Source organism: Cygnus atratus, chromosome 5, assembly GCF_013377495.2.
Source record: "Cygnus atratus isolate AKBS03 ecotype Queensland, Australia chromosome 5, CAtr_DNAZoo_HiC_assembly, whole genome shotgun sequence".
NCBI classification, from domain to species: Eukaryota; Metazoa; Chordata; class Aves; order Anseriformes; family Anatidae; genus Cygnus; species Cygnus atratus.
Genome location: NC_066366.1, coordinates 23676675 through 23965032, shown reverse-complemented (window position 1 = coordinate 23965032; position 288358 = coordinate 23676675). Strand labels below are relative to the sequence as shown.

The following is a 288358-nucleotide window of genomic DNA, read 5'->3' as shown; positions in this document are numbered from 1 at the left end:
TATTTACTGAAACTTTGGAGTTGCATGCATAACCTGAGAGTAGCTCTACTTTGTTTTACATATTTAAAAACCTAATACTATTCAATATGTCAGAACTCCAGTAATCTGATATCTGGTTTATATACTTAATGAAACTTAAATATTAACTGACAAACAACAATTTTACATTATTTCTGAGGACTTTCTGAAGCATACCCATCTAGTTCCTGTGGAAAAATCTAATAAAGATTACAAGTCCCAAACAAGTGGGTGCAGCAAACAGATAGGACAGAGAAGGGAACAAAAGTGATAAATTAGGCACAAAAAGGCTAGAAATGTGAATTCAAAGTCAAGAGTGTGGCTTTCTGGATTCCACTGCCCAATTTGCTGCTTTCTGAATGTGCTATAGCAGAAAGAGGTTTTATCAAGTATATTGTGTCAAAGGTTTTTTTTTTTTAATAATTTTTCATCAGCTTCTTGAAGGTTCATTAAAAAAAAAAAAAAAGCTGTATGTCCCAGTCCCCCAGAGTAACTTTTGCAGCCATATTTGTGTAGAGAGGTGATCCTTGAACACCATCCACCTCCTGTCCATGCTCTGACAGCTGCCCTAATGTAATCAGCCAAAGATCTAAGGATCTAGCACACAGAACCGAGCTGAGGCTCTTGGCCTGGGTACCTTTTGAGCCTCCATACTAAGAGGCCAGGGTGCGCCCTCATCTCAGGTGGTCCAGAGAGGCTGAAAGGGAGAGGATAAAAATATAAAGAAATAGGGGTGAAAAAATTGAATAATCCTTCTTATAATAAACCTTCCTACCCCCAAAGCAAAGTGATAATGAAAAATCATTAACATGTGAAAAAAAGGAAAGACCTAAAGGAAGGAAGCTGTCTTTTAAAAATAGGTTTAGTCTAGTTCTGAATGGCTTAGATGTCAGGAGACTGGAGAAAACACACTTCAGGAGTAGAAGCAAAATTTCATAGTCAACATTCATGAAAAACTGATAGTGTTCATAAATGTTTTCCTGAGGAATTGCAGCACCTGAACCTGGCTTCTATGGTTGGAATATTGGATGGTTGCCCCTGAAAATCCTGCCTGGTTCATTAGGTGACAGAGAGATGCTCAGAGGTTATATATATATAGGTCATCACCGCAACTTTTGAACATAGGAAATCAGTTTCAATGAAGGCCTTTAAAATTAACTGGAATTCAGTGTAGTGAGTACATTATTACTTTACCAGAGCAGTAAGCCATGCACAAAATCAGCTTTAGTGACAAACAATAGAAACCTCTACAGATGATATAACACAGAAAAGCATAATTAAAAAGGAATACTGGATTCCTCACTTAGCTCTATTTCTGTAGCAGCTGTAACAGCTGAAGTATCATGCTGAAGACATTAAATATGCATGGCTCCTGAATCACTCGATATGTAGGCTAGATTTACCTAGGTCACAGTTGTTTGTTTATTTCAGAAGGTGATGAAAAGAGATGCCACACTTAAGATTTAATTTTGAGAGAAAAAAAAAACACACATGAAGTTGAAGCATCAGCTGTATGGTCTATTTGGACACTTAGAGACTTCTATCTGGGAAGAAGCTAGAGTAGGTAAACAGTTATACTCTCCAACTTACTGATTTTATCCTTGCATTGATCGTTGTAGCTATCTATGGTGTATGGTACAAAAAATGGAGTATTTCGCTTCAGTATATCCCTTCCTTAGTATACTCAAAATCAACATTTTTGAAAATTAAATGAAAGACAATAAAAGTTGATTCTTATCCAATCAAACAAAGCAGGGGAACATGAGCAGTGTTTTGAGCATGAATGTTTTAGCAAAGCCAGCAAATTAGAAAGTGCCAGTATTGCTCCTCCCACCACAGCTATGCATCTCCCTACACAGGAGTTAGTATTTAAGTAATAACTCACAAAGCTAAACATCTAGTGTAATGTTTGTAACAGTTCAGAAGACAAGAAACAAGTTGATCCAGAAGCACGTGATTTATTTTCAGTATGCTTCCTTCTCTTGGAAAATATCTGGGAAAGGCATGGGACTTCTGTTTATTTTCACACAAGCATTGCTTAGTTAGAACAGGTGCCAAATGACCCAGCAATTTACCTCACAAGAATCAGAAATGCTGACAGGTGATTAATGTTCTGCCAGATTTAGGTGAAACAAGTCATCCTTTGTGTGTATAACTATGCTTTTCTAAAAGAAATAAGATGTTCAGTAACTTCCCTTCTGTCTATGTGTGTATAACTATTCTTTTTTAAAAGAAATAAGATGTTCAGGAACTTCCCTTCTGTCTATGACTAGATCAACTTCAGAGGGAACGTGTAGCGCAGTGTGCACAGGAATGGACCTACCAGAGGTCAGAACAAAGACCCACACATCCGAGTAACCTGTCTCTGATCAGATCCAATGGCAAATGCCTGGGGAAGAGCAAAACGTGGGATTTGTTTGTTTGACTGCTGAATACAACATTTCAGTTTAAACCTATTAGCTGAGGTTCTCTTCACAGTTAACGGAATCATCAGCAGAGCTGGTGGAATCTCATTTTGAAGCAGACGTCCTAAATAGGTAATAAGTTTTTCATAAGAAGTGCTTTTCTTTCTTCCTAGAAAGCAAAGACAGTCTGGAAAGATTAGCTTAGCTATATACATTTATATTGTGGATGCTGGGAAATGAGAAGAATGCCAGAGTGTTTAACATCACATATTTCTTCTGTTAATTTGCCCATTCATCTTTTCAATCTAGGTGAAAAAATCAATGAAGAAACTCAGAGTTACTCCTAACTACTCATTCTATAAAGAAGTACTCTCCTGTTTGTTCTGAATCTGTCACCTGCTAGTTTAATTTATTGGACTTTTATGGTGATGTGCTCTTAAAAAGAAATCAACTGATTGTATGAGAATTCTTAATGACAGACTTAAATAGCATAGAACTTTGTGAGCCTTTCCTTCCTTTCCCATATACAGGAGCAGGACATGCTGTGTCATGGGGCAGCAGCTGAAGGAGAAACAAAAATAGGACTGAATGACCTGAGTAACAACTAAAGAGTTCCCAATAGCACCATCGTGTTAATTTGACAGCTATAGCTGGAACACAAAGAGCAAATGATAATTTGAGTGATGCTCAAAGCTGTTAAGATTTTTCATAAAATGCTGTTTTTTTTCTTTGATACAGAAATATTCCAGAGGCCATACTATTTGCCAATACCCTTTGCTGTATGTTTTTGCTACAGTAATTTCTCACACAGACACTTAAACTGTGAACATTTTAAGATTAAAAAATGAATTTTATTAAGGAGCAAAAATGAGCTTGTCTGTCGCTACAGAGACAGATAATTGTGTCACATGAAACACAAGACAATATGTGGAAAAAGGTTTATTATGTGATCTTTCATTGTGATGGAAAGTTGCACAGAGAGTTTTGGAACTTTTATTTTCCTTAGGTGTTTGGTGGAAAATGTTCTTGAGAATATGTCCTTTACCAATTGCTTAGTCATGGCCTTCTTCTGATCTCCAGGTTTCAAATCAACTCCTGGAGCAAAGTTTGTAATTCACTGGGTTTAAGTCACAAACTTTGACATGAATTACTCTGTTCACTGAGCTGGAGTAACTTCATAAATAATTCTGATCCCCTGGGGAATCCAGCCTACTCACCACTCTTGAAATTCTCTCCCATGCAGATTAGCACACGTGGGGTAAAGAATAAGATGCAACCAATAAACAACTCTAGCTCTTTGTAAAAGGTGATAACGGTGCAGTTTCTTAATCCATATGGATTGAAGGAGTCTTGAGCTGAATTATACATTACAGACATCTTGCCTGTTATACAGTGTCTGTGTTGAAGGCCATTGTCTTCAGTCCTTTGGGAGCTGCAAGGGACTAGAGATATGGAAGCTCAGAAGAAAGAAAAAGAGAAAAATTAAAACTTTTTTTTTTTCTTGCTAGAAGCAAATTTCAGTTTATTATTCAGCTGTTCCACTTTCAAAGTTTCACTAGTTGTTCCATTTAAATAGTAAATGATAGGATGAAAAAGATTCCTTTAAAGTAGTATTTCTTCAGGGGGACAGGTAAGGTCTCCAGACTTTTGGCTAACATTAAAAATAGTGGAATTTGCCAAAATAGGTTAGATAACTTTTGCTTAGATTTTTATTTATGCAACAAACTCAGTTTACCACAGTTTATTGCTGTTAGTGCTGCTAACATGACTTATGTCTAAACCAGGAGACTACTTATTTTGGACTCATATTTCAGCATGAACTCTGCTAGAAACATACACCAGATCATTTTATGTAAGAATCTACATGTACCTTTTTCCATAATATTGAGTTTAAGGAGATTACCTTAAGTATCTAAGGAAGGAAGTTAGATATCCTCACTTTTTTCCCTCTTTCTGAGGGACATTCATGGCGTGTCATCAACCAGCAGCTCTATCTCTCCATAAAGCAGGCTCTAATATGACTGGACCCACACTTCTAGTAGAAGTACTGTCAACTCACATACAATGAATGTCTACTTGCTGAAATGATACCTGGGTGCTGGCCTTCCTGTTGACAGTACACACTTTAGCAGGATAAGCACTAGCAAAGTAACAGCTGCATATTAAATACGAGAATTCCATATGGCTCAGAGAAGTAGAAATTACGATTTTCCTCCTGTAAGAAATTACTACTATTTAATTTTTTAAAAAGTGTCCTAGAGAATTTTTCTCTGATTCATACTTTTTTTTTTTTTTCCCAGTTTCAGAATAGAACCTTTCAGAAGACCACTTTGTCAGATGGAAAGCATACATTTTCTTCTCCTGGTGAAAAAAGTCAAATATTACTGGGTGCGTGAGTATAGTTATGACTGTCTTTTCATAACTACACTGTATTTGAAATGAAAACATTATGCAAGTAAACTAGAGAACTGCTTTTATTTTTATACAGATTAGAAAAAGAGTTTGCATGGTTGTATGACTTGCTTGTGATCTTTTCACATCAGAATTTCTTCAAGTTCACAAACCAACATTCCAAGTGGAAAAAATTGCCTCTTGCTCAGAACTTCTTTTTATCTAGTTAGTAGTATTAACAGTTCTAGTATTTCACTTTAAAAAAATAAATAGAAGAAAAGAAATCTGATCTGTACTGATCATCCAAGAAAACAAACCTTGCCTGAAAATGCAGTCTCTTCCTTAGTAAGTACTTTGCATATAGACATTTTTGGAAGAATATCACAGAATTTAAAATTTGGATCATTCTGTTCTGCCAAATTTCTCCTACCAAGTCAAGGTTCTTCATAAAGATGTATGGAAAAAATTGTAAGCATTCTGTGAGATAAATGTTAGATAATTTGTAGATAAATTGTAATTATGCATAAAATTAAACAACAACAAAGGCCCAAGCATACCTAACATTTACAACTGAACAGCTTGTATGAAGATAACTTTTACCACTTCAAACTCCAGTGAAATTATACATTGATAAAATGGTTCACTGGAAACAGATGCTAGCTGTTGGGATAAAATGCCTGTAGGAAGTTTAAGCAACTTCATATCTATCTCATCTAAGCTTATGCTTGACAGAGAAAGTAGAAAGGCCCTCATTTTCTTTCTGTTGCTTACAGCAGCACAGGTAACATATGTTTTTTGATTAACTTTTACTGTGGTAGAAGCTGCTGCAAGCTGAGAACCTGCTATCTTTAGTTGGCAAAGGAAGGGGCATTTAAGGAAAAAATTCTACTGAAATGTGGCAAATTTATTATCTCTGACAGAACTTACTATAGGGTCTGTCTGAACTACAAGTTGAGGACAAACACATGTTGGCACTTCCATTTCTGAAGGCCTGTGTTCATATGTTGAATTTCTGTCACAAGTGAAAAGGATTAAGCACTATCAGAAAAAGAAGTGAACCTGGCAACATAGCCAGTGCCTTCCATAAACAAATACAGGATGAGAATCAAATCTCTGATCCTTTGGGGAATTTTAAAAGCAGAACCATCTCAGTATTGGAAATGAAAATTTGTCTTCCCTTCACCTCTACCCTAGAAGTTTATGAAAATTAGTGGAGATCAATCTGAAACAATCATGAATAAATCTGAAACAAGCTCAGTGTTGCATGAAAATATATACATATATATATAGAGAGAGCCAGGTATTCAACCTCCTCAATTCACCTGGATGTCTAAGGATTGCCAAGCTCTACAGTAAGCTTATTCCTCAGTTATGTCTTACAGTAGTAAAGCTGTTATCCTGAAGGATCACAATTGAAATCCTCCCTGCACTTGTTTCATACTGATGCTGATGGAATTTTCTGAGCACAACTTTCAAAGGAGATTCTGCCTGGCAGCCTAGGAGTCAATGTTATATTTTGCATGCAGATATCTGTAACACGGCTGCTCATCTGCTGCAGTTTTAAATGTAAAATGACTAAGACTTGCCAGTCTCTTGAAGAAATCAAAAATGAACACTCTTATGGTGGGAGACAGTTGCTGTAATTTTTCTCTTACAATTTTATATTCATGTATTCCTTTGTTGCTATTTTATTTTATTTTATTTTATCTTATTTATTACCCCTTTGTGTAGAACATCTTAAGTGAGAAAGGAGGCTGGAATTAGTTGAAAGTTGAAGTGATTTACTTTCACTGTGTTCAAATATTTATTCACATCACAGTCACAAGGATCCTGGAACACGAGCAGAAGTTCATTTATCTTTAAGTGAAAGTTTTTTCATAACTGATGAAATCCATAAATCCACTGCCAGCTTTAAAACAACCACTATGACCATACCATGACATGCCTTCAGCTGATGGAATGAACAGCTCTGAGGCCATGATTCATTTGAGTGAATGCTCCTAGCAGGCTGTTCTTCACGAGAGCTCCAGACTTGGTCATTTAATCCCTTTGTTCCAACAATTGTGAAAAAATATCTAAATTTGTTTGTCTTCTCAACACATGGTAGTCTTTTGTGAAAGAGGAGACTTGTGATTAGTGGAGATGTAATCAGGCAGATGGGATGGGTAGGATTAGCTGTTAGCTTGGAAACTTTCTCTCACCACCATAATGGGGGATATTACGAAAAATTACTGCTTTTAAAGTTCTTCCAAACTTTATTAGGTGTTGTAGAGCTTTGTGATTTCAGAAATGTGTTTCAAACCCAACAATAAAATGAAAAGTCATTTGGTTCTGGAAATGCCTAAATTTTCATTATGATAACAGTAGCATGTTTTACTGTCTGTATTTCTCTTCAAATGTAAATATCTTCACAGTCCTGAGAGCCTTTGTGCTGGATGTGAAACTGTTCAGTGTTCTCCCTAAAATTCATGGGCTGTGTCAAAGTCCAGATTTCCAAACTGTTTGTTATGGTTTGTTTGTTTTTTCTCACATCTTTTTTGCTGCAGGAGCTGTAAGTATAATGAGTCCAGCTCAACTGTAGGCTGACTTTTTAAATGTTAGTTTTAAAAGTAGTTGCAGAAAAATCTTAAGGTATTTTGAATTGATCTAAACTATTCCAAACTGAACTAAATAGTTCAGTTTTAGATAAAATAGGCATCATGCCATTAATTTGCCTTCTGTATGATTCTGGAAAAAAATACATCTAATTCTGTCCTGGGCCTTATCAGGAATATTCTACAATTTAATACATTTAAGGGCAAACTTCCTTTGATGCAAACTTTGTCACCTATTAAATACACCCAGATATTTAGGTAAACTCCTGACCTTTTGAAATTAAATTATCCACTTCAAACGAATCAGATTTAAAATGATTTTACAAATTGGGATAAGCTCAATTTATCCTAGTTTTTCAGATTAAATATTATTAAAATCCTCCCTTGTTTGAGTCACTTCACTGAAGCTTGCCTGTCTCAGTGTCCTTGAGAGTATTATTAACATTTGTTGAGTTGTCAGGTAACATACAAGAACCACTATTTTCAAAAACAAACAAGTAAACAAACAAACCAAAAACGATCACCTGTCATACTTTGATATTTGCTGACTTATTGCTTTATGGTATGCTTTTAGTGCCATACATTTTGTTGGTACACCTACAACTGGATTATTATAGAATAAAGCCCTCATCCAGAGATACCTTTTAACTATATTCTGCTTTGAATGAATTTAATTGTTTTGGATTAAAATTCACATATTACATAAATACTTAATCTAATTCAAAATACCATTTCATTTTCATATATTGTTTACTTTGACATTATTTTGGCAACATAAATAAGTTCTATTTTTTCACTGACATAAAAAAAAAAATCAGCATTGCTCTCCACATCCTTTTTTCAAAATATTTTTCAAAGCAAGTGTCTTGTCCTTTCAGAACTGGCAAAACAATATTAAAGTGGTTTCTGGAAAAAAATGAAATAACTAGACAGAAGGCAATTCAGAGAACTATATATTATGTGTGTAAAGATGCAGCCTTTTTTTTTTTTTTTTCTCATTATTTTTAAATTCAGCATTTTCTTATAAAAAGTAAAATCCTGCTGTCTAGGAGAAGTGAACATTGATTGAACCTGGTCATCTAAATGGATAGAATATAGAGAAAGTTTATTATCGTAGGGTTTTTTTTTTTCTTGCTTTTGTTTATATAAAATACCACATAGTGTTTATTACATAAAAAGCACACCATTTTTTGGAAAAGATTTTTGCATGGATATTACTTGAACTTGATGTAGTTTTAATTACTCCAGAGATAAGGAGCTATTAAAGGAACACTTTTGTTTGAGTGATATCTTCCCAGAAAAGAGCTGAAACGCAGTACGTAGCATGGAATAACTCTTATCAGTTACAGCTCATTATACAGAAGTCTTCATTCATTTCCTGCTCTCAAATGAATTTTACTTCTAAGATCAGATGAGAGACCCATAACAGAGATGATATATGTATCCTATGTGGATTTATGGAAGAAATGTTCTCTTTTCTCTGATACTTCATTTCTGTTTTCAATATTTGCTGGTAATACAACATATCCTTTCTTGAATGCTCATCAGTTTTGAATGCTCCTGAACCATGAAAGTGTTTCACATGAAATTCCAAAGTTTTATATGACCCAAAAGCTTAAGTAAAGATCCAAAATGAAGTTCCTGAAATTAGGTTGTATTATTGGCAATTTTATAAGTTTTTGTTTGAAGATAATAATGTCTTAGGAAATTTTTCAATGCCTTGTATTAAAAGTAAAATCCATTGTCAAAGAATATTATCTGATAACTTTTAATATAATAGCAGTACAAAAGTGTTCAAATATGTTAGATATCATTTAAAGTCAAACTGTTTTCAAACTGTTGTTTTGAGTCAGGCCCATCGCAGCTAACTTTAGTTACACTGTATGATCTAGAAAAGATTTTGGAAAGGTTTTGCAGTACAGCATAAATAGCAGACGTCCTCACTCTCAGTAAATTTAACGTTAAATATACCTATAAATTAATTATTATATTCAAGCTAACAACATGTCATTTGTTTTCAGTTATGCAATATTTAAAGCTTTTGTATGTTGGTGAGCTCAGCGGGTCAAACAGAGACACATGTTATTTGAAAAGTTTCATCTAGAAAAAAATCTAGCAAAGGTTTGAGAGAGGCATTCAAGGACATGTTTAATCGGTATAAGACTTCTTGCACGTGTATGTGTGTATTTATCTGTATATTCATTGGCACCTACCCACACATGTCATGTTAACATGGGCTGTAGTAAGTCTTATTTATCAGCTTGTTCAGTTAACTTCTGACAGCAAACTTTTAAAAAATATGTTGTTTACAGAAAATTTTTCCTTCTGCACCTCATAAGATTCTCAGATCCTCACTTTTTATCTGAGACTGAAACATTCTATATTTTTTCAAAACGATGCCAAAATGAGTAACTCATAATTTCAGAAAGAATAATCCTAGAGAGTTGATTACATCAACCCACCAGCTCTTTATGCTGAAGTCATTCTGGATTCACAGATACATTAGTCTGAACGACTTCTAGTAAAATCAGCTGAGGAAGCTGCATTGTAGAATGGATGCCCCAAACAAATAATTCTTTCCAATAGACACAGCTATCTGGGGCCGGAATGCAGATTCTTGTTGTTTAGAATACATTCTCTTTTTTTGGGAGAGGGTTTGAGGCTGGCATACTGAAATAATTATTTTTATTTATTCAGAAATTATATTTTTCTCATAGTTCTGGTTTAGACCCTTTTGTATTGGACAGGTTACATTTGACTCTCTCTGTCAAATGAGATTTGGTCAAAGTCTCCATCAGTTGGTGGGACCAGGATTCCTTTACCTTCCAACTCAAAATCAGTCAATTTGTGTCTCTTCTCATTGTACTGAAAAACAAACCAAGTGAAAGAATTTATGCCTATTGTGCTTAGAAGTGTCTACTGCAAATTTGTGAGCTGATCCCATTGCTTTAATGCAGATAGAAGCTATGCACTAAGAGAGAGAAAAGCATTTACATGTTTATGTTTGTTGCCTCTCATGTTAAGTTATGTCATTCAAAGAAGGGCAAGCATATGTGCGTTGGTGAACAAATAAGGTAAAAATATATCAAAAGATATGGAGTTGAATTCATTTATTTACCTACACTGTTTTTTATTTTAATCCTTAATAATTTCTGATAACTTTGTGATTTGATCTAGTATTTTTTAGAGAGTGGTTTGTAATTGGATTGAAATCTTTTTACTAGAGCATTTTTTTATTACTATATTTTTTTTTAATTTTTAATTTTTATTTTTTTTATCTTTGCTGAGAGGTGAGGTAGTATATTCTGTGTCTAAAACTGATCAAATGTCCATAATAACAATCTTAGTTATATAAGTGGATGTTAGGGAAATACACAATAGATGGTTTCAGAAACAACATTATTTTTGCCTTAACGTGTCACACAACTGAAAATGACATTATTAAAGTTATTGACTAACTGTAACTGTAAAACTGTAAAATGCTGATTGCTTATGCCCCTGAAATCTTTATAAGTTCTCTGCTTGCTCTGTTGGGATTCTTCCTGTGTCTCTTGTTCTTTTCTTCTCTCTGTCCTTTAGATACCCATTTTTGACTCCTTCAATATCCTTTTTTGCTGCATACGAACCTACGGTTTTCAAGTTTTTACTTTTGACCAAATGTATTTTCTTCAGGTCATTTTGTACCCTCTTATATAACCTTCCTTGAAGTGGAAAAATAATACAAGGATTGTCTTTTAAACTTGAATGAAGCAGTATCAGCCACTGTGATTCTAACATAGAGAAATGAATTGATTTGGAGAAATTAAATATTGATACTATGCTCTCAGGGCAATCACAAAACTAGGCAATTTTACAAATTTTGCATGGACCTCTGAGAGCTGGTGTGAAAAGATATTAAAGTATAGCAAGTAGGACAAGTAGCTAAAGAGAGGAGCCTGTAGCTCTCATGCCAGAATTGTAAGTTTTCAGCTCCTGTGAATGTTCTTGCACAGCTCCACAAAATATAAAATGGTGAAGAGGAGAGGGTCTTTTGCACTGTCTCTTCCCAGGCAGGGACACAGACAATCTGATTCCTTTTGAGTGTGTTTGATTGTACCTGCATGAAGCAAGTGTGGAACTGCAGGGGAGTCTTTTTTGAATTTGGTCCTTAGCTTGAGACAAACCTAAGGACTTTCCTTCATAAGCTGCATAAATAGCTAAAGGGTACAAAATTCTGGGTCTGTCATCAGTCTGAGAAAGTACTGCTGTGAACAGTTGTGTTTTCTTTTACACTATGAGGCTGAATGTTAATTTTCGTACTAGCAAGATTTCTCTACTTCGAGTTATGAAATAAAAAAAGCTAGAAAATGCAAAAGATTGTTTTAAAGATATTCTTAAATTTATCTAGCATAATTTAAATTAAGTACTGGCTTTTATCTCTAAAGATGAAGAGCCACCACTTTTACTTTAGTGGATTTGGTTTTAGAAGAAAAAATTGTGGCCACATTCTCCATTATAGATTTGAAGAATACTTAGGTCAGCTACATACATATCTCTAAATAACAGTAAAATTTCCTCCACAGTGTGCATGTGTGTGTACGTGTGCACAGAAAAGGACAGGTCATCAAGCTCTTACAGTCTAGACACTCTTAGATGTATTAGGAAGGGACATGTTGAAAAGTAGGACATAAGCTGATCATCCAAGGTCATAGATTTGGAACAGCCTTGGCAGTGGTATGTGATACTCAGCAAGGCTGCTTTTTCTAACCTTTATTTTATGTCAAATTCAGAAATGTGCTTCCTGCTCAAACTAGTGAAAATATCTTGTCCTTATTTCCAAAATGGGGCTGATGTATAAAACAGTGTAGAATTTATCTACTAAAGAAAGGTTCCCTGGCTTTCTTAAAAAGAAGACAATGAACCCACTTAATCATCTCACTAATTCAGCATGAATCTACATTTAGCACAATCTGAGAACACAAAGTTCTCCTCTATTCTTCTTCTGTATTCTTATTTTCTTTCACTTCTCTGTGCAAGCAAAACTCCTTTGTCTACTGCTATGAGATAATGTTTTGCAACCATGGAAGAGAATATAAATTCATGTAACTGATTTTTTTTCTGTAGTCTTAAAGAAACCCACTCTGAAGCAAAAGTATTACCTTTTATATGTTTTTGACTTTGAATAAACTATATTTTTGAGAAGCTTGATTTGATAAATTAAAAAATGTGCAAAATCATGATAAAAAATAAAAACAACAAAAAAAGAAACAAAATCTCTTAAATGTCCCCATGTTCTTCCACCTAAATCTTTCATGAAATATCACACCTCTAAACCTTACTTAAACCTCATCGAATTTTTCTTTCTAATAGTAATATACTATAATTTAATATAATGTCATTTCTGTATTATCATTTTGCTATCTTTCTCTATTCCCTTTAACTGATCTCTAGCTTTCTATTAGTGACTATAGTTATTCTTTCTAATATAACAATGACCAGCAAATACATCATTTTATGAAGCTGACTGCATTTATTTCTTCTACTTCATCAGCTGTTAGTCCTTAAGCCTTTTGTCATTTATTTTAAAACAGGCATTCTGATGATTTACGACCATGTATTGAAGCATTATCTGTAGTTCAAGTTGCAATACAGCTTTTTGATTTTGTACTTTATAGTTCTTAAATCTTTCTCCTTCCCAGACTCTCTATATTTTTTCATTTTTGAAAGCTTTCTGTTTATTGCTTCCACTAATCTTTAGATCTCTGCTTAACCTCCTTGCCCACTATTGCCCTTTTCTACATTTAGATTTAACCAACATGTCAATTACAGTCTCTCAGGAAAGTTTCTTATGCATTTTCCGTTTTTAATGAAAAAAAAAAACACTTTTTTTTTTTTTACAGTACAGATGTAATATCACAGATTTCTTCAAGTTCTGTGTCCTGAAAAATCTATATTCTTCCTGGTTCTATAAGGTCAGCATAATTGGAGAAAAGATGGGACGTAAGGACTTTTTTGCTTGTTTGTTTGTTTTTTGAAAAAATGTCTCCCCCTTAAAAAAACTCCTGAAATTCTTTGAATGAACTTCCTGTATCTCTATCACTTCTGATACAGTTTGGAGAGAGACAATTTGCAAATGACAAATGGTTCTAAGCCTCACACATGGAGACTGAAGTGCCTGAAAGTAGTCTGAGAGAAGTCAATAATAGTGTGCAACAGGTGCATCTGAGAAGACAGAAGGAAATATAGATGAATCCTTAGGTTTTATAATAGGACTAATAATGCCCATCAGAAGAAGAGTGTCACTCGTTGCTGGAGTTGCGCTTTTTTACAGTTCTAAAATATCATACTCTAGGCAGTCTTCAATGTTTTCAGTAAATTCATTTTATTTGCTTTTATTAACAATAAAAGGTACAGGTACATTAGGTACATAGGTACACTTAGGTACAGGTTTTCATTTTTAGCACTGACTAAAAGCAAGACAAATGCAGAAAGACATTTTTTCTTTTTAATTAGTATTTTAAAACCGAGTACATGAATGCTGAAATCAGCATTCTAGAGTGTCTCTTTTTTGAATATTGTCCATACTAGCAGTAACTTTCTGTGGGACATTTTTCAGGTAGAACTAAGTTTTTCTGAAATTTTCTTGACAATTTGCTAAGATATCACTGCTGTATCATCTAATGGTGACTCAGCCTTATCCACCTTCAGTTCTACAAAAGTGAACTTCAAAGCCTGGAGCTGTAAAGTTTTACAGCATTAGCTCAATTATTTCTGTCACTTGGATCACAACGTATAATCTCAAAATTTTGACTTCCTTTCTCTAGCCATCTTTACCTTGATAACAGATGTGACAAAGCCATATCCTTGATAAATCATCAATAATTTACTCTCTTCAGTAGCAAAAAACATTTTGTTTGGTAAGGGCAATTAATGTACTGATAGTGCTGGAAGAGGTGCTGGAATTTATTTTTCAATAGCACTGATTTTGTATGTAAGATATAACATGGCTCTGAACTCTTTGGCTGTGGAAACTTCTCAAACAGCCAAATCACTGTAGCTCAACTGAAAGGAGGAAGTGGAAATTTACATTTGGGACCAGTCCAGTTCACTAGGAGCCAGTTAGCCCTCTTACAAAATGCAGAAAGAGTATTGTGAGCAGAGGCTGCTATAGCTGCATGGGGGTAATAAAACATGGAGCTGCATTACCCACCTTTATTTTTATGCTTTAAACAACCATTTCCAGTACCGTTGTAAATCATCTCACTTGGAAGTCCCTTGAGCCCCTGTATTCCATTAGTGGCTTTCTAGCCTGCTTCTCTCAGCCTGCCTCATTTTTTAATTTGCACAGTGCACTTACTTGAATTCTTTGGTTAGACAGTTAAAGAAAAAATCCTTGAGGGATTAGTAATAAGTCTTAAGGTTGTCTCAAGCAAGCTTATGGTAAAAGGATTTCTTAAACATACCATGCAGTAGTGAAAGTGATTGGCTAAAGAGGTGTGAACTTTCTACCTGTTGTCTGCTTCTCCACTTCCTGAAAGTCCCCAGCCAGTGAGCAGTGTTATTTATCTGGCATCTACAAAGTAGGCAGATGAGGTTTTCAGATGAACAAATTTTTAGTGATATGTTCTAACGCATTGCAAGGCACAAAAATTCTAGAAACAGGAGAAAGAATGCACCATTAAATCATTCCCTGCTACAGTATATATTATTATGAATATTAGAGTTACAGCTGAGGAAGACAATAGCTGTTCTGGTATGCCAACTTTTGAGCAGGTTTAGCTCACAGAAATACCTTGATCCTGGAAGTGCTTTTGTGGCAGTCTGTTCATATCACCTGCACACTTGCTTGCTTCTAATCCGTGCTTATAAAGCTAAGGCACACTGAAGCTAAGTTTATATGCGATGTTAATAATTGCATATTCATTTACAAATGCATCATAATTGCAACTCAGTTCTTTGATTTTTTACAACATTGAATAATTATGATAATCAGTTTTCAGTTAAACAGTAAACATCCAGAGACTCAAAATTAAGATTCAGTTTCTGGCATGTAATGGGTCTCCCAGAACACAACTACTCCGCTCTTTGGCTTGAGAGTATTCACATTTGTAGCAGGAAGTACATACTGTGATAAACAACATTGTATCCTTGGATAATTTCTACATATCAGCAAGCAGTTCTAGCCAGGATGCTCATATCAGATTTTTGAAAGGGAAGAATATGTGTTTACAACTGCCAGTCATTCTGACTGAAGGAAAGGACAGACTGAAAGCAGCAGGGTTGTGACTTCTAGCAGTTTGAATAAACAAACTGCTGTTTTTCTCTCTCCTTCTTTCTCTTTTTAGACTGCTAAGGAGAAGCCATGAACATTTTCCCTCTGTGCTATAGTGATAATTTGCTATTTTAAGACACAATGTCTCTTTTGCTTTCTTTATTCATCCAAGATGACTCTATGGATGATGGGGACTTTGGAAGATTTAGACTACCTCGCCTACTAAGTCAGATACATACAAGCAATTAACAAAAAATATATTTTATTTCTTATATTAGAAGTTGTATTGTGCTTTATTTAAACATCTGTAACTCAATTATCCAACAATCATTTTATCAAATACTCATTAGAAAGAAATTATACTTTTAAAATATTGCATAATAAATAATGTGGATGCACATCCTCAACACAGCTGTAGGGGCTGCTTCCCAGTGCTGCCATACATGATTTTCAGGAAAAAAAATGGACCCCAGCTCTGCTTATCCATGTGTAACCAAAATAAAAACCAACACTATCAACAACAAAAAACCTTGAACTTAAACCCTTAAAGCCTTTGAACTACTTAAATCAGAACCTCAAAGAAGAACCACAGCAATCAGAAAGAACTGTATGAAGCTTGTAAGAGAAAAAGGTAATTTCTACACATGACTGAAAAATGATAAAGTTGTAAATAAAGCTGGTCACAAAGATGGGAAGAGGATGGAAAAAGAAGGAGAATGAAGTTTTGAAACAGAGAGAAAGATTCAGAGAGATTTTGAATCTCACTTAAGATGTAGAAGGCCCTGGTTCCAAATCTCCTCTCTGTGTTCTTGAAGACCTCTAAACAGGAAGCGACATAGCCAACAAACCGAAGAACACCATCCAACCATGTTCTCTTTTGAATTAATAGGAGAAATTCTGAAGTGAGAGGAAGAAAGAGTGAAAGCTATAACCTCTTGGTTTTGGAATCTCTTGGTGATAAGGTGGATTTAGGACACTGCTTGAGCTGTGAAATTAATCTAACATTTTGACTATTAAAGATGTGTCTTGCGTTTGGTCCTTCTGGATCTGAGAATGTCCAAGACTTGCAGCTTTCAATAATGTAACAATTATTTCCTATAAAACATTTTTTTGTCATACAATAAATGACCTGGTGTAGATATGAACCTAGATGAAAAGGGGATGGGTGTCTAGAAAAAAAACAAGAGTCCTGAAAAGCACCTTTACTCAGTTCTGTAAAGGGACCACAACAGTCCATGTAGTATTATTTTTCCACTTGCTGTAAGAATTTCTCTGAATGGCAGAAGGTGAACTTTAGCAAAAATTGCAGCAGAAACTTTAGCAGCTTCCTGTGGTTATTTGCAGGTCTTAATTGCATTGAACCAAAATTTTATTTCATTGCTCACAAAACATGTCTTGCTTTCAGAAAAGAAGAGGTTATGTTGCAGTGAGACAGAATTCTGAAAAAAAGATGCTTGATATTAGTTACATTCACTGTAACTAATCTGAGTAATTGATTTTGGTAGGGACTGACATCCCAGTCTAAGTCGCAAAGCAAATATGAATTTAGATCTAGATCCAGTTTAAAGCCACTAGGTCTAGTGAGAACTGCTGAAGAATAGGAGATACTGATTAAGGTAAGCATTTTTTCTCTATTGTGAGACTATAAGTAAAAATTTGAAAGTGGCCTTATGGCCAAATGATTTATTCATTGCTAATATATTATTTAGATCATTGAGAAATGTGTCGCTTTAATTATTGAGAAATGAAAGGATTTTGTGAGGATAGTGAATGGGGAGCACTTTTAAAATGTCCTTAATGTACAGACTGATGGGGTTTGCTTCCTGGGTAGAAACAATAGTGTTCGTTCACAAGAATAGATGCTGCCACTGCAGTATCTCAGGTGAAAATCTTTCTAGAATGCTTCAGTTCTGGTGAAAAGCCAGGAGTTTCTTGGGTTTTTGCTTTGATTGCAGAAATGCTTACACAATTCTGTTATCCTACAAGATACTCCACTCAGACAAAATAATATAGAAAATGTTAACTGAGAAAACAGAACCAATAATCTGCCACATCTGTAGGGTGGATTGTTTTCTTTTTTTTTTTTTTGGTTGTTGTTTGTTTGTTTTTTAATGCATCAGCAATGAACAACTTGATGCAATTCAGAAAGAATCAAAGGCTGCAGAAACATTTGTCTGCAACTAGTGTAAAATAACATCAAAAAATTTCATGTACACGTTAGTCTTCTAAGAATATATTTCTTGCTGTTAACTTGATCACACTGAAAATCAGCCTGAATTCTTTTTATCAATATAAAAATAAATGATGGTTCTCCCTACACTACTTTATTTTTTTAACATTTATACACCTTACACATATGTACAGGTAATGGTTATTTCACAGTTTTGATATCTTCAGTCTGCTTCATAGGGTATTTCTAACTATGCAAAAGTTAGCTACATCACTCCTGTGATACAGAACAACCACATCTGCATTTAACCATTCATCTTATGTGCTATGAACCACACCACTTAACTTTTAGTCACTTTAAATAAGAACGCATGGCAAAAAGCAGATAGGAGGTACCTAAGGATCTATCCTTTTATATCTAATTGCATACTTATCTGACTAATTTTCTATGGTAGTTCCTTGTAATCATGATAATATGTTGAAGACTGTTTATTTTCACCTATATATTACTGATTTCTACTACAAAGTGAAATTTCCATAATAAAGTGATAGTGCCCACTCAGCACTGTTCTTCTGAGCCTTATGAAAATGAATGATGTTTTGAGAGAACGATGTAGCTGAAAGCAGAAATGATCAGAAGTGTGGTGCTTTGTAAGTGATTTGATGGCAAACTGCACACAGGCTTGCTTTGAGAACTGGGTTATTCTGAACACTCCAAGAAATAACAAAGGTATTGTGAAAAGCTGGAGAAGGTAAAGCAAAGTGAAAAAAAGCCACACATATGCTGTTTTACCCTCAATCCCATAACCCCATCATGCTGGGAGAAACAGGAACAAATACATCCATGCCGAATAAACAACCCCAGGTGTCAGCACTGATGACCTTCTTTAGTTACTTCAAGGCATCCCTGTTATTCATAGAACAGAGGCAGTGGGAGAGGCCCAAAGGATCTCTGAGTACTGCCATGTCACAGCTCTCCTGAGAATTTCAATGCCCCCACTAAGGCAATCTCATTACCATGACCTGCTCACAAGATTGACTGAAATTTCTCTAACAATGTGCAGTGCTGCAGATGGGATCAGGTTATCCATTCCCACCTCAGCTTTTTCTAGGGCATTAGCTGAGAAAGGTAGATTTGAAGGCAAACACAAGTCTAAGAGAACGCCTAAAGAAATTGAACACTTACTATGTACAATGTAATTATTGTTATACAAACTGAACTGTATGAGTTAACATAAAAAAGAACATTAGAGGTTGCTAAAGGTGCAACACTTCCCATTGTTCACTGCGTTCCTACCTAGGTGTCAGAACCAGCACTGCAGTTTGCATCTTGGGATTTCTTATGCAGATAGATAGCCTCTGGAACTATTATGAAGCCATCTGTGCCTTTTCACTTATTATTAAAGGGCATGAATTCTTTCACAGGGCAAAGCTAGTGCATTTACTCAGACTCCTACGCAAATTATTCCAGGATCCTAATTTGATGTACTCCAGTGGAAAGTGATTAGGGTCAGAGGACTTAAGCTGTATTCTAACACATATTAGATTTAAATAATCCTGTCTCATCTCTTCTGGCTCCTATCCAATTTATTTTAACTTGTTTTGCTGAGTGAGTTGGTTTGTAAGGTTTAACCAAGTTTTAACAACACCTAATGACATTTTACTAGCAATTAGACAAGCTGCAGCAATTCAGCTTTCAAAGTGTTCAATTTTTGAAGATTTCACAGTAGCCAGAGAGCTTTATTGTTCATATATACTAGAGAATTGATAATATCCTCAGAGTTAATATATTTGAAAAGCATAGTGACCTTGAACCCTTTTTGCCATTGGATTTATTGGAAGAGGAAAATGATATTGTTGTGGAGCTAGTCCCAGAGTTTTGTAACTTCCAAGGTCACCTAATGATTTTTCTCAAGAAATTATAAAGCTATAAAAGCTTCTGCCTTGAAAATAATTGTGGAAGATATAACCCCCTGAGATTAGATTACTCTTGAAAAAAATTAGCTATTGTTTTCATTAACCTTTTAAGATCTGTGGTGGTTTTATTCAGGTGGGCAGCTGAGCTCCACCACAATCATTCTCTCACTCCCCCTTCTCAAAGGGAAAGAGAGAAAATACAATGCAAAGGGTTCAAGGGTTGAGATAAGGACAGGAGATCGCTCAACAATCATCGTGATGAGCAAAACCGACTCAGAGCAGGGAGAATAGTAAAAATTTTTGCCTATTACTAACAAGCTAGAGAAGTGAGAAACAAAGGAAAATAACCAAAAAACACTTTACCCCCAACCACCCTCTTCCACCTTCCCCCCAGGTGGCAGAGAGGAACAGGGAATGGGGGCTGCGGTCAGTCTATAGCACTTCGTCTCCACCGCCCCTTCACGATCACTCCCTGCCCCTGCTCCACATGGGGTCCCTGCCACAGGATGCCATCCTTCCCAAACTGATCCTGCAGGGGCTTCCCACAGGCAGCAGCTCTTCAAGAACTGCTCCCACATGGCTCCGTACCACGGGGTCCATCCATCAGGAGCAAACTGCTCCAGCACAGGTCCCCCACAGGCAGTAAGCAGTTCCCCCCAGAACCCCTGCTCCTGTGTGGGCTCCTCTCCATGGGCTACAGGTCTAGCCTGGGGCCTGCTCCCATGGGAATCCTCCCACAGGCCTCAGCCTCCTTCAGTGAAAGTCCACCTGCTCCACCGGGGGCTCCTCCACGGGCTGCAGCGTGGAGATCTGCTCCACCATGGGGGAACTGCTGCTCCGTGCCTGGAGCACCTCCTGCCCTCCTTCTGCACTGACCTTGGGGTCTGCAAGGCTGTTTCTCACTCCTGTTCTCACAGAGGCATGAACAACATCACTTATTGGCTCGGCTCTGGGCAGTGGCGGGTCCCTTTGGAGACAGATGAAACTGGTCCTTATCTAACATGGGGCAGCTTCTGGACTCCTCTCACAGAGGCCACCCCTTCAGACCCCCACTACCAAACCCTTGCCATGTAAACCCACTACAAGTTCCTATTTAACAAACCCTATTAAAGAAAATCTGAGATGTCTGAAGACACATTCATGTTTTCTGAGTACCTTTTTCAGTCTTATTTTTAAGACCTAGATCATGTATAAGGTACATATGTATTTTCAAAGACACTAGTCAGAATGGAGTGAATATTAATGCTGCTGTGTATTGTGCTGGTATGCCCAGGCTTAGAAGAGGCAAAGGTGTTGCATTCACCAGTGCAGAACTTGAAGATGATTCTCAGATCCTTAAATGCCTAAATTGGAAGATGTCTCAAGCCTTCAAACTCTACATATGCCTGTGATATTACAGCTCCATGCACAAATTAGAAGTATATCTTGCATTTCCTGTGCACTAGATACCAAAGGCAGTTAGTGTAAAGTGAGAAATTTGCAGAAAGCTTATTAAAAAAGAAATTTATTTACAGCAGTCAGTGTTTTGCTTTGACTTTTTAACACCAGTCTTCCAGGACTTTTCAGGGCTCCTTGTCTAGTCTGTGCAGCCTCCCCAGAAAATATGAGGGGATGGTTTCTCTCTTCTTTCTCTCCTTTCTCCTTTCTCTATTCATATGTTGTTCAGTTTGAAAACAGTGCATAAACATAATCTGAAGGAAATCTACACCCTTCCTAAACTTTTTTTTTTTTTTTTGTCAGAAACATCTAGCTACCATTGTTTTCACTACATAAACTCTTACCTTGACAGATCAGGTTAAGAAATGCAAGACTATTTACTAGTGATGTTAGCAAGGATATCTATGTATGGAAAAAAGGGAGATAAAATAAGAAGGTAAACAACTCACTACAGACATCTCAGGTCTTTTACATCTTTTACATCTTTTACACTGAGATATAATATCAAATTGCACTTGGGCAACAAGGAATTGACAAGTTTATGTTTCCTTGCGTCCTTAAACAAATATATGTTTAAAAATATGCTTAACGTTTTTAAAATATGATTCAGCAAAGAAAAAGAGCAGCACAGTGAGATAAAAAGATGATTTATCCTGTGGCCAGTGTGCTTCAAATTGACCAGAGAAAGTAATCTAATCAGACTTTATTAAACTGATTTTGCAGTACATCCCCAATGCCTGGAAGCATTGTCTGAGCTGGTCTGCAGTCTAATCCTACTTTAGGAGTCTTGCCAACTATTTAGCCTTTTCTAAGTAGAAATACAGCCACATGCAATTTAATTATTGCAAACTGTTTTAATTAGAAAAAACATGAACTTCTGTTGATGTATGACATCTGAGAGAAGCTACACTTGTGACAACAGTATTTAAATAACCCTGATCAAGCACAACCTTTTTAGTTTAAGCAAGCTATGGCAAATATTGTAGGCTCACAGACCAGCCTAAAGAGCTGCTGCTGGGTTATATAATCTTTGAGCACTCATCTAAGGTAACTCTGAAGGCAAGCACATAGGGGGAAATTGCTAAGGATTTTTGTTTGCTTCAGCCATATCCCCCAGTGCATGACAACCACTGTTCCATAAGCTGGCAGTATTGATGGTGGCTGTTCCAGACCCCTCTGGACAAGGAAGCTCCATTTGTGCAACAAAATATTTCCCACAGGTGACAAAAAAGCTCACCCAGAAAATAAGGGCAGATTGTTTTCTGTCCTTGCTGGCATATGCAGATGTTTAAATTTGCTTTCCTAATCCTTTGTTTGCCAGGCTAAATCTCAGTAAGTTCCCATGTATCTTGGTAAAAAGAATACACAGAAAAATTCCTATTTGTCCATGGAGCAGAGGCACTACAAAAAATGAGTTCACCATGTTAAATGAAGGCATGAAGTCACTACCCTTCATGCACATCAGTCCATTAGAGAAGGCTCTTCATTCTCTCAGGAACGATCTCTTTCTTTGTTTCACTGAGGATGGTGCAACTGAGCTTAAGGCTGTCTCCCCTCACACAAGAGTAACACAGCACATTTTCACTTAAAAAGCTCAGAAAATCCCAGCTTGCTGATTGCACCCTTCAGGAAATTGCTCTCTCTTTTGTATTTTGCCTGCAGTACTGCATTGCACAATATTCCACTTAATTAGTCAATTCTGTACTCTTTAATCTACCAATACACATTATTCCTCCTATTTTCTCCTCAGTTGGGTGTTCTCTTACTCTTCATGTTTCCAGCTTGGTGAATGTTTCTGTAGAAAGGTTTGGACCTAGCTATGTTTCCTCCTCTCTCTCTTGGTCAAGTAATACCACCTGTGTAATTTCCCTGCTGTGTGTTGATGCCTTAACTTGCTGACTCTTTCTTCTTTTCTTCTGCATCCATCTTCCATTTGTTCATGAACTTCTGCCCTTAAAGACACAGGTTGGTCATTCTTGCAGAACTGCCAAAGTCTGCCAATACTGAAGTGTTGAATTCTCATTGGCTTCCTTTTTCTGCCTCAGCTGGGGAGGCCTTGCTAGATATCTGTGTATGGAAACAGGCAAGTCTTAAGTTTTCAGGGTGCATGTGATTTAGATTTCTACAGAAGGAAGGAGAATAAATTTCCCATCAAATGCATAATACCTCACACATGATACTACCATATTACCATGAGGTTTCTGCACAGGGACAGCACACAAATGCAAACATTGAAAAGACTCAGTCTTACTGGAGGGGTTGAGATCAGCAGTGAAACATTAACTTTGTTTCCCGGTGTTAGAATGCAGTGTTGACTACCACAAAGGTTCTACATGATGAAAGTTCTGGTGTTTCCAGAACAATACAGCACTACAGCTGTTCTCAGTCCTCTCACTCAGGCACGAGTAAGTTGGAAACTGGAGGCCCAGCAGCTGCAGTGCTCTAGAAGGAGAGTCACGGGTAGGAGCTATCAGAGGAGAGGAACATCAATGCACACTTACCAGTCAACTTGTGCTTGATGAAATGCTGGTTTTGGCCTCCAAAATTTTCCTGGGATCTCATTCTGTCAAAAATCATCAGACCAATGCTAATGGGCTTCCCCCGTGGTTACTGATGGCAATTGTTTTACTCATATGTGTTTTGTTTCAGAGAATTTGTAGAACTATTTCACTCCACGTATCTGCAAAAAAAATATGGATTAGAACAGACAGAACCTGAACAATGTGCCACCAAGGAAAAAAAAAAGCAGAACAAGCAAAGAATTTCAAGTTCTAAAAATTAAAGGTAATTATTGACTATTTTATGTGCCTTTAAAAAGCAAACCATTAAAAGGCAGGTTTAGAACATTTTCAGTGATCACTGGAGATTAGCTGTCATGTTTCATCTGCTCTCTTACTTTTTAAACTGCAAACCATGCAAAACCCAAATTTCTAACCTGTTCCTTTAAAATGCCTAGGTTTTATATGTGCAGTGCTCATTCAATTATTTTATTTATTTATTTTGTTTGCATGATGGCCTTGCATTTGGAAGGCTGCCTGAGGAAAAATGCCTGAAGGAAAAGAGGGAATCCAGACAGCTATAAAAATATTTTACATACTTTTCACAACAAAAAATGTATGAACACAATGGCAACCCTCCCCCCTTTTAACACTGCAGTTGTATATAGCAGAGACGACCGCATCACTATTGCCCTGGTGTGATCTTTTTCTAAGATGGAGCTAGTGCAACGCTGTGATATTTACAGCATTGTGCACCGCGTTTAGTGGCAGATCTGCTAACAACGGCAGATCTATTCCTGGCCATAGGGAATGGAATTCTGCCTACTCACTCTTTCCTCTCTGCATTGGCTTCCTGTTGTCATGTACATTACATTTAGACCTTTGATGAGAGCTCAACTGAAACAGAACTTTGATCTGAGTGATTTCAGATTTCTGGGTATGGAGTAGATTTGAGTTCCCAAATTACAAGTAACCCCTCTGATGTTAGTATTGGGTTGTGTCCAGAACCATATGGGACCTAATTTCTAGCTGTATTTCACATGCAGCCAGGAACTCACAGCTAGCCTGAACAAACCTCCAACAACCTGACAAAAAAAATATTACAGGCAGAACAGCAATGAAAATTTTACACTAAAGAGGATAGAAACCTCACAAACTCTATCACTTCAATCTTACAAGTTTTTTTTTATAAGTTTACAGAAAAGATAAATTAGAAAATTCTAATTTGAAATTAAATTTCCCACTTGCTCTAAACATTAAGCTCTAGACATTTGACATTTAAAATTTCCTGTGAAGTATCTGATGTGATATATGCTTCATTTTGTTGTATAACCAAAGATGAAAAATGTTGCCTCAAAGTTATTCAGAGGTTACAATGACATTTATTATTTTCTTATTCTGTGGTACAAAGGTTTTGAATAATATTCCCATCACCTTTGTAAATATACTGAGTACATAAAGTGATTAAATCAAAATCTACTTTTTTTTTTTTCTGTAGTAACCAATTTTGTCTGCTAAAAATTAAGTATACTTTCTAAAGTAGTTATTCATATTCTGTCTGATGAAGAGAAGCAGGAGAATAATTAATTTTATGTGTTAGACAACTACTTACTTAAAGTGGGATGAATGGTTCTCTGGAGGGTCCTTTCTCCATGAACTGCAGTGAGCCTAGATGATTGCTTTATCCCACACATATGATGTTTTTGTGTCTCAAAGCAGCTATGCCTTTACTGCACGTGTAACAATCACTGAAGGTGCATTTGGACCTCCAGGGTCATGAGGAAAGACTGATCCAACACAGCACTTCAGTGTGGGAGATGAGTTGGGCAGCTTTTTTCCCAGTACCATCCCCAAAACATCAGCATAATATCCCCATTAGGACCTCAGCACATCAGAAGAAACTGAAGTGCATGAACAGTAATTTGCATGGCAGCCAACTTTTAGCTATTGCGAGCTTCAGTTACCACATTCCCCCCTTCCACAAGGCATGAGGATGCAACACATTTGTGACAGGGTAATATGAGCGCTCCCTCCCTACACATCACATGAATGGTTGAACCCACCACCACTCACAAAGGAGCATATGCAGCTGGGGAAAGCTGAGCCTAGGTATTTCAGTCCTCTTTGGCATCATGAAATGAGAAATTCTTAACGCATGCAGTTCTTGTAGACTGTGAAACATTTTCACTCAGGACTCTTAAAACCTAGGATGTGCAGTCTGTGAATTGTTATCAGGAGGTGTTCTGGTCAATGTTTTTGTCCACTTTCTGATGTAGAAATGAGAAAGCAAACACATTTATTTGTCAAAATCCTGAAAATGTGTTCATGTAAAATTAATCATTTGTATAGGTGTTTATGCAGCTGTGCCAAGGATAAGATGCAGTTTGTCTTTGAGTATCTATTGAATGCATCAGAAAACAACAACAAATTCTCTGGAGTAACAAGAGAGTTTACAAGTTATTACTTCTTTCTCTGCCTCCACTGACCATAGACTGCACTTTAGATTTTTATAGTGTTCAGCTTTGTGCTTCAGTTTATAGTGTCTTAATCTCTTTGCTGCACCACTATGCTATGTTGTCTAGCTACACCAAGGACAGTCTGCCTCACAACGCCAGTCTTCAGAGAACTATTATCATTCATCTTACAAATGTCTCCCAAAAACTAGAGATTCCTCCTCCTTGACACACCTCTCTTTCATGATGATACAATTTCTGAACCATCTTGTCTCCAAAATGTTTGTACTGTGCATCTTTTTACAGCATCTCATCTCAAGGTTCAGCAGATTTGATATGCTACCCTTCTGGAAACTGCACAAGAACAGAGCATTTCAAGAAACCCTTTGAACAACCTGCAAGTGATATTATCCAGGAGCTAACAACTACACCAACATGGAGTTATAATGTTTTTGAAGACTCTAGGTGCAGAAACCATTCAGTATGCTTTCACATGCCATACTAATGGCTAATTAGAGAACATCAACAAATTAGAGAAAGCACAGTGAAAACTGAGTATTATGTTTGAAGAGTTAGTCTGTCAGCTTTTCTGATTACTGGGGAGCATTTATCAGTCATGAACTGCAAGCATTTAAGAAGATCATACTCTACACAGTCTGCTTACCACTTCATATTCAAGTTTCAAAACAGCTGAAATAGATTCCACCTAGACAGAACTTTTCTGCCTTGGAAATTTTGTATATTTGTGCATATTAGGTACCATCCTGTTTCCTGGTATCAGCAGTTGCTATCATAATTTTCTTATGGGCCATCAGAACAAATAATTTTTAAAAAGCTCTGATAATTTAAATATCAGTATTTAAAGGTAGTAACTCTTCTTTTCTCATGCCTGCTACTTATTAAATTAACTTCTATTAAGTCATTTTAAAATTCTGTTAAAAATCATGCTGGGATAAATCTGGAAAGGTGAGTAGTGTATATGATGGGTGTATGTATGTATACAGTCTGGGTACAGATTTGTCAATCTTGTCAACATCACGATGTGCCAAGAGGCATTTATAATTCAAGTCACTAACATAACCTCTCCTCCAAATAATCATGTCACCTAAGGTTACACAACATTATGTACACAACAATTTAGTGTACTGAGGGTCCTGTATCACTCTTTGGCAGCACTGTTTGGCAGTGCGGCTGGCTACTCCTGCAGCTGTAGTCCCCACTCTTCGAGGCTGTGGAAAACATCGGTTTTCAGTGCAGCTCTTTCCTCACTGAACATTCAGATTTAATTTTAAAGGAAAGGAAGATGAGTGAGGGCATGGTGTGCATACAGGTACCATTCTGTTATAGTGTCATTTATCATATAGCTGAGATGCAAGCAGTGATTTGGCTGTGAACATGCTGAAGAGGACAAATTATCTTAAGAGTGAACTCAGGTCAGATGTTTCTACACACTCTTGAGCAAATATTAGGCATCTCAATAGTGTGTGATGGCCTTGTCTTCCTGCGCTGACTTGACTGAGTAATGAATGATCCCTTAGATAACAAGAATTTACCTACAGGCTCTATAGGATTCCTATATTTAGCTATAAACAACGGCAGTAAAGGAACATACTGTATTTTCCTTCTGCTCCAGTTAGTGTGAAGTGTTACAAAAATTAACTAATACAGACTGTTATATTCCTTGCACCAAAATCTTTGTGGACTGTGACATCGCCATGTGCCTTGTAACTAGTGAGACATTTTTTTCCCCTTGTACTTCTAAATAAAGCAACAACTGTTTGCCCTCCTCCCTTTTGTCTCTGGTTTCTAATGCTGTGATATTAATAAAGAGTGACATGTTTAAAGCCTTTATTTATACTGGTGGAGAATATTTTTACAGGATATATAGTGTAGTGCTCCAAGATGATGACATTATGTGGTGATGTTTGTAAAGCAATAAAATAATAATAATAATTAAAAAAAAACCATTAGTCAAAACAGTAAATCACTGTAGTAAATTAAGAGATAAATTCTTTTTGTGGTCATTTCAAGCAATTCAATATATACAACCACACTTTACAAAAAGTGCTATGATGAAATCTGCCTGATCTATGCAGTATTTACTTTGGCCATAGGATTAGGTTCAGGCTTGAAGTGGTAATAAGAGGAACGGAAATGCTTTCAGTCTGATAGCAACAGATGTTATGGCATAATGAAGAGCTGCAATGCTGCTGACCCACCTTCTTCATCTTGCCCTTCCTCAGGATTCTCTTCAATCTGAAGGTCAGTAAATTCCTTAAGTATTCAGTGCAGATTTTCTGAAGCCTTCCACATACATTAAGAGCTGGTGCTCACTAGTGGGGATGACACAAGACCGTGATGATTTTTAGGCACTTCCTCCACAGTGCTGTGACAGGTCCCTCCCTTCTTTTTTTGGTGAGAAGAGGTTACTCTACCTCTAGTTTTGACACCAAGTGATTTCTAGCAGGAGCTTCCCAGTCTTGTCTCCAGTTTCATCAAGTGAGAAGATGCTCTACCAGTCTGGTGCAGGAAAAGCAACAGTCAAGTCAAGCTACTGGACAGAAAATCCATTAACTATCCACACAATTCACGAGTCTCTAGATTTTTGGGCCCTCTATGCTAGAAGAAACAGAATCAAAGTTTTGATATGAAAAGAGAGGAGTTAAATCTATATCCCATCCTAAAACCTGATTTAATCAGGTCCTAAGACTTGAGCTGTATACTTGGGAACAAAAAAGTGTTGCCCAAAAGAACGGTGAAAGTAAAACAGGCCTGATATCTGCTACTTTGCACCTCCCAGAGGTGTTCCTCAACGACACAGTTGAACCCTCTGGAGCCACCTTCTTGATTAAAAAAAGAAGATGTAATAAAAGCTAATAATCTCCATTTCATTAGTAATCATATACTTTCAGATCATGTTGAGGAAAACATTATCGTTCATTCTCTTTTGCAGAAAGTAGACCAAAATTAAAAATGCTGACAGAAATGGCTCCATTTTCATATTTAGATTTTTTTTTTGTATTCTTTTAATCTTTCCAAAACTTGTAAAACTGAACTCGTGCTCATTTCTCCATATTAGCTGTTTAAGAAGGTATGTCACTAATGGCACAATAGCTTCACGCATTTACTTCTAGGATCTACGCATATCAATAATCAGAAAGTTCTTTACTAGCATTACTTTGGAAAATATGTCAAAGTCCTAATATTTTGTCCTATGGATGTTTACATACTGCAAATATTAGACATATCTAAATATCACAAATTCTATTGGCCAGAAACAATTCTGAGTTGCTGACTTGTTATTCTGGATTATTATTTTTCCTTGAAAACAAACAAAAAAACAAACAAACAAAAACCAATCCAAACCAAACCAACAAAAAAAAAACAAAAACAGGTTGTCAGTGATGTTTAAAAACATGAAATTACAAATAGCAATGGAGACTTTACTCATGAGTGCTGAACAACTACGTGTTCAAAGTACCTCATGTGCTATTCTTCCACTCATCTGTGTGTTAGACATTTCCTGGTGGAACTCTGTAGGACATGGGGGAGTGTCATACTAAATAATCTCAGTCCCAAATCTGGAATTCAATTTTCTTCTGTCAATTGAAAGTGCAGCCTCTGTATGAAATAGTGTGTACCTTTCTATAATTATTATTTTTTTTTCCCTAGATAACATACTGAATTTGCGTAGAGAAGTTTGACATCAGAGCACATGCAGCTATTGGGGTTTTTGTTATTACTGTTGATTTTCTCCAAAAGCACTTTCATTTTTCCTGCTTACATCTGGATTGCAATGTTTAGTATCTTTTTTTTTTTTTTTTGGATGTGTTCTCAGATTGGAAGAAATGAGTGACAAGTGATTCCTTGTTTGCTTCTGCTGAAGTTACTGCATTTTCCAAAATACTCTGTAAATATTCTACGCTATGCATAGCACAGTACAACATTTTTGTTGAAAAAAGCTGTTCAGATTTTCACAGAATCATATTATAGTAGCTGATTTTTTTTTGTTATTATTATTTTTTTCTGCAGTGGAAATCAAACATACAGTTATGATTAAGCTGTCCCAAGCTGACAATTTTGTTTACTTCAGCTCTTCAGTACTTTCCTATACTATACTTTTAAATCTCTTCACTCAAAATAAGAGCACAAGCCTCTCCCACAGGTTGCTTTCCACAAGCTGAGTTCAAAAAACTTGCCGTATGGAGCCTTTCCAAGATATCAAATTGAACAGTTCAATTCATTTTATGGCACGAAAAATAAATCTGATTGGGGAACTTGGCAAACATTCCTCAGAGGATACATTCTGTAGAGAAAAATCAATATAAACATTAAAATAAAAACCCTCACTTGCTTTATGACTCCCTGGCAACTCCTATTCCTAAGTGATAAGCTAAGACTTTTAAAAGATGCTTAGTATGCCACTTCAGACACATTTAGATATTGATTTTTAAGATATGTCTCTACCCACTGTTTGGTGCTCTAAAAGGTTTCATTTGGGCAACAGAACCATTAGTTACTTCTGGAAATCCTGGCTATGCCCACAGTTAAACAGCTGCACAACATGACTTGATATCATTTCCAGCAAAGCTTATTGGCATCTTCTAACACTGCAGCAAGAAGATTTATCTGGGTTTTTAAAGCATCAGGAATGAATTCAGGTCTAGATTTACCATCAAGTAGGGTAAAACAAGAACAACGGGGAAGAAAATAAGCATAATTGTTTACTGTGTTTCCTGTTAAAAAAAAAAAAAGTTTTCTAAAATGAAAAAACAAACAAAAAACAAAAACAAAAACAAAAAACCAGGAGTTGTAGGAGATATTTTTTCTATATTATTAAGAACTGAAGAAGCTTGGATATATTTTTTCCCTAAACTTTTTAAACTTTTTTTTTTTCATTAGGAATTTCAGAAATGTCTTTTACTTTCCTTTCTCATAGAGAGAGCTGAATGTTATATCAGTGTGTACAGGCAAAATTCTGAACATGTGGCCAGTAACTGCAAGTTATTAACAAATATCTAACAGGCATTTTAGAATAGTTGTTAGCAACAGCAAAACCAAAAACAGAAGTAACCTGAATAAAAATCACTTTTCTCAGCCTTGTCTCTCATATTTTTTTGTTGTTGTTACTGTTACCCCCCTCGGTTACCTCTAAATCTGTGTGGTGCTTAGAGAATTTGAATCTAAAACATACATTTCCATAGCATCAAAAGCACCCATTATTTTCAAATCTGAAAATACAAGACTGTAATGACAGCTACCTATCCTGATAGAAATTAATAGTAAAAAACTTTGTTTAGGTCCATTATTCTATAAGAAAAGTTTTAGAGAATATTATTTCACTTATGCTAAAATATCTCAAAAGCCCTTACTGAAGCCATAAGTTAATAAAATTCAATATTCTGTAAGAAACAACAGGTTTAGGTAGTCTTCATCCATGCCCTACGGGGGAAAAAAAAAAAAAAAAACAATCTGCAATATTTCTGGGAAAAGAATGACATAATCCTTTGGCCAAAATCAATGTAAATTTTAAATCTTCCCCTGAAGAAGTTAACCCTACAACTAACAAATTCCAGGAGAGAATATTTGATGCTTTTCACTGACTGAAAACCTACTCAAACATTTTTTTTTTCTGCAAGAAACTGGCACATTTAAAATATTGTGTACATTGAAGATTAATTTTATTTGAACTTATGCAGATTTATGTATGATGATCAGCTGTCTGAAAGCTGACAGAAGAATCTTCTAACAGAAGATTGAAACAAAATAATGAGTAGAGTGTGGTAAGGTAGAGGACAGAGGGTACTGTTGAGACTCTATCTTCATTCAAACCTCTTGGCCTTTCTACAGAGTGAGAGAACAGTCCAGCATACAGACATTGTATTTCAATTACTGGTGCTGTGTCAGGGCAGTAAAAGAATGCATTTATACTTGTTTGGGATTTAGATTAAAAACAAACAAATAAAACCACAAATCAATCCTCTATGCATTTCATAGCATTTCTATTTAATCAACTTCAGATTTTCCCACAAGTTACATATGAAAGAGTTTTTCTAGCTCAATGGGAAATTAAAAAAAATATATATATATAAAGAAATGTTATGGAATCCAACAGCTGAAATATCTGAAACTTTTTTTTTTTACCAGTTGTAGCTCAAGATTTTCAGTACTTCTATATGTGATTGTCTATGTGATTGTCTTTCTCATAAAGGAAAGACATCATTTGTCACGTGAGATGTAAAAATTATTATAACTTTGGGTTTTGAAACCAATGTCTGACTGATCTTCAAGGTAGCTTTGCCTAGGTAAATACTGAAAGAATAGAATACTGAATAGTAAATACTGAAAGAATAGAATGGTCAGAAACCCCAAACCTGGTCAACCATTTAGCAGCCCAGTTTGGTAAGTTCTGTCCTTGTTCACCCTATTTTCTATGTCTGCAGTACTTCCTTCAAAAATCTGCCCAAATCAAAAGACTTGCATATGGTGGAGGCTGGGCCTGTAGCTGCCTAAATTGCTTTGTATTTGGCAGTATTTGTCAGTCACTCCCCTCATCTCCTCCCAACCCTTATATTTTATATTATTTTGTGGTAATATTCAGAATGTCAGAAGAGACACTGCTTTTTCAAGTTTCCACATCATACCTGGCCCTGTGGCTGGTATTTACTAATCTGCAAATGCTCTAGTTCCAAAACACATGCCAGATCATGGACTCTGGGCTACCGAAGCCTAAACCTGTCATGAACATGACGTATGTATATAGCTACCAGAGGCAGCAGGTTCTGAATATTCAGTAACATTAGAGCAGTATGTTACAGCAGCTATATGCTGTGATCATTATTTGTAGTTCACTTGCGAGTCAATTGTTTGCAGCATTTGCTGGAGGTAAGTAGGGTTTTCAACATTTACAGATAGATTTTAACAATAGGCATGAGTGTTCCCTTACATGTATATATATGTGAGTGCCTACAGCTGAGCTACAGCTGGCCATCAGAACAGAAGCAAATAGCTACATTGGCACAGTACAGATGAGATGATTATTAGTGTTATTAATGTAGGGTTACCGTAATGGAGTAGTTACACCAGTTCATACACAACACTGAATGCAGACATAGCATAATAGTGGGGACAGAATCATGATTACTTATCATTATGCATCACTCCAGCCATCCAGCCGTGCACCAACAACAGCACTGGAGACGTGTGCTTAACACAGGGTGGAAGGGGAAAGGTCACTTTTGTCTGTCAAGAGTGGTCAAGAATTCATGGTGGGTGGTGGAAGCCAGGAAATATTTTGCCTCCTTATTTCACCTGGGCATTAAGTACTCCTCTTCATTTATAAAGTAATAATTTCTGTAGGCCACACTTTTTGTTATTATTTTTTTGCTGTAAAGATGAAGAATGCTACCTGACAATACACGTGACAATCATACCAAAGGTAACGGAAAGAAATAGAAAGCTGACAAAGTGACAGAGAAATGAATTTAAAAAGAAAATTGCACATGTATATAAATTATATAATGTTCAGTTTGAAAACTGAATTGTTTTGACTACTGTATTAAATGCATTCAAGTGAATTTCTTAAAATGTTTGTAAGCTGTGTAAAGTTATGTAACTTCAAGGCCTCAGAATAATTATCAGGATTTCATTTACAGTAAAGCCTGCCAATCCTGAAATGAGTGGGACACTTCACTGTTTTGTTCTTCTTTGTCAACTCTGGACAGGTAATGAACAACTTCTTTCACAGTTTGGTTTAACATAGGGTTAAAAAACATATTTAATAACATTTTAATAATATAAATGATATTTTAGGAATTTATGACACTTATATTATAAAACTGCTATCACAAAAGAAACCTAAGGAGTCCTAAATGATTCCTGAACTCTAGAAATATTTGTTAGCCACCTAACACATCCCAACATGCATATCTGTTTCTGTGGGACATTTCATACAAGTAAGAAAATTTTAAGGCTTATTTCTATGTGAGAACACATTTTTGGATGAAGATAGAAATGCCTAAACTGGTCCTTTTTGTCACACTAAGTTATCATCACAAAAGCACTGTAGGGCGAATAGGTTCTAAATAACGCAATCTAGGTTTGGGCTAAAATCAGCAAGCTCCTAATCGAAATCTCTGGCTTGAGACTAATTAAAAATGAAAGGAATCATCCTTGATTTTTGCACAACCAAAATCTGACCCAGATTATGAAATGGAAAAACAATAACAACTGTAGTTTTACCTAACTGGACATTAGATGGATTAAATGACTGAGCATATACTTGGAAGAAGATTTCTGGGTGGGGATGGCTGTGGGTTTGGGAAGAATCTTAATTTTTGCCTTTTAGTTGTTGCAACAGAAACTGCAATGATTTGTTTCAGCAACCATTCCCTCCCCAAGTCCTCTTACTTCAGGAGAATACTGGAATGCTGTAAGCGTCAGTATAGATAACACCTTCACATGTATGCTGCTCACTGACCTCAAACTACATGAATAAAAGGCCAAGAGAAACAGTGGTGAAATAAGATGCAGTGCTTTTGTAAGGAATGCATGTTTTATATTATTTGGCATTGTGCCACTCTGTTTAGAATTAAGGGATGGATTATCATGGATTTGTTTTCTTTCAGGAATTAGGGCTGGCCCTGGCTTAACTTCAGTACTGCAGAGGTATTAACTGCAATGCATTTCTGTCTTACAGCCTCATCCCATTTAGCCATTGTGACTTTGGAGTGACTTCCAAAGCAATCCAATCAGAATGAGTTGGCAGATTAATGTTAACTTTCATGTCAGGACTGAAGGCAATGCAAAATGAAAATGCTAAAAGAAGAGGCATTGCACCAGTCATACTGTAGCTAAAAATAAAACTGAACTGTCTCATGTGAGCTAATGAGCCTTTGTTTAATCTACAAATGGGTAAAGCATTAGTAAACTGCCTTTGTGTATATTAATCACTCTCAATGTTTAAATAAAACTGATGCTATAGCCTTTGGCAAATATGAGAGATCATACCCAAGGGCCACTTTTAATTCATCTAAAATTTTGGATTATCAGAAATATTTCCACCTTCCTTAGCCTTGGCAGTCACTGAGTTTGTGATAAATTTTATATTGCAGTCCTTCAGGAACAGTACTGGAGAGATTAGAAGAAAATTCAATTTCACCTTTTGTATGGGCAAGGATTCCTCCTTGCAACTAATGCTTTCCTCCTTGCAACAAATCAGTATGGAGTAGATTGCTATGTTTAAGGGATCAGAGTCCAAGGGGGGAGTTTGGAACAGTATACATTAACCTCTTCCCTCCATAAAATTTGAATATTTATTCTAATTGAACTATCAAAGTTCAATGATCAGATGTGCATCTCTTTGGCAGGACTGTTTTACAAATAAGAAGAGCTTGTATTGTCATATGTGATTCAAACTTCTAGTCTAACATAGCCCCCTCAGTCTGATGACATTTCCACTACAGGGTAAAAATATTTGCTTCTTCTCTCCTTCATAGTATTAGTTATGGAGAAGGATGTGGTTTGGTCTAACAATATATGAATGCTATATATGATTAAGCCTAATTCTGAATTTCCAGTTGAGGAATTTCTGTTCTCCAGGAATACAAATGATGCAAAAACATGTGTTAATCTTGGACTTCTGGCTGTACAGCTGCTGACTGTCATTTATCACTGTCTTAAATGATACACAGCAAACGGCAAACCTGAAATGTGTTTTTCAGCTTAAATCTGTGGTTTGGGAGAACCATTAAGAACCATAGAATGGTTTGGGTTGGAAGGGACTTTAAAGATCACCTAATTCCAACCCCTCTGCCATGGGCAGGAACACTTCCCACTGGGTCAGGTTGCCCAAAGCCCCATCCAGACTGGCCTTGAACACTTCCAGGGACAGGGAAGTGTTCCACAGCTTCTCTGGGCAGCCTCTTCCAGTGTCTCACCACCCCCACAGTAAAGAGTTTCTTCCTAATATTTAATCTAAATCTACCCTCCTTTAGTTTGAAGTCGTTGTCCTACCATTACACTCCCCAACACAGAGTTTCTCCCCAGCTTTCCTCTAGGCCCTTTTTAGGTACTGGAAGGCTGCTATAAAGTCTCCCCAGAGCCTTCTCTTCTCCAGGCTGAGCAACCCCAGCTCTCTCAGCCTGTCTCCATAGGTGAGGTGCTCCAGCCATTTGATCATACTTGTGGCCCTCCTCTGGACTTGTTCCAACAAGCCTATGTCCTTTTTATGTTGGGGACCCAGAGCTGAATGCAGTACTCCAGGTGAAGTCTCACAAGAGCAGAATAGAGAGGGAGACTCACCTCCCTTGACCTGCTGGTCACACATTTTTTGCTGCAGCCCAGGATTTGGTTGGCTTTCTGGGCTGCAAGCGTACATTGCTGGCTCATGTTGAGCTTTTCATCAGCTGACACCCTCAGGTCCTTCTTCTCGAGGCATCTCTCAATCCATTCTCAGCCCAGCCTGTATTTGTGTTTGGGATTGCTCCAGCCCAGCTGCAGGACCTTGCACTTGGCCTTGCTGAACTTCATGAGGTTCTCACAGGCCCACCTCTCAAGCCTGTCCAGGTCCCTCTGCATGACATCCCTCCCCTCCAGTGTGTTGACTGCACCACACAGCTTGGTGTCATCAGCAAATTTGCTGAGGGTGCACTCGATCCCAATGGCCATGTTGCCAACAAAGACTTTAAACAGTGCTGGTCCCAATACTGACCCCTGAGGAAACTGATCCTCAGGAAATTTACCTCAAGGAAATCTTTAGGTGAACAGCACTGGCTCCAATACTGACCCCATATCTTCACTAGAACTTGTAAATCTTAGACAGAAACAAACAGCTGAATCACAGCAATATCTAACACTACAGTGCCTATCAGAACCAACCCAGTTCTGAGCTTCTCAGATCTGTAAGCAAAGTTAGTGGGTTTCTGGTCATAATAAAATGAAATTAGGCTTACTGCTCTTCTTTCAACATTACAGACTTTATATTTTAACCAGGATACTTTTTTCTGTTTTACTGTAGACCATTTTCCTATATGTTAGAACACTATTCAAAAAAATCAGTCTTCTTCTCTTTCTGTATACAGTATTAATAACCCGTTGCTTTAATATGTAAATATACTTCTCTCAGTGCTGTATTTGTTCCAAGATTCAAATATCTTCTGTTATTCACAATAGAATGGAAGTCTTGATATATAATTTTGTATGCCCACTCAATTTGCTTCTTATTTGTTGTGTAATGCATGACAGGAGAAAAACTAACAAGAAAAATATTAACCATTTAACAGCAGCAAAATAACGAAAATAGCAGAGACTTTGGACAATTTATTGCTCTGATAATTTCTCACACCCACAGAAGATGACACAGATGCTTTCTTAAAAGTATACTGATACACTGAACAATAAATACATTAACTTCTCTCTAGGACTGAGCGTTTGTATTAAACATAGAACAACCCTATGTATACTAAGGAATAGAGAGATCTCCCTGTAGTTAACATATGCAATTATTTTAATGAGAACTTTCTAGGCTATTAATACTGTAAACAAAATGTCATCTGCAAAGTTACTGACATTTTCTAGAAGGTCAAAACCTGAGAGAGAGGTCCAAAAATTAAATATGAAAATGATGGAACTAGCTAACTTTTAAGGAAGAAAGTCACTACATGTAATTCAGTAGATACAAACTATAACATGCATTTGCCCCACATTCAGTCTCAACTGCTTTGATAACTGCTTTGATCCTTTTATTTTTATTTATTTAATTATTTATTTATTTTTCAGATTAGACCTGTTTACTCTGTAGGTGGTTGCTGTGAGCTTGATTCACATAGGATGTCAAGGTGGTGGATATTTCCTCCTGCTGCATTTCAGCTGATGCCAGCAGAATCCAGACAGTCACAGTGATGCAGTTCTTATATAACATCCCAGGGCTAAAACCTGGGTTACCTCCTATTTCCAGCAGAATGCAGCTTTTGTTTCTTGTTCTGCAGTGTCATAGACCACTAGAGATCAAAGTTGCCACTGCTGAAGAACTGAATGCTAGCCATTTGGAACTTTAGACCTAGTTAATCTTTAGGTAATGCAGACTGGGCAAAGCGATACCATCTTTGGGACATTTCCCTGGTATTTTTCGAATTGCTTTTTCTTTGTCTCTAAATTTCAGACACTATGTACGCTGGTGATATTTATAATGCAAAGCTATTTTCTTCAAAGGACATCCTACTGTATGAGCTACATAGTACATGTTCACAACTAAGATAACAAAATTATTTGTCAGCACATATAACTGATGTTTTACTTGTTTAAGGGAAATTGCTTATTGGAAGACTTTATCTTCTCTCTCCTCAACATAAAATACAGAAAATGCATATAACATTCACCACAACCTTAATATAATTTTGTAATGAAGAGTAGCAAATTTCCCACAGAAATCATTTGCTTGCCTTCAAGATTCTTAATATAGCATCACTGCTTATACTCTTTTCTTTCTTCTCTTTTTGAATTTAATAACATCTTATTAAACTGAACTAAAACAGCAATGAAGCCTGGATGAAATGATAAATATATTCATAAGTCACGGTATATTATTTCTGTGAACATTGCATTTTGTCCAGACTAAATAAAATCACCTTCTGCTTAAAATGATCCTGTTGGTTCACAGGAGACTAGTAGCATTTCACATTGCTGAATTTATATAAGGAAAATACAGAAAATAAAAGCATTGGTTTACCTCATAGCAGTATTGTATGTTACAAATTCATCCTATAGCTGTAATTTCTCTAGGAAAATTAAAGAGCTTGGCAAGATTACCTCCCATATGCTTGTAAAACCCATGGTGTTCTGACTAGGGCAAAATAGAGTAACATGGTTTCATTCTGAAGACCTCAGAACTAGCCCTAGGGTTGCTAATATGGTCTTTCAGCAGAGTGCACAGCCATAGCTAGTACCATATTGTTTAAAATCTAAAAAAATATACAGCTGTGGTACTCCAGTGCTGCATTCACACTGAGTCAGACCTATACACCAGCTTGATTAACTCAGTTACAGCATAGCAATAATGTCAGCTACATTACCTACTAATCTGGACTCGAGTTGCAAATCTCTTCCACAACACAGTATAGAAATAGGTAAATCATTTTGTCATCTACAGGATGAAATGAACAAGAAAATGATCTGTCAAAACCCTAACTGAAAACAAAATTGTCAAATTCATCAGCAAGAACATTTAAACATATCCCATAAGATCTTACTACTCATAATTTCATAATCTTTAAATGTTTTAACTATTATATCTCACTAGGAAATGCAAAACAATATGATAGCACTAGTTCAGTTTATGTATATGAAAAGGTTGATAGACCCACTTTATTTTTTCAAAACATCAAAAAAACAGTCTCATTTTTGGTCTGAAACTTACCACGTAAATTATTATGTAAAATATTGTATTATATTATATTATTATGTTATGTTATGTTATGTTATGTTGTTATGTTACATTATGTTATGTTATATTAGAGCAATAAAAACACTGAAGTGTAGTGGAACAAATTTAGCTGCTCTCTTTATTATGAGGAAGTTTTAGAGCTTAAATAAAGGATTCTGGTGTGCTTTAAATACTGTAAATTTCTAAATCCAGGTGTTATTCTAAAATAATGATTTCCTTGTTTGTTGTTTGTTTGCTTTCCAAATATTTTTTCAACTAAATCTGCTTGTAATAATTACACTTGAAAACATATTCATCTTTTCTTTTTATAGAAACATGTTGTTCAAATTTGTCCTTCAGTTGTTCCACTTCATGTTCACCCACTTTAAGTGCACATCTTGAAAACCTACAACAGTGGAGATTATTTTTCTTAACTGTAGGTTTGCCTTGGCAATTTCAGAAATAAATATATATATATATAATATATATTTTTCTCTGAAATTCATGTAGAAATAGAAAATCTGCTGATTCCAATATAACCTGTAAGGCTAATAAATAATTATCTTTATTTCTTTTCTGTTTTCAGGTATAAAATCCTCATTTTTATATCACTAACAAGTTTAAATTTCAGATGAGACTAATCCTTGAATTGATGTTTTTACAGAGGCTATATAGTGGACTTCACTTAAACCGGTTGCCGATTGTCTACACAATCCTGACAAAAGCTGATTTTCTAGGCTAAATCCATTTTCCGTATGGCATATTAAGCCCAGTGGAATATTTTTTTAATTCATTTTTTTATGGTCACTCCTAACAAACTCCTTTTATCCTGTAATAGCTTTCTCCATCCTCTTATGATTATAATTTTTCAAGTACTGCAGGTGTGCATGGTATGCTAAAAGCAGATGACAGACACAGTACTGGCTTGCAGGAACTTAAAGCTGAGGCTACAGGCTTGTAAATAGTTGTGCACCTGCTTGCTCAGTTTCTCCTTGTGACAAGTCCCTAAAAACTGTGATACTTAGTCACATCTGATCACTTGAAGCAGCAAGAATTTGAAATAGACTTCAAATTGCAGAGGAACAAACCTTATGTCTGTTGCAGGGTATGAATTCATTGCAGTGATGCTACAATATAAGACTGAGAGTAGGCACTACTGAGCTAGGAGTTCAAACGTGTGGGACTTGAGCCAGTAGAAGTTAAATTTCCAAGCAGGATTAACTTTAATAGAGCCGATTGGTAGGGACTTGACTAGTGAACTAGTCAGTCCAGAATTAGGAATTTTCTGCACATGAAAAGGTTTCAGGTCCTAAGAATAGGATCCATAGCACCCAGTAGGTGAGCAAAATCCACCCAAGCCAGGTAACAAAGACCAACCAAGAAAAATAAAAGGCTGCTCGGCATCAATTTTGTTAAGGTAGTCAGAGGAAATGATCTTTCCTAGAATGGGGGAAAGGGGCTAACTGTGCATTGGATTCTTAATCCTAGCTGTTCACCTAGCTTCTACCTTCCTCTGGGGAAAAAAGAAAAAAAAAAAAGCAGCAGAAATGAAATATTTCTCATTTATACCACATCCCAGTGAAAAGATTCATGTTCTTATCTTCCTTGTGTCCCTCATTTGGAAGAGGAATTTGAAATCAGATCTTTCCCCTTCCTTCGATACATGAACTAGAAGTAAATTATTTAGAGATAACCTAACATCTCTTCCTCTGGCAATAGGATGTCTGAAATCTGATTTGATTGTTGGCATATGAGGATGTCTATGAGATTAGTCCCAACAGACAAGCCAAGTCACAGAATGCCTAATTTGAGAATCTGCCATGTTTGCATTCACAGCTGCTTGGCATCTTCAGGATTTGCACAGGATATGGCTATTAAGCATCAGAAACTTGGGCACCTAGAAGAATTTACTGGGGGAGTGTTTTGGAGCTGAGCTAATTCCAGTTCCTCTCAGGTTAAGTAGCAGCTAAGTAGGGCTTTGTGAGGGTCTCACAGCTGGATTTAGAGAACTGAAGAAGAAGTCTAAATTTAGACGTTTAAAGTGCTATCTAAATTCCTTTGTGAAGCTATGTTGGAGGGGTAGACAGCTAGTCTTCTATTGGAGGAGGATAGCTACTTCTAAAGTTTTGGACCCAAGAACAGTATTTGCCAGTGCAACTACTTAGATCATGAGAATTCATTGCTTTTTTTTCCATGTTGAGTTGGGACTATGCTGAGAAAATAGTATGAAATACACGAAAATAATATGAGATACACGAAAGTATTCACCACCTATTCAAGGCCTTTGTTTATCTGCTCTGAATCTCCTCCATACTTAAAGGGGTGTTCTGAGCTAAGGTATTTGAACTTAGATACCTTAAGTAGGTGTTGTCTGTGTAGCCTGGAATAGATCACAAATGGGAGGTTTGGATAGTCAGTTTAGTTTCTGAGTTTCTGTGTATCAACTTCTGCTTCCCAGTCCTTTAAAGCCATGTAATAAACATTTATTTAATCTGCTACCTGTATCAGATATAGTACCTTACTTTTGTTCCTTTTCTTATATGACCTGCACACAAAAGTTGACTTTAATTCAGCACCACTTACCTACTAAAATCTGTTTCAGAATTATGTTGTAAAGACAACAAAAAAGACAAATAATATTATCTAAAAGTATCCCATCTTTTTCTGTGAATAAAATATTTTCTTTTTGAGAAATTTTACATCAAATCTTAATCCTGAGAAAATATTCATCAGTAAATTGCATTATGTTAGTAATTATACAATAGCTAATAAAATAACTGATATTACTAAAATGCTAGTAACATATTTGTGATGAAGAGGTAAATAGTATACAATAGATACTGTTTTTGACAATGTATACCAATTTACAGAAACATATTTATATGGCACATTGCTAGTAACTTCATAATTAATGGCACTATGCTGAATTTTCTACTGATCTTTCTCCTGATGCTGTGGTCCAGATTTTGTCAACTCTTTGAACTCATCGTGTTGCAAGAGGAGGGACTTTTCTTCATGGAAAAGGAAATGACAATAATTTTCACAGCAGGTATAAATACCCAGTAAATTACTGTGTTGGAATACGTATGGCAAATAAAACTCCTTTTAAATGTCTGTTCTGACAGGAAAGACACCTATGTTTGTTGTTGTTGTTGCTGTTGTTTCTTTTTGCATACAGACAATCACTCACAAGAAATTGAGGCTACCATACAGCTTACTGAGTTCCATTTTTTTTTTTTTCCCCAATACAATATTAAACTGATTGCCTTTTAGCAGCTTCTCATATGTTCATATGCTTGTATGTAGCTGGAAAGTAGCTCTGCATATAAGGACCTGGGAGTCATCGTGAATGCCAAATTGAACATAAGCAAGCAGTATGCCCTTGTGGCAAAGAAGTCCAACGGTATCCTAGGCTGCATTAGGAATAGTGTTGCCAGAAGATCAAGAGTCACCTCTGGTCAGCACTGAAGAGACCACAAATGGAGCAGTGTGTTCAGTGCTGGGCTCCCTAGTACAAGAGAGACATGGACATCCTGGAGAGAGTCCAATGAAGGGCCGCGAAGATGACTAAGGGACTGGAGCACCTCTTCTATGAGGAAAGGCTGAGAGAGATGGGACTTCTCAATCTGAAGAGAAGGAAATATGCACATAAATACTTGAAGGGAGGGTGCTGAGAAGATGGAGCCAGTGGTGTCCAGTGCCAGGACAAGAGGCAAAGGGGAAAAAGTGGAAAACAAGAGGTTCCCTCTGAACATCTGGAAGCAATTCTTTACTGTGCAGGTGACGAAGCACTGGCACGGGTTGCCCAGAGGGTTTATAAAGTCTCCTTCCTTGGAGATCCTCAAAAGCTGTCCTGGGCAACCTGCTCTGGGTATTCCTTATGGAGCAGGGGCTTGGACCAGATGGGCATCAGATGGGTCCCTGCCAACCTCAACCATTCTGTGATTGTGTGAACACACAGTACACCTGGAAACTTAATTTTTGTGAAGTATAATATAAATTTCTCTGGGTTTACTTTGTGCAGATATTTACACTATAATTTAGTCTTCTAAAAACGTTTGATCATCATATACTTTATATAAGCATAACCTAAACCTTTTCCTTTTGAAATACATGCCACAGTCTTGCTAAATAGACAACAGAGAACAATCATTAGTGAGACATGATGTAATCTTTGTGATGAGGACATCCTTTAGTTCTGATCCAAGTCTATTTTTAAATTATTCTATGTGAATGCCATAAAAAAATAATTATCCTGCACTTTTTCAGGTAAATACTAGTGAATTATTGCTATTCTATATACTGTTCAAGTGATTAATATTTCAAATGAAAGGTTAAGAGTGGATTTAGACAATTTTCTTGAAAATTCATGTCATTACTAATTACGTGACAAATAATTTTTAACAGCAGGATAATATATTTGCTCTAAATAGTAATTTAATAGTTTTCTCCTTTTTTTTTTTTTTTTTTTTTGGTGGGGTGGGGATGGGGGATGCTGTATCTCAGAGCATATATGTTATATTTTCTTGCACGAAAAAGTATAAAAATATCAGGAGCAGTGTTTCTCTCTTTCACTCATACTTGCAGTATCTAATGGTACTGTAGTAGTAATTTCCTCAATAGTGCTTCATTACCAGCAGTTAACAATCCCTTCTGGCAATTAACTAATTACCTTGCCTTTGACTCTGGTGAAAGGAAATGGCTATCAAGGGCATTGTTTGCTCAATTAACCAAAAGCAATAGACACATGCTTAGTTATAATTAGAGAAGGAAATCCCTCCAAAATTCAACTATTTTACTGATTTTTTTTTTTTCATGGGAACTCTGCAGTCTGAAATGACAAATTAAAGAAATTAAAGAAGTTCAGATTTATTTATTTTTTAATTATTATTATTATTTTTATCCCTCCCACTCCCCACCCCCTTCCCCGGAGATATATCAGGACAAGAAAGTTCTTCTGTAAAATGCAAGCTCCTAGGATCAGCCAAGGTTCATGGCATTCTCAGAGCTCAAACTGAAACACCCATGAGCAGCTCTGGCCAGAATGGTCTCTCTAGTATCCTGTGAGCTGAGATGGATGTGGCCAAGGGATGATTCTGTTTGGCCAGCTGCCTTTTCCTCAGAAGAGCTACCACAGCTTCCTCCACGTGGGTGGAGAGATGGATGGATGGTGATGTATGCCTCCTATGGAGGGCCCAGCATCATCTCCATATGGTCTATATAGACAAGACAATACAGAACAGGTATCTGTCCTCAGTAAAATGTTGGGCTGCATCTCTCAGTCACAATCCATTTAGACTTCAGCTACTCTAATCTAATTTGTAGCAACAAAAAGTGTCAACTCACCAATTTACAAACAGTGGCTGGCAAAAAGTTCTTCATTGAAAGATGTCCTGGTATACTACAAAATATTTTTGTAGATAAAAAAGATTACTTTTTTGTTTTGTCTTGTTTGTTTTCCTCAGAGGAAACCAAGTTGTATTTCCTATATCTCAAAATGCTAAATCTATTCCCTAATACGAACAATCAGTGATATAAAAGCAATGGCAGCCCTTACTTTTTTCCCCATGTTCTAAATGCTTCTTAGTTCTTTCTGTCATATTACCAGGACCTGAGCTGACCACATTTTGACATATGACCAAATGACACTGCAAGGTGTTCTTCCCCTCCCCTCCCCCCATTTCATTTCCATATAGATAATAAAAATTGATTGATTTATAAATCACTTAAGATTTTTGTCTATGTTGAATGATCCAATGTCATTTTGATTTAATAAAAAGCCTTAAATTAATTTTAATAAATGCTCAAGTCTTAAAAAAGGTTTCTAGAAAAAAAAATCCTATATAGAATTACATATTCTAATGTGTTTAAACTTGTAGACAATGTTTAGCTTACACTGCTGAGCAACTCAAATTTTCTTGAATACATTTAATGTATATTAATATTAAGCATGAGTAGCTACATTTGTAAAAACATAGCATGTGAATCTGAATAAAATTTTTACTACATAAGTATAGGCAAATACCGCACACTACTAGGCTAACAATAAAGAGTGTTTAATATTTCCTCACTCATCCACTTTTTTTGAATATTCAGATTTAACATGAAACTATAGACAATACAGATAACGCAGTAACAGATACATCAGAAACTATTTGTCTGCTAAGTGCAAAACTATAAGCCTGTCCAATGTAATAATTAATTTTATGTTGCTTCTAATACAAGAGAAAATTTAGCATTTTTGTAACTAATCTTCATGAATTTCTAACTTATCAAACAGGTTAATGTTGACTTGAAGAGCTATTATGAATAACACAGTAAAGAATGAACTGTTAGTGAAAATTAATCTGTACAAAATTTCAGAATGAACAAATCCCATGCCTGAAAGACCGCTCTTAGTCTTTAGTTTAACTCTAGATGATTAAAAGCAGATGGAAATGAATGCCCATATGTCTTAACATCCTGTGGGCTTAATGTCCTCTGGATTTTTATTTATTTATTTATTTATTGCTTTCTTCTTGGGCAATGTCTATCCCTTCTTGAAACCTTGGATAAGCAAGGTTTAAGTTACCAGAATGTATTTAGATTCCATGTTTTTCTCAGTCACAAAACATGACTAACGAATGACAATTTGGAAAATATATTCTTCTGTTCTATTGCTAGGACTTCTTTAGGCAAGATAAATTGTGAATGTACTATCCAAAGAAACAGACATTTGCCCAAATAATTAACAATGACAATAATGAAAATCTGGTTTTAAGAATTAGATAACATTTGTTAATAAAATAGGAAATATTTGTTTATAGTAAAATTTACCATCTAGATGCTGTTGCTCTGTCCTGTCTTAAAGCCCTTCTCAAAAATTCCTTTCAAATCAATAGATGATAAAATCACATTAAAATAAATAAGTCAAATATTTATCAACATTGCTGTTAAATGTTCTATGCAATAACTTGAATGAAGAGTTCATAGGGCAAATTCATCCATTCTCTTGCAAAACTCTCTGCATACACAGAAACTGCATACACAGTTACCGAAGAGAAAGTTCTACTGAAAAATTGCATACATGCAAAGATCAAAACAGTGGAATTACTTAGTTAAATGAATACAGTTATAGATTTAGCTGAAAGCAAAGATGTACAAAATTCGTATAAAATAAGCCCTACTCAGAGATTTCAAACAGCTGTTTATTGACTGAATTGAACTCTTGTATTCTGCAACAACAAAGAAGAAAATTCTCTATCTATAGCCTTCTCTGTAATGTTGTCTTATCAGACAAGACATTTTATCTGAGCTCTCCATACTCTGAATGGAGGATCAAGTTCCATCTTAGTGTAAAGACATGCAATAAGACATCATGCCTAGAGTAATATGCCACTTACACACCAGATGGAGCCCAGTAACTCAGACTAGTTTGGGAAAATGACCACAAAAGAAGTGTTTTAGCATGAAAGAAGACAGCACAACAGCAGTCATTTTTATTCCTAGGATGACTCCCAGTCATTCCCAGACTCCCAGACTCTCAGTAACCTTACTCCTTACTGAAGAAAAAAATCCATGCAATAATTGTTTCTCTCTGTCCTACTGCCATGGAGCAGACACAGGCCACTTAAAGGTGTTCAGAAATACCATTGCAAAAACCTTTAGAAAGGGTGATTAATGTTTTAGGAAATGCTTTTTCTAGTCTAAGGCAAATAATTAATCTGCTCATTCACCTGTAGAGTGATGTTCTTTTTACCTTCCTTATGGAGTTCACTGAAACAGTGGATGGAGATTTTCAGAAGCATTTTGTTGGTGACCTGCCTTCCTTTCTACTGCAGTCATGGGTAAAAGTCCCCTTGACTTTCAGTGGAAGCAACAACTTTAAGAAGTTCTACTTACAGTTTCTTTTAACCATAGGTTTCCGTCTTTCTGGCATCAATATATAATTTTTAGCATTTCTAAAAGAACCACCTTTCATACAGCAAATATTCAAACATAGTTTGTGTAAAAATTTGATTGCTGTTTTATTTTACAGAAGCTATAACCTCAAACATAGAAGAAAAAATTATTAATTTTAATTTTAATTTCTTTTTCATAGCATTAACTAGGATAACCCCCCCAATACACACCCCCATTTATTTTATTTTATTTTATTTTATTTATTTTATTATTTTATTTTGTTTTGTTTTATTTTATTTTATTTTACTTTTTAAGTTTCAATTAAACTGGATTTGTAAGGCTAGGTTAGAATGAACAGAGAAAACATCTATGCCATTTTGTAGGACACTTAAGAATGGTGACAGTCAGGCTGCACAGAAAATGGCTGATTTCCACTATAAACAAAAAAGACATTACCATTGCATAATAGCTCCAGGGCTGGTTTCAGCTGCATTATGTCACATAGGGATGAATGTGAGAACTGCAAGGTGATCTGGGGTGAAAAGCACAGTATGTTTCCTAAACTAGAAACAGACAAAACCTATTAACGCATCCTGATAACACTTTCCTTCAAAAGCATCAGAAAATCAACCTATCTCCTTAAAAGCCTTTATAAATCTTTAACACCTTGGCACAAGATTGTTTCTGTCCTTCGTTTAAAAGATTTTGCCTGGATTACAAATTACAGTTCAAGATATAAATTTTTCAGTCTAAATCTGCAGTGTTCCTGGTGCTAGCCTCTGTGTGCAGATGGAAGTCATCCTTTGACACTCCACGCTCACAGTGTTTGTCAGTTCCGTGGCTCTGGCTTGAGGCTCTCAGATAGTCATGAGACAATCTGAGGGAGTAGCTGGAGGTTTTTGAAGTTAACAAAAAGTGACTTAGTTTATATCTAGGACTATGTTAAATAAGGTTAGGTCAGCTGGTTTAAGTAAGCACTCTATTTATAGACTATGCTGTTTTTAAAGTGTTTTTCATTAAAAAAAAAAAAAGTTACGTCAATGGTTTTTAGTGTCCCTTAACCTAAAGAGAACTCTTTGTGAGAGGTCATTCAAAGTTATCACTTGGTATAATTTCTTTGCCTATTTATCCTGTCCTACAAGATCTATTGTGTAGATGGAGGAGGAATATGAATGTTTACACTGCCACGGGAAACTACAATGTCATTTAACCACTGAAAGGAAAAAATATAGAAAAACAAAGTTTCTATATTTGGGAAATTATTTGAACAATTGCTTTTGAGAAACCATAGGCTCCGTATGGAGGCTTCCAGAAAGAGCTAAAATTAGTTAGATAATTCACCTATTTCTGTTTTTGAGAAAATCATGTTGGTAAGCATGACTGTGAAAAAGGCAGGGCCTTAACTGGTATTACTTTTAAGTAGCTTAGCATAGAGTTTGCAAGAAAATGTCGTCTTTTCTTTTTGTCAAGCTACCAGCAAAGATCTGTGTTCTCTGAGGCAGATAATATCAACTCTGTGACAGACTGGGAGATTATCTCTGAAACAGTCCTTTGAATGATAGCTGCTCAATACTGAGTGGAAGGCTGGAAAAGAAAGAACGGGGGTATGTTTTTTCAAGACCAGAATAGCCAGGTTGCAGATACAAGCATAAAACTCCACTCCTATTCGGTGTGTTTTGTGCTTGTTTTTTCTTTTCCTTTTTTTTTTTTAAATATTTTTAATAAATATATAGAAATTGTATAGTGTGAATGTTTTTGTATGCAGTATTGGAGTGTGAATATTTTCTACATAGTACTGCATACCATGCTTCTCTTCCATAATTATATCTGTAAGTGCACATTTCTGGAACAGATAATTCTGACAAGAGCCACCAGTTCTTCATGCTTCTGCAACAAAGACTGTCAAAGACAGTCACAGAGAAAGGAGGGAACCTAAAGATTAGGAAAAAAAGTCTAACTCTGTCCATGTGTAGCTTAGGTGAAGTATTTAATGAGCACTATATATAAGATATAGATTTTTTAACTTGAAAAACCTGAATTTGCTCTTCATTTTCAATAATACGTTGAAGGCCTTGTTATCTGCCTCACCTCCTGATGGGTCAACAAATTCATCAACATTTCTTGGGATAGTTGCATCTTATGGTGAAGATATTTTCTGAGAAGCACATTTGAGTAAGTATATGCAACCCTCTCTAATTCTGCCAACACACTTGTGACCAAAAGTGCATTTTTATATATTTTTCTGCTCATCACAAACATGACTGGTAAAACATGCTTGCTAAGCTGAGTATGGTAGTCATGATTCAGTAATCAAATTTAACACATTCTATATTCAGGACCATACTCTTAAGATGTATGCACATGGACAATTTCTAGCATAAAATGAGAATAGTATGAATGAGCATCCTAGCAGAAATCTTATATGCTTCTTCTGGGAAAAACAATAACAACAACAAACAAAACAAACAAACAAACAAAAATAAGAACAAGAACAACAAACCTGCAAAGGTCTTTGAGTAGACGTTACTTTATCTGTCATTCTATCATTCTTTACCAATAAGTTGTCATTGATTGTCAAATTTGGTGACAAGTAAAGCAAGTAAGAAGGATGGGAAATGAGAAAAGATACAACATCTCTTTCATGAAGGAAAATCATGTACAAGGATTATTAACCTAGTAAAGAGACTAATCACTTGTTCATTGCTTTTGAAATGTTACTTGTTCTACACACATTGATTAAACAGTCTAAAGAACAACACCAATAAAATAACAAAATTCACCAACTCACTTTATACTGAAAGTAAACTATTTTATGGTAATAGATTTTCAATTAAATTATTCCATATTGAGCCTGTAAGAGTGGATTTGTAATGAAATTTTCATTTGTAATAAGAAATGAATATTTGATCAAGCATTTTCAAAAAATGTTATGTAAAATATTACTATAAAATTCATAATACTGTGACCTCATCGCTCTCTATAGGTACCTTAAAGGAGGCTGTAGAGAGGTGGGGGTTGGTCTATTCTCCCATGTGCCTGGTGACAGGACGAGGGGGAATGGGCTAAAGTTGCTCCAGGAGAGGTTTAGGTTGGATATTAGGAAGAACTTCTTTACCGAAAGGGTTGTTAGGCATTGGAATGGGCTGCCCAGGGAGGTGGTTGAGTCGCCATCCCTGGAGGTCTTTAAAAGACATTTAGATGTAGCCCTTAGTGATATGGTTTAGTGGAGGTCTTGTTAGTGTTAGGGCAGAGGTTGGACTAGATGATCTTGGAGGTCTCTTCCAACCTAGACGATTCTGTGATTCTGTGATTCTGTAACTGGTCTGTGGAGCATGTTACAGGGAATCCAGTGCAATGATCAAACAGAACAGCAAATGAAACTGACAGAGATTGTCATAATGGGAAAAAAAAAAAAAAAGACTTTTAACTAATTTCTTAATGAAATAGCTGCAGCAAAGCCAAGCTGACTCTAAAAATGGGTTTATGGTAGTATAAGCAGTTAGGCATCTAAGAGTTTGTAGCTTTAGTAAAACATACGCTGTATCTAATCTCAGATAACCAGAAAATTACCTAAGAGGAAGGAATTGATAAATACAAATGTCATCTAGAACCATGAAATGGTGAAACGTCATACACATTAATACCAGAAAACAAAACTAGAAGTAGTATTCTGCAGAAGAGCTGATATCCAGATTAGACTGACAAGGTAAAAAAAGAAATGTATGCTTGGGAAAGACAGGGTAGAGATACTGAGCAGGCAGAAAAAAGAAGCGACAAAGATATTAAGCAGTAACTTTCTTTACTGTGAACTCATTTCTGCATAATCTCTGAAATTGTTACTAGATGTCCTGTGGAAATGTACAGATTGTCTTGGCCAAAGGATTATCATGCCTGCAAGGTTGTAAGGTAATTGGTCTTGCACCATCAAATATGGAATACATTACACTTAGATATGGCTTTCTGAAAGTAGGTAGTCTAAACTAAACACCTGGACACCAATTGTGTCATAGGTGTCTAAGGTAGGTAACAGTTAGTGGAGATCTTTCACTGACTATAAAGCAAGCATAGACAATAACCTACTGTATCCTGTTGAAGTTGGATGCCATTAATTTCTCCCCAGATATCTTATCCTCAGCACAGGAATGACAACATTTGTGAGAATCAGGCATGAAACTGGTTAAATCTTTATCCATGTCCACCTCATGACTGATCTGTACATACCAGAGGACCTGAGACAGCAACAATACCCAATGGTAAATAGCTATTGGTAGGAGTAGCTCTTCAGATTGACAAAAAAATCCCAGAAGAGAAAGCAACACCAGCTGTGACTAAGTACAACAAATGAATACCTTCTTTGCATTTTTAGAGCTTTTCCAGCAAGGGAATTTTCCCAGTATAGGGAATCCTGCAAAAATGTATGCCATTTGGGGCATGGGCTGGGACAAAACAGTAAGCCAAGATTTGTTAAAAAAAATAAATAAATACAATCTATTTGCCAGTCTGAAGGTTATATTACTTTATATTACTCCTTTAATGAAATAATGGGAACATTTCCTTATTTTTATAATTGTTTTTATATGGTGGGAAGAGAGTGCTTTGCTTTCTGGAATCATTACCTACTGATGCATGGCAAGTGGCCTAAAGACGGAGTTCTGCAAAGGATGGGTCTCACCTAGATCTGTCGGGTGTCCTCTGCAACTGAGGGGGATGCTTAGGGGATGACTAAGGGATGGATGTTGGAGAGGTGTTTTGAGCTAGCAATTTATCTGAACACAACAATGGAATCAAGCCACATTTCTTAATTTCAACAGAACTATCTATTAACATTTAATGGAAATATAGAAAAGAAGGGCTGGGAAGAATTCAGATCATCCAGGCTCTGACTCTAGCACAGACCAAGTTAGCCATGATTAATTTACTTTTCTGACTGCTGGACACTTTTAAAATGCAATCTTCTCAATATGCCAAGAAAAAAAAGTTGTAAGTCTCCCAGGTCACCTGCAAATGCTAGTTTATATCTGCTGCAGTTGCCAGGCAACCATCACAATCTTCTAGTTACTAAAAATTATCTGACTGGAGTTGACCTTACTTTTATGCTATGGTTGCCCCTGCAGCTTTCCCCAAAATAACAAAATTCTGTCAATCTGCCAGAAAGAAAATTCTGTCATTACACTGAAATTTTGCAGCCCATTACTCCATAACATGAACTACTGCCTTTAGGTTTCCCAAAGGGATAAACTGCTAAAGAAAATGGTTTCTTTCAGTTAGAAGCAAGTTTTTTTGGTTTTGTTTTTCAGCACATGTGCACTTATTTCTTTCATTTTTTGAACATATGAATATTTATAATGATTCTAAGCGTTTAGACCTGGGGACCAATTCTGCACTGTGATCTTAACCAAAATCTCAATTAGACTGGATAAGAATACCGCCTGTTTTTAAGAGTGAATTATTGGCTTTAGTGGCCTCAGAGCAACAGAACGCATGTCGGTAATTACTGTATGTGAGTGTTAATACACAGATCATAGAACCATAGAACCATAGAATAATTCAGTTTGGAAAAGACCTCTAAGATCATCTAGTCCAGTCTTTAACCTAGTACTAAAGTCCACCACAAAAACATGCTTCTAAGTTCTACATCTACAGGTTTCCTGAAGACCTCCAGGGATAGTGACACAATCACTACCCTGGGCAGTCTGTTCCAATGATGCACAACTCCTTCGGTAAATATTTTTTTCCTAATATCCAACATAAACCTCCCCTGGCACAACTTGAGGCCATTTCCCCTTGTCTTATCACTTGGTGCTTGGGAGAAGAGCTCAATCCCCACCTTGCTACACCCTCCTTTTAAGGTAAAGTACAATAAGGCCTCCCCTGAGCCTTCTCTTCTCCAAACTAAACAACCCCAACTCCCTCAGCCACTGAACTGATCAATATCAGTTCAGAATTGAAAATCAAGAGATTCCATGTCCATTAAATCACATTAGCTTTTTTTTTTTTTTAGATTTTTTTAACATTTTAAATTTATTTAGCACACTTTTACTGCAAATGAGATATAAGAAAGAAACTGTTTTACAAAGTAGTCAGATAGCATTCCTACTTTGCAACTGGAAGAAATAAAAAATGGAGTTGCAAAGACAGAAAAAGCATCGAGCTTAAATTTCACTGTTACATAATGCTCCTAATTCAGTAAAATCTAAAATTCTCAGAGGAACCATCCAGAAAGAAAATGAAGTATTAACCAGGAAGCTACTAGGGTGATCTTTAGCTCACTTAAATTTACCCTGCCTAAAAAAAAAAAATGCCCAGTTTAAGCTAGATTCTCTCTATAGGCAATGGAGAGAGCTTCCAAGCTCTCTCCCATTTGAGTAGTTCATCCCATTTGAATAGTATATTTATTTTTACAAGATTTGGATGTAATCCAGATGAGTAACTTAAAATAGATACCTAACTTTTAGACATCTGAGGTTCTATGAGATGAATTACTCAGTTACAGGTAACCAATGGAAAGTACTATGCAAGATGGACTTTAAGGTCACATTGCAGTTATCTACAGAAGAGGTAGAACTACTCTAGTTTCAGATTATCTAGCTCTGTGATTTGTCCACTGGACACTACCCTTTGTGTAGATAGCTTTCCATGTGTTGGAGAGATTTTTTCCTAAGACTTCAAAAAAAGATATTTATTAGATTAAGTGACTCGCTGTTTATTCCCAGCTGGATTTCATTTACATTCTGTAAACTCAGCATCTTAGCTTGGAAAACAATGCACTTGTGTTATAACAATATGGCTCTTAGTCTATTTAAATTATTTTAAAAATGTGTAAGGGCTGCTAAATAAAAACATAATATAACTGTGCTAAGTATAATTTATAAAGACTTCCAATAAAGAAACACAGTGATTTGGCATTCCTCTTGACAAAATTCTGATATATTTTCTATCATTCAAAAGGGAACAAGTCTTAAAGGAGATATAAGCATAATTTACTTCTACTTTACTTCTACTTCTCCAGGCTTTATCTGCATAATATTTGACACTGAATGTTATATAACTTTGCATTTCTTTTACCAAGATATTAATGTTCACACTACTGTCAGTTAAGTAGAAAAAATAAATTAATTCAGTAGTGTACAATCTTAACATCATTTGTTCACATACTAATAAAAAAGTTTACATGAAATAGAATCCTGAAAGTGATTTATATGTACTTTGTGAAATTTCTGGTTGTTTATATCACTCTTTCTATGTCAAATGGAAGTACTTTGTCTTGAAATTCTCAGGGAACCAAGATTATTATCTGAACTTATAAAATGCTGATTGATGTGGTACCTTGATAAGAAGATATTTAACACTTTAGCTGTATTATTCCCAAACCTTAAGCTGAGGCCACACTGGGCAATGATGTCTAAGACAGCGCAAAACAAGGAGTTTCACAAGTGCCTTGAACTTGAGCAGTCAGCCCAAAGAGACACTGAATATTCTTCATACTTGTTTTCATCCCTCTGCTGTTCTCCTCATTCCAGAACAATTGTTTGTGAGTGTAAGGAGCAACAACAGACTGCAATAACCATTCATTTATGTATTTCTTGTGCTGAATTAGTTTTAACCCAAGTCAGTCCCCCCACCCTAATTTTTGGATTTTAGTCTTATAAACATGGCATATGATGCAAGGGTGGGGAAGAGAGAGAGGATGGGATGGAGAGGCACAGAAACAGGAATAAACAGGTGGGACTACTACCCTGTTAGACTGTGCTGATTTATGCTGATTTAATGTTTGTGAAAAGATTGTCTCAGGCCCCTGAGCAGTGGAACTGTAGGATGGTTAATATGGGCATGTTTAGTGTGGTTCTGCTGGTTAATTTTCCTTCAAGCTAACTAATTTTAAAATAGTTTTACAATAATATGATGAAAGCAATATGAACAGTCAGTGAGTAAACAATCATATTTTTAAGACTGGTATGGTTAAAACTGTCCTGCAGGATTTTAGAATATTAAAACACATAGATACTGTGTTTAAATTGCACCTGCTACTTTTAATATCTGAGTGCTTTCAATGAAGATAGCAGAGCAAATCATGCATCTAGTGAATCTGTGCACTCAAAGATGAATGGTATCTGGAAGTAGAACAACAGCAGAATGTAAGCAGATATGCTAGAGGATATAATGTCAGTGGCTAGAAGCTATTTGGATAGCAAATGCTGCAAGTTTTATGAATGGCTGTCAGGAGCCAATCATATAAACTAAAACTTACATAAGCCAAATAGAAGCATGGGAATAGACTTGTAAAATTTCTTTTTACTCCTTTCTTTAGGATTAGAGAGAAGATCTAGGTCTAGATCTGAATCTGGATGGGACTGATCTTGGTGGAGAAGTACAGAACACCCTCTGAATTTATTTCTAACCTTAGAAGAGCAAATCTTTCAGAGATAAAAGTAGATACATTAATGAATAAGATGGAGAAGCCACTTTGACAAGTCATTCCTGTAGCTAGTTATTCACATTTCTAAAAATACAATCACATCTAGTGTGAAATAATCTATCATCTGCCTTTGTCTCTGTAGAAAGAAACGGGGCAAATTACTTGAATAGTTAAACTTTCCAGAGTTCAAATCTTTATCCATCCAAAAACATTATCTTAAAAACAAAGGAAATCAGGCTAATAGTAAAAATTTCAGTGACTATCGACCGATGCTGAAATATTTTCCTAAGAACATTTACACTAATAAAAGGCATTTTATCCAAGAACTATAAACCACTTCACTAAGAATCACACCCAATTTGCTACAGAAACTAAGTAGTCATTTGCCTAAAGTCAAAGTACAATTCAGAAATAGATCTGGAAATAGAAACAAACCTTCTCTTTGAATGTTCATCAGAGAATGCATCAAGTGTGTTCTATAGTATCACATATCTATTTAAAGCACAAGTGAAGCTTTCAAAAGTTGTTCTGTAATTTAAATATTAAAATCATGATTTGTTATGAGTTCACACATATGATGGGAACTAAAACCTAAGATGCCCCAGAGAAAGATGCTCAAAGATTTAAAATATACTATTTTAATTTAAATGACAGGGTTTGTTTTTTATTATTTTTTCCCTTTGCCATGTTCTTTTTAATAAGTTCGATACATGCAAGAAGTTTGAAAGAATTAGTGATCTGAATCTTTTTTCTTTCAATTTTTATTTGTTTCTAAGGTTATTTAGTCAGGTATGATTCTAACACCAGGCCCTTAGAACAAAAAGCTCTGACACTGGTGAATGAATAACTATATACTTGTGGACATATGCTGTCCTAATTTCATGTTGCTGAAATTGTGGATTTGCTCCACAGCTGTGCATATGCACCATTAGTGCCCTCTGCAGTATTCTAATATAGTTGTGATACACAATATAACAATAAAAGTACAGAAGAAAAGAGCTACAGAGTTTTGAACATTAAGAAGCTGAAGTGTGAGAAGCATATGAAATATAGTAATGCAGTAACCAGAAGTGTTTTTCTGATTTCCATCAGTTTAAAATAAGCAAGCAGTGCAATGTGATTGCAGTTTAATTTTGAATAAAGATCTTCACTGATGCAAGCTGCTTCCTGACATCAGCTATTAAAATAACTCTAAACTGAAAGCTTGATGTTGCATTATGACAGTTGCATGACATTGCTAGGGATGCGTGCACATAACTGAAGCACTTCAGCACTCAGTAATGGCCTTCCAAGGCCCATCAAACTATCGATGTTCTTCACGCTGTGACAGTGCTACTTGTACTCTGTTTTGTGCAGTCTGTCATCGTCTCAGCTATTATTGATTCAATATACTTCATTACTTTTATCCTGCTTAAACAGGTTAATCCCAAACCTGTTTACTCCTACATATACTTCTCCCATTCTTAATAAAGTTTTGTTGAATGCATGTTCTGAATATTTGTGCTGAATGTTTTTCCTCAATTCTTTTTGTGATAACGACTTACACTGATGCCCTCATAACCTTTGAATTGTGTGGCATTGCATGTTTCTTATATTATTCAGAATCCTAAAACCACTGCTCTATAATATTAGTAAATATTAGTAAAGAAGGATCCAATGTAAGACCCCACACATCCTTATCCCTAAGATGTTGACAATAAGAGGCAGTGTCTGCTCTTGCGCCAATTCAACTGTTGCTCTTGCAACAATGCTCAGCTGTTGTGTAGATACTGCTGGCATCAGGTTTTGCTTCCTGAATCTTCCTGGGTCACCTCCTCTCAAGCAATTTGTCCCAGCTGAGGCTGGACATGGGAGAATGCATAGAGTGGTGATGTCTGCCCCAAATAACTAGATTAGAGTTTGTAGGCTTTTATTTATTTTATTTTATTTTATTTTATTTAAATTTTAAATATTTAAATTTTCTTTAACCACCTGTGGCAAATGCTTTGCATAAGCTTTTCATTGGTTATATATGAAGAGAAATCTCTGAGGCAGAACTGTTTTTTTTACAAGAGAAATGAAATTTTCAGATTACAGAAGTCTGTGCTATATATATGAGCTCATATATGAATAGTGTTGGAAGGAAATGTCTAGGAAGGTGCTCTGTATCGAGAAAGGTAAATAAAAGGAGTTCAAAATGAGGTAGCTTTCTCATCAAGATTGTTTTCATACTGTTACTCAATTAGTTTTGTTATGAGGCCTTGGACATTAAAACAGTATGTTTACTATTGCAGTTTTAGCTAAACTATAATATGAAAATCCAGAAATATTTTTTGCATCATTCCCTCTGTTAGTAATCTGGTAAGTACTAATTGTAGTGTTTTCAATTCTTGGGATCATTTAGAAACAGACAAACAGAGAAGATTTTTGGTCCAACTGATGGTGTGATAAGGAACAGGAATAAAATAAAACAGGCTGCTTATGACAGAATATCCAGAATAATGTAGGAGTTAAATAGTTTTACATGACATTGCAGGAAATGTATATTTTGTCAACTGGTGAAACAACAACAAAAAAAAAAAAAGAAAGAAAAGAAAGAAAACGAGCAAAAATAAGAACCTAAGACTGAATGTAGAATACACAGCTCAGAGAAGAGAAGAAGCTAGTGTGAAGATGGCAGTCTGAGACATACTTCTTAAATTTTATTATAAATTCAGTAATATGCCATAAAGCAAAGGCTTTGAAGGGGCAAAAGGCTGCTCGGGCATTTTTAACACTTGAAATAAGCAAGACTACACTGAGCCTCAGGAGAAAGCAACATTTCTATAACGTTATCAGGCTAATCAAATAACATATTTGTCCTAAAAAAATCTGACATATTATTGCCAGCGGGATGGAAATTTGTGAAACATGCTTGCATTCTCTTAAACAAACAAACAACAAAAACAAATGACGACAACAACTCAACAAAACAAACAAACAACAACAACAAAAAACAGATAAGAGAACTTGCAGATGATTTGCAGATAAACATGGGAGAGTGAGGTGGATATTCTGTTTGGGCATAATGTTTTGTTTGCACAGACCTTTTCAGCACATCATACATGGTTGAATCTTGATGGCCCTATCCAGGCTTAAAATGTTAACCCTCACCCATAGGTCACTTCCCACAGGACAGTCTCCAGCAGCAACCAACCGGTATGTAATGAGAACTGCTTATAGCAAGTCTAAGTATTTGAACATTTCAGTAGCCTGGGAGATTAAAGTAGACCTTCACTTTCTAGATTCTTAGCTTGTGAAATTAATGGTTATTTTTATCATGTTTATGCTCTGTGGTCAGTTGAAAATCTATTTATCTAAATTTTTGTTTCTCTTTAGGGTTCACTTTCTAAAAAGTCAGAGGTTTAAAACAAAAACAAACAAATAAATAAACACACAGCCAAAACAACACAAAACAACAACAATAACAATAAACACACACACAAAACCAGACCAATCCAAATCAAACAAGCCCAACTTGTGAGAGCACAAATAAAAGACCCTGAGGAACTTCACACTTCGTAACCAAGAGAGTTGTTTCAAGCCTTGGCCATAAGATGCTCTTCTTGGATGTTGGCCTAACAATGAGACACTAATGTAGTTTTTCAGCTACAATATAGTCTAAGGCTAGTGAGAAAATCAGCTTTATGTTCCTACATGCAAATAAATCAAGAAATCTCCAGACAACTCTAAAATCACTTACAAAAAGTTTGACTCCTAAAAATATTTTTGGTTTACCAAAATTAAAATATGCCTGCCCCAGGGGCTTTCCCTCCCTCACTAGATTTTCACTAGTACCACACAGGCTGGCAACGAGGCAGCCAGTACTTTTTTTTTTTTTTTTTTGATGGAGCTGGCACACGGCTGCACCAAAAGCTGCAATGGGGAAAGGTCTGGCCATAATACGAGCATTTCCCTGGAAACTTTTGTGATTATATGAGGTTCTGCTTCTGATCTAACCAAGGGGATCTTGTGTGATCATTTTGCTACAACAGTTGAATGAGAGTCAGTAGCGTGCTCTTGTGGTGATGGGGCTGACTGTGTGCCGGGCAGACAGCTGGACCACAGCCAGCTGGTCCAAGGAAGTGGTTGCTCTCTGCTACATGCTTGGTACTCAGGAGGCAACTTCTGGTGTACAGAGTCCAGGGTGAGACCCCCAGCACTAGCAGATTCTGGTAAACTGAAGAAAGACTGCTTCGTCTAACCAAAACCAAATCTGGTTTTTGGATTATTAGTAAGAGAACTAGTATCTTCTGTCTCTGTGTGTGTTTTTCTTTTCTCCAAGTTTTTCAAATACAAATATAATTTTTTTATATATATTTATAATAGAAGATTGTCTTCGTGTTCTTATGACATACTAGAAGTGTTACTAATGAATCAGCAGCAGTAAGGTACTAAAGGGTGCATACCGACGTGTTCATTTAGTGTAACATTCTTGATCAGATATAACATGGTGGGACAGATTGTTAAACAGAAAGGTTATTTTAGAAAGGAGAATTTTCAAAATCTTCAGAAAAATATATTTACATCAATAGTCACCTCAAGGTCTGAGGTGTCTAACTAAAGCCATGTACGAATTATACATAGCCACTGAAACTGGGGATTACTGAGATAATGGGAGGAAAGAGACCTGGCTTTATTTCTCAGACTAAATAAACTAACCCAAAGCACTTTTGTAACATCATGTAAGCATATATTGGGATGGGAATAGAAATAATGGTATAGGTGAATTATTACCTTCACCCCCTTCCTGTAGTTCAGAGAAGGTACTCCATTAAGTGTCAGTCTTGACAGAATCTAAAGGAGAGCAGTAAGTAAACAGCCTGATTTTATGAAGTCTTTGAGAACACAGTAAATTTATACTACTTTATTATTGTCTCTCCAATATTTGTTAGGAAGAAAAAAAAATCAAGTTCTGGTTGATTTTTTGTCACCAATAAAGCTTGATACAAAATTGAGCTTTCAGGAATTGAATGAATCACAAGCTCTATGACTTATAGTGCTACACTTTGTTACTTTGACCTTTTCAATATTCAGTAATTTACCTGACTGATCATTTTAGCCTTCCTCTGTTTATATCTTCATTTACCTCTCTGGTCATTATCCAAAATAAGCAAATAAATAATACAACCTAAATTGGAAAAATAAGCAAATTTTTCAAAATGGAAAGTAGTTCAGAATCAAAAGCATACAATTTACTCTGAAGTAGTGTCAAGTCAATGCTGGATGTCAAGCACCAGAAGATCTCACATGCACTAAAAATAAATAATGAAATGTCAACTTCAGAAATTAACTAAATGGCTAGAAATTTGTCTTCATGGCAAAATTAACAAATTAACTCTCAATATACCTTGGGTCTTGCCACCATATAAAAAGCCTGTCTCCAGATGTGAAAAAATACCTAGAAACATCCTAGCGATGGTTTGTGAAGAACTATTACATGTTGTTGGCTTTCTCTTTTCCAGATTTTTTTTTTTTTTTAAGCATATACCAATACATCTGGCACCATCTAGTGGGCTCACAAAAATTTACTCACCATATTTGATGGTGTATAATGACAAATTATTTCCAGGGATGTCTAATGAGTTACTAAAGTATAGAATTCCAAACCAGTAAAGCTCTGATTTTTAGTCAAAACTGTCATGAAGCTGCCATCACTGGTAAAAAGTACAAACAATACATTAGAAGTTTCTGAGTAAGACTATAATAGGAGAATCTGTCATTATTTTAAATTCTGTTGCTCTGGTCTCAGATAGTTGAATAAAGGTGAATGTGAAAAAAATGCAGCATTATTCTTTTCAGTGAAATCCCCAGTTCAAATAAATGGCATAGCCAAGAGTGTGTCTACTTGTCAGACTTTTGTTAGATGTTGAATTCTTTGATTTCTGCTGCACTGTACAGCGTCTGAGTCTAAAAGGATGTATTGGGGATGATGTCTAATGTGCCATTGGTTTCTGTGCCATAGCTATTCCCTTACTTCCCTCCAGATCTCCCACCTGCTGGAAAAGAGATGAATGATTTAGGATGGGAAGAACTGAAAAATACCTTCTTGAAAAAAATGAAGCAGTCTTTTCAGATCTTCCCCAAATTGAACTAATTTGCAAATCTGTAGATCTGTCCTGAGTCACTGAGTCTTTTGAATGCTTTACTCAATCATGCACTTACATTACCGAATTTCCTATGCCAGCCCTTCCTGACTCATGCCTCTCTTTTCATATAAGAAATACAGATCTATTTGATAATTATGAGTTTTACAATCTTTTCCTTATGTGTGTGCACTATGATTTCTAACCTTTCTTTCATGCTAGATTACATGTTAGATTACTATTTTTTCCAACAAAGTTCTGCCCTCCTTTAGTATTGATAGGATTGCTTTTCTGTATTATGCAGAATGAGATGAATAAAAGTGAAAATATATTTTTACAGTCAGTGAAGCTACAAGATAATTCTCAAGCTAGGCATTGAAAAATCTGCAATAGATCATTGTCACTGCTAAATCCTCCTTTTTAATCCATCATTTCCATCATTTATTGGCAGTCCTGGCTATCAGGAGAGGTCCCAGTCGACTTGCGGCTAGCAAATGTGACGCCCATCTACAAGAAGGGCCAGAGGGTAGACCCGGCGAACTATAGGCCTGTTAGTTTGACGTCAGTGCCAGGGAAGCTCATGGAGCAGATTATCTTGAATGTCATCACGTGGCACTTGAAGGGCAACCAGGCGATCAGGCCCAGTCAACATGGGTTTATGAAAGGTAGGTCCTGCTTGACGAACCTGATCTCCTCCTATGACAAAGTGACGCGCTTGGTGGATGAGGAGAAGGCTGTGGATGTGATCTACCTTGACTTCAGTAAGGCTTTTGACACCGTTTCCCACAACATTCTCCTCAAGAAGCTGGCTGCTCGGGGCTTGGACTGGCGTACGCTTCGTTGGGTTAAAAACTGGCTGGATGGCTGGGCCCAAAGAGTTGCGGTGAATGGAGTCAAATCCAGTTGGAGGCCGGTCACTAGTGGAGTCCCCCAGGGCTCAGTGCTGGGGCCAGTCTTCTTTAATATCTTTATCGATGACCTGGATGAGGGGATCGAGTGCACCCTCAGTAAGTTTGCAGATGACACCAAGTTAGGTGCATGTGTCGATCTGCTCGAGGGTAGGAAGGCTCTGCAGGAGGATCTGGATAGGCTGGACCGATGGGCTGAGGTCAACTGTATGAAGTTCAACAAGGCCAAGTGCCGGGTCCTGCATCTGGGGTGCAACAACCCCAAGCAGTGCTACAGGCTGGGAGATGAGTGGTTGGAAAGCTGCCTGGCCGAGAAGGACCTGGGAATACTCGTTGATAGGCAGCTGAACATGAGCCAGCAGTGTGGTCAGGTGGCCAAGAAGGCCAACAGCATCCTGGCTTGTATAAGAAGCAGTGTGGCCAGCAGGTCTAGGGAGGTGATTGTCCCCCTGTACTCGGCTCTGGTGAGGCCGCACCTCGAGTACTGTGTTCAGTTTTGGGCCCCTCGCTACAAGAAGGACATGGAGGTGCTCAAGAGAGTCCAGAGAAGGGCAACGAAGCTGGTGTGGGGTCTGGAGAACAAGTCTTACGAGGAGCGGCTGAGGGAGCTGGGGTTGTTTAGCCTGGAGAAGAGGAGGCTCAGGGGAGACCTCATCGCTCTCTATAGGTACCTTAAAGGAGGCTGTAGAGAGGTGGGGGTTGGTCTATTCTCCCACGTGCCTGGTGACAGGACGAGGGGGAATGGGCTAAAGTTGCGCCAGGGGAGGTTTAGGTTGGATACTAGGAAGAACTTCTTTACTGAAAGGATTGTTAGGCATTGGAATGGACTGCCCAGGGAAGTGGTTGAGTTGCCATCCCTGGAGGTCTTTAAAAGACATTTAGATGTAGCCCTTAGTGATATGGTTTAGTGGAGGTCTTGTTAGTGTTAGGACAGAGGTTGGACTAGACGATCTTGGAGGTCTCTTCCAACCTAGACGATTCTGTGATTCTGTGATTCTGTGATTAATTGCATTGATGAAAGAAAATTGCTTTCCAGTTTAAATCACAAAGTCTGTGAGCCTTACTAGAATTTTTAGAAAGCAAATGTTATTCATATCTTATCACATTTCCTATTTTTTTCCTCAGGTTTTGTTACTTTCTAGTTACATTTCTTTTCCTAGAAAGTCTCCTAAATTTATAATTCCTTTTAATATATGGGATTTAAGAAATGGTGCTTAAAATCATGAGTTTATCCTCAATCCTTAAAAATTAGCAAGTTCCCAAAAGCCTTCAAATCAATGAAAAGTCTGTAAGCAGAATTGGTTAAAAAATGTACAGTGATTATATAACTCCTAAAAACTGTATAAGAAAGTTGCAAACAAGTAACCTATACAAAAGCAAGGATGCTTATAAATTCTTGTCTTTGGAAAGGCAATTCATGTTGCTTGACACAGTGATAGACTAAGATTAAAATTCCCTTCAGTAACTAAAAGACAGATTACTTACACCTGCGGAGGAGTTAAGCAAGGGTACAATGTGTGTACATAGACTTAAGCAGACATTCCCAGCCTCACTCTGGCTATATTCAGGAGCAAGTTAGCTTCAGGTTGGAAACAATATCTCAGAAAAGCCAAATGGCTCACATGACATACCACACATACTGTGTTGTTTCTGTCTAGCCTGGAAGTTGCTAACTTGGAGATATATTTACTTTGTACCGGTTGCACATGAATTATTAAAAACAGTTTCTGTCAGGCACTTAACCAAAAGGATTTATTAATCAATGATAAAGCAGAATTAATGATGACACAGAGATGACAGTCAAGCATGCTATTGTGGTTAACCAGTGGTCATACCCTCTATTATTACATGTCTAACAATTAAGCCAGCTAGATGTATACAAAATGTCGCTTAAGTATGGTATATATGAAAGTTGCATGCATATAAAAGTGTTCTGTACCTCTCTGTAAACATCAGATGCTGGGTAAAGAATCTTTCAACCTTGAGGAGTAAGCTTGAAAGACATGCTTGCTCAAAGGGAGATCACCGCTGTGAAACCTGCTTTCATACAGGAGAGCTCAATGGGCTCTAGTGGCTGAAATTATTTATAGTGCAAGTTGTTAACGTGTAGTCAAACTTCTTTTTACAGTCATGCAAACGTTATGTGTTTTTTTTCTCTTTCTTATTAGTAGTTTCTCAAAGACACTGTCTCTGCTTAGGATTTCATGTCCTTGGACAGTCAGTTTAGTTCCTGGTAAGGCATGACTCTGGATGGTTTTACAATGTTTGTGTCCAATTAGGTCTGCTTTTTAGCAATGCCTGAGCCAGGGTGCCACTGGCATGAAATAGAAGTGGGTGCAACCATCACCGTGCCATGCTATAGAGCTGACACTTCCCTAATCTCGTAACTTGAGTGAAATACGGTATGTGCGTTCAGTAGCCACAGTTGAAACAGCAGGTTTAAATCATTTTTGTTTCTTTGACAAAATCCACTCTGCCCACCAATACATATGTCAATAAATGAAATCCTTAGGGTTGCCCATCATAAAAACAGTGTATCTGGAATCTTGCCATGGACTCACATACTGTTTAGGCAGAATCAACATGCTGTATTTCTCAGAAAGCACACTGACTAAGCTGCCAGGAAAAATAACATAATAGGTGTTTTCTTATTATTTTTAGAAAAATAATACAAAATATATATTTTGTTGGCAGTGATTGTCCATTAGTTACATGGTATGGCTGCAAACCTCACTATACAGAATTATTCAGTAGTTGCTTTGTTTTATGTGTTGGGTTGAGCAGTCATATCTCATGATTTTTCTTCTGGGTGATAAAACTATAAAAATTCCTTGCAACTCTTAAGTCTAGATCTAAATTAAAAAAAAAAAAATACATGCCATCAGGCATACTGGAGGTCAGGACTAAAAATTATTTTTTCAGCAATAAATATATTTCACCCTATTCTTCTGAAGAAATCTCAGTCCAAGTCTTTATGGCCATAGAAATTTCTAGAGGAGATTCTCAACAGCTCCTGCTGTTTTTCCACAGACTTTATTTATTAAAGAATATTTCCCAATTTTCCTGATCTGTCAGCAGCTATTTTAATATTGTATTTTTTTTTGTTATTAGTATTCTATAAGTATTGCTTTGCATTTATCTAAATTGAATCTTTCATAGCTCATATATAGCCCAGTTTCCTCAAACTCTATGCAGTAATTTCTGTCTTTTCTCAGGTTTGCAATCTTTTCTAACTTACAACTCTCTCCAAATGTAATTACTGTACAATTGTTTTCTTTCTCTAGAATTCCCATTATGAAGATATTATGAAATAGCATTTTGCCAGACAGATCCTTTCTTACAGCATTATAAAACTTTCTAAATTTTATCTCAAAAGGTAAAATGATGTCCTCATCACTACATAACTATACATTGTTCAACAGAAATAATAATTGACAAAAAGAAAAATAATTGTATGCAAAATATTTGTAAAACATCAATGATCTAGTAGTGAGCCAATCCCAGATGAACATATCAATCCTTTATTTAAAACGTCTTGAATCCAATCTAGGTGCTGCTGGTTTTGCTGCTACATAAGATTCAAGTTAAGAAAGGTCAATGTTATGAGGGATGACAAATGGCAATTCTTCTCTGATTCAGAAACATCTATAAATTCCCTGGATAGGAGAAGGTAAATTCCAGTGATCTGTGAACACTACGAAGTGCTGTGTAGCTGGGCTGAAAACAGTGACTTGTTTTTTACCAGCAACAAATAATCATGACTGTGTAAAATAGCCAATTGCAAAGAAGGCTGAGAGAAATCCAGAGGTGGCAAAGTGTATAAAGTACAGGACTCAGAGTCTTTATGAAAGCTTAATTTTAGAAAGATCTGAATAGATAATTTCCCAGTGTGAAACAGTAGAGATGAAAATCAGATCACAGAGTAATGAAATGTATGTATTTGAACTTTCCAACTGAAATACTGGTAAACTTCTTGCACATATGTAGTCCTATTAAAATTCTTCTTATTCACCCCTGAAGCAAATTTCAAGGAATCCACTACCAAAAGTGGTTTGCTAAGTTACTTCAGATGATGTTTTCAAATCCTGGTAAAAATTCATTCACGGTGTTATCCAAAAACTTTGCTCAAACTTTGAGAAACCATCTGTGAAATCCTCGTGTCAAACTCGTTTTCAGTTAATTTACCATAACATCATTTCCTCATTTAGATTGTGAATCTAGGGGGCTGTAAGCACAAGGTTTATAGAAGTGTTGGAATGCTGACCACTGCAACGCTTGATTTGTTTTTGTCCATCCTGCTGCCCTGTGCAATTCACAATTATAACGATTGAGGGAGAGGGAAAGAGAGAGAGAGACTACCAGAGACTAACCAGTGTGAAAGGCCAAAAAGAGAGAAATATGCCATGCTCTTCAATGAAATAGTTCTCTCTCTAGTGCAATATTTACAGCTATAATCATCCATCTGTGGATGCCATTGCTGCAGCGCATTATCTATTCATCCTCACCAAAAAAGGAAGAGAAGGAAATAAAAGAAGGAAGTAATTCCTTTGTCCTTTTATTTCCTGAACAGCCAGTAATTAAAATAGTTAGAATACATTAATTTCATTGGCATGAAAATATCAGGTGGAACAGTCAATGTAATCCCAGCATTCAGACCACAAAACTATCAGCAGCTCCTTTTGCCTGTTGATTATGCTGACACCAGAGGCAGGATGAGTAGTCAGTCTTAGACAGCAATTGAGTTAGCAAACATGAAAGTCATCTTAGACAGCAATTGAATTAGTCCTTTGTGAATGCAAACTTCAATTTAACACTGGACTTTAACAACTAAGAGATATCCAGTTGTTCATCACCACCACCTCTTAATGCTGTACATTAACAGCTTCTTCCACCAGGTGGAAACAGTGCAATTCACCACTGGGCTTCTTTCCTAGTCTTGCCTGCAGTGTCTGAGACGCCTCGTATAACATGCCCTGTTTGAATAGGCATTGCATTCTGAATTAGACTAAGCAACTAGCATATTTTTTTCTTTTCATACTTTACAATAAAAAAAACTGGATGACAATATACTTGCTCTTCTGTTCTACACTGTTGTTTCTCCTGTTCTCGTGTCTTTAAAAGCAGACGAATACTCATAAAGTCACAAAGTTAAGAATTTTTGAACTGCCATCTCTTTTGTAATTTTAGGTACAGCATGTCATTTACCGTGTTTTATACTAGTTTTCATATTATGGGATATTAATTTTGAATTTTTAACATAAAAATCTGTCAGAATCAAATTGCTTACTTTTCTCATGATTTTTATCACAGCTGGATCATAGAGATGCATCAAAATAATACTGAAATCAGTGGAATTATTCTAGTGACTCCAACATGAATTGGATTAAATCCAAGGAAAATAACTTTTTGAACAGGAGTTTCAGTAAGATTAGAAAAAATTACTTTGTCACCACAGCTGTCAGCTTCTAGTTACTCGCACTTACAAATAAAATATTCATTGAATTCTCTGTGATATCAAGACTTTCTGTGACAGGTAAATTATTGCTTATCCTATCACTTTTCCTTTTACAAAGCAAAAACGTTTTAGATCATGTGATATAAGTACATTGTTACCAATAAAAAGATTTTCATTTATTCACTCACAAAAATATCACATTTTCCCATCTCCTGAAAACAGGAAATAGCTCTACTGTTAACAGAAAAAAGAGCTGTCAACATTTTTTAAAGTGATGATGAACTTTGCTACAGAATACAGCAGAAATGAATGTTCCTACTTTTTCTGCAGTATTTTAAATGTGACTGCATAATACCTCTTAGGGTAATAGTACTATTCAAACTTTGGACATTTAGCATGGTGGAAGCATGTATTCCAGTTCTAGCTCATCTTCTGTTCATTCAGTCCCAACTTACAATCAGACTTATGTCTTATAATCAGACCTCCCCCTTTGCTAGACTTCACGTTACTTCTATATGCTCCTGGAGTCAAAAAAAAAAGCATTGTTACCCTATGTAAGTAGGAGCTTGGGCATCTGGAGGGTGACAACTTTTTACAGGAGACAGCGTATGGTTACCTGCCTTGTGCTTGAGCAGTATCAGCTTTGTGAACCATTAACATTAGTGAGATCTAGAACAGAGGAGCAGATACAGGTCACAGGTTGAAGCTTATTTTCTACAAGAGAAACAGAACAGAGAAGTGCTGGCAGAGACAGGCACATCCCAGTTGAGACAGCTCTATTATCTTTGTTCTGATGCATGTCAAGCAGATGCTTAAGCTGACCTCTTTGACTTTGAGAGGGGTGAGAACAGAGGAGCTTCATGCTTATGTAGTTAGCATTAGTCTCACTTAGGAAGCTGTAACTGTGTAATGGAAGACAGGGCTGTCTCCCAGCTGTAACCAGGATGCCTGTGTCCAGACCAGAAGCTTGCCAGGCCAGAATCCAAAAGAGACACCCAGATCATATAGTGCAAGTGGTGTTAAAATAGATTGTAGTATTTTAGTGAAGAAGAAATAGAGGAAGAATGAGGCTGGTATTATGTTTTTAATGTATATACAAGAGAGCACTGAGAATGTTCCAGGGACATTAATTATTCAGAAGTAGTTCTAATGCAGTTTTTAAAAACAAAACAAAAATAAACAACAACAACAAAAACAACAAAATGAAAATAAAAAAATCTGTATTTAACAGTTATTTCCTGTTTTTCTCTGCAATAGACAGTATTTATAATCAGAAACCATCTACTATTTAATGAATATTGAGAACTATGATCAATCTTTTTATTTTGTTCATGTGTAGATTACATATCTAGTCAAATTATGCTCATAAAAGGTAACTTCCTGAAAATTTTAACATAAAGACTCAAAATTATTCACTAGAAAACTAAGTCTTTGAAAGACATACTTTCTTTCATCACAAATATCTTTTATAGCTGTTATTACTACAGTTACCTATAAGTACATCATAGAGTTTCTTTGGTGATATGATATACTAAATTCCTCATTAATTCAATACTCACCAGAAATATTAGAATAGCAGGCTTAATGAACTAGTCCAACTAGCATGAAGTATTTAAATATGATTGTCACAAAAAGAGTGGGAAACAAAAATTAGTTCTTACCTCAGAAGGGCGACCAAGCTGGTGAGGGGTCTGGAGAACAAGTCTTACGAGGAGCAGCTGAGGGAGCTGGGCTTGTTCAGCCTGGAGAAGAGGAGGCTCAGGGGCGACCTTATCGCTCTCTACAGTTACCTTAAAGGAGGCTGTAGTGAGGTGGGGGTTGGTCTGTTCTCCCACGTGCCTGGTGACAGGACGAGGGGGAATGGGCGAAAGTTGCGACAGGGGAGTTTTAGGTTGGATGTTAGGAAGTACTTCTTTACCGAAAGGGTTATTAAGCATTGGAATGGGCTGCCCAGGGAGGTGGTGGAGTCACCATCCCTGGAGGTCTTTAAAAGACGTTTAGATGTAGAGCTTAGCGATATGGTTTAGTGGAGTACTTAGTGTTAGGTCGGAGGTTGGACTCGATGATCTTGAGGTCTCTTCCAACCTAGAAATCTGTGTCTGTGTCTATCTGTGTCTCACACGAAATGTTTTAATGTACAAATTGCAAAATACGAGTAAGCTAACTTATGCTTTGAGTTAAAGTTTCTGAGAAAAAGTAGTCTTGTAACACATTTTTCCTCTCATCTTCTCCAAATATACTTTCCCCACAGAAAATGAATTTTCATACATTTCATAAGAAATCATAGAATCATCGAATCATCTAGGTTGAAAAAAACATCAAGATCATCATGTCCAACCAAAATGTAACACCCTTTCACCAACTAATAGGAAAAAAGTCATGCATTAACGTATATTCACCTATTCACACATTCACTTATCTGATCACTTCAATCATAAGAGCTGTGAAAGAAGTTACAAATGACACTGAGTTATGTTTTGAGTTAACATAAGGTTAACCAGTTAATCTCTTAGAGTTCAGAGTAACTCTGATGTTTGACCTGATACTGAGACTGCATCACTGAAAAACTGAAATTAATTATTTCTCACTCAGACTAAGCCATTTACTATATTCTATTCATTTTCTACTTGGAATTTATAATGTTTGGATTTTTTTGCTTCATGCATTAATAGGCAGGAAAGGGCATTATGGCTGGGTTAGAGTTTCTGAGTCTATATTAAGGAGTGCAAAGCTGATCTTAAATAAACAGAACAACAGCAACAATAAAATCTTTGTTATAAAGTATTTGTTTTCAATTTTCTGATATTCATGTTCTTCACAGTAGAGTGGATAATTCATGTATTTTATGGGTGATGTTTTGGTATTAAATGATATTGATTCTATATGCCCTAGCACATATATGTCCTGTTTTCTTTTTAAGGAAAGAATTGAGGTATTTTCCTTAGATATAATTTATAAGATTAATTTGAGCTCACATTAGCCTACTAGATGGATGATCCAAAACAAAGTCCAACTTGCACCTTGAGTGAAGGCTCCTCTCTGACAACAGTCTTACATATCACTCTAGGAATTAGATGCTTCCTTCAGAGCTATCACAAGAAACAGGCATAGCTGTCAGATGCTCTCAGTCCCCAAGAGGAGTACACAAGCTCTTTCTCCCTAAATCCAAAGAAAGAGATTAACTCCTTGCTTTCAGAACAGCTACCAGAGAATGTGGTAGCTGGACAGTATCAATTACACAAGTTGTTTTACTTCTGAAATATTAACAACATATATTGTTATTAATCCTAGATAGAATAAGATTGTATATTTGTTTTCTGGAATGCTGAGCAGATATAGAAGTATATATGTATACTTCCAGGTATGGAAATAGAAGTGCAATATTTCCCATAGGTAATCAGATTAATAATTAAACCCAATATGTTGTGTATTTCTATGGACATAACAAGAAATAATTTTTCACTTTCACTGAAACAAAATAGTTGATAATAAAGCAACCTCCACAGTTTCCACTCTGAACTAGGCAGTTTAGGACAAATATCACTGTTGACTCAGATTTTTCATTTAAATGTCTTCTTTACATTGCTGCTTGTTTAAACTCTTTCTTTTCTCCAGTCTTAGTAACTAGATTTTAAATTTCTCCAAAGAGACACAGATTTAATGTAGCTTTCAAAAAGCAGTTGGGTACTGTCCATCATCTTCTTCGTAATTGTAATGCATTAACCAATTTCGAATGAATTTGAGTCAGTTGGTGTCAGCTGTCCTGGCTTCTTGTGCACCCCCAGTCTATTTGCTGGGGGCAGCATGAGGAGCAAAGAAGGCTTTGATACTGTGAAAGAACTGCTAGCCATATCTAAAACATGGGTGTTATTGACATGGTTTTGGTCACACATCCAAAACACAGCATCATACCAGCTGTTCTAATGAAAATTTACTAACTCAGCTAAAAAGAGTTCAATGGTACAGAAATCAATAAATTGATTTTGTCATGGGCAGCCTCAAGGTCACAGCAGTGAAACAAAATTAATGATGATAAAATAATAAATACCTGCTTGGACTTTCTGACTCAATGTAGCATGGCTGCCTGAGGGAAGAGAGGTGAAGGGGAGAGAGGTCATTCTCCACCTCCACACTGGAACGTTCCTTTGCTGCCAGACCTCCTTTGTCTACCAGCAGGAGGATGAGAGAAAACCAAGGCCAGGAGGAGATGAGCAGGATACGTTTTCTCATTATTGAGGCAGAGAATAGAGTAAAATCTCTGCACAGCAGATGGTGCTTTGGGTAGCTGCTTTGTTGCCTTTGTGATTTTGCTGCCTCTCTGCTGCTGCCTTAGGCAACTATTTGGTCTGGACCTACAGCTGCCCCTGCCTTGGCACATATGCTCCTTACAGGTCTCATGCCAAGTTTAGAAATTGGGAGCTGTCTCATGTTCAAGTTATAACAAATTTGAAAAAAAAAATATATATATAAAATAATTATCAAACTCAAAAGGTTAGTTTTCTTTTTTTTAGAACATAGAATATATCATTAATACAATATTTTAATTCAACCATCAGTGAAACAGTAATAAAAATATGATAAAATATAAGTAAGTGCCTATTTTAGAAGGCTGCTTTTCTTCCTGACACTCATATTGAATTTAAAGTGAGAAATTAGCTACTCTGAAGTTCTCTTTGTGAATGTTTAATCAAAAATTACTTAAAATCTATATTGAAAGGAATAAATGTAAGAGCTATATTAAACAAAATTCTAATGACTATATGCTAAGTGTCAAAAAAAATGTTTCAAAAAACATTCTTGAACATTTCACTTACAAGAAAAAATATAAGTGAGGATGTGCCAAATGTTTGCAAATATTGCAAAGGTTTTAGCAAAAGAGCTCCTTGTCAGTGCATGAGTACACAGGTATGAGAAAGAAGAAAGAAATTAATATTTACTCATATACATTAAATAGAAATATTGTTATGGAATGACACTTTAAAAAGAAAAAAATAATATGCTGACTACCAGTGAAAGACGCACATTCCTGAAAATACTAACAGATTTTGAATCTATGTGCCAAGGAAAGTGATGGGACCAGTCCTGACTGATAATAATTTTGTCTTGATAATCAATTTCTAGACAGCCAAGAGCCCAGACAAAATCCTCAGGGCATATAAATTAGGACCAAAATAATTGACTCAGTCTTGCAGTAACAGAGGTTTCAATCATAGGATATAATGTACTTGGAGACACTGGGAAAGTAGTGTACCTCTGTTTCCACTTTCCCTTCTGATACTCAGTGAAATGAGTACTTGGCAAAGACCTTTTCCTTCCTTTAAATGGGAGCTTTTGCTTTAGATCTACAAATTTATTAGAGCTACATCATCTTTCCCTTCTTTGTGTCTCAGGCCCCTCAGATGTAGAAAAAATAGCAAAACCCAAACTACTTCTGGCATATTGTTCTGCTGGCTCAGAAATTTGACACAAGTAAACTGGAACTTCTAGGGAAGGAAATTATGGAAGAAGCAGACCTATCTGAGCAGTCTACAGCATATGCAATTCCATCATTCATGTTTACAATCAGTCAATGCAAGAAAATGTACCTTTTGTCCACAGACCACATTCCCTCAAACCATTGCAGTTCTAAAACTATTTTGAGAGCAAGCAGGACAACATAAATACAAATTGATGGGTAGACAGGAAGCATACATGAATTAAGGGGCAGTGATGACAGTTAGGTCATAATTCAAGCTCATATCATTCATGCTAGGAAATTACAAGACCTTTGATCTAAGGCACCCCACAGCAGATGATGAGGAATGTGAGGATCTAAACTAACTTACTAAGTCATCTTTGATTTAATATAACACTTCTTGTTCACAACCATTTTGGTTTAAAAAGGGACAATTTTCACTCTATTCTAAAGAGTTTTGATCCCATGTTCTCTATGGGATTTTGTTATAAGGTTGCAAATTTTGGTAAGTTCATTTGAAGGGAGAGATTGAGCGATAAAGTGAATCAAAACATATACACTATGTATGTATATATGGCTATCAGACCACTGAAGAAAGACGACTGATACTAATGCTTGTGATGGAGAATCCAGAAATGGATAGGCAAACAATGATGCTGGAAGAGACCAAAGGTTGGTTATACAAGGTACTGACCAGAATCAGAACTTAATTGCACTCTTAACTTTGATGGTGTGATGACCAGAAAAGAGAGAATCTTTTTTTTTTTTTTCTTTTTTCTTTTTGTTTTTATTATTATGAGAACTCCTGACTACTTACTTTGATGGTCCAAGAACAAATTCAGGATGTTCATAATTAACTTGTGAATGTGTTCCAGTGATAATAAGCAAATTATCCTTCCATCTAGCAGACAATACATTGAATCTAGAAAATGTGTTCACCTGAAAATATTCTACCATATAAAAGCAACTGGAAATTATAAGAAATTTAAAACAGAGGATTTAAACTGAATAAAGTCACTGAATAAATGGCTGTTCAGATGGCTTTGATGTCATAATTCTTATGACATAATTCAAGCTTACTGTGTTAGTGCCTGACAAATACAGAGTAACTTTCTGTTTTGAGCTTCCCTGATGAGTCAGTGTGCCTTTTTTCTTTATTCTGTATTACTGATGGATTTAATTTTATTGCAGTTGTAACTTTGACTTGATAAGGGCATTGTTCAATTTTGTTCAGCATAATTTAAGTAACAGGTTAAATTAAGATATTCATATGTTTAAAATCTGATTATTTATTAACTTGAAATCAAACTCATGGAAGCATACAGGTCTGTCTTTTCTATCAAAATTTCAGTAAGATTATCCAACCCTACAAGGTTAAAATGATATCCTAGTTAATGAATCTGTGAGCTGATACTTAATTGCTTTCAAACTTTCATGTATCTCCTTCAATTAACTCATTATCATCATCATTCTTTGTCATAAAAAGGTAAATGTTTTGCTTTCTTTGCATTTAAAAACCCACCAGGTGAGATTTAGAATTATTTGCTTTGGCAGAATTCTCTCTTCTACAGATACCTTGTTCTCTCCCTTTATTTTACAAATAAAAAATGTTCTGTTTATTTAAAGTGTTTTATATCATAGAACTATATCTGCACTATCTATATATCTATGTCTCTATAGCACTATATCTGTTCATGCTGCATGAAATGAAACACAAAGTTTTTCTCATGTTTCTTCATGTTTCATGGGATAAACTGAGAGTATTAATGAAGTATTATATTATATATAGGAACTTAACATTGCTGAAATGTGCAATGGCCACAAGATTACTGATTAGATTATTCTAAGTACCTTAGAAAGTAGGCAGTAAATAATCTCTGCAACTGGAAATGTAATATTTGTTTGTTTGTTTGTTTATTTGTTTGTTTTTTACCTGCAGAAACAAAATGTGATTTTAACATGGAATTCAGTCTTGTTGAAAAGACTTCACTCTACAGGCCAGATAATACTTTTTGCTGAACAAGTGCAGTAGTAGAGCTCAGTAACACTAGAGGATCCTGTCAAATTGTACCTGGGTAAGTTTCAGGATAGGGCCATATTCTTCTGTGTGCAATGGCTATGATTCTCAAGAATAGCCAACATGATTAAAAGCATAAGCTTAAACACTGACACAGTCTTTTTCAGAGCTGGGCTCAATATGGTGCAGAAATTAAAGACAAATTATTCTTTGCATAATAACATAACTTACTCAAAAATAGCTATAGTAGTGTCAGCTTTGCTTTCGCTATTTTATACAAGTAATACTGAACTGCCGTTTGACTCAAGAAAATATACAAGTTTTGAGATGTGTTTTTCTTTGTTTGTTTTTGGTTTTAATAACAATACTAGAGCATCTTTTGTTATTTGGTTTTGAACAATATTTGATCCCCAGTGATTTCCAGCTCTCTGGAGAAATATCCACTTACATGTCAGAATTTGACACCGACTTCAGAGGCTCCTGGGCTTACCATCTTTATTTTGTTTTGCGTTGACTTTCCCCCAAGTACATCTCCAAATGGATTAAAATTGAATAGCATTATTTGTGACAAATCCCCTGTTAATGGTGGAATAAATGCATTTGAGATGACTGAGTTTATTTTTAATAATAAAGTAATCATGGTTAAAGTGGCTTCTGAAAATAATATTCCCTGATTTAAAACTTTTGGACAGAATTATATCAATGCACTTACAACCAATCCCTCTTGATGATTGCTAATAATATCACAATGGAATAAGCTGGGGGAGGAGGGAAGGGGCTGCATCAACTTCCTGAAGTCATTTTGCTGACAGTGGTTGCGGGGATGAGATGACGTTCAAATTTACCTCATTATCTGTTGTCTCTAGGGTTCTTTTAAAGACAGTAAAAAGCAATACTGCCACTCTAAATCATCTTATATGGAGTCTGGACATGGTCTTGTCACGCACGTCCACCTGAGATCTAGAAAACCCACCCGCTGCTTTCACACAATCTCCAGTTCCTGTTCAGGGTCCCACAATCACCCCAATTTACCAGCCTTCCACCATCTATTAGGCTTTTTCTTTTTCTTTTTTTTTTTTTTTAAATGACAGATTCACAAAATGGCTTTTGAGGCAAAAAAAAAAAAAAAAAAAAAGCTTCCTCCCATGAAATTACAGTGTGATAACATTGGCTAGCAAAGAATACCACTGTTTGGAAGACCACTGTTGTCAGTTGTTATCCCAAACCACCACAGTATATGCAATATGCTCTCAACATATAATATACTATATAATACACAGTATGCAATGTGTAGGAGAGTTTTCCTCTATACATTTTAAGCAGTTATTGTTTACATATAAGATCTTTTCTTTCCTCTCCAAATCACTGTTTTTTCTACTGGCAAGGAAGGTTTTCTTTAGAGTAGAATTGTTATCACATGAGAAATCTGTGCAGTCATATACCTCAAAGTTCCAATAAATTATGTAACACTTTCATACAGATGTGGTATATGACTGATTGTTGAATAGCTGGATTAGGATTTCTTACTTTCTCATAAAAGTAAAAGGGCCAAAGTTTACCATAAATAAGGGAATTATGAATTATTTTTAAACTATCACATAGTTTTCTAATTTAAATTCAAAGATAGTGTAACATTTTTCAAAAAGATTAAAGCTCTCCAGTGTCCTTTTCAGAAGTTACCATTTCAGCTAGGGCTATATCAACAGAAAGCTGGAAGTATCTAATGTGGTTGCATGAACACTTACTGCCAAATTTGACGTATTAAATTGAGATGCATAAAATTTCATGCCCTCTCATTTCTGCCACAAGGCTTGCCTCAGTTAAAATAACTCTTGCCAAACGTAAATAACTGCAGCTATAACTCTCTTGCCAAACATAAATAACAGCAGCTATAACTTTCATATAACCCATTATGACATTCATTGATAAGATGTATAGTTAATTTCATCTGTGGTACTGGAAGTAGCTGGCATTCATCTGTCTAATAAACATGAATGAGAAGGAGATTGTGATGTCCTTTTACCCCAGAGCTTCATGGTTACCATATGTACTGAGGTGTGAAAATTCCAGCTTCTTATCTTTTTATTGTTGTTGCTTGGGTAAGCTTGATTCCACATTACCCTACAAGCAGAAAAGTTACTGTTTATAGGCAAAGAAACACAATCTCTCTTGGTGAAGACATTCCATCTTGTACAAAACAAATATTACTGCAACAGGAACCGAAACCTATGGATGAAATTACCACCGATCTGCTGGAACTCTAAGGTGTCAAGATCCTCCTTGTACTTTCTCCACAGACAGACAAAAGGGGGGTTTAAATGCAAAATTTTCATGCCATGGTAGAATACAAATCATAGTTTTTAGCATTTTAAAGAGAAAAGATGCAGGATGACTAGACCAAACAGAAAAACAAGTCAAAAAAGATGCAGGTTTGACTGCAGACAACTCACAGGCAGCAAACACTGCAGTCCTTGCAGGTCCCCAGGGAGTTTCCATTCCCTCAGCTCTGTCCAGTCCACTCCCAGCTCCTCCCAGCAGCTCTAAGATCTCCTCTTGGCCTTCCCTTCTCCAGGCTGCACAAGCCCTTTTCCTGCCCCCTTTCTCATACATCATGTGCTACAGAGCCCACCACCTTGGTTCTAGCTGCTGGACTTGCTTCAGCACATCAGTAAGTGCAGGTGTCCTGAGGAGCCCAGAACCAGACACAGAACTTCTGGTGCAGTCTCACAAGTGTCAAAACAGAAGAGAAGGATCATTTCCCCAGACCTGTTTCCTATATTTCAGCAGTTGTTTTTATTTTATTTTATTTTTTTTATTTTTTCCTACTTTAACGTATTGCTGACTAGTGTTCAGCTCTTGATTCATCAAGACCTCTAGGTCCTCTTCTGCAGAGCTGTGTTCTAGCTGGTCACTCTTCAGTCTGTACTGTTACATGGTCCTTCATGCTCTGGGGAATGTTTGGCAAGTTGTTACATTCACAAGATTGATATCATGCCTGCATTTTGGGAAACTGTAAATGGTCTTCTAAGATTACCTCTATAACAAAGTTACTGATGCACAAGAGGGCAGTATGTCACAAGAAAATCTGGCATTGAATTTATAAAGTACGCTTTGCTGCTGCTTCTAGCATAGAAATGTTTTGGGGCTGATATATCAACTCAGTTATTTTAAAACCAGTCATTGACCCAATTTAATGAGCCCTAGGATATGAACAAATTAAACATGTTTTCCTGCATTTTCCAGCCTTTACATCTTTATTGACTACACAGGCTTTGTATATATTATTTCATACTAATACATAAAGGGAATTCTGCTAACAGTGATGGTGTTATTACGTTGCTGCAAGCTGCAGCCAGCACATGATAATGGCAACAATTGACTCAGCAGCGTGGGCTATCTCTGATACTCCAAGGTCACCTTTAAACAGCAGCAAAACAAACTTTCAAAAACGTTTTCAGACACACTGAGGATTCTGGAACAGTTTCTCCTCGTGTGGAATTTTAGGAGACATAAGAAAGATTTGTGAAGAATATTCAGTCAGAGTATGAGATTCATATAATTTCCAGTGAGTTTTTTTTTTTTCACACACTTTTGCACTTATCATTAGAGAACTAAAACATCTCACATAGCGAACTTCTAAAACATTTTCAAAACCAGTTTGAAACTTCTATTAGTTTAATTTGGTAAATAATATTGGAAGACACATTTATTTAAGATCAGGATTCATTTTTCATTGTAGGACTAAAATCTTCTGACATGAAATATTTCAGAAAGGCTGTCATAATCTGACTGCCCAGCTCCTAGGTCTCACTCATAGTCCTCCTTCTCAGAACAATCTGTATTGAGAGCCCAAGGCATCAGGCCAACAGCAAGCTCAAAATCTTGAAAAGTGTGGTGGCTGTAAGATCTATGAGGAGTCTCTGCATCCCAACAGTATACCTGTGAGAAGTTTCAGTCTGTGCCACTTGAAGTCAACATAGCTTTGTAGATAGGTTCTGCTTTGCCAGCCTTCCTGACAGTATTGCACTGACACTTTTAGTTACCATTTGCTGCCTGTGCCTTTTGGATAAGTAAATAGTTTCTGAGCCAGTTACAGGTCAGATAGCACACTCATACCAATTGCACCAGGTTTTCTCCCTGAGTAGTCAGAGTAGCTCTCGAGTCTGGGATCTCTGACTTTAGAGTTTTAATTCTTCATTGCCTGACCTGGTTCTTGGAAGAAAGGTCTGAAATACTCAGATTCAGCACACAGGTGAGTTTGTCAGTCATGTCCCCGTGGCTGCTATGGACTGAGTTTTCTGAGTTTTGTCCTTTGATTTTGTGTTGGACTCAGTCCAAAGATTTGAGACCGTCTTGTATGTCAATGCATATACATTGCATGGATACGCACACAAAAATCCCATTATTTTCTTTTCCAAAATCTCATCTTTTTACACATAACTTGATCTTTTCCTACTTAAGAGTATTACTCTGAGGCAATCTTCTTTATTTTATGACTCTACTCATTTTATCCAGTGTTCCATCTTAGGCTTAACCAATGTTTTATCTCCTGTTGTTAGTTTGTTTTTTGTTTTCTTTTAGTTATTTATTTATTTTTTAAATTACTCTTGGATGTTACATTCACTGTAAGAGATTGAACAGGAAAACAAGAAAATCTGATGTAAAAACATTCCAAAGTTGTGTTTACAATGTTTTCTGTAAAAAGCAGAATGGCACAGGCTAATGTTTGTATGTCCAAAATCTGTATTTCAGTGCATCTGTTTGGATTGCCTTGTGCTGTGACTACCATAAAAACAACTTTTAAATAGATGCAACATATTCACGGTTATATTACTCAGGCTGGTTCCTGGTGAACTTACATGTCCACAGTTAGGGCTCAGACAGAACTAGTAGGAAAGTTCTGTGAAGTTCACTTATGTTCAATCTTAGCCTATTTGCAAAGCAGTACAATGTTAATAGCTGTTTGCATTTATTATTGCTGGGGTCTGAGTTTCCAGATTTGAAAAAAAGAAAATGTTTCAATCACATGGCACAGGCAGTCCACTAACTGGCACTAACTGGAGTTAAACAAAAAACTTGCTTAGCCTGCCTATGAAGCTCGACACAAGTTTCCTCAGGAAACCCACTCAGTGTGAATAGCAGATGGCATTTATCAGAAGAGATGCTCAGACAATGGAATAGGACTGAACAAAAAAAGGCACACCTTCATTCGTAATCATGAATCCATAATCAGGTAAAATTCCTGTCTCTATTTTTTATAGCTAATTATCCTTCTCTGTGGTAAGTTCCAGTGACAAAGTTCTTGTCTGTGCTAATACATCAAAAAAAAAAATCAGATAAATAAAAGCTGAGGAATTGGATGGACATTGCATATGCACCATGATTTCAGTTGAAAATGCATTGAATGAAGGAGGAATTGTGGATAAGGAGAAAGACCATAACTCATATATGTTTGTTTTACCTTGTATTTATATACATATTTTATTTTTATTTTTTGTTTTCCATTTAAAAAGGTTGTGGTAATGTGCTTTCAGAAGAAGAAAAAATGACAGTTAAATGATCTGAATATTCTATTGTAGAAAACAAAATGAAAAACTGGGCAAGGAATGGCTCATGAATTTCAAAAAGAGCTCATGAATTTGCAAATGTGTCTGCTTAGTGCAGATAGTAGAAACACCTCCTCAGACATCATGCTCTATAATGTACTTTGACATGGTCACTTGAGAAGCAGTAAATGAACTGCAGTCCTTGTCCAGAATTCACGATCAAAAGGGAGCAGCCCCAGTTGTGCCAGGCTTAATTCACAAAAAAAAAAAAGAAAAAAAAAAAGAAACAAAACAAAACAAAAAAGGCCTTAAGGAAACTAAGGCAAGCTTATCCTGTCTCTAAAAGGATTCCATGAACTGTTTGAGGACAGCAGCCTTTCCATAGCAAGTAATTCAGAGGCTGCAAACCAATTTAAGAGAACGGGAGACATCTATCGTTTGCACCATCTGGGCACAAGAAAATGTTCAGTTTGAACAGCTATTAGCAGGATGTCAAAGTAGATTTTGTTTCAGAATCTTCAGGCTTTAGGACTGTGTTTGATAATAAAAAGCACAGAAGTTGACTCTTTCTTAGTACAGAAAAATATTAATAGCCCTATTCAGCTTTCTTTTTGCTTTACTTGATGTATTTGGATTAAGTATTAAAATATAGAGCTACATCTCAAGAGTTTCTGAACTATAGCTCCAAAGCAGAACAGAAAAATCTCAGATGTCACTCCCACCAGCTTCAGTGAGAGGCAAACTCTTCTTTTCCTACTACAATGCCTGACTTTTAAGGTCATTACTTTTTCTCTTTTATTTCTGAGCTCTTAATTTCTTTATTAATAATACTTTTCTTTTTAAAACATAGCTTCCAGACTGCAAAACAAAGAACTACTTGTTTTCAGAATGTTGAGAATTACATGTAAAACAGTGACATTTAAATGTAAGTAAAGAAACATAAAGGTATGACTTTTCTGAATAATTCTTTTACCAGTGGAACTCCATATACTTCTGGGATTATTTATAACAACAAGATTAATACAATATATAAAATTTGTAATAAAATTTGTAATAGTATCACAGACCTATCTCATTTTGTCTACTACTAACATGATAACTATATAGATGTTACTCTGTGTACAAGAGCATTTTTTTTTTTTTTTTTGGTCATGGAAGCTGATCTACATGGAAATCACTGGTGTTGCACATATACACCCAATGTTTTTCAGGATCTGGCTGTACTGTACAGGTCTGACAATAGCAATTTCCCTTACATTATACAAGTCTACTATTTTGGTGAAAAAAAAAAAAAAGTAGTGCCATTAATTCTTGTAACAAAACATTCAGTACATCTTAAAGTTATGGTTGCTGTAGACCTGTGATTATGAAATGATTTTTCATCTTTCCTTCTTAACATCAGTGTAACACACATGGCTGTGAAGAAAAGCTTGTATGTATGACCCGGTTTTATGCTGACAGCCCAAAACCAGTCTCAAAAAAATAACAACCATGTATCACCGTAACAAACATTTCCTTGCAGATCTTACATACTCTGTACTTTTAAAAAATGCACATTTACTATTTGTCATTTAATTGCATACAAGACAGTATTTTACCTTTTTCTTAAATTATTATTATTTTTTGATGCAGAATCCAAAATCAGAATTGAAATAACATTTCCAAGCTGTGATGCCATCAATTAAGTTGAACAAGAGGAGAGCAGACGTAAATATCTCTTGAAATATAACGGCAGGGGATGAACATCCGACTGATAGTAAAGAAATAATTAATTTTTATTAACAATGATGCACTTTCTTGTACATCACCACCATTTTACTGTATTTGGACACCATTTGGATCCCATAGATCTGTTATTTCCATTGTACAACAGTTGTAATAAAAGTTTCTGGAACTGATATGTCTAGCAGGATTTTCTAAAGATTTTTAAACTCTACATTATTAATATTGTATTATGTAGAGGAAAAGCAGATAAAAGATATGTTTGATTACAGTTCATTTTTCACCTTTAAACAAACAGCTATCAAAGTAGCTAATGGCTACTCCAAACACAATACAGATAATAGCTTGCATTAAACCTGCTCATTCAGATTAAAAGGCAATAAAATAGAAATATTTAGAGATTAAATTCTTCTAGTTGAAGATCCATTCACTTCAATATGGCACTTCAATTAAATCTGGACTCAAATTAAATTGAATATTTTTCAAGAAAATAACTTTTGTTTTTGAAGGAGAAAAGTTTCTTATTACACTATCAAGTTTACTGGTTTCATCTATGTTTATTATTTTCAGGGTTCATGAGAGAGACTTTTCTGAAGATAGCTACTGATTCATCAGGGATTCAGCACTTTTATTGCTGTCATTAACTGTCTATATTCTTAGGTTTTGTGTGTTGGTGGGAATGACCGATGCAAAAGGAAATAAACAGAGTGAAAGATAGAAGGGGATCGTGTCTGATTTGCAAAAGTCATTTCCTAGTATTGCTTAACCTCTGCCTTTGAAGAAATGAAGAACATAGGCAGTTAATTCCTTATATTTTCTTTCTTTCCTATCATTGCTCTTAGCTTTGAAGGAAAACACTAGGTGAAACAAGAAGAAATAAAAGTTTTATTTATTTCCTGCATTCTTTCTTAAAATAAGTATTTTGTAGCTGAATCCACACAGCATGCACAGAGAAAATCAGGGGCAGTAAGCATAACTAATACACATCACAGACATATATTTAATCAATAAACTTTAATTTGACCATTTTAATGGCTGTTCTTTGATACAGTTGCAAACATTTTTTTTTAATAGTCCTTTGTTTCAGAAAACAAACAATAAAGCAGCAATTCTGATTTTTTTCATCTCCGTGTTTATGGTGTCAGTCCATACCTTGTATGTGATCCATCATTCGAATACTATTCCAAACAGTGAGTGATGAGTTTTGCTACAAGTTCTCCGTGGAATTTATCCCTGTACAAAATCCAAGTCCTTCACAAAAAGTATTGATTTTCACAGTACTTACTATACCGTGAAACAGTATTTCCCACTTTGAAGATGATAGACAAAAAAACATCATTAGCTTTAGGTTCATAAATTGGAACACTTATTGAAGTTGAATTTTTGTGCTGGCAAGCATTTTCTAATACCTACTCTTGCTGAAGTAGAGCTGTATCTGTATATAGTTGGGAAAGTGCAACTCAAGTTATTCTGGGTATCAGAAAGCAACACTGTAGGGACAGAATTGCACTATCCAGGGAAGCATTTACCTGAAACTGTTTACCTCATTTTCCAGACACTATGTTTGTAAAAGGCCAAAAAGATGAAGTTGCACAAGGCTGCTACCTTTGCAATAATACTGTACCTGGAATTAAGCCAGGTTGCTACCTTTGCAATATTATCGTACCTGGAATTAAGCCAGAGATCTGTGGAGAAAAAACAAGTTGGTGACATGATTGCAAAATACTGAATTACAAGACTAAGAACATCAGTTTCAAAATGACAGTACATAAACACACTGTCCCTTCCCAACTTTTAAATTCTTGATCTTAGACATTTAGTGTGCACATGGATGGATATACACACACACATACATATGCTCTACACATCATAGAATGGCTCGAGTTGGAAGGGACCTTAAAGATCATTTAAATCCACCCCCCCTACCATAGGCAGGGATATCACCCACTAGATCAGGTTGCCCAGGTCATCATCCATCCTGGTCGTGAACACCTCCAGGGATGGGGCATCCACATCTTTTCTTGGCAACCCATTCCAGTGCTTCACTACCCTTAGAATGAAGAATTTCCTCCTAATGTCTGGTCTAAATCTATTCTCTTTTAGTTTAAGACCATTCCCCCTTTTCCTATCATTACCTACCCGAATAAAGAGTCCTTCTTGATCTCTCTTATAAGACCCCTTTAGGTATTGAAAGGCCACAATGAGGTCTCCAGAGCCTTCTCTTCTCCAGGCTGAACATTGCAAGCTCTCTCAGCCTTTCTTCATAGGAGAGGTGCTCCAGCCCTCCGATCATCCTTGTAGCACTCCTCTGGACTCACTCTAACAGGTCCACATCTTTCCTGTGCTGGAGGCCCCAGACCTGGATGCAGTACTCTAGGGGGGACCTCACAAGGGCAGAGTAGGAGGGCACAATCCCTTCCCTTGATGTGCTGGCCACCCTGCTGCTGATGCAGCCCACGACACAGTTGGCCTTCTGGGCTGCAAGCATGCACTGCTGGCTCATGTTGAGCCTTTCATCTACCAGAACCCTCAAGTCCTTCTCTGCAGGGCTGTTCTCAATGACTTCTCCCAGTCTGTACTCCTGTCTGGGATTGCCCCGACCCATGTGCAGCACCTTGCACTTGGACTTGTTGAACCTCATGTGGTTCACATGGGCCCACTTCTCCAGCCTGTCAAGGTCCCTTTGAATAGCATTTCTTCCTCATGATATATCTATCTATATACATTATATCTATATTTCTCTCTATATAGATATGATATACATATATATATCTATATCATATTTCATATATATATATATATATATATGCATATGCATCAAAGCATCTCAAGCCTAAAATGTAGACCCAAACATTTTGACATAATTACTATCAGTTTACTGGTATATGTGTTTTTTATTTAGTTTAAGATAGGAGATGAATAATATCACATACAATTAAGATTGCAAAGATAATTTGATCAGAGAGACTTTGATTGTGGATTAAGATAAAGACAACTGAAGATGACAGTTTTGCTTTTACAGACTGCACACTGGGAACTGTAATGAACAAAAGTGGTCAGACTCCATCTTGAATCTCCTGTCTAAACGCTACATTTCTCACCATTAACATGTATGTAATAACTACAGTGAAGTTATTTAAGTAATTGAATGGAAAAATCTTAAAGGAAACAGCAAGACAAATTGTCATACTTCTTATGCTCAACATTTGATCTACATTTTAAGGTGACGTATTCTTTTGCTTCACTCAGAATTTGTTTCATGATTTATAATATGAAATCAAAATTGTATATAAGATACAAATGTAGAGTTTTCTTTTGCTTCTGCACAAACAGCCAACTACGAGGATGAAGTTCTGTTAATCAAGATATCTTAAACTGAATTTTCCTCTCACATACATAAATGCAGTTACTGCATCAGTGAAGATGATATGGAAGTGGTTTTAATGATGAACGCAGATGGTTATAAAGTGTGAGCTTAGAAATACTGAGGTTATTTGTCTTCAGGATTGAATTAATACCTTGTCCTAAAAAGCAGGATCTGTTTTCTGAAAACAGTGGGTTACCGCTGGAGAGTAAAAACACAGGATCCTGGAACTCAGTATTATTTGACCAAAATCACCCTCCCTTAGATAAAGAGTTGTATCAGGTACAAATGTAGCTCCTTAAGCATACTTCCAAAAATATCTTTAAAGTGTTATCCTTTTAAATTTGAACTCCACTGGTAGAAAGGACACTTTTTTTTTTTTTTTTTTAATCCCGTTTCTCTTTGATACATTCTAAGAGGAAGAAGAAAAATAGATTTCAGCAAATGAACCCACTGTTCCAATCACTTGCAAAACAGTAGGAGTTATTTTAATGGACATGATTTAAACTAGACCTTTACCAAGCATGACCTTCTGTTTAAACCTGCAAAGTATAATGTAAAAAATCTTATGCTAAAGTATAGCTAAGAAGAATGAAAAAAAAAGGTGAAGAAAAAAGTATAACTAATTAAGTGCAAGCATAATTTCTTAATACAATATTTTATTAATGTAATTAATCATGTTTCAAAAAAAAAGTGAAAAAAATCATGATTAGTAATTCATTTCTGAACACTCTTGTTTTTTAAAAGACAAAACTAGCAATTGGATAAATGTTTTCAGTTCAATCTTTTGATATGCAGTAACAACAACACTTACTTCCTTTCACTGGACTTAAGAAATGGCCTATTTGATCACTGATTAGAATCACACGTTTCCTTGCAGGGTTAATCTTGTTTAAACAGAAATGCAACTTAAGGTATATATGTGAGCATCAACATTCAGGAAATAAATGTACAAGATATAGACCAGTCTGTAGGACTGAATTAAAATAATCAACAAATATTTACTCAAAAATTTTGCATGTGTTTTAAGAGGCCTGAGAATTGGGTAAGATATAACCATAATTATAAAAAAGAAAAAATCCTAATATTGAGTAGAATGTATTCAAGTAGATTTATGTGACTATTTCATAAACTTTGCAGAACCTATGGTATAAAACCTTCAAATGCCTGGAAAGTTTGCAATCTATTTTTCATATTTACTTTAAAAATGACTAGTATAGATCATATGGTATCAGACGTGAATTTCTTCAGATGGAAGTTCATTTATTTGGCTAAATAACAGATAGATGATGAGCAATTGTAGTGGACGATCTTCCAATTTCAGGTACCTTGGTTCCTGAAGGCCTGTTATGTTGTTATCTCTTCACCTTACCTCTGTTAGTTGAGGTAATGTGATCTCCAACTACAGGATCAAATGGCTTTCAGAGGCTACTGGCACTGGGACAACCTCTAGTTCAAACGAGGAGATATTCCTTACCATCACTTTTGCAAAACTGGCGTCAGAAGAACTCCTGGACTAAAATGGCTGGCTCTTTACTTTCATCCCAGCAGGCAACATCAGATACTGATTTACACAAGTTCTGTGTGAGTCCTAGAGCCATTTATTGCAATGGACACAGCTAAAGGTATTTAATATTGATATATAAGCTTCAATCTTGCCTCTGTCTTTTGCTCTTGATGTTTTGAAATATAACACAAAAGAGTAATTTTTCAAAATCTTCTGTGGGCAGCATAGAATATGTGTATGTGCAGTTTAATAATCATTTTCTGAGATTCTTTGTGTTTATGTATTTTTTTCATTCATACTTAATAATAAATATGAATAAAATAAGAAAAGAAACCATTGTGAAATAACACTAATTTGCTGAGTACAAAGTTAGATCTGTGGTATTTTTGGTTACTGTGTAGCTATGCAATGTTGCTTGATTTTTATTTTATTTTTATTTTTCACTTTTTCAGCATAACTGTTCAGTTACACTCACCAAGATCTTAACATGTCAGCCTGGATGAAAGGCAACTGAGAACTTCAGGCCCTGCTTACTACATTCTGTGACACGGTCCAAGACCACTCAAAAGTGTGATAAGGCAGTCAATTTTACTTTTTTTCCTCTTCCTTGATCTTTATATTTTTAATTCCTCCTAATTTTCAAGGTTCCTCAGAATTTCTCTGCATAGAGAGTGAAGTATTTCAGTGTAACCTGAACAGATTTTTCTACTGTGCTCTGTACTGAACTGACACTTTAAAGCAGTCCTCAAGGAAAGGTCACTTACAATCTAATTTAAATCAGAATGTAATGAGTACATTTAAGGAACCAGTACAAGGATAATGATTACATGAAATACAGTTTGATTGAGTCTATTTAAGTGAACAGCTAAAAGAAAAGAGATCAGAATTCACAGAACCATTAATGCTATGGATAAAAAGGATATTGAGGTTACCTGCCCCAAGAGAAGATAAATATATCTCTAGCATTTCTGGTTTCAGAACTCACACCATTTATTTTGTAGTTTTCAACTCTGACAGCAACAATAATTAGCACTGATGTGAAAACAATGGCATCTAATTATTGCCACTTAAGTGGACCGAAGTGAGCATGCTTAAGTTTATATCTAATAAGAAGAGCTAGGATAACCTCAGGACACAGCAAACCAGTATCTTGCTTTGAAATAAGTTACACTCAGAATAGTGTTTTTTTTTTAAACAATTATCATTTACTCACAACTGGATCTCAGCAATCACAGAACCACATCTTAACTCCACCACCAAACCCCAAGCAAACACTGTTTGCTATGCTACTACTTGCTGGAAGTTAAAAACTATTTCTAGTCTTTTCTGTTCATCAGAATGATAAAAAATCTTTGGACCTCAGAGTATTAGAAATGGAATATAGCAATAGATATAAGAAAACTTCCATTGTCAAAATAGAAGTTCTGAACACATCAGACCTAATATTTTGAAATCCTTAGAGTTCTGAGATACAGGCACATCATATTGTAAGCAGGAAAATAGAGCACTTAATGACTACTGGTTAAATTCTTTTCTTTGTCTCTCTCTGTGGATCTTGAATTATTTCGGTAATAGCAAGTCTATTAACATAGTTGTAATAAAATATACAATAAATTAACAGAGATGCTACTAAATTTGTCTTGGTTTAGTTTTGACCAGGGCGAGGCTTTGTTGTTGTTGTTGTTGTTGGCTTCTTTTCTCATATCTCCACACTTGGTGGAGTGTTATCTGTTAATTCCTAAATTACACACCCAGATGAGAACACACCGCTGTATCATAGAGAGAGTACTGCTCTTTTTTCCATACAGGAACCTCTGGTGTCCAACTGTCATCTACCTCTGCTGTCTTACAAGGCATATAAACACAATATTGATATTATGATACTTTTTAAAGAACAGTACAGACTCTCCTCTTCAGTTTTTTTTCTTCCTCAGATTGACATACAGTTCGAAGACACTTCTGAGATACTTCCAGGACACAGGTAACCAAACTACTTCCAGTCATTTCTTATTCCTCTTTCTCGATGTCCACATTTTCATGGTGTGTAAGGTTGGCTGACAAGTTCAATATCCCTTCGTATGTTCTCATTTTTTTTAGTGACATTCAGATATCATTGAGCTCAATAAATACTGCAGTTGCCTTGAGTGTTCTTACTGTTACATTATTCATCTTCTGCCCTTTATTTATATTACTTGGAATGTGCCATTAATATCTTTTGTTGTTGGGATTTTTTAGCCTGTTTCACTCCCAAATACAAACTTAATATCTATGCTTTTGAAACAAAAAGCATTTTGAGACTTACCATATTCATAGCTCTTTTTTCCAAGAGACAATACTCCTTTACTATTTTTTCTGTCAGGTGCCTTGTCTGCTAGATATGCAATACTGTCAATATAAGTTTGTTATAACTATGTCCTTTGCATTGTATTCCTATATTATTTCTAGCAACTTTATTTAACTTATTTTTCAAAATAAGTTTAAATTCAATATTTCAAAACTGTCTTTTTTTTTTTTTTAATGGCAGGAATGATTAACTGTTCTTTGTGTAACTTTGCTTACCATATATCTACAGCAACTTACATAAATGTCACATTGTCCTGGTTTCAGGTAGGACAGAGTTAATTTTCCTCCTAGTAGCTGGCAGGGTGCTATGTTTTGGATTAGGATGAGAAGAGCGCTGATAACATGCTGATGTTTTAATTGTTGTAGAGCAATGCTTACACCAAGCCAAGGACTTTTCAGCTTCTCGCTCTGTCCTGCTAGCGAGCAGGCTGGGGGTGCAGCAGGAGCTGGGAGGGGACAGACCCAGGACAGCTGACCCAAACTGGCCAAAGGGGTATTCCATACCATCTGACGTCATGCTGAACAATATATAGGGGTGGCTAGCCGGGGTGGGGGGGCCGGCTGCTCGGGGATAGGCTGGGCATCGGTCAACGGGTGGTGAGCAATTGCATTGTGCATCACTTTGTACACACTATTACTATTATTATTATTATTATTATTATTATTATTGTTATTATTTTCCCTGTCTTAATAAACTGTCCTTATCTCAACTCACAGGCTTCACTTTCCCGTTTCTCTCCCCCATCCCGGAGAGGGAGGGGGGAGGGTGAGCGAACGGCTGTGTGGTGTTTGGCTGCCAGCCGGGCTAAACCACAACACACATATATCTCTGAAATCAGAGAAAATATAAATGTCATTGTTTGGGTAAGTAGAGAATACACTTCACACAGAAACTTGGTTTGGCTTCTCAATTGAAGGTCAGAGCTATTATCTCCTTAAACTGCATCCTGCACATCCCAATCAATCTGTCAGAATTCTTATATCTGCCCTTTTCTGCTGCATAGAAGTAGAATTTAACAGAAAACAGCTAATCAATAGTAGTTATGTACTGTAGCAAGGTGAGGAGCCACATTACTTGTGAAGAATGTTTAAGGAAAAATATTTAAATAACTCCTCTACCTGACTAGCAACCTCAGTTTTGAAGGACAGTTAATACATTATAATTCAGAGATACAACTGAAAGAACAGATTAAATTCTGATGAAGAAACCACTCTATTTTTTCTACATTAAAAAAGTAATTAATGCATTAACTTAATTCTATTTTTTTGCATATTGCATTTAAAGAGCAAGAAATATACATATTCAAAAGAATTTAGGGATTTTAGAACTTTGTCTAACTTAAAATTTATATCCCAATAGTAAGCAAACAAATTATGTAATAGATAACTATGTTGATAGCATAGCCCATGATTTGTCAGTTACAATTAATTAGCAAGAACAATCCCAGATTCCTCATGTTTCTTAACAAAATAAATTTGTTTCTCTTCTTGTTTTCTTTGTTATTGTAACATAGAAAAAAATTTTGTCCTAAATTAATGTACAGAGTGTTATTGAAGAACTGCAGAAAAAAAAAATGCTGTTAGAAGATGGCAGAGTATAAGCTAAAACAGAAGTGACAATGTAAAATAATTGCATCTGAAACAGAATGACCATGAAATAAGAGGTGACAACTACAACAGTAAAGTTAGCTGGTATGGTCATTATGTTTTCCTTTTTTTTTTTTTTTTTTTGCTACAAGTGACTTTCCTAATAATTTATACATTAAATATTGTACTTGGGAGAGTAACAGCTTTTTCAGAACCATATAACAGACATCATAACTGTCTAGCATAGCTTTGGTGGTTTTTAAAAGACCACTGATAAATAGAACTGTTTATCAGTTTTAATTACTTCAAAAGACAATAGTCATGATTTAATAATTCCATGTAAAAATCACACATTAGGAGGAAAAAAGAAAAAAGAAAAATGAAGCAATATTACTTTTGTTTCTGCACTTTCTCCTTCAGAGAATAGTCATGCTTGAATTTGTGACAGAAAAGCACTGAGGAAGACTGCCACAAACTGCAGACTTTTTTTCTTTTCTGTAAATTCAGTGTAAATATATTATTAATAACATAAAAAACTATGGTCTCTACTATGCAGCTCCAGATCTAATTTGTACTTTAGAAGAACAAGAATTAGGTGACAAAAACCTTTTTGCTCTTTGAGTAAACATTTCTCAGAGTAATTGTCAACTATTCAGTTACTGACATTTGCAACTAAAAGTGACTTCTGGAAATCTCTTTCTCCTGATAAATTGGGGGGAAAAAAAAAAAAAAGCTAGATTGGTATAGCTGAAAATTTATAGGCGGAAAAAAATGCAGTCATTCAATCTGACCTCACCAATTAGTTCTAAGTAGGGGGAAAGCATTTTCTAACCCCATTACGGTTACATGTTCTTTAAGTCTCATTTCAGAAACAGTAGAAACAGAACTAATGTTTCAGCTCATGCTAATTAGGGACTTTTTATCATGTTACTAGACAAATACCCTACTGTTTGCTTATAAAACAAATATTCTCAGCTGTCTAGTTCAGGTAACCTCATCTTTCATTTTTTCTGAGATACAAATAATAAACTGGGGTATAAAATTCCTTAGAAAAAGGAACATTTTAATGTAAAAACTAAATCATTTTTAGAACCATATAGCATATTAGAAATGTGATGTACTGAGCATATTAGAAATGTGGTGTACTGGGTGTGTTTTGAGACTCCTGTATGCTCATGTGAAACAGAATTTCTACACAGTCATCTTGTGCACCTGTGAATTGTTCTTCCTTTCCATACAAAGCCATGGACAGATATTAGGTGGGTGTGAATGAGACTTGTACATGTTCACAGTCCAAGCCCCAGGAACAGTGCAAGAGAGAGGAATATTTACACAAAAACAGTTGTAATTTTCATAGAAAACTATATATACACAACCAGGGGGACTGGGATAAAAAAACCCAAAACCAAAACAAAGCAAATCCCCAAAACAGAGGCTCCCTCAGGCCAGTGTCATTGCAGCATTGTTTTGTTTGCAAATCCATAGAGATATAATGTATTTGAAATGTAGCTGAAACTGACTGCAGTGATTAATGATCATGACAAACTGATCCAGTAAGTCACATGCATCGCCTTGCCTAACTACATGGTCGCTCAAGATTATTTTGACCAATAAATACATTTTTTAATACCCTTGATTTTAAATTGACATTGGGATTCTAGCTTTTACATTGAAAAATCAAGAAAACACCCTTCTTCGTGTTTCTCCCTCAAATGATCCTAGACTTGAAATCACTTTTCTTCTTTTACAAGAAAACAACTATGGTAATCCCTAAACTTTCAGACCTTAGACCAAGGCCATAAATACTTAATTCTTTATTCCATCTTCCATTCCTGGCCTGCAGTTGGTAGGCCATTTTGTGATGGTCGTAGAAGTAATCTATTTGTTGTATCTTACTTGCTGTAACTAACTCACAGAGAGAATTACAAACTTTACAGTCCTAACATAGGAGATCTAAATGACTTATCTTTTTTAGGCAGGGAAGCCTTCAAACCTTTTGTACATCAAAAAAGAAGGGAAATAAGCTGTGCGACATATCCCACTTTTTCCTTCCCCCAGTTATTTCAAAAGAATTTCAAAGTGTGTAGCTGCCTTCCAACCTACATGACCAGGTTTTGTTGTCCCAGAGGGAAACAAAAGGAAAAGAAAAGAGGAGTAAAAGCTTATATAACACAAGCCATACAACCACGCATACTTTCAAGCTAATGTGCTATCCTAGAAACTGAAATGTCAGAACTAGAAGTAACCAGATTATACCTGACCATCAGTCAGTTTTAAATACCAGGCTTAGAACATCTACAACCACAATGAATTTCACCAGGAAATCTGTACAGCGTTTATAATTTATAGCACGTAAGAGGCAAAAATCATTAAATTGAAAGTTAGGTTCTATATAATTGAAAGCAACTTACAACATTACTTAAAGGACCATCACAAAATTCCAGGAGCTTTAGCAAAATAATCCTTCAAGGCAGACCAAAGATGGAATTCAGCATTATACATCCCAACCAAATTTTCTATTAGGTGTATAACACTCAAAACAGTGTGCAGTCATTAAGAATAATCACCCATCAAAGCTCTGCTCAGCTTGCATGTCAGTACTATTTTATTGTAGTTTTGGAGAAAGCTTATGATATACAGGTTGACCAAACACATAAATTTAGTTAACAAGCAACTTCTTTCAGACCTCAAAATATAAAATTTACTGTTATTGACTAGAAATTTGGCTTTAACAACACATGAGTTTGCTTTTACTTGCACTTTTTCATTCCAGACTACCTACCAGGAGGATACCAGTATCATCATAAGTGAAAACCTTACCTGTTCTTCAAGAAAAAAATCAGAATGGTAAATCATTTCTTTTTGAATTTTTAGAAAGAGACATTTTCAGGACTGTTGCCCCATCAGGAGAATAATTTTAAACAACTCTTCCTTAAAATTCCTCTCCTAAAACATCTTTTTAATCTACACAATGAGCAGGACAGTATTAAAGTATATGTACATCCATTCTGTTTGGCACTATTGAACTTGTTCCAGAATATTTTTCATCCGTTTACTTAACATCTTCAGACAATGTGTCTATGCTTCCTGCTACAGAGTTCTAAGAAACTGAATCTTCATTGATAAGATTCAAAATTTGCATTTGAAAAAAACGCAAGTCAAATAATAAGATCTTAAAAGTAAACACTTTTATATTATTTTATATTATTTGACCATCTTGAAAAAAAAAAAAGATTTAGGACTGGCAGGGCTGCGTGTGGTTTGAGCAGTGGGACCATCTGCTCTTCTAAAAGACTTGAACTTGAGGTTATCAGAACCAAAAGAAAAAGGTTTCCCAATGTTTTCTAGCATGTTCTCTCATTGTCTGGTAATGATCTTTGGCCAAAGGGTCCTGAAGTTCAAAATCTAACCAGAAGTATCCTCAGAAGGAAGACCTTTCCGATCAATTTAACAGTATCTGGAACAAAGTCACTGGAAGAATACTAACAAACTCAAGAAAACATAGTTGTCTCATGGAAAATAAACTTGAGTCAAGTAAAATTGTTTGGAACCTCTGAATAACTTGGTATTTAGAGTTATTTAAAGCCTTCTTTTAAATTAAGGAAAAAAATAATATTTGGCAGCTGACTAATTAAAAATAGTAAAATTTGAGAATTTATTTTACATTGACATGAAGTGGACAGCCTTAATCATGACTTTTCACTACTTTAAAGTATATATGATCATTCATAGGCTCACTTTAATATTTCCCACCAAAAACCAGTATTGTTTTGGATCCAGTATTGGGCCAGTCAGGTACCTTGACGCAATAAACTTAAAATAATTTATAAATCCAATTGCATAAAAGGAAGAGTCTAGTCTCTCCACCTCATGCATACGCATGGATACTTGAGGTAGTTTCAAAGTGTCTTGATAATATCCAAAGTGCCATTTCATCAGTCTTGAATTTGATGTCATATTGCACCGCAGTTTTGTTATAAGTGGTCAGATCTGATTTTTTATAGAGGTAAAGAACTACCTGTTGATGGCCTCACTTGAATAATTTTATTGGAAGGCTGTAGGAATATATATATTATTTCAATTCCAAATGACTAATAAATATTAAAAAAAAAAACACACAAAAAAAAAACCACAACACATACTACATCAATATTTTTATGTTTCAGCCCTATTCTGTTATTCTAATTATGCATATGAAATAGGAAAAGAGAAAAACTCATGAGGAGCTTGTGGAAGATACTGCAGAAGGTTGACAAAATATGTCTAATACACACAGAAAGGCATCATCAGCAAAAAAGCAATTAAACACATACTATCATAGATGAAAACATTTCAGAGAATTTCTCTTAAAGCAAATGGCTGCTGAACATGAGTGCCTACAGCAGAAGTCATGATGAGGGTAGGATACACCTTTTCAAAGAGGGTTTGAAAATACCTGAAAATATGTAAATATTTGTTGAAGAGGAACACACCTTATGTAAATTTTGACACACATACTTGACAGTATATGTCACATTACATAATAAAAAAATGTTGGGATGATAAATCAATAGAACTAGAGTGAGGTTGTTAAACTAAGGTGGATAAAAAAAAGTAAAAAAAAAAAAAAAAAACGAACACATACAATTTCTTACCACTAAATTTTTTCTTTCTCTGCTACTTCATAAAGGACAAAATCAGTTTCTCACATGACAGAGCTGTTTTCTATATGTAGCTTGCTCAAATAACTTTTAATCTCTGATAAATTATAAATTTCTAAAACATACATTTCCCACCCTCAGAAATGAGAGTATAGTTGCACACCCTTTCAATACCAACAACTGAAGGATTAACTTTTTCTGTATACAGCACTTCATTTAGGACATCAAAATGTCACTATGGCAGTATATATGTTTTCTAGTTAAGAGATTCCAATTATTTTTGGATTCTCCTCTAGGATCCCATTGTCTACACAATACACAGGGAGCCAAGCACATTATCATTATTGCTCCTATTAATCAGCATGATAGAACTATCAAGAATTATAAGAAATTGTATTTTCCTTTTCGTTTTAGTAAATAGGTCAATTAGCTCAATAAGTACCTTTTGACAGTAGAAATGGTACCTACTTATGTTATTCTCTCTTTTCAGCTCAGCATACTTTCTGCAGAGAACATTGTTCCTTTCTTTATTCAGAACTGTTCTGACAGAGTCTTGAAAAATCCACAAAAATACTGGGCTTATGTGGACAAACGGAATTTACTGCAGAAAAAAAAAAATAAAAAGACTGAAATGCTTATCTTGATTACATTTGTGGTACTAACGTCTAGAAGGAATACACAGAACTTGGCAAATCTGTTATCTGCACAGAAAAGCTGTATGAGGGTGGAAATTCAAAAAAAAAAAAGGAAAAGAATGATAACAAACTACTCTAATTGTAATAACTAAATTGGCGTGCATTTAGTTATAGCTATATGACTTCTGCCATACTGACTCCAACAACTTTTAATCAAGGAATAAAAACTGGCCACATAGAAAGTCTCAGAAAATCTGTTTGTGAAATAAAATATGCTTGCTTAAAACACAGAAAAAGCTAGATACTCACATGAGCAGTTTATGCACATCTGTTTTATTAGCGAAGCCTAAACCCAGTTAGTTGTCAGAATGTAACTAGGGAATTCATTAAACCATGGTATCAATTGCTTCTGATGTACCTATAATGCCTTCCTAGGGATCAGCCACAGCTGAGCTATACGATTTGCATCTTCTTACTGAAAAATATTCTTGTATTTGATTTGAACATATGATTATTTTTATAATGAGTAGTTAATCCACAGGTATGTCTGGCAAATAGGTATTTTCATGTAATAATATGGTTTTGCTAACTTGATCCATTAAAATGAATTTTTAACACTCATCTCTACATGTACTCTAGTCTTCAGTAAAAGACACATTAAAAGTGTACCTGCATATTTTCTTTATTTTTAGAAACATAATATGAAATCTTTGAAGGTTTACGTGGATGGCATGTTGGTTTCTACAAATCCTATTCAGAGACTCAGAGGTTTCAGGACAATGTACTGTACTGAAACTCACAGAAATCTCAGAGCTGAAGCTGTGGATTCTGCTCCCAAACCAAGGCACCTAATTCCATGGTCTATCCATCAGTCTTCCCAGACTGAACAGGATTTAAGGAGAGATCAAGTTTCTCTTGACCTTTGTCTTGTTTGTGTAGTTGAATGTGTATGTTCAAGGCAACTGCAGTGCAAGTAGCAGTGGAAGATTATCAGTATCCTGCCTGAGTTTCAATTTTTCTATGAGTCTAAGGATAAAGAAAATGAAACAGTAGAGGCATTGCTTTTAAGTTGTACATGTGGCAGGAATCTGTAACTTTATATAGCATTTTTTGATGAAGCACAAAAATTGTCTAGGGAGTCTATGATTTTTACAAACAAGCCTACATCCAATTGTTCATACAAAATAACCCTTACCTATTATTCACTGCCTAGAATGCTTCTGCTCAGTGCTCTCTTGGGATTCCAACCAGTCATTCTCTTCATTCCTTTCAATTTTAAAAAATAAAATACCTTATTACTACCATTCCCAAAGCCTTTCCATCATTGTTTTACATTGACTTTCTCAGTAAGTAAAATCCTGAAGGTATTTTACTTGGAGAGATTTCTAGTATCCCCTGATGCAAGTAGTTGCACTTGCAATCTGACTTGTGGAATTACTGCCTATCTGGCATAATGCCAGTCTGCTGCTTTACAGTCCTTGGAATGGTAAAAGAAAGCCAGTTTAAAACACAATTTTTAGCAAAACGAAAATTAATATTTATTTATCATTATAAAGAATTTGATTGGAACTTGGCATTACTACACTGGTTTGATAAATCATTGGAGAAATACACTTGTAGCATGAGCTAACAGCCACTAAACCCACCACGCACTCATTGTAAATTTACAAAAAAGAAGTAAGAGCTTTGTGTCGTTCAAGAAGTAACATTTTTACAAATCTCAGAACCAAAGAACTCTGAAGACAGGAGATACTGAAAGTTTTCACGTAACCTCACTACAGGACAAGGAAACAGCAGAGCTGGTGAAATACTAAACTATCAACACTGCAAAGATATTTTTGTATGGAAGGGATAGTATTTTTGACCAGTTAGAATGAAAACTAAGACATTTAACCCAAACAAAAGGTACATGTTATGTTAGAATTTGATTAGGAACGGAAAACTTACCAACAGTTTACTGCATGTAAATTGAAAATGGTCCAGTTAATGTCATTATTAATATAACTTAAAATGAAGCACCGCCCTGTTCATTAGAGACAGCTAAGCTATTATAAAAGACAAGCATTGACCACTTTTCTCTTTGTAAATATTTCTGCATGATCTTAGGAAATTTAACGCTACATGATTGCCTTATTTCTTTCTTGACAACCATGAATCACATCCTGTTCACAGACTGTCACTTCTTCCCTCAAATATAGAGTTCTGCAGCCCTTTGAGGGCCAGGTGTTAACAGTCTATCCTCATTTATTTTCCATAACCTTTTGCTGTGTCTATGCCTCCCATGTTCACTGCATGTCTGCCCTATCGGGCATCATCCACACACAGGTAGCGGTTAAGTCTTGTTTCTAAAACTACTTCTCATCCTATTCTATGTTGTGCTTTCGTAGCACAGTCTCTTTCACTTCAACTCTCAATCCCAATGCCTGATTTCTAAATTCCAGAAGCAGGGACAGGAATTTGAACAGCTTTTAAAATTTATTCATCTGAGTTAAGAAAACAACTTAAGTTTGTCTTCCTGAAATACTGTTTGCAATATGAATTGCTATGGCACATACCACTACAGTATTGCAGAATATGAATATTTTAAATATTTATTACGATTTGGCTTCTTTTCCTTGAATTATATCTTCCATACATTTAGGAAGGAGGGTTCATGTGCTTCAAAAGGGCAATATTTAATGCAAGTTGATACTGACAATGCAGTCTGTGTGGCTCTGACACAGATGCTTTTGTCCCTTACACTAAACCAGCAACTGTCAGAGAACTGCTTGAGCACAAGACAACAGTCATTTTTTTCCTCACAGCTGCTGAAGACTGTGAGGAAAGGCACACAAACACAGCATTCCCCCACATACTTTAAACTGGGTTCTTTCATTGCAGTGATGCTTTTAGCTCGAGAGCTGAGAGCTTCTTGTGGTGCTTGTAAAATCCAAGTAGAGAAGTGATGCAGTTTTACTGCCTTCTTTGCCCAGCCTTCCCTAGTGTTGCAACACCTGGGTCTCTCTTTCTCCAGGAAGATTTTGCAACAATTGATCAGGCTTCACAGGCTTTGCAGAGTACATACCACGAAAGATATATTGCTGGACCAGGAAGAAAAAAAAGTCTTTGCCAGAAGCCTGCTGTTGTTTCTGATGCTTTTAACAAAAAGATAAATATAAAATTTATCAATTATAATTGTGATATTTTGTACCAGGAACAAGAGAATCTGGGTTTTATATTCTCAGGTCCCTATTTTATTCCTGACCATTATTTTATTCTAAATTACTTCCTTGCAAACCTTAGTCTATAATAATAAAAATATAAAAAAATATATTTCTCTTTGAATTGTTACAGAAGGGTGAAAAATGCTACACTGAAGATAAATATGTTGTATTATTACAGCCTCTGCCCAGACTTTGGAAAACACCTTTAGTAAGATTAAGGAAGAGCACGGCTAGCCTAGCACAATGTATATCTGACATTTAACAAATCTTGTCCTCCTAAATCTTTTACTACAACTTTGCCCTTGTAGAGTGTTCTCATTTTATGTGCAATACACGTCTCCGTCTTCATCTACAAACAGTAACAAACTGCAGTCAATAAATAACACAAGAGCTGTTAAACACCAAAGGGCAAGCAAGGTCTAAAGATCATACTTCATAATGGTCTTAAAAAATGAAAGGCAAGCTGTGGAGCCACCTCTTAGGATGAGGGAGTTGCAAGTGAGCCAGTAAGAGAGAAGCCAGTAAGGGGAAAGACCGTTCAAAGACTGTTTACATGTTTGTCTCATGTAAAGACAGAGAAGTGCATTCTGTGAAGCATTACCAGTCAGTCAATGAACGTGAAAACATACCCTTCCTCGTCCCACCTCCTTTTCCTCTTTCAGTGCTGTTGCAGAGATTGAATAGAGACTTCAGAAGAAAGGATTTTAATCTAACACTAAGATGAGGTAATTGGCAACATCTAGCTGTTAATGATGTTTCCCTCATGAATGGATGCTAAGGGTTATGAAACCTTGCCTGGCAGATAAATGGTACCTTTCTCAGCCATCTGTCTTACAAATGATCCTGTATGTACAGCTATTATTTCAGTCAGACACTGGCAGCTCTACAATTGTTCATGTTCTCCGTGAAGAATAGTACCTGTCATCCTGTTTGAGTGCTCCGACTTAACAGACCTGTTTTCAGCTTGTCGGAAATGCTGAAGGACTGCACTTGGAAAAGCAACAGAAATGAACAGATGAGATAAAAACTCATGGCACTCATTTCTCAATGCATAGGTGTAAAGACTACTTGGGAACATCCTGAAAGAATTTTGCTAGAACTGGCTGCTAAAAGCACAGATGGCTCTCTACCGACTTGTGAGAAAACACTAAAGACAAGCTCTCCACCACTGCTGTTCTCTTTCCTGGGAGCTGCTTGGCTCACTTGGCAGTTACTTTATCAGCTCTTCTGACTTGCTCAAGTGGAGACTCTGAGGTCTCCTCATCTTGTCCACTCTCACCTCAGAATTTAGCTGCTCTTGATTTGCAGTATGAATAGTACTCATACTTTATCCCTAAAAAGCAATATCAGAATGCTTCAGACTGAGCAAAACTCTCTTACAAGCCTCAAACAACTGAATGTAGCAATTTATTATTAAAGCTAAATGCTTTTTATCAGAGTGCCAACCATAGCTATATAAAGAATCTCACAGCTGTTGTAAATGTTAATAGATGCCATGTTTAATAAAACTGGTAAACATTTTGGAAAGAAAGATTCTCATTAAAATCTTAATACTTCCCACAAATACATTCTTTGTAGAAATCCTTTTCTGATCACGCTAGAAATTTATTATGCAAAGAAAGCTTTACTGTGTCTTTCTGAAATGCGATGGGGGATGGGGAGAGACAAAAAAACCCTGACTCATTGATTTGACTGGAAACCAGTTTGTTGATTAATTTTAGTTCCACATAAAGATTTTCATTTTGATATATTATGAAACATTGCCCAAATCTAATTTTTTTTCCCAGATTTCCTTTCTGTTCTATTCAGACTTATGACCAAAGAAAACTTTGTCCTCACATCTTTAGCAGCAATAAAATTCCAACACAATACAGGCTAGAACTTCAGTTCCCCTGCAAAAGCAACTATCATTTTAGCTAGCATCAGAGAGCTGTGGAAAGACTTAAAACATCATTTGGAATTTTGTTAGATGCCTATTTTCTACGTTTCTAAAGCCATACAATTTCCCTAGCTAACAAGCTTACTTTTATACCCAGAATACTTAGGCTTAACACTGATGATGAATCAAGATACATGAAACAGTACCCTTACGCTCAGTCTGGAGTTACCCAGTCATTGTGACAATGCAGATTTTATGAGATAACAGCAAATAAAAAGAAACACTCAAAAAAAAAAAAAGAGTTGAAACATATAACATCATACAGTGCTTCATATGATGCACAAAGATGCACAAAACAAGCTGAGCTTATGTGCTATGAACTGGTTGCTCAGTTTTAGAATCACTGGAAAAAAAACAGTTCTTAGCCAAATCCATGTCCTTACCCCACTGGTAGCTGACCACTTTGATGTGATTAGTTTTGAAAAAAAATTAAAGCAATTTCTTAACCTGAGACATCTTTAGTGAATATTGGTTAGGTGTTACTGATCTGCTCGCTACTGTATAGAAAAGAACTTCATTACATTGGCCAAATTATGATTTGTTAATTTGTTACATATAAATTATAATCCAATGCTCTTCTGATCAATTTCTGTTCTGATCCACCAGAGATCTATTGTTTTTTAGTAAAAGTTTCAAGCAGTTTGGGCACTGAGCACATACTGCGTTCAACATCAGACTTTTGACAAGTGTTCTAGCAAATTTTTCCTAGTAGCTGAAATAGTACAGACCTTTTTAAAGCCTGGAAAAAAACCAGATGGCATCAGAATCAGTTCATACTTGATGTAAATCTACAAGCAGCCCTCATTTTAATATATGGATTGCTTCTCTGTGTTTATAGAAGTTTAAGAACACAACCTTTATAGCTTTATTCCCACAGGACAATTAGAATTGCTTTTATTTTGATAAAAAATTATCGGTAAAAGTAGATGAGCAAAAGAAAACAATTTATCAATAAGCATTTTATAGCAAATTGAAATAAAATTTAAACACAGAATTCTTTTTAATCTGCTTTTACGTCGGATGCTTACTTGTGTTAAGTATGGTCTGGAATCTCCTTGGACATGAAATCATTCTACCGAGTTCCCAGTACTTCCCCCTCCCCATAGAAAACCCTCCCCCCTCCATAGAAACCTTTCATCCTACTAGTGGAAACTAATTTTTTGTTCAGTTCTGCTAGGAGCGAAATATAATTCTCCTAGAGTGAAACAGAAAAATGTCATTTAGAAATCATTTGTATTTTGAATGAACAAATTCAAATAGACATATAGAAAAAATCCAAGGACAGCTTTCTTTTGATCACAGTTAAAGTATTTAATGACAAAATCAGGGTTTCCAGTAATTACCGTAGAGAGCAGGTCCCACTGTTATTTACTTTATTTTTTTTTTTTTATACCCAGAATGGCACATAATTTCTACATCTCTGAGAACTTTTTGAGGAATTGGTTACAATAGATACCAGCAAGTATTACAGTTCTGGCATATCATAGCAAAACCTATCTACCCTTAAGATCACTTTTTAGAGAGCACATTTTTGTTAATATTTCACATAATGCACAACTTTTGCTAGACACAAAAGTAGCCTTTTAAGACAGAGTTTGCAGTACAGTAGTTTCAAGTCTAACAATGCATTATTTTTATTCTTTGCAGAACTTTAAAAAGATAAAGAAACTATTGATGTTGTTACAATTTACAAATACATTCTTTCATATGAAACATTAACCTGAATCATAGTATATGTTATGTACATGACTATCTAATACTATATTGTATACACTACAAGCTAAGTTCCAGAAGGAAATTGCAATGCTATAAGATTTACCTTTGGATAGACATTCATACATCTCTAATTTTTTTCTTCTAAAAACTACCAAACATAGTAGTTTAATGAATAGCAAGAACAAAGTGAACACACAAATAACCCCCTTTTCCTTCATTCAATAACACTAGGTTACTCAGAATTCCCATAGTAAATGGCTTTTGATGGTGAGATAAAAGACCTGAGTTATGATACATAACACAATACATTTAACTGGAGGATATAAAAAAAAAATCCTGAAAAACTGTCATTAGGATTAAAGCAATGCCTTAGAACAATTCAGCTCACAAATGACCTAGAACTTAGCAGTGCAGCTGTGACCTTGACCTGTTCAGCTGATACTCATGTAAACACCTGAAAACCTATGCCTTTTTATCTCTGTTTAGACAAGTAATTCTTTTCAGGTTTATCTGATCTGGGGTTTCAACATTTCTTCTGAATTATTGACAAGCTCAGAAGGCCAGCTAGATGGCAGCAGTTCAAAATCTATTCCTTCCTTCTCTCAGGAGACGGACTTGGAAGTTAGCAGCAGGATAAAGTTAAAAAAGAGTGGAAAAGATGATGACACAACCTATGTGGTCAAATATGTACTCCCAGACTGAATTCTAATGCAGCTATTTTTAAAAATTAGTCTAACATTTTGTCTCTAGTAGAAATTTAATTTCTAATGAGGGATTGTTTTCCTGATTAATTTGCAGAAATATCCATAGTCATTACAATGGCACTCAGAAAGCTACTGACGTTTCCAGGGCAAGCATTAATTGTAAGTAGCTTGACTGAGTGTGCAGAGCTCATGTTGTTAATGAGACTGTTCTGACTTGTAACACAGAGCTGGCCAAACTCCTTTTCAATTGACAGTGCACAATGTGGTAACTGTTAGAGCTGATGCTAAATCTGTCTAAATGATCGTATGGTACTACACAGATGACAAATTTACGCCTTCTGTCAATTCCCACTGTGATGTTAAATAACAAGCTTCATATAAATCAGTTTAAAATATATGAAAAAATAAATGTAAAGTTTGAATGCAATCAGTTTTAACAACGTGATGTCTCTAAGTTCATATAAGAATGTTTCCCTAAAGCCAAACATCTTTTAACGGTGGGTATTTCCAAGACAAAATTTAAGTTGCTTCAGCTTACAGTAACCAAAATATTCTCAATTACTACAGCAGCTTTTATCTTTCTTTCAAGCACTGCTCTGAAGACTTTAGACTGTTTGAAGTGTCATTAATAATGCAAATATCTAATTCTACATTGAAAATGAAAACTACAGTACATTCATTTAATGACAGCTTTCTGGATCTCTGGTAAGATGAGGACAGAAGATTCTGAAGTGCATTGCTGAAAACATGCATCTCTGGAAGATGAGAAGGCTGAAACTTCTGCTAGGCTTTCTATTTCTTCCTTAATGGTGTAAAACAAACAAAAAAAGCAGCTTTTTTTTTTTTAAATATTAAAGCATATTAGAATGTTTTAAAAATATTAAGAAACCATCTGTGAAGTAAAAAAAAAAAAAAAGAGTAACTTGCTTAAGAATACAGTGCATATAGTATGAAGTATGGAGTCACTCTTCCAGTGATAATGTAAATGTTGAAAAATGAGAGACAAACTAGAAGGTATGATTCTAATGTACCGAGACATGCTTTTTCAAAGCCTCCATTTTAAAAATCAGATGATTAACTAAAGACAAAAATCATTCTAATCAAATTTCTGAAGAGTGTTCCCAAAAATTCTTACTGTAAGATTATGAAAACTATGATGTGGAAAATGGTGAATTCTCAATTATGTAGGCCTTTAGGCCAGAGAATCATAGATAAAAAGAAAATGAAGTGTTATTTTACAGCAGATTGCTAAATACTAGACTGTGTTTGAGGCACAGCTATGTGTGTTTAGACGCATAATTTACTTCCTTTCTCAATGTTGAAACTTCAAGCATACATTCTGTATGTTTCATTCTACTGCTCAAATAATCCATTTGGAAGGTAAAATAGAAATATTCAAAATGCAGCACTGGTGACAGATTCCACTATGAAATTCAAATATGCATTTCTGAATGCTGGTGATGGCACATGCAAAACTTCCTACACTGGGTAGGATAAGAGTTTGTTTCCCAGGACAAAGCAGTAATCTCCACCATAATTACAACCTCAGGTGATCAACTCCAACATTCAAATTCTGCTGATGCTACATAAAATGAAGGAAAGTGTATCCCTTCTTTGGATTTTATTTCCACACAAACGTCAACACCCAGTTAAGAACTTTGCTATGCAATATCAGGAAAGAGTATCCTACAGTATCAGGAAAGAGTATTGGGGAAGAATATTACTATTTTAATCCTGATGAGCTTGTCATTTGGTCCAGTTCCCGTTTGCTTTAGCTCCTGTAACAACAGAAATACAGGTACAAAGTACCGCAGGACTGTGTAGCAGTATTACAAAAAAGGAACAAAATATAAGTCAAAAAGGTAGAAATGCAACATTTTTTCCTGCACAGAAACTGAAAGAATGCATTTCCACTGAACTGGAAGGAAAAAAACATACAAGTCTTGATCTCCCGTAAAAATTGCTGAATCTAGACTTGTCAGTTTCTCTCAGGAAGATTTCAGCGTTGGGCAGTATCTCAGCATTTGTGCTTCATTGCAAGCTGGAAAAAAAAAAAAAGAAAATAGAATTAAAGAGGTACCATTTGTACCAATGGCTATATCAAGCTAACATGGCTAGTTTGGATCAGAAGAGTTTGTAAACTGAATTCTCCAAAAGATGCCAGAAATTGTGATCTTCTTTGTACAGGGATAGGCAAACAAATTGCCTCTGTGATACATATCTAAAGTTTCCCTTTGCTATGGTGAGGAGGCAGAATTTATCTGTTTTCAGAGCCTTGTTGCCCAATGTTCCATTATTTTGCTATGTGTGATGAGAACTGTGTGTGTAAGCAAGAGCCTAGAAACAGAGACATGCATGTAAGAAAGGTCATTTAGACCTAACGATTTGGATTGTTACAATCAGAAATTCTAGACATTGTTTAAAACACCTATTCAGCAGCTCTGCTTTTACATGATGATGAAAAAGTAAGGACTGTCTTTCTATCTCTGCAATTACTGAATAGTTCAATTTCAAATAATTAAAAAATGGACTGAAAACTAGGAATAAGAGAGAAGAAAGAGCTAAAGTAAGATAAATCCCATATAAAAACTGTAGACAAACTGACTTTGCCAAATCAACTAGAGAAGTTAGTTTTAGACTCTGTATAATATAAAAATGATATCAGTAGATAATAGCATGCTATACAAAGCTGAGATGAGCTATCTAGAAACCTGAATTGGTAGGTGTAGCTAACATTTCATTTGCTAACAGTGAAATGAGGACCAACAGATGACTCAAATTTAATTGACATGAACCTTTCATACTCAAGGGCCTAGTCATAAAAAGACTAGGGGAATAGACTAGGGAAATAGTGGGCCCTCTCCATAAGGAAATGGGAGACTTGGTTACCTGGGACATGGAAAAGGCTGAGGTACTCAATGACTCTTCTGCCTCAGTCTTCACTGGCAAGAGCTCCAGCCACATAGCCTGGGCCCCAGAAGGCAAAGGCAGGGACTGGGAGAAAGATGAACCACTCACTGTAGGAGATGATCAGGTTTGAGATCAGCTAAGGAACCTGAAAGCGCACAAGTCCACAGGACCTGACAAGATAAATCCATGGGTCCTGAGGGTTGGCTTGTACAGAACTGCAAGGTATCAATCCAGGACTTCTAGTCCTAATGCAATAAAGCAGCACTGTTTGGAATAAGCATGAGAAAGCCTAAAGCATGTGCTAGGCAGCGAAAGTATCAAATTTGCCAACTAAAATGGTTGCTTGTGTTCAGAAAGTGTTTAGCTTTTTAATTATTTATTTATTTATTGAAAAGCATTCTGCCTGCTGTGGATGTATTATAAAGTTGCCAAATTAAGTACTGTAGATGCCCACAACTTCAGTCACAGAGATGGATGGAAGTTGAACTCCATTATGCACATGCAGAAGCAACAGGCACAGTATGATCAATATCTTCCACAAAAATAGGCAATATCCGTATGTTCCTGAGATGGAACTGTTACTCAAAATCCTCATAACATTTCCAGATATAAAAAGATACCTCTTCAGAAACAGTCACAAGCCTATGACTTCTAATCAAAGGTGGATTAACAATAATTTCACTGTATTGCTGCACACAGTGTGTTTTTGCAGTCTGTACAGAGCACGATAGTTTCACAACAGGAGTTCACTGATACGCAGTTGAATTTTAAAGCCTTCTCAGAACTAGCATTATCTCATTCCATGTGCACTAGTTGTTTAAAAAAACCAACAACAAAACAAATTAAAAAAAAACACACAAAAAACTCCCCCTAAAACACCAAAGATATGCCATAAATTATTCCAAAGTATATATCTGAAATACAGTTATTGATAATAATTACTACAAAAGTACTGATTCCTTTTTCCTCTGATTGTCCTCATCCTCATTTTTTTTCCTATTGGTTTTGCCACGGCCTTTTAACAGATGACTTTTTAATCACTGTAATGTTAAATTTACACTTAAGGATATTCTGAGCAACCTAAGATATTCTTATATCCTTACATAAAAGGGTGTCATAGTTTTGTTGTCATTTATCAATATAGCACTTAATCAGTTTGAGTCATACTGAAAAGAAATATCCTCAAAACTTGGTATATAAATGAAATACAGTAAAGCAAAATAAAACAAAAATAAGACTGCCAAGAAGCAGATTGACTGGAATTTTTACTACTAGTAAAACCAAGATATTTTAATAAAATGTACATTAAAAAGGGGTGGGTATTCACATCAATGTAAAACACAATAGGTGTGTCTAGCTGCTCTTCAGATTTGCTCTTCCATATTACTCTTTTTTCCCCTACTTCCTCCACTGTGACACCAAGCAGACATTCAACATATGACTAAAGAATGTCTGAAGCCTTATGAAATGCTCCTTGACCACCAGTTCATTAATATTTTTGTCACACTAATGTAGAAATGAACTGCTTGCCTATCTAAAGCTAAAAAAAATAAAATTGCCAGATTAGAGACTGGAATCAGAAACTAATAGATTAAAGAATCTATGCTCTGAAGTAGTTTCTATTTTGTATGAGTGGCATTATCAGCATTTCTGATTGTAAAGCAATCATTCTTGCAGGAATGAGTAGCTGTTTCCTTAAATCAGAAGGAAGATCTATCTTATCCCATCTCAGTGTTAGAAGGAAGCATGAAGAAATTCATACTTAATAACAGAAGTCTGGAAGAGCATCCAGAATGCTCTTTGACAGTATTTGTTACTCCCTGCTCTCCACTTAATCACAGAACAGACAGTAGAATTGCAAAACTGGATCCTAATATTGACTATTTTTCGTAGCAAAAAAACCCCACACCAAACTAAAACAGCCTGAAGGTATCAATTGTTCCTATTTACAGCCTCTTATAAAAGGAGTGGGAAGATGGATTTGAAATATGCTTCAGAAAGGTTAGGACAGGTAGTTTCATTTCAATCCAAGTAGAAATGCAGTAAACCTCAGATCCACTCACAGAACTTATAAACCAGAAATCAGCCAAATGACGAACAATTACAAGGAAAAGTGTATGCTGTTTGTAAACAGTGACTGACTGCATTTCTTTCTAGAGCTTCCTCATGAGAAAGGAATGTGTGACTTGGACCTACTGAGAGCCCTGCTCCAAAGTCTTACCTTGTGTGCAGTTTCTGCAAACTGCTGTGCACTGTTTTTCAGCTCCTCTGTCTTTTCTTCTGCTCGACCTAGCCTTTCACCGCGCTCATTCAAAGCTTGACTTGCCTTCTGCACTGCACTTGTCACACTGTCTGCTGCTGAATGGAGTATGCTGTTTCCTGCAATATCAAAATAAGCTGTTAGAATACACAAATGCAGATATACTTTATATTACACACAAAGTATAAATATAAATAACATATTTTCATTTATAATGTTCTAGAGTTAACGTGTTACCTGCCAATTTGTCATCTAGTTGCATTATCGACAGGCGGATAAGTTACTGTTTTTGAAATGTAATGTATTGTAATGAAACTGTGTCATAAAAAAGACAGTATTGCAACATAGTACTTGGGAAATATAAGGAAACAGTGGACTTAGCTTTTTTTTTTTTTTTTTTTTTTTTTTTTTAATAAGTGTTATGCTCTTATACCATTTCAGGAACTTACTCTATTAAATCCACGACACAGATTACAAGTGCGCAGCTTCTTCCAAACACTCTTACACTCTTATCTTTATACAGAGTAACTTTCTTTGAAACAATCACACTGTCCCTGTAGAATAAATGAAAAACTGCAAGACAATTCTGTAGGAATGCACCATTTTCTTCTATACTATAATCATAATAATCATCTTTCATTTACAAGTCCACCCAAACACTATTGCTACAGTCAGTTTATGCTGCTCTGATCTATCTACATCCCTTCTCCATGTGAAGCAGTAGTTATGCTCCATGTCACAGCATACTGAATTAAATTGAAACCTTTATATTCAAAGCCCAAGTAAGACTCAGTATCACCTAAACCCTTAGCCTTATCATCCAGATCTGCTTAATAATTTATCTGATTTTTTTCTGGCATACAATGTAGGAGCCCCAAGAAAGGGCTTATCCTCTTTCTTGAAGGAACTGACAATGAATGTTTACAAAACATACAACTGTACAAACTGAAAACTCCTCACATAAAGTTGCACATCATCAGCATGAACTGGTATATGTATTAGAACCCATGCATGACAAAAAAATATGTCCTATCCTTTTTTCATTTCAGCAAAAGGGCTAGTAAAAATTAAACTTTCCACAATATGGTGGTATGATAGTTCCTTGGTAGCTTCCATTAGAACTCCAAAAGCTTTAAAACAATCTACGTTACAGGGAATTAATTATCTGGACATATACAAAGGCACTGTGAGAGTCAGAAAGCCAATACACAGAGCATTAACCAGTAGGCACACTGCCACTGCTAATTTTCTGAACTACAACCCCGAATGTTACATTCACCCAGACCCTTTTTTCACAAATTAAAAACAAATATGCAACAGTTAAATGCATTATGCTGGTGAAGCTATAAAACTAGTTCAATACACAAAACTTACGTGAGCACCACAGCAAATCTGTGTTACAACGTTCTGTTATTCTTATAGACATACAAAGACGACTGAAAATAAACACCTACCTACTAATTTTATCATTCATCTGAAAAGTGTTTCTACTGAAAAATACTCTCAGGTTAATAAATAAAACCCAAAAATTATTTTGAATTGTTATTTTGCTACTAATTTTCATGAGGAAAGCCAAGAACAAAAGATCCATTGAGACTAACGTTACAGATATTACTTCTTTCCTTAGAAACCGCAAACAAACAATGAAGAGTGAAACCAGAATTTGCTCCAAGTAGCCTATGATACAACAGTGCAAGCTACACGCACTAACTCTTGAGAAAAAACAGTACCTTCCAGTTTTATTGGACTAAATGAAAGCTATTACTAAATTATGGGGGGGGAGGAGAGGGACCCAAGAACCTACACACATTGACTTATGGATGATGAATCAACATAAGAAATATCAAGCCAACACTTGATATGCATGTCATGCAATATCATGACTGCCAATATTGTTACACTATTCACATTAATAATTAAAAATACAAAATTTATAGGATGTGGAACATCTACAGATTTATTTATTTATTTATTTACTTCTGTAAGGAAAAAATGAGCTGCATTTAGAAAAGAAAATTGGCATTAATACTGAAGAGATGAATATTTAAGAATATCGTGAGCTAGAATCTGTCAAGATGGAAGTGAAACTTGATCTTTTCAAGTGGTTTCTCTTTAGCCCCCTGAGGAGTCTGACAAAATCAGTGAAACCACTTTAAATATCATGCACTTTCTTAGTTCAGCAGTTCTTCAGTCAGTCGTTACTTTGTTCATAATTTGCTTGTTTAAAGCTGGTTCCATTGATTTTTCTAAGAAGCTTATTTTGGCTTTTGTTCAGGTCACTTTTCCTGTAAACACATGTACTGGGCAATAATGCATTGGAAACAGTTTCCTTTTTTTATGGCTTGATCTAAGACTTTAACCTCTTGTACTAATCAGTGTTAGTTTTCTAGGAAAATATTTTTAAAAGCTCCCAAACACTGGATTAACTCTGCTGATGCTTTACACAACCAGAAAGCTTCCACTGAATTCAAGTGAAGCAAAGTGTGTAGAGAGCTTTATGAAACTCATCACCATCTTAAGACATCGTCTTAAAATTTGTTGGTGAATATTAGTTAACACAGATTGCTGACCTGAAACATCAGCAAAACAAAAAAATAAAATCCACTCTAATCTACGAGGAACACAGAAACCCATATCTCAGTAGCCTACTGAATTTCATCAGTGTATTTCTAGAGCATATATAGAGGGTTTCTGGTATGATTGACTATGTCTTACATTAGTATCCCCGAATAGCAAAATATGTACTGGATGTATTGGAGAATCATTCCTATGAACTAATCACATAGAGTTGTTCTTATAAATTGTAAAAATTCCAAGCTTTTCTTCAGGAGGTAACTATCATGATGCAAAATTTCTGGAGAAGTTAGTTCTCTGACTGAATACCAAAACTGCCTAAGCTGTACCCACTTAGACGTAAACTTCTCACCATCGACTGACGATCACTTAAAAATAAATAGATAAATAGAGACAGTCAATATCTCTTTCCTAGAGTCTGGTAAAACTGTCTTTCATCCTTGCTTAGTTTCTACTGATGTGAAAACTTCTATTAACCTTTAAAAATTTTTTTTTCTGTCTCTATGAAGGTTTCAGGTCTCATCTATTAGGTCAGATACAGAGTCCCCTCAACGACAGACCTGAAACATCTTTTCACGTAACATCTTTCCAGAAAAGAGATTTTGTAACACTTGCAAGTTGAGATAAATACCACCAAAACATGTGTATGGATCAGCTGATGTTCTGAGTTGCTTTTAGTAGGAGGCCACTTGCATTATTCCCAGGATGTTCAATGACAAGGTCCTGTGTTTGCAGATTTTGCATGCCTACAGTCTTCATTGTATGTAGAGTCACATACTTGTGGTGTTTTTTTTTGTTTGTTTGTTTTTTTACCCTATGGTATACAGAAATCTTCCAGTTTCTGAAGCATACGCATCTTTCTTTAGCTATGTAGTACAGATCCCAGAAGTTAAGACTACAGACTTTTCTCTTTCAAATAAACAAGAATGGAAAATAGAGAAGTTTAGATATTTCATCATTTTATGAAACAGCTCTTTTCAAGTCACTATTAAGGGCAAGCACACAGCCTTTATATTTAATCCAGCAGTATTTGCTGACTCACTCACTAGGTGGAGCACATAAATACTACCAGATGACACGGGGAAAATACACATTTATATTGAATTTAACCTAAAGTATCAGGTTAATGTTAATTTCTAATATCAGCAAAATGTGTATGTTTGGGTCAATTTCAGTTTGAAACTAAAATCAAGAAGGATGTTGGATTTCATTCAATGTTTTTCAACAGTATGTTTGCTATATATAAAAAAGCACAGAAGCATACTACTTATTTATTTTTAGTTACTCAAATAAGTGGCTTAATAGGGTGGCTTTTAATACAGCTTTTTTTTTTCTATGATATTTTGACTTTTTATCTGAAATTGTCTTATTATCTGACATTCAGATTTCCAAACTGATTAATAGCTACACAGCTTGGTAATCCAGTTTGCTTAGCAGGTCAGACATTCCGTTTTGAATTTCTTGTAGCAGAATATGAACTGCTGGAATTAAATTCTCCTTTCTCCTTCGAAAATTCTGTTAGTGACCCGTACAATTATACGTAACATATTGGGCCCAAAGATGCAGAAACAGTGGAGAAGCAGAGTGGCCTTTGGGAAAGTGCTTTAGACCAGTAATTCTGGAAGCATTACTTGCTGATGGACAGAAAAACTGAAGAAACGAGACTTTGCAGGAAGCACCACACAGCTCCTGTCAGCCTCATTTATTTATTTTTTTTCTTATGATCACAAGCTGCATCAGAGCATGCACAAAGAAAAGAACATTCTTAACCTGTCATACACAGTACCTGAAAGATAAACAGACACTATCAGCAATCAGTGTGGGAATTGGTCTATTTAATGATGAAACTAATTGGTCTCCTGAGACATCATTATTGTAGTTTGCATGACCTGTTTTAACACACATTCATAAAAGGTTCATCACATTCTCTATTAGCCGTATAAAAAGTATTTCAGTTTAATCCAGAGCTTTATCTGTACATCAGTGATAAGACTTTACAGTGACTGATTACTTGTAAACACAAACATTTAATTTTTAATTGTGCATGCATTAACACAGCATTTAGCAATTACCTTCTGTTTCCAGAAGGAAATAACTATGATTTGCTATGGTAATTAAGTTCTGTTCATCACACCAAAACTATTTATTTAAGAAAATGAGCTATATATTGTTCCCATTGAACGGCATAAAACTGGAGCTGCATCAATTAATAAAGTACAGTTAAAAGTATAACAGCAATCAGTTCAAATTTATTAACAAGACCACCTGTATGACAACATATTGTTTACACTAGGATATACTGTTGTCACTACAATTTCAACAGAAGTTTGGAAACAGACTGAAGAATGGCTTTCCTTTATTTTTACTGTTTTGTGTTTTGTTGACTGCCTGTGCACTCATCACCTAAGAGCCAAAGGCATTATGCAATTATAGTATCAACACAAAACTAAAGGTCTTGGGAGAGAAGAGAAAGATACTGAACAATTTGCAGATAAAAAAAAGAAAAGTTTTTTGTAAGCGGTAAAAAAAGGGAAGAAGATACACAGATACAGTGGTAAAAAAAGGGAAGAAGATACACAGTATAGTGCTATTTAGTGCTATTTCTCCTTTAGAAAGCACTTAGGAAACATCTTCACCACCACATTCTCACCATCCCAACATCACCTCCCCAGCTAGTCTCTAGATAATTTCAATATTTAAATTATCAGCCAGAAAGGATGACCAAGTGTTCTGAAATACAGAACATTCACTAAAAGTAGTAACTTTACTAAACTTATTAATTTAATTACAACTTTAAAATACTTGAATCTGCAGACTGAAATCAGAATATTATTTTCTCAATTTATCTTTGAAGAATAATGTCCTTCCCAAATTAATTCTGAGACTTAAAATTTAGAAGTCTCCTGAAGAGAAGGATTTCTACAGACATCCACCTTTTCTAAAAGTAAACAAAACACTTCTGTAGGTCTTTGCACCTGAATTTGGAAAGTTTATGACTGTCAAAAGAAGCATTAGCTACCACAGTCTGGTAACTATTGTGATAAAAGTCGTATACAGGTTTGTCCCTCCACACTGTCCTCCCTGCTTCCCAGAAAATACTCTTTCTAGAAAAATACAAGGAAGAAAGTAACATGGGCAAAGAGAAATCAAGGAGAGAGAAAAGGCAGACAAATTAAAAGTGTAATAGGGTTTCACAGCTAGTTTAAGCCAATGTGAACCTCTACAACTGCCAGCCTTGCCCCTCTGCAGGTGCCCCATACCACCTGCACATTTCTATTGTCTTCCTTGTATCTGCACTTGTAACTTCACAGCCAGATGGATGAGCAGATTGAGAAACTGACCTAGCTGAAAATCCATGCCAAACAAAAGGCCAGAGCCTAAAGAGAAGAGAACAATTTTCAGGCAGATCAGTTTCTAACTGAACATCCTGTGTTCAGTTAGAGGTGCAGTGCTAGCACAAAGGTGGCAGACTGCACTTTGTTAGCTTATACTGATCAGACAACATCACAAGTCATTGTACTCTCAAGTCACAGATCAATGTTCCAGCTTTGTATAAGTCTGATTCTACATGGGAGAGTAGCATAGGTATCAGAATAAGAAGTCACCTAAAATTAAGACTGATTACACTAGTTTCCACTTTTTTTGATTAGGCAAAAAAAGGTTAGGCAATTTCTCCTCACACAAACGAATCTTTTAAATGTTCATTAATGCCAACAGCGGACAAGAACAGTTCTGAATAAAAAAATGCAGGCAAATATTGCAAATTATTTTGAAGTAGAGAGATTTTAAGATACATTGAATTAAATCTAATACATCTAAAAATACATCTAATTTGGTATTTTGCCTAAAAAAGCATATAAAAGAAAGAAAAAAAATAAAGTGAGTTGAAAGTTCACTGTGAACTAAGAGGAGTCTGCTATGGTTCCTGGAAGGGTGTAAGGTGAGTCTGAAAGATATTACTGAACATTTATTCAGTAGGAGTAGAAGGATATACTATTAAATAATCTGTTCAGGTCAGAATAGCAATGACTTTCCTAACTGCAAGCTTAAGAAGACACTTGAGAGAACTCTACTTTCCATACTTTCCTGTCCAAATCCAAAACTGGCTTTAAAGCATCATTTCAGCATTAGTCCTCTAGAGGGAGGGAAGGAGAGGAGAAGGAGAAGAAAAAATATTGGTTATAAATACATACATACATGTAAACCAAGGTTATGTACTGGTAGGCCTTCCCAAAGAGGCAAAGAAGTCATTTGATGTTTATCTTGTCAGAGGTCTGGCAGTGCAGATGGAATAGAAAATACTAACATAAATTCATCAGCTATGTATCCTTTCAGTGAAGAAACATTTCTAATGGAACGTAGCGATGAGACAAATTACTACAGAATTTGTTCACAGTTTGATAGCAGTACAGGATCTATCAAGATTAGCAGGTGAAACTGGTCTTCCAGTAGTTTGGACCAGCTTCTAATTTATACCTTCAACAATGGGAGGGTTAGCTGTTTTTAGCGATTGTTATTTCAGACTTGATCAGACTCTGCCCCTGGAAATCAATACGGCGATGCCAGTATCATGACTCTTATCCCCACAAGATATTCTACAGCTGCAGAGATGCAATACAATGCGTTAGGTCTATATTGACTGAAGGTGATGCAAATCTGATCTGTTTTGAAGTTTATGAGCGAGTTTAAATACTGTGAAGACAAAGACAGAAAATCAGTAAATTATACCCTTAGAAAATTAGTGTCATGCTACAACGGGCATTCTGAATTGGCTATCAAATTAACTTTTGTTCAGCAATTTTCTTTAGAGATGTACAGCAAATCTCAGCTCCCCAGAGGGAGTACTTCAAAGATGTTGCAAAGTTCTCATCAATGACATCATTAGTTTGAGTGTGGGCAGTTGTATTTCATCTCAAATACAGTAACTTTCATTACAGCTGGAGGATGTGATCTCTTGTGTTCACCGAACTGCAACAGTGGAACCACACAAGCTTATTGTTGTCACAGATGGAGCTGTGACACTACTTTGTCCTGGAATCAGATTCCTAGCATGACTGACATTCAGAGACAATTTGATTTTACAGACTGTTCACTTTCTTTCACATAAGCATTTTTTCAAGCGGAACTCAGGAAAAAAAAAAAACAACAACAAAAAAACACAACATCTAAACCAACAGTACAGTAACTGTCAAGCCATGATAAACAACACATTCAGTTTAAATGCAATTTCCTAGGAAAAAAAAAAAGAGGCACAGACACACAATGAAACAAAATACAAATAAGCTTATGGCTCAAAGGTGCTGGAATGCATTGCAGGTATAATATAGCAGTTCAGTAGCACTGCATTATAAATCAATTGTATTTGATTTATAAGGGAGAGAAGAATAGCAAGTAAGTAAATACAACTGTCAGAGTGGATCAGACTTGTGGTCTGTCTACTCCTGTATCTACCAGTATGCATTACCACCTTCTCAAAGATATGTAGTAATGCAATAGGAGAACTGTAATAACTGCACACAATGAAGGCTCAATAATTACTAAGGCTCAATAATTACTACTTTTCTTGATGATCAGAAGAACAAGAGCATAATAGATTACTTCCAAAGGTTGCATATTAATAAAATCATTATATTCATATTCATGCGGATAGCTAAACTTTTAGATGTTTTTATATAAGCAGCTAATTTTATAAGCTAAGTGACTTTTTTTCTTTCTTTGATCTTTTTGTCTTAATCTCATTTACATTTACTAAATGTTCCATTAAAAAAAAAGTATGAGATATTACTTACATTTTTCAGGCTAATTACATTTACAGACTTGCTTTCTTCTAGGGTTCAACATGATCACATAGTTCTGATGCCCTGTCCCTCCCCCTGAAATATAGTACTTGAGTTTGAAGTTTAGCCAGAGCTACAGAAATTAGAAATTAAGGATTAAAATCTGGCAAATATATATTAACATATTAAAAGTCAAATTGACAAATCATAGAAGGTAAGCTTTTCTAAAAGACATCTATGTGTCAAGTGTACACTTCTTTTACCCTCTTCCAAACTGAGAAATTTATTTAAACTCAAACACTTTAAACTCAAATTTAATATGTTTATATAAATCAGAACAGATCTAAGTTAGTATTTTCAATACTAAACTAATACTTACACTAGTAAAAGTCTACCAACCAGAAACTTTAAAAATCCTTAATTAGTGCAAAACCACAGAACTCCACTCTGGCTCTGTAAACACCCAAATCAAGTATTTTGATCTAAAACTTCTGTCATTTCCGTGACAAACAGGAATTGTTTTGCACTGTGAAGATAACATCCCACTTAGACCTTCATTCTTCAGAATGCAATAAAATATATTGCTCTCTGATTTGTATATTATCTTGTCTGAAAGTTGTATAGATCAAAAAGGAACCAAACAATAAATGTAACAATAAATGTCCCTTCTGATTTTACATAAGCCTCCAGTTTTTAAAAGAATGTAATGTGCTTTTTTTTCAGGAAGATTCTTGTTTTTCAAAGTTAATTTGGAGGCCTGTTATATGCAATATTTCTACAGGACAAGCATTCAACTATTCTTCACTTAGAGGGTTGAGAAGCTGTGGATGCCCCATCCCTGGAGGTGTTCAAGACCAGGCTGGACGAGGCAGGGGGATTGAACTAGATGATCTTTAAGGTCCTTTCCAACCCGAGCTATTCTATGATTCTAATTCATTCAGATCTCAACAAATAGCTTTTATGCTTATGATAAATAAAATATATACAGCTAAATAAAAACAAATGGTAAAGCAGAATTAATTTTAACATGAATATGCAGAGGATGAAAGCAAGCAACTCAAATGGTCTCTGACAGTAAAAAGAAAATAGTTTCTAATATTTCAGTCTCTAGACTGACAATGACCTTTATTTTCTTGGCAAAAAATATCTTAATGCAATGCAAAGAATTTTGTAGTTCCCATAAAGAAACATTGCTAAGATTCACCTGGCCAGTAATTTGAAAATAGTAAAATGTCGCCAAAATGAAGTGATAGATTTTTTTTAAAATTTAGATTAATTTTGTCAAAGTCATTTGCATCAGAATTAATTTACAATTGGAAGTCAGTAAGGGTAAGATGCTCAAGCACACAATTCTTCAAACACTATATCAGGTAAGAGGTGAAAACAAGAATCAGACGTGAAAGGAATGAGGCTAGGGGGAGCAATAGGCTTTCTTCCCATCCTAATTCCTAATTCCATTTGTCTCATTTAGTCATTCATTAAACTTGCATAGTATGGAAAAAGCTACTATATGTTTACCAGGTCCACCACATATAACTCATGAACATCTCTTTCAATATACAAAAGGTTTTCATACAACATGACCAAAAATATTTTGCTTTAAAGCTTACAGTTACTAGCAAACTTCAAAACCTCTGTGAAATCTGCTTTCCAAAACATAGCCTCGCAATAATTGTTTGTCCTTGTTTTTATTTGGAAATAAGACACAGTGGCCGACTTTCTAAAATACTATAGATTTGCATTCTAAAACTGAATGCAAACTGGCTTTTTCATGTAGAAATTTCATCTTCAAATAAATCCAAAGAATTAATGAAAACATCATAAAGTCCTATTCCTAGATTGTTGAAGCTAAGATGAGTCAATAGCTTATGAAAAAAGAAACTCATTACCATTCTCACACTGGCAATATATTCTTGGAGAAGAGAAAAAATGATTCATTAATAACTCTTGCCAGCTGTCCTAGAGGAAAGGTTACAGAGGCAAAGATATCATTACTTTGAACTTCTAAGAATATTTTAATTAATTTGACAGGATGACCAAAGCTTATAAGACAAAGCTTAAAACAAAAACACTGCAGGATCATCATCTTCCTTCAACCTGTCTTTCCAAGGATTCTGCATTTCTAATGTGTGTCTAAAGGTGGCAGCAACTCCTAATTGTAACAGGCACTGAATCTTTGAGGTTTCAAACACTGTATCTACAGGGTTCTACCCAGAAATATAAAGACCAAATGCATTCTTGGTATCAGCCTAGTATTAGGTCAACAATTAAGTTGTTATAATGATCATAATCTGTGGATAAAAATATTCAACTCACTGCTCACCTCCAACTTTTTTTTTTTTTTAAACACATTACTGATGTAAAAAAAAAAACAACCTGATTAGCTTGGTTACTTAATTAACATAACACAACAATGCCTCAAATTAGACATATAACAGTATTGAAGCCAGTACATCAGAAAGATATGGAAGGAGAAAGTATTTCCTACTTTAATAAAAAAAAAATCTCTTTCCAAATGCCTGCCTTCCCCTTCCCAAAGCAACATCTAGAAACCACATGTAAGCAATAGAGAGGCCCTTCCAAACAAAAGATAAACTATTTCATACAAGATAACACAGGGAAGAATCTCATTACAGTCTTTGCAAATTTGAATTTGTTCTTTGTTCTGAGAATTAGCACCCATTCCTTTCATCAGTTCTCATTATCACTATAATTAATGTCATTAAGCAAGTTACAGAAAACAACGTAGACTATTCAACTCCACAGACTACATCCTTACACCATATTCAACACAAAAAATAGTTCTGGAGAAGAAGAATCAGGCCAGTAGGAGGAAGTGTGTGTGTGTGTGTGTGTGTGTGTGTGTGTGTGGAGTAAATTCAGGAAGTCAATGAAGAGGGTCTCCAGTTCCACAGGATGACACCTATTTACTTAAGGATAAGCTCTTAAGCACTGTCTGCAGAAACAGCATGAATTTCACTTTCTTCACTCATATCCTTTAGGAAGGACTAAGGCTCAATTAGTAAGCTTGTAAATAAGCCCTTCAAGTTCTTTCATCTTCAGTTCCAGTTGGGAAGAAGTTTGGTCCTTTATTTTATTTTTTTTAAAAAAAAAAAAGAAAATATGTATAGTTACAAGATACGTTACATCTTTGATGTGCATATCTATAACATTACGTAAGCATATATTGTAATAATTTATTAAAAACATACTTGTTTGGTATTAGAAGTTAAACCATCCAAGAGGAAATTACTGTGCATATCCCCCAGAAAGGTCAAAAGAATATCAGTTAAAACAAAGGCTACTTTAAAACATAAAGGGCACGAAGTGGGACGAAGGGACGAAGACAAGCTTTCTCCATAATCTGACAGTGCTAAGGTTTCCGAATGATTTGAATCTATTGCTTTGGTTAATTACCAGGGGAAAGTGGAGGGGAAGAGTTGCAAATTCGAAACCGACTGTAATGTAATTCAAGATATATCCTCAGGTATACGTTTGGCTTGCTTGGCTATACTGATGCTCTGTTTTCTCCAGTAAGGATGAATTCAAAATCTGTTACATACTTCCCTGTATTTTTTACGCAGATCTCTGATACTGCAGGTTTCAGACTTAATGGGTTTTGATGTGTAGTTGGCCCATCTCTGGGCTTACTAGGAGAACTAGCAGAACTGCAGATGCTGAGCGTCTGAACCAGTGAACTACTAACTAACAGAACAGCTTCTAAAGTCAATGAATGGTGTTATTTCTGGTCACTGAATTTCTCTGTTTGCCTCAAAGTAATTGACCAACTAACATAACCTAGTAAACCGAACTAACTTCATGGCGCTATGTATCATGGAGGGCTGCCTTTAACTGGAGATATTTCAAAGTTGCAATGACAGTTATTTGTTTATTTTTACTCAGTGCAGGAAGCATGCCTCTGTAAGATAAATACATTTTGAGGTTTTAAATATAATGTAATTCAAAAGCTTTTGAAGATGATGGAAAGAAGATTAATGGAACAGAGAGAAAAAAAAAGGACGTTTAGAAGAAAATGTTGTGCCTTTTATCTTGGTTTTAGAAGACACTAAAAGCAAAGTATGATTGACAGAACAGCTCTGACTGCAAAGTTGGTGGTAACCTCAGTGTCACTACCTAAAACGTAAGCGCCAAACTGAAGATGATTCCCCCTTCCCCAAGTTTACCTTTGGTGTTTTAGAAGAAAGGGATGGAAGACAAAGTTACAGCCAGAAAAACAAGAGCATACAAAGGTGGGTACACAAAATGTATTTCTGACAGCATACCAGAACACACACTAGTTTTATAAGATAGAACTACCAGAAAGAGTTGAGTAAGGCTGGCTGTATTTGTATTTGATGTCTTGGGGGAAAACGAACAAACCAAACCCCAAGCCAGCCTGTGCATCTCTGACAGTTTAGAGACATCAAATGTTACAAGACTCACTGAAAAAGCAAAAATAACTTTTTATTCCAGCTGAGTGGAACAGAGAAGGCATAAAAGGTTTTAGAAGTATTCTGGTTTAGAGCAGATAAAAAGGTGACTATTTTCAGAAATAAGGTAACAACTAAAACCTACCTTCCTAAAGGTTTATTTTCCCAAAGAATATTTTGTGAAATAAGTGAAAAATCCTCCCCCAAAAGTAGTGTTTGCTGTTCATGAAGCGGATGGTAAACAACAATTCTATATATTGACCAGGTGGTGTCCCCCCATGTCTCCCCTCTCCCTTTATTTTTCTTTTTAAACCTGATGTCTAATCCTGGATAGACATCAGATAGATAACTTAGGATAAACAAATTATGAAAATAAAACTTAACTGATTTCTGTCAAGATCAAAGTAAATTTTAAAAAACCTACAGGAATTTGGTAATAAACACTTTTGGGAACACTTGTTAGGAAATGGCCCTGTAGAACAGACTTCGGGTGGGAAATATTCCAGGCAGCCCAGAAATATTTTTGGAAACAAATTGAAAACAATGCTGCTAAGGGTGGGAGAAGAATGACTTCTCACAAGGTGGGTAGTGGATATTATCTCTAGAACTAAACATAAGAAAAAATATTGTAAGAATTTGAAGTGGTGCTCGACGAAGAAATTGTGAAGCCTGTATTTCACCACCGTGAAATCAGCGTATTCAGACCCATGATTTCAAGATGTAGATAGGTAGCAAGCTCATTTGAACAGAAACTAACCCAGGTGCAAATCATTTCATGTCCAACTGCATAAAGTACTCCAGCTTCAATTGACTTACCTCCCATAATTTTAGATTGGCAGTTGATAAATTCTGGTTTCTTGTCTGTAAGGTATCGCTGACAAGTGTGATGAAGAACCTGAAAGAATGTGCATTTTTCTGAAGCTGTGCTTGCTACCCACTGGTCAAAAGCATTTTCAAATAGTAAATCAAATTCTGGGGAATCCTAGAAGGAAAAAAAAAATACATTACTATTACTTTGGTTTTATTAATGATTTGGAAAAAGATGTAGAACTGTCATTGTCTAAAAAGCAGTTACGTAGGAAAAAAAGAAAAATATCATGCAACTAAAGACCATCCTGGCATTATTTTTCTTTTGCACATTTTTGGATGAAAACACAGGCTGGATATTTTTTCTCACAAATATTTTTTTCTTTTAGTGAGGAATATTCAGCTATGAAAAAAATACCTGAAAATAATGGTTTTTAGACCAAAGAATTAGAAGTTGGAATCTCATAAGAAATCAATCCTCTTTAGCTACAGATATATAGTTACTATGTTTCTTCTGAATTAACACAGACATTTTTATTTTAACGTATTCAGCCTCTCAGTCTCAAAATTGCTCTCGCTATGTATTATAGAAGATGTGGTTCTGCTCTCTATATTCACTCAAAGAAGGAAAATAAATAGCAAGTTGCAGTTATTGTATTTAACTTATTATCATAAACAGTTGTATAGATCTCAGGATAACAAGAACAAAAGAGCACTGCCAGAATAAAATAAACCCCCACCTCTGTACCATGCACCAACTACCAAAGTAAATGGATTCTGTAAGAGTACTGCTGCTATACATTTAGTGATATTTGCTAGAATTCATTTTGTAAACTAATACACTAAACTCTATTTTGAGTCAATGGCACTAGGAATCACAAGAAAACAAGTCCTAAAGGAATGTTTCTAAGTTGAAGAATTTGATAGGACTTTCAATGTGAAAGTATCTCAAGCTGCTATTTAGAGAGCTGCTTAACAGTTGATGGGAAAGGGCCTAAAACTCATATCCCATATTTGCGTATCATTGCTCTCATTTTCAATGCCCCTTTACTCAAAGAAAATTCCACATAACTCCAAAGGCTTCATTTTTGTTAACAAGACTGTACTGTAACAGCACAGTCTGCACCACTAAGCCACTAAAATTTAGGCAGCTGATCAGAGTACAGCCCTGAGCAAACCAATGGAGTTATCTACAAACATTCTGCTGTACAACGCACATAGTGAAGTTGCTTTGTGATCATTTTCTGATTTGTATTCGTAAGCTTATTACATGTTTGTGTGACTTTGTCAAGACAGCTCAAGGCAGTCTGTATATTCCACATTAAAAAAACATGTTTGAGGCAAAAATTCTGGAAGGAGTTCCAAAACATTTTGTGAGGTTTTGTTTGCTTTAATTTTTGTTTTAAATCAAAAAGCAAAAATTGCTTTAAATTTAAACTAGCAAATAAACCACATCACAGCCCTTTGTACAGAAAGATAAGAAATGCAGAAGGATCTGAGGAGAGGACTGTCCTAGAAAAAAAGCAAGATTCAAAATATTTCCACGCACTTGAACCTCAGTAACCTCTCCTGTCTTTGCTTCTGCTTACTACTCTTACAACAGAGCTACATGCCAAAATGGAACCCAAGAGGCTTACAGCTGAAGACAAGACAAACACGGCTCTTATTTTTCTTTACAAAGAAGAGAGTGAGCAGGAGGAAGAGTAGGGAAAGACAGGAAAGAAAGAAGAAAAAAGCTGCTTATGAGCTTTGGCCTCCTCCCATCTTTCCCATTAAAATCTATTTCACATACCACACTAAGTTCTTTCTTCTTTGAGAATTTGCATTTAATCCTGTATCTCATCTTTCCATCTGCCTTTTGAATAATGAAAGATGTAACTGATTTGTGAATCAGGTTTTAAAAGTTCAGTTTTCATTTTCCATAACTGTTCAAACTCACCCGGTTAGGATCTATACCATTGACCTGGCGTAGCTGCTCGAGCATCCACTGCGTTCTCCTGACAAAAGATGTAGAGCCTTCAAATTGCTTGACCTTCGTAATAGAAGCTTGAGCCGGTTTCTTGTTTGTCACTAAACATATAAAAGAAAAAGCATACAACTGAAATGGGCTTAATACTTCAGAAACGTGTTGTTCGGTTCACCGTATCAGTAGCAATTTTGATGGTGTATTTTCTATATGTGATGGTACAATTTCACACAAGCATTATACAACTCAAAATTAGATACACTTCAGCCATTATCAGCTTTAGTTCCCAACAGTTCGTAAAAAAACATAACTAAAGCTGAGCTCTTCCCATCTGCATTTTTACTGTCACCTTAGTATTTTCATTTCACCATGCTAATTAGCCGTGGGTTCTCAAATACAGCCTCTTATTCATTTATTTCTCTCTCTTTTTTTTTTTCTTTTTAAGATAAGAGAACAAACATGACAACTCCATGCAAGTATATGTCCATATACGCATGAATGTATTTATTTATTTAACTGTTACTTTGGACTGACTTCAATGTCGATGAAGGACTGAAAAAGCTACAGGTTTCTCCAGTCTTTTCATAAGATGCTACATGTAGCTGTCATTCATCTAACATCTATGACATTCAGTTCCCAGGTTACAGTCAACAGACGTAAGTATACACAGTTACTGCACTAAGAAAGTAACCTCCCCCCAAACCACAAACAGCCTGTGGAAATCGTTCCATCCTGTTCCTCCAAATAGTAGGTACCATAAACAAAGCCCATAAAAAAGAACAGTCTTGCATGTTACAAACAAAGTATGTTAAAAATTACAAACAATGGGAATAAGTCATACATGACAGTTCTGCTTTTGGGGAAAAAAAGTCAATATAAAATACTCAAAATAGCACATCTTTAACTCAGCATCAGGTATTCAAAGCGTACTTAAACATTAAAGCTAACTTTTCAAGAGCAGGAAAAATGGCTTCCTGTACTATACTTTCTTTCTAAACAAATGCATTTTCTTTTCATCAGTATAACTACACATACTTTCAACCACCACAAAAGTGTTTAAAACAATTTTAGGTGTTTTATATAATCATCCTCACTATTACATTCATGTTATTTTCCTGTTGATGTATGTTAAGTCAACTTAAAACATTTTCACTCTCAGTGAAAAAATTTTTTTGAATGATAGTACCATACAAACTACTAAGGCCGGTGTGTTATTTGTTTTCCATGCTAAAATCTATTTCCTAAAATCCTTTTAATCCATATGACCCTCCAAAAAAAGTAGTGTTGGAAATGGTTACTTTCCTCTTCGGTTTTAGATGCTGGCAGTTAAAGAAGGCTTCTTAAATAATCAAGACTTATGTAGTAAGGATTGCTTCTTTTTGTGCACTCACTTTACCCAAATTACCAGGAAAACTAACAAGCTAACAGGCTTCTAAATCTGAAGACACATACTGCATATGCTTCTGCACTCAGGGGCACAGGTGTACAGTAACTAAATATTGATGTAATGCCTCATCATTCCACATGGTGAAAAGAGCTAACATTGCTTTTTAGGATGAAAATTTACTATTGTAGAGGTCAGTGGCTTGATGCTTTAGAATGGAAATTCTGATTAATATGAAAAGTTCTTTTTCAATATCTCAGATTTACACATTTTCAATGTACGTCTATGGTAAAAGCTTAAGCAGCTTTATGGGAACTTAATGTGTTATTAACAGAAAATTCATTTCCATGGAAAATTTAGTAGGTTAAAAAAAACATATTAATGTTCTACATGGTAGATAATTGTTTCTGAGAAATTACCTCAGACTAGAGAGCACAGCTGGACTCAATATATTGACCAGATTATTGATGACAATATAATGAACAGATTGCCAGAGGTCTCTTAATCAGCAGCTGAAACACTGAGAATCGAATTGGCATAGTATGTGATTCAGAATCACAGGTCAAATGTTACAGAACAGAGGAAATCAACACAGTATCAGAAAGGTAGCAGCAAACTTAGATCAGAATAACTATTGAAATGCAAAGACTAGAAGTGAGTGAGATGAGTATTAAAGATTCAGTGATTGCTCAATGGTCTCCATGCTTGGACGACTCTGAAATATGAAACTTCAGTTCCATATATTTTCTCATATATTGGACTCAGTTCCATATATTTTCTATGTAATACTAATAGTAGAAGGCTATCTAAGAGTGGCTCAAATTTTAGTATCTCTGGTTTATTCCACTCCTATGAAAATTTACACAATAATATACGGCCGAATTAAATGTGTTAAAAGTAAAAATGTGCATACTATATGTAAGCCACATATAGAATCAACACCAGCAGTATTGCAAAACAAAGCATTTAAAAATAGGAAGCACGAAACAAAACAATCGTATGATCAAATGCTATTTTTTTCCTCAGAATCTTTTGGGTAACAGATTATGAGATGTACAGCCCTAAATTTGATTTCAACAAACTTCTCACTGCTCTGGAGGCTCGTACATGACATACATTCTGGTGCTCTTGAAAACAGAGGTAATTTATTATTTCAAGGTGAAAAATATCGGATTTTACAGATTTGATGATGAAACAATGTCAAAAACTCCATGTATTGTTTGGCTAATTTTATGTTTTCCTATTTGAATAATCTAATTATTTAAATTTATCTGTATAGCACTTTTAACAATCAATGGACAGCAGCTTTCTCTTCAGCTGGAGCTGTTAGTACTCAGCACTTCAGCAAAAAGAAGACCACTTTGGGTGTCTAAGCTTCAGCAACTTCTGAAAATTCCTGTTAGTGATAAAGTATAAAAACATCTTGAGTGGAAGATTGGTCCTATATCATCCACAACACACTAAAGTTTGGAAAGGCTGAGTCCTACAAAAGAAGTTATAAGGCTCTTGAACATCTCAGTCATTGTTTTAGATAGAAATTCGGTCTCAAGTTAGCTGGTGTGACCCTCCTGGAATACTGTCAGTTTGCCTTAGGTCTCTCACTTGTAATTATTGTCTGCAGCAAAATAGACTTAGTTTCATTTCACCTTTTGTGTCTCAGTATTAAAGGAAAAAGCTAGAGTTTCCAGAACATTCTAAGCACAACTACCCACAAACCCACCAAGCATGCTTTAAAACCTTCGTGTAGTCCATGACAGCTTGACAGTAGCATGGAAGTCATTAAAACTGCACAGACTCCCTTGAAGCTGGAAAAGCCACCCTCACCAGCTGCTCATTACATTGCTTTGCAAAATAGAGCACTTCCACACAAGCCACTGAGTGGGTGTTAAATTGCAAACATGTAAGAAGTCTTTTCATAGATCTGAAAAAAACTGAAAAAAATTGGAAGCAATTACATGCTCCTAGCTACACTTTCTGACAAGTCATACAGATGTGTTTGCTAAACTCTTTATTTACCTTAATAAAAGACAATGTTAAAATTATGCTTCAATTTTAGTGTGTGTGTGTTACTGTTTGCTTTTGTTCGTTTGGTTTGGTAGAAGAACATTAGACCTTGAAATATGAAGTTGCAACAGTGTGGACAAAACGCATTTGCTTGGAAGCCATCAATAGATAGGTCCACACAGTATTTATGTGCATCTGATGATGACACAGGGAAAACAGACTTATTTATCTGATTGCAAGGAATATACACTTACTGGTAAGTTAAGGAAGAATGTGTGAAAAGTCAACTACAGCAATTTACAATTGAAGACACCGAGGACCTTCCCTTAAAAGAAAATAAGAAGAAAAAAAGGAAAAAACACCACAACAGTACATTAACAAATAACCAAAAAGCACTGAGCCAGAAACAGCATTACTTCTGGGATTTAAGACATTACTAACTCTTTTGCATCATAAATAAAAATAAGTCACAGCATTAAGTTTCAAAGAGGTTGTTAAAGTTTAAGAGACATGTATTTAAGTAAAACACTTTAAAAAGCAGATCAAAAATAAGAGGCAGAAATAATTAACTTTAGATCACGTTGTGACAAAGTCAAGAAAGTCACTGCTCTCATAATTTAGAGCGCACTGAAATGAATGTATTTGAACTCCAGACCTAAGCTAGAATCCAGTGCCGCATGTCACTGGAATCTTAAGCAGTGAATCAATACAGCTCTTCACACAGAAAGCTAAGGCAGACAAAAGTCAGTCAAAATTCATTGCATCTGCAACCCAGAATATTTTTTTTTTTTGTCAGTCTTCTGAAGTATCTTTACATGTCCATCATGTACAGAAAAGACAAAACGATGAGGAGTGATAACTCCTTAAATACCTGCCCTGAAACACCTGTCCCTGAGTTATAAGGTGAAGGTTCTAAACCACCCCATTATGAAATTTACTGTATCATATTTGAAATGCATATATAAAAAACATCTGTGCTTGAAGTCTTGATTCTGTATATCTGTGTTTAGCTTTGGATGTTCTTTAAATTGGATATGTTTATTAAATAACTTTTAAACTCTTTAGGTAATTAGGAATCTTATGAAAAATGGTTTGATTGCCTCACAGAATTTCTAGTCATATCTCAGTGTATTTCTAAAGTGCTGAGTGATTGAAATATCTACTGAAGGGAGAAATTAAGTACAAAGTCTTGAAGCAGTTAGTGATTGCTGCATCTGTTCACATTATAACAAGATTTTTTTAATTTTTATTTTTTTAAATAACTGGACACTACACAAGTACTCCATAGCTCTTACAGATTAATAAATTAAGTAGCCCAAGCTTTTATTGCTATTTTGTCATTAGTTCTTCAGAAAATGTAATAGTGCAAATGAAGTAGGAGAAAAAATTAAAAAATTACTAAAAAATTACTTTCATTTGTAAGACTGACAGACTGAAGTTTGCTTTTGAGTGAAGAATTCTACTGAATATATTTGGCTGTATCTGTAGTTCAATACAAAACAACCCATCAATTTAATGTTAGGTCAGCATAAGCTAGCTGTACGTCACATCCTGTAGAGCTGCAGTGGATATTCATACCTCAGCTCACAAATAACCGATGATGAAAAGTAGCTGTTAATAATTAACGATGGGAAAAAAATCTTTAAAATGCAAGAGAGCCTAAACGCTTCTTTAAAATAAATCTTTGGTGAGGAAAATGTTAAACTGGATACCATGGTAGTGTGATGCAAGTTCATAGTGACTGCATCTAGAATTTAATAATTCCTATCTTGCTGTAGAAATGTTGCCCTAAAGCAAAAACTTCTCAGAGTGAGATGAAGTCGAAAAACAGCCAAGAGTTTTCTAAACTTTTGAGTCAATCACAATAAAAAGAGTAAATTTAAAAGCAGCAGCACATTTTTATTAACATACTGTTTAATATCTGATACAGATTTTATACAGATTTTTTAATAAATAAAAATGACTTGGCACTTGTGGTAGAAATGCTTTCTTTTTAAACCCCATTCCTAAAGAAAAAAAAAAGTAGGTTATGAACGGACCGTGAAAGAGATAATTACTCCTCCATACTTTTCAGTTCTCCAGGGTTACATATTGAAAAGCTGCCTTCTCCCTCCAGAGTTCTGTTTGTGCAATTAAATCTAATTCTAATTCAGCAAGTCCCTTCAGTCCCAGCCTCCAAGGGAACAACTGTTTCATATGCTTGCAAAAGCTCATTGACTAAAATTCTGACAGTCTTGTGCAGAATTCTAGCAAGCTATGGCTACTAGTTAGTCCAGTGATCTGACGCTTCTGACCTTCAGAAGAACAGCGACCTTTCTGTTCCTCTGTTCAATTGCTTCTCCATTCCACAAGTCTGAGGTTTTTTATTCAGAGAACAAGGCAAGAGTAAGTGGTGGAAATGTCTCAAATGTTTAAAGAAATCCATGACAGATTTCATTTTTGTAAATGTACAAAGTACTCAAAGAAAAGACTTCCCAAATTTCCCCAGATAGCTTTTCAACAGTCAGACAAATAAAGCTGATTAATTAAATAAAGTTGTGCATTCTCGCATACTTAGGTACTAAAGAATAAGGACCAGATGCATGAAATTGTCTTAGTACACCATGTGGATTTCAGGAAAACTATTTCTAGGCAGCTTCACATGATAGTTGTGAGCTTTGCTATGAACTCCAGTTTTCAGTTTGAATACCAAAATTTATGGTATATTTTCACACAACATTTTCAACTAAATACTGATTTAACAGAGGGACTAAATTAATTCTTGTAAAACTTTGAGCCTTACCACTGTGGTTGTCCAACTTCCTGCAACCTTGAGACCTGCCATGGTTCTTAGACCTCAGCTACTAATACAAAGAGATGCTCTGAGATGACAGTGCTACTAAGTAGACAGGTCACCTCCAGAATTAATTTTAGGCACAGAAAAAAAAAAAAGGAAAACATGCTCGCAACTGAAAATAGCTAGTCCCACTAAGAGCTCTATGCAGATACAGTTCTTAGGAACTGCATATAGTTATCTGCATACAGTTCTTGGGACTAACTGTTCTGCTGCGAGCACTGTCTGTGGTTTTGCAGCTCATTTCTGCATCTCGTTTCTTAAAAAAGGAGTTTTTTTCTGGGGAACAGGTTTCATTTAAAAAGAATGTGGGACAGAAGAGATCCCAGGTTAGATACCTGAACAATATAGGATATTAACAGAATGAGAAGAGAACATATGCAGGATCTTCTGTACTTTTCCAGAACCTTATAGACTTTACCTCTCCATCACTTCCCCCAAAGTCGCAAAATACCTACTAAACTTCCACCTCAATATTATTCTCATCCTTGTTTTGCAATGGTAGTCATCTCTCTCACAAGCACTGCACAAAGTAAAACTTGTGTTCTTGGTCTTGCACTCCCACAAGTCCTGCCTTTCTGCATCTTGCACTTCCTGTTTACTCTTCTATTCAACAGTGTGAGCTCAGAAAGACTTTAATCCTTACCAAAAATAAGCAAAAGGAGCTAAAATGAAGCAAGGGATAGGAGGCTTGTTTAAATGCCTGCTTGCTCCTCAAGGGTTGCCAGGTGTCAAAATGGCTGATAAGTCACTTCATTTCTCAGAATTGCATTTCCTACTTTTGCCCATCTTTCCTCTTTCCCTTCTTTGGTAATTCTGCTTTTTGTCACCATCAGAAATGTAAAGAGCTAAAAGCACAGAACAGCTGCATAGCTCCCATCTTCTCCACTTACTAAATAAGGCAAGTGGATGTCAATGACCCTAAATACACAGAAGTTTAATCAAAGATGAATTCCTTCAATTTCTTCAGGCATGACAAAACGTTTTGACACCAATTTGAAAAACACATGGAAAAGTTTTCAAATACAACACAGACAAACTAATCCTAAGTCTAAACACATACTTTTTCCCCGAAGTCCTTCCCAGAAGGTCAAACAAAAAACAGTTTGCGTTACCCACCTGCTTAAATAAACACCTTCTGCATCACTGTCTAGAATAAGATGCCAGCCTCACTGCTTTCCAGATAAAAGATATGATGAGGGAAGAAATATGTATCTCTAAGTAAGATTTAATCATACATTGTTCAAAATACAATTTAAGGAATATTTTTGTTGTGTCTTCAAAGGAAAAAAATACTTTGGGTTACAATACCTATATGAAAACACAGTTTATGTTGCATAAGACAACATGAAGTGTTATATGTGAGTGTGTGTATGCTTTCCAAACATACCACAAAGAGCATTAACAAACTCTTTCCTATTAGTGCCACTCCCTTCAGTTTTGCACCTGGTTTTCCATTTTTTTCTTTTCACAGAACAATGTAAATACATACCCTTATAAATGTTTTTCATGCCTATTTAATCACTTTAAGCCCCCCCCATAACATCATATAAAATCCAGCCACTGCAGTTTGACAGCCTCATTTTTTATTCCTACCAAAATTTTAAAGCTAGAGAAGTAGAAACATTACAGTTATAAATTAATGGATTTTTCAAATTATTCTTTATATAATTTAATGTATTGATACCAAAGCAACTGCTTTCCATTTTGGCACAGTTGTATAAACAGATGCAGTTAACAGTGGAAAGAATGGCAGACTTTGTTTTATAGCCAGAGAAAACGCTTCTGCTTAACTGCAAATATTTGGAAAGGAATCTTATTAAACACATATTCACTTCCAGAATGATGACTGAACTTCCAGGTTTTGTTGGAATTGCCTTTTACTATTCCACATTGCAGAGCAGCCAACTTTCAAACTCTTCCCACCTCCTTTTTCCTGCATACAGATAGTCAACTGCATCTCGAGTTATTTCTACTCAAATATAACAAAATTTGAGTTCTGTAGATGTTTTTTAATTAAAATCTAGCTGAGAGGAACAGGATAGTGCTCAGACAGTTCTACCAAGGCATTGCTGCTGCACAAAAAGGTATTAGGTATGTCAGCCAGGTCCCAGGGAAGAAAGATAACTTCCTTACAACCCAGGGACCAGAGTCATCATCAGAGACCTCTCAAGCAGCCTAGAACTACTGTTGATCCTGGCTAAAAGCATTCTGCATTAGCATTTTACCTCATTCTAGCATGGCAGAGCCTCACCTCAAAACTAGGAGTTATTTGGGGACTGAGAATTGCAGCCCATTGTAGCATGTGCCCTTCTGTATTAGCCTGGAAGGCCTACAGTATCAATATTATTCACTCTCTTTTTGTTAAAATGAAGACGGCAACCCACACAAACATTGCTGAGGATACTTTAAGTAGCCTTGCAAACACTCATGCACACTTCAGAAAATCTCACTTCAATCTAGTTTAGAAATCAAGTCTGAAAATATTGACCACAGTGAATATCCATTAAGGTGTCTTGAGATATTCTTTTTACTACATTCTAGTCATTTCAGCACCAGCAACTATGGAGAACTGGTTAAAGATAATACCACATAAGTACTTCTCTTAAAAAGTGGAATTTGGCAAAATTCCCATACGATTTAACAGATGTGCATCCGCGTGCAGAGAGTACACTAGGAATTACCTCATCAGCCTGAAAACAATGTTTGAACCTCACAGCAAGTGTCCTGAGGGGCAGGAAGAGGCTCTGGAAAACTAAAGTTCCAATTCGTTCTCAGTATCTCACCAAAAGTACTGTATTAGGGAATAGTTTTCAAGTTGTAAGTTTGCTTAGATAACTGGACAGTCTTCAGGTGCTGGAATAAATTGCTCAATGACTTAAGATCCTACATTGTAAAAGGAACCATTGCAACAGAATAGATGTTTGCGGGAGGTTTTTAAAAAATGATTTACAAAACTGCTTTTTCCTTGATTTTGAACTGAATCAATTACTTGAAAGACAGTAAAAGAGACTACCTGTAAATACTTTGCATACAGCAGATGCACCTAGGGATTCTACTACAACCGTTCAGTACAAAATCCTTATCTTCTACTACACAGGGGCCTAAGACAGAACCTTGGTGGAAAATTTCTTGCATATTCATGACTAACTTTCTGATGGACACAATTCTACAAAAAAATTCACATTCACATATGGCATGATAGCATCCAGTTCTCAGTATAAGCAATTATAAAAGTGCATTTAAACCATTTCAGATTATGAAGAAGTTAAATCAAACAAACAAAACCAGAAACCAAACCAAAGCAAAAATTCACAAACACATCTGTGAAGGAATACACAGTGTGACTGAAGGAAAAGACCAAGTAGGAAGAAAAACAAGTGGTCCAACAACTGCAATACCAAGTTATCATCACACAATTTTAACTGAAGCCAGTTATTTAAATCTTATCCATTCAGTAACAAAAAAACATCTCAACCTACAAAGTACTCTACCAGAGTACGTATAACCCACAATGCGTTTACACAATAGAAACCTAATATCCATCCTTTCTTGCATTTTATGCCTAGAAGTGCAATAACTGCAATGAAGGGACATTTTCACATGCTTTTATTTTGTAGTTGTCTGAATTATTTTCTGCATACAACAAAAAAAGAATACAGCACGCAACACCCACATTTCAGGTAGCGCATTGCCTGAGATGTAAAAGTAGGAAAATCTCTGTAGTGAGTATTATTATGAATATTCTGAACTTGAATTAAGTTCATAAAAATACAACTATCACCACTTCTTACCACCAGCACTGCTACTATTAGATTTAGGAGAATGTTCATCTGTTATATGTGTCTTCAAAATATCCAAATAATATTTTACGTATCAATAGGTCCCATTTTGATCTCCTATCTATCCAATCGTATTCCACAGAATAGTATGTGTATGCGCACTTTTGAAATGCAATCATACCCCGCAATTTTTAACAGCTTTAAGAAGTTTGAAAGCAACAAATCAACATTAGCCACCAGTCCTTGCAAATTTACTTATTAAACACTATTGAGATGGTTAAGAGGTAAGACCAAAAACCTCCACAGTACAGAATACTGTCCAGTGTTTTACAGACAGTTCAGCAGACAGCATCCTTGTCACACTTCCAATGCCTATAGTGCTGCTCTTCTCCACCCATCTGCAAATAAGGCTCTTCAATCTTTGCTCTTGCAAACACTGAGTTCAATGGAGAAGTCCTCAATTTTTCAGTGGGTATCAACCAACACATATTCTTGACATGAACCTCTAAATCAAGACTTCCTAAAACCTTCCCAAACATTCCCTACAGTTTCAGTTATCCAAATAGACATAGTATGGTTCTTTGCCAAGATATTCAGGCACTATTTCCATGTGCCATTCAACACCATTTCAGGGTCAGAAGTCATCTCCACCTATTTTTATGCCAATTTAGTCTGCAAAGCACTTTGAGACCATGGGATGGAAGGAATATTTAAAATTTTAAAAGTCTTAAAGAATATGAATAGTGATTTGAAAACCAAGTGGAACTGAGAGCTAGCTTCAAAAATGCTGAAAATATATTTTCCAGAAAAAAGTGTCTCACTGAACTGGGGCCCAACGTTTTGGTTGTGTATTTACCCTCCATCCCTTTCCACTGTGCTTTATTCCCATGCTCCATTTAAAATTTGTGTAACACTAGCATTTTTTAAAGTTTTTTTTTCTTTCAATTGATTTATCATAGCTACCCACTGAGATTGTTTCAGCTTGCAAACACGAGAGAGATAATTAAAGTGCCTAGAAACTAAAGCACACCTGTACTTTGGCACTTGTGCTATACCAACCATCACTTACAGACTGAGCTAGAAGCCTGTAATGCACTGCACTGTAAACAGCCAAGCAGCTGCAGACAACTCCAGAAGAACGAGTGATAAATACTGACTGCATGTTCCAAAATAATCAACATGTCCAAGAAGCAGCTTCTGAGTTCCTGATCTCATTAACTGGAAGTGCATCTAGGCGACATTTTTGTTAGAAAGAAATAATTAGATAGTCAATAAGACTTCAGGTCAGTGGATCAGGTGATACATATCTTCCATTTTCATACTAAAAGGTTGTAAAGAGAGAATATAGTTAAAAGCATTGCTAGTATATGAACTAAGGAAAGGTATTCTACCACTAGTTTGGATACAAACAAAAAAAAGCTTCCCCAGAAAACTCTGCAGAATTCTTAGTTGAAAAAGAACGATGTTTTGAAGAGTGTCCTACTTCAAAAGCAAGTTAACATCTAATTTCCTACTATGCAGATAATTTATACTACACATATATTAAAGACTACTTTGAAATAGTAACTTCATCGCATTTGCTGAAATTAACAGCAAAACATGTTATGAGAAATAATTTTTAGAAGTCTGGGATTACAGCACATCAGGTCTTACACATTATAAACAGCCACTCATTTTTCTTAATACTTGGATCCTAGGTATGTTTAAAGATCAAACGCTCAGAAGGAATAGATCCCTCATGAGACTCTCTAGAAATGTGTTTGAACTGCAAGAAAAATTTTCACTATACACTCTACATTACAAATTTCACAGCTGTGGTGGAGTAGATTTTATGTGAAGGTGCTATGAGCAGATAGCACTGAGTTACTGCATGTAGTATTTTAAATACTTGGGGTATGAAATATTGCATATGGTTACTTTTATTAACATACAGGATTTCTTTGTAAGGGACTAGAACATCAACTAAAATATTTAGCATCTGAATTGTTATCGTAGTTCTTATTCTACCGTCTCAAAGTCCTCCGCAAAGCACTGAATCTCAGAGCACCCCCATAAAATCAGTAGCATTACCATTTTACAGATGATACTCAGAGAGTGAATTTCTCAAAGTCACACAACACGGTTAGAATGATTCTCACATCTCAAATTCCTGTAAGACACAGCAGTAAAAACTGGGAAAAGCTCTACCAAAAATCCTCTTACAGGGATCCTGAAAATAGTAAAGAACTGCATGTTGCTGATTCAACACAAGCAATTCACTTCATACACAAAATCCATACTCTGAACTTTCACCTACCTCAAGGAAAGACAAAGACTGTTATTGAAAAACGGTCCAATCCTAACTGAAAATGTATTTCTTTGATTGTAACTTAAAGTATTATTTATATATAGATTTAGCATCCAATGGTTTGAAACATTCAGAGATTTATACATTAAGCTGTTATAATTTTTTCTTCCCTTGCTCAGGTACCAGGGCTTATTACATTTTTGCTGGAGGCACTTCGCATTACAATGGAAAACAGCAAAAATTTGATGATGTAAAAGGTTTTCCTGAATCAATACAAAGCTTTTTCCAGTGCGCCACCACTTTCTGGCAACAACAGGTGACAAAGCATACCAGTAGCATGAAAAAACAAAATCCACAGGAAAGCAGTTCAGAAATCAGTGTTAAAAAGAGGATGAAGCTAGACTTTTACAAGTTAGCCAAATGGCTCACTTAAGGTAGATGAAGAACACTCAAGATGCACACACACAAAGAAAGCTGGGAGAAAGAGCATTCACTTCATGCATCAGTGGATACTAAACTTACAGATTTCTAAACTAGTTATATGGAATATATCCTTCTTATTCCATTGCATTCTTTGCATTTTTGGAAAAAAATAATGAAAGAACTGCTGGAAGAAACACTGAAGAGACTAAACTGAACTGTACTACTCTGATGACGCTGTTGAAACAGGGGTTTGTCCCTTTCATAGCTTTTTCTTGTACCCACAACTGTGGTGAGTTTATCCCAGTCAGCAGTCAAGCACCCAACCAGCCGCTCACTCCCCCACCATTTCTCTCTCCTGTTCTGCTAGGGAAGAGCAAAAACAAGAAAACTCGTGGGTTCAGATAAAGACAGTTCAATAACTGAAGAAAATAACAACAAAAAGTGACACAAAGGCCCCCCTCTCACAAGCGGATCAGTGCCCAGCCAAGCCACAACCACCTTGGAAGACAGCCTCCTGCCTTTCTCTCTCTACCCCCAGCTTTATGGCTGAGCATGATGTTATATGGCACGGCATATATGTATTTGGCCAATTTTGATCAGCTCTCCCAGCTGTGTCCCCTCCCAACTTCTTGCTTACCTCCAGCTCACTTGCTTGGGGTGAGGGAGAGGAGCGGGGAAAATGTGAAGGCCTTGATGCTGTGTAAGAACTGTCCACAACAGCCAAAACGCAGGTGTTACCAACACCATTTCATCCACAAATCCAATACACAGCACCATACGGGCTGTTCTGAAGAAAATTAATTCTATTGCAGCTAGATTCAGTAAATAGATCTAACCCTTATAAATAAAGATGCTTTTACTTGGAAAAGACTCAAAACAGAAAACTTTCAGTTAACTATTGAGAGATGAACTGTAAGTGCACAACACAGATTCCCACTGGCAGTAGTAGGAGCTCCTTTGAAAACAATTTCACTTTTATTTATATTCACTAAATATAACTGGCTCATATGTTTCCATTTTTCATGACAGTGAATTACTGCAAAGGGGTTTTAGAATCAATTTGTTCTGTAAATAGGTGCTTCCTTCTGTACATACATCGGGGGAGGATCCTAAGAAAAAGTATTTTGTGATGCTTCCAGTTGAAGACATTTCAGTTTAAAGAACACCATCAAACGTGCATCAACTGCCTCTCTTAAGTCAAATACTTTTATTTCAACAAAACTATTCTCATATGCCATTGCACAATTTTGCAATGGCAGGACTGAAAATTTGACTTCAGTGATAGCTGCAATCAGCACTGTCACTTTCTCATCTGTACTGTTCATTAGGAAAACTTTCACAGAAAGTTTCAAAAAGCATCAGTTGCCTCTCTTTTCCAAGGATAATTATAACGTTTCCTAACAGAGAGCCTTCCTAGCCTTTAAAGAAAAACAAACCCCAGAATCTGGTGAAAATTTGTTGTAGAAAGTAAGACATAGATAAAGGCCATCAGAGGGTATTTTGTGGTGGGACAGAGATACGCGCACATAGGTCTCATTTTGATATGCAGTTATAGGACAGCTGAAGGACTTCCATATCCCAGAACACTGACTAGCACAAGTTTAAGGTGAAGACCACTGTCACAGATTGGAAGATTATCTGAGACGTCTTCAAAACTTCACATAAAAGGCTAACTTCCTAAAGTCACATAGAGGAGTGATTGATGACTATGTATTTAAACAACCAACTATTTTGAAAACTTATTTTGAAAAGGTACATTCTCAGACTGCTCAAATAAAAAAAAGCAGCTATATTTTACTATACAACATTTATGTACATCCAGCTAACTACCTTCCTCACTATGTTTGCGTATGGGCATACATGCAAAGGTAAGACTAAACAACTCAAGTGCATACCACCAGCTCTTTTTTCTTTTTCTTCCCCCCCCCCCTTTTTTTTTTTTTTAAGTTTGCTTTTCTTTTCCATTTAAGGACTATTAATTTACGTATTTTAAGATGTCTAGCTCCTTACATTACAGGATTATATACTGCTGTTTCATAGGCATAGTCCTTACAGGAGTATACACCATAGAGTCCTTACTGGCCCCTAATCTTCTTGCCATTAATACGGAAGACTATTGTCTTCTGTTTATTTATGAGTCTATCAATTAAATGAATTTTGGCTTCAGATTTAATCTCTTTACTGCAAAGAAACGAAGACCTAACCTGAACTTTGTCCTGACCATAACATAGCACATGACATTTTAAACCAAAGAAAAAATCTAAAACAGGTTTAGGATACAACTGACTCATGATTAATGAGAAAAATGTTGATACACTGCAGACACAGAAATGTCTCAAAGGACCACAGCAGAATGCAGAAATAACTCTAACATTTTAAACAGAAAAGAATATCTTAAAAACCTTAATAATTTACTATGGTAATATAGCATTAATTTTTCATTTGTGGTAATGTATTTTACTGTTTATAGTAGTTCTTCTGGAAACTTTTCCTCTAAAAACTGCTCTGAAAAATAAACAACCTATACTGTCAGTGCTACAAAAGAAGTTTTCTTCATGAATTTATTTTAGAGCACAAAAATGAGCAGCTTAACCTTACTTCTTTGCACATTATAGATCTTGATAGCAGCTGACACACTGTTCATCAACCTTTTTTCTATTGTACTGTACTTACTGTACTGGACTATTATGGGGAAAACATTCTTTAATTACTTTTCAGAAAATCAAACAAAAATGATTCTTAACATTCCACACCAAACCCCCCAAAAGGAACACAAACTTATTACCACCCTAGAGACACGCTCGTCATAATTGAAAAGACCTGTTTGCAAGTAATTGCAATGATCACTAGCAATGTCTTTAAGATCGTAACTTCCTCTATCTTTTCGGATCGTAACTTCCTTTACATTTTTATCAAACAGGTTTGTTAAAATCCATATAATGTGAATATATTTCACAATAAGATTTGTGCATTCTACATCAGACAGAATTCATTGTTTGCTCTTCAGTGGATTAATAGTTTGCTACTACTTTAGTTCGGTTGCATCTATGCCTGCCTGTGACAACAACTGTTTCTTCAAAGAAAAACTGAAAACAGTAAATATCTCACTAGCAAAAGTACTGGAACCACCTAAACACGTTATATAGTTTCTTGTACTTTTATTTTACAAATTACTGTCACCATGTTGCTATTCCTTGTACTTCATTAAAATAAATAAAGAAAACCAACAAAACCCATGTACTTCTTTCTACCACCAAAGACAATTTAAGACTGTCAAGCAGACTTTACTGATATATCATTTTTTCTGAAATATCAAAAATAAAGCCACTCTCCCTTCGCCAGTAAGATATAACTAAAAAAACTCCTCCTTCTTCACAGGACAATTTGCCGTTATTTTCAACATTTCTCTTGCATAGATACTAGTACGCTGCTTTTAGACGCTGAATGATGGAATCAGAACATAGGTTAGTGAAGGATACCTCAAAAGTTGAAAAAGAAGACATCAATGTCCACGTTTTATGAACAACTGGGGTGGCCTTTGGAAGGGCTATTAATCATCTTGACACAGGGCCAACTGAGCTGAAGGTTCTGGTCCTCTAGGTCAAGGTATATGGACAGGGAAGGAATACTAATGCCTGGTATGAAACATAGCAGCAGATTAGTGCTTGAATACAATCTCACTTTAGATTGGTCTGCTGTGGCAAACATTAAGAGAAAAAAAAGTCTTCCTCAGAAAAATATAAAACACATCAAAACTCTAAAGCTCAATTTACTCATAAAATTTTAGCCCATGCATCTGCTTTTCAGAAAACCCTACGCAAACAAAAAAGCAGCACCAAAAACGACCCCACCCCCAAAACTGAAATCAAACCTTGACTGTTAAAAGTACTAGTTTTTTTTTTTTTTTTGTTAAATTCTTCAGACTGTTTCTGTCCACATGGATCACAGATAACTGTGGATTATTTGCGGAAGGTGTGTGTTTCGCATGACTGAATTAGATCAATTTCCTACCGGAAAACAGCCAGTGAAAGTGTAAGTGAATGGACAGTATGCAAGAGACAAGATAAAGGAAACACATGCACAGGATTTTTTTTTTTTTTTAAGCGCTACCCATAGTGTTTCCAGACACAGGACTCTAATATCAGTCCTTGAGATGGAAAAACTATATATTTTCTTTTACAATCTGTGTGCATGAGTAATGCATTTACATTTACAGCCAAATTAAAACCAGGAGGAAGGAAAAAAATTTCTTCAGATCCTGATTTCATTAACCTTCAAAGGTTAAAACTAAAGACATTTTGAAACAGATAAATAAAGGCAACAGTTGAAAGACTTTGAAAGTGAAAATGAATAAAAAGGGCAGGTCTGAAAAGTGAAGGTATAGACCAAACAAATCAAGAATATTGAATATTCAAAATTCAAAAACAGTTTCACTATGTTCCCCCCTATCAAGCAGCAACTATACAACTAGGACACAAATTTTGGGCAGCAGGTATGCCTTCCTAACTTAGAACCATGCTGTGATTGTTGGTATGATAGCTAGAGAGGTGCAGAGCTACTGTCCTGATGTTTTGTTTGTTTGCTTTTAATAACAGAGGAAACTAGTACTACTGCAATTAAATTAAAAATGATTTATCCCCGCAAACAGGCACCTTATCAGGAGAAGAAAACCACAGTGCTCCAATACCGAAAAAAGGTCCTAGTATGTGGAAGACAAACACCTCCCCAACCCTGGGAGAAATAGAGTAGGATCACTTTAAACAACAAAAAAGTTAAGAAGAATCTGGGTATGCAGAAATGCTGCCAAAAATAAGCAAACAAACAAGCAGTGTTCCATTAAGTGTCTCATCACATGAAACCAAAGTCTGAACATAAAGAGAACAAGCTACAAGCAACACTGTAACACCTTGCAGATTTGTTCCTACTGTTGTCACTATATAATCATTGCACATTGCAATTACTGCAATTTATTCTAAAATGGATGAACTGCTCATTATGCCTCCCCGTACTTAATTCTTCTGGCCAAATTATAGCTTCTCTGTGGTAAGAAACGAGGTGCAGACCAGCATAAACTCAGGCAAATCTGATAACTGGCACTGTTAAGATGCGAAAAAATGCAACAAATTCCACAGGGTTTTCTAAACACACGTTTGAAATTACAAACTATAATTACAACCACCCCTAAAGAGATGCACAACCTTCAAAGTGAAATCTGACAGTGCAGCTTTCTTGCCTCATGACATTTTCTTGTCTCATGACCAACTTCTTTTTCAGTCCATCCTAGTGCATTTGAGGTAACAGCACAGATAACCTATAGCACTCCACATATCTCACAATAAACCCTCTCAAAGCGTGCATTTGGTTTCTTCCAACCTGGAACTAGAAGAATCAAACTAGGCCAGGTCAAAATAATTATTCAGACTTCTTTGAAAGAGGAGTCCTGAAATGAGACTACTTATATTTTGTGTCCACAGCAATATAGTCTCAGCACACTTGCTGCAGACATCACATGGAAAAAATAGATTATTTGTGTTCAGCTTCATACGCCTGTTGCAACAACACTTAACCTAAAGCACACAACCTTAGGTCCACCCATTTTACGTTGAGGTACATAAACACAGTAAATAAAACCATGTCTAACCAATAGCTTCTCAATGAACACAGGAAAGCTATAATTGTAAGCTTCAATTATCAACTTTAACAAATAAGAAATCACTGCGGAATTTCCTTAAAGGGAGACTAATTGATTTGGGAAGGTTAAATTCAAGTGCCATTTCTCTCACAGCATGATATTCTTACAATCTTGCAACACTTCACTGCTAAATTTTGAATAAGATAATAAACAAGCTTATGACCCAGCAGCAATACTTTGGACAATAGTTCTCAGGAGTAAGGATAAAATCACTTCAGTTTTGTCTTGATAGAAGCTTCCCTCTCTCTAAGTGCTCTGCATTTACCGGCATCCTAGTTCCTATGTAATGCACCTGTCATTAAAAGCAGAGTTGATTCAGGACTTGGAGACATCTCCAAACCCAATCTTGAGGAAAAGATGTCCACTGGTATCAGTGACAGCCTTAGGCACTTTGTGTTTGCCTTTGCTGAATGTCACAAAGTGCCTGTCGTCCCGTTCCTCCAACTAGAGGCAGCCTGTTAACAGTCCCATCCCCTCCCCATTTATTGACTGCTCCCCTCCAGTCTGGTATCATCTGCAAACCTGAGGGAAACACAGCACATCCCGTGGTCCCAGTTATAGACAAGTGCACGAACTAGGACTGGCCTCTGCATAATATCATTCACTGCTGGACGGAGGGGCTCCGAGACACTGAGAAGACAGAATCACACCCTGGACCCCTACGGTTTGGCCAGCTCTTCCCCTCACCTTGCAGTCCTGCTGTTCAACCCAAAGTACGTATTTGCTTGCAAGGATGGAAAGGCAGAGAATCGAAACCTTTGCTACTCTTCTATGTGACTGCATTCCCATAATGTCACTATTAGATTTACATCAAGATTTATAAACTCCATTCAAATCAATACATAGATTTACTTTTGTAATGTGAAGCAGTGAGCTAGTAATCTTTTGCTTTTGGTATGAGTTTTACATAATATGTAATTCTTACCCTAACCAATAGCCTCTTTCAATGTTACTTAATTACAGAAGGTTACAGGCCTAACACTTAAGATCAGACCAATTATTTAACACCAGACATTGCGTCTAAGAGCCTTGCAGTAAGCAGAGAATTTACACATTTCAACTTAAGTAATGGTTACATACGCCTACAATGAAAGCTCGAATGGACTCTAAATGTACATGTAATTTACGTACCTACTAGTCAGAAATAACGCTGTTATTCAACTAACTGCCATCTTAGCGTCAGCATTTACTTCTGTTCAAATACATTCTATATTCTTAACGTTTACGTCACAACTATTTTTAGCGTGCTGACTACCCTAAAAACTGCAGTCACTTTAAAGTGAAAGAATTAAGTAAAAGAAAAACAAAACCCCACAACATTTCTACCACATTACCCGTTCCCCCACTTCTCCCCATTCACGCTCAAATTCACATCACGAAACTTAAAAATTTCCAAACACCAGGCCTAACTGAAATGTCAGCATTTAGCAAACCAACCTCTATTTTACTGGTATGAAATTTATTACCATGTTAACTACATGCATTTTTGTGTCTATATTTGCCTTTTAAAACATTATCACTTGGTTATGAGCCTTTAAGGGTTTCTTTTTTGTTCCCTGCTTTCATACCCCCTAAATCAGACTCCATCCTGAAAGGAAAGAGCCTAACTGAACTGATACCACACATATAGGAGAGCATTTTCTTGATCTTCCTATTCTCTAATACACTGTATTAATATATTCTGTTATTCTAAACCTCATTGTTCATAAATTTGCTCCTACCTAATGCATAATTTACAGGTAAAAAATCAACAGGAATGGTGGCTTGTCTGCTGTCTACTCTATGAAGGCTTTCTTGTAATTACCTTGTTAGCCCCATGCCTAAATACTCATGGATAACACCAGTAAAATGGTGCAGCAAAAAATCAAAATGTATCTGCTGTCCTTACTGTAAATTGCTTGGTTTATATGTATCAGAGCATTTCTCAATGGCTTAAAACTACATCAAAATTTATTATTTAAGATGTGAACGCAACTAAATGGTCTTGAGCTTGAACTATAGTGCTGGCAGTAATAACTCCATAGCTTTTTCAGTTTCTTTAAACCATTATGCTATCTGAAATAAAACTCTTTCACAGCTTGCTGAAAATCGTAGACATATCAAATCCTTATAGTAGTAGCTAGAGAACCCAATAATTAGCCATGTTCTCCTCAAACACATAAGTTTGCCCTTCTAAAATAAAAATCCTGGTATAAAAAGTATTACAAGTATACAATAAAGTTATTAAATACTATAAACAGACAGTTGCATCTGTTAATTTATTAATACCTGTAGAGAACCCTCAAAAGTGGGACCGTGTCCTGAGTGATGTGTTCATGAAGCACATCCATATTACTGAACAGATGCACTTGTATTTAGCTGTAGCAATTCAGAAAAAATCTGAATATTGATCAAAATTAACAAGACATTTAAGATGTGAGATGAAATATTGATATATTTTATGCTACATAAATTGAAAATACATTTTAGAAGAGACTTAACAGATTTTACTACAGTTTATTCTTTTTCATTGTGTATCTTTATATTTGAGATATACATGCAAATGCGCAAATGTATAATATATCAGTTTCTTAATGCTTAACTGAACCGCACATTTTTATTATATGCCAGTACTGTCTGCAGAGTTCAGACTTGTAACACTTCCCTTTCCTATCTGAGCCCTGCAACAACAGCATGACAACCTTCTTTAGTCAAGATAAAAGGAGAACAAGACAGGAAGTTTTGGCACAATCTGTTTTTCCTTAACGGTTCCTCTTCTGCACCATTTCACAGCCAGCCATCACCAGCCAACATCTCTGGCTGATATTTCAGGAGGAAAACAGTTCCAAGCCACTGTTCTATACACTTGGCCTAAGGCTAATTTTTTGTTTCAACTGAGAAAGATTTCAACCATGCAGTGTCAAACCATGTCCTGCTTCAGTAATAAATAACTGCTTTGATTTGCTCAGCCTGGAAGAACTTGCTGCACTGTATCAAGTCCTGCTTTATTACCATGGTTTACAATTTATGATTGGCTGTAGGAATCAATTTTGGTACAAAAAGTTCTCGCCTAATGAATCACTTAAGTACTTCGTTTCCTGCAGATAAGCACACATCTTCAGTAGACAGAGGTAATTCAAAGCAGGTCAAACATGGTGCATCTATAGCTGGCTTTTACCTCTGCTCTTCTCAACCCATTAAGGAGGTACAGTGTGCTTCCATACTTTCCTTCTATGAAAGTCTGATGTAGTACTTATTAAATTTATCTGAAAAGAAAAAAGCAGGACAGAAACACTGCGACAGAACTTCCATTAAAGAGAAAAAAAAATATTCCACAAAAGCAGTAAAACAAAATATTAATTTTCACAGATCAATCCCCGCAAACACACACCTTATTCAATGAACCTTTACTTTCCATAATAGATTTTTTCCCTTTCATCTTTGCTGAGTATACAAATTCCAATTCCAGAACAGTGTTATGAACCAGAAACAGAACTGAAAGGTAAAAAAATATTATAAATGAAAATGCAAAACCCTGGCAACTTAGAAGTTCTCTAGGTATTTAGTTCAGTTTTTAGTTTCACATAGTAGAGCCAAAGGGTTTGCTCCACACCATAAAGATTCATGTTCGCATCTTTGTGAGTTTATAGTAGCAGCAAATTTGCAAGAGCTACCATAGCTCCTGCAGGTCGGAACCCTGCCTCCCATGGAAACTAAGCTGGAAAATCAGTGGGAGGTTTGAGTCCCAAGCCTAAGTTAAAAATAAAAATAAAAAAGAGAAAATGAGCAACAAAGCCATTCTAATTTTTAAACTGCTTCAGACTAAGATTTAAGAGAGAACAACACCACAGAAGTCTCCTTGAAATAAAAGTTTTAAAAATTTACCAGCATTCAGTAAAGTACTTAAGTATGCATTAATAGCAGGAATAAGACACAGCATCTTAAAAGAAAAAAGACCAAAACCAACCTACCCTTGAGACTAATTCCCTTAATGAGAAAACTTTCATCGTTTCACAGATTTCTGCTTCTTCCATCCAGTAATTATTCATAGCTTGTAACCTGCTGAAAATACTGAAGTTTCAGTACAGAAACTCAGAAGAACATCCTGCTGCTGGGTAAGATGCTTTAATAAAACCAATGTTACTTTGCTTCCCTTTGAAATAATCAAATAAAAGCTGAAGAAATAGGACCCCTCACTTTAAAGGACTTAATCTCCCCTCTCAACCTCTTTATATGAAGATTTCAGAAATCAAAGGGTAAACAATAAAAATTATGAATAAAAACAAACAAACAAACATCAGTGAAGCACTATTCTTAGAATATTCTTCCTTCCCTGGCATCTTTTCTGTCATTACATTTTCAAGAACCAACAAGTTTTGCTTCAGAATTCAAACTGTTCAAAAAATTATAAATCAGACATCAGGATATCTGTGAAACACTGTGATAAAGTAATTAGAATGCATAACATGACTTGTCTAACTACTACACAGCTGTTTATGATATTTGCTGATAAAAACCTCCCATCACCCTGGTGAGGGACAATCACTGAACCTCGCTGTTCTCTTCCCAGGTCTGAGAATAACGAAATGGTTTACTCTTATATGAACTAGAATCTTAAATCCACGGTTACCTATGAACCTAAATACATTTTGCCAGCTAGAAAGAGTACAAGCAGTATGTTGCTTTATCAATTGGTCTAATTCTTCTTATGCAGCCACATCTGCATCCCAGTTCCAGGGGTTATACAGACCCACTTCTACCATGACTGTAAAGAATATGCTATTTGAAACAAAGAGAAATAAGCATTAAGCCAGAAAATTTATACTGCATAAAGACAGGTATTCAAACACTTAATTCTTTGGCACTGCTAAAAATGCAGGAATATGTCCCTATTAGCATGTCAGGACAAAAACCAATGGTAATGAGGCCTTCAAAAGGCTCTTCAGAAGTCAATTTAGCCTTGTCAGAGATTTACTGAATGCAGTATAATTGCAAAGACTGCCAACACAAGAAATTTAATGTGATCAAGAGTAAACTGAATAGCTACAGAAACTACAAGTAACATCAGGGAAAAAGGGAGAAGGCATTTGGATTGAAAGGATGGAAGGACTAAAATTACAGGGGAAGGGCACTGAACAGCCCCATCCATTTTGAAAGGGTTTTATCTCAATCTCTCAGTCTCCATTGTCAAACTCAACAGTGTGAAGCATAACAGCAGCTATGGTACGGATGAACAGAGTGCTTTAAAAAGAGTCCCAATAGATCACAAATGCTCAAAGATTACTGGACAATAATACAGGAATAATAAGGCTTCTTGTTTTTAATTATAGCTTAAAGGGATGTCTCATATTGCTGTATTTTGTGTTGAATTAGGATGGACCTTTCCCAGAATAATAGGTATTGTAAGTGGCCAGAAGAAAATAACTGGGATCAAATTACTTTAAAGCAAATAATTGAACCACATCAATTTCTTTTAAGCAAAGGTGAAATGCATCATCAGCCAAGTGATGATTCACAGCTACATCACCCACACACATTGAACATTAAAGAAGTGATCTCAAAAAATGGGCAGAAACTTTTCCACCTTTCTGTGTTTGTCAATTGTCCACAAATAAAAGTTATTGATTTCATTTTAAATAACCTGCTGCTTTGCAGGAAGGTCTTCTGTGCAGTAATAAAGTCCTTCAAGCTATATAGCTTTCTTTTATACCCATGGAACACATTAGCGTCATGCTCACATATAAATGCAGGACAAGGGATGTAATCTGAAGCAATACTTTTGCTTAAGAAGGAAACAGTTCTGTACTTATATTCTACCATGAGATATTCAAAAGGATTAGAATGTGACAGCAAAAGTAATAATGCCAGATGTTCTCCCCTAACTAGCCCAATACTGCCAATCAAAACATTTATCCTGAGAAAGATGAGGATGGAGGATAATTATACAGTAACTTTTCCAATAAATACAAAATTAAGATATTCCAATAAATTATAAACATGAAGATTTGAGACCACCTACAAAAAATGTCGATACATACTAAATCTTAAATCAGCGGCAAATAAAAAACAATAGTCTACATTTCACATAAATCTGGTAAGGTTAAATGCCTATATGACAGGCATCATCTTCACAATGGGACACATGCAACAATCGCTGAGATGCTTTGAGAGGCTTGAGTGACCAGCTTGGAGTACTTATTTGGGTTATGAGCAACCCTTCTGTGGCTGAGAATGCTGAGCAGCTTGCTCCCATCATCTTTATTTAATGGGCAGCTGTGTCCCTTAGCTCCTCTGGAATACATATAGTAGTATATATGACAAATTCCTTAGAGACATTCTCTGCAAACTACCATTCTAGTCTTTGAAAAAAGCACATCTGAAGTAAATAATGATATAATGGTTATAGCTACTGCTTAAGAAATCTCTTTGCCTAATACCTCCGCCACGTGAACTTCACTTTGTTCTTGTTACAATTTACACACAATATATATATATTTTTAATTTCACTTTTACACGTCTTGTTTATCAAGGACCTCACTTGATCTTACTAATCTCAAATACAGCTCTGGACAAATGACTGGAATCAGTTCGTGCAGGATTTGTAGCAGCACCAAGAACTGCAGAGCAGAGACAGCACAGACAGTGGTTAGAAGCTCAGTAATTCTATGGCTTAAGTCAGGTGCCGCTGTCAGCTGTCTCCTCCCATTGTCTCAGAATTTACTGTGTCCCATACTGCGGGTTTCACAGTCACAAAAGGAATCAGAAGTGAGCAAGCTAAAAAAATGCATGAAAAGAAATTAGTTTGCAGCTGAGTTAGTTCCTGATGAAGATCAGTGTGCAACTGCACAAACTGCAGTGCCATCAGAGAGGGAGAAAATTGCAACCCCCGGAGCTACCATCAAAACATTAAGAGTGAAGACTCATGCTTGAAGGACTTGCTCTGCAGACTCCTTTCAGACCTGTGTTTTTGGCATTGAGATGCATCCCCCAATACACTACTGAACTAATCCCTCGCTTTCCATGACCAGGACTGTGTCAGTCGGTACCCCCTGGATAACAGATGACTAAATGTCAATTTAACATCAGGTTACTAGGCAGTATTCTGCTACAGGAGAGGACTAGATAGATTAAAAATTGGGCTTCTTGTGAAGCTGCTTCTGAAATTATGACAGCTTAATATATGAGATTTTAAAAGGGGACTATTTATTCCAGCAAATAGTCATGTTTTGGAGCTATTGTCAAGTACAGTTTTTGTTCAGGAGGAATATCTAATTTACCTTTTACTACCGGATTACCCAGAAGCTACTCGCTTTAGCAAAAACATTGACTACAAAGTGTGAGAGTATCCCTTCCCACACCAGAACTGGCAGTTAGGACTTGGACATAACTGTCGCTAACAATGCCAAAATGTAATATGCAATTAAAGCCTTATAACTTTGAAAACAATAAGCATCACTGAATATATTACAAAACTTACCCAAATCATTACAGTTAACAAGAGCATAAATATGTCAGTACGTACCTATATCAATGCTGTGGCAAGTACTCTGGGTCATTGCTAGGGATATTCTTGTTCAGATAGGAATGGGAAAACACAGCTTTATAAAGTTGCTTAAGATACTGTGTTTTACGTGTGAAGAAAGAGGATCCACTAGATGCATTTGATTACAAAATGGGGGAGATAAAGAGTTCTAATTCGGAAAATAAAATTAAAACAATAATCCAGCCTGATTTGTGCTTGGTGCTCAAATTCTACATTATATATGAGTACAATAAGCTTTTAAAAATTTGTACACAAATACCTGGCTTTGATTGCAGGTCAATTATTTAAAAAAATATCAAGGAAGGCTATCATTTCAACATTGTTTTATAAAGACAGCCTCCAGAAAACTGAAAATACAACAGACCTAATAAACAGACCTGCCCGTTCAGATTTCCTCAGATACATTCTCCTCTTTCCACCTGGAAGCTTTCCCTGAACATAAGCCAAATGCTTTATAATCACTTCCATTAGGTTTCCCACACATTTGTTGCTCGGGTGAGATGATGAGATTGAACAATATCCCGAGATCCCAAGAACACCTGTACAGTATGTGTATTGATTGCGTGCACAAAGGTCATAAAATGCACTGCAGGACTTGCAATACATGTGCATTTATACATGCTGGTCTGGAAATCCTTAAAAAAAAAATAGGAATTCTGCTTCAGGTTGCCTGGATTTCTCCTCACTAGCACAAAATCTCATCTGAGTACTCCTTTACTGAGAAAGATAGAGTTATGAGAGCTGCATACACTTCTCTCAACGGAACAAATAAACATGGATTCAAAAGCCCACAGGATTTTGAATGATGCATACCAGATAGTTCAAGTACTCGAAGTAGAAACAAACTGATACTTGACTGATAATTATTTACATTTTTTTCCTGTTTGTACCTGTTAGAGAAAAGTCAACCATCCCAATAACTACTTAAAGTTCCTGGAATTTTTTAGCCTTCTACACATGCAGTGCTGACCAGTTTTTGTGCTGAACAATTCTCAGATAGGGTTGTTTCTCCAGAGATTAGAAAATACATGGTATTATAGGTAGGGTTTTGCAGGGGGGTGGCTCTCTTGTTCAGGAGACTTTCTGTGAACAAGTAATAAATTCTAACACCCAGTGCTAAAGATATGTGGATTTATCACCAGTTTATTTTTAAACCATGATCTCATACTGTAACTACCACCATTGTCCTCAGATTAATATTACCCTGAGGGCTTCCTTTTGCCAATATAGTATAACAGTTAACTTTAATAAGAATCCCAGCCTTTTTACTAATTCATTGTACCATCCTATGAAGCTCAGCTTTAAGTTTAATTTTAGAAGTTATACAGCACATTCATAGTGGATTCTTGGTATATTAATAATGCTGAAATTTAAAATTGGACATAGCATACTGCACAGTACTACATAAATTGCAGTTGTTTAGTCCCAGACTTCACTCTTGCCATTGCTGCTTAACCTATTCAAAGGAATACATAATGAAAAGGATTTAACAACATAAGAAGCAGCTGCATCTTGAAAGCTTACACAAATGTCACCAGCAGAGATCTTGTGGAATACATAATACAGATGAGATACAGCCAAGAATAATTATCATGTGGATGACCCTGTAGAGTTAAAAAAATACAACAACGTGTGAGCAGGAAATTATTAAATTTTACTACTAAATTATGATAAACAATACTCATCTTATGTAATCTGTAACCTCGGTCTGAAGAGGTCTTGCTGATGAATAATTTACCATTACAAGACCACAGTGTATTATCACAGATGGAGGTTCCAGATAACAGGATTTAGGGCTCGGGGCTCTTTTTTCTTAATGTTTATATACAACATACAACTGGAAGTAAACGTTTCTTGTTCCTATGTGAAATAGGAATTAGAATGGTGCGACCTTACAGCATACTTATCAAAAACCTTTCAGTCTTCAAAGGAAGATGTTCCATACAGTATGTCAGAGTACACTGAATATCCCATTAGTTAGGTGAAGTAGCGGCTCAGGACTCCTGAGACTAGGAATTTCTGCTGGGAAAATAATCATTTCTGTTCTCCTGCACCATATCAAAACATTTACATGAACAAGAAGTCAAGGTTTCCTAGCAAAATAAATACAAATGCTTTATCTTAAAACAAAGCAAGACAGCAACAACAACAACAACAAAAACATCTCAAATAGTGTGCTATTATCCCTGCTAGGGCTTCTGTGGAACAGCAATAACCAAGTTTGAATGCAACCAAACAGAAGGTTGGACACAGACACCTAAACAGCTGTGTAATAACTTCAATGACATTCTGAACAAATGCAGCAAAATAAAACAAGACTTGGTGGAACTGGATATGGTAGTATTCATCTAATTTTATAGGTTGGCTGTACTGTCAGCAGGATACAGTTGCTGCAGATATGAACTATAGCTCTCTTCTCTTTCTCCACTCCCCTTTGTCTGGATTATGCTTCCTGACACCTCACCAGCTTCCTTTGACAGTGCACCTCAAACAACTGTTGCACTGAAGCTGGAAGAAAACCATATGAAATTCTTTAGAAGTCATTAATACTGTTATCAGCTGTATGTCAAGCACTACTGGTACAAGACAAAAGTCATTTCAGGAGAAGATGACAAAACCAATTTAGAATATTTCCCGTGTTTCAGAGCAATGAAACAACTCTAAACATGTCCAGGTGGAAAGGGACAATATACATTACATCACTTAGCGTTTGCTTTCCAAGTACACACTATTTCTCAGAGATATGTATAACAATTACCTTTTGCTCCTCTAATAATATGACCCTGTCCTGATCCTAGCTGGGATCCTACCAGCACAGGTTTTGTATATTTTGATATTCATCAGTTTAGTAAATCAGTCTCCTTTTGCCTGCCTCAGTCTGCTTGTAGCAATGTAATTACTGAAACATTAAGAATGCTTTCCTATATCAGAGCACAAGCCAACCTCTTTGGGTAATATGGAAGCAGCATTCCCTGTGCAAGGTGGCCCTGCAATGGGCCATGTTATGATCCCAGGGTTCTTCTAACATGGTACTTACGGTCCAGTAAGATAAAACTGATTTCCATCACAGTTGTATCTACATCAGTGTCAAATGAGAACTTGAGAAGTCAGACAAATATTCTTAGCTTTACACTAGAACCATTAAAAGTGGGCTGTCTACTTCTTGTCCTTACAGTACTACTTACCCCTTATGCAAGTTTACAGTCACTTAGCAACTTGGTGGTAACCGTCTTTGTTTCAGGAATATTGATAACTAGGCTATGAAACTACTGGCTCAGTAAAAATAACATCTTAAATAAAGGGCATGTCAGTCAAGTTATTCCTATTCTAGGAAATTCTATGTGTACTCTGAGTCAGATTGCTTTGACAGATAAAGCATATAGTCAAGACACAGCCTGAAAAAGTTACATGTGCATTATTAAATATCCAGAATTTATTGAATATCAAATCCATCCAGTTCTTGAGGTATTTGTATAATGCTAAAAATGAAAGAAAACATGTATCCTTTCAGAATAATTTACATACTTAGGTAAAATAGTTTTATTTAATTTTAAATCAGCCTTCAAAATGATGCATTCTTGTTACGGTGTAAGAGAAATTATCTGCTTTGGCATCACTTTAAGGCCCAAATAATTTGCATTTCTTTTATTCTGTTTTCTATATACACACAGATGTTTGACATACTGTGTTATTAACTTGTCACACCATCAGAGAAAGCATTTTATGGAAAAAATTAAGTCACCATATTACTCAAATTTTATCTGCAGTCTTTTGCAAGAAATGCTGTGAGACAGTTTACAACAAACAGAAGAACTATGGCTGAAGTTAGTTTTAAAATATATGAGGATATAAAATATATGAGGATGGATGTGTCAAAAGAGATCAATTTGTATCCCTTTACTGTGTTGTTCACTGTAGCCTCAACACATGGTTGATTTAACATACCTTTTTTAAAAAAAAGTGTATATATTTATTTGTGCAGACCACTGTGTATGGAAGCTGTGAATTCACAGAAGCTGTGAATTCTCTTTCTCTTGAGATTAATATGCAAAAAAGAAGGAAAGCGTGAACAACTATAGAGCCAACAAAAGCTCTCTTTACACTGGTGGAGGATGGAGTAATATAAAACATATTTACAACATAAAACAAGTGAAAAGGAAGACAAATCAGAACTAGCTATGTTAGAAACTTACAGCTGAATCAAAAAAATTAAGTGAATGTAGCATTGTTTCCAATGATCCATCCACGCAAACATGTCCTAATGACCCACTCATTCAGAGTCAAAAATATAGATCAGCAAGATTCTTAATTTCTTAATTCTTAATTTCCTAGATTTTTAAACCAGTCTCTGTGGTCAAAAACAAATGTGTTTCAGGAACAATCTCTCTGCCCTTCTGCTATATAACCCCCTGTACAGAGCGCATGAGAAAGTGCATTAATTGAGTATTAAACAAGTCAACTGAATGATACCTTTTGACCTCAAATTAGAGGCACACAATAAGAGCATGGAGTTCACAAAACCCAACAGAAAACAGCAAACATCCAAAAGCACTGAAGGCAATGAGTGCAGGGAGAAGAAGAAACAGGAGTTCTAAACTCCGAATGATTCCTCCTGAGCAGGGAATGATGCCAAGTGATAGGATATCAAATTTTCACAGAACTGCTATAACGGAAGCCTGGGTTTGCAGCTGTAGCAGGATTCTAGAAACAAAGGGAATGAGAAAAACAAAGCAAAGCAAAACAAAAATATGGTCCAACGGAGCAGATGAGGTATTGAGAATTAGAGTACGGCTGTAAGACAGAAGAGTCAGAGGAATGGACTGCTTTAAAAGAGCAAAGAAGGTAAAAGGAGATAGAATAATCACATGAGGTTAAAAGACAATCATCAATATTATTAGTCAGGGCTAGGAATGAGAGAGGTTGACATAAGCAATGGTTGACAAAGAAAGAACAGTGTTATATCTGTTTAAAAAACCCTTAGATTCTTGTGTAAAGTTCAACATCTGGAAGTTAAGTTAAGCAGAAATAGAGGCAAGTTGACAATGGCTTGTTACTAGTGAATAGTCACATTCAGGAAGGAAGTGCGCAAAATTAAAATGAGAATTAACTTGAAGTGAGGAACTATGTTTAGTGACAGAAATTTCTCCAAGAAGGTGTTGCAGTCTAACACAATCACAGAGACAATCAGCTGTCAGAAAATAGTTAGAAAGAGGCTATATATATATATATATATATATATATATATATATATATATCTGGTAGCAGAAATAATCAATTAATTAGCCATGAAGAAAAAGAAAATTTAGAAGTAGAAATAATAATAAGGAAAAACCTTGCTAGAGTTATTCATGAATAAGAAGACTAAAAGAAGCTGTCCACAACAGTTTTTTATAGGAACTACTCACATAAAAAGGGCATTTCAAACATTTTCCAGCCTTTGAATGCATTTTAGAAATGCAAAATGGGAAGGACAGCATGAAATCAAATTATTTCTCCTGAATCAGCAATCAAGGCTTCTGAAGCCACATAGATTTAAAAAAAAGGTAATTAGAAAGCATAAATGTTTGAATACATACACAGGAAGCAAAGAAGTGAGAACAGCCTTTATGAAATTTATTAAGAAAGTGACCAAGACTGAGCTGAAACAGTCTGAAACCATAGGTTACAGAAAAAATACTTATAATAGGAAAAGCAGAGACAGACAGAACTTTTTTTTTTTTTTGAGTACATTAGACAATTTAGCATCACATCACACTTTTTAAATTTTGATTTAAGATTTAAATTTTACATGTGTCATTTGCATGAAAACACTTACACTGATCATATTTTTTTTTGCCTGCTAAATTAGTGGGCCTTCCATTAACATTTCTAATAAATGGACTTGATAAGAAAGTGAACATCTATTTTTATTCTGAGAAATGTCAGTGAAACTTTGACTTATCTTCAAAGGGTTTCTGAAAACAATTGTATCTTCTGATACTTTTCCCCTCAAGAGTAGTATAATGCAGTTAAGCACATCCGTGGAGAGAGATGTTTTGATACATTCCAAACTAATGGAACAAAATTAAAAATAACAGGACATAACTTGAAAGAAGGGTGGTATTTTTGTCTTTACCTGGCATAATCTTGCCCTACTCATCTTCTTTCAGAAAACAATAGCTGTGCATAATTGCTAGATATTAGAGAAAATGAATAGGGTTTTCTTTTCAAAAAGATACTTTTAAAATTTGCCAAAATATTTGATACATACTATGACTTTCATAGTTCAGAGAGAATTTAAAAAGAAAGCTTTTCTTTTTTAATACAGGCAACTTAACAATAGTAATTGCCTCACAAAACAAAAACTAACTCAGTTTACTCAAGGTTTACCATGCTGAAAATTTAAAGTCTGACATGGAGCATACCTTTAACAATTTAAAGTGACAGAGGCACACAGGGAACAGCTGAAGTCTACCTAGTAAGCATGAAAATTTCAAACCAAGCTTTCAAACTCAACTTTCTGGAAAACAAAGTGGCTTCCTCTTTTTCTAGAAGAGGTGTTAAGTTCATTTCCTCACTGTTATTCAATTTTACTTTTTCACATGGGTCCACTTCTCCAGCCTGTCAAGGTCCCTTTGAATAGCATTTCTTTCTCATGATATATCTATATATATACATTATATCTATATTTCTCTCTATATATAGTTATGATATACATATATATATGATATATATAACTATCTTCTGACTCTAACGCTCTAACTTCTTCTAACTCTTCCTGTGCTGGGGGCCCCAGACCTGGATGCAGCACTCCAAGTGGGGCCTCACAAGGGCAGAGTAGAGGGGGACAATCCCCTCCCTTGCCCTGCTGGCCACTCCTGTGTTGATGCAGGCCAGGACGCAGTTGGCCTTCTGGGCTGCAAGCACGCACTGCTGGCTCATGTTGAGCCTTTCATCCACCAGAACCCCCAAGTCCTTCTCTGCAGGGCTGTTCTCAATGAGTTCTTCTCCCAGTTTGTACTCCTGTCTGGGATTGCCCCAGCCCAGCTGCAGCAACCCTGAATTTAGACTTGTTGAACCTCATTAGGTTCACATGGGCCCAATTCTCAAGCTTGTCCAGGTCCCTTTAGATGGCATTCCTTCCTTCTGGTGTATCAACTGCACCACTCAGCTTGGTGTCATCTGCAAATTTGCTGAGGGTGCATTCAATCCCACTATGTCATTGATGAATATACTAAACTGGTCCAAGGACAGACCCCTGAGATACACCACTTGTCAGCAGCCTCCACCTGGACATAGATCCATTGATCACCACTCCCTGGGTGCAACCTTCAAGCCAATTCCTTATCCACTGAATGGTCCACCCATCAAATCCATATCTCTCCAATTTGGAGACCAGGATGTCATGTGGGACTGTTGTCAAATTTCTTGAAGAAGTCCAGGTAGATGATATCAATCGGTCTTTCTTTGTCAATTGATGTAGTCACTCCAACACAAAAGGCAAATCGTTCCTGACCAGTCTGATGGCCCTTGGTGAAGCCATGCTGGCTGTCTTGGATCACCTCCTTGTCTTGCTTGTGCCTTGACATTGCTTCCAGGAGGATCTTTTCCATAATCTTGCCAGGATTGTTCAGTGGCAGAGACTTTTTCCACAGCTCTCATGCGATTTGTGTAAAAATTTTAATTATGAAATTTTCTCCATTCAACCTTGAGTCCAAAGTGGTACAAAGCAATAACACAACCCTGATTACTCAAGTCCTGGAGACATATTCCTGCTATCTATCTAAATGAAGAACTAATATAATTCTTGACAATAATTTTACTGTTTACACTGCTGTTCTGAATCCTTTAAGCAGACTACTGGAATGACAATTGTCTTACTACACACTAATTTTTTGATGCACTATTTAATTAGTGTAACAAAAGTACTGAAATAGCACTAAACAAAAAAAGTAGTTTTTGTTACGTTTAAAAGGCAGTTATAGCCTTTAATGAAACGTATGTTGTTTCCCACATGAACTTGATCACAAAAGAAAAAACAACAACAACAACAAACAACAAGCAAACCCACTACCGGTGGAGGTTAACAATTAAGTGCTTTATTTCTCAGAGGACTTCAGAATGGATTGAATGACCTGTCTTTCAAAATTCATCATCACAAATATACATATACATATATGTATATGTATATATACAAAAATGTGTACATCATTAGGGTCAAGAGAAGTCCTTAGTTCCACTAATTTGTGGTTACACAGAAACTCTTTCTCTTCTGCTCTTCCCCTCCTAAACCTTCCTTCCAAGAAAAGAAGCTATTTATTAGGCTACATCAGTTTCCAGCTAAAAAAAAAAAAAAAACAAAAAAAACACCACCACCCTTTTCAACAGTTTTACCAATCTGATATGAAACATAGACCAATATGTATTTCAAGAAGCTGACTCAAAGGCAAGCTTTTATTTTTTTTTTACATCTTTTCTTTTTAATTTGGCAAGAAAACATTTTATTTTAAAACCATGGTGTACCATAAATTTACAAACAAATTAGAATGGTGTTTGAGAGTCTAAATGAATAGAAAATCAATACTTCATGACTTTATAGTTCATGAAATACAGGTCTATCAGTTTAGAACCTTTCAAATGCCATGGTAGAAGACCTCCCTTTTTTCAATTCCTGACAAATTTCATAGCACCCCTTCAAAACTTTTCCAATTTTACGTTGTCCATAGTTGAGGCTTATTTTTGTCCTTTTGCTTCTCAACTTGTTTCATTTACACAATGATCACTGGGTAAACAACCAGCACTTCATCACGCAGATGGTACAGTTGATGGATAGTTTGTGTGTATTTGTATGCTACGTTTATGGGGTCTAAATATAAGAAACCTATTCTTAAAAGAAACCATGACATCTGAATACAAAAATTAAAGAGAAAATTATTCCAGAACTTTTTCAAAGGTTCTCTGCATCAGCTCTTGTTGTTTCCAAGTAGATCTAACAAATTTTAGCTATCAAAAATCCTATTGGACAGTATTTTAGACAACTTTAGGAAAAAAATAAGTGCTTGAGCCATCAATAATTCTTTAAGAATCTGCCATTGTTGCAGATGAATATTATGATTGGAGGTTGAAAGCTTTTGTTTAAGCTTTCATTTTTCCACCTCACTTAGGGAAAGCATACTTTGTGTAAATTATGCAAGAAAATATTCTTTTAAATCAAAAGTTCCGTTCTCTTCTGGACATTGATCCAGCCACAGAAAACAGCTCTTACCATTACTACTGTTTTCCAAAGAGTGACAAGAGGCAGAGATTTAAGATAACTAACTCAGCAGGGGCTGATATCATATTATCGCTGAAAAGCATTTAGTAGTTATTTCATCCAGCAAGAAGTTTATGTTGCAGCTTCTCTTCCAGCTGAGCCTGTCCTCTGAACATCTGAGGAGACAATACAAATGGACAACTACACTCTTCAAGCAATTTTTTAATATCCACCTAGTTTTAGGCAGATAAAATTGAACTTCACCATGTGATGCATATGTTCCACAATATTATAACGATACCTCAGACCAACCCCCCTAAGAAAGGGATTTACTTTAAATCTTATTAAGGTCCTTCATTAGCCTAAAATACCTCAACAGAAAAGAGAAAACCTTGTGTCAAGCAACCTTTGAGGAGACCAAATAATCATGATTTAGGCCCCTATTGAAAATAGCTCAATTTGCATTCGTCTCAAGACAAGACTCTGACACAGTAAATGAGATGTCTGTAAAGCAATGAAAAAATGTAATGCAGGTTTTCTTATATTCACAGATATTGTAGTTTCACAGTACTTATCTGCTTAGGGAGAAGTGATCTGCGTTTCAGAAGAACCATTCAAAGATGAAGGTAGCTGTTTAAACTACTATAATGGAAAATGAGTCCAAAAGGCTATGAGGAAAATTTCACCTAAATGAGGCATTCTTCCAAACACTAGTGTTAGAAAATCTGAGCTCCAGTACAGCTGTAACTCGATCATTCCCTGCGGCTACAGAAGGTTATTATGTACTGTTGAGCTCTAATAAACACAGCAAAAGCACCACTGAAAGGGTGGGGCAGACTTTCTCTATGAAGCAGTTCCAGCTAAACAGCTACTAGAGATTGTTTTAACTTGGACAAATGGGTAGATCCTCCTTGATACAGGGCCAACAAAACTTTACATAGTTTATATTCTCTCAGCCTCCCCACCCTTCATATGTTGTTTTTTTCCTTCTTGTTAGGATATGCATAATCAGATTACAAAATCCAAGTTATGTAAAAATCTTAATCTAAGCAGGCTGGAGGGAAAAAGTTGGCTGCTGTAAATACAGAACAATTATTTCAGATAGCACATATGCATACATACATGTATTGTTACAGTTGGAAATGTTTGGATATTACACCACTGAGGGAGAAATTGACAGAATTAGCTCAAACCTCCTTCCTTACAGTGTTCCCTAAATGGCCTGTTACTTGGTCAGTATTGAAGGTCCTGTGGCAACGGTTTGGATGAACTGGGGATACAGGCAAATCACAGCAGCAGACCAGGTTATTGGTCCTGACCTGTTCTTTTTCTATTTAACTCACTTCTATTATTATGTACAGATAAAATTCACAAACAAAATATTTAGAGATCAGGACTGTATTATTCATCTCTGGCAAAGCAACAGTAAAAGCAGAAGTAAAGAGCTGGATGCAATATTCTAATTGGCTTAGTAATTTCTTTTTTAAGTACTTCTTATGGGCTGCTCTTCACTGAAAGTTATTTGATTGTACAGACTTCAAAGAGCAGAATGATGATGACTACATACTGGATTTGATTCCTACAGCTTGGAGTACTATAAAAGGATAAGATTTTAATCTGATGTTTATCTACTCAAAGTCTGTGACACAGCAAACAACGGTCAGGGAGAAAGAACTTACAGCGTTCTTTAGAAGCTACAAAAAGCAAAACTACACAGTAGTTGGCAGAAATGTTTTCTGAAGTGCAACTGCAAGGAAACAACTGAGATGCTTTCTACCCCATATGATTAAAGTTCAACAACTCACATCACAATGAGTCGGAGTATTGTAAAGGCCACTCTCCAGTACCATGAAAACTAAGAAAACCTAAGAAAACTGTTCAAACTGAATCCCACCTCAAAGTAAAACATGCCAATTTTAATTGTCATGGTAAATGACAACCGTTTCCTCTAGCAAGTAGTAAACACACACAGGTCTTATGCTCATGGTTCCATACTTCAACTTGAAGGAACAGTTACCACAAAATACTGTTCAGTATATCCTTAATTCTAGCTCTGCATTTTTATCACATATAAGATAGCACTAACCCCTGCCAAAAACTCACTTGGACAACGAATGAACGAACCACCTCCAAAAGACAGCATGACATTCAAACATTTTAACCTGGCAGTAAACTTGATGCAAGCATCTGCCGTGTTCTGGGCAAAACACTGCAGTGAAACATGTTGCATGCGCTGAAGGAAGCTACTTCCAACCCCTTAGGAATGCTAACCCGCCCAGCACAAATAATTCCAATGAATGGATAAAGGAATACAGTTGCCCACCTCCTCTGAACATGGAGGGATGGGAAAGGAATGCTGCAACTCAACTACTTTCTGTAAGGCTTCCTAGTAATTCTGGGGTGTGTCCATGGAAGAACTACAAAGTCCAGCCAAGAATAACCTCATTAAGCTTCAGTTGTGATGAACAGGACAACATACAGCTTTCAGTGTAAAACTTCCAACATACAGCTTTGTAAACAACTTGTTTTATGCACAATAATTTACTGCATCAATACATGCTTCGTATTTATGAATATTAAACCAAAAGGGATAGCCTTTTGATTATTACAAAAGTTATGTCTGACTAAAGAAACAGATTTGATTCCTTACTTTTCCCACCAAGTTTTCTGGTTTTCTATGGTTTTGTTTTGTTTGGCGATTTTTTATTTTTATTTATTTTGTGTGATTTTTCCTTTCTATTTTTCTTCCTTCCAAAATCATCTGATTTGGTATTTTGGGAGTTGTTCCAAGGAACACGCGTGAATGAGGTGGAAGGAAAAGCAACTCCAAAAGTTCAATTTTGAATAAAGGTGAAGGTAGTATTAGTGATACAAGTTCTCTGGATCAATGTATTTTATAAAACTGAAAGTGATGCACGATAAGTAACTGTCAAGCTTCAGTCTGCTACAGTTCTATTCTGAAAAAAAAAAAAAAAATCAAAGTGCAAAACCACTGGCAATTCTATGAAACAGCAAACATCAGTCAGACACAGAACTGCACACCTTCAGCTTGCAATTTAGGAAGTATTTCCTGCATGTAAATTAGATCAAGTACTGTACTGGGGGAATGGATGTATGGAAGCATACATACGTTCTCTCTCTTCTTTCAGAAGAAGGGGAAAAAATCTGACCAGATGCTTTTAAACAGACAATTCTGTAGCTTTTCTATAACAAGATTCCCTCTTAAGCAAAATTCTGATGGAAAAAGAATTGGTTACCTGAAATTGAACAACAGGACACAGTCAGAAAGGATCAGAGCATCAATGTATATTACAATATTACTCTGAATACGATCAATAAATTAGCCTACCTGCCAAAGAAATACATTAATCTTCCTTCCTCTATTTTAAATAAATACAAAAAAAGATCAATAATGAAGAACAGAAAGTTAATCCAGCTCCCACACAACAGCCACCAGTTTTCTACCTATGTAATTTGATCATGGGTAAAGATTTTCAAAGACCCCTACATGACTTAATTTTTGAAATTCCTTTTAGTTAATATAAGTTGGCATTTATTAGCATTAAGAGAAAGTGGTTTTTAGACTTCTAAAAATCCTTTTGAGTACCATGATGTTAAAATATAAAAAATGCCTAACAAAAACAAAACAAATTCTGATAAAGGAGGGGCTTGGCTAAGAACTCCATTCAGTATCACTATCTATCACGGTCACTATTAGAAGTAGATGAAGGTAATTAATTATATTTTGACATTTTCATATGAGCTGTGCACCCACAATATCAACATGTTGGCAAAATCATGAGGCTGTGATGCAACAGGGAAGCTGGTTTTGAGAGGAACGTTACCCTTGTCAGTGCTGTCAGTTTTCTGAGCCACCATACAGGCCATGTTTGATCACTACCAGTTACTATCATCCAGCATTACTGCAAACAACTGCTGGTACATTTTCAACAAGCCCTGAGGCTAGTAGCTAAGCACAGATGAAAACTTCCTATATATGTATGTATTCAGTGTATATTTATACAGATTTACACACATATGTACACTGCCTGAATCCAACCATGTTAAGTAACAATTCAAAAATATCCGTGCTCTCCTTTACCCAACCTAACGGCCAATACAGAACAATGAATATAGGTCACTGAGCACAACATCGAAGACACACATTTGCCCTATAGGTATCTAGAAGATTAAACCTTTGTCTTAAAGAAGACATTCCCAAGATGGGATGGTGATGTTCAGGAATGTTTTCCTTTGAAGAACTTGGAGGAAAAGAATCTTACTTGTTTTTTTGCTTGCCTTTTTTTTTATTATTATTATTTTCTGTTCTAGGTTATGGAAAAAAAGGGATTTACACTTGCACCACTAAGCACAGTTCAAAACTAATGTTGATATTGTTGTTTAAAGCAAAACAAACAAAAAACCAGCTTACACCTTAACACGTATATTGTTAAAGGATGTTAGAGAAGACAAGGTCTTGAGACATCCCTTGTAATTTAGTTCATTTGAACAAAAATATCATCAAGGCTGTAATGGTCCCTAGTTTACTCCATAAAAAAGCTAATGATAACATTATGCCTCTGCATAATCACACTTCTATTTAATTTTTAAAATACTTCAGAATTAACAAAATTTAAATATTTTTAAGAGTTTTAACTCAAAAGCTGTTGATGATTTTTTAGGTAGCTATTATAAAAGGTGTAGTAAAGGCAGAGTAAATGTCAGAATTCATCCAAATTCCTAAAGTGGTTAATCAACGTTAAAAGAAACCCTAGCAAAGACAAGGTGAGGGTACTGAAAAGGCCCATTTGCTTCAATTCTACAGCATTTAAAAGGGATTCTAATTCCATTCAGACTGACTTATGAAGAAACGTTAATAAGGGGAAAATAGATCCATGAAAGCCCATAATCATTCTTGCATATTTGATGGTATAAGCATGTTTTCTAACTGCAAATTTGATATATAGAAATTGCCTTCGTATCAATCCTACAGGTGTCAGTAAGCCTGTTTCTTTTTCTTCTTTTCATAACAGTATGAAATCAAAAAATTTCAGTAAATATCAATAGAAATAACTTGGCTAAGCAAAAAATATGAGCTCCAGCCTAAAACATACTAAGTGGTAAAGAAAATAGAGTAATCTCTCATGTACACAATCACAAGAAGGCATTATCTCCTCACTCAAAAGTAGAACAGAAAGCATTGGAATCAAACAAGAATTGGATCAAAAAAGATGCCTCCAAATTAATGGAGCAAAGCAAAGAAGAAAGTGTAATGAGCCTATTTCACCATGAAGACACTCAAAGTTTTGAAGCAAAAAACATACATACTGAAAAGAACATAGTTCTCGGCACTTTTCAACGTTTGCCATAACCTCCTAACTTTAAGGAATTCTCACAAATGCCCTTAGATTTTAAGGAGTAGCTTACATATTTCAACTTGCTTCCTAGAAAACTTCTTCAGTAAATGAAGCATTTCCACAGGAAAGCTGTTTTTTCAAGACTGATCCATGACTAGAAGGACTAAAAATAAATATACAAACTTGTCTTCTATAAGCTTCAATTTTCAACTAAGTATTATATAGATGGTGTGCTGTATGCACCCAGAAAATTCTCTTCCAGATTTCCAAATTTGAAAGTATTGAAAATGGAAATACGGAAACAAGATATATACGAAATGGCATATAAAAGTATTGACTTTTTTCCTCTGCCTTGAAGCTACTCTGAAAAATTTCCTCTATGCAATCATGCGGTCATCAAAAAAAAAAGTGTCTAGAAGTAAACCCAAGTGATCTCTCAAAGCATCTTTTTCTATCTTGAAGGCAAAATCTGTCACCTTTCATGCAACTCCTGGCACAATTCTACAGCTTCTTCCCAAAGGTCTTCAATGACAGATTATATATTTTTTCCAAAGCTGTCTACACAAATTATTTGCTATTCTTACTGTTAAAAAAAGTTTTCCTTGTAGCATCTTCACAACAATGCAAGTCAGCTGAAGTTCATGTTTCTCATGGCCAGAGAGCCTTGCTTATGCACTTGCACCAGCTCAGCTGCACAACTAATGACAAAAAGTTTCAGACAGTCAACTCACTACGTAGATACATGAACATCAGTGTAGGCACCAGGAAGGCAGTGAGAGGCATCAGCCCACAGAATTCCAGAATAAACACAAAGCAGTTGCCATTGAATTGCACATGCTGGAAATCACAGAATACTGTATCAGTAACTCCACTCACGCTAGCAAATTATCATTGACTTGGTCAACATGAATGCAGAAGCTGCACAAAATCTGTATAGGTTACACCTGAGTCTAATTGGAAGCAGAAGCAGCTACTGACTACACAAGGAGGGTTTAGAGGGATCAGTAGCCAACAGGAGAAAGTCTCCAATGAGTCTGTGCTTTGACATAGAAAGCTGCCAATACAGAAGGAACGCTACACTATGTTCATCTTCTGCACAGCAAAGTCCTGTCCATTGAATTCTGCACTAGTTTCTCCGTAGGCCATCAGAAAGTTATCAGGTATCATATAAAATGAAAAAATGTTAGGTGGAGAGCTGGAACCACACTTTTCTGTAGTGATTGTTAGTATCCAATGAACTCATCCAAGATAGAGGAATACTTAACATTCCTCTTCTCTGACTGTGGTGGCTTCATCCTGATGGCTAGCTAAACTCCACCACAACTGTTCTCTCACATCCCTTCCTCAAAGGAAGAGGGCAAGAAAATACAGCGAAAAAGGGCTCAAGGGTCTGGACGAGGACAGGAAGATCACTCCCCAGTTACTGTCACAGGCAAAACAGATTCAATGAAGAGAGATTAATGTAATTTGTTGTCTATCAGTAACAAGCTAGAGCACTGAGGAACTAAAAGCAAGCTAAAAACACCTTCCCCCCATTCAGCCTCTTCCACCTCCTCCTCCTGAGTGGTGCAGAGGAACAGGGAATGGGGGCTGCGGTCAGTCTATAGCACTTTGTCGCTCCTTCACGGTCACTCTCTGCCGCTGCGCCACGTGGAGTCCCTCCCACAGGATGCCGTCCTTCCAGAACTGAGCCTGCGGGGGCTGCCCACAGGCAGCAGCTTTTCAAGAACTGCTCCAATATGGGTCTGTACCATGGGGTCCATCCATCAGGAGCAAACTGCTCCAACCTGGGTCCCCCATGTGCAGCACCCCCGACAGATAATCTGCTTACTCCTGCACGGGCTCCTCTCCACAGGCTATAGCTCTGGCTTGGAACCTGCTCCTGTGAGGGCTCTCCATGGGGTGCAGGCTTCATGTGGCCACATCCACCTGCTCTATTTGCTCCTCCTCCACGGGCTGTAGCATGGAGATCTGCTCCGCTGTAGGACCCACGGGCTGCAGAGGGACAGCCTGCTCCACCAGGGACTTCTCCACAGGCTGCAGGGGATCTTTGGCTGTGTGCCTGGAGCACCTTCTGCCCTCTTTCTGCGATGATCTTGTCTGCAGTGTTGTTTCTTTCTACATTTTCCACTCCTCTCTCCTAGCTGCTCTTGCCCAGCAGGGTATTTTTTTTTTTTTTTAATTTATTTATTTTTTGCCTTTCCTAAATCTAATCTCCCAGAGGCATGACCAGCTTCCCTCACTGGCTTGGCTTTGGCCAGCAGCGGGTCCCTTTTGGAGCCAGCTCTTGTCTGACACGGGGCAGCTGCTGGGCTATGTTCACAGATAACACCCCTGAAGCCCCCTGCTACCAAAGCCTTGCCACATAAACCCAGTAAACTAGGACACAGAATATGAATTTTTACCTTAAACCCACCATGTGTAACTGGCAGCCCTTGTGCTGAGTACAGCTACCAGACATATCTTACCTGATCAAACATACATACCAATGCATGCCCAGATGTTCCACCTGTTGTGCCAACCTGGAGGTCTGTGGGGTTAGGGAAACCACCACAACTGGCCTGCAGTTGTCTTCAAACAGCTGTCCAAGTCACACAAAACTTGCAGAAGACCAAACTGCAATTTACAGAATCACAGAATCGCCTAGGTTGGAAGAGACCTCCAAGATCACCTAGTCCAACCTCTGACCTAACACTAACAAGTCCTCCACTAAACCAATTTAGTATTCAATGTTCTTCTGAGCTGGCTGAATCTCTCATGTAGATGATGTTCCACTTTGCATAAGTAATTAAACATTCAGTAGAGGGCCTGACATACATGTAGGCCGGATCCACCTCCAAAGTGAATGCACTATGTCTGACCATTAATACTTAAGTATCATTCTCACTCCCCAGTACAACATTTAAACAGAGGAAACTGTCCCAACAAATTACTCAGTAATACCTCATTACACCCTATGATGAGGTGACTACAGCATTCTCCTTAAAAGCAAGTAGGAAAAGGAAATTCACTTCTGTTTCTCACAACCCGAGAAAGAAACATGAGAATCCTGTGCACTACAAACTCCTGAAAAAGGAATGTTTTCTTCAACATGAAAAAAATAAATTGGGAGATGGTCACTTCAGTACAGGACCAAAACTGACAAGAAAAAATGAGAAGACATAGGAGAAAAAATGAATTATCTTCATCTGAAACTCCTTCCCACTACTTTCTGCATGGTAGCTGAACTGAAAATTGGACAGGTCAATTACGTATAATCAGCACTGGAACTCCCCACGAAATTATGGGGAATTTCTGACTGCCATGTCAAGTTACCTTCAAAGGAAGAAGAGATATAGGCCATTCCTAGGTAATATTCTATTCCGTGAGCCATCTGTTTAGGAGGAATAACAAGTTTATATTTGGAAAAACAACTTTATGGCACCATTGGCTCTAGAGACAAAAATAGAATACGATGCTTATGTTGGAAGCGCAACCAAGCAGTGTGGTTAGATATTTGCTGAAGTAAATGTGCTGTAAGAGCACAAACCGAGGGTATTCACAGAACTATTTACGCTAATAAGGTAGACCTCTGTCTCTCTGTATACTTAGAAACAGGAAAAAAAAAAAAAAAACACCTCCACATACTATGGTAACTGCAAATAGCTTTTTACGCTATTTACTGCCTGTTTGAAAAAACTGTGACATGGTCAATGAGGTTAAATTTTAATGAAGAAAGAAAAAAATGAATATATATATGTTATATCTATATGTTGTTTATGTTGTTTCTTACGATTTCTGTGCACTTTTGGGGCTTTTTTTTTTTTTTCATCACTCTCAATAGACTGTACTTTCACATAAAAGCCATCCGATGTTAACAATATGTTAATTTCATTTGGAGACAGCAAAGAAAAAAAGGATTCCACTCCCAGTTTTAAACAGTATTAGCTTTTAAAACTTACACTCAAATTCCAGGCTTTTAACTAGAAGGACTAGAAAGAGTGGCACAGCTAAGTGTTATCACACATAGGAATTCAGGTTCAAAAGGAACAATCTGGTTCATTCAGCTTATTGTAACTGCAATTGAGTTTTAGTCGTGAAAAGGTCGATGCCACATCCATATGTATAAACTGGAACACTTCCAATGCACTATACGAAATTAAAAACCTTTTTAATATTAAAAGTTACTTAGAAGCCATAATGATATCATGTCAAAGGAAATAACACACAGTACTGCGCACAAGCAGCTAGGAGAGATGGCCGGCGTCCTGTATCTCTGAAGTGACCTTTTAAGTATTTCATATTTAATTCAGCATTCTAAATAAGGCTAAAAACTATTTTAAACATTTATGTTTCAATTATATAAGACAATGGTGACAAATTTAAAACTTAGATCTGATCCAATAACTGTCACTAGGTCTGCTAGTGTGGAGGAGGTGATAAATATCCACTTTCAGCTCTGAATTTCTTGCCTTTTCGCTGTGTCAAATCCTTTCCTACATAACAAAAAAAAAAAATCCCAGTTTTCATCTTCTCTGTTCTGCCTACAGCCTCTGTGTTTCCCATCTGTCTACTTGCTTGCTGTTCTTCAACTAAATATCTCTGAGAAGATCTCTCTTGGCTATGCTTCCCAGTCTTTGTCAGCCCTGCCACTACAGTGGGCTCCAGGTTGCAGGTCTCCACAATTGCAGTAAACAGTCTTGCTACAGCATCCTTACGTTAATCTGCCTTCAGCTGCAGCTGACAGGCATTATGTACACATTTTTGGAGCATCAATAGGTATTTCCTTCTAACCAATTCAGTATTTAGTATTGTCAAATATGAAGCCCAGTACATACTTCAAATAAAAATTTGAAGTAACAATCATTCTTACTCTCCCATCTCACTGTTTTCACTATTTGATTCTTCTAATGCTTTACTATCCCAGCATTTTGAGTCCCATAGGTGGCAGTGATACAGTCCCCCTGCTCAGGATCTCTATCCTCATTTACAAAAATGCAGATAGACAACAATTATGATTTAATGTATTTTAAATTCAAAAGAGAAAGGAAAACAGAACTGTTAACAGTGTAATTTTTTCAGCTACAAACACAGTAGAACGTAGAAATAGCTCTTACAATGGCTAACGTCTAGATTTCTGTGCCCTATCTTGAATGAAACTATAGGTAGGCAGAATATTTTATATCCCCAAACATTTATAATCCTCGTAACAAGTTGGTTTCTAAGGGGACTCTTTCAACTGACATACAAAGCTCTAGCCTGTAAATTATCAAATTCCTTGTAGTAAAGGCCACACAAATCATTCTAAGAAAACTAAGAACGTATATATTCTACTCACTACATTTACCTAATATATCGCAAAACCTGGGGAAAAAATGGGACAAGAGTACAGGGCTTATAAAGTTGTTTCTAAGACAGGTGTTGCAACGCTCAGCATTAAAGCATACGTCATTTGAAGTGGAAACTAATATCTAGAGCTGGCCATCAATGCTTCTCATACTTTGCACTGAATCACAGAAAAAATGGGAAGTCACCAAGTACATTCTGTAACCCCCATATATAGTTCATCCTAGGCCATCTGGTGACACAGCACAACTGCTATTCCCATATATCCTTACTAAATTTTTTTTTATTTTTACTTATTTTTTTAAATAGAACTACTTGTTGCAGCTAAAACCATTATTACTTCATAGCCATTGGGAAGAGCAAAACAGTTTATCCTTGTCACAATTTCCTTTAACCTCAGTGGCAGAAGCATTTGTTCCTTACCCTTTAGTTTTGTGCTACTGATTGTTCTTGACTAAATAACTAATTGCACTTGGCCCTATTGCATTACATCAACTTTTTGATCACTCTGGAATTCTGAATCTGTCCTCAAACATGAACATACCAGGCAGCCCCTCTTCAGTCAACTGAAATTACTGATCATACATTGTGTTTGATAGCACAGGCTATTAAATATTTAATATTTAAGGCTATTAAAATATTTAATAATAATAATAATAAATTCTCATTCCCCTGCAGAACCTCACTAACAGCAAGCCACACACAACTCTCCTAATCCAATTATGGAGCTTTTCAGTGACCACCATACAGTAGTTTTATTTAGACCCTGAATACTTCTCTTTGTCATCAAAGAGAAACTCTGCTGAAATCAGGACATCTGCTGTTTCTTCCCTACTCATTATGCATTATCCTATTGCAGAATGGCATTAGATGCATCTAAGATCATGTAACATCTTCAAGTCCATTCTGGCTGCTACACATGAACATAGAAGTGCAGGAGGTGAATGGAAGCTATGTTCCCCAAAATGGTAATGCAAAAAAAAAAAAAAAAAGAAAAAAAATCCACCTTCTGAACAGAATTAGCCTATAGAAAATTGAATGCACAGACCACTCCTCCTTTACTCATGAACACGGGTATCTGAAACATGGTGGGATACCCGTGATATTCTGAAACTGACTGTGTGGTCCTAGAATAGGATTGTTCTTTAGAGTACGAAGACTCAGAAAAAAAAAATCGACTCTTAAAAACTGACTGCCAAACAAGTAAGAGTTGAGCCTTTGCTTCAAAACAAGTTAGTGATCTGAACATCTATTTCAAAGATGGAAGACCTAGATCCAGCTTCCTTCACAACCTGAGGGAATTGAGGCCTGCAATCTTTACATCTTAAAAGGGTATCCAAACCACAACTTTAGGGAAAAGGCTAGGTGAATCAAACTCTTCCTTGAAACTGCTGTACATGGGAAGAATGGCAAGTGGAATACTCAGCAATAAGTGTTGAATCTGTTTTGTCTTATTGTCCTCAGTGTGTGTGTACAGATACTCCGCAGCTTATATTTAACATAGATACTTGTATATACATATACAAATGTTATTTGGCAACATATTTAATAAATCTACATTGTGTGTGCATGTGTGTGATGTCTTACAACAGTTGTAGAGTCACTGGGTTTTACACCCTACATTTTGAAAGGTTTAATATAATTTTCAGTGGAAAGAAATTTGACAAAGTACATGAAACAATCTTCCATTTACTTCAGAAACAATATCAGTCTTCTGAACTTCACAGAGCACTTTTTCCTGTGACCACTAGTTTTACTTGCAGTGAGAAACACACTCTTTAAGGAGGCAACCGATACTCAAAAATGTGACTAAAGCACCTTAGGATATCAAAGATAATCATGCACACTCACTTGGCAGGCACAGAAACTACAAGGGGATTTCTGCTTTCCTAAGGGAGAGAGGTACCAGGAAGAAGGGCTGTGTATCTCTAGAAATCTAGAACTGCACTGAATGCCTAACAGGCAACTGAATTCCATGCTAAGTTTGAAAACAGGTATAATCTACAGGCAAACGAATGTCACAAACTACTTTCCAACTGCTTCAAGACATAATCCTGGTGAAATTTACCTTAATTTCAATTATAATAACCAGGAAGTATTCAAAGCATAAGCCAAATTACATTCTTAAAAGAAAAAATATAGCCAAAAATCTGTGATACCATAGTTAACCACAGGTTACTCAATCAGTGAGTTTCATTTATACACACTAAAATAAATAAATGGACATTTGCCTTTATTAGAAAGGGTAAAAATATACCTAGCACAACATATGCAAAACAGACAACTACTACTACATAGTCCATTCCACAAAACTCAGACTCTCATTAGTACTGGTTTGACTTTGGAGAAACTCAAATGAATTTCACCTGAACACATTAGCAGCAATAGATCATTTCTCCCTGTTCCCTGTAAGACCTCAAAACTGATCATTATACATCATTTTCTCCTTCAAACCAACTATTTCCTTCTTCACCCCTTTTAAAGTCAGGAGATCAAACAACAGTGGTGCTGTGTGTCATTGAACTGAAAATATTTTAACTGAAAGTTGCATATTTAAGGACCCAAAAAGTTTGTAACACAGGTGCAAATATGAAAAGAAGATATTTGCTTCAAACCAGAAATTTCAGGGCATAAAAAGCAGAAACAATACGAAGTTCAACCCTCCAAGAAAGATCTTAACATTGATAAGCAAGGACTGTTTCCAGTTACTCTATTTGTTCATTTTCTGCAGCTATGCTGTGAGAACACTTCATTTTTTAAACAATGAAACCACCTGTTCAATTTATTATATGGTATAAATATTAATAGCCTGTATTTCAAGTGCTATTATTCTCTGCTTCCATTATTAAGATTCAAGTCACCCAGCACCTTGCAGCTACAGGATAACATCTAATCAGTTAATCAAAAATACCAAAACAGACAAATGGATGTCCAAATCTTTAATCTTACCTGACAGGCAGATATATGTTAAATATTCACCCTGACCCCCAGTAGCTAGGAAAGGAATCTTTTTTTTCGTTCTTCTTTTTACTTGGACAGCTCCCAGCATCCTTTCATCATGTGGGGCAAATATTTCTTTGCTGATTGCAGATTTGGCATTCATTGTAGATCAGATATAGCAGACTGACACTCTAAAAATAAAATCATAAATAAAAGTATTAGGAATTACTCCAAAGCTACATGGAAGTCCAGCTGACTTACATTAGCATCTCTGACCTTCAAATAAAGTCTTTAATGATTCAAAGAATTGACAAGAGAATTTCATGCACTTTGGGGCAGAATTTTCAAAGTAGTCACCCATGAAGTTATTTGTTGTTATCCACACAACCTCTCAAACTAGCTTAGCCTATTTTGGGCACGAGCAATCCATACTAGCACTTCAGTGTGATCCAAATTCTTCACTGAGAAGATTTTGTAACTAAATTCATTCTGCATAAAAGCTTCATTAATTCTTTCTCTGGTAACCGGAGGAAAACTCATCTGTCCCATGTACACAGAGAAAGCACTGAATGGGCAACTGAACTGAGCCTGTGGTCAAATTCATCAGCCTCCACTCTGAGCTAGGTCATACTGGCAGACAAGTAGCAGCATTCACAGAAAATATATGAAGCCTAAATCTCTGTAAGACTATTCTTTCAGGATCATTGCTTTCAGCGACAGGGCTTTCTTAAGCAGCTCCTGCAATTCTTGCAGCTTTAATACCTTATCCCCTCAACTCCTCTGTAATTACCAATTGGGCAACTGCACAGGAAGACAGCATCAGAAAAATCAGCTTAGACAAAACCACACCTCTTCATTTTTGCCAAGTAATTTTAACCCAGGTCAGTTCCTCAATTTGTTTCATCACGTAATAGCACAATCAATTTAGGAGAGACATTTGGAGAGGAAAAAAAACATAAGAGAACAGGGAAGGAGCAGGAGGGAAGCTGCTTATTCAGGCGTGTCCAGCAAAAGAAATGTGCATCTGAGCACAACTTACAGAGGAGCCTAACAAAAGAACAGAGAACTCAGTCACAGAGCTGATATAACTCTGATTTTATGAAGACAGAGTTATAACTCAAAATAATTCTACAGTGAAATGTGTTAATAAGTATGTAGGTCCCACTGCTAAATCTAAAGAAACTTCATAGCCAGAAACAATCCTCTTTTTTGATCCTCATATACTTTTTAAATCACTTGCCCTATAATTATTTATTCAGGGAAGTTTAAAATGAACAAGATTTGTTTTGACTTCTCAAGCCTAACTTATTTTCCACTCTGACCGTTTTCTATTTGCTCAATGCCTGTCCTAACAAGAGCGTTCCTTATCTCCAAGAATCACCAGTCCCATGCTGCCACCACTACCTTCAGCTTTCTCCTTACTTGATCTTTTGTTTCTGTCTCTAAGTTCGTTTATATAAATAGAACACAAAATGTCTCCAGTATATCTTTTCCGGACACTATGTAAAACACATTACAGAATTTAAAATAAAATAATAATAAAAATCTCATAGAACCTCTAAATCTGTGTCAGAAATTAATGAGAGGTCTCCTGATACATTTTCATTTTTTATTACATAAGCAGCACATGCACGCTTTTCAAACTTTCTAGAGGAAAGTCAAAAGATGAGTCTCTCATTTCCCTTAAATGATCACATTCAGGTCTCAACTAATGAAGCCATGAATTCTACCTGTGGCAGATGATATTTGCCGCAATTTAATCACAAGAGAAACACAAATTCTGGTCAGATTAGATAATAAATCCAAGAGAGTCATGGAACCATCATATTAGTGTACATAGAATCAGCAAAGGAATTGTCTTAGCATTTTCAGTTTCAACATTTTGTTGGTACCTATTTATGATACTTTTATGGTTTTGTTTTCAAAACCTGTGTTCATGGAGGTGTGAGAGAGCACAATTTAGTCCAAATCAAGTTAACAAGCTATTTATTTTGGGATACAAATAGAATCCTTTGCCAACACAAAAACAACAAAAACCAAACCAACCACAATAGCACACTCCAGTTTCAAAACAGTTAACCAACATTAGAGCTGTGCAAATTCTGACAAGTTGTAGCATGGAGTTATTTTACACACATTCCTACAAAAAAAAGAAAATCAATTTCACTTAAAAGCGGCCCCTGTAAAAGATAAATCTAGACCAATTTCAGAAAAATAAGTTTTTGAAAGAAAGAATGCTCAGCTCCCCAAAAAGATGTGATTTTCTAACTCCTACCATGAAAGTTACCTATCCTTTAACAACAAATATCAGCGTGGAAAAAGAATCAAAAGAATAAATCTACCTGCTAGTTACTTAGAAAAGGCTGTTTTCACATTTGTGGTCATCGTACCAGAATTTTCTCCTGTTCTGTATTATGGAAATAATTGCAGCATATACCAGCATGTGAGCTGTTGGCACATTAGGACTATTTTATTTATTTATTTAAAATTCAAGGTCGCTGTTAGTAACTACAGTTTTAATCACAGAGCTCCTTCTTGCTGAGATAAAGACTGATAATCTTTACCAAAATAACTTCAATGTCAGATCTTCACAAGCTTAAAGAAATTCTAATACATGGTTCTATCGGAAAACCAACACATTCTCTCAGGTAAAAATAAACTTGTGTTACAGAAAAAGGTTCTCTAGCTAGTCACAATCTGAGGCTGTTAATTCTGCAACTGGACTGTTGGACCACGGCTTTTCTCAGACATTTTCTATGATTTATGCACTGCAAAATAAGCACGATTTCAAAAACAGTCTGTAATGTAAAGGTCTCTTTGATTAAAAGAGGATATATTTATAAAGAAAGGAGTGATTGCACTAAATCCAGTGCCCCCTATTTTCAATTTTCCTTGCCTAAAATTGGTTATACCAGTAAATATTTGTTTATAGCTTCAAAGCTTTCATATAATACTTCAAGATTTAGTTTAAGGATCATTCTCAATGTATATAGCTGTAATCAGTAGGATTTTACTGAACAGGAGGCAGGCCAAACAAACAAGAGACACTATCCAAATCCTGTTTCATAAATTTCCCAAATCACTTTGATTTGTATGCACACTGCAACTTACAGCATGAAACTAGAATAACTGCCATGTACACAATAATCAAAATTAAATACTAACCCTAGCAGAATGAATGTATCTCTCCATGTATATACATATCCTTATCTATCAATGGAAGTGCTTTTATGCACAAAACCATACAAATCCAACTTTTAAAGACTGCCTAGCTAAACAATATCACAAGACAAATTCTCCTGTTTCAGTAGAGGCACAGAAGAAATGACATGGAAGAATCAAATAGAGCAGTTTATTGCTGCATGCTGTTATTTGCTTTGTGATTATGCTCTTTTTTTTTATACATTGACTATAAGCTGTAGACAAACATCATCAGTAGACACCCAATGTTGCCCCTGACTAAAGTATGCACTCACTGCCCAGGTTTTGATCCTTCCTTCCTGAATACATGGTTTACAACAGTCTCAAATGCCAGAATAACGAGATTAATCTAATACAGTGTACTTGACATGATTTCTGAATCTAATATGGAAACCGACATTAGCACAAACAAAACAAACAACAACAAAAAACACCAACCCAACAGTTACATCCCTATGTGTAAACAGACTTCTGAGATTCAGCTGTCAGTGAGTATAGTTTGTATTGAATTGTTTCTCATAGTTCAAAAACCAGCAGCTAGGTATAAATAAGTAACCTTCTCCATATTTACTGGTGGATCTATGTAAAAGACTTTAAAATAACCTTTGGTTAAATATGTAAAACATTCCAGCACTCCTCTTTTTCAAAAGCATTTTTAATACAGTATTTTTGTTTGTTTTACTAAAAAAAATAAGGAAGACTTGCTCAATGAATATGAGTAACTCATTTTTTTCCATCCTCCAACAAAAACCTCTGTTCATTAAAAAAAAAGATGCTGACTGTACATGCAAGACTTCATGTAGTACATGCAAATTTATTTATATAGTAATGTTCTTGGCATTAGCTACATGAAGAATTCAAATCATTACCAGTTTTCCACTAGTGTGTGGATTTCCACTATGTGTGGATTCAAATACTTTGGAATATGAGTATTTCTCCCCCCACTTTAACTTATGCTATTTTAATGAAGGCTATTTTGGCCATCAGAAGTCTACTGAACTTTAAAAGAAAAAAAGCAATCTAATTACAACTGAGGAAAAAAAAAAATCTCCTTTCTCACAAAGCATAGGAAATTATTAAGAATGCCAGGAAAGCAATTCATCCCCAGACTCTTGGTGTTCGACTTAGTATCAAAGCTCTGCTGAAGACTGAATAGGGAAAATTCAGCTTCTGGGGGAAAAAAAATAAAATAAAAATTCACTCAGTCTCCTGCAGCAGCTTTTTTCTTGCCTTCATTTTTAATTACCTGTCCAGGTCATCATAAATTTTATATATGTGTGTATGTATGCATATATATATATATATATATATATATATATACATACACACATACATACACATATACACACACATATGTAGATGTAGAAATAGTTGAATTACTGCATATTGACTTTTTATTACAATTATCTTTGTCAGAGAGATGGAAAAAGGAAGGTAGGCAATATTGCCTAGATTAAAATCAGTAGGATTGTTATCATTATTAATATGTACTGTATTATTAGTAACACATGACTGTATTATTAAGCATGTATTACTAACACTACTAGGATTTCAAACCCTGAGCTTACTTGAGAGAAAGGCCTATGCAAGTCCTGGGGCAGGGAGTTTCAATAGATTCAAAAAAGTAAAAGGCAAAATTACAAATATATGGATAACCTAAAAAATTTAAGCCATGATGTGATTTTTTTTTTTCGTATCAGTTCTGGACTGTTCTTATTTTACTATTTAACAATATTTTATTGTCCTTTTTGTTTGATGCATAGAGAGAGATTCAGAATGCAGTTTGGAGGATGGAAGCCATCACTATCAATTCCAGATGTCAGGTCCCTGTGAATGTAGAGACAGACTCAAACATCCAAAATATGAAATCTCTCTTCTCTTTTTGGATCCTCTTCTGGATAGATTTGGAGTGGTGGTTCCCTTTGGATTTATTTCTATATATGACTCAGGATCCACCTCTCTGCAATCTGTCCAAGAGGATCCAACTCATAAATAAACATCTGTGAAATTTTAGGCAATTTATTCAGGGCTGTGAAGTGCTCCTTTTTAATCATGGAGTCTTCTCTGAATTTAATCGCATAGGTCTTACCCAACAGTTGGGGGAATCAGAATAACCCTGAGGGACTGAAGCGCTGACCTCTATAAACCGTTCCTTAACCACCCGACTTGTGGTTTTAACGGGACAACAACCCGATCTTTCCCAGTGAATGGTTCCATTTTGTACATGACAGTTCTCATCTCAGCTGCTTGGTGCCTCAGCAAAAAAACTTGCTGGTCTCAGTATGTACTTATCTAAGGCATCCTGGATAAATTCACATTTCCTTCAGAAGTATCCATTTCAAAATCTAGGCCAAAAAAGTAATTCTGGAAACATGCTCAAATATAAAATGCCTTAAAGTAGAAAATGTTATTGCAGGCTTTCTGGGCAGTGGGAAGGCAGAGGAGTTTCTGCTCACAACATTCCTGACAGGGGCAGGGCAGGCCCTAAGGCCCTACCCCTCTGAGGCAAGGGGGATTTAAACATTTCAGTAAATGCAAGAGAGTCTTAGTAAAGAGCCCACACTAACCTGCCTCACACACTTCCTTTGTTCTACATACTTGATTCTGCTCAAATTATTCTAATGATGCTCTTGGCTGAACAAAGAAAATTCCATTTTCCTCCTGCGGGTGTTCACCCCAGCCATTGCAGTCCCATGGAGCAGGATGTCTGGATGCTCACCGCACCCGCAGCACTACACAAATGCCAGAGAATAGAGGCTTCCGTGCAGATTTGATCTAGTGCCTGATGTATGCTGCATCATCTGAAACCCTTCTCTGCTACAATGCTTTTCCCACGGCGTTTGTATCAGTAAAACCTCCTCCTAAGAACAAGCTGACCAGTCCACAGTATATGGAACAGAGGAGGAAGTAGGAATTAAAGGTAATTCCTAAAAATATATTAAATAAAACTAAGAAGATACCCAAAGAGATCCCACACATTCAGAAACAATGAGCTGAAATAGTTTGCTGGTCAGCCAAAAACTCAGACTGCTTTCCAGCAGCCTGCCAACACACACCTGACTTATCTTTACACCCAGATGTTTTCTAGGGCCATGCAAACAAGTGCAAAGAAAGGGAGATGCAATATCCATGCTGAGATAATGGTACACAGACACACTGGGGAAACTAATCCTCACCATGCAGAATTTTAACAGTTGTAAGTCAGCAAGAAGAAATGAAAATAAGAAACAAGAGAATGAACGTTCAAAAAAAAATGTTCAGTACGTTAAGTGTCATTGCATGCAAAGATACTGTTTAATCACAAGCAGGGATGGGCTCACAGGACAGGGTAACCACTGCAATACTGCTTACAGAGTGAAATCCTGAGCAACCAACTACTGCTGGGCTGCACTGATAGCTTTAACAAACACTCAAATTTACTTTTAGCCATCCTGACAGAAGACCTCAACTTTAGACATCATTCTAAGACACCATTATTAAAGGCCCAGCTTCTTCTTAATTATCTGGTATTTACTCGCTAGAAATGTTGAGACTATGTATTTAATCATTTCCATTCATCAAAAGTTTTGTATTTCTTGTTGTCTCAAACAACTAGCTATTACATCTTTGGAGAAGCACAGCATCATAGCACAAAGACAAATAACATATAAGTCCTCCAAAACCAAATGTTAGAACAGTTTCTAGAGCTGGTCTGCAGTAGATGATTTTAAGTTAACATTATCCTAGAAGCATAACACCAAGTTTAGTTAGCTCTGCAAACAAGGATTAAACCAGTAGACCAACTTTGCTTTAAAAAGTTGAGGTAAAAATCTTTAAATGGCTTGAAATAACAGATCATAGTATCTTCCGTGATTCCGTGATCCCATAGTATCTTCCGTGATTCCGTGATTAGTGAAAATTGAGTTTCTTTGAGAAATTTTTAATTAGCGGCAACCATTGTACAGGCCAGAAAAAAAATCTATTACACCCTAATAACAAGAGTTCAAGGCTTTTCCAAGTATTTACTGGGCAGGAGGGAACACTCTCCAGAGCTTTTGTTTGCAGTCACATTTCCAATTTACTTTTTCAAATAAGCTCTCAGTGATGAGTGGTTCATTTGAATAAAATATTAATTCTAAAATATGAAAATTATGGAATTGTAAATATATTTGGGCAGCCAGCCACTTAAGTGGCAATTCAGTCACACAAAACGTGTTTTTACTTAGCAATATAATTACTAAACAATCTGACTGCCCAATCAAGCTGAATTGGACATGAGCAGACTTCAGAGAGCAACGGCTCCTAAATCTAAAACAACAAATAAACAAGATACATCTAAAACAAAAGATAAACAACAAAGAAGCCCCGTAAGTGGATCCCACAGAGGCCAGTCAAACACATGATCCAATGTCTGGTAGCCATACTGTAGGTTAGAATTACAACCCTTTACTGTTTTTAACCAAGCTATGGATTGGGTACAGGTGTTCAACAGCATCCCAGCATTGGGTTTTCTTTTTTTTGACCCCTTAAAGCAGCCTGGTTTGAACGATCTATGACTCTCAAAGGGTTTCTAGAATAAGTTGAATGGAATGGGAAAGGACATGCTGGGTACCGTACTTCATGGCTTGAGAACATGTGATGCTTTTAATGAAAAAAAACACACAGGAGTGGCAAAGTACATGGTTGTAATGTTTTAATGTCTAATAGAAGCAATAAGCAACTAAAATATCAATGTTTGACATGGTTCTTCACCCTAGACAGGGTGAACCTTTCATCCCAAAGGAATATGATTTAAGTTCTGTGCAACTTGCAAGGACACCTATAGGTCTAAAAAGACCTAAAACATCAAGAGTTCTGAATGGTATTTATAAAGAAATGGGGATGCAAACCAGAAAGGTACTTTTGAGTCTACATCATCAAGTGCCTCAATCTGGCAGACCATAACATAACCTTTTTCAAAAAGTTCACCTAGAAGTTTTGTTTACCTCCCTCCATCACACAAACACACACACACAAAAGCTCCAAGCACGTACTTACAATGAGAGATTACCATGGGTATCACTGGAATTCTGCAAGTGGTTAACTAGGACCATGTCCACTTTTGTGCACAAGACAGAGCAGCTGTTTTCATTCCTGAGCTCTGCCCCAGTAGAGGTCTATTAAAACTGAGAGAGCAAAAGGGATCACACAACATCAATTACCCTTACTTCCTCAAGACACATGTTAGCAAAAGCAGAAGATGCAGGATAACTGGGCTCTTTTTGAGACTGTCTCCTGAACTCTGCCCAGAAGATAAACAAAATTATATAGGCGTTGGTACAAGAAGGCACATGGGTGGATGGGTTACTGTATTTTCATATTAGAAGAGTCCCAGAACTGAAAGTCACAATTGTTTGAGGAGGCATGAGTTTGAAAATAAGGAAAGAGAATACCACATTAAGCAACGCTACTCAAGCATGAACTGTTTTATTAAAGGACAACCAAGAACTGCTTTGGAACACTGCCCTTGGAATCATCTCTTTGCGACAGGAATGTTTTTAACCTCACAAACGGATTCACAGAGAAACCCAGGAACTGCCAGATGTTATAACAAAGCCCCAGAGATACCACACTTGCATTTGTGGGAAGTTATATTTATTATTTTAGGACATCAGGACATTCATAGCAGCAAGAGCTACTACTTCCGCATAGCAACACTGAAAATCATAGTCTTAAGATGTCAGCTTAATTCTTATGACCTTTTAGACATTTTTAGCTGTTAAGACCAGTTATTAAATCTGCCTTCAGACTTTGCAGGCTGAGTTATCACAGTTCCTTCTGTCATTCCTCACAGATTTAGGCTTCCAGATGCCTGACCTCTCTAGACTCCCTCCCATGAGCTTACATCTTTTTTGGACGGCAGTCCTCAAGTCTGGACTCACAGCTTCTTTTAAGGCAAAGTCAACTGGAGGTGCTACTTCATAGATCTTCCAGTTAACATTCCTATTTATAATGAGACTACCATATGCAGATCTTTTCCAAAAGGTCAGCAAAAGACATAGATGAGAGCAAAAGCCCTCGTGTACTACATTCTTCAGATCTTCCTCTGAAGAATTACTACTACGCAACTTGTTTCTCATTTGACATCTAAGTAACTCATTACTCCCACTTAACAAGAGATTTTTGTATTTACTACTTTCAGGCTATTTCTTCAATACTGTAAGATGATTTTGAATTCCAAGCCTGCCTTTCCACATTTGCAGATCTCTCTGGATTGACACCCACTGAAAGTTAGTATGCACATTCTGTGTTCCATCGTTTTAGTCATTAACAGTTTGGGAGCTAACACAGCCTCCCTTCACTCCTCCAGTTAGAACAAGAAAGATACCAACTCCTCTGAAAACAGTTCTACAATCATTCTTCTGTTCCTACATCTTATGCTATTTCCATATAAACTGCATTTCCCTAGTTCACTCATGACTCATATCACATGAGACCATATCTAAGGCATCCTTAAAGTTGCAATCTGTCTGCCAGTTCTAACTTACTCACATGGTCTAATACCTTATCATAGAAACAAATCAATTGAGTTCTCTCTAGTCACCTTCTAATTCCTTAAAAAATAGGTTTTATTCCATTGTTCATCAAATATGTCTGGAAAGAAAAACAATTAAAAAAATGAAATTAAAGAATTGTGGAGAGAAAGAGCAGCCCCCATTCCCTAATGAAAGAAAAACTAGTTTGAAGGACTGCCATTTGTAGTGTTCAGAGCTTCTTTCAGAGGTTTCTGTTGTTTTACAATTAATTTATGCCCACCTACTGCATCTGTACCGTCAGAAGCGATCAATTTCCCTGTGCCCTTTTCTTCTTTATGACAGAAAAAGTGCTTATGTGGTAGTGCAGTGAACTAGACAAGAGAATCAATCCAGGTTTAACCCAGTTTAAAAGAAGAAAAATAGTAATTAGTTTTGGTTTTACTCAGATCAGCTCCCTGACTCAATTCACTACACAGCTGATTGTGACAGCACATGGGAAGGAAAAGCAGGGATAACCCTGGGACTGCCTTAGGCACCAGCAGTGTTAGCTTGTACTGATCATGAAGCATGATTAGAAGACAGATTCTGAAATGTCAGGAACTTCTATCAAACTGATGGAAATTTGAAATTGGCTGGCTGAAGACAACCTAAACATTTTTTTTTTTTCCAAAACCAAAACTTGCAAAAAGGAATCCACAGAATTGAACCGAATAAAGAATGGTGAAACACAGGAGTTCATAGGAGGTTTCTCCTTGATAAGAAAGGAGATGTCTCAAGATAGGAACAAATTTCTTGATGTATTGATTCCATTATTTGTTGGGCAAAACAGAGGCATGGCAAAAGAACAAGCTAGAAATTAGGCTCTGTTAGCATACACTCTGATTTCTGCACTAAAATCCATCAGAAGCTGTTGCAAGTGAGAATATCCAAAAATGCTATGCAATGCTATTACTGCAGTACGTTCCATGCAACTAGAGCACATTAAGTCTGAGGAGCTACTCTGGCAAAGATGTCTCAGAGGAACACAGTTTTCCTTTATTAGCATGAACAATCACAGCTGCTCAACAAGGACAAACTCTGCAAGTACTGTTTAGCTAATTACTGAATAACCAGGTGTTAAATGGACTCATAATTTAGCATACAGGTTGCTAAAGAGATAGGAAATTACTGCAGTGTTAGCTGAAGGTGTTTTGAAGAAAAAACCTGCTTCAGCTATCTTATAGTGCTCTTGCCAATGGCTTACTCCAACCAGTGCACTTCCATACACTCTCACATAATCATGTTTCTAAAACCTTCAGTTTCATTTCTACTCACACTGATGTAACTAGTATTGGTATAAACTGTAAATTTTTTCACATTACTATCATCTATTAAATCAAATATCTTAAAGAGAAGCAGGAAATGAACTTGGGTCTCTCAGGCTCAAGATTTTCAATTTTCTGATCTGCAACCTGCAACACCCACATCTGAGGAAAAGGGAAGTAATCTCAGTAAACTCAAGGGATGTTCCTTTTCTATTACTTTTAATACCAGGGAAGAGTACAAAAGCAGAGCAATACAAGGGGATGAAACATAACTCCAAGTAACTGAAGTGTTCTACTTCACCCACACAAGGTGAATCAGCTTTTTCAGGTAAATAAAAACATTTTTTCAATCACTCCAAATACATGAGCAAAAAATCACTTACTGACAAAATATATAATTCTTTTGAATTTTGAAGAATGAAATATATCAGTACCTATTGGCTATTGTCAGAAGACTTCTTCAACCACCCAGTTCTGAGATAACAAAATCTTTGTATGGGCAGAGAGACCTCTTTAAAGCATTACACCAACATTTTACTTGAGGGAAAACAAAAACCATGCAAAAGTAGTAAACCATCTGTTAGGAGTGTCCTGATATATTCTAGCAGTTAACTATGATTTTCTGGCAAATAACATGTATTGAAGACATTTCTGACTTATTGCATACTACTTCCCACGAATCCTCCAGGAGTAAGTATCACACATTTCAAAATGGATGAGCTCAATTAAGCTTGAAAAATTCCCCAAAGTCTTACAAATTGAAGAAAACTACGAAAATAAATAAATAAATAAAATGGCTTTGTGAAGTGTTTTGTTCAAGGGATGTTATCTCAGAAATTATTAGAAACACTATCCATCTCCCCGTCCCCCCTCCAACTATGTCTGATTGTTTGACTCTGCACTCCTGACAAAATTAGTGGAAAAACTACTGCAAACAGACCTTATACACTTAGATTTCTTTTTTAAATGAATGTCTTGTTTAGTCTTACAGAAAGCTAGAAAGGAAACTGTTGGCTTTTTCCTCTCCCTTGATGCTTTCATAGTTCTACCACTGATCACTGATTGCAAATTAGCATTCTATTTTAACAGATAGAAAATTTCCATTAAACACGTAGGTGGCAGAGAGAAATCATCTTGTCAGGTGATGATAACCCTTTGGAAACCAGATTAAAAAATATATATGTATATAAACACACCGCAAGATATCACAAGTGATTTCCTGAGGATATGAAAGTTTACATCAGGTTTATGAATCTACATAAAGCAATAACTTTTAGATAAAACAACTCCTAAAGATCAGTGCTGTATTAATCAATATATGGATACCTGTACAACACACTGTAACATTTTCTAGTTCTACACTGAAATCTGAGATAAGTATTACAGTACAGAGATGCACAAGAGACGGGAACCTAAACAGCCAAAACCCAAAGCAGTAAGTTCTTTCTATCATGCTTTTACATTTTCCCAAAAGAGAGATGGTAGCATACCTTCCCCTCAATGCTTTCATTTTCAAGAATTATGTTTTACATGTCTGAACTACAATACAGCATGGCATGAGAAGGTAGACTGAAAAAATGACACCTAAGCTTGTGTAAGAAACATCAAGGGGCAGGGGGGGTATTATATGAGAGGTCACACAACACAGAAACCCTGCAACATTCATTTCAGAAGTTTAGGAATGACTCTATGCTTCTTTCTTATAGAACTTACGTTTATAACTCTTAGGCGTCTAACCATTTAACGTGTCAGCGCAGGAGGGCTGCTTTAAAACAAACCAACTGCATCTTTCAAACTGATTCCAGCCCAATCAATGTATCAGACATCCTCCCACTCACAACTTACCTATGAATAATTTACATTCTCTCTAAATGGTGGGCACAGTTATAGACCCTAAAACAACAACATCTCTCAAAACATCTTCATAGGTTTATACAAAGATAACCATAGCTCCAGAAGTACATTGAGTTTAGAAATATACATTTTCATCTGGATAAAGAATTTCTCCATATCAAATTCAGAAGTATAAAAATTAGCTACCTCCACAGCAACAGACCCTCTGCAATGGTTCTGTGCCAAAGTCAACTTAATACATCCTATATCTAGAGCTGAGCTGTAAACATTGATATTACAAAGAAAACGACATCTCCAGACTTTTTACTGCCAGAAACCATCTGACAAAACCAACACAAAAAGGCACGCTCCTTAGCAATACCCTTAGATAAAACTGCATCCAATTGAAAGAACAAGCACACAACCCACACGGTCTTATGATTTTTATCCAACAAATACTTTCTGCCAGAGCAACATGAAGAAATAGATTACATCTTTAACAAAGGCACTTGAATACAATGCAAGAGAAAACAACTGCAAGCCATGCATCCTCTACCATGGTGTTCAGACTAGAAAAGGAATCCAAGTAAATACATACATGCTTATCTTAAACGTAATATTCTTCTTTCAGCACAAACAGCTTTATGAAAAGAATCCTCCATGTGTGCAAAACCAAGACACCACTACTAAAGAGTATCAATACATAGAATAGCTCAAAGTTAGACATATCCAATTAAGGTAGGAAAACTATTTCACAAAGAAATCAATTTAATCCTGTCCTCAGCCAAAAGCTGCTTTTCAGCACCAGCTTATGCCAGTTTAACTGCGGGATGCTGCCAAATGAAGTGGTCAGCCTCCTTCATCTCTCAGCTTTTTGCTGATTCATCAGAACGCTAATCCTCTACTAAAATTTGCAGCTGCATGTCATTAGTATCAACACTGGAATTTGTGAGAACATGTACTACTTCGGGCAATAATCTACAGCTCACTGTGTTAACTCAGTCTTGAAACTACACTCTCAGCTCTGCAGATGCCTTTAGAAACAAGCCTGAGAACTACACTCTTGAAGTTGATTGCTCTTGAATCCTACACATCATCGTTTCTGAGGCATCACTTAAAATGGCCTGTTGCAATGAGCCTATAGACTCCTTTCCACAGCTTTGATTCTTCTCTTTCAATACTCCACAGGACATGTCAGCTCTACTCACACCAAGCTCTACCCACTACTACTAGACTTTGATATCTTATATTAGACAAAGTAATCTCACTTTGCTATAGACTTTTCCTTTCATATATTCTGGGACAGAGAAGCTCAAGACAAAGCAAAACAAACAAAAGGTATCAGTAGCATTATCTCTTGATACGTAACTCCTTAAAACCACCCACCTACAAAATCAGCTACATTAAAAGAAAAAAAAAGTTAATATAATAATGAATAATCCAAGTCAAACTTCAATTTACCTTTTACTTTACTTTTTTCTCCACATGGTCAGTATTTAAATAAATATGGTTCCAGAATCCATGGAAGAATCCAGTGGAAACTTGTCCACTCATTAGACTGAAGCACTATGACAATTTATTTCAAACAAGTTCACTTCATTCTGGCTACCAAGATTTAGCAAAGAAATTGAAAAACAAATTCCAAAAGTTCCAAGACCAAGGCTTATTTCAGTGCCTGGTTCATCCACGTTACAAAGAGCATTTTCACAACATTAAGTCCAAAATAAAGAAAGAGCCCACTACAGCCACCTTAACAGGTTTGCAATCTAGATATTAACTAGGCATGCTTACAGGGGAGGAAACGTGCAGATAAAACAACTATATGTTTGTCAAAATGGTGTAGGTAAAGTCAAGAAACTTACAGAAGAGGGCAATCCCAGCTTGCAATGAAGAAAGGAAAAAGAGAGACACTGAGAACATCCACTGAAATATCGATAAAAAAACAGTATAATCCAAAATGCAAGAAGTGCTAGATTAGGAAGCTCTTGGTAGGTAGTACAGTCGTTAAATATTTTGCCACAAGAGATTTAAAAACAATCTTTACATTCAAGATGAAAAGGTAAAAGTTTTTTTTTCTTTTTTTCTCCCCCACACATCACCATCTCCTAGAAAGAATGAGAGCAGGGAAAGAGAGAACCCACACTCTGCCAGTGACAAAACAAAATGAACGGGAGCTATGGAAAAAGGGAGGCAAAGCCCCACTTCTCAAAGTGCTATAACATCAGAACAGGAATAAATAAATCGCACTAGGTATACATATATCCTCATTTTGTCCATTCTGCACAGCTCTCCTCTCATGTACTGAGGAAGTTCTTTCATCACAGGTCCACAGGTAATCAGGTTGGTCAAGCATAATTTACCACAGCGACTCTTCCTACTCACCTTCTTGTCCTTCATGTGTTTGGAAAGAGCTTCTACTGGCAAAACACAAGGACCTGCTATGAATTCTTACAATTAAAAAAGAATTTTAATTGTAAGTTAAATTTACAGTTTACACGGGGGGGGGGGGGGGAGGAGGGAAAGGAGGGATATGGGGTAGGTATTCTTTCATGTTGCTTATTATGTCCCCTTCACTATTTCTTAACTGTGATCCTCTGCATGCCATACCATGGTGAACTCTAGGTTGTTTAGATGCTAATGTTTACCTGTTTTACCAAGAACGTGCCAATGGCAGAAAGGCTTGGTCCCAACAAAAAAAGGATGGTACAAATACCAGATAAGAAGGCTGGATCTTTAAAATATACCCCATAGAGTTGAGGAACATTACATTTGCTTGCTGCATTCTTCCAGATTATGGTCAAGGATATGCGTGGGGTAAACATAATATGATTTGGCCTATGCTTCTCACTTGCATTTTAAGAGGAGCATATTTTTTTTATAAAACATCCAGGGAATTCTATTTCTGTCAGACACATGCACAGTATGTTGCAATTCCTGGAACCAGTACTCAACCACAGAGAGTGTATTCTGCGAGCAAGAGACAAAACAGCTAATGCTGGTGACAGTTCAGAGACTAAGTCTGTATACAGTTACTGACACCATTTTGTTTCATAAGCAGTAATTTGCCACATGCAGGCAACAATGGCTGCAAAGCAGAGAACTTCACTGGGGGTCATCCTCACTGAATGACTTCTCAGTGAAAAAATAAACCCATTGTTTCAAGACTGTTCACTTGAAATATTTCTTTTGGACAGGGAGAAGAAGAAACGTCCCTTGTTCCCTGCTTCCCATGCAAGCCCAAGAATTTGAGAGTCATTTTCTTCTTCTGCCTGACCACTGGTCTGAGACAATCTGACGACATCTAATTCTCTAATCCGAGTGCAGTCATACTGCTCGGAGCCAGGAAAAGATGGCTCTGACCTTAGGCACTACAGCACAAAATCCAGAGAATACAGGGATACAGTATCCTCACTAGCCAGTATTTCAAAACCTAATGGATAAAAAGAAGGTTTTACTGACTTCACAATATGTTTTTTCGTCTTGGAAAGCACAGTGAAAATCCTTAAGTCTTCTGGTGATCTCACCGCACAGAGACCAGCACAGTTCCCAAACCCATGACTCATTCTTATCCCCAGCATTTTTTTTCTATTTTTTTCTTCTTCTGGGAGACAGCTGTTTTGTTTATGATTAATTAATTACTTTAGTATGTTCTTGCTCATAAAATATCAGGCTTCACTTTGTATGCAGGAAATAAAGCATGGCAGAAACCTCAGTCATGCTCCTGCCTTACCCTTCCTTTTTTAACACTATTGTCTCAAAACTGAAATGCCAGTGTATGCTGAAGATGTTTGAAAAATAAAACATTCTGTTGCCAATAAAGAATTGCTTCCCCAATTATGAGATGCAAAACTGTGCAACTTCTAAATATTCAGGTTTTGAACTTTAAAGTTTATTTCCATAGGTCTTACACATCAAAAACTAAACATTAAAATAACATTAAAATAATATTTTGTTATTTTAATGTCACAAGAAGCAAATAAGACCCAAGCACAGTTTCTCAAATAGTTAATAACTTTCAGCATTGTTTAGTTTGATATCAGAACTCCATTCTCATTACACTGTTTTTCATTACACACTGGCATAATATTAGTGGAGTTGCACTAACTTAAGTTAGTAACCACTACATGTTGTGTGCCTCCTCCCTCTGTAAACATTTGTTTTTGTCTAACCCTAAAATGCACAGAATCCCAGCATTAACCAGTTCAACAGAGATATATTTACCTGTGTATATACTTACTTATCTCCTCCCCCACCCTGTCATCACTGTATCCTCCTTTGCACATGGCTCATTGTTTTCTAACATAATACTTCCTCCTTTTTATCCGGTTTCTTTCACAACACTACTCTAAGGTGCATCTAATTTGCATTTCAGTGAAGAAAACATTAACAGAAACTAAGCACTCATATCTCAGTGAAATCCAGCTCCAAACACCTTCAGAAACGTCTAACTCCAAAATATCCTATTTACGCTCAATATATTACTTTCCACTAGCATTTAAGGGGATCTCTGCTCTTTATTCATTGCCTTAGATAAGGTTCAATCCTGCAAAAGAAAGATCTTTCCCACAGCTTTTCATACCAAATGCAAGAGGACACATGCATCCAAACAGCTGAAATGCTAAAGAAACCTTTTGGCAATTAAAGAAGTGCATACTTCTAACGTGAGATATAGAAGTAGCCCAAACTAGGACTAATAATTCTGATCAAACAGATGGAATGTGAGTTAGAGATTTAAGAATTTAGTACCCCTGTATGAGGCACCCAGCAATTCCTTAGTAAAATGAATATTTTGATATGACCAATACAAAAACAACACTGCAATCACCACTTCCCTACGAGCCTTTATTTTCTCTTTTTGCAGCAAAGCAACCAACATGCGACAGTGACATTCAGGTCTGGTAACTGCAGTGCCAACTATCTGACAAAGATGCAAAAAGCACAGAACGTAACAGCTACAACACAACTGTATTGTGCAGAGTTCAGGACACCAGCATTTCCATCAGCAGATCGCTTGGTGATAGCCAGAGAAGTACTAGCTTTAGAGATGTAATTTTGTAACATGTTCCCATTTTATTCTCCCCAATAAAAACTCAAAATGAATCTAGTTTCAGAGCTTTGAAAGGCAATATTGAAATTATGCCACTCTTTGTCTACCCTCTACCTTAAAATAAATCAGAAAAGATTTCTTCCAAATGGAGTAGGTTGTTCTGATACATCAGATAAAATACTTTCACCAAACTGTTTTCTTTACACAGTGTCCATAACAAGATAAATATATAGCACTACTAACTTCATCTACTTAGATACTGCTATCAGCAGAAAAACAAGTCTTGTTATACAAAAGAAATTTAGGATACTCATGTCAAAAGAAATGGCTAGTAAAATATTTTAAAGAACTATGGTTTATGTTGTCAAAAAGGATTACCAATTTGTTCACAATCTTTGTGTGTTAAAAAAAACAACACACAATACCATCAATCCAGCCTCCTGCACAGCCAACAGCCACTGGTGTTTCTGCAATCCTTTACTTTTTTAATGTAAAGCAAACGAACAAAAAAACTTCATATTTAAATAGGCATTTTGAATAGTCTTAGTAGTTATAGGACCATAGGGTGCCTAGGCAGTTCAATCAGCATGGGAAACAGAAGAGTGGCTCAAAAGTAACTATTTGCACAAGGACAATTACATCAGCAACAGCTTGAGCAAATTTACTAACAAGCAAGCAGGATCCAGAGACTATACTGGATCCTTTTGTTATCACGCAGCTATTTCAAGTCTCATTGTGACAGAGAATGGGAAAAAGAAAAGAAGGAATCAAGCAAACAGTATTGATTTTTTACTTGCTTTCAGAAGGTTTTAAATAACAGACTGCAAATCACCTGAGAGTGGAGGCTACCACAACATGAAAGCAAACCAGGGAGAGCAGAGAAGCATGATAGAGGAAGCTTATCCCACACACACCTCAATGCTAGCTTGCAGAGTAATATCTCCTATTCAGCAGCATTAGCCAGACTGAGGTGTTTTTCATTTTCAAAGAAAAACGCAATTAAGTAACGGACCACCCAGCACAGCAGCTGAGCAGAGGGAAGGCTGCTAGCACGCATCACAAAGCTACATCAGTGAACTGAAAACGCTGTGCTTCTTTGTTTAGCAAGGGCAATAAGGACCTCAGACCTGCAGCTAGAGATCTTCAGACGGAAGGCTGCTAGACTTCTGCAGAAGGACAGAGGCAGCATGATTTGGCTTTGACTGAGAAAGGCCACACTGTCTCTCAGCCAGGATGCTTCCTGTAGGAAAGTCAGAAAGCACAGAACAAAACTGAAGGATGATAATCCTCAAAACACTCTTCAGCACCATAAGAATGTTCTTAGTCTGACCAAGTCTGTGCTGAGATTCAGTGGGAAAGAAAAATGACACAAGCAACTCTAGCTTAATAACAGCATGTTAAAAAAAAACAATGATAAAAAAAAAAAGGAGAGACAAAGGGCCTGCCAAGCCTTGCAGCTCTTCCACGTGAAATCAAGATCATGAGATGGATATCCCCTCTAACAACAGTATGGTAATTACCGAGCCTGACACATCATACCAGTGTCAATAAAAAATTCCTTCTTATTCAAACACAGGAACAGTTCAAGCATAATAGAAGTAACTGCTCAGACTGCAACAACCCTTATCAATATTTATCAACATCTTCGGGGCATAACTCCATCCTAGGAGAAGATAAGCTGAGCAGGCCTGAAAGGACAATTATGCAAGAAATTGTCTTGCTTCAGTATGGTTCTATTTCAGTATAGGTCAGTAACTGGCAATCTTCTGAATGGCAAGGAGACTAGCCTGTAAACTTAAAGGAATTACAAATAAATAAATCAATAAATAAATCCTTGCAACTATAACCACATCTGAACAGAGAAAAGGAGTCCAAATAGCTAGCATAGCTATTTGACAAGTGAAACAGTGAAATTAACATTTTAGTATTGTTTTTTTCTGATAAATTTATGCAGTTGTTCAGAGTTAAAAAACATTACTTAGATCACTAGTAAGTAACTACCCATAAGACAATGGTTACAAACGTTAACAGTTGAATTAGCCTCTCAAAACGCTGGCTATACATAAGAGCATTTCAATGAAAACATGAGACTGTAACTTCCCCATGAACAATCATATGAAATTTTGACGTGGAATTTCATAATTCCATGGTGAATTCCTTGGTGAACTTCAAGGATTTCATTATTTCACACAGGTTTTCTCTGCTTTTGGTGTGTTTGTATGAAATGGAAAGCATAACTGCCCATTGTAACCAAGCATTGTTATATCTACTTGTTGATAAAACAAACTCATTCTGCTTAGCCATCTCTGTTGCATAGAGAAGCAACACTGAGATTGCTCTATTGCTGTTTTCTCTTTCTAAATGAACTAGCACCCATGCCAGGTAAACTACCCATGAAGAATTACTGATGGTAGAAAACCACAGGAAACAACTAACCAACTTCTATTTCTGGGGGGGTAGGACTAGAAGACAGTGAAAGTTTTTGTTCCGGAAAGCAGCTGAACTCATGGAAATTCAGAAAAACAGGTCTGGAAAGCATTTCAAAAGATCCAGTCCCTCCTAGGGACAACTCCAGCAAACATTTACAACTGGTATTTGTCCAAAATATTTTTAATGCCACCCCAAGGTAACCTCCTTACAGAGGTATTTTTTCCTCCAGGACATAAAAACAGGAAGTGTCATTCCTAAATCTCTCTAGAGCAAAGGAAATCCATCACTTCATGTATATTAAACATGAGAGAGAGAGAGAGAGAGAGAGAGAGAGAGAGAGAGAGAAAGAAGAAGCTTTTCCTTGGGTGTTTTAATATCCTTTTACCCCACTTACCTACTAATGTCATTTGTACTGCTTGAACCACCATTGCTATGCAGTAGTTCAAACTCACAACCACCACCAAGCTGCATGCCTATGTGACACGCACAGGTACCTTAAAAAGTAGTAGTAGGATTAATAAATTGGCATTTAAAAATAAGAAAGTATTGTCCTTGTGCTGATCTTAAACTAGTTTGATCAGAATTTGAAAAAAAAATAAATCTCAATCTTCCAAATCCACATTTAAAACAAACAAACGACCTTTCTATTTAGTACTTGATAATCATGATTTGACCGATCAAAACAATAGATACATCAGTCCAGAAGACAACCATCGGTACTAGTTGCAGAATATACAGTTCATGTCTGAAAGATGCACGTGTCCTATTTGCACCACACTTAATTACACTGCTCCACCAGGCATTCCTCTCTTACATACGCGTTCTGTGTTATGCACTGGGTTAGCGCCCGTGCCTGTGACACATAAGCATGAGGTAACTGCAGTGCTTATGCATAGGGTAGAGGTGTCCAACAGACTCACAGGTCACATGCGCCTAAGCTAGAATAGCTCAGCACTTTCACAGCAAGAAGTAGATGGCTTGCTGTACGGACTATAAATGGCGATGTTGACAAGTGTTATAAAAGACAGACTCTTTTCCAGCTGCTACAAGACTCTACGAACACATTAGAGCAGTGTGAGAGCATTAAAGCAATCTACAAGAATCTGAACAAAAATCTTAAGCATCTATTTGAAAGTGGATTCAAAAACTGCCATTTATACTGAAGTTGTCATTTTCATATAATTAAAAATCCACAATGAGAGTCATCAAATATCCAAATGGAGAAAGAGACCAGAGACATGGTTAGAGCATATTCATAAAGAAAGGTTAAATGAAGCATTAAATTACAGTCCCTCTTCAATAACAGCTGAAATCAAACTAAAAACACAAGATTCCAACACATATTAAAGTTTTCCTTTTAGATATTAATTTCTTCAAACACAAACCACGTATTCCTTCAGTTACAAAGTTTTTGCCTTGTAGCATGAATCCAGACAGAGACAACACATCAGTTTTTCTTTTTTCCAAAATTAGGCTTAGACTGAACAGAATTACTGAGATCATGAAACATGCTTACTAAGCATTGCCAAAAGAGAAACAGCCAAGTGATACTTTACACAACCTCCATTCAGTTTCTTGTGATATGTGAATTAATTCCCTTAAAGAAGAGCAAAGGAAATTCGTTAAAAAGCATCCTTAAATTTTATGAAAAAGCAAGGTGCCAGTTATCACCTTCTGGCACCATCACACAAAACAAACAGGTCACCTATGAGCAGACAGCGTATCTTTTCCTTTAAGGAAAAGGAGCAAAACCACAATGAACTTAACTGATAAACCTCAATACTTTAGCCTAACAGGTGGCTTACTAATAGAAACAAAAAGTTCCAAAAACACCCCACAAAACCATGAAAATGGAAAGGTCAATCTTAGTTATAATTCTGTTCTGAGTGAACACAGACACACTGAAAATATACTGAAATAAAACATTAGATGTGGAAGTTCATCTTCTTTAGCATCTTTCTGCTGACCCACATCAGCACCCCTTCTCCCCTCCTGAGACAGTATTTTGACATACGAGGACAGAGTGGTTGCATGGTTTCTACGCAGTATAGCTATGTTATTAAACCAAGAAGGAAAGAAAAAAAATGGTATGCAAAGGCTAGATTTCCAAGCTGCTCTCACTTGAGCACAGGGATGGTATCAAAGGGGAAGGCTACTGTTCTCCTCCTGCTCTATTTCAAAATGACCTCTCTTTGATTAACTTTTTTTTTTTTTTGCCAAATTGGAAATATCCAGGAATATTCCCATGGCTACTCGTAGAAAACAGTAGCCAAACGGGCCTTCCTCATTTACTCTGAAACAAGGATATCAGAGAATGGTTAACATTGGAAGGGACCTCTGGAGGTCCCCTGGCACAACACCCTGCTCAGGCAGAGCAACCTGGAGTCCACTAGCCAGAAACCACGTGGAAAAACAATTCAGAAGAATGGGGTTCTAAGACTGTGTGAAGTATCTGCACTATTAATGAAGTCTAGAATTTAGAAATAAATTTATGGAAATAAACTCCATTAAACAACCACCACTGGCATTACACAAGCTTCAATATGAAACCAATGCTTCTATTAAAATTCAAACAATCACGAACTTGAATCAATGAACAGGATTGATGTCTACTGACTTGTAGATCAAAAGACTAAAAAAAAAATGGTTGCAATGAAGCATTCACTTGCCTTAAGAGACTGAATTTTTAGAGAACCATATCCTGGAAGTCTCATTGTTGTTCACATTAACAGAAAATTTCAGAGATCTTCCTTTACGAGGCACCACAACCTCCACCTCAGAAAGGAATAAATAAATAAATAAATAAATTCCTGCAACTAACTTTATCAATATAATTCCTTCTAGCATCTGCCAGGAACTGTTTGTTTCCTCAATGTTACTGCAACATTGCTTCTTATTATATAGTTTTAGAATAAAGTTAGCCTCTATGCTAAATGAGTACCAACATTCTGTACCTTTTGCCATTATTATAATCCAGATACAAAGGAAATACAATTTTTCACCATGAGTAGTACATTCTGCTCAATATCTCTACTCCAAATCAGTTGAGCTGTAACTCCTGACCTGTGCTTACTATTTAGATACACTTTTGAGGAATGCCCTAAACAATCCATAGCCTTTAACAAGCCTCAGCAGATCAGTTTCCTACCCGTTGGCTGACAATTTTTCAGCAGACCCTTTCCATAAAGTACTACCTGTACATTGTATTTCAATACAATTCAACCCCCCAAATTTCATTCTATGATCTCAACATACAGATAGCAACTTCAGTTGATACAGGTGAATAAATCATTTATCTAAAAGCCCAATTTATGTAATTTTTTTTATGTAACTTTTTTTTTTCAGCACTTTGCAGGTGGTATAGAAGAAAAGGAATTAGGAGCAAAGCATTTGATCTGAATGCCGTAACTGTGGAACATTACTTGCTCAGATCCACACTAGTCTGAGTTTATTGACTTTTTGGGTGTGCTCCCTGAATGAGGTGTAGGAACAGAGAAGTGGCCCAACTCCCATTTCTTACATAACTTTAATTCCAGGAAAAATACTTAACTAACCAGAGTTTTGAGCCTATTTCTTCCAATTCAAATATGTTAGTAGACTACATTTTTGAATACTTCATAAAATGAGAACTAAAAATCTATTTCCTTTGAAGAATAGTGTTTTGATGAGAGAGCAATCTAAAACAGTTTTAAGTCTTAATAAAATGGCCTTGTTGCTATTACCTGACAACATACTTTCAATGAGCACAGTAATTACCTTACTTTCCTGAGCTTTATTTAAGTAGGGAGGAGAGGTGAAGCCTACACGTGTGCAACCACTTATGAATGAAGCTCACAGTACAATCCTGGTGTAACTTCAAAATATGAATGGAGAGGGAGTAGACGAGAGAAAGGGAGAAAAGGCCCCATGTGAAGCAGACACCCACAACCTCTTCAAGCTACCTGTGTTTCATAAACAAGATTAGAAGTCCCAAAAGACCTAGAATCACATAAAATTACACTACCTGTTTGCTTGAAATCAACAAGCAGTTCTGGCTACTACTGCTGTCCTCAATGACAACGAAGTCGGATGAATTGTATTTTCCCTTCGAGCCCATGTAATTTGTTTTACATTCTCGTAAGTTGAGAAGACCCCAAGCTAAAGTGTAGCTCTGTTCCCTGGACATACCACTCCTCTGTCATCAGATTACAGAATTTTTTCATACAACACTCTCAAACCTAGTCATTGTGGACTCCACAGCTCTCACAAAGATGTTGCCCAATTCTCTCTTCTCCTTCCTTGAACTGCAGAGATGCTAGTTACATTTCACAGACAGACAGGAAAAACTAGGTCCTTCTAACGCAACTAGGTTTTCTCTGCCTTCTAGAAGGACAACTTGCCCTCCTCAGAATCTTATTTCTCAAGAAGCCAGGAGAACTGTGCCTACCCCAGTTCTTTCAGTAGTTCAAACTGGATTTCCCTGTTTTGCAGAGAAAAAGTTGTCAGTAACAGGGGTACTCCTTCACCACGCATACCTACAGAACTTCCTATCATTTTGACATTGCCTACAACCCAACTCAGAAGGATTGCTTTGCAGTGACCCTATGCAGCAGTGTAGGTAAAATACATGTGTTATGTTATAGTTTAGCTTCCTTCCTTTCATGGAAGGATAATATTCAGATGCTTTTGTACAGCTGTGTTCCTGTTGAGGCTACTAATGCTTTTAGTATACCAGCACATTTGGAGCCTTATAAGTTTATTCTGACACTTGTGAGCTTGTCTAAAGTAAAGGACAAATGTTTGCTAAGCATTCAAGATGTATGTGGTATTCCTTCTACCTTTTGTAAATACATTAACTGCTGCAAGGTATTTGACAACCAGCAAGTCCAAGGTTTTAAAAAAAAAAAAAAAAAGAGGAAGGTATACATGGAAACTCAAATTGCTACTTACCGTAGAATTGCCCCAAGTTCCCCACTCTTCCACTCTAAAAGCATGAAGCCTTGTTAAATAAACAATACACATCAGATTCAAGAGAAAACCCAAATGTTTACTGTCTTTTAGCTGTCTTTGCTGTTGTACAATAGAATTTACTGCTTTGGTGCCTTCTCGCAACTGCAGTAAGAACAATTCAGATCTAGTATTTCCATGTACGCAGTTCTAGAGCTGTATTCATACAAAACAATTGTCTTCTCTGTTCTTTTCTGAAAGGGAAGAAAAATGGCTCAACTCAGGGATTTTTGAGCACTATCAGGGTACAGCGAGAAGGGCAAACAGCTGTAAGAATGTAAGCTGAAGTCAAAACAAAGCATTTTCAACTAAGTTTTCATAAGCTAGAAACTTCTAGAATTGTTAAAATCCTATTGCAATTCTTGTTGTTAATATTCTTTTGCGATCAATATTCTTCATCTTAACATGCATGATACTCTACACCATCTTAAACATCATTCTGTACATTTGTGCTGATAGCTCAACACTCTTTTTTCTTTTAATTTAAAGTCTTCTTTTTAGTAATAAAATTTCAGAACAATCACTCAGATTACAATCTGAGTAGGCATCCTGCTGCAACTATAGTCTTCTTAACCATCCTTTCTAAAGTGAAATTTGGTGAAGGGAGGGAAAAGTAGATAAAAGTAACTCAGTTGCATGACCAGGATAAGGAGAAGGAAATTGGAATAGGAAGAAAGAAAAGAAGAGAACTATATTTTCACAGGAAGACAAGCCTGCAATGGGGACAGGACAGACTTTTAAGAACAGAGAAATATCTTTCTTTGAGAGGAAGAGAACCCCGAACTATCATGCACTCATCAGAAAGCCAGGATCCTGTTCTATAGGAAGAAGTCTCGTTAAGGTTGTCGTGTTTTTGGCTAAAATAGAACTAGTTTTCTTTGCAGAGGCTGGTATGGTGCTGTGTTTTGAATTCTGAATGAAAATAGTCGTGATAACACAGCAATGCTTTAGTTGCTGCAGAGCAGTGCTCACACAGAGCCAAGGACATTTCAGACTCTTGTGCTGCCTTGCCAGTAGGAAGGCTGGGGGTGCACCAGGAGCTGGAGGGGACACAGCCAGGACAGCTGACACAGACTGGCCACAGGGATGTCTCACACCACATGGTGATGTGCTCAGCAATAACAGCTGGGGGAAAGAAAGGGAGACGGAAATGTCTGGAGGGATGGAGTTTGCCTTCCCAAGGAACCATTATGTGAGATGAGGCCTGCTTTCCTGGGAGTGGCTGAACCCCTGCCTGCCGATGGGAAGTAGAAAATGAATTCCTGAGTTTGCTTTGCTGGTGTGTGCAGCTTTTGCTTTACCTAGTAAACTGTCTTTGTCTCAGCCCATGAGTTCTTGCACTTTACCTTTCTGATTCTCTCTCCAACCCCACTGTGGGGAAGTGAATAAGAGGCTGTGTGGTAATTAGCTACCTGCTGGGCTAAAAGCATGACAAAGGTTAATGATGTTCTGTGCCCACTATGTGCATCAACTGGAAAAATTCCTCAGAGATCTTTGGACAGATATTTAAAGCATTAAAGACAAGTGTTTACATTTAACATCTCTTCCTGGTATCTTTCCCAATGCAAGGAAGATTGAACCATATTTTTTTATCACAGATATAATCATTAAGGTAATGTGTTAATACATATTATATTAATATCATAGTTGTAATTTTCTAAGATTTGATTATTACAAGTTTTAAGAACAGAATGTAACTCTTCAGGTCTACAAAACTAGCCAGCTTTCTGAATTCTTCCATCATCATCAATCAGAACAGAGCAAGACCTACACTCCTCAAATCAGTCTCATGAGCCTGATGCAGTGCAAAAAAAACAAAACAAAACAGGAACTCAGAGGTCAAAATTGAAGTCTTGAAACATACGAGAAAGATTAAATGATTTTTAAATAAAGTATTTATGTGCGGAGTAGATGAAGAATACATATCTGAGAAGAGTAATGCTGAACTAAAATACAACAGACTACATCCAGCAGAACAACTAAAGCGAGGCCACAGATGAATCACCACATATACAGACAGCCAAAGAACTTTCAAAAAGAAAACCACTAAACATCACCCTTAAAGGTCTGATACATGCACTTATTTATGTATGCTTTATTTTTTCCATTCTCCACTATTATAGCTGAACCTAATTTTCCAGAAGTTGATTTTTTCATCAAGGTTCCAACACCACAGAACTGGGATACTACCAGTGTTACAGTACTTCAATATAGCTATTATTCCTGCTTATGTCTTAGAAAGTTTTCAAAGGAGTCAAATGAATTTTCAAAGTTAACTTCCCAAAATGCTCTGTAAAGATAAAAAAAAAAAAAAAGAAAAAAAAACAAGCTTAGATTTTTTTTTATCCTCAAAAAACCCACCAGCAACAGCAAAAGAACGAAAAAAAACACCACCCATTACTACATTTGCCTCAACAAAGGTACAAGTCTCATATGCAAAGTATACATGCCTTAAGAGCTAAAGAACCTTCCATTTGAGATTCTTCTCTCTCTCCAAGAAAATTTCATACCCAAAGTGTTGTTAAAAAAAAGACATGCAACTCTGGGAAAATTGGCATCTATAACACAAGGTACGCATGAGTGCAGGCAGACAGCATAATACAGACATTGCTCTTGCAACTTCTTAAAAGGATTTCATTTAATTTTTACAAGGATATCAATTTGTCAAAAGACACATCTGTATGAGAGCTGCTTCTTAATCCACATGACAGAGAGATTTTGAGATTGAGAAGGACAGAGTTAAGTGCATTTTGTGCTTTTAGCTACTATGCCTAGTGACGTTTCATTCTCTCTTGAAAGAGCAATCTTTTGTATGGCCATCTGCACAGTAAGTGAAGAGACAGATTTTTTCAAATAAGGATATCAGAAAAGTGTGGGTATGGCCCTAATAGCCAGATGCATACTTTGAATTCTTTGCAACTCAATTAAGTTGCTCACTCAGCTTGACAATTCTAGCATCATTTATATACTTGAGACTAGAGACTATTTGCTTGCTGTAGAAAGAACAATTTCATAGAAATCCCAAAGAGAACTGAAAACTTCCATCTGGAATCAAGTAAGGATACAGAGTTAATAAAACTTCAGAAAAAAATCTTCCAAAATAAATCTTCCGAGAAATACTTATTGTCTCAGCTTTCTGTTCAGTCCAAAGACAAAAAAATGTGTCTTTACTCAATCAACCCAATCAATAAATCATTTACCAGGACTCATATTATCAATCCAGAACTTATCAGTTCTCAGGTTACTTCCGTTCTAAGCTCTTTTGTGTACTATTAATAAAGTGAAGCTCTGCAAATCGACCATTGGTTTTATTCAGCTTCATAATCTATATAAGAGAAGATTTTTACAGAAACCTAAGTTTAGAAAATTCATATTTAATATAAGGACTATCTTTCAAACTAAAATGAAACATCAAACACCAAAAAGAAGTACAGTATAGACAGGAAAAGATATTAGTCTCTCTCTAAAAAAGCAGAAGTCTCAGAAATGGATAATGTCTAATTAGTTTACATATGTATGGTAAAATAAATTGCTAAGGGTAACAAATAGGAATTTTCTTAATAAAAATTTGTAAGTATGATGAATATATCAACAGTGTTTAAAGTGCTCAGACTTCCTGGAACAAGAGAAAAAGCTAACCAGAGCAGGAGGCAGCTATTCAGCATCCTGTACCTTGTGATACAGATAATCTTACAATGAAATCAATTGCTCCTTTCAATGAAAGATTAAAACATAACTAATGGATCTATTTCTCTTGCCTTTAAATCTGCATTAATCCAATTTTAGGCTTTATAGATAGAGAATACTCTGCATGATATTAAAGTACATACTATCTTAGACTTGTAAACACTCCACTTGGAGGCAAAAAAAACACTCACCATCCCAAATTTGTCTTTTCCTTTAACAAACATTTATTTCTATTTTCGCCTTTCCACACTAGCACTGCATTGACTTCTTTTGCTCCAATATAGCAGAAGGAACAACCATTAGTCACCTATCTAACGTATCTTCAGGGCCCTCTGTCCATCCTGCATTCTCAAATTCAACCCCTCACTCTATACATACTTTTCCCAGCTTTTTGTTTAAGGATTTTCTAGAAAAAGCTACCCAGACCTGGATAAAGGTGTTTATTTTTAACAGCTACTATTTACTCAATGAGTGTAAAATATTTCACATCCTCCTGCCACAGTGTAGCATATCTGGAAAGACACAGAATGTACCACAGTGGTATTTACAGAACACTTGCCTTCCATCCCTTATCACCAACAACTTTGTTTCATTTAAATTATGCAACTCGCACAAGAAAGAAAAGAAATTTTGTGAAGGGGAAGAGAAGTGAAAACTGCAGAGAAAGGAAGAGCTAGAGAAGAAGTCACATTCTCCCCTTCCCAAAAGACAGCGTTCAAGATAAGCTGAAGAAGTATGGTGATTTAGATAAGGAAAAGAAAAAAGGAGGAGAGGAGAGAACTAACTTGTCAATGGAAGAATCAACCTCTAGTCAAAATCTTCTCTCCACAGACGCAGAATTTTATGCTCAAGGTGAAACATAACAGGGAAATACACACATACAAAGTCCTTTAAGAAGGCACGGGGGACCACTAAATGAGGTCTGAAAGAGAGCAGGCTGATGATTAAAGACACATACAAAAGACTAAAAGATGAGAACAAAACGGAATGATGAGAAATATTGAAAGAGTAGCAAAAATTATAAGGGCTGAAAATGTTAAGAGCGAGATTAGGCAGGGTAACACGCAGGCCTAGGTCATGGGAATAATCCTTGCTGAGGAGGACAGCTGAACCAGTGCCACTGGTTCATTAGTCAGATAAACAGCCCTACCAGCTTCCACACCTTAGTGTGAAAAAGGCTTCTCATACACTTGTCTTGTGTTCTTGAGGTACTGAATTCTCACCTCCTTCCATCTCAGTTGTGTTTTCAGTGGGACTGCTGTATTTTCTCAAACTCCTGTAGTATCTCTGCCATTTTCAGAACAATTTATCCAGATGAGCTTATTACAAGACATTGCATCACCATTCAGGTTAAACTTTTTTGATCCCCACTACTCTCAGGTTAGCACACATAATGAAATAAGAAGGATATTTCTCTCTCGCTACCAGCAAAAATACATTTTTCACCCTTTCAGGAAAGCCGGACTCCCTTTCAATATTGGAGGGAGAGAAACTGTCACATCTTTCTCATGCCACCTTTTGGAAGGGATGGGTTTGAAACAAACCAAAAATGAATATGAGCTCTCATATCAAAGCATGAGACTAACTTCAAAACATGTCTTGAAGTTCAGGGAAACCTATGTTGCAAGAACATGACATACATCTGCGTAATGGAGGGAACATACGGAAAGCTAACTCTGGATTTACTGCTGTGTCAACAGCCGGAAGTGAGCAAATGCACTCCTTTAACTCCGGCTACCAAATCAGGAACAGATCACTAAGAAATACCCACACCTAAGCGTTCACATGGGTGGCTTTTATTGCTGCACCTGTGAAATTCATTTCTTCTTGTGCAGGGTACCTACACAAAGTATGTCAGACTACAGAGCAAAATACAGCAGATACATGCAAAGAGAGGCAGGAAATGTAGTAGTCCACATACACCACTGCCTATTTTATTCTAGAAACATAAATAACTGTTTTGTTATAAAATGGAAAGGGGAAGAAGTTTGTATTATCAACTGGGCAAGGTTCTACATGGCGTAAGTCCATGGCTTCAAATACCAAGGGACTTCAAATGCACACTGAGGTGCACTTCAAGTCTTTTACTAAATTGCTTAAAAAGATAAAAATGAAGTCTGATACACTGGCAATCTTTAAAAATGGAAAAAGAATGATGGATTATGATCGCAGTTTTACCACTGAAGTGGCATGACCTTAAACAACTCATGAAAGGTCATGCACTTCGGCAGTAAACTGGGGTTAACCACACCTAGCTCCCGGATGTATTGAAAAACTTGGCATTTGGGAAGCACTTGTGCAACCCCAGGTGACAGCCACTGCTGAACAACCAGACTACGTGTTGTGTTGCACAGCTGCATTCCTCAGCCCCATTACTTCTCCTCCGGAGGAGGGCTGTACGGAAGCCCCACTTAGCATTCAAAGTGCTACCTGGACTGCTGGCAAAGACAACCCCCTCCTCCACTTTTCCCAGTAAATCAATACAAAACAAAGAACAAATCCCAAACTGTACATAGCTAGCTTTTGAATGAATAACAATATTATTTCTGCACACACAAAAAAACAGTATTTAAAGTCTCTCCAAAGTTTCAGGTAGATAATTTGAAGATTGCATATCATTCACTTCAGCTATTACTATTCAAAACAAACATCTAATCGCACAATAACTCAGCATCTTGACAGTACACTGCTTCACACGCTTCCATAGGGGACAAACATCAAATAAATGAGTGTCTGATATCACTGGAGAATTCCCGGTTTCATTTACCCAAACATCCACAAAGCAGTCAGCTCCCTAATTAGTTAGGGGCGAGGGAGGGGAAGCAGAGTTGCAAACATTCTTGTCACCCACCCAATAACCATGGGAGAGCATTGTAATTACACTCCAGTGACACCAAGATCAAGCTTTACCTAAGCCCAGACCTCTGCACACTCTCATGCATAAGTAGTCACTTCTGTAAGAAGAAGAGTTAGTAGATTAATGCACAAGTAACTAGGAGTAGGATTGGACCCACAGAACCACAGCAAAGGAGTTCACAAGACCCATCATAAGCACTTACTCTTCCATTCAAAACTATCAATGGCTCTTTCACAATGACAGCACTGCAAAAAAAAAAAAATCATGTGTACACACTTTTTTTTTTTAAATGGAAAATAAGATGATAGTATCAAGATATTTACCAGCTCTCAGCTGGTATCTTTAAAGTTCTCTTTTTAGAAGGCTAAGGCTCATGATTTGTAAAGAAAAAAAAAAAGCTACCAGCGTTTAAAATTTTAACCACATGCCTGTTGCCCCACAAATTGAAACACTGCCTAGCAACTGAAGAGAACCTGAAACTATCTGTCTTTTACTTGATTCTTCTGATGATCTAAGGGTGCCCTAAACAAAGCTCCCATTTACTAAATTCTTTAATTGAAGTACAAGCTTTTAGTTTCTCACTCCTATAAGAGCTGGTATATTAATCTTCTGTCAGATCAGTGCTTATAGTGAAAATACTACAAGACATAATGGTTTTACTTTTATTTTAAAATATTAAACATAATATCTGAGATCCCATCAAGGCATTAAATATAAATTACTGGTCCTAGTATCATCCAAAGAAGCTTCACAGATCAATGAATTCTCTTACCTTCATAAGGCTTTCCCAGCTCAAACAGAGATGTTGCCCAGCAGTTGATCCACAGGGCTGGGAACAAGAACCACTCACAATTCAGTATCAACTTGGGGCTTACAAGGAGAGTGGCTAAGATGTGTAAACAGGACAGAACCCAGTCTTTTCCAACGTTAACGATTCTGTGATTATTCCCAACTCACATAAAAGCTATTTCTGCCCATGCTTTCTCACACTGCTTACTGAAGTAATGCCATTACTATTTTGTGAAACACTACAATGCTCCAATTCATGCCCTTAAGGCTTCCAACTACTTCCACTGACTAGACAGGAAACACAGACACCATAGACCAAGGGATAATTAGGTGCCACAGTGTAAACTCATAACACACAGTGCAAGGCAAGGCCTGACATAAAAGACTCAAGTTTTAAGCACAGACTGAACCACAAATGCACTTTGTTTCTGTTACAGGGTAATGAAGACCTTCGTATGATACAAGTCATCATCATGAGAACAATCCTTAATCTTATATTTGGGTATTTCAAGAACAGATTATATAACTACCATCTTAGCATTTGAAAAAAGCATATCACTTAGTCCCATATTTACATAGTAAAGCACTGCCTGAAACCTACCTAAAACCATAGGAGCTAGAAAAGTGAAGCAACTCCACAGGATGAAACACGCCCAGGTGCTACGTTCAGTTCCCAGTCAAGTCAACTACAGCCTCTTCTTTAATTTCCATAAGAGTTAAGTCAGAATTGTCCACAACCAATTATGAATGTATACTTCAGGCCCTGGTAAATTGAAAGTGACCTAAATATCTTACCTTAAAGCAACCTCCATCTGCTAACATAAAGTACTCAAATTAGTTTGTTGTACAGAAAAAAATATTAAAAACACATACATATTCACTTTGGGTTGCATTTTTCAAATACAAACCTTACTACGTTACCAATGATGCAGGAAGTATCCAGCACCTGATAAAGCACTGAACCACTCTTTGCTGCTCTGACACTCACTTCTGAACAGCTGCAAGTATACATAGGCTACGGTGAAACTGATGTTTTTAAAATTTAAGCGAACAACTGACACGTTTTCATTCTTTGTTAGGTTGCATTAAAATCAGTCAAAAATAATCCTTCCCCAAAGGGCATACTGAAAGTGTGTTGATATTGTAATTGAACATCTGTATTGAATGAGATAAAAATAAATAATTTGTTTATTGCAGTTTCAGAAGTTTCAGGTCTATTAACTAAGAACTTCATTCATTCTGCCTAGAAATGGAATCACTCTTCCGCCACTTTTAATATAACATGGATTGTTAATGCAACTTCCTAACATGAGAGCAACACATTAAGGTCAGAAGCCACAGGGAGGCAGGAGGGAAATAACATTACTGTTTCTGAAAGGCACCTGTGGTATAAGGAAAGTTCCCAGTTTAAGATGGCTCAGAAAAAAAATGGTAACTTCAGAAATTTTCAGATCTAGTAAATTAAAACTCCATGCTGTTTGTGAATGCCTCCCTGACCTCAGTTGGCAGTCTGTATACAAAGCAATGGGAAAAGAACAAAACAAAACCTTTTAGGTTTGTTATTCTGTCTTAACCAGTCAACATCGAAATTTACAAATAGCAATTTCCTTTCAACATCCTACAAAACAAACAAAAGCTAATCTTAGCACAGCTTTTCTTCTAAAGAGAAAGGTATGATAGATCTACAAAAAAAATTCCAATCATCTCAGAAACTAGAACCAATCAGGGGGGCTAGACAAGATGACCTCCAGAGGTCTCTTCCAGCTTCAACCAGTCTGTGATTCTGTGATCTTCCTTTTTATGTTTTTAAGTCAGATTGCTTTCTTCAGGCAATCACTTTTGTGTAGATATATATTTTAAAATAACAAAACTAAGGTGCGAATTCTGAGTTTTGATATCTACCTCTAAATCTGACTTTCAAAGACAAAAGACAGCTGAAGATATGTTCTTTTATTGATCATTCCCAGTGGAAAGATGCACACTGACACCAGACAATTTTTTGTCTCTCTGCATCACGTAACTTGCATTCAGTGAAGAAAGAACTGGTAACAACAAAAGGTACAGAAGCTGTATATCAGCAAGGAGCTGAAAGCCACCAGGAAGCAAGTAAGAAGTCCTTTGCATTGCTAGGAGTAAGTGGAGCACACCTCCTTTGACAATCCGTCTGTTCTCCAGTGCACCATGCCTGAAAGACTAAGGCCTCAACAGTGTGTCCCACAGAGTAACCAAGTGTATAATGTTAGAGTACAGAACTGTTTGTTAACCCACGGTGAATGAATTCCCGTACAAAACTAATTGAAGTGTTTTATACAGAAATCACAAAGTTGCTAACAAACTAGTCACTAACTGCTGGGCATATCAGAATATTTGGATGCTCTTTATTACAGCATTAGGAACCTGCCATACAAGTTCAAGAAAATAAATGAACTCACAGAAATCTACCATCTGAAATCTGCCAGTAATTGATTATATCTTTTCTTTCTCTATACTACTACTAATGATGACCTAAGCATCTTTAAATCAAGAGGGCAAGTCAATGTCCTTGCATAATGGCCCACAAAGCAAATGATTCAAGAGACAGCTTGTTAACATCCTTGAACTTCTAACTGCCAAGTGTGGAGTTTCCAAGTGTGGATTACACATGGCCAAATGTTTGCTCTTCCCTTCCTCAAAATTACACCAGCAAGGTTAAGTGGAACTGAAACACTTTCCAATTTTGTACTTTAATAATCCTGAAAAAAAAAAAAGTAAGCAAAATTACGGAATTACTGTTTTCATTCTGTAATCAACTAATTGCAAGATATAAAAAATGCTTTCTGACAGCCTGCATGTATAGCAAAGAATCATCTGTGAAAAGGAGACCCAAAACTAAAATCCATAAATAACAAGCTTGTTGACCAGCACAGCTACCAAGAAGAAAGGAAAAGCACTTACAGGACTTTTTTCACAGATTAACTGCAGGCAAACACCAAATTTTACAAAAACTGTATTTCTGGCTTTATAGCAATGCTTCAAGCAAAATGAACTGTTTCCAGCACAACTTTATACATCACTTAACCAGGTTAGTTTTGATTCAGTTTAACTGGAGTGGGACTTGGTTAACTCCTCTCCATGCACATTTACTATTTATTACTGAGGCAGGTTTAGCCGAACTGGTTTATGCGGAAACAAGACAAACTGAACCTACCTTGAAAACCGTTTTGTAAAGTCTCTCCATCTGAAGTGTTTCATACAGACATATATAATTTGTTTTTTCCCCCCTGTTATTAACAAATCTGGCTGTAATTACATCACTTGAGTTTTATGCTACTTGGAAACTTCACAGATGTAAAATCACATGTGATCTCTAGGAAAAGATAACGAATGGAAAGTATCTAAAGTCTACCATGCCAGCTATTCTGTCAAGGCACAGGGAAAAAAAAAAAAAAAAAAGAAGAAAACTCCTGGAGCTGGCACTGTTCTCATGCCCACAGCGAGAACAGAACCAAGTTTAAAGGGCAAGAAAGAAACGCCTTTAAGTGCTGGACTTTGATCTATATCAGCTCATGACACTAAAACCTTTAATAACTCATGTTCATAACCACTGGTTTGAATTTTGCTCTGCTGAGCAATCCTGAGGTCTCATAATCCTTATTTTATTACGGAAATCAAAATGTTACGGATCAGAAATGTCTAGATTTTTTCCCTTGGGCTACTGTAGCTGTATTATCACTAACTGAAATCTGCATATAAAATTCAGAAGTTAAATATGTTTGCTTTAACATTGTCAAAGGTAGATCTTCCAAGCATAAAAAAATCCAACGTCTATGAAATCTTCCAAAGACCACAACCCACCCTTCCAGGAGCACTGCAGTCCAAACTGCTCCCAAACTTGCAGCACTCAAGGATGGCCAAGATGCCTTTCCCAATACTATTTGCCTAAGAAAAAATATGGAAGGGAAAGGAGGAAAAGAAAACACTCTTGAGCTAATCTACGGTCATGCAATCCTAATCGGCAAGGAATTAGGATCTCTCATACTTGTGACAAAGAAGCCCCACAGCATCATTCTGTGTTTCAAAGTCAAAGAACTCAGGTGCAGGGGATGTCTGCCTAAGATTGGGATGGAAAAACATGCCCCAGCTTTACCTTAATGCTCAGCTACGTAGTCTGGGCTGTCGTAACAAACAGCGTATGACAAAACTCAACTGGATCTTCAAGAAATGTATACGGGAGAAAGAAAACAGATTTCCAGAAGACGACCTCTGGGGATGGAGGGAGAGTATCAGGAGTCTGAAAGAGTTTGAATGCACTGATTTTGAAAAATAGTCTAGTCTCTGTTCTTCCCTCTATTACCCAGTGAATACATTTCACAAGTTTATTTCTGCTATATATAGCCTTAAAAATACATTTGCTTCCTGAGAAACCATCATTCATTTTTGAGGTAGCACTTTAGTCAGAGGAGTGGAAAAAAAAAAAAAAAGGAAAAAGGCAGGAATAGAAGGCATTGCCCTTCCCTTGTCCCCTTAAACCAGAGTTCCCCCACTTACATGAGAGTTCAAATGCTCTATGACATTTATTGCCTTTTCCGTCTCTTGTTAACATATTGTTTGTTTGTAATTGATGTTATTATTTAAGAAATTTGTCTCAGATACCAGCATACTTTTTCAAAAATAAAAAAAAAAGGTTTACTTATTCTCAATTAAAGACATGTAGAACCAAGTAATAGAACCCACGTTATACTACAAACCAGCAGAAACAATCAGGTGATATTCATTAGCACTGGTAAGATCCTAGTTTAGATTAGCCCCAGTCTGTGTATCCTGACTCCAAACTACAAGAAATAAACCAAACACCTAAATTTAGACACACTTATATAGAGTTAACACAGTACTGCATGCTACAGTCATATCCAAAAGTGTATTAATGAATTCACTGGCATATCTGGCTATGATAAAAATTAATGCCACAGCTTTTTAGTTCATCCATTTTTCAAATCCCCAACATCACTACAGACTGCCAATCAAGGGCTATGAAAATTAAGTGTTCTCTTGAAGGACTTGATTTGTCTCTGTATACACATTAGCTAGAGCATTCCTGTTTGGTTAAAAACAGGAGAAATTAATTTGTCATCTATCATCATGTTATCCAAACACTGGCTTCCAAAACTATGATTAAAACACTTTTGTACAACCTTGGCAAGGCTAACTTACCAGCTGTACACTGAAAAGGAACATTAAGTTACAGAGGATGAAAAGAGAAAGAAAGAACAAATGCACTATTATTCAGACAGGTTACCTCCTTCAAAAAACAGACCTACGGCTACTGCTCTATAGAATCTGTTTTTACAGGATTTTATTCATAATACAACATAGATCTTCTATGCCCCATATTTTTTAAAAACTGCACATTTTTGATAAAAGGTATTTTTAAGTTCTCTAAAATTTACACTCTAATCCACTAACAACAGTACAAAGTACCTACTGAGGAGTTCTTATTTAAGAAGTGAGCTTCTAGTATGAGTAGCCTACGTAATAAACAAATACACAATTGGGAGGGGACAAAAACCCCTTCGTACTAAGGATTTTACAGTTAGCTTATTTTCAATACATCCTTACTTCCTGAAAAATCACACATGCACAAAAAAAGAGGTGAGATGATCTGAATCCACACCTAGAAAAAAAGCCCTAAGCAGTTACCACCCCTGGGCCTTCCATGACACACTTTACTGCATTCTCATCATGCCTCCCTAACTCAAGGTGTTCAGATCCAGACTGCGTATGGAGGGGACACTCAGGAATGTGAAGATAAAGCAAATGGAGATGTGAAATCAATGTGTGTGACTTAAAGCAGTCTCAGTCCCCACAGCAAACACTCCTAAGCAGTGGTAAAAGAACACCTACTTTCCATAGCACAGTTCTTCAAGATTTTTTCCACCTGGCAATTCCTTCACCTGAGAAAGCTATCACAAAACGGTGCTTGGGCTAACTCCCAAACGAGTGCTTTCACCTTGCCATGAAAACGACACAGTACTTCTTTTTTCCTTTATTTAATTTAGTGCATCTTTAAAGGTAGCATCTGACTTTTAAGGCATATTCTTAATGTAAATCAAGAATGTGCACAAGGCAAAGTAGGGTGGCACGACTACGCCGTAACTGCATCCCCCCAGGTAGAAAGGCCCTTAAACATTTTACTGAAAGAGACTTTTTCTCCGGTAATGTATCAAGCAGATTACCATCTTCCCTAAGGAGGATCATTCTACCTAGGGGCAAGAAGCTGTAAAACTGTATTTCATAGGGGGGGGTGGAAGAAAACCAACTCATCATCATGATTATTCATTCAAGCTATCCCAAACATGTCTTTTGTGTTTGTTACTTCAGAGCCCACCACAATTGGAGTTTTCAAGGACTCTTTAAAGCAGCCAACTATACTCACTGAACAATTCAAGAGCCAAGGGGTGCTTGGAAATGAGATATAAGGAAAAGCGACCTATGACTTGCTAAAAAAAGGGTACATCACCACCAAGGTGCAATTTCAGTGCTGTCTGTTTACCCCTCTCTTATGAGAGGGATGGCAAGGCACCGAGATCTCTTTCGTAGCTAGATGCTGCAGCCTGGAGATGTTGCAATCCAAAGAGAACCGAGACACTACACTGACATCCTCCAGCCTTGCACAACGAGAAAGGATTGCTCCCGTCCTCAGTAATGCCAAACACAAAGAGATGCCAGATTATTCCCACCGCGTGAGCAGGAACTCTTAAAACTCTTAAAAGGAATGCCACGGGGCTGTGGATCCCGTTCAAGCAATGAAAAGCTGTAACACTATTTCTGACTCATAAAGGGAAAACAGCCAAGCTGGAGATATCCTGAAAGCTCGCTTACATTTATGGAAAGACGCAGGGCTTCTGAAAGGGATGCAACTCGCAAAACATAAACTCCTCTGCCTAACAGAGGGCAAGACGAGGTGAAAACAGACCGGCACGTTTCTGTAAATAGAGGTCAATATTTCCTCGAACTTCGGACTTCAGCAGTGCCAGTGGCACAGCGATGCCGATAAAAGCAGCCAGGCGCTCCAAGTTTTACTTTCCCATTAACAGAGCCGCCTAGAACAGAAAGCAGAGAGGGCAGCGGCGGCGGCTCCCCCGGGCTGTCAAGGTTACCCCTAAACCACCAGTTAGAAGCAGCCCAGCAGACCCCTCTGAACGCTCCTGGCCGGCTGTACGCCGCCCTCCACCCCTCGGAGCAACTCACCGGGGGGAACCCGGGGAGCCCCACCGCCGGCGCTGCGCAGGTTTTGGGGTGTGCTCCGAGAGCCGAGCCTGCCGGGCTCCCCCCCGGGGATCCCCCAGCGCGCCGCGGCCGCCCCCCGCTCACCTTCGTGCCGGCTGGGCTCGGCTCGGCTGGGGCCCGCCGCCCTCCTCGCCGCGGCCGGGTGCCGCGCCACCCCGCACGGATCTCCCGCGGCGGCAGCCGCCGCGCTGCCAGCGCCGAGGCGTGAGGGCGGCCCCACGTGCGCCGGCTGCGCCAATCCGCGCCGCCCGCCGACCGACGGACCCCCGCCGACCGAGAGACGGAACCCCGCCGGCCGGCAGGCACCCGTCCTCGGCCGCGGCCGGCCTCGAACCGGCGGCGCGGCGGGCGCTGCGCGGTGGAGGTGGCGGCCGCGGGGACAGGAAGCGGCTCCGGGCCACGGGAGGAAACCAACGCGCCGGGACCAGAGTTTGGGACCTGCTGGCGGGGAGGGGACAAAGGAGCCCCGCTGGGCAACGTCAGGGCCGAGCCCCGGCTGCTGGAGTTCGGGCGGACAAAGCTGCGGAGCGGAGTTACTCGCTAAAGCAGCCTTCTTTACCGAAAAACTCGGTAAAGCAGCCTTTTAGCGCTCTCGTGAGTTTTGCAGGAAAACTGGAGCGCGCTCGCTCGCTGTCACAGAGTACCGGCAGTGTGGGGCGGGCTCTGCCTGCCCAAACGGCCCCAAGGTGGAACAACAGCACGGAAAGAAACACCGACGGGGAACCTTCCGTCGGGAAAGTATGGGCGCGACTACTCAGGCTCACACTGGGACCCTGAAGGCAGCACCATCACGTTCTGCTGGAGCATCAGACCCCGGCCCACAGCCAGAGATCGAGGCTGGAAACAAAGTTTGTCGCCACACGCTCCGCTCCTGGTGCTATAAGGTGTCCGGCCCCATGCCACAGAGCTGGGACTGCTGCCACTCTTCACTTTGGCAGCACTGAGAACCTAGCGTTTAAAGACAATGCTGTGCCCAGTATGAAAATAAACACTCTCGATGTATCAAAATATTTTGGTGCTGCATTTTGCAATGTTTATAACGCTGCATTTTTGTGTGATTGTCAACATGAACTGTAGTTAGTACAGTTTCCGCTTATTACAGAAAATGTAATATTATTGGTTGCTCACTGTGTGTGTGTTTCGTCCCCGTCATTTAATCTGATGGTTACCGATGCTGTGCAGTGGCAGTTGTTCACAATGGCCTCAGCCTCTCAGACCATTACAGTCTGCCATACTGCTGCTCCTTCAGGCCTCCCTTAAAAGTGCTCTGAAATGCAGTGAATGACTCACGTTATTGGTTAATTTTAATAGCTTTTGCACGGGTGTCGTGGAAACAGGCCGATCAACTTTTGTTGTAGGCAACAGCCACCCACAAATGCCTTACTTCCTCCACATCTTAAATGTAAAGATGTTCAGCCCCCAGTGCCCTTCAATTTTTAAGAATAAATTTCCAAAAGATAAATCTCTGTTTTGTGTGAGTGAGCTCGGTTGCTGTTACAGCTAAACGTCTCCAGCATCCCTGGTGCTGTGGCTGCATGCACAGCCCTGAGAAGGATGAGGGAACACAGGCCACAGCTCTAAGAGGCAAAGCTGCAAACAAGGTTACTCCTTCATGTAGCAGCAGGGGCAATCAGAACTGTTGACATGCTGAGTCCTTTCAAGAGTTCATGACTAACTTTTTCAGAAAGATAAACTTGGGAATGTCCAGATATGTGATCTATTTTTATATAGTGCATAAATACAGAGTCTCTTAAATTTTGCTAATGTCTCCACAACCACACAGACCAGTAACACAAGCTGAGAAGGTCATTTCATTGCCTAATGCCAGAAACCAAGATGAAGAGAAAGCTGAATATGCTTTTGGGAACAATCAAAACAACACCTGTCAGCCCTTCCATGTTTTATTCCTTTATTCTTATTCTAGTGTTTTCTGGTGGTTATTTTTTTTTTTCCCCTGTAGATTCTCTGCAGGTTATATATTTCAAATTAGAGCAGAACTTGAAGTCCAGCTTTTAATTTTCAGCTACTCTCAGGCCTTTCAGATGTGTCTCAATTTTGCTCCCATCATCATTTGATCTGATGGTATTTACTTTTGGTAAGTTAACTGTTGCTACTAGAATGCTGAATTATGTTGATGGACTTCAGTTTATGTTTAAATATTTACAGTGACTTGTACTGTTCCCGTAAAAATGCCTTCTTCAACGTCCTTGGGCCTTGTCAGGCCAAGTGGCACATGTGTGCTCAGCCATTGCTCCCATCCCACAACTGGATACATTTATTACTTAGATTAACACACCAAAACTGTCCAACAGACTCCAGCCTTCATGCCTGGACCTCTTTGGCAAGTAAGTGCTTTTACACATAACTCATACAGAGATCTGTCAATCAACCATGTAAAATTTTTTGAGTGCCGAAGGGTTCTGACAAGTGATGTCTGGTAGAATTAAATGAATAAATTTGAGAGCCTAGTGCCCACAGCAGTATGCCAGACTCTTTCACAGAGCTTACTGTCTTCACAGTAGAACAGGTCATGCATTTGTGTCTCTCCTACCCAAATCCATATTCTGCTACCTCGGTGTTAACTAACCTCACTTTTGACCTAAACATCCCTTACAGCAATCTCTGGCCAGGAGACAGAGCTTAAACCCAGCAAGTGATACTGTCTTAAACCGCTTTCAATAATTCTGCCAAAGCACATCTCTTCAGAGCCACGAGAGTTTGCAGGGCTGAGTTCTCAGAAAAAAAGACACTGAGCTTCTTCTCCATACATTCTGTGGTCCTGTGGAATCAGAAGGGAGGCCCAGATTCTGAAATTCCACTGAAACAGAGCTACCGAGATCTTCCTGATGGCTATCCAGGCCTAAGACTCATCCAAGCATCCAAAAGCAAAACTTAGCCTTTGCTCCAGGAGCAGTTGAGATTGTGGAAGTGGCTTGTACATGAGATAAACAAGATTCTTAAAATTAAATTTCAGACAATAAACTGCTTCCCAGAAATATTGCCTCCAAGTGTAGGCTTAATGAAATGTCATGCAGGCCTGGAAAGCAGGAAATCTATTACAGCTGTGCAGCTGTACCACTGGAGTGCCTAGGACTGTCACTGATAACCAGCCTGATAAAAGAGTAATGAGCAGGATGTCTGTAGTCCATCACAGGACTAACAACAGACCATGCAGACACCTGAATACTATATGGGAAGTTGAGTTGGAAACGATCAAACATAACATTTAAAGATAGGTAGCATAAACTGAATGAATGAGGCTGCTAACAAGTGCTGCTGTTCATGTGCATAGCTAAAGTCATTAGCCAATTTAAATGCTTGACAGGTGCAAGATAGTGATAACAACTCATAAGAAAGTGCATGGTACAATGAACTATGTGGAGGGGGGAGCTGTGTCTCAGACTTTTGGATTTCTCAGGCTGCAGCACAGTTAAAGCCAGAACTGTGTTCTGCTGTCATTTGCATGCAGTGCTATTCTTGCTAATTGCCAGAGCCCTCAGATCAGAAAACCCCACATGGCAAATCCAAGCCTGTGCTTACAAGTAATGAAGTGAGTCAGGGGACATGATAGGTGGCAGGGTCAGGCTCTAGAGCCAGTGGTGTTGCTGTCACCTCGTGCGCAAGCAGCCAGCCAGAAGAGGCACAGGTGGGGGCTGTGGAGGGCTGGCAGCAGCAGGAGTAGAGCTTGTGCAGAGTAGATAAAGGCAGGAACTAGTCATCTGCGATGAGCAGTGTGTATCCTACAAAACTATGGCGTATCCCCAGCGTGTTCTTTGAAGGACTGTAACTCTGCTTTTCTTTTTGCTTCAGAATGAAATGAGCAGTATTGCTTTATCTGATGATGAAAGAATGCATGCATAAGTAGGAATATAAATTGGCAGGATTCCACCTGTATGTCTCAAAATGTACAAATACGTTGTTAACATAAAAGTATAGTTTCTGTCATCCGTGCTGAATGATATTTTCTTCTGGAAGTGCTCAGTATTAATAAATATTGATTAACAAAAAGAAATTGTATACAACCTGATACACAGAATTAATAGGAATTATTAGTGTTTGCAGAAAAAGCAGTTTTTTCACTGGTATCTTCTGATGCTTATTCATTTCCTGTTTAGATTAAAAGTAATATCCCTAGCCGCAAACCCAGGTCTCCCCTAAGTCTTATCTCCAACTGAAAATTACAGTGTTTAATTAAGAATAAACACAGTCCAAAAGAAATAGCCCTTAATTCAAATCTAATTAAGATAACATCAAGGTATATATATAGGTGTGTGTGTGTGTGTATGTGTAAAATCAGAATCTCAAAATACTAGGATACATTAGAACTGTCCAGCTTCCTCAAATAAGGGCACGAGAGCTTATTGTCACAGGATGTGCAGGGACCAGTTTAAAGATAGCTATCTAAAAATGAGACAAAGAAGAATTGTCTTTCAATACCAGTGATATTTCAGAAAGCTTTGGAACACGCAGCAAGGCAGCGAGAAGCACAAGTGAACCTCAGAGGTCTTGGAAGAGTTTGTGACATTGTCCTAAAGTTCCCAAGATGTCCTTTTCAAAAGACATACTGTGGGTTAGGCACCAGTAGGAGGTTTAAAAGGTTTTGCTTAGTACTTGCTTATGGGACTGGGAAGACTGTAGCATTTTATTAAACCTGACTGGCTTAGACACTAATTGCAGGTTTGTCTTGAACAGCAGATAAGATCTATGCGTAATGCTTATCATTACTAGGGGAGTGCACAGCATATGGCTGTGATGTCACCTGCTGCCTGGCCTGACAATGGATATGACTTGACCACAGAAATTCTAGTGTGATTTGTAATACAGTATGGGGAATGCAACAGCAAATTATCTATCATTTGTGTGGCATGCCTTTCTGTTTATCATCAGTAAGTGCTTAGTATCATAGCCATGTGGAGACTCGTGCTAAAGGTCATTGGGCTGAGTATGAAATGTAAGGACTTTAGAACTGTTAGAAATGTGTTTTCATAACAGTAAATTTTAAAACAATTACAGCTGTGGATTTTTTTTTTATTTTATTTTTTTGCTTTGGAGTCGAGAGTACCTAGCAATCAATCTGTACCTATAAATTATTTGAAAAACACACTTTATGGTAAAGTGGAGAAAAAGCAGACAGAACTAGATAATTTACTGTGATACCTCTACAAAGCACTTGGAGAATATTTTATTGGCTCTGTAGTACTCCTTCCTAAATCATTTCCCAGATTACCTTCTTGTTCAATTCAATTTGAAAACTGTGAATGGAAAAAAATCCAACTGATTTTGAAAATTTTTGTTCTTCCAGAAAACCATTTTTTTTTTAATCATGGCAATGATTATAAGCCTTTTTTTTTTGAGCATAAACCAATATGTGGTTTCATATTTAAAATATAAAACATACAAGAAATGCATTTTCCTCAAGTTAAAGATCATATTTGAAACAGCTTGATAATAATGAGGAGGAGAAGGTTTAAAGATTGTATAGACAGATAATTGAAGATATACTACATGCTGGAGGATGCATTGAAAACAGATTTTTGAAAACAGTCATGTTTTTTATCAGTATTATGATGTTGGCTTCACAATTGTTTATGAAGATCCAAACTTTTCAAAAAGCTCCTCAGTCTGATTTCTATCTTTTCCTATGCAAATGACAAAATTAAACGATCAAACTATCTTGCCTTTCAGCTGACTGTGCAGTACAGATGAATGCTGTTGCTTGTGCGTGCAAGTGCCTGGGCCCATAACTGAGTACAGGTGTGCACATACAAATACACGCACATGCCCTGAGTTCCTGCCTTTTTTTTCCCCTTTCTTTTTCCACCATTCGCCATCTGTCTGCTTTTTCTGAGAACACATCAAATTAAAAATAATTTCAAAGTTCTCTGTATGATAAACTTAATATGTGAAATTGTGTTAAATTCAGGACTAGATTTAAATCTGCTTCTAGTAAAATCGGCTATAGGCTCTGCTAACTAGTTACCACTGAAAGAGGTCCACTGATGGCCAGTGCTAGAGGTTGCATAGAAATTATATTAGTCACAATTTCTGTGAACAGATTCCTTGGACAGATGAACAGACAGGAAAGTGTGTGTGAGGGGAGAATGTGCTGTTTTAGCATAATAAGGATTATTGAACAGAATCCAAATTACAACCTGAAAGCTGTAAGATACATTGCCCATATCAATGACAATAAGGTAGATCTTGTCTTCAGAGGCCGAAAGAATCCGATCAGTTGTCTTAAGAATGAAATTCATAGACTATTTAATGAACATATATTTTCTTTATGTATATATCTGTATCCTCCATACATATATATTTATGTGTGCATTTCTGGGGAGATAATTGAACATTATCAGCTTCCTGAGATAATCACAGTCCTCAAAGGCTCAGTACAAGTGCCTGGGGATTTCTGCGCTAGAGGTGGAACAACCTTGTGCGGTGAGGCCCGAGCAATGTGAAGCTGTGTATTTACCCTCCATTACCCACCTGGACTGTTATGAGAAGAGCCTTACTTCAGAGAGAAGAGCCTTGGAGTTCGGTCAGTTCAAGCACTGTAAATATCTCTAACTTTTAAAGGTATCTGACTGCATACAGTAAAAAACAGTATCAAGCTTAACAAATTTTAAAGTATACTTAATAACTTTTGAATTTTACCTTATGTTTAAGAAAATCAAATTTCAAACCATACACAGCGTAGTACCCATCCCCTCCAAGCATTTGAAAAAAGTCAGGTGAAATGGGCTTGTGTATTCTGACAATGAATCAAATGCTCAGTAGATAATTTTGTACTCCTTGTTAGCTGGTGAATGACACCATTTCCTGAGGGAGCTAGTCAGACAACATATGTCAAAACCAGCATACATATATATGCACAGAAAAAATAAAGCTATAGATATCCAGTGTATTTCTTTCAAAGGTGAAGTCTAATTGATCCCATGATTTTACTTACACCTGAAATCACTTACCAAATAACACAATTGACAGCACCATCAGGTTTCTTTAAATACTAATAATGCTGTATGTAGCCAATATACACAGACATAATAAATTTAGGGGGAAAAATAAAAAGGTGAATGCAGTATTTTTAAGTATTTGAGCATGTGTAATGGAAAGGTGCTTTAGAAATGATTGGGCTTTAGGCTTTCAAAAAGAATAAATGACTTTTCCTTCATATAAGAAAATGGATTTTACTATGCACCTATATAACATCCAGTGATGTTAACTTCCTGAGAATGCTTATAAACTTCTCAGGTACTTGAAGTTTGCTCTGAATACTCAGAGATTAATTTTAAAGTGCAATTCATCTGAGAAGTTTTCATTCTCAGAATAACAGTAACAATAATCAAACTAACTTCCTTTCATATCATTATTAATGTTAATTATAAACATTTGTTAGGATAAGTTAGACAGACCCTCTTTGCAACCTAAGCTTTGTCTTCATTAAGCTTTATTGTTAACACTTCTGAAATAAATAAATAAAGGTTTCCAGATTGGTTGCTCTTAGCTACATTTTACTCCCTGCAAGTAAGGGAAGCAAAAACGTAGTAAAACATTCTCAGTCCATGAAAGAGAAGAGATAATTAAATAATAAATCAATAAATGAACTAAACACAACCAATGTCTTGAGTAAGTTGTTTTCAAAATACTTTCAGTACCTGTAATTAATGATACATAAAATGTTGGAGTAGCCTTTTATTATAAATCTAATGAAGAAAGAGAATTAATGTTGAATACATGTAATGAATATAATCCCGAATTTGTTTCAACAATGCAATCGCTCCCAACCCCTCACTCCCTAACCCCAGATCTATGGTAGCGTATCTCCAAAGTGAAGTAACTCTGCATTCTGTTAACTATTCCACTTTCAAGACTAATGTTATTTTACAGGATAACTGAGGAAAGAGAATTTGTGTAGAAAATGAGAGCATGTGAGAAGTCATTGTACATGCAATTCATTTCTGTTCCATTTCTAGGCTATTTAATTGTCATCTGGCACATTGTCATAGTGTGCTTTGTTTCACGATGGTGCTATTTATAACCTGCATAGCTCTGGCAAGCAAAAAAAGGTAAAATCTCTTTTGTAAGCAATTTAGTGTCTAGATAAGCAGTGCTAAAATCAGCATTAACTAACACCATCTTGTTTAAGTGAAAAAAACTTTTGGATATTTGCTGTATTTACTAGCTTTTGTGTCTAAAGGCAATTTTTTTTTTCTCTCTCCCCCTCCTCCCAGATTTTGTCACATAATACTTGGTTCTCACTATGGGGGAATAGAAGAAAGCGGTCAGGCAAAAAAAATCCCCAAATTAAAAGGACAATTGAGGAAGAGAAAAACATGAAATAATATGCTCCTGCTTATATCCAAATGCTAATTTTAAAAGTTAGTGTTCTGAGAATAATAATATCACTGCAGCTAGCTTACCTTTTTCCATTTCATCATCAATGCTGATGACAACTGTTCTACAGGGTGAGCTGGCCCAGCTCTGAAATGTGCACTTTGACTTCATTGGGTTCTTGTAGCTAGCCAATTTCAATGAGGTTGCTTATCTTTTCATCTAGCAACGTTCCCCAGATTTTCTATTCATTTTCCTTTAATAAAGTAAATATTTTCCTTGTATACCAGTGAAAATATTTCTAAGATTGGAAATACATGTATATATTTTTGTTCAGCTTTTCATACAGACGTAAGATTTCAAAGTCCCTCCCCTACTGCTTACAGCCTGTAGGCCAAAAGACATTTTTTCTTTTCAACTGGCATCTTTTATCTGGATGTCTTTAATATTCTGGTGTGCAACAGTGCAGATGCAAGTGTTTGTGATAGTAAAGCCTTCTCCCCAAGATAATAAAGAATACACTGCAATAGTGCATAACATTATATACAGATAACTTCACTGTGTCCTTTAAGAAGTTAAGACCATTCAAAATAAGTAAACTGAAAACTTCATGAAATTCTGTAGTTTTTTTCAGAACACATTTGATTTTGAAATACTCAGTGAACTGTGATTTTGTTCTCAGATGATAAAAATGAGAAGAATGGCTAGAATTATAATTTAACATAACAGAAACAGAAAGCTAAACTAAACCAGAGAAAAGGTTTTAGGAAAGAAAGGGTTCTCTTTGCATCTAAGGCCACACATCCATTTTCATTTATAGGGGATCCCTATACCCCCAGATCATTAAGTAGTACAGATTCATATAGGATCAGGTATAAATAAAGAGAGCACATAATATGGCATATACATCTGCATGCTGTGTGAGCATGTGGCCTGCTTTTCCAGATTGCCTGATGTTTTTCCTCTGCTTATCTGCATGGCACATTGAGGAGAGCTTTTGGCAGCTGGTTCACAGGCTCATTTCTGAGCTCAGCCCTGCAGCAAATTCCCAAACAAAGAGCCACATTGCTACCAGGACACTGTTACCTTTTAGCCTGGTCATTTACACAGTGCTTTTTAGAAGCCTTTCCAGTCTGAAACCTGACAGTAGACCTACAAGTGGTTATGGAGTTGTGCAGTGAAGTGAATCCGACTGCCAGATTTCTGTCTCATATACATGCAGAGGTACAGACATCTGCTGCAGATAGTCAGGACCGTGAAAAAGATACAGACTGAGGGCTGTAGAGTAACCATCAGTGACGGGAGAGCTTCCGGATGAAAGAGCTGATGCCCATGTAAGTCTGTGCTGAGTTCACCCTTAGCTGCTGAAGTAAACAACTGACCTCCAAGGAGAGATATTTTATGGAATCCAGCAAGGTCGCTGTTGACTATCATCTGGCTAAATAACTGAGGAGGTGGCATTCACCACTTGGAAATCTCTTGCTCATCATCTCTGTGAGAAGTGGATACAAAAGAGACCATCCCTTGGATTTTCTGCCCCCAGTATATATGAAATCCCTTTTCAAAAGTTAAAAATGTGATTTAGTCAATGTGCATATAAGAATACTGATATCTGAGTTTTGTATTGCTTCAGAAAAGTAGAAACCTGCAAATAAGATAAAATTGCTTTAAATACACACTGTTTACAATAGTGAACATATACTTTCATGAGTGAAAGAAGGGTGAGGCAGGAGCTCAGACTCTTGATTTTCAGTGCCAGATAAGTCTAACAATATTATATTTTACTTGATTTTTAAATCACAGAACAAAAGGCTAAAATTCCATTCTCAGATAAATGAAGAAAATTTTAAACCTGAACTTTTTTTTTTTAATGTCTTTGTAGGTTATTGTGTCCGATATAATAGTAATTTCAATATGTTGTCATAATATGAAAACATTTCTTGCATTGCCTTAGATGATGTTGGCTGTGGAAGTCTATTTTAATTTCCAGCAAGAAAGCCTAAGTGGCCCTTATGTAGCTGAACTCCACATCCCAGATCCTGGTTTCCGAAAGAGACTCAAGGCTATTCTAGCTATTCTGATAGAGAAGGAAAGGCTAAGAAATGTAAGCAAGTGGAACGAGGAAAGGAAAGTTCTGCTTTTTCTTTTCTTGGTCTGGGACACTCTACCAACCTCTGTTGTGTCTGTTCTGATGAGAGACAACGGTGAATTCATCACAAGCTCCTTGCTGATTCTCTTGCCATGTTGGAAACTAGAATGAACATCTGAACTCTGGCTGTATGGTTGGCTTGCCTGCAACAGATGTGCTTTGTGTGCTTCTTTTCCTTAGCTGGAGGCGTCACATGTATGACTTGCTACTTCAGAACTTTTCCGTTGTTACATGTTTTTCCAGACTTCCATGCTATCCAGCATTCCTTCTGCATGTTAAATACCTTCATCTTGCAGGAGTTCCACTATTGGCCAAAAAATTGGAGAAGCCATGAGGCAGATTACTGAAGTAAAGCAGCCTGTCCCTGGCACATTGTACAACTTCTGGGGAAAAATATAGGTGAATTTCTCCAAGCTGCCAAATCTGGAGATGTCTTGACCATTCTAGAAGTGGGAAAGAGAGAAGAGAGATTTGGAGAAAAATATGAAATTGTATATTTCATCTGGGATTTACAAGGGGACAGAGGAACAAAACCAAATTCTTCATATCATGTTCTGACACCAACATATACGCCTTTGCCAAACATCAGAGTGCTTGGATTGCATGTTGCACCTGCTATCTCTGTATAGAGCAGCTTGCTGCTATGTACAGTTCAGTTTTTGGTGGAAGCTGAAGAGTAAGTATGGTGGTGATCAAGGCATCTGTGGGGACCACCTAAGAATTTTTTTAATGCCAAATATTCCCATACTGGTGTATAATGCAGGCATTCATAGACTGAGTAAAAAAGGCCTGTGCATGTCAAGCAGTTCCTGGTTACCTGAAATGTGGGGTTAGCCTCAGAAAGGAGAGGGTTGTTTTTTAGCCTCCTCCTGTGTGGCTTTTTTAGTGCATGCTAAAGCTACCTTAGGTGGAAGTGGAAGAAGAGTGAGAGTCCTGAGGCTTAGGGAATACTTCTGCAGAAAGCAGATACTGTTGTCAGATGGACACCAAGCTCCCCGTGTTAGGGTTCAAACATTACCTGATACTGATGCCAGCACGTGAGCTCACCAGGAAGCGCTGGTGAAACAGGCTGATATGCACATTTGGGCCTCTGGTGGTGTGGTGGTGTAAGACAGCTACTGAAGAAGACAGCAAAATTACCAGTGATTTGATACAAAAAAAAAAATTCCTCTCAATTCTCCAGATTAGTATGGAGTTCCTATCAAAATGATTAAAACAACAAAATTGAGGCTTAAGGAGAGTGAAATAGACTGGTTTAAGATACCAAATACATTTAAAAGGCTTATACCTAATATGTCGTGTGAAGAAATCTGAAGTGATTTTCTCACTGTTTGGCAACTAAAGTGGAGCCTCCCAAGGCACCTAACAAGCCTAGTCATACTCTCCGTAGACACTTTTTGTTAAGAAATAAGCCACACAATATCTTCAGCATGCTTCCAAACAGCATGTTTAGAATTGCAAAGGTGGAGAGCCGTCCTGGAGCCATTGTCTCTGCTTCAGCAAAGAGAACCACCACAGCTCCCCACATCCAGCATGTTAAGGTACTATAATTATCCCACAGTACTTGATGACTAATTTGAAGCTGAGCGCTTTCAGAGGCTGCCCAAGTAATACTTTAAGCATATTTTTAGAATACCTGTTTTTTGGTTGTAAACAAAATTAGTGAAACTTGGATAGCTCTTACTACATACCTCTAATACATGCTCTGGAAACAAATACAGTGGCTTCTGATTCCAGTATAAGTTTATGAAAGATATTTTACCTTGGCTATATAGGCTGCAATTTCTATAGTCAGTAAGGACATTTAGCATTTCAATGGTATTTTAATCTGAAAAATTCAGAAGCATGCTGTTAATAAATCTCCATCTAGGGCCTCTGTGAGAATAAATAGTATGGCTGTTTCCTAAAGAGATTAGATTAAGCCATAAAGATGCAAAATCAGTATAGAAATCAGAATTCTTTGAGTCAACCTGTGAACACTCCTTTTCCTTCTGCACACTTTGAAGACAACAAGGTGTGGCATACTACTTTAAAAGGTATTTTGCTTTCTCAATCCAACTACAGCAAATATAACAAATTGTAACAAAAAATCTGAGGAATTTCTGGTGTACAACATAGTATAGCAAGTCCCAAATATTTTTCCACAGTTTATAAAGGCATTAGTGCAACGCTTTCTGGTTGCAGAGGCAGGACACATATTTTCACAGCATATGCATTTTTTCCACAGAGAATATCTAGGAGTTTAATATTTCTCTGTAAATATGAAGGAGTCAGAGTTCTTCCTGAATGTGGGCTGCAGGCATTTTGCCTTTAGAAGTTCGCATTGCACCAAGAGCAAAATCGTGAGTCTTGTATTCCTTGAAAGCACTTGCTCTTCTATGACCCAGAAGCAGGCCTTCTGTGGTCAGAAGGAATTTATATCTGGATTTTGAAGCTCTGCCAAGAGCCCATTTTGGTCTGTAGAAACAGCTTTTTACCTACCAGTTTTTCTAGGTGTTTTGACTGCATTTGACACATTCACAGCTTCAGGGGCAATTCTTTTAGGGAAAAGCACAGTCATCTTGATACAGACTCTAATACAAAGGCTTAAGGGTAAAACACTCTAAGGAAAAAATAAACACAAACCTTTTAATGTTTTAAAAGAAGTAGGAGAAGATAATTTTGGAAGATAATTGCACTGATATATTAGGCACAAAATTCTGCTTTTAAACCTCCAGCTTTACTGATCTACCAGAATCAAGGAGGGGAAGGAACATATAAATGCCCTGGCTCTTGTACTTTTTCCTTATGCATTTGTTTCCAGCCATTGCTGGGATTAGATAGACCTTTGCCCTGACCCCATGTAACATTCCTTACATTTCGGTTTTCTCCTGCAGTGTTTGTATCCTAAACTCAGCAGTGTTTGGCTCCCTCTTGAAACCTCAAGTGAAACGTGCAATATGAAAACCCATAATAAGAAAATGTAACACTCATTAATTATTCTAAGAGCAATGGTATACAAAACAGGAAAATGGTGAAAATTTTCAGAGGGAACTTAGATTTTTTTAAAAAATTCCAATTTAGTAGTGTAATACAAAAGTGACAAGCTAACAGAAAGCAAGTTTTCTGTCTTAATATCTTGAAATACAGTAAGGAGTATATTATTTTGCAGGATTAACTTGCTTATTTTCAAGATAGTCATTTTCCATTTTGTTTTAGTTAAACTAAGTTTTGTGTGTGTGTGTGTGTGTGTGCATGCCACTCTTTAAAAAGGTCAAGTTTAGGATCATAAGTGACATAAAAGAATTTCTGTGAGATACTTGTACTGTGAATCTTAAATGCCGTAAAGTACTGTAAAGCTCAACACAGTGACACATAGCTGTTTATTTTACCCATCATGTATTTATTAATGCTCTGAAGGAGCTTAAAAGCCATCTAAAGTCTGTATCATGACATGCTATAATCTGGAAGTATATATATTTGTGCAAACACACATACATACACTATACATATATGGCATAGATTACTTCCATATATATTTTAATTATTAGCATATATAATGTATAAAATGCATATATTTGTATAAAATATATAAATACATATGTTTACTTATATATATGTATATAAATATACAGGCAACTTCACAGATGGAAACACAGTAGCTTGCCTATAAAATGAAATTAAAGTAAATTAAAATTAAATCCAGACATTAAAATTAATGGAATTGCTTCAGCATCATCAGGTATTTCACTGCAGTTATTCACAAATAGGATGGAAGAAACCACATGGATGGTGTAGTTCATCTTCCTAAAATGATAGGTAGCCAGGAAGTAAAATTTTTGGTTCAGAGTTCCACAACTGCTCTGCAAACCCCCAGGTGTGGAAGGCCACAAGACACTTGCTGTAATAAATGCAAGTCCAAACAGTGAAAGACCAATGGCTACAGAAAAATAAGTTAGATCGAGTAAATTATCTATATCTGAATAATTGCAGATAGCAGGTAAATTTTGTTGTGATCCTGAGAAGTAAATCCACCTCCAAACCACAGAAGGCAGAGAAGCATCAACCCTGATTTTTCTTTCCTGTTCTGAATTTACTGATTTCCTTAACAAAGACTCACCAGCACATTAATACTACTAGATGTACCAGCAACCTGCTTCTCATGATCTTTATGACGAATCTTGATGCTTCTGAGGAAGGTACTTGTTCCTCCTCATGTCCATTTGCACCTCAAAAAACAGTTAAAGCCCTGAAGAGGAGTTTTGCATTCCATAACTAAGAAAAAAATAAATCATTCAGTCTCTTCTCACCAGACTTCAGAATGTTTCTGTTTACAGAATATGCCAAGGCATTGTTTTACACGCTGAGGCTGCAAGAGCCTTAGTGGATTATCTTTTTTCTGAAACATGAGAATAATGTTACTAATGTCAACGTGATGACTCACGTTCTCAAAGTTAAGCACGTGAATACACCTAAGGTCAGTAACTCTTTAGTTAACCCCTCAGAGATTAGTTTTCTTTATTTTATATTTTTTATTGGTCTATATCCACCTGCTGTTGCCAGCAGTGTGGTATAGCTGCTTAGCTTGGATTTGCAGTACAATCAGATACATCCATGTGTATGTTCACAGACTACCAAAGGAAATTTGATTTTTCACTCATATATTGCAGCATCATACATTCAAATTTTGTCATGCTCTTACCTTACCTTTTGTTTTTCAAATACATTTGGGAAATACAGAAACTGATTGTCTTGTAGTACAAAGCTTAGCATTTAAGCCTGCAACCTGACTTCCTTTCCATTGCCTTCAGTATCTGCAAATGATCATGGGCACAAAGTATGATTTATACAAACTGTTGTATATATTTTAGTCTGATTCATTTCAAGATAGGCAGCACAGTCAGGTGTGAAGCAAGCAGGCAGATAAGTACTGACCTCCAGCTGGAGGACTGCCTAGTTTGATACCTGTGCAGTGTCGTCTCATATCCATATCTGGAAAATCACAACCTCATGCTTGCAATCTCAGAAAGGGACCCAGTGTATTGACAGTCCTTATTAAATGTGAAATATTAAACAATTCAGTGAAGCAAAGTAAAAAGTGCATTCCACTGGGACTTTGCATAGCTATATGATGGCTGAAAACACATTAGGGAATTGAATTTTAGAAACAAGTAAGTTGCATCCCTAAGATTGGTATTTCTACAGCAGAAAAATATTTTGTACATGGAGAATACATGAAAATTAAGTTCAAATGAGACACCTACTAGTGCAAGTGTTTATGCAAAGTAATGTATTCAAGGGCAACAATTTCAGCTGGTATGCATTTTATATATTTAGCCGGTATGCATTTTCTATATTTCTAATTGCACATTATTTGGATATTAGTTACAAGTATTTTTGAATGATTAACCCTCAAATGCTGCTATACTCAGGAAAAATGTAGTATACAAACCTGCTTTGTCCAATATTCATTTTCTCAAGACTTTCTAGACAGATTTTTGTCATTTTACAAGTATGAACATTTTTCTTTCCCACTCATTTCTCTTCCCCACCTGTCAGATTTACAAACTCCATCTGGAATCTGAAAAAAGCAAGCTGTTCTGTCCCTCTAGTTCCCTTACTAATGAGGATTCTGCAGACAGAACTAAGCTGACAATTTGGATGATGTAGGAGGAAAACTGCAGTCCAGCTTTTTCATACAGTTTTAATATAGTTGTATTAATACTGTAATACTGAAAAAAAAAAAAGTCATTGGCTTTAAAGTAAGTATATTTGACTCCATGGTATTCAAGGATGTATACAGAGTAATGGGATGTTATTCTTTACAATGTTATTTTTCCTGACCATAACCTTTGCAGGCTGACTAGTGGATCTCATTTTACAATATTCTCAAGATGCTTTCATGCACTGCACCATCATCTATTTCTTTATCTGTATCAAGAGGAAAGTATATTTATATTCAACAATACGAGACCATTTCAGGAGACTAGAATGTCTTCCAGGAAAAATAGAGCTTATTTCCTTTGTCCCTATTGCTGTGTTGGAACACTTATCTGACTATTGAGCTCTAATGTGAGTAGAAATGCTAAATTCAGTATTTAACTGTGGAAAAAAAATCTGATTAAAAAAATCACAAAATAAATAGGAAAGAAAAGATGGCTGTCATCCTAAATGACAAGCTCATAGCAGCAAGGCTCTTTTGGGGAACTGCCAAACATCAGTTACCTCCCACATATGTGCCTGCAGTTCTAACATTAAAAACACACATCAAAATCATGTAAATATAACCAACTTTCTAGGATACAACAAGTATTAACAGTTTCACATTCATTCATTTAAAAGCATATTGGAAAAAATAAATCCAATCTGCACTGACATCTGTTATTTTACAGCTTTTCAGTTAATGCGTTACAGCTAGAAAGTGGATTATTTTCCTTTCTGAAAACTACTGAAAGCTATAAATATTATTTTATTTATTAGGTAAAGCAATAACAAACTAGTTTACAGAGGTGAGATAAGACAGAAATAGGAGATATTCTATTTATTGAGTCTGGTGTATATTTGTGGGCAGAACGAACATAACAGACGGTATCACAAATGCCTATCCATGAGAAAAAAAAAAAATATATATATATATATTCATGATGAAATTCTGTTGCTTGTATTTCTGTAACGTGAACAGAGGTGATTTTGCATCCTATAAGCAGAGAAGGTAGAGGTAAGAGACATAGTGAGTTGCAATAGGATATTACTTGGCTCACATCGTGATAAGCTAAACGTTGACATACATGTTAGTTTTCCATTTCCTTGTCATATACATTAGTGGATGGCAAAAGGATTCATATAGACTGATTAGAGACAGCTGTACCCTGTCCCAGTACCGTGCCAGCATTTAAACTCAGCAGGGGAAACAGTGCCACCTTCTGAACCACTGTGTTCACTTTCAAAACTTGTTTCTGTCATACTGGGTGTTTTCTTTGAAGAAAATGGATGTCTCATTCTTTTCATGTCCTAGCAAGTTATTCCTAGATTTGGCTGTAGAAAGGGAATTGTTTCCATTTCAAGTTGCTAAAGATGAAAATTCCTGTTAAAAATTTTATAGAAAACAAAGTTTTCCATCACTGGAAGATTTTTTTCCATTTTTTTATCTAAAAAAATAATGAAATATTGGCAGTCCTCTTTCATATCTAAGTCTGTTTTCTCTGTCTACTTATATAGAAGAGGAGAGACCTAAACCAGAAATTTTGGAAGCTTTGACTACAGTACAAAGGTGCTTCTTTGTATTTAAACTTTGTCAAGAATCTATGCATCACAAGCAAGTAACCTAGCAAGGCTCCTAAACAAACTGCATTTTATCCTCTAATGTCATACGAACTCCCCATATCGGTGGATATAAACTTTTCATTTTTTACATACTTTAATGTTATCTTTCATGGAAAGAATTAATATATTATTAGCTAACTTCTAATAATAATTAAGTGGTAATCAACTAGTACTTAGTTGTAAATCGCTGACACTTGCTCTTATGTCTCCGGAGATCTCTTCTGTAGCATATAATATATTACAGAGAGAAAAATAATTCAGAGAAATAAAGTTTTAAGAAATTATGTTGCCATTAATTTTAGCAGAAGTGTAGTTCCCTTCTTAAGTCCCATGGCAATTAACACTTGTGGAAGGCAATACATTAATAGGCTAAATCAGGTTCTGAAGGTATTTTCTTTGGTTTTATTGAATGTCTAAGAAGCTGGCCCCCTTGTGGGATTAAACTTGATTTGTTCGGTTTAAAAACCTTATTTTCTCTAGTTGGAGCTCGTCTACCATTTTAAGATCAAACCAAATTTATTTATATTTAGAAAAATGCTTGAACAAATGCCTAGAATTCTGTGAGGCTTAAAAATATGCTCAATAATATGCTTAACTTTTCAATTCTGACTTTTTTTTTTTTTTTTTTTTAAGTAGGATCAGTTGTAGGCATTCATTTTATGAATGCTGTAATACTTTCTTTTTATAGCTGCCAGGGTAATGAGTTTTTGTTATTCACACCCAAAAGTAAATGTCAGTTCTTTTTTTTTTTTTTTTTTTTTTTTTTTTCCAGACGGGACAGACAATAATGTGTAAAGCTGACAGGAGCCGACAAGGTAGTGCCATGCAGGCTGTCTCTCCCAAGACAAAGTATGGGATGTGCTAGAAGAAACCAAAAGAATTGGGTTTGTTCAGCCTGGAGAAGAGAAAGCTTTTGGAGAGACCTTAACAGACACAGACTGGAATATGAAAAACCCTAGTTAGATATAAAGAATTTTTTTTTTTTTTTCCCATGAGGGACAGGTTGTGGATCTCCAGCCTTCAAGGTGTTCAAGGCTTGACTAGATTTGGCCTTGGGAAACCTGATAAAATTAGATCTGCTCTGAGCAGGGGATTGACATAGATGCCCTCTGGAGGTGCCTTTTGACCTAAATCATTCTGTGACTCAGTGTGAGAAATGTCTAAATGCCACACCTAATTTCAGAGGATTACAATCCTGCAAGCCAATAGCATGTCGATAATTATATACAAGGCTGAGATTACCTAGGTAATGGTATCAAAAATATCAGATTTGGTTACAGATATAACTGGGACTAAATTTGGGCTGGATTGCTTATTTTGGAGGAGGAAAGGAGGTACACAGATGGAGAAAACGAGGGCCAGGAAAAGGGGAAAAAGAAAAAATGAGTTATGCAATCATGTGATGAGTAAGGGTATGACTTGGACAGCCCTCCAATTATCACTGCAGCTGGAGCAAGACAATTAACCAAACCTCTGTTCTGCCTATACCATAAGAGCTGGGCTTGCTTTAGCAGCCCAGATGAGGGGGTGGAGGAGTTCTTCTCTGGCTAGGAGGGAAACACATGAAAGAAACGATAAGGCATCCTGGTATCACAGTGTCAGTGCCCATTCCAGCAGCCACCCAGCCACCCACTCAGAGCTCAGAGCTAATACAAGCATTCATAAGCCCTGGAATAAATGCATGAAACAGACACACATTAATGAACTTAGCACTATTTCTTTCTATTAAAATGAGATTAATGAGAAATAAAAGACAGTTTGTGTGATAAATTGGAAATTTGGTTTGCAAGTTGTAGATACTTGTTTCTATTATTTTAATTGCAGGCACCAAATTGCCTGTATCGTACCTTAAAAATTATGCCTGCTCTGCATTAGCACTTCTATGCCCCAGCACTTTCATTCTCTATTTAAGCTTCAAACTAGTAAAATCTATGTTGCAGCTGATATGGTTGTCTCCAAGAACGGTGGATAGTTAATCTCTACGATTCCTGAGAGGCTAAGCTGCAGCTGTCCTTGCGTAGATGTTAATGAGGAACAGAAAAGGACACAAAAAACACTTTTCACTTGCAGACCTGCATAATATGCAGACACAGTCTTAGGCATTATAGACTTGAAATATGAGAGTGTTAAAACATGGTGCTCCACTGCCAGAAAGGGCAGATATTATTCTTTCTCTTGCCTTTATAAATTACCAGGGAGTAAGCTGTACAGGGAAAATCACACCACTTTTCTTAAAGGACTATGTTGCATCTTTGAGCCTGTTTTCCTCAATATATGCATAGCCACAACACCTGTGAGTTGTCACTAATGCAGAAATCTTACAGGAAACTGAAACCAAACTTTTATTTGAAATCCTCTTTTAAAATCTCCTAAACAGCCTGAGATATCCTCCCAGAAGTAAAACTAGAATTAGAAAGCACTTCAGCTCCAGAAAGCCCCACAACAAATGGTAAAACTCTTCATGTAGGAGAAAGAGTGATTTAGCCTGGGCTGACCCACAATGCAGTACAGGATACCAAAGATAACACCTCACTTATTTGTTTCCTCTGGATGGCCATATGTTCATCTTAACCTGGGACCAGAAAGGTCCCACAAAATCAGGCTGTCATAATTATGTGAGGCAGAGGGCAGAGGACTGCAGAGGAGACTCTGACACACTCCTTTGCATATTTTGCCCACTTTTCCAAAAATAACTTTCATACAATCATTGAATTGTTTAGGTTGGAAAAGACCCTTAAGATCATCAAGTCCAACCATCACCTAATACTTCCAAGTCCACCACTAAACCATGTCCCTAGGAGCCACATCTACACATCTCTTAAATAATTCCAGGGATGAGATCTCTGCCGCTTCCCTGGGCAGCCTGTAACAATGCCTAACCACTCTTTCTGTGAAGAAAGTCTTCCTGATATCCAACCTGAGCTTCCCTGGTGCAACTTGAAGCCATTGTTTTGCACCCTATCACTTGTCACCTGAGAAAAGAAACTGACACTCTCCTCACTGCAGTTTCCTTTCAGGTAGTTGTATAGAGTGATAAAGTCTCCCCTCAGCTCTTCTCCAGACTAAACAACCCCAATTCCCCCAGTTGCTCCTCATATGTCTTGTTTTCTACTCTTTTCACCAGCTTTGTTGCTGTACTCTGAAGGCATTCCAGCACCTCAATATTCTTCTTGTATCGAAGGGCCCAAAACTGAACACAATACTCGAGTACGGCCTCACCAGAGCCAAGTACAGGGGGACAATCACCCCTCTGGTCCTGCTGGCCCCACTATTCCTGACACAAGCCAGGATGGCATTGGCCTTCTTGGCCACCTGGGCACACTGCTGTCTCATATTCAGCCGAATGTCCACCAGTATCCCCAGGTCCTTTTTTGCTGGGCAACTTTCCAGACATAATTTGATGATATCTGAAGAATTCTAATGTGTACCAATTGTTCATATCACATTTTCTGGCCTGTGAAATTTCATGTTGCATCTTGTTTTCCACCATGCACAGCAGCAAGGTTCCCAAGTCAGTTTTGGTATGGACCTAGATAGCCAGTTCTAGTTCTGCTGTCATTTAAGAAAGACAAGATTCATCTGCAGTGGTGTTCAGTGGTACGTTTCTGCCCCTTCACTGCAGCAGGAAATCTGAGCAGATATATGCAATATGTTATATGTTGTCATCTATTACTGGCACATAAGAACCAAAATATACTTGGTTCCATTTCTTCATACAAGGTTTTACTCAACAAAGGAGATTATCAACAGCATAAAATTACTGTCTGAAGAGAAAATATTTCCTAATTTCCTGATAACTTAAGTAATTTTAATGCCAGATTAAAGTAGAGGAAGCAAAAAATGAAGGTTTCAGTTAAATAATTATATAAGTTTTGCATTGGGTTGCAGAAATTTTAATTTGCTGATGGCTGCTAAACAGAAGAATCTCCTACAGAAAATGTTATCATGAAAGAAGAAAGAAAAAGGAAAAGTCAAGCAATTTCTCCCTCGATAGAAACAGTGACCTGTATTTAGCAGTTATACACAGAGCACAAATTGGCCTCATGATACATTCCTCCAGCTTCTGCAATTGCCAAAAATGTCAGGTCAAGAATTTAATGTAAGATTGTTGCTTGCTCAACAATCCAGTAGGAGCTGCTAGAAAGTGAGCATTAATTTTCATTTGCCACAAATCTGCTGAAAAATTTCACTATAGCTCATTGCTCACAACATTGGATTCTGAACTGATGTATAAAAGGTAAATAAATGTCATGATCAACTGGATGCTTGGGTTCATTAGGTATACAGACAAGGTAACCTGCATATAGCTGAGAAGGTTAAATTACCTTATCAGTACAGCTCCTAATGTATCACTAAATAGAGACTAAAATGGTAAAATTCAGGCTAAAGGGCAAGAAAGAAATATGTAACAGCAGAAAAAAAAAAAAAAAAGAATCAAACAATAAGATAGAAATAAGGTTTTTATATCTTATACTTTATTATCCTTACTGGATGTTCATCTGATTTACTTTCATAGATAATTCTTTTATAAATAAATACTGCTAATAAAAAGTCAGCCTGACAATTGTTTTAGAAAATATTGGAACCAGATGAGTAAACTCATACCACAGGCTGAATCTGGTGCTTCTCAGAATGGAATTTATTAGCAAGCACTTCAGCAGTTGTGGGTTGACACTTCTGCCAAAAGAAGTCGTGCTTACTATATACCTGTGTGCTGCCTACTGTCATGGCTCAGTTGTGTCATAAAGTTGTTCATGTGACAAAGCAGTGAATCAGATGCAGAATCTGATCTGACAGAAAATTATTCCTCCCTCTCTCTTTCTCCCTTCCATTTTTATCTGATCAGGTCTCTGACCCAGTTCACTGTATAAGCACAAAATCATTTGTGCCGGTGTAAGAGATAGGAGGAATGAGCTTAGGAACTTGTTATTAGCAATGACCAAGAATGTTTTTTTTCCAATATCTATGCCATTTTATGCTCACTAAAAGCATTTATTGAACAACAACCACCACCTATGTGACTCTTTAAACAATTTGATCTAAAATTTAATTAATACTTTGGGTTTGTACTTGCATACATTTTCAGGGATATTTGCATCAAAAGATGTACATAAATTATAAAAGTCATCAAGTTCATTAATTATTATTGATACATTGTAGCTAGATATTGCATATGTTTAAATAAAAAATGGACATCAGATAAAATATGTGACATAATTTGCCTTATTTTGCAATAGCAACCTTTTTTTTTTTTTTTTTTTTTTCTACTTCTAGAGTTTTTATTCTCTCCTTTGAAGCAAGTTTTCTTTTCTGTCTGGCACAATCTGCTGAACTTCCTCATAGAATAACTGTTCCAGAGATACAGCTCTTCCTCATCTTTTCAAACAGTTTCTGCTTGGTCAGCACCATTATTTCACTTAATATATCGAATAGCTATTCAAGTTGCTCTTCACGCTTAAGAATTGCTCTCTTCTATGTACCACACATCTTAATTCAAGCAAAGTAATAACTCTCCCCACACATCCCCAAAATGCAAAAAGAAAAGAAACCAACAACTGTTAACTGTGGAAGCTTCAATCCTGCATTGCCAACCCAAAGCTTTCAAAAGCCACTACGTTAGCTTACAAATCAGTTTGGGTTCCAGTTGGGGTTCTATCTTTGTTCCTTTTTTTCAAGTTCAACTTTATGGGGTAATTCTCTGGAGTTTGTTACTGAAATAATGAGAAAAAGAAGCCTACTTTTTATGCCATACAAACTAAAGTTCCAAGTTAATATAGATGCTAATCACTAGAGAGTTAAAGCACACAAACCCTGCTAGATAATGTAGATGTCAAAACAAAATCACAAAATTGTAATTTGACTAACATATTACTATTATTATACCTGGGAAAACATCAAATTGCTTGTAACCAGCACAATGAATACAGACTTTCAGATACATCTGGTCTGTATCTTAGTTCTGCGTTCTCAGTAATACTATTTACAGTGCTGCAAACAGCATCCATTTACTTCAGATACAGTTATGCACCTGAATTTCAATGTTCAGTTGAATTTATGAAACTCTTTAAAGTTTGATCAAGTCTGGAATAATACCACACTGGAATCCAAGGTGGGGGTGGGGTGGTGTTCCCAAGATGAAGGTCATATGATAAGGAAACAATTACAGGAAGATATATAATAAACACAAAAGGAGTTATTAAAGCTATAGAATAAAGATACTTTCCTTGAACTCAGTTGCTTTAAATTCTCCACAGCTCATTTTTACTTTTCTCTAGAAAAACGGAGAAAGTGCTCAAGTGTGATTTATTTGGACAAGCCTGATGTATCTGTTAATTAATTTGTGTCATTTAATGACAACGGAAATCACAGGATAGTCAACTAGAGAGAAGACCTGCTTTATCTAACAAAGAGTACAAAGGGCATGTAGCAGCCCAGCAGCATGTTTGGCTCAATCAGGAAAGAAAACAAAGAAGATCGTTCAGCCTGTAATGTAATTATACCTGTCTTGGCTCACATTCTCCATTTCTGAGGGCAACTGTGCCCTCAGAGTTTCTTGAATGGTATGTATTTAGTACAAACAAAATATAGACTTTAGGGCTGTCTCAGATAAGTTGTCTCAATTGACGTCAGCTAGGAGACACGTGATGATTTGGCCCTTGATCTTTAAAAGAATTTTAAAACCATGATGTCCTTACTCCAGAGTTATTTATGAAACTGTCATAACACATGCATGAATGTACTGGGTATAAGTGGCAAGGTTTTGGCAGTTTGGGGGGGCTCCGGGGTTGGTTGCTGTGGAAGGAGGACAGGGGTTGCCCTGTGCCAGACCCACCTAAAGGCAGAGGAGGTGATTCAGGCACCACAGCACCCTTAGAAGAGACCACACTCGAGTGGATTCTCCTGATGAGAACTATGGCCACATTGGAGCAGGCTTTTCCCTGAAGGACTGCAGTCTATGGGCTGAGTCCACACTGAAGCAGGGGAAAAGTGCGAGAGGGAAGGAGAAGGAGAAGCTGCCATGTTCTGACCATAATCCTCTCCCCACTGCCCTGCACCACTCACCGGGTGGTGGAGTAGTCTGGTGTGAAGTTGAGCATGTAAAGGGGGAAGGCAAGCTTTTGTTTTTAATGTTTGTCTTTACTTCTCACTACCTGAAACTATTATAATTGACAATACATTAATTTAATTTTCCCCTAGTCAAATCTGTTTTGCCCACAACAGTAATTGGTGAGCAATCTCCCTGTCTTTATCCTGACTCATCCTATTTTCTCCCCCTGTCCTACTGAAGAGGGGGAGTGAGCAAGCAGCTGAGAGGGAGTTTGGCCCTTAGCCAAGGTTAACCCCCAGCAAAACTAATTAAATATACAGTTTTCAAGTTTTCTAACAGTTCTATTTGGAGAGACCATCTGACTCACCACAGTTCCTTATAAAACTTTTGAACAAATGTAGCAGAGCATTAGAAATAAAGTCCATGTTGTTGCAGATTTATTATTTCTTTTTCCTAGAGTATTGATTTGCATACTAAACAAGTTGATTAATAAATTACAATTAGAGCAAGAAATAACATTTGAAAATGGCTGGGCTGAATTTTTCATTGCTTGTCCTGGTTTCAGCCAGGATAGAGTTAATTTTCCTCCTAATAGCTGGTATGGTGCTGTGTTTTGGATTTAGGATAAGAATAATGTTGATAACATGCTGATGTTTTAATTGTTGCATAGCAGTGCTTACAACAACTAAAAGTTATGAGTTTTCAGCTTCTCACACCGCCCTACCAGTGAGGAGGCTGGAGTTGCACGAGGAGCTGGGAGGGGACAGAACCAGAACAGCTGACCCGAACTGGACAAAGGGATGTCCCATACCATATGGCATCATGCGGAACAATTAATATGGGGTGGCTGGCCAGGGTGGGGAGGGACCACTGCTTTGGGATGTGCTGGACACAGTGGGTGGTGAGCGACTGCATTGTGCATCACTTGCTTTGTTATTATTGTTATTAATTATTATTATTTCTTTTTATTTTCTGCCCTATTAAACTGTCTTTATCTCAACCCACAGGCTTTTACTTTTTTTTTTTTCCTGATTCTGTCTCACATCCTACTGGGAGAGGGGACAGGGCAGTGGGAGGGTGAGCGAACAGCTGTGTGGTGCTGAGCTGCCTGCTAGGTTAAGCCACAGCATTGATGTAACATTCCCTGGAGAATTTCTTTTGTAGAGAGAATGGAAAGTTAGTTTTATGTATTGAGCCAATGTTGCTGTATATTATAGTGAGAATACACATGTGGTATTATTGCAGATTGTTAATGCATTTCTCCTGCATACAAAAAAAAAATGTTTTGTTTCAGAGAAACATATTCAGTTCTGCAGAAACTGTTTGAAGAGGAAGCTGAATGAAATACGTTTTATATTCTGCTTTGGTTTCTGAGCATAGAGAATTCTTAGAGAAATATTTTTTGTAGGCATCGGATATTGATATGAGATAGAGGCAAATGATTACTTCTTGCCGCTTGATCACAACTTTTTGAAGTCTGATTTACACACGCTAACAAAATAAGATGGCACTTGGAATCAATTATTGAAATCCAGGTACTAACCTCTAAAAAAGTAATTTTTTATACATAGATTTCTAGAATCAATAATGAGAGAATTGACTTCTGTGTTAGGATCAGAAGTGAAAGAGTATTAACATTTCTAGAAAAAAAAATCATTTCTATAGAAAAATAAGTAGTTGGATTTCACTTTTTTTTCTTTTTTTTTTTTTTTTCTTGGCATATGAAAGCATGTTGCATGAGATAGCACTGGACTTACTTGTTGTATGTCCCTGACCAAGTCACCTTGCCCTTCTGTGCTTTGCTACCTAGTGGGATATTAATAGTTTTAACATTTATTTCTAAAATACAAATTAGCTGTTATTAAAAACGTACCTGTTATATAAAAATTGAATTGTGTATTAATGACAGATTACAGATCTGCAAGCAGGTGATAATGAAATTAAATATCTGTCTTGTTCTTGAGTGTAATTCCTGCTTATTTGGACCATCTAAACACTGAAAAGGACATACCTACAAAAAGCAATACATCTAAGAAAACTTTTCTTCAGCGTTATTGTGACGTACAGTGCATGATCAATTTTCCTTATCTACAACTCTTACTTAGGTATGAGATATACAAATATATTTAATTGTCTACAGCAATTGTCTAGGAATGAACCAATAAATTAGCTACTGAGTAAAAGATCAAAGGAAAAGTGGGAGTAGTGGTTAGAATTTTGCAACAGTAATTCTGGTCACTGGCTACCTTACCCACACCATGCACTAGAGTAGTCCAGATGCAGATTAGGGACTCAGAGGACAGTTTCATTCAGCCTATCACTTTTACAAACAGGGCTTCACACTGAAACTGGGGGGAAATAGTAGATGCTGGCAAAACACAAGGCCTATAATTCTAAGATCCCATTGTAAGCACATACTTAACAGACATAGTGCAATCAGAAGTTAGTGCACAGATGAAAAGAAGGGATTGCTGCCTGAGAATCTGTTCAGTGACACAACAGGACAGTAGTAGCTCATCCTCATAGAAGGCATGAGGACAATAAAGGTTTAATCAAAGTTCCAAAGACTTTGGGTCACCCTAAAATATTTTTCCCATTGCTTAGATCATCCTAATTTAATTAATACATTTGGACCTTAGGCATTATGAAAATGAGAGACTGAATACAGAATTCTCTATGCAATTTGTAAGTAGACAAGTATGTGTTTCTCCATCACCCAGCTGCTACATTTTTTATTTCTAAAATATTGCTGCAATCTTGTCTGTTAAAAGTAGATGTAGAGGCTGATGTCAAATTAGGTGGTTCTCTGATATGATTTGTAACTCTGCAGTTTCTGTAACTCATTAGGAAACAGCTCAAGGAAGTAAGATTCATTTAAAATGTAATTGAAATTCTTTTTTTTTTTTTTTTTTTTTCTGCAGGGAAGGTCTCTAAAAGAAACAATTCAGTCTGTACCAGTCAGTCCTGACCATTTACTTAGAAGAAGCTTACATTTTATTTCCTGCAGGTTTGGTTCAGTAATACACTGGAAATAGAATAGTATGAGTGTCCTGGTTTCAGGTAGGACAGAGTTAATTTTCCTCCTAGTAGCTGGCAGGGTGCTATGTTTTGGATTAGGATGAGAAGAGCGCTGATAACATGCTGATGTTTTAATTGTTGTAGAGCAGTGCTTACACCAAGCCAAGGACTTTTCAGCTTCTCGCTCTGTCCTGCTAGCGAGCAGGCTGGGGGTGCAGCAGGAGCTGGGAGGGGACAGACCCAGGACAGCTGACCCAAACTGGCCAAAGGGGTATTCCATACCATCTGACGTCATGCTGAACAATATATAGGGGTGGCTAGCCGGGGTGGGGGGGCCGGCTGCTCGGGGATAGGCTGGGCATCGGTCAACGGGTGGTGAGCAATTGCATTGTGCATCACTTTGTACACATTATTACTATTATTATTATTATTATTATTATTATTGTTATTAATTTTCCTGTCTTAATAAACTGTCCTTATCTCAACTCACAGGCTTCACTTTCCCGTTTCTCTCCCCCATCCCGGAGAGGGAGGGGGGAGGGTGAGCGAACGGCTGTGTGGTGTTTGGCTGCCAGCCGGGCTAAACCACAACAGTCAATTTGGCGCCCAACGTGGGGCACGAAGGGTTGAGATATCGACAGATTTGACCCGAGTGTGTTAAACTAAAATTGGTATAAGTATTCGACCTGCTTAATAGTTGCTAGTCACAATGTTGATTGCTTTCATCTCAAGTCTGCTATACCTGTTTCCCAAAGCGAAAAGATTTTGGTCGCTGTATAGGTGAACAGCTTGTCACCTGGCTGCTCCGGTGCTGGTACACTGGAGCCAATGGTGTGGAATTAGAGGGCAGGGAAGCCAAGCGGTTGGGATCCCTTGCTAGAGATGCAAGCATTGACAAAGCAATTGGAGATGGAGCACGATCTCACAGCCTCTGGAGGCGTCTCCTGTTAGCTGTGAAGGGAAGGTATCCCTACAAGGAAGAACTTGTATGTCTACCAGTCAAGTGGACCACCATGGAGAAGGGAATCCAGTACCTGAGGGAATTAGCCGTACGGGAAGTAATTTATAAGGACCTAGACGACGCACAAACATCCACAGATCCAGATGACGTCCAGTGTACTCGACCCATATGGCGGAAGTTTGTACATAATGCACCATCAACATGGGCCAGCACATTGGCAATAATATCCTGGAAAGACGGTGAAGATCCCACAGTGGGTGACATGGCTAAACAACTCCGGCAGTACGAAGGAAATCTCTCCTCTTCCCTACAGGCCTGCGTCTCAGCTGTGGAGAAACTCTCTGAAGAGTTCCACCAACTTAAAGAGAATTTATCTTCCCCCCCACCTGAACAAACCAGTGGCCACCAACTAAAAGAGAATACTTTGGAGAAACTTTTTGAAGAGGTCCACCAACTTAAAGAGAGTGTATTTTCTTCCCCACCTGTACGAACCAGCGTCTCGGCTATTAGGGGTAAACGCGCATCCGTGCAAAGAAGACAATATGGTGGGTACACACCCCGCGCCACCCTGTGGTTCTACCTACGTGACCATGGAGAGGACATGAGAAAATGGGATGGAAAATCTACTGAGACCCTAGAGGAACGGGTACGTGAGTTACAAAAGAAAACAATCGGGAGAAAGGGGTTCTCTGAAAAGTTTGCTGCTCCAACTTCTAGCAGGCAGTCTTTTAAACACAGAAACGAAGATTCTGACCAGGACTAGAGGGGCCCTGCCTCCAGCCAGGGGGAGGAAAGGGACAACCGAGTTTATTGGACTGTGTGGATTCGATGGCCTGGCACGTCTGACGCACAGAAGTATAAGGCTTTAGTAGACACCGGTGCACAATGTACTCTAATGCCATCAAGCTGTAAAGGGCCAGAGCCCATCTGTATTTATGGCGTGACAGGGGGATCCCAGCAGTTAACTGTATTGGAAGCTGAAGTGAGTCTAACTGGAAATGAGTGGCAAAAGCACCGTATTGTGACTGGCCCGGATGCTCCGTGCATCCTTGGCATAGACTATCTTAGAAGAGGATATTTCAAGGACCCAAAAGGGTTCCGCTGGGCTTTTGGCATAGCTGCCTTAGAGACAGAGGACATTAAACAGTTGTCTACCTTGCCCGGTCTCTCAGAGGACCCTTCTGTTGTGGGGCTGCTGAGGGTTGAAGAACAGCAAGTGCCAATCGCTACCACAACTGTGCACCGGCGGCAATATCGCACCAACCGAGACTCCCTGATTCCCATCCACGAGCTAATTCGTCAGCTGGAGAGCCAAGGAGTGATCAGCAAGACCCATTCACCTTTTAATAGTCCCATATGGCCAGTGCGAAAGTCTAATGGTGAGTGGAGACTAACAGTGGACTATCGTGGCCTGAACGAAGTCATGCCACCACTGAGTGCTGCAGTGCCGGACATGCTAGAACTCCAGTACGAACTGGAATCAAAGGCAGCCAAGTGGTATGCCACAATTGATATTGCTAATGCATTTTTCTCCATCCCTCTAGCAGCAGAGTGCAGGCCACAGTTTGCTTTCACTTGGAGGGGAGTCCAATATACGTGGAATCGGCTGCCCCAGGGGTGGAAACATAGCCCTACCATTTGCCATGGACTGATCCAGTCTGCGCTGGAGCAGGGGGAGGCTCCTGAACACCTGCAGTACATCGATGACATCATTGTGTGGGGTGACACGGCAGAGGAAGTTTTCGAGAAAGGGAAGAAAATAGTCCAAATCCTTCTGAAGGCCGGTTAAAGACTACACTGAAAGCGATGGGTGCTGGGACATTCAAAAATTGGGAAACACATTTGGCAAAGGCCACCTGATTAGTCAATACTAGAGGATCTGCCAACCGAGCTGGACCTGCCCAATCAAACCTGTTACGCACTGTAGAAGGGGATGAAGTTCCTGTAGTGCACGTAAGAAACATGCTGGGTAAGACAGTCTGGGCTACTCCTGCCTCAGGAAAAGGCAAGCCCATTCGTGGGATTGCTTTTGCCCAGGGACCTGGATGCACTTGGTGGGTAATGCAAAAGAATGGGGAGGTTCGGTGTGTACCTCAAGGGGACCTAATATTGGGTGAGAATAGCCCATGAGTTGAATTGTAGTATGTTAATTATCATATAACACTGTATGTCATCACTACCATGGTTGCTATATATCATAGATGAAAATGGTGACTAATTAGAAGGTATTGGAAAGAGTGTAACCTGAGCATGACATAAATGGTATGGAATAAGGGGTGGATATCTGTCCTGGTTTCAGGTAGGACAGAGTTAATTTTCCTCCTAGTAGCTGGCAGGGTGCTATGTTTTGGATTAGGATGAGAAGAGCGCTGATAACATGCTGATGTTTTAATTGTTGTAGAGCAGTGCTTACACCAAGCCAAGGACTTTTCAGCTTCTCGCTCTGTCCTGCTAGCGAGCAGGCTGGGGGTGCAGCAGGAGCTGGGAGGGGACAGACCCAGGACAGCTGACCCAAACTGGCCAAAGGGGTATTCCATACCATCTGACGTCATGCTGAACAATATATAGGGGTGGCTAGCCGGGGTGGGGGGGCCAGCTGCTCGGGGATAGGCTGGGCATCGGTCAACGGGTGGTGAGCAATTGCATTGTGCATCACTTTGTACACATTATTACTATTATTATTATTATTATTATTATTATTGTTATTATTTTCCCTGTCTTAATAAACTGTCCTTATCTCAACTCACAGGCTTCACTTTCCCGTTTCTCTCCCCCATCCCGGAGAGGGAGGGGGGAGGGTGAGCGAACGGCTGTGTGGTGTTTGGCTGCCAGCCGGGCTAAACCACAACAATGAGAAACACCACTCCTGTGGTGATAACTTTTGAAGAAAGTCTGACTATGGAAAATCTCTTATGTCAAATGAAGAAGATTTCTACTATAGTCCATTTTTTTTTTTTGTAGTAGAAATGTCATTGTCCAATAAAAATAATTTTAATATTTAATATTAAATTATACGGAAAGCAATGTACATAAAAGTCATTACATTCTACACTTAAATGCTCACCGATGTAAGAGATTCATGTTCTCAACCTCTAATATGAACAGCTTCTGCAATCAAGTCAGGCAAATGCATTTGTGGTCATTAATTTCAGTAGTCACCATTAAAATCTGGGAAACACTGGATGTGTTTAAAATATGAGATGGGTACTGAAGTTGTTGATACTATTTTTCAGATTGAAATAAGGAAGTTTGTATAACCATGCTCTTGGACAATGTCCAAAAATAGCTCTTAGATAAATCCATACTTAAAGAAATGTCAAAGGAATGGAAAGAAAGCCTATTGTCCAAATTACTACTTACTGCTGCTTATTTCTACTGCTGAGCATAGGACTTTACTAAAGCTGCAGCTGCTCAATGCAAGGTCCTCAAAAAGAGGTCAATTTTATATCTTTTTGACAAAACAAGAGAAAGTTACTTCTAGTGTGTCCAGCTGAATGTCTCTGTCCTTTTTCCAAAACACAGTATGCAAAGATACCTTTCAAATCCCTGTAAAATTAATTTGTAATGAAACACAGTATTCAAAAGTACCTTTCAAATCCCTGAAAAATTCCTTTGCAAGGAATTTTGCATCTTGCACCACATTTGCAGTTCCTTAAATTAGACTCTTTTCTCATATCCTTCTCTAGTTTCCCTTACCCACAGAAATTCTTTCTTCTGGTGTAGATGACAATAAGACATCTATTTCCCAAGCATTAGGTAATTTGACCATATAAGGATCTGGTCCCTAAATGTTTATGACCAAAGACTTTTCAAAAAGAGTAAATTTCTAAGGTGAGGACTGTCATTGTGGCAAGTTTGCATGCCTTGTCGGCAAAACAGGCTGTGACTTCTTTCCAGGTTTCTGAGAAATAACAATAAAAAAGCGAGTGCTCAGAAGATATTTAAAGTGACATTTAAAGGTTTAACTATTTCAACACCGAGTCCCATCATGCTTGTGATTGTCCACAGATGCTGAGAAAAGACTTTTTTTTTTTTTAGTTTTTCACTTCAAAACACTTCAGATTGAAAGAGGAAATTACCCCTGCTTTCCTCAGAGGGGGAAAGGCTCACTTTTTTTTTTTTTTTACAGCAAAGAAAAATCCCTATAGTTATTATAACCAGCTGTCTCTCAGAGCATTTTCTCTCACTTACCCCAAAATATAATTCCAGACATCTGCAAAATCACCACTTCCTCACATTTTTCTCACTGTCCTTCTCACCCCCTAGGTTTACTTGTCCTTACTTTGTACTTAATGTTGTTTTTAAACTTCTGTGTAAAACTCTGTTAATTACTTGAAAATTAAGACTAGCACTTATCAAGAAGCCTGAAGTCTCGAAGGTCAAAGCTTTCACCAGTGAATTTTGTTGGGGAACAATGCCATGGTTAGGAAACTCAGTTAGATAATCTGTTTTTGAGCACTTACTTGCAGTATACAAAGTAGATTTTGAGGAGAAAGATTTCATAGACCTTTTAAATAATGAAAACATATGAATCTACAAAGCTTTTGATTGTCATTTTATTTGAAACAAGTACAAATCATTCTCTTATCTTTAGAACTGACAATAATTTGCAGAATACCAGACCTTCTGGAAGCTAAGATTCATCAGATTTTGAGTCAATCTTGGCTAATATTTCAGTGAACATGACTTCTGAAAATGGAAAAATGAGCAAATTTTCTCTTTAAGCATATTCAGGTTAAGATAGTACAAATATTGTGTCCTTGAACAAACTTGATCTGCCTATTAGTCTGAAAAAGAAAAAAAGAAAAAAAAGAGAGATCATCAGACAGCTGATGAGTATTATTCCTACTACCTAACTTTAGCCATCTAAAAGCTACCTTCTAGGCTAACATAGCTGTCAAGAATGTCTGTAATCAATGAGGTAACTCCAAATAGTTTTTTTCACCATTATTTATATCAGTGTAAGATAACCAAGAGTTAGAAATACAATCCCTCCATTTGTACTGATGAAACCTATATAAACTTCTACAGAAAATGAGCCATACTATAACTTCTGTTTCTGGAAAGAATCAACAAATAAATATATTTGAGCCTGATTTCACAGACCAAAGGATGGTTGAGGTTGGAAGAGACCACTGTAACTCATCTTATCTAACTGTTCTGCTCCAGCAGGGTCCCCTATAGCCAGTTGCCAATGCCATTTCCAGACAGCTTTTGAATATCTCCAAGGATGCAGAATTCAAGAAGAATCAAGAAGAGATTCTTGCCCACAGAAACTGAGGACATCCCATCCCTGGAAATGTTCAAGGCCAGGCTGGATGGGGCTTTGAGCAACCTGGTCTAGCAGGAAGTGTTCCTGCCGATGGCAGGGGGGTTGGAATTAGATGGTTCTATGAATATCACATGTACTACCTTATTTTTAAAATACTAGTTGCAAAATTTATCTTATTTTTATTTATTAATTTTCTCTGTAGAGAATTAACTTCAACATAATTCTGTATTTCTATCTAATGCACTTTTCTTCTGATATGGACACATAATTTCAATTGCTCTTAGGAACAAACCCATTGCCTTTGCTAGAAACACACACACACACACACAAACAAAAGTCAAACAGTGAAGGTGACTTTTTGCCATTGATTGGACTATATAAAAAAATAAATAAAAAAATCACTACCTTGGAATATTTTTCTTGCTTTTATTGTCTGAAGAAATCATCACAAAATCTTTTATATTTTCTTTTTTCTACATATTTCCAGTATTTATTTATTTTTTTCACTTTAAAATATATGTGACATACCATTGGGACTACTTGTCAACAAAAGAATGATCTCTAAAACAAACAAAAAAACCACAACCCAACAGCAGCAGTTTAGTCTAATAGAAATAAGACATAAGTAATTATGTTGAAAGAATGTTAATGTGGTGATATTTAAAAGCTATTTAAGAGCCTCTTTAAACAGATGTTCTATCAGAGACTAAAAACATTGCATTCTTTTCCAGTTAGGATTTAAGATCTCTATGAAGATCAGAATAATGCATGGTGCAGTTTTTATGTGAAAAATCCAAATAAATTGCTTAGATTTCTGTGCTACTTCTCATGTGAATTCACTCAAAAGTATATTGCTTTTTTGAAATAAATGAACATAATTTACTTAACAATACTGTGATAAATAACAGAATATTATGACAATGCACAAGATTAATTTTTGACAAATTCTTCTTTTTTTGAAGCTTGAAATTTTCCCCTTTTAAGTAGGTTGCAAAACATATTCTTTGACTTCAGAGGAAATTAATAAATGTAATTACTGTTTAATATTTATATAGTAGTTTGAATCCATTAGTCCTTAATAGTTCTTTTCCTAAAAATCGGACAGGGCCCTCACTTTCTTGATTCAAATTCTTACTGATAAACAGAGGATTTGGCAAGCAAATTACCATTCTGAACTGGAAAAGTCTTGCTTCTGGTTTAGAATAGTAACTTGAACACTGGTTTGTATTTTGCATATGAAAAGATATACATTAGATGTGGGACAGAGATCCTGTCCAAGACTTCTGCTCCTTCATTATGTGAATGAAATTTGAGAAACAACTTCATTATGTATTAATTTGTTGATAAATTAGAGGAATTAATTCTTTCAGAAGCAATTAAATACTTGCAAATACAAGGTGATAGTGTCAGTTCAGAGTCAATATGTGATTAAGCCTCATCTTTACGAGAAAGCCCAGCATTACTTCCCCAGCAAGTACCTAGTTAAGATACAGTTTAATGTTGTTTGAAGTGTCCCAAAGCATAAGAAAGTAGTAGAAAATCATAAAAAAAGCATTAGAGGTAGATACTCTTGTTGTAGCCCACAGCACAAATTATAATTAGTTTCTCACTGAACTGCTTCACAGAATTAATTATTAGCACATCAGCAGCAAAACTGCTACTCAGAACAGTTTCTTAATGCCAATGGCTATTTTGTGTTGTTTAAAAAAACAGACTGTATAAGAGAAAATTGCAGAGAAGTAGAGTAGTAGAAGCATATGCAAGAAAAAAAGGCTTTCCAAATTGTTCCACTCTTGACTTTGACTTTTTCATGACTCACTGTTCTGCCAGTCCATCAATTTTCAGACCCATCACTGTCACCTATTTCATCTAAAGTTTCCTACAGGGTTGAGAAAATAGAATAACTTAAAACTCAATGCCATTTTACCTGGGAGATGGGCTAGTCTCCTGTGGGATTGTGATTTTTGCACAAAGTCTGTTTCTGCTGCAGTCAGTCCAAGTGCTGCTTTGTTCCACACTTACTTTCCTGTAGAAGGGCTCTCTGTGTTTGTGCATTCAGTATGGATTGGCTGTCAAGCCTGGACGTATATATATTTGACCTTAGTGTTCCTGTTCGCTCACATTAACAGATCATCATCTTTACTGTGAAGACAGGTTATGTCTCTTAATTATTGGTAATTTATCAAGTGTCCTTCCAGTTTCCTCTTGCCCTCTGACCAGAACAAGAGACCTGACTTACCTGTTTTACCTTAAGGTGCTGGAAATCAACAGCAACGTTTCCACTAGACAGCTTGCTGGGCACATTTTGAAAATGGCAAGTAAGTTACTCCAACAAATTAACAGATGGTATGATTAGATAGATTCCAGTGTGTTTAGACCTGTTTGGAGGGATTGTCTTAATCAAAATAGCTTGATTCTGAACTGCACAGCAGTCTGCTTACTCCAAAGTCCTTACGGTGAAGCAAAATTGTGCAACTTGTTGTTACTTGGGCTTCAAGTAACAAGTCTGAGAGGGCAAGCTTATAGTCTATAGCTGCAGTTCTCCTTGCAGTGATTAAACTGTCTTCTATAAATAGAATGTAGTTGTGTGTTTTGCCTCAACAGCAGCATATAATATGAAACTGAGAATTTAAAGATGGATGGGGTGATCTCTCTTTTGCATGTTAATCTTACAAATCGATGACAATTTTACTATAGATGTTCTAAAAGTCCCCCACAGGTCAATACCACATCTCACATGGAGACAATTATGAAAAGTTAAACATTAAAAGTCTTTAAAAAGAGAAGTACACTCAACACTGTGTGAAGAGTACATGGCGGTATTACTGTCTAGAAAGAGCACAGAACATGAAACTGGTTACTACAGGACAGTTAAGTTAATGAAAACAGAATAGTTGTCAATACTTTTACTTCTCCTGAGAAACTAACAGTACAGTCCACTAGAGCCTGACATTAAGGAGTTTAGTCATGTGGACTGTAACTCTGCTGAGATATTATACAGGACACAGAAGAGTACGGAAAAAAAAAAAAAAGACATTTTTTCCCTTAAAGGAAAAGACCCCAGCTGCTTAGCATCCAAGAGGTCAAAGCTGGCTACAGAATAGGAGATTTGAGCATGTGGGACCCAGATTTGCTCATGCGCTAAACAAAAATATAACTTTAGGGAAAAAACATCCTGTTCTGGAAAAAGCATCCAAATTCTCTAAAGGAGAGAAAAGACAATACGACCAACACTAATTCAATTCTCCTGTAAAGATCTGAAGATTCATTCTGGTAGTTTTGGAGTGAGAATCAAGACTGGAATGTCAATAATTATGTACACCTCAAAAAAGTCTATGCAATTGCTGAAATCGCCAAACCTGTATAAATGCTTTATACAGTTTTGTTGACTAGGAAAATGAATTTTGGCATCTTGCAATCAATAAAAACTACTTACTTAAGATTCCTGAAGAAAGAAAGATGGATGCTATCGACAAAAATGCTATCGACAAAAACAAAACTTGATTTTCAAATAGGAATTTGCAAGTTCCAGAGAATGTGACCAAACTAAAAGTCAGAATGCCCTTGGACAGTTGTTCCTGTTGCTATGGAGGAAGGTTTAGTTCATGCCCCGTGTCACAGGTGCTTCCCCCTCTGCAGTCAGGGCACAGGTCTGGCTGCCTTTCTGGCTGGCTGGCAGATTGTTTGCCAGCATGTGTCCCCTTTGCTGGGAGGCTGCTTTCTCTACCACAGGTTTCTGCCTGTAGGTATTCCTTGTATGCCACTCTGATGTCTGTGGGAGCCTTTCAATTCCAGCTTCCAACGTCTGGAAATCTGCAGGGGGAACTTTGAGTTTCCTTCTCCACTTTCTGAAGAAGGCAAGAAATGCTGAGATGATGGAAAAGAATGGACCAATGAGGGGAAACATTCTGTGGCTACTGCTTTTGCATCATGCTAAGTTTTTCATTGTTTACTGACAAAGATATTGTTTATATTCTCCTTTGCTTTGACAATTGCTTGAAGAGAATGATTCCAGATTGCTCCTCCTGAAAAATTTGTGGTAGAGTTACAGTTTCTGTCTATGCTTTGGAGAATGGAATATCCCTGTGAAAGGTAATCTGTGTTATGTTGTTGGCAGACTTAGAGTAACCATCCATTAAACTTGTGTCTTTTTTCTCTGTACCTGCACAGATGTGGAAACCAATAAACTAGATTCCCTGGAGAACAGCTGCCACAAATCAATAACCCTCCCCTTCAGAGTGCTGGACAGCAGTTTCCTTCTGTATGCTTAAAAAGCTTTTCTATCTAACCTCCTCCAAATGAGAGCAGTGATTTTACAGTACAACACCGTGCCAGATGAGCCCTATAAGGTACAAAGGGCAGCTTTCAAACCTAGTTCTGCTTTAGTTTTGCCACCAGAATTGCACTGCACTGTCAAATTAGCTTTGCACTAGTAACTGGAGTGTTTTTGCTGTTGTGAGGATAGAGTGCTCTTGCATCTAGGAGTTCCAAGTGATATGTCAGTGATGAAGTGACAGATTTTGTGTAGGGGTTTCTTGATGGGAGAGTATTGCTGTGGTGGTTTTCAGATCAGAACTTGATGATGGCAGTGAGTCATTGTAGAAAGAATGATTTTGTTTTGTGATGGCTTCTCTCTGAGAGGCAATAAGGAAAGTAGGAGGCTAGCCTAGTGTGATGGATAAACGCTGGATGCTTTTTTAGGTGATTGTTAGGTGCAGCACAGAGTGCGAGGCTGAGGTTGTGTACTGCAATAACATTGGTGTGGAAAGCTAATTGAGGGTTGGCTTCAAAGTGACCCAGAGACTTGAGACCTACCTGGCTGTCTCCTTGGGCTGAGGAGGGCAGGGTGTTGTTGTGGACCATAGCAGGCTTAAACCTCTGTGAACAAACAAGAGTGTAATGAATTTAGAAAAGGTCTAGTCTCGAGCTATAATATCCCCTAAACAGAGAGCAACTACTCCTCTGCCTGGAGCAGAGCCACTTCAGTCACTCCCTGGCTGAAACACAGGGCTCATTTCACTCAGTGGCACTATAAAGTCCCCTGTAGGAGGTTTCATGTTATTTTACTCATGGTGCTATAATGTAATAAAAGCTTGGGTAGATGTGGAGTTTGTCTTAGTTAACCAAAATTAATGGGACAACACCTGTAAAGTCTGTGGTGAAAATAAGACAACTGCCTCCTCATGACCTCGGAAAGAGAGATTTCTTGTACTCTTTTCCTCACAAGTACTGTGCAGAATAAAAGTTTTTAAATAACACATGTCTATGTCCCTAAGTTTGGGAAGACATAGTAAAATCCCCACAGAGGGCTACTGCACAGGTGTAGATGCACTACAACACTATCAGGAATTTAAGAGTCAGTTTAAAACAAAGGAAGCAAACTTGCTATTACATGTTACTTTCATTGCATTATATCCACTGCATGTCACTTAACTCAGAATTGCAAAGAAAGATTAAGGGAATTCCAGTGTCGACAGACTGCTTTGCAGAGGAGGAGGTGCCTCTGCCATGATGACAGTGCGTGTGTTCATGTACTAAAATAAAGAGCTGGAGGGGGGCATTGTGACTGCAGGAAATTTATGCTAGTGATAAGCTTATGCTAATTTCTTATGCTGTTCTATGTAGTTGGTTATCTGATCATTTGAGCCTATTCATTTTCTAATTTAATATTGTGTTTGTCCAGGATATGATCATTGTGATGTTTCATTTACAGTTACAGTAATATATCTTTCACACTCTTACCTGTTTAAAAAGAGAAAAGGAACAAGAAAAAATGAAAAAAAAAAGAGAAAGAACAAAAGAAGAAGAGAAAGAAGAGAAAGAAGAAGAAGAAGAAGAGGAAGAAGAAGAAGAAGAGGAAGAAGAAGAAGAAGAAGAGAAAGAAGAAGAAGAAGAAGAAGAAGAAGAAGAGAAAGAAGAAGAAGAAGAAGAAGAAGACGATGACTACCCAGGGTTGTTTTATCAAGTAATAACACAGGTCACAAACAACAACAGTAAGTTCAAACCCATTTATCTCTGCTTAGATATGTTAATAAAAACATTCCTTCTAGGTATTTAGAGGAGTTTTAATAATTAACAAATATTAATGGAGATGAAAAATGTTCCAAAGTCAGACTGGGAGTCTTCCTACATTTCTTTCCATTAGCAGTGAAGAAATAAGTGAACATCTTCCCATATCTACAAAGGATCCTTTCAGGGGAAATATCTGTAAACCTGACATCATATTTCCTGAAGGTTTACAGATCCAAAAATTGGCCACTATGTAGCACCAGTGAAGACAGTATATTTCCCTTTCCCTTTCCCTTTCCCTTTCCCTTTCCCTTTCCCTTTCCCTTTCCCTTTCCCTTTCCCTTTCCCTTTCCCTTTCCCTTTCCCTTTCCCTTTCCCTTTCCCTTTCCCTTTCCCTTTCCCTTTCCCTTTCCCTTTCCCTTCCCCTTCCCCTTCCCCTTCCCCTTCCCCTTCCCCTTCCCCTTCCCCTTCCCCTTCCCCTTCCCCTTCCCCTTCCCCCTCCCCTTCCCCTTCCCCTTCCCCTTCCCATTCCCCTTCCCCTTCCCCTTCCCCTTCCCCTTTCCCCTTCCCCTTCTCCTTCCCCTTTCCCTTCGCCTTTCCCTTCGCCTTTCCCTTTCCCTTTGCCTATCTTTTTCCCTTTGCCTTTTCCTCCTTCTCCCTCTCCCTGGTGGTTATATTCCAAAAGCTCCAAAACCTGCATGTTAAAATACAAAATTAGTGGGGGTAGTTAGTGGAAAAAGTGATAAAAAAACTAGTGGTAGATTGCCAGACTACTGGCTTAGTTCTATCGGCTTTATTTCCTTTGTAAATCAAATAGGGAATAACACCACTGTCTAACAAATCAGTTCCAGAAAAGAGAGTCAAGAAAACAATACACAAGAAGGCTTCTCTCACAGCAGGGTCTGCATTTGCTGCTGCTGTATTTAGCTCCTTTGACTAAGGGGTTAGCTGGCTCTTGTTATTTTTCTGCTGCTGTTGCTGTTTCTCAAATTAGGCTGACAACTCAGTTTCCACAGTCTACATCTTTTCATGCTGAGAAGCTCAGTAAAATGGTCCAAAAATTGTACTGCCCATGCAATAGGTCAAAAGTCATCTCAAAGCATTTGATCTTAAAACATGAATAGAATGGAATGTCATTTGTGTTTCCATGCCCCAGAAAAATCACTGAAGACAAGTACACAGAAAGACAACCATGAAAGAGTCTGAAAAGAACTGTAATATTTTATGTGAACAATAATTTTTTGCAATTTAATGGACTTTAATAGAAAAGCAAGATTTCTGGTGGAAACCATAAAAGCGACTTTAAAACACTTTAATGAACTGTTTTCTGCTGTCCCATTTGAAACCCTGCTCTCCTGGCTAGGAGAACCAAAATGGAAGGGAAAGGCATATTACCATGTGCAACTGCTACTATCCAGTGCCTGAAACAATCAGCATGAGAACTGTGTTATCATCAGCCTTTATGGTCTACCATCCTCGTTTTCAAACAAGGATACTATTTCTCTCATTGATATTCCCAAACTATGTCTGAAGTATTCAGAGCACTGAACTGTAGTCTGAAAACAGATGCTTTTTAAAACTTGACAACTATTAGGCAGCTTAATGTAATGCCTCTCATGCTGACATGGTGACCATCATTGTCCTTGCTGTTCTCATTTCTCTCTTATACTCATGATTGAAAATATGATCAGGAAGGGGTCAGCTTTGGTTATGCATTTGTGCTGCATCCAGCACACTCTGTGTTGTATAACTGTGATAGTGATGACATCAAGCAATTCCTCCTCCACATTAGTTATGAGATAATGTGTTCTCAAATACTGGTATTTCACAAAGCACCTAGAAATACTACCTTAAGACCTCCATCATGTTCTAGATAGCCTGTATCCTCTAGGTGCTACATTACCACTTGCTGAATGCTTTACAGCTGATTGATGGCAGCTATAACCTTGTTTTCAACAAGCAATCTTTGTTATGTGTTCTTGTAGGTATCAGATGGCCAAGCAGGGGACACGGGTATGGTGTTTTAAAGCCTTCATTCTATTCTCCCGTCACCCAGCAAATTCAAATTCACTTCAGTCTTGCTTGGGCAACCTCTGCCACACAGAAAACAACATTAATTTCTGGATATTTTAAATCATTACAGCAATCTGAAAATAGCCTTGATGAGGCCCAATGATTGAAGCTGTGCTCACACTGGCCCTCTACTTCCCTCTTCTGTTTAAATATGGGAATCTCAGTTTTATGAGTTTCATGGGATTTTTTTTTTTCAATTTTTCCATTGAGTATAGTCTTTCAATGAAGTTGTTTGCAGTATGTTATGCAAATGTCTTATTTGGCCTCAGAGGTGACATATGCAGAATAAAACATGCTCCATAACATATTTCAGATGAATGAGTTGCAGTACAGCATTATTTTTCAGTGGAACAAAAATTTCAAGGCAAGACAATTAAATATGAGGTAACAGGAAGTATTCCTTTTAGCAGACAACTTATGAATCTATGATTTTGTTCTGCTCTGTACTACTGAAAAATAATCATAAAAATATGGGCTCAGTTTTCCATCTTTCATATTCAAACACTGCATAAGTTTTTTCTTAGACCTATGCTGTATTAATTTAGGCTTCAGTTTGCACAGAAGTTTATAACTTCTCTTGTCCATGCTAATGATGGGAGGATGGGAACTTGGGCTTGACTCTAGAACCATCCAGCTGACTTGCATGGTGCTCAGAGCCTTCTGTGGAAAAAAAAAAATCACATATTTATTTATAGTAAAATAAAATCCAAAGACACAACGAGAATAAGTTTGTAACTTGATTTTATGATAGATTTATATATGATTTGACTACTAGTGAATATAATGCCAGGTCATATTATAATATAATGCCACAGAGTGTAGGTGATGAGTTACTAATGTTGTTCAAATTGTAGCTTCTTTGTGTCACATAAATTCTACTTATGAAGTCGAAATATTTTCATTTACTGTAGTAAAAATGACATAACAGAAGTCAAAAAATACAGTTGAAATAGATTTTAAACTTGCTAAACTAAATAATTTCCACAAATGTAATAAAAATGTTCACGAAACCAGTTGTTTCCACTTGAAAGATTTAGGTATTGTTAAATCAGCTGTTTGCTATAGAAAAATTGGAAATCTTTATATGAAGTATTTTAATCAGCTGCATTACAGAACTTGGGCCAAAGCCCATAAACTGTTTCCCTGTAAAATTTGGTACACCTTAGTGATTAAAGCATGTTAATTATGTTCCAGTTTTGCTGTTGATTACCAGCTGAACTCCAATACAGTTAAGGATGTCCTGCTATCATCTTCAGGGTTAATTAGTTGTCGGGAGTGATGATAGTAGTTTCATTGCTTAGTCGCTTAGTGCATAGCTAGCAGAGCATGGAGGAAGGATAAATATGGAACAACTGCAAGTAGCAGCTCCCCATAAAATTTTCCTGCTTCTCCTCATCAACATTTTACAGCTCAGGAACTCCAAAGCAGAAGTGGACACTTTACATCCAGTAGTCCTTAAATGATTTTTGTTCCATGAATGCAACCTTTGTCTTTTTCAGCTCATGTGTACTTTTAGTATCCACAGCTGCTTGTGACAGATTGTATGAAGAAACACTTCCTTTCATCTGGTTCGACTATATCACCTGCTAGTTTCCCTCAAAGCCATCTGGTGTATCCTATTTGTAAATGCCATATACCTTAATAAGTTAGCAGTGAGCAATACACTGATATAGCAATGAGAATTATGATTTTTCTGTGGTTACTTATGAAAACAAAACTAACCCAGGTTCTCAAACTAAGTGACTCTTAGGTTATTATCTGGGATCTCTAAAGACAAATTAGTCTTACATCCTTTTTAAGACACAGTCATACTTAAAGTGACTTGAAATTTAGTTTGATAATCAGTGAAGTGATACCTATGAAAAATCTCTTCAGTGAAGACTGAGGCTAAATAGGAAGAGAGAGTAACAAGACCACGGCATCAACATCTTTTGATGCTGCAGACTAGCACTAGCAGAATGTGCTAATCCTTGCTCAACAGGTGTGAAAATCTCTGCCTGCTTCAGAAAACTTAATGGAAAAGAAAAATTCATACAGAGCACCAAAAATTTATGGAGCAGAGAAAACGTTAAGGAACCCATTTCTCTGGTTGGTGTGTGTGTGTGTGTGGAATCCTCACAAATAATTATGGCTATTTTTGTCTATAACAAATGTAGGGCAGAAACTAGAAGCTTGATTGTCTTTAAGGAGTTGAGACAATCTTGTCGATAGATTTATTGTATCAGTCACGGCTGATAAACTCACTAATTAATGAAGTTTCATCTTTTTAATCTGCTTTACACATTCCCATTGTTTCTGTGCTATTATGGTTCATTACATCTTCTTTTCATTCCTTTCTTTTTATTTTTTCCTTCTTCACATTTAGAAAGACATCTTTTACTCTTTTTTGTCCTTTCCAGCATTCATCTTTGACTCATACTTAATTTTTTTTTTCAGTACTTTTTCTTTTCCTTACCTCTTTTTATTTTTATTCCCAAGTAGTTGTAGTTATCAGTTTCATCTCTCTGTAATAATTAACATTTGTATAGTGCATTATGATAGTGAAAATATCTATCTTCTTGCCCGGAAGAGCAGAAGAACAAAATTGAATCCACAGAAATAACAGGGGTCAGAACTGTGGGTACTGGAGATTCTTGCTGCCAAGCCAGAGATATTATTGATATTTTATTCTATCCCTGAAGAGATGTCCCTCTTGTTGCCATATTACCAGATGTTGAGAAAGAGTTGGCTGATAGGCAGACAGCTGTCTAGGAGCTGAGAGGAAACTTCTCCAGAGTCCCATCAATGGCAACTGAGTCAAATGTATCACCTGCAGCAATTCATTGTCCTGGATTTTCCTCATATTGTGAAGAAACCACTGACACAGTAAATGACATAGGTGTCTACAGAAAGTCAAGACCTATGAACAGTCTCTGAAGCTGGAGAAAATATCATGGTGATTGATCTGTTAGACCTCCATTCTGTTTTTATTAACAAGGGCATTACATAGGTGAAGAATGCTCACAGATGGCACTTTGAAAAACAAACACAAAAAAAGTGTTGAGAATCTGTGGTCCTCTATTTCCCAAAGAAACAGACTTTACTGATCTATTGCAATTCCTGTATCAAAGTAAACTTCTTCAAAGAGGTCGGACACCTTCCCTTACAATACTTATTTCCTTGAAGTTCTACAGTGGGCAAAGTATTCGTGCAAATAGAATCCATTTTATTAAACTTAAAGATGAAAACTTTCAGTAATGGGCATGTTTGAGGCAGCATGAGTTTAAAGTGTTTATAGTGAAATGTGCTTGTACCTACTGCAATGTAGCTATATACACCAGTAACCTTAAGTATTTCCAGCCCTAGGGGGGTAGTTGAAAAATTTGTTAACACAATTGGGTGTTTTCATAAAATGTCATGGGGTACAGACTTTTATCCTAATCTCCCTTTGTACTCAACAGAGAAAAATGTGAGATTTCAGGGAATGCTTTAGGATAACGTTTAACACTTTTGACAGATGCATAAGAAACTAAATTAAAGGTGGATTTTTACGCTGTAAAGTACCTATGTTTGGTCAAATAACCTCAGTGTCTGCAACACTGGGAAGCAGTAGCCCTTCCATTACATTTGTCATCGGATTATTTTATCTGCCATTTTATTGTCACTCATTAAGTGTTATAAGCACATCACTGTCAACTTAAAATCGATTAGCCTGAATAATTTTGTATAAGCAGCAAACATTATCACTTCAGTATTCCCAAATGATTTATGAATATGTTGAATTTCACAGAAGACTCCATTCCTTAAAACTCCCAAGTTCTGTACTCTGATCACAAGAACACAATGTCAACAGCTGATGTAACTGAAATTGTTAGGGCAGCTTGCTACCTGAGGGCTTTGGTCACAAAGACAGTTTTTCACATTTTGAAGGATCAATACTGCTCATTATAAAAGGGTAATTATATTTTAAAAGAATAAGTCTTTCCCTACAGTTAATGCTTAAATGAATAATAAATGTCATGTTAATCTTCACAAACTAATTCTTCAGATGTAGCATTAAGAAATGGTCCTTGAAGCATACCTTCAGGGGAAGTCTAGCTGAGGTTCTATTCATACATAGGTAGCTATTAATAATATACATGCTGCCATGTATTATTCAATACATCATAAATGGCATTACAGTTTTTAGAGTATTTGCAGTTATAAAGGATAGAAATTAACCATTGTTTTTAACTGTGGAATGCCTCATATAGAATGTTTCATTTTTAATTTAGGTCAGATTAACTAACTTTTAAGTTTCAACTTGACTATAGTTTGGAATTGTAATTAAGGTGCTATTGAACAGCATACCATACAATTCATCATCTACCAGTTCTGATTCATCTGGGTATGTATGCACCTGGAAATAAAGATGGCTTATCTGCATTTCAAATACGTGTCTGAATTTAACACAGACACATAATTTAACACAGCAAAATTGTGTTTATGTGCACCACAACACAAGACTTTAAATCCAAATACAGTAATTCTGTAACTCATTTAAGGACCACGTGTGGCCTCAACATTGGTGTATGCAAACTGGTGTGTAGAATATTAGTGGGATTAGCTAGCACTGAATTTACATTTCTGTGAATTGAGCGCTATCAAGACAAGTTAAAAGTGGAAGATCTGGAGCAGTGGCTTCAAGGAAAATGCTGCTTGCACTGCAGCACATCCCCTCATTCTACGTCGCTAGGTAAATCCAATACTTTCATTTACCCTTGCATGTTTACACATGAAGACCTGGTTCTCGGGACTTATGTGGCTGAAGTAGAATTCCCATATCATGAAGATTTATAAGAGACAAAAGTGAATAACAGCTATTGCTTGAAACAGTAGCTAAATATTTAAGGTTTATATCACAAATGAATGACAGAACCATTGTGCCTCAGCCCTACTCTAATCTATCAGCCTGCCAATTCTATCCATTACACACAGGTTCTTTGTCTATAGCAAGTTCAAGCACAGATCAGACGCTTAAATAACAGTGGTCAAACTAATAATCACATTGGAATGCTATGCCACGTTATGACCACTTTCTGTTTAAGGGCAAAATCTTTAAGAATATGTTTTTCTCCAAAAATCTGCTGCTGCCAGCCCACGTAACCTAAGCAAAGGAGCGGTTTTCCTGTGTGGTTCTCTTCAGTGCCATCAGTGGGCTGAGGCAAGTACATCCCCATCTCCTTCATGGTATTTCTGGTGCATGACTCTGTGGGAATACTGTTATCACAGTGCCCTTTGCCTAAATCTGAGGGCAAGGAAGGGTTTAAGTCAGCAACAGTTAATGGAGGGCACAAGTTCCAGGACCTGGCGCCTCTGAACTCATGTGACCAGAAGCACATGTCAGAAGACCTCTGGGCATCCATCTTTCATGCCAGTAGTTTCACACACAGGACCCAGTCACACCCCTCGCGGTCTCACTGTTCGGAGTGTGTTCAGTTGTGTTCAGCTTCCCAAGGTTACTGCATTAAATAATAATGTCTTTTAGACTGTGCTCTTACTTTATAGAAAGTACAAAGCAATTTCAAGTGATAATCCATGGTCCCCAGAGTGATAGTAGCATTTACTCAGCCTTTTCAGAGGGAGCAGTAAGGTCAGAGCAGATGAGTTAGTAATTCTGTATGTGGCTTGGGCTGAGCAAGCCAAATATTTTTCCTAATATTGCTTTAATATTTGAAGTCCTGCTTGAAGTCCAGCTTTGTGAAAAATTATACTGCCTCGCATAACTGCAACAAACCTGAAAGGTCTATACTGCTTAAATCCTTTTCTAACCACTCAAGGAACAATAATCAATAAACAAATCGCTGTTGACATAGAAAACTGTCACAGCAGAATTGTATTTCCAGTAGCTTGAATTTCATGAGCAAAGAGGAGAGGCAAGTAATTTACTTACTACCATTTGAAGTGCTGATTAGATTGAAGATAAATACACACACACACAAATATATATACTCACATATACACACATTAAAAAAAAAATCAAGACATTAGTTACATTTTTCAGCTAGTATATGTTTCCTCCTGAAGCAAATATTTTCAATTTTCAAATGGTCATTGAAAAAATCACCACATCTGAATTGGCTGTAATAACTTAGAATAACAATACTAATACCTTCAGTGTAACTTTTATACTGTGAAAAAATGATTCCTGTGGTTACAGTTATGAATACAGATTTTGTAAAATGCATCACAGTTAACCTCCTTGAAATGAACATTGAGGTAGGCTCAGAGTTCACTTCCTGCATTTTAAATTGATTGTGAGAGTACAAGTACAAACAGAGATCCTTTATGAAACTGGTATCAGTGCTGGTGATTGGCAGAAAGATCCAATGATAGCCATACAAGATAATGATTTTATTTTTTGTTTATCAAGGACTATAAATAGGTAGGCAATTTACATCTTGATAGTAGTTATTCCTTAGCCTAAGATAATGCAGAGTTGTAAATGTGAATATAATAAAGTAGAAAGCATTCAAATAATTTAGAAGAAAGAAAAAAATATTTAAAAAGTGGAAGGAACCATAGGACCCTCATAGGAAGATATCTGGTTGTGTCTGGCAAAAACGAGCTGCTTAGATTTGGAAAGAACACTAGTAGGGCAGTAAAAGTCTGAATCATTAGAGAAGGTGGTACAGTCAGGGTTTAACTGACAAGTCTATGGCTATATAACTTAAGTAATATAGCTATGCTCCTAAGAATATGGGCAAGGTCAACAGAAGCAGGAATTCTGTTGCTGACCTCACTTAATCTCTGACATCTTCGCTTCAAACAGCTTGTCTCGCTTGAGTGATTTAATAGCAGGAGAACTCTGCCCTATGGAGTTTATTAACCCTGACCTCCTACCAAGTGAAGGAAAGGTTTTCCTGGCTGCATTTTAGCAGAGCTCTCAACAGACTTAGTAATAGTACTTTCCTCAGAGACCCATCCTGAGTCCTAATTAATTTTTGTAGTACATGTAGAAACATGTAAATTTAAACTCATATCTTTTAATTGACAGGTAGCTTGTAATTAACGATTTTGTTGTCACAGTGTGACAGCACATCAAATAGCATAGCAAAATAGAATATTTGCTTGTGCTTCAAGTTTAAACCAACAAGTGCCAAAGGACAGTAAGGAGATTTCAGGCTCACACAATCTGCTTTAAAAGAGATAGCATCAGAAGAAACAAGCTTGAATTCTCACACAGTGTCTGTCTGCAAGTATTTTCTAGAATACACTTTGTGTGTGTGTGTGATTTCACAAATCACCTACATTTTTCTTGAGTAGCTAACAATTGTTATCAATTGTTAACAATTATCACTTGAGCTAAAGTTTGAGAAAATATGCATGGAAGAAATTATGTCAGATCTTCCTCAGTATTTCACTTTCCTGAAGCCTCAAAGTACTAGATACATTGAACCCGTTTTTTTACATATGTATTTTTTTTTGTTAGGTCAGACATGATTTCTTGGGTTTGTGCAAGCTGGATGATATCCTACAGTGAGAGGACTGTCTTGATAATGTAGTGATCAATTTCTACTTCATAGTCAATGAATGAATTACAGAAGGCCTCAGGGTCATGTCACCAAGAGCTTAGGATCACTCATGTTGACATTTATGCTCTCTGTTTAGTTTAAACAGTTTTACATTCTTCCATGTTAAAATAGTTGCATCACAGGAAGAGTACAAATTTTTTGTAGCTTTAAAAAATTTGATCAGATTTTCTACAAATCTAAATAATATGAATATATTTGTCTGAAATGAACTAAGGCAAATTGACAGTTCTGCAGGGATGCATGTTCACCATAGACATTTCTGTTCTTTTTAGCTTGTAAACTAAAGTATTTTCCAATGATTACTCTTTTTGCTTTTTTATTTTAATTTATTGAAATTGAAATGCAGAGCAAAACTTGAAGTAATGACATCAAAACCTGAAAATTTAATCCAAGGAAAACTGTTGAGATTATCCACATTTTTTTTCCTGGATTATTAGTGATCCTGAGAAACAATATACAAATGAACTGTAATGATTCATGTCCTGTAAATAGAAGAGCCTACTCTCTTTATGCTACATGCTGATGTTCCTCTATTAGTTTAAGGGAACTGTTCCTGTTTACAACAGTGGAAGGTTTGGCTTTGATTGCTCCTCTTTCAATCCTTGTTAAACTCTCTTCTTCCCTCCCCCCTGGAATTTGCAGTGGGTTAAACTTCGGAAAGGTAACTGCTTAAGAGAATTAGCTGTTGCAAATTATTGGTGTAAGAAATTAATATAGAGCTGGATTTTAATTTCCTGACTGCCTAAAATGACTTCAATAGGAATACGCACAAAGAAAAATCGTTGATGTGAGAAAGGCTAATGCAATGAACTCTTTAGTGAGTTCATACACTTTTGTGTCATGTGTTCTATTATATGTCGCGTATGAACTGTGATTTTCATTTCCTATCATGAGCTAAAGACAAGAAATTAAAGATATAGGTGGAGTGTTTTCTCTGCTGAGTGGCACTATTTTTAACTCTGAAGAAAAAATGTGCTAATGTGCTACCCTGAAGAAACTACCTTTCTGCATTAAAACGGTAATATGAGTTCAACAGCTTCTGTAGGCAAGCTTTTTTTTTTTTTTTTTTTTTTTTCCTGAAAATTTCATAGAATCATAGAATATCCAGAGTTGGAAGGGACCCACTAGGATCACCGAGTCCAACTCCTGGCACCACACAAGTCTGCCCAAAAATTCAGACCATATGACTAAGGGCACAATCCAAACACTTCTTAAACTTGACAGGCTTGGTGCTGTGACTACGTTCCTGGGGAGCCTGTTCATGTATAGCAGAAGAATTGAACTACACAGTTTTGAGGTTATACTGACTCACCTGGGCCAAATAATATTTTAAATGTTTCTCTTCAACTTTATAAATGATCTTGCCACAATATCATTTGGTAGGCATAATTAAAATACATAGATATAAAATATGTTTTGGGTCCTCCACCTTAAATTCTACTTAGAAAAAAAGGTTGCATGTACATTGCACATTATAGACATAATACATGCTATTTCCTTCACAGCCCTCTTAGAAATATTCCCAGTTCTCATTCTGTATTCAGGAGGCCTTTCTTTTTACCTTCAGATTCTTTGCTAAAATAGCTAGGCTATTTTAGATAGCTAAGCTATCTAGAAAGTGATATTTTATGTCATGTAGGTTTTATACAGAGGAAAATCCTGTGAGGAGACCAATAAATAAATAAATAAATAAATAAGGAGAGGAAGAGAGGAAGTCTGAGAACCAGGGTTATGCAGAAAATCTTTAATAGATGTGTGCTAGAGGTTGGTCTTCAAGTCTCCAACAACCAAATAAATATAAGGAGTGAGGAAAACAGGGACTAGAGAAGTGGTGTTATTAACCTGTATGGGATTGATGCCTTGTGAGGGCTGAAAGTGCCTCTATCCTGGCAGATTTCAAGATATGTTTTGTACCATTGCTTACTGATTCATCTGCAAAGTGTCTGAATCAGAAAGACTCAACTGAAACAAAACAAGCTATTTTTGCTGCATAGACAAGCCAGCACTTCTCAGACTAACAAAGGCTGCATTGAAAAAGGGGCAACTGGAAAAGGCAGGAAGGCTGTGAAAGCTGACCACAGGTCCAAGAAGTACCTGAGCGTGTGCTGAATTTGAAGCCATATGGTCAGTAACACTAATCTACATTTCATGCTATTTCTGTGGAAGACTTGAGGACTTATTACTTTTTTTCACTGATATTTTGTCAAAATCTTCAAAAACATGAATAATGTCAAAATGTATAAACCAGTACAGATAGAGTAGTAGTAGTACATGTGCAGAATAAGCTCTGTTTGGTGGGTGGCAATAAAAGTTAATAATAAAAAAAGAAACATATGTTTAGCACATATAGAGAAAATATTTCAGTATTTACAGAGAAGCTAGACAGCATGCATACTATACTTTGTATAGTAGAATAACGTATATCTAGTATGCAAGCTGTTTAATTTCTGTGTTGCTAGTTCTTTGTATTCACTATTTTCTCTGGATACTTATATACATATATGTATTTATATATACATACCTCCTCTGCCCCCACCAACAGGCACAATGTAGCCCGAAGTTGCTTAGCTGGGATCACACTTCTATCTTTTAAAATCAGCCTTGCTGATTTAGGAACTGAATTTAAAGTCATTACCTTCACTTGCTCCTGTACAATATCTCCCATATCTGATCTCCCAGTCAACAAAATTTTTAAATGCACGAGCAGCAAAATGCATTTGATGTTTCAGTGATTGGAATGAACCGTCAATTTGACTTGGCTGTGTGAGGTGAAATAAATGCAGAAAGCTAGCAATGGAAATGCTTAATAGATTATTTGTCCTTTATTTAAAGCTAGACATATGCTTACACTTCTGCTGAATTGAACCTGATGATTATGTCACCCTTAAGGAAAATTAAAGGCAGATTGTTCAATGTGAACTATCTTGATTTTCTGTAGCTAGAAGCTTCAATTCAGCAGTCTGGGAATAAAACAAGAAGGCTGAAATGTTAAAAAGCTGCACAAGTAAAAGAAGTTCGATATTGTTCCTATTTTGCAAAAAAGCATCTGTAAAAGTGATATTTTGAAAATTAGGTATCCATTGTTCCCCCCAGATAGACACTCAGGAAACTCTCCTTTTCCCCTTTAGACATTTTCTTCTGTTTTCCTATTTCTGTCACTGGCTTTGGCTCTTCAGCAGGTGATCCACGTCCCCCACTGTATTGTTCCTGATAAGAAGATGTCCAGGTCCGCAGAGCATGCTGCATGTGGGTCAGGGTGCTGTTCAATCCTATGCCTCTCCAGCTTCCCACCACCTAAAGGGATGTAAGATTAGTTATGCTATTCACTTTTAGCATTATCTTTAATAAATGACATTTTAAATGATAGCATTCAGAGCCTGAGTGTTTTTCTCACTGGGATCATAATAGACCAGCACCTCTTGAAGCAAAGCACCCTGTAGGACCAGGTGCCCTAGTTCCCAAGGCTACCAAAAGGGATTAAACTATAAAAAATAATTGGAAAAGAGGCATAGTTGGAGTATGCCAACTTTCAAGAAATCACATAAGGAGAAAATTAAGAGAGAGATTAAAACTCTATTTACTTCTTCGAATTGGTAAAACAGAAAGGAAGAAGGACATCTCGCAACACTCCTATTGAAATCAGAGTTGATTCAAACCTCAGGACACTTAGATTGCTAAATATGTAACATCTCCACAAACACAAGGAGAAAGCTGTGTGGAAAAACCTGGCTGTATTTCATGTCTTCTATTTTTGGTACTGTGAAACACTGAGGAATTTCCAGGCCTTGGGCTCTTCCTATGAGAAGCTGACTCAGACACCAGAGGTTGTTGCAGCCTGCTGGAAGTTTTCGAGATGAGGCATAATTTGCAAATGAATGGCCTGAAGTCTAGTAGGTGTAAAACAATGTAAAAATATTATCCTTCTCAACAGAATAAAGATGGTGGAAAACCTATATTACCTACCATTCTAACTTGCAATGTACAATGGCTGAATGAAAACTCTAGTTTGTCATTATCATGACAAACTAAAATTTCAAAAGGCCGCTTTTTAAGACTGCTCTCTATAAGTCTCTCTGGGAACATATGTTTGTTCAGTCATTCTCATGACATGAATGGGTTATATCCTTCCTCTTTGGTCCCTTCAGGAGAAATAAAAAGCTTAGTGCAATACACAGAAAATGTAGAAAATAATTCCCTAGGAGAATTTTGTACTTCTCTGGGATTTATCACTGACAGTCCTTAAGCACAGTCACATACAAACCTAAGCTAGATGTTAAAATATTTTAACCACAGTCATTATATGGAAAAAATAAAAATAAAAATAGGTCTTTACTCTGTCTTCAGGCCAGCCCGATAAGGGAAGCATGGCAGTAAACTCGTAGAGTATTACAGTGATTTTACAGAGATCTGGCTTAAAGCATTCAAAATTATACACAACCCCCAAATTGGTCATCTGAAATCGTCCTAGGTCCATTACACACCCATTCCCCATGAGGTTCACTTTTGAACTTGTAATTCTGCAATGAGGCCACAGCTTGCCCTGAGTCATTCACAAAAGTTATCTGTCTCATTAATAGGCTGTCTAGAGTTTTTTGTTCACTTGTTTTCTTAGTGACTTTGAGGAAACAAAATGAATATGGAACATCTTTAAATCAAATGTGGTAATTGTGCATAGTTGGCAACCTTTTAATAACATTTAAAGTGGATTTTCCATCCATATTTACATGCTTCCAGTCCCAAAAAAAGGAGAAAGCAGGCACAGCTGATGTTATTTTTAGGTCTGGAGAAAGCCTTGTTTTAAGTGATAGTGTATTGTAGAGCCAAGACTGTCACATACTGAAGAATAATTACAGTCAAGCTCATGAAATTTTAACACAGAAGTGGCTGCATTATTTAGAACATTCATGGGGTTTCAGGAAAAAGTAATTACTGGTTATCTATCGCCAGAGACATCATTTACTGTCTAATTCCAGGGGTGCTGTTTATGTAGGAATTAATGCAAATTGTTTCAAATATTTTAAGTAAGTCTACAGTAAATATTTTTTGTGTGCTTCAACTGCCTTTGGTTGAAGAAACTGGACTGGTACCAAATAGAACACATGTAATTTCTCTCTAATTATAGTGGATCACATTTCTTTCAGTTTTCTAGAGTGATTTACATTGCAAAAATTTCCCCATAACAACAAGTTCCTCCACGATTCTGTTAGCATGCCAAGCTGAGAAAAAATGTTGGGTTGCTCAATACATGAGGTTATAGCAGGAATAAGAAAAAAAATAATTGATAGTTACTCCCACTTGCAAATTATGTCCAACTAGCAGATCAGGAAAATAAATCCTGCCAGGCGTGTGACAGTGAGCACTTCCCAGGGAGCTGCTCCCAGTGCCCACAGAGAGTCAGTGAACCCAGTGAACCAGGCTTCCTCAATGGGGAACTCCAAGCCTCTGCATCACTACTAGTTTCAGCTTAAACACTACGAAATTAACTTCTGCAACCTCTTAATTAATTAATTAATCCAAAATAATATTGGATAGCATATACTAACTGTGGGTAGCAAAGCAGTTCATAGAGGATTTCCAGTTTTCCACACCTCATTTCAGAAATGTCCTACCATCTTTTCAATTTCCCATTGAAAAGAATATTTTTTTCTTCATATTACTTCATCTTTTTTTGTTGTTGATCTCAGTTAAATATACATGTAATATCACAATAACAAAACAGAAAATACCTTTGTTCTTCAGTAGAGATATTATTTTTTTCCTTTTTTTTATTTTTTTAACGTTGATTTGTCTTCTTGAAATTTGATGGGCAATAATTTTTGACTGAAACTAGAACATTCTGCTCTTGCTTTCAATACTAAGTTATAGAGATTCAAATAGGAATGGTAATGTTTTTGAGACAAGTAATTGCTTACCATTCAATGTGCTCTGGGCAACCAGAATCCAGTGTTTGTCCTCTCTTATTTTTACAAAAGTTTACTATTGACAGGTAAAACATAAATTAAAGATTATGTGAAGTCATGGAGAATATAAACAAGAAAGGTGAAAAAGTGGAGCAGAAAGATAACAAGACTGAGACATAAGTGTTGTTCATCTTTGTTTAATGTATGCCCTGTAAAGTGATCTGCATTATGTAAAGCTGTTCTGGGGTTTAAAAGATGGTAGCTTATCACAGAGTTCTTCAGTAAGTTTAAGTATACAGTAACTTACAAAAAGGAGGTATAAATGAAGAGACTAAAGTTCATCAGTAACTGTTCACTGGATTCACTAGATTGTAGCATTAAAATGTTGCATAAGTAAATGGCCCATAAAAATTCAAATTGACCTATTTAGCAGAAGGATTTATCAGAAGCTATAGATTCACCAGAAGAACTGATTAAGCCCCTGACAGGCATTACTTGCATCACTCAGTTCATTGTGCTAACATACCAATTTTTGGATATGTGAACAGTCAGGGAACTTTTCTGCTTAAAAAAAACCACCACATGGCTACAATAAAAGGGACCATGAGGTTAAACCAGCTTTTCTAAAAAAACAAAACCAACCAACCAAAAAACAACCCCCCTCACACATCTGCAACCTTAGATCAGAAATACTGTGGGTTTGGATTTGACTACAATACAATGCTTCTGACCTTGCATCGTTAACTCTCATATTCTTACCACCTCTCACACTGCCTTGTGAGCTGGAAAGTGCCCCTTTGATTCATTTATCAGATTCCCAAGTTTCCTATATTAGAAAGCTTTTCTCAGTCCTCATGGCTTTAGCAAAAAAAAAATAAAAAAAAATTAACTGAACAATACTGAATTGTAAAAGCAACACTGGAAAATAAAGGACTATTCAAAAACTCCTTGAAAAATGACTTGGTATTTCTAGACATTTAGAGATCGCAATCTTGCTGACACTCACATGTGGGTAAACACTTAGGTCAGAGCTATTTTATAGACTGGCTACTATGACAGCTTTATGCCACCTGGAGAATTTCTCCCTGCTGACTGCTCATTGACAGCAAAACTTGACAAGAACAAAAGAATAAAGTCTTATTCCTGATTTTAGCCAATATAACCAAAAAACTGCCATAACATCTCACTGACAGGAAAACTCTTCTGTGACATTTTCTCTGCTAAAGAGATTTTTATTTTATTTTATTTTATTTTATTTTATTTTATTTATTTTATATATTTATTTATTTTTTAAAGCAGAATGGTAGTGAAATACAGTGACAATTGCAATCTATTGAGCTTTTCTGTCTTTATGTTTAATGAAGAAAGCAATAGGTAACCCAATTATTTTGGATCTTGAGCGTTCTGTGAACTCTAACAAAGAAATGAATACACTGATGCAAATTCAAAACGTCATCTAAGTTAATGAATTTAACATAAGTGAAACTTCTGACAATTTTTGTCATTTAGTTGTATTATTGACTGCATATGCACAACAGTGTTATGAAGACTTTGATTGCAATTTTGCAGCAAAATGTGTTATCACTCTTTATCCTTGTGTTTTATGACAGGATAATTTAGTCCGATAATACAATAATAATTCAGCTTAGTCCTAACTTATTCTTTTTAAACTGTAAATGGTGACATCTGGTATCTGTCTTAAAGGTGAGTCATTTTCAGAACCCAAAATAAGTGGTGTTCATGAAGCCATTGAAGGTGCAGCGATATCACAATGCTTTTGAACAAAGAAGGCTGGTAGGGCAGACAAATGAGCTTTAACACAGGAGAGAATGATAAAGAAAGTATTTTCAAGAAGGAAAAGAAAAATATTTTGATTACTTAGATAAGGTTGAGTGGCAAATCTGTTGTAAAGACACTCTTTTTACCTAATGTTACATGGTCTTGTATTGAACTGATGTTCAGATGTTCTATAGTCATAAAAGATTGGTGGTCTTCTAGAAAATGCTCAAGAACCATGAAGAAATTGTATATATTTTATTGTTTTTGTCTAGATCTGTACTTGTAGGAAAGGACACTCTGGCCATGCTTTCATATACTTATTTTGGCCTCCATACATTTCAATTTAAAATATCTAATACCTGTACAAACAAATTAATCAAACCCACCCACAAAATATGTGTATTTTTTTTGTAGTACTTGTACAGACTTGAAGTTGCTGGATGAGTCTGATCTGCCAGGCAAAGACCTTGTACCCACGGCTAGTTCCTAGCTATCAATGTTAGAAGGGTACTTCTGACATCTTGTGCCAAGAAACTCAGGACATAGCAGAGGACAGGCTTTGTGAAAGGCAAGAAAGCTTAAAGCAGATGGAGTCCGTTGGATGGAACTCAAATGCTACAGATGATTGAGTATCTAAAAATCAATCTTTGGCCAGGGCTTTGACAAATTTACAGACAATTTGTCACAGAATAGCTTATTTTGATCCCTGTCACTTTATCTTTCTTAAAGTATTGCATTTTTTTTGGCTGCATTTATGCTCAGTACTGCTAAAATTTTATCTTCTTTTGCAAGATTTCAGAAGTATAGAATAAAAATTGTTTGCATGGGAAAAAACACACTCTTCTAAGTTAAAAGCAAATTTTTATGAGTTTTGCCTTCTAAAGAAAATTGTGTTCCAGAATATAAAAAAGTAGGTTATGAATTTGTCACGTGCTAATACAGGAGACATTTTTAATGATTTGTGAAAGTGAAATTCTATTTTCCTACAGCTATAAGCTATAATATTCTCCTCTGTCAAAAGAAAAAAAAACATTTGTCAATTAGGAAATATATTTTCTGTCAAATTCATGTTTACAGAAGGAAAGATACTTTATTCATCCGTGTTGCTATATGAAGAATTCATTCTGTTCACAACTCATAAACTTCTGGGATCTTTGAAAGACTTTTTTCCTAGGCAGTTGGAAAAGAAGTGGCAAAATGAAGAAGAAGGGAGGGATGCTGTGATATTTTGTCTCAAATGGGTGTTATCAGGATGTATTAAGTTATGCTAAAGACACTTTCCCATATACTGTATGCACATTTCTTTAAGTCTAAATAAAATACCAGAGTATTTTAAATACTATATTTTTTCTAGAGATTAAGTCTATTTTAAACAGATGGCTTACTGCTCCATAAACTGTTTCTGCTGATAGCATTGCTGGTTAATGTATTATTTGTCACCTGTGGTTCGATTGGAAAGATTTCCGAGTTTTTAGACCCTATTTTACTGTACAAGTGATAGGAAAACATCTGACAAAATAAATGTGTCTTCATCTTCAGTCACAGACTTCCAGAATTTTTTGAAATTAAGGAAATAAGAAAATGTAGATGTATTAATGCAATTCTGTTTTTTAATTACTACTGACACACTAGCAACTGCAAAAAATTTTAATTGGGAAACCCACCTTTGAGTTCTTCCTATTCAGAGAAGGTGCAGGGCAATACCTTTTTAACCAGCACTGGAAAGCAGTACACACAGTGCTTAGAAGCAGAATTGTTTATGATTTTTTAGCCTGAGATTTTTCCTAATTTCTGCATTTGTTTTGTTTCATGATTGTTAGCTTATCTTTCAAGTAACATTTCCTTTGTGGATTTTTTAGTATCAAGAGCTGAATTTTTTCTGCTTGGACCTGTATACTCGGTGCTGTGATTGTCTAACTGAGTGCCTTGTACCGTATGTGAAGATTTTTACCTAGGAGACTTGTTTGAGTTTAAAAATTATCCTGGAGCATGAGCCAATCCAGGAGAACTACAGACAGAAAAAGGATAGATGATTACACTAGTTCATTCAGAGAAAACTTGGGTGCTAGAAGACCAAGTGGACATATTGGCACTGTTCCCAGGGTAATAAAAGTTGAGAAACAAATTAGTCTCAACCCATGTACATTATGTAAACCATCTAATTCAGTATTAGCTTCAATATCTTTAGGTGACACTGCAGTCAGCTAAGTTAGCATATCTCTGAACCTTCTAGTGCTAGGCAATGTGGGTATGTGTCTAGAATACTTTGTTTTGGGATGTTAGATTGCCCTTTAACTTTACAGTGTACTTTTTTTTTTTTTTTTTTTACAAGGTATTATTTCAAAACACACATCAGGCTTCAGCTTGTTTTAAGCCTCATCAATAGTCTCAAAAAGACTTAGACACCCCCTGCCTATGCTTCCTTTGCTAATAGTTGAACAAAAGTTTAGTTAAATAAGTTTTTGCTGTAGACAAGGAAAGCAAATATCTTTGAATAAAATTCTCATTACTGTAATTAGAAATGCAAATTGAGACTCTCTAATTATGGTTACCATATGATGTGGATTTTCATTAATGATAATTTTAGGGGTGTGTTTTTGGTGAATCAGTGTTAATAAACCAAGACTTATTCTTGCAGAAACCATGAAGTATAAACTTTTGGTACCATTTTTGTTCTGCTCCAATGATTTACAATTAAAAATAAAATGTCTCACCTGCCCTCTCTCCCTTTCTAGTTCTAGCTGTTTCTATACAAAACTAGGTAAAAGAGAGTTAATTTTAGCAGTGATGCTTAAATAAAGCTATGCTTTCCAGGCTCATTATGGTGCTTCATCTTGGGGCCTTGACAGCACAAACTGCACTGCATATCAATGTTCACAGGCATAGCCAGGCTGGCTTGACCAATGCCAGATGAAATAAGAGTTTCCTCAAGCCTAAGGTTTGCACTCTACTCTGCATATTTTTGCTTTTAATGTAGTTGATTAAATTGGCAGACAAAATTTACAGAGGATCCGACATACTGACAGTAACTCATTTCAATGAAGAAGTTCTCCTTTCCTGATGAACTTGTTATGATAACTTTTATTATTTCAATGTAATCACTGCAGGCTAATAGTAGAAATAGTTTGGATGTGGTGTTGAATTCTGCTTTGTTTGTCTGCGCTCTTGTTTTTGTTTTTGTTTTCACTGATGCCATTAGTTGTACAATCACTGAGGAGAGAAATAGTTTAAGTAGAAGATTAATATGTTGTACTGGATTCAGGTAGGACAGAGTTAATTTTCCTCCTAGTAGCTGGCAGGGTGTTATGTTTTGGATTAGGATGAGAAGAGCGCTGATAACATGCTGATGTTTTAATTGTTGTAGAGCAATGCTTACACCAAGCCAAGGACTTTCCAGCTTCTCGCTCTGTCCTGCTAGCGAGCAGGCTGGGGGTGCAGCAGGAGCTGGGAGGGGACAGACCCAGGACAGCTGACCCAAACTGGCCAAAGGGGTATTCCATACCATCTGACGTCATGCTGAACAATATATAGGGGTGGCTAGCCGGGGTGGGGGGGCGGCTGCTCGGGGATAGGCTGGGCATCGGTCAACGGGTGGTGAGCAATTGCATTGTGCATCACTTATTTTGTACACATTATTACTATTAATACTATTATTATTATTATTATTATTATTATTATTGTTATTATTTTTCCTGTCTTAATAAACTGTCGTTATCTCAACTCACAGGCTTCACTTTCCCGTTTCTCTCCCCCATCCCGGAGAGGGAGGGGGGAGGGTGAGCGAACGGCTGTGTGGTGTTTGGCTGCCAGCCGGGCTAAACCACAACATATGTAAATAGGTTCGTGAGTATGGTGTTAAATATAGGATCTCAAAGACTACCTTAATAACTGTCATAGGTTGCTTTCACTATTTTTCAGCCACATTTCTATAACTGTCTGCAATAGTTGGCTTTCCGTAAGTGGCTGGAAGGAATGTCCCAAACCAGCTCCTGCGTAGCGTATTTATTTCAATTAATACTTCATTTCTAGAGACAGACATTGCATAGAAAAAAAATTCAAAGATTTTCTGATTAAATATGAAAAGAAACAAACATAAACTGCAGTCTAGCATGCAAATTCTTTCACAGAAAAAATACTGCACATGAGAATATCTCACTCCATCCTTAGAAGGATAACTTCTTGAATGAGTTTCTTCAGTAAGATTAAACAGACAATGCACATAGTTGAGGATTTTGAGATTAAGAAATGATGTTTTAAGTTGAGGAAAACTCCAACCTCATTCCCTCATTCCTCATTCTCTTCCTGTGCATAATGGCGTGCCTCAAAATACTTATGCATAATGGCGTACCTCAAAATTCCCAATTGGTATAAAAGGCTGAAGAGGTTTTTCAGTCTGAAAAAGTAATACATGTGCTCTTTTGCTAGGAATTGAATGAATACATACTTTTATCATGAATAGCAAAGGCAGTTATTTTGAGTAAGCAACAGAAAGAAAACAAATGAATCTAAACTTTTACATTTCTTTCATGTAAAACATTTCAAAATAAATTATGCTCAGGAAAGATTTAAAAAAAAAAAAAGGCTTGAACAGCACTGAAACAAATTGATGAAATTCTTTTATCTTTCACTTCTACCAAAGTCCCTATTGGTCACTATAGATATATGTGAGATTTTACTTTCTGATGGGATCCAAAGGACATTTTCTGATCTGTGAGTAGCATTTCGGGTTAGTTCAGTCATGCTCTGGTTAGCCTAGCTTGAGAGACACCCTTGAAGGCTATTAGAAATGTCAGTGTACCTGTATTTTTCCGTTCTGTGGACTGGACATTGCTATTCTTAAAGACAGCTAACAAACAAAATCATTTATCTTCCCAGAAATGTACATTATTTATATAGTAAAAATGCTAGAATGAAGTTGTTTTGCTTCTTTATATAATTGGGGTTCGATGCTTCATATTGGTTTACTAAATGGAGAAAAAGGAAGACCAATTAGAAGAGAGATTGGATTTCTTTTCGTCCAGGCCTACAATTCTCAAATCAAATATTTTGCTTTAGCAGTTCTGAAATTAGTTATCTCTAAATGAGCCCAGCTTGGAGATTTGTGTTTTTGAAGAGTCACTTTGACTGTGAAATATGTGCATTCCTTTCCACTGGAGGAAATATATATTCTCAATAGTCAGCATATATTTTCTCAGTACTCTCAAACTGAGTATTTACTGCTCAGTCATTTTTCTACTGAAATGGGATTCTGCGTAATTTTGGATTATGTTTCGTTTATTGCATTTGACCAATTTATCACTGTCTCTCCTCATTGTAGTACAAACAGATTTTAACTGCATTCCTGCCATGCGGTGGCTATCAGTAGTTGTCTATTGAGTAGCAACCATTATTATGCTAATTTAATAAATAGAAAAGGTTGGAGAATTTTCATTGAACTGTCACTTTTAGCAAAACTTATTTTTTTAAAAATGTATATTCTTTGCTACATGTCTACTGCAAGACATATCTAGTAACTAGTTTAGGAAACTTTTTCTGCAGAAAAAAAAAAAAAAGCCTCTACCTGAAAATTACATTCTTTGGATAGAATTTTTGTTATTTATATTGCATTTTTTTTCGTTTATTTTATGATGTCTTAGTTTTAACAATGCCTATAGTAAATGCAATGTCCTATTATATTCTAAGATAGATCGTGTGATGATGAAGCAAAAGTATTTAAATATTGTAGTTTCTTTTATATCTATTCAACTTAAAAAAGAAAGGGCATACGTCACATAGAATGCGTCAAGACATTTCAGAAGTATCATGTTGTACAAATTATTTCAAAACAAATGCTTCCCAGAAACAGAAACTCTCAGCAATGGTTAAGTCTAGTTACACTGTAATGGTGCACATAGAATACATTAGATATTTTCTTCTCTTTGACAGGGGATAAAATCAGATATATACCAGTATATAATAGGCAATAGAGCATCCACCTCCTATGCTACGTAAAACATTATGGTTGTGCATACCCAAGGAGAAAGAAAGGGGTAAATTCTGCTTGCACAGTGCAATTTTTGTTGACTTTGGTTTTACATCTTCAGCAATATGTGTTACTTTCCTTTTGCTACCCATGGCCTTGCATAAGCATACAAACTTCATTTGACATTCCATGTTCCACACAAAGATGAGAGAGAGAGAAATTGAGAGAGGGAGAGGGTTCTTTCCAGCTCTCCATAAAAATGGCCTGACAACAAATGGCATAATAAAATTGCCATTTTAATAGGACAGAATAAAAAGAGGAATATAGGTAGCAAATAAATGTTATGTCCCTTCAGGTCCCTCAGTCCTGCAGCAACAGAGAGAACCCAGATGATTTCCCACAACATGCTGTGCAGACCCCATGTGTAGGGAGGTTCCTCGCTCCTATACTGTGATGCCTTTTATTTTGTGTAACAAAGTCATGCATTTAAAAGTCATTCTAGCCTGATAGTTACCCCTGTCATAATGCTCACCACTGCACAGCACAGGCCAGCATGGGGAATTCCAGCATGGGGTTCCTGTACAGTACTTGCTCATGCTAATGCATGGGCTTCTCAAGCCCTAAGTACAAGGCAGAGAAGAGAGCAGACATGGCTTGCTCAATGTCACTGGCCACTTAAATACGATGTATTCCACAAGGCTCCAATTACAGTCAATTAAAACTTATGAAATTTTCATTTTGTAGGGCCATTTTACAAGAAATATTTGTCAATTTTTTTCTTCCTATAATGCTATCAAAATTAAGCTCAAACATTTTGTGTAAATTTAACATCTTAGCAATGAGTATTCATTTATTATTATTATTATTATTATTATTATTATTATTATTAATAATAATAATAATAATAATAATAATAATAACCAGACAATTAGTTAAGCCAGCATTGAATAAAAACATTAGCCATCTAGGACAATTGATATACTTGCTTCTATTAGAAAATGAAAAAAAAATTGGTGTGGCTAACTTTGTATTCACTTAGACTTTTTTATTTCACTGTTATCATAGCAGTATGAGCTTTTAGTACACTGAAATAACTAAAATAAATAAGCGTAGTGATACATTAGATTTGTATGAGTTTCTATGAATTTTAATGGTCCAAGCAGTATTCAGAGAGAAAACAGGAGAAAATCCCTTGGGAGAATAGCTCATTAACTTCCTTTCTTCCTTCCAGAAATTGCTTTAAGGAAGATATGCTCAGATACACCTAAGGAACCTGGGACCCTCAATGGAATTAAATATTCTGGGCTACTTAATTAGTTTTTAAGTACAGGAGTTGTGTATTCAATTTTAATGAGTCACACTGTCAGGCTTTCTTCAGAAATGAGGGAAAGAACTCTGAAGTATGAGAGTACATGCACGTGAAAATGGGAGGATGTTTAAACTCTGTGTACCACATTTTCTTGGGGAAACCAAACAGGATTTTTGGGGTGAGCCAGTGGAAAAGGAATGGAAAGGTAAAAGAGAGGGCTTCAGTAATTAAATTAATGCTTTTAAATTTGGACGGATAAAAATAAAGCATGAATGCAAAGTATCTTGCTGAGATTCACATTGAAATGTTTTTTATTATTTTTTATTTTTATTTTTTTTCAAGAATGGCACAAGCTCTGCTGGTCTTATAAATGAAAAAAAAAAAAAAAGGCAAGGACAGGATATGTATAAAAGCACATCTAAGACTAAAACCCACTCTCAATAGTGGGAATTCAGAAACTTTTAAAGGAAATAATAAGCAATTCCACAGAGTTAGATGGAGAATAGACTGAACTGATGTCTGAGTTTATTAAAGCAGAAATCCATGGAAGCAGTGTAAGGCTCAGAAGACAGTGGAATAAATCAGATTATATTGAAAAGTGAGCTGAATAGAAAGTTACTTCTGGGAACTATTGTACTATTTTCACTAATGACATTGGCAGAAAAACTGGGATCTTATCAGTTAGAAATGACAGATAATCAAATTATTCCAAATATGCTGGCACTGATTGCAGAGATTTGTCATAAAAAAAAAAGGGGAGGGGGGAACTTGTGAGGAAAGAAAATTAATTTTAAAATTCCAGATGAACAAAACACCAAAGAATGCATTTATCTTTAAGCAAAGAAATAGCTTGTATCTGAACTTAAATATTTAATTAAGTAGTTTGTTGAATAGCACTAATGAGACAGAAGTAGGAAAGAATTAACAAAGTTGTGCACATGGGAAGAGGGAAAAAGTCTGAACCAGCTCCAGAAAGTTTCTAAGCAAACTGACTGTGATCATTCTGTGGACAAAGAGAACCTTTACTGTCTCACCACTGATGTTGCTTTCACTACCAGAACAGTTTGAAGTCTCCACCCTTACCTTTTGTTGTGTCTGTTCATATTCTGTGCATTTTGTATGCAAAATATATTTTGGATTCTAAATTTACTTATTCTGCAATGCATGTTTTTGGCACACATTATCTACACACTTATCAAGTTTATCAATATAACCTGTTTTAAAACAAGAGCCTGAAAACACAATCAGATGATGAACTAATCTCTAAAAACATATATGTGACATTTGATTTTATGTTGCAATTAACAGCCTGGACTGACATTGCAATGGTTCTTCAGGCAGCATATGTTGTGGTTGTTGTTTTTTTAATTATTATTATTATTATTTATTTTTATTATTATTTTTTTTTCATTTGGGTTATTCTCTACAGATGACAATCATTATACATTAGTCATTATTAAACATTGTGTATTTTGGTTCAGAGATTTCTGATGATGGGGATTTTTAATCCAGCATTTATTAGGCATGGCAGATTTACTAGAGATATTTGCCGTGAACATTTCAGAAAATCTGGTAATCCCTCTGCAAATACAGCACACCATATTGGGAAAGAGTTTACTAATAAAAAAGCAGGAGACCTCTGCAATATGATGATGTGTTGTTCACTGACAACAGCATTGAGAAGGAAAATCTGATCTATGTTTCTATTATAATCTCTAAAATTACTGAGAAACTCTAAAGTTATTGAGACTGAAGAGAGACCTCATTGTGGTCTAAAGCTTCCTCACGAGGGGAGCGGAGAGGCAGGTGCTGATCTGGTGACCAGTGATAGGACCTGTGGGAATGGCTTGAAGCTGTGAAAGGGGAGGTTCAGGCTGGATATCAGGAAAAACCTCTTCACTGAGAGGGTGTTTGGGCACTGGAACAGGCTCATCAGGGAAGTGGTCATGGCATCAAGCTGTGTTCAAGAAGCATTTGGACAACGCTCTCAGACACTTGGTCTGATTTTTTGTGTGGTCCTTTGGGGACCCAGGAGATGGACTCAATGATCCTTCTGGGTCTCTTCCAACTTGGATATTCTAGGATTCTATGACACCTGAAAGGCATCAGGTAGATGTGTTTCAAAGCATACTCAACATATTACTCCTTTCTGCTAGTCATATGCTTTGTAGGCACTCCAAGTGCCTACTTTTTTCAGCTATGACAAAAATTATGATGTTTACATAATTTGTCTCCAGCAATTTATGTATTTATGTTGTCTTAAGAATTACAACCAAGTTGTTGTCAGACTTTTTTTTTTTTTTTTTTTTTTACTGGCTGTACTACAGTCTTTTTATGTGAAATTTTATTTTTCTTCTATCTTCTTCTTAACATTGCAGTCACCTTTATGTTAAATAATTTACAATTTGTTACCATTTCTTTTCAGAATCAGGCATATCAGTAAAAGAGTGAGGTCAATTAATCACTGGCACGGTTGTGTTCTTCATTACTTGGTGACTTTAATTAAAACTAGATTTCCTCCTAGAAGTAATGAGGTAAAATTTCAACACACTTAAAGCACTTAGACTGTTAATTTCCACTTTTGAACTCTAGTGAGGGAATATCAAATGTTTTGACAGCACCACAGACTCAGCCTGCTTGACTGGTCCCAGTCTGAAAAATGACAGGCTACTTCACATGACTGCTGCTGCTGTCAGCTTAGTAGTGAAGCAGAGTATAACACCAAGATAAAAGCTGTGTGTTTGACTCCTGGATGGTGCTTTTTTATTTCACATCTTATAGTGTGAAATCAGATTCATAGAATTATAGAATCATAGACTTTTTTGGGTTGGAAGGGACCTTAAAGACCATCTCGTTCCAAGCCCCCTGCCGTGAGCAGGGACACCTCCCTTTGTGAGGTTGTACAAAGCCCCATCCAAGCTTGCCTTGAACACTTCCGGGGAAGTATTCGACTTGGAATTAAGAATGTTAACTGACATTATGTCTGAAGACACTTAAACAGTTACCTTCAGAAATGTGAACCAGCTCATTTAGCTAAATCAGGGATTTGATATCTAGTTTACTAGCCAAGTCTTTCTGTCCAGCTGGTACCAGCACAGCAATTTCCAGAATGCTTCAGTGATAGGTACATGACAGATATGGCTATATTTCTTCAATCTTTAAGTCTGGACAGCATAATTAATCTCTAATAAAACTGTGTTTTAACTAAGGTGTGATAGTCATATAGTTCCGATAGTTTCCGCAGTCACAGAATGGTTGAGGTTGGAAAGGACTGTGGAGATTATGCAGTCGAATTCCCCTGCTAAAGCGAGGTCAGCTAGAACAGGTTGACCAAGATGGGTTTTACTTTTCTCGAAGGATGGAAACTCCACCAGCTCTCTGGGCAACCTGTGCCAGTTTGACCACCCTCAGTATTTTTTTTTGTTTGTTTGTTTAAGTGGAATTTCCTGTATTTTGGTCAGTGTCAACTGCCTTTTGTCCTTTCGCTCTATACCACTGAGCAGAACCTGGCTGCATCATTTTTACTGAGCCCCATCAGCTATTTATATGCATTGATGAGCACCCCCATCCCCAAGATGTCTCTCAAATCTAAAAGATCCCAGTTCTCTCAGTCTTTCCTTATATAAGGTTGTTTCGGTCCCTTTCATCCTAGCAGCCCTACATGTCTGTGTTTTTTTGTGTGATATCTCTACCTTACAATAGTTATTTTTTTACCAAAACCTTTGAAGAGAAAGGTGTTCTCAGTCAGTAAATCATTCATGTGGCCAGAAATGATTCAAGGCCTTGGTTTCACACAAGTTGCGTCTCTATTAATTTTGGACAATTTTCACAAAGGATTGACCCTTAAGTAAAAGTGTCTATGAATTATTTATTTACATACTTTCAGAGAAAGTTGAGATAGAATATTGGCATGGTGTAAATAATGAAGAAATGCATCTAAGTATAGAGTTCATGTAATTTCTGTTGTAGAACCTGTCAAATATACTAGAAATTTGTGAGGTATAACATCTGAGATTTAATTACACCAAAAATAGCTCCTAGTTTGAAAGGAAAAAAAAAATCTTGAAGCACAGATGTCTTTTTTCTTGTATTTACACACATGCTAAATAATAGTCCTCACTTATGCTCAGGAAATGCACCACATCAGAAGAAACTTCTGATTCAAGTATGTGTAGACAACTGGAACACTGTTAAGTAACTGAAAAATATAGATTATTATAAAAATTAGCATAACAAAAAAAAGAAAACTCTTGAGGAATTTAGAAGTTCGGGAAAGATAAGAAATTTGGGTCAGTAAGATAAAGTATTTTCTACAGAGGCACGTCTTTGTTCCTTTTAACCGCCTAACTCCCTTCACTTAGAATGTAAATTTTAGTGAAAGATCTTATGTACAAAGAACTCCATTCAGGTTTGTGGTTATTGTTTAATCCTTTGCTGCATACTTTTTGTTTTGATTTATACCCTGAAACAGAGGCTGGACATTTCCAGTAAAGAGGCATTAGATATCATATACTATTACTGTTGTCTTTTCCGAACTTAAAGGTGGAACTGTTAATCAGATTACCTAAACTAACCAGAATAGTGCTCCAAACCCCATATGTGAAAATGGCTGCAGTATTTCCTCTTGCAAATAAGGCTTGGACTGTTTCACATGTTTGTGTGAAAGATTGGTGCCCTTCAAACCTAATGAAGTAATTTTGTCTAACTTTTCAAAAGTTTGACTATTTCTCAATACCTGATTTCCATGAGCAATATTCCACATTTATGTCTTCCTGAAGATCTGTGATTGTTAGCTGATCTGCTTTTCATCACGTCTTAATCAATGCATCTCATCAGCTTGAGAAAATAAAAGAAGGCTCTCTTAAGACAAATTAACAAAGCATCTCAAAAATGCAGTATTCCATTGATTTCATAATTTCAGACAACATAAATTTCCCCTGAGAAATTTCAGCTCATAATATTGCACTACAGCACAAAAGATATCTTTTCCATCTATCCAACTACTATTAAAACAACACAGAAATCATTTGTGTTCTGGAAATTGACTCTCCTGCAATCAGTGATATGAGTGATGGGCTGTATGAATGAGCTGTAACTGCACAGAGTTATAAGGCAATCACTGATTGCAACTGGAAGATGGAGAAGCAATCCAATTAACTCCAAATATGTTAAACATGAAAGTCAGTATTAACAGCTTATCCTGCCAATGGAGAGAGTGTAGAAACATTCTTTGACAGCAGCTTAAGGTGTTCCTGTGTCAGAACTTACAAATACAGTTATCATTCTAAAAAGAAATTATAAAAAAAAAATAATCAGAGAGAATCTATGTGAATCCTGACTGTCTGCCAGGCTGCTAGCACTATCTGGCACTAACAGCACCTGCTTCAAACCAGAAAGTTGTTAAATCTATTAAACTGAAGGAATATGATCTAGGACCACAAGAGTGACACGTGCTTCTGTCCTGGCAGGCCCACTATACATGCTGGTATAAAATTTCAGTCAGAGTACACATCAGGAAAAGAGTATAATGTCATTGCTCATCCTATCCCAAATTCATATTGCAAAGACCACAGCATGAACAGATGTACTTCATGCCTCACTACATTCCCTCACAAAGAGATGGCATTGTTGTTTTTTATTTTTGCCAAAAATTACTCTGGCAGCTGGGGAAGATTCTCAGCAGGTGTTGGGCAGTGGTGCAGAGAAGTGATGTAGCTTTAGGAAAAGAATTGCTTTGGTGCTGCTCATCTTGAACATTCAGAAGTCGTGACTAAGGTGTCATAAAGATCATTAGAAGGCATAAAATCATCAGACAAAAACAAACAAATAAGCAAACAGTTCACAGAAGTGAATGGAATTTTAATTACCTCACTGCCTGCAAATCTCTCAGGTTCACTGAGGTCATGTGTTCTAGCTTATCTTGGCAGCTGCAGAAGCTAGAATATATATATTTTGTATTATTTATTTATTTATTTTTAATGACAGATGGCATGTTCCTACAGACAATGAATAATACACAAGTACTACAAATGTTTGAAATGAATTGTCGCACTGCTTTTCTTACTCTGGTATCTCCTGTGTTCAGTATTGAAGAAAAGACTGCTTTTCTCTTTCTTTCCTCACAGTTCATATTGCTAAAAGATGTCCATGCATCCTTTAAAAAGGAGGGGCAATTGCCTTTACACGAGCTTTCTGGGTAACTGTGGTCATCTTCTGCCTGTCTCTGCCCTTCATGGGCACATTACTTCAGGCATCCATCTCCTGGATGTGACAGAAACAGCATTTCTTTCAGTCTCTCTGAATAGTGCTTTGCTGTATTTCAAAAAGTACAACAGAGCTGGATGAAATATGTCACTAGAAGTGCTTCTCCTTATGTTAGCTTAAAATACATAACACCAAAATATTTTATTTTATTTTATTTTATTTTATTTTTTAATTTCAGTACACTAATTTTTAATTTCAAGTATTCGTATGTTGAATATAAAATTCAGGTATGTACCAAATCACTGTGTTTCTGTATTAACTTTATACACTGCTCAGTGGCATCTGTAGTGGTATTTATGCATCATACAATAGACAGATCCTTCAATTTTCAGCATGTAATACCTCTGCTAGGCCACAGCTGTTTTCTAGAAAATCAGTTTCTAGAGTTCTCTACTGCACAGTAGGGCATTTTTCCTCAATAATGGAAAATTCAAATACATTTTTCCAACACTTTGTAAATAAATGATGATTTTTACAATAGGAGGAACTTTATAAGAGAAATAACTGAAAATATTCAAATCACTATTATTTCCTCTCCCTCTTTACTAACACATATTACTAGTAGAGTTCTTTCTTTTTTGATGTGTTAGTGCTTATGTAAGTGGCTTTCTACCTTTTTACTCTATATTCTAAAAATTAGGGTTCTACAAATGATTTAAATGATTTTTTTTTTTTTTTTGGTGTATAGATAAATCTGAGTGCTCTACCACCTGTCTCAGATGAGGCTGTGATTAAGAAGCTACTTACTGGCTTTGAAAGTTAGCAATGCATAGCACTGATCAGCTCTCTTTTGTCAGTTCCTCTTCTTTACTCATTGCTCCTGGCAAGTACTTTGGTTAGTTACTCATTTCAGATTTTAACACTGGAATTCCTGTTCCTTGGCAGAAATGTCATCATATGGACCGCATCCAGGCAGTCCTAGCTTTGAAAGGGACTCACTGCCTTTTTTTTTTTCTTTCCTTCACTAGAAGTTCTGCAAGATTAAAATAACATTCCTCATCTGTGACCTCATCTGTGATCCTCATACCTGTTGACCACACATTTCATAATACAAATATTTAAAACATTAATCCCCTCCTATTTATAATATAGTTGTATGTAGCAGAAATGAACTCCTGAAACATGAATAAAATCTCCTTATAGATTCCTATTAGAGCCAAAACACTTTATATTGTTGTTGTTTTCTTGTTGTTGTTGTTGTTGTTATTATTATTACAATCCCCACAGGATTTGTAATGGAGAAGGGGGAATGGAAAAGGCTTCTTTAGGTCCCAGGTCACCATGTGGCACTCTCTTTTTCTCTTTTTCTGTCTTTCCCTTTCCCTTTCTTTCTTCCTTTCCTCTCATCCATCTTTGGTTATAGAGCATTAGGGTATTTTGGACTAAGATTCTGATGTAAGTTTATGCTGGATGGAAGTGAGGTATACATAACTGTCCTATTATAAGAATTTATATATAATATGCAGCGTTTAAAAAATACCTGAGATTATAATATCTTGTTTTCTTGGGGATGGACATCATCTTTTTAGTGCTGGCTTCCTTAAAATAAACACGTCAGAGAGGACGAATAGAAGCCAAGAACAATGTGTATGATGACATCAGTAAATTTCATTGTGAGAAGCAAGTCAAAATTTATTGGAGTAAAGAACATTCAGGGCAAAGCCCAATAATATATTGTTGTACATGCAGACCTTGATGCAGATGATGAAAGAGAGTCTCCTGTAACTAAGTGCCAGGAGCTGCTCTTCTTTTCTTGAAGCTGTTCTTCCTATGAAACAGTAGTTGTTTCATAGGAGTTGCATGTATTGCAAAGCTATGCATTTCACTTGCATTCTTTTCGCACTGAAGGTATCCTCTGAGCAGGCCAGTTAGCTCTATATTATGCATTGCTTCATTAAAATGACAGAACAGTAATCATTTTTAAGTGCCTTGCAAGCACAGAATCACAGAATTGTTGAGGTTGGAAGTGACCTCTAGTGATCATCTGGTCTAACCCCCCTGCCAAGCAGGGTCACCTAGCACACATTGCACAGAATTGCATCCAGGCACGTTTTGAGTATCTCCAAAGAAGAAGATTCCACAACCTCTCTGAGCAGCCTGTTCCAGTGCTCTGTCACCCTTACAGTAAAGAAAACTTTTCTCATATTCAGCAAGAACTTCCTGTGTTTCAGTTTTTGCCCGTTGCCTCTTGTCCTGTCGCTGGGCACCACTGAAAAGAGTCTGGCCCCATCCTCTTGACACCCTCCCTTCAGATACTTGTATACGTTGATAAGATTCCCTCTCAGTCTTTTCTTCTCCAAGCTAATCAGGCCTGTCTCTCTCAGCCTCTCCTAGTATGAGAGATGCTCCAGTCCCCTAATCATCAAAGCAGGTTCTCTTTTGATAGAGGTGCTTTATCTCTTATGTTAATTAAGATCATCTTATCCAGAAGCAAGTGTTTGCATAAATTTTTTGTTGACCAGTATCTATTACATTTGGTAAGTTAGTGATTTATCTTTGTTAGCGATTTAATGTGCACATCAAGTCATGGAAACAAGAAATGCAGTGCAAAGGGACAATAAATTTCGGATAAACCTATTCTTTGCCAAACCACAGTCACTTCAAAGACCGAAATTTTTACAATACTTGTAGGTGTGGACTGGCCTTGTGCCTTTCATTTCAAGCTTCCTGTTTGGTTGTTGTTGTTTTTTTGTTTCTTTGTTTTTGTTTCTGTAGGTAACTGAATTCAGTGTCTGCACTTTGTGATGTCTACAGTATCATTTGCAACAGAACACGTATTGAATTAGGCAGGGTTAGGCCCAGGTTAAGTGGGTGAGGTGCAACACCTGATTTAAAAGCATATTTGTAGAACACTATTTGCAGAATAATGAAATGATGTTGGATAAATAATGAGAAGGCATCTTACTTTATGGTAAGTGCATTTGATCATTATGGGGAGCCATTTACAAGCCATAAGTAATTGTTTCTCAGCATTTTCATTAGAAATTTCTAAGTTCAGGTGTTTCTACCAGGTCATAAAAAATCACAACAAGCTTGAAACACAAGGTAATATCATGAAAATGTATTATTACATGGTTGAAGCAGTTTTATAAACCAGCTTTCTATAACTTTGCAACATAAAACTAATCTGAACAATGATTATACCAGGCTGAAGATTATTTTTGAGCAAGCAGATTAATTCATTTTAAAAGAAGTATACTGTTTCAAGATAGATTTTTATTTTATGTCTCAACTGCACACAAAACACATTCTAATTCCTGCAGAATTAGCAGAGTTGTTCTTAGACTTTCAAGCCTGGATCTTAATAGAATTTTAGGGTATTGGTGGAAGCTAG

General features: G+C 36.6%; 1 protein-coding gene across 3 annotated transcripts; it reads right to left on the bottom strand.

Moving 5' to 3' along the window:
• Positions 1-103561: 103561 nt before the first annotated feature.
• STXBP6 (syntaxin binding protein 6) lies at positions 103562-214675 on the bottom strand. 3 transcript variants are annotated; one of them, XM_035552134.2, is made up of 6 exons: positions 214179-214300; positions 174210-174391; positions 125393-125523; positions 123463-123628; positions 109827-109984; positions 103562-106736 (listed from the first exon to the last, which is right to left on the bottom strand). In XM_035552134.2, the coding sequence occupies exons 2-6, from the start codon at positions 174361-174363 to the stop codon at positions 106713-106715; spliced, it is 633 nt and encodes a 210-aa protein (XP_035408027.1). In that variant the 5' UTR covers positions 174364-174391; positions 214179-214300; the 3' UTR covers positions 103562-106712. The 3 variants fall into 3 exon arrangements, with proteins under 3 accessions (XP_035408027.1, XP_050566889.1, XP_050566890.1); XM_050710932.1 differs by lacking the exon at positions 214179-214300 and adding an exon at positions 129062-129132 and having other exon boundaries at positions 174210-174226; XM_050710933.1 differs by lacking the exon at positions 174210-174391 and having other exon boundaries at positions 214179-214675.
• Positions 214676-288358: the final 73683 nt, after the last annotated feature.

What these genes read in the sequence shown, in the direction of transcription:
- STXBP6 (XM_035552134.2), bottom strand. Translation starts at nt 174,363, where the DNA reads ATGAATGCCAAATCTGCAATCAGCAAAGAAATATTTGCCCCACATGAT. An exon ending in ATGGTATAGATCCTAACCGG is followed by an intron (nt 123,629 to 125,392) that starts GTGAGTTTGAAC and finishes TTTTCCTTCTAG; the next exon opens with GATTCCCCAGAATTTGATTT. An exon ending in TTGCAGAAACTGCACACAAG is followed by an intron (nt 106,737 to 109,826) that starts GTAAGACTTTGG and finishes TTTTTTTTCCAG; the next exon opens with CTTGCAATGAAGCACAAATG.